At 45.8% G+C, this 233,084-nt stretch overlaps 5 protein-coding genes across 10 annotated transcripts; 2 read left to right on the top strand and 3 right to left on the bottom strand.

The window, feature by feature from the left end:
• The first annotated feature begins 11,320 nt into the window (after nt 1-11,320).
• On the top strand, nt 11,321-148,734 carry ARHGEF2 (Rho/Rac guanine nucleotide exchange factor 2). 5 transcript variants are annotated; one of them, XM_088151163.1, is made up of 27 exons: nt 11,321-11,500; nt 32,672-32,979; nt 43,512-43,683; nt 44,283-44,391; nt 44,982-45,018; nt 47,827-47,959; nt 107,855-108,005; nt 126,034-126,101; nt 126,748-126,808; nt 127,250-127,379; nt 127,631-127,740; nt 130,189-130,335; nt 133,758-134,008; nt 134,101-134,226; nt 135,959-136,076; nt 137,680-137,931; nt 138,367-138,443; nt 138,948-139,117; nt 140,430-140,497; nt 140,591-140,785; nt 141,685-141,789; nt 142,200-142,267; nt 142,983-143,024; nt 143,157-143,207; nt 144,315-144,722; nt 145,709-145,901; nt 146,228-148,734. In XM_088151163.1, the coding sequence occupies exons 2-27, from the start codon at nt 32,708-32,710 to the stop codon at nt 146,311-146,313; spliced, it is 3,600 nt and encodes a 1,199-aa protein (XP_088007289.1). In that variant the 5' UTR covers nt 11,321-11,500; nt 32,672-32,707; the 3' UTR covers nt 146,314-148,734. The 5 variants fall into 5 exon arrangements, with proteins under 5 accessions (XP_088007289.1, XP_088007288.1, XP_088007290.1 ...); XM_088151162.1 differs by having other exon boundaries at nt 11,322-11,500; nt 126,745-126,808; nt 145,712-145,901; XM_088151164.1 differs by having other exon boundaries at nt 11,345-11,500; nt 126,745-126,808.
• Nucleotides 148,735-158,150: 9,416 nt separating this feature from the next.
• On the bottom strand, nt 158,151-160,165 carry RXFP4 (relaxin family peptide/INSL5 receptor 4). Its single transcript, XM_015891070.2, has one exon. The coding sequence runs from the start codon at nt 159,848-159,850 to the stop codon at nt 158,693-158,695; it is 1,158 nt and encodes a 385-aa protein (XP_015746556.1). The 5' UTR covers nt 159,851-160,165; the 3' UTR covers nt 158,151-158,692.
• A 9,985-nt stretch (nt 160,166-170,150) lies between these two features.
• LOC148214524 (rho guanine nucleotide exchange factor 2-like) lies at nt 170,151-171,657 on the bottom strand. The gene is made up of 3 exons (XM_088151134.1): nt 171,368-171,657; nt 170,855-170,931; nt 170,151-170,350 (listed from the first exon to the last, which is right to left on the bottom strand). Exons 1-3 carry the CDS (start codon nt 171,654-171,656, stop codon nt 170,177-170,179), a joined length of 540 nt encoding a protein of 179 aa, XP_088007260.1. The 5' UTR covers nt 171,657; the 3' UTR covers nt 170,151-170,176.
• Nucleotides 171,658-174,866: 3,209 nt separating this feature from the next.
• Nucleotides 174,867-206,760, top strand: ANKRD35 (ankyrin repeat domain 35). Its single transcript, XM_088151142.1, has 14 exons — nt 174,867-174,905; nt 179,088-179,218; nt 180,011-180,099; nt 181,550-181,614; nt 184,151-184,208; nt 186,529-186,599; nt 188,706-188,812; nt 190,539-190,723; nt 192,418-192,455; nt 193,026-195,341; nt 196,322-196,411; nt 204,609-204,674; nt 205,314-205,387; nt 206,141-206,760. Exons 1-13 carry the CDS (start codon nt 174,867-174,869, stop codon nt 205,368-205,370), a joined length of 3,312 nt encoding a protein of 1,103 aa, XP_088007268.1. The 3' UTR covers nt 205,371-205,387; nt 206,141-206,760.
• Nucleotides 206,761-212,798: 6,038 nt separating this feature from the next.
• PAQR6 (progestin and adipoQ receptor family member 6) lies at nt 212,799-228,799 on the bottom strand. 2 transcript variants are annotated; one of them, XM_007437661.3, is made up of 8 exons: nt 228,271-228,798; nt 226,443-226,696; nt 225,100-225,227; nt 224,056-224,261; nt 222,578-222,704; nt 218,971-219,067; nt 217,299-217,443; nt 215,955-216,364 (listed from the first exon to the last, which is right to left on the bottom strand). In XM_007437661.3, the coding sequence occupies exons 2-8, from the start codon at nt 226,491-226,493 to the stop codon at nt 216,093-216,095; spliced, it is 1,026 nt and encodes a 341-aa protein (XP_007437723.1). In that variant the 5' UTR covers nt 226,494-226,696; nt 228,271-228,798; the 3' UTR covers nt 215,955-216,092. The 2 variants fall into 2 exon arrangements, with proteins under 2 accessions (XP_025028606.2, XP_007437723.1); XM_025172838.2 differs by lacking the exon at nt 222,578-222,704 and having other exon boundaries at nt 212,799-216,364; nt 228,271-228,799.
• Nucleotides 228,800-233,084: the final 4,285 nt, after the last annotated feature.

Below are 233,084 nucleotides of genomic sequence, written 5' to 3'. Positions count from 1 at the left end.
CTGCCTCACTAGGTTCATGGGAGATCCCAGTCCAAGTCTCACTTAATCAGGGAGCTGACTGCATGACTTTGGGCCAGGTACTCTCTCTTGTCCTTGCAGGATGTTGGTTTCCCGTGATGGGCATAACATGAGGAGAAGGGAGTTTCCTATGAATACTACCTTGAGCTCCAAAAGGAAATACAAGATATACATTCTTATTTATATACCAGAAATGGGGGAGAATTTGAATTCTCCATCATCTTTCCCCAAAGTATACTACTGCAATGCACTCTACATGGGTCTGCCCTTGAAGAGTATCTGGAAACTTCAGCTGGTGTAAAATTCAGCGGCGCAGGCAGTTAAGTGTGTTTCTAGTAGAACACACGTTACACCTCTGCTTCATGAGCTGCACTGGCTACCAGTTTGTTTCTGGGTCCAATTCAAGGTGCTGGTGTTGACCTTCAAAGCCCTTCATGGCCTGGGGCCAGGCCATCTGAGGGACTGCCTCTCCCTGATTTCCTCTGCCCGTCCTACCAGATCCAGCAGAGAGGGCATGTTATGGGCTCCATCGCCTCAGGAGCTACATCTGGCGGGCCCCAGGCGGGGGGCCTTTTCTGCTGTGGCGCCTGCGCTGTGGGCTCTTCTCCCTTGTGAGGGGAGGCTGGCCGCCTCATTGTTGACCTTCTGGAGGTCCCCTAAGACTTGGTTATGCCAGCAGGCCTGGGGACCCCAGGGGACGGGGGAATTAGTGAGGGGGCTCCCTTATGTTTAACATCCTTTTATTCTCTGTTTTGTTTTTTATATTGTTAATGTATTTATTGACCGTTTTTAGCTTTGCTGTACACCACCCAGAGTCTCCTGTGGCGAGATGGGTGGCTATATAAATTGGTTTAATAAAATAAATACAGTAAATAAATAGTCTTCTCAAAGTTTACACCTGTTTATAAATTATCTGTACAATGGATATGTTTCAACATTTTATTGGCAACACATGTTAGCATTTAAGATCTCGTGAGGAAAATGTTTAGATGTGCTCCTACAAGCCCAGATGTGTGAAGACCCTGCTTATCAGATAGACGGAAGGCTTAAAGATCTCCCCTTGGGACAAAAATGAACCCAGAACCCAGCTACTTTCTGGCCTTGGTTGGTTGGGTGTTTTTCTTTTTCTTTTCTTTTTTTCTTTTTAGCCACCTTACCTAACAATCTTCTCTCCAGGGCAAAGATGGGGGTGGTGAGCAATTGCTGCTTATTTGTGGCCAAAACTGTCAAGACACAACATTGGTTGCCCAGAGTTCATGAGGTTCCTTCAAAATCTCTTCTCTGGGTGAGTTTTTCAAATTTGCCCTTCCTGCCCCCTCCCCAAAGAAAAAGTTTTCCCCCCTTTGGAAGTGCCAAATGAACTTTTTGCTGCATCCTTTTTTGCACCTGAAATTGGGGTATAAATCCCTCTTTTTGCATTATCCCCTGCCCCCCAAAATTTGCTGGTTCCTTGGCTGTTTCCTTTGATATTTCTTGAGAAAGGGGAACACTTTGTTGTCTCGTGGGGGCCCTGTCTTTCTTTGCACATCCTGACACATTTACTGGGCCAACTTAGCCTCCAGGACAGAGGCAGCTGAAGGAAGGTGCCCACAGCCCCCCATAAGTGATTCTGTCTGTCTGGAACCCACAGTCCAGCTTTGAATTAACAATGCTTTTCCTACTAATTACTTTACCATATATTATTGTTACTAAAATAAAATGAACAGTTAGGAAGTTGAATAATAGGAAGTTGAATAAGACAATTATTTTTTATCTGAAAGTAAACAATAGTTTTATGAAGAAAAAATATTTGAAGAATAGCATGTAAAACAGCCATGCTGTATAACTGTGATCCTTGACTTAATCATTTATTATATTAACATGAACCTATACTTTGTGCAAGTTCCAAAAGCTCTTCAAACTATGTATCTGACAGGCAGCATCCTAAGTCATTCTCTAGTTACAGTCAGCTTCTGAGCTTAGTGTTTGTGATTTTATAATTATAAGCACCCAGAAACCTGTTTCACACCAAACTGTTTTTCTGCCAAGCCCAAAAACCTGAACTGGGCTGCGGGGGGCAGGATATATAAATTCAAGTTCCTCTACAAGTACCTGACTCCCCCATTCCCCACCGTTTGTCATTCAGAAATACTGATGCAATTACTTCCCTTCTTCTTCCTTCTTCCTCCTGTGAGACCATCCACACATCTCCTGGCCTGTTCCTCTCCATGCCTAAACTGGCCTGGAGCTCACCTGACATCACTGTTTCTCTGCGGAAACAAAGGGAGGGACCTGCGGGAATGTGTCCGGCAGACAGCAGAGGGAACCCTTGGCTAAGAAACTGTGGGAGAGGTTCAGCAAGATGAAAAGAAAGGAGAAATCCCTTGGCTGCCTCCAGAAGGAACTTTAGTTTACTGCTCCCCTGCTCAGGATAAGGATTTCTTGGAACCCCCAAGGGAGATCTCGGGGCTGGCACCCTTAATGAGCATCTGTCCTGGAAGTGTGACGTTGGACAAATGGCACCATGGTTTCTGTAAGCTGGGTTTGGAGTAGCACCCAGCATGGACCCCGCAGGCTGGTTTTTGTGGCCACTGGGTGGAAAATGAGGATGCCAAGGGCTCATTTTGCACACCCATCAGCCCAGGAGCAGAACACTCCTAAAGTTCAGAGATCTGTTCTGGCAGGAAATGCAGAATGTTCCAAATGGGGCCGGTTTTGTTCCTCCCTCTTTCATTTATTCATTCCCCTTCATCTTCCCTTTCCAATCTTTTCTTCTCTGTCCACGGTGTCAGCCATGCTCCACACAAACTATCTCAGAAGTTGGTTTGATATAATCCATCAGTTCTATGTCCCAAGATTTCTCTTTGTCCTGCTTAGCTGGGAAGGGAAGGGAAGGGAAGGGAAGGGAAGGGAAGGGAAGGGAAGGGAAGGGAAGGGAAGGGAAGGGAAGGGAAGGGAAGGGAAGGGAAGGGAAGGGAAGGGAAGAGAAGAGAAGAGAAGAGAAGAGAAGAGAAGAGAAGAGAAGAGAAGAGAAGAGAAGAGAAGAGAAGAGAAGGTGAATAGCTGCCCTCGCACCCAGCAAATGAGATAAAGATAAGATGTGTGTGGAAGGGCTAAACAGAGACAGCAGAGCGCATCCTTACCTGGCGAAGGTGGCATTTTGATATGAAAGGGACAGCAGAGCAGATTTATTTTTGTTTTACAATATTTGTAAGCCACCCCATGCAAAAGACAGGGTGGCATACAACACAGTAAGGCATAAAGAGGTCAACATAGAATTCAAACAAGGTGCATCAACCCACCCCACAACTAATTAAAGTGAAACGCATGGAAGTATGTTGTCTCCACTGCTCTATGGAAGACCAAGAGAAACGCGCAGAAATGAATCATTTGTGCACCATGCATGCTGTCATGGTCCTTTAGATGGGCCCTGGAGTCTCTTTTCCTCCTCTAATCCTGGCTGACCTTGAGAAAAGCTAAGCAGGATTAGGACTGGTTAGGACTTGGACAAGAGGCCAGCAGGAAATCCTAGCGTAGAGGCCAGACCGGGAAGTTGTAAAAGCCTGGAAAAGCGCCGTAGATTTTCTTACTGTTACCAAGAAAGTTACACGGATGTGGTCACAGCAGGTGGCAGCACGCAGCTGGCCTTAGAGGATCCTGAAAAAGCTGTGCAACAGCACAGTTTCTATAATTGTGTCAAGAAAACAACATGAACGTAACCATGAAATCCGCAGGAATCCGTTGGCAGGAGGGCTTGTTTTTATTTTTTTTTCCCCTCTGAGAAATGTTGGAGGTGGAATTCTATACTTGCAAGCAGATTTCTGTGATCCTCAGTACTAGGAACTTGCTCATTCTCTTTTAAAGTGAAAGCCAACATCCTTTCGAAGGCCCCTTCTGGAGAAAATGGCCCTGCGTTCTGTGTCTCATCTCTGCATCTGCCCACTATACCTGCAGGCCTGTTTTCCCAGCAAGTTGTTCAGCCTCCTAAACTTGGCAGGTTGCAGCAAAGCACCCTGAGGTTCAAAGCTGCTGCCCACCAAAGGCTGACTCCCTGGGAATTCTGCGGTGCAGGCAGAAAAAGACCTCGTAGGACGTCTAATGGGAACACACTGTGGTTTTTGTTCCCACCAGAGATTTTTTTCAGGATTCCTCACCCCCTCAGCCTGGCCTATTTTTTACTGCTGGGTCGCTGTGTATTGGCCAGAGAGAACCCAAAGGTGTGTCCGAAGGCTGCCCAGCACACAGCCTGCTTTTCTGCCTTTCTGGGAAGGTTCCCGGTGCTCTTTCAAGGGCCATCTGCAGGTCCCCTTGATGTTTTCAAACTTTGAAATGAGGAACCCCATCTTCCAAGAGGATGTGGCCAGCCTCCCGACACCCTGGTGGGATCTCCCAGGAGAGGGCTTTGTTTCTGCCAGAAAGGTAAGACCCACCTGGCTTGCCGCCCGGCTTGTTGCACTTTGGTGCCCGTTTCCTAGAGAGGAATTCAAATGTTCAGGAGGAGGAAATAGAATGATGGATAAGTTCTCCTACGATACTTAACAGGTTAGTTAAAAACCTGGCAGCTATATTCACACAATGTGCTAAGCATGATGAATTTTACTTTTGTTTTTCTGGCTTTGCACTGTGTGTGAACCTACATTGTTTGGATAATGTAGAGTTTTATGTAGGGGTTCTATGGCCTCTGTGAACCTAGAACATGTGTTGTGTGAATGCAGCTGAAGAGTGAATGAAGAGCTGGCGTGCTTGTACAGCGATCTAGGCCCCCCTATCCATTCTGACTGGACAGGTAGCTGTTTCCCAACTGGGAGAGGCTTGAGGTTAGTCCCATCAAGGTTTTTTCCAAGTTGTTGTCACTAATTCATACAACAAACTGGCCAAATAGGCCAACACTCTTATTCCCAGATCACAGCCAGAGAAGGCTGAGAGAGAATAACTACGCAGGGCTACTTAATGGCTGTATTCAAACAATTGCTTTAACTCTAAACCCAGGTCAACAAAACCCAGTGATCATGTCCATGGAAGGTGGATGTCAGGCCTAGCCCAAGGAAATCCAGGAGACCATATAGAAATTATCCAGCAAGGTTTAGTAGCTACAACCCATTTACAGGACTCTTCCCAGACTGGAGCCCAGTTCCCAGGCTCAGCCAGTTCAGGGAGGTGCCAGTCTCCTCCGCTTATCTCTTCCTCGCTCCTCTGGAGATGAGAGCACATTCTTTACTCCCCTCCCACCACTCCAGTCCATCACAGTGGAATCCCCAAATCAGCAAGCCATCTTCAGGTGAAATGGGATAGTCTGGTTCTCACAACCTGCTAAGATGAAGGCTTGAGTTCTCCCAGTTTGCTGAAACACAAATGGCCCAATCCCATTTAAGCCTAGACTAGCATGTTGTGTGAACTCAGGCAATAGGTGAGCATGAAGATTAAGACGCATGAGGCTGGGAAATCATGCCTGGTTTGGAACTCCAGCTTATGCTACTCTGATTTTGTAGTGTCAAATAATAAATGATCAATAATAAAAGTCTGGTTTCTATTCTGCCTTTCCTTCAGGAGCTGAAGGCGGTGAACTCTAAGCTCCCTCCTCTTATTTTTCCGCTCAGAAATAACCCTGTGAGGTAGGCCGGGCTGAGAGCGAATGACTGGCTCAGAGTCCCCAGACTGGCTCTGGGTCTGAGATGGAGGGGCTGGGCCGACGACCCCCAGGGAGCTTCTGTGGCTGAGGGGAGACTTTAACCCAGGCCTCCTCACTCCTGGTCCAGCCCCTTCCCCATTTTGCTCCACCGGTTCTAGTGTGGTTTGTGCAAAATCATCTTAAGTATGAATCCAGGGTGGTTTGTAAAACAGGGCTGATGGCATTGTACACATCCTGTCATGGCTTAATACAATATGTGACCAGGCCCACGCTGGGTTTTAGACAGGCTGCTGCAGACAAAGGCATTCATAAGAAGCCCCTGTGCTGTCACACATGCCGTGTTGTTGTTGCACAAATGAGCAAATTCTATCATTTGATTTCTACCGTTTGTCCAATGAGGTCATTACATGCCTGATGTCACTTGTCTCCCCCTCCCCACCTCTCTCCGCATGAACTCCCATGATTGTAGAAGAGCTTCAGTTTGTTTCTCCACCAATCTAAAGTCTGAGAAATTGAGTGGCAGAAGGACGTTCTTCTATCATCTTTGTAAGGCAAGATTCCTTCTTTAGAGGGGCAGAAAAACCCCACAGGAGAAACTGATCACTCCCTACTGGGGAAAGGACTATACCATGAAAGCCAGGGTCCTCTCTCTCTCACCCACACACACACACCATGGCTTCCCTTGAGGGAGAAGGGCTAGAAAACCACCCTCCACCAAGCCTCTTCTCCTTTGCAAGAAACGTGGTCAGAACGCTTTCTCCTCCATCAAACCAAGGAAGAACCGGCAGGAAAAAGATGCAGGAATGTTCATCAGCCCAGGACATGGAAGGAAAGAGCGCGGGCACACCTACGCTGAAAACAGGGCACCTTTTCACAAAAATCTTTGTTCTCACATTCTGGACTTTTGTGGAATGGCTTATAGAAACCAGTTCATTTCCATGGTCCTGTTGTGGGTGGGAACTGGTTCCAGTGCTGAAAGAAGGGAGAAAACGCTTTGCACATGCCCTTGAGACTGAGAGACACGTTGGCTGGGATCTCACAACATGCCTAAGATGCTTACTCAGTTAAGCCGACATCTGGCTTTGTGCAGCTCATGCGACACGCACACTCTACCAAACACCAACAAACCAAGGTTCAGGCAACCAGGCTTAAGATGTGTGCAAATACAGCCACCAGGCCTTTAACTGATCTCATTTAAATATATCATGCAAATCCAGCCTCCTTGTTTTATTGCTGCCAAATGTGACCTTGCAAAGAAGACCTGAAATGCTTTTTAAGCCAAGTCTGGCCACAGCCCTGGGTGCTCTTGAAATGATGGCTGTGCTCTTGCTGTCACTGTGTGCAAAGGCCTAAGGAGGTGCCACCCCTTTGTTTTATGCTGCAATAAAGTAAATTTAAAGAGGCTGGAAATAGTCACGAGGGCAGGACTTTGGGGACAGTAACTGTTGGCCAAGGATGAGGGTTGATTCTTCTATGATCAGGTGTTTCTTGTGCATGTCCAGAGCCCCAGGCTGGACTCCCAAACATCTCCACTTCTCTCCCAAGCTGTGGATGGAGCTGTAGATCCACCAAAGCAGGTTCATTACGGTAGTTCTGAAATCATGAGCGGTGACAGACTCAGGTGCACGTTGGAGGCAGAGCGACCCCGGTTTGCAAACAGAAACTGTTTGAAGTGATGCCCCTCACCATCAAAAGGGGGGAGACCCTTCAGACGCAGAACAGGAGGATCTATTTCTCTTAATAGATAGACAATAATTGAATCCCTCTTAACTGGAGTTGATTAATCTATGAATGAAAGTTGGGGTGGAAGCAGGAGACTGAATGCAACTGCAGGAAATATTTGGGGAAACACTTGTGGGTGGTTTCCCCTTGGAGCCAACTTAGCCGGAACTTGGTGGCAAAGCTGTAGGGGATTGTGCCTGTGAGAGAGAGAGCAAGGCAACACCCGAGGACTGTGATTTCTTTCCCCTCCCTTGGTTTTGTTTTTGTTTTAAGTCTTTAGAAATTAAGTGGGAAGTGGTATTTTGCAACATGTTCCCTCCAGGAACACCTTGATTTTCAAAACAGGCTCCCAAGTTCTTATAAAATGCAAAACGGCAGCCAAGGGGTGGGATGGAAGCCTGAAGAAAAGAAGAATGGGGGGAGCCACCTTCCTGGTTTTGCCTTCTGTTAAATGGGTACACTGTGCCTAGTGGTAGCACGGTTGTTATGGGGGATGCTTGCCCCTTGCAGCAACCAGTCTGTCATGTACCTGCCATGTGTTCTCAATATTTCAGGTGCTCAGAAAGTGCCTCTGTGGAGTCCTCGGGGTTCTCTGAACTTGGTTGTTTTCTTGCAAACGTTTTGTTACCTGGCTAGGTAACAGCTTCCATGCTAGAAGGGAGTGGGGTTTGCTCCCTGTTTATATACTGTGGCACAGCCAAGCTCAGAGAACCCCAAGGACTCCACAGTTCAACCCTGAGCTACACATATTCACTTTTAGAAGTGCGCCTCTCCCTGGGTTGCCCCCAGTCTTAATTGGCATTGCATGGTCAGCAACTTCTGGCATTAAGAAGTATGGAAGTATGAAATTGGAATAGCTCTTGCAAACACAGCCCCCCTCCCCACAACTTTCTGATGAATTTGGAGTGAGGAAGTCTGTCTATGTTTTCAAAAGGGATATTGTCTGTCTCGGCATTTCTCTTGCTGTATCATTACTTTTCTTGTTACTGCAAGCTTTCTATCAGGGCATTTTGCACTTGCTCAGAAGCTATGCTTCTTTTACTACTATATCCCATGATCCTGGCAACTGAAGTAAGTTTTGGAGCCTGCTCAATTTCATATTAACTCACTCTGTCAGCATGCCATTTTTTGGGGATGCCTCGGAGTCCGTCTTTACTCCTGGCAGATGCTCAGAAGGGGTTTGCCCTGGCTGCCTCCTTCCTGGGCCTGAGAGAGGGACTGGCCCAAGGTCACCCAGCTGGCTTTGTACCTAAGGTGGGACTTGAACTCGCAGCCTCCTGCTTTCTAGCCCAGTGCCTTTAACCGTTAACACCAAACTGGCTTTCTGTAGTCAATTAGAGCACTGTACTTAAACCAATAAACACGAATACTATTTTGATTTAGGATTGCCAACTTTAGCTTGGTAGCCGAGTTTCTATCCTTTAGTTGCTGGTTTGCAGCCAAAAATTCAGCCGGTTTGCAGCCAAAAACCAGTTTGCCAAAATTCAGCCGGTTTGCAGCCAAAAACTGGTTTGCTGGTTTGCAGCCAAAAATTCAGCCGGCGGCTCAGCATTCAGATTTACCTGTTGACCTTCCACCTGTCATTCAGCCCTTAAAAGCTCAGGAGCCTTGCCAGGAAGGCAAATGATTGGAAACCTTGGCTGGACTGATACAAGATTTAAAAGCTGCCTAATAATGAGATACTATCTGTTTGCAGTATATATATTTGTTTTTTTGTTTAGATATCATCCCCAAGCCACACATCCCATTCCCTTGCTTCCGAAGAAGCTGATTAGTAAGATTTTGCAAACAAGATCTCTCCTGCTTAATTAGCCAGAGTCTGCTATTCAAAGGCAGCCTGCTTCTGAACATGGAGGCTCTGTAGTTAATATGCCAGCAGCTGTCAATAAACCTCTCCTTCTCCATGAATTCCACACTGTTTGAAAACACATGCCCATAATTGCATCTTGTGGCAGAGAATTCCACAGGTTAACAATGAGTCCCAGTCAGAAGAACTCAAGTGTTGCCTGGTACGTTAGTTGGGGTTCAGCTGAGTCCTTGAACTTGAGTGTTTTTGCTATGTGCACTGAACACTGGGGTTTGCTAAATATGGTTTGGGATTTAGTGTGTTGTTGGAATCAAAGCCAATGTTGTATCTACCTATCTATCTGTCTGTCTGTCAAATGTATATAGCTGCCCATTTCACAAAAAGTGACTCTGGGCAATTTACCAGCAGAATAACAATTAAAATCATATCACAATATAAAAAACTTCAGACATAAATAACAACAAAAATTGAAAACATAAAGGAATAAAAACATAAAAGATCCCCATTAAACAAATTTTGTTTAAGCCAGCAGTGGCTTATTGGGTTCTGTGAAGACAAACCCAAGACTTTTGCATTTGAGAAAGGGTAGGAGAATTGTTTGCATCTGCCTCCTTGCCCCACACTCGCCCAGCCTCCGCAGGGTCACCACCCTGCTCCACCCTGTCTCCACGCACATGTCTGTGAGTTGGCATGGAATCGGGTGTGTGTCTGTGTGCACAGGATGATGCTTACAGCCCTGATCTGGGCGTGTTCCCTGCCTCACCTCTCTTATCACTCCAGGTTTGTGCTCTGACTTAACCTCTTGCAGGCAAAGGTCCATCTAGGAGGTGGTGGTGCTTCCGACTCTGCCAGGCCGAAGCCACCAGCGCAGGACCCCCCTTTACACCCATTCCTGGAATACAGCAGATGAGAGAGTCAGCGAGCCGAGGGAGAGGAAAGTCTACTTTCAGGGTTATATGCTTAGATCTGTATCAAAGAGTAATCAATTAGGAATGGCAATCTGCACGTGCTCAGGAGCACTTTGCTGCTGTGTCCATTTTTCTGTAGGGAAAGCCGGTTCTGTTCCCAAATGAGACCAAATGCAGCATTTGGCTAAAAGAGGCCGCAAGGGAATTATGAACAGTGATGACTAACAGCGGCTATTATTTATATAACGTTACTATACACAGAGTTTTTCAAATTACGGTAGAGATTAAGATTTAGAGGTCTTTACCCTGATGGATTCGCAGTCCAAACTGAAACTGGATGCAGACCACAATTGAACCGAAGTTCCTTGGAACAGTTTGCAGGAACACGAAGGCTGATTTGGAATTGCGTCTTTCTGTTGGGCTCTCCAGGTTATCTTCACAGCCCCTCTGTGAGGTAGGCTGTCCTCAGGTAACACCCAGGTCAGTTAAAGATCTAGGCGTTACGTTCGCCCAGCGTGCTAGGCTTTGTTAATTTTAACCTTGGTTAGCTTTTTGTGGCTTGGCATGTTTTTCAGATCCAGCCCAGTCCCCTTCCAGACTATGGGTTAATTTGGTAACCAGACGAAGGGTGCTGTGTGACCCCCCCCCCCCAACTACGGCCTAAAGCCCCCCACGGCATTCTGCGGCTGACCAGGAGCAGGGCCTGAAAAACGACCTCTTCTCATCTTGTGGGAGGCGGCGGGACCAGCTTCACCCCAAACACACCGGGGGGGGCGGGGGCTGCACAGCCCACCGGGCTAAGAGGCGCCTGAGTTCGGAAGACGCGCGAACCCTGAACTGCCCTGGCAGGAAACGCAGCGCCTGCGTCGGCATGACGCGCTGTTCAGGCGGACGCCGTGTTCCCACGCCGTGCTGCGGTGTTCCCGAATCGTCTGAATGCTTCATGGGATGATCTGGTTCCCGCAACAAACTAAAGTGATGCCTGCTTGGGTTTCCCGCAACACCCTGAAGTAAAAGCCAGTTTATTTTTGATTGTCTAGCGGGCCGTGTGAACTTCAGACGCTGCCCTTTGTAAACCAAGGCTGAGTCTCACGTGAAGCCGGCCAATAAAACTGTCGGGCAAACCGCGGCTGTGCGCGCGTCGTGAGAACACGTCGGCCTCCCACGGCTGCAACTTCTCAGCGCGCGGGCCGGGACAGCAAAGCCCGAAGGGTTAATCACGCGCCGAAGCCGCCTCGCCGTCCCTGGTTTATTTAGCGCCGAGCCGGGCGCAGCAGAGGAAGGGAGGAGGAGGAGGAAGGAGGCAGCGGCGGCCGGCCGGCCGAGAGGCGGGGAGGGTTCCGGGGGTCCCCTCGGCTCTCCCGCGCCTGGGCGCGCCCCCCGGGAAGGAAGGCGCTTGGGCGAAACGGGGAACCGACGGCGGCTGGGCGCGCGAAGGTAAGGTCGGGCTGGGGCTTCCTCGCTCGCCTTCCCGGTTGGACTGCGGGCTTTGCGCTGGGAGCCCGTCTCGCCTCTCTCGGAGGAACCCGTCGCGGGCCGGGGTTGCCCGGCCGGCACCTGCCCGCGGAGGCGTTCCCCCCAAGGCCCGGAGCCCTGCGGAGACGGTGGCAGCCGAGGCGTTCTGTGCGTGCTCAGAGGCACGCTCCGGTCGGTGGCCGGTACGCTGGGCGGAGAAAATCAGCTGCCTACGGCGCTCAAAGGAGCCCGCGGCGTCGCCTCTCTGAGCATGGACAGAGTTCCCCCGCGCCTCCGAGTAGCAGGCCCGGAATTGCGCCGTGAGATTACGAAAAGCGGTATCTTTGAAGGAAGGTGGTTGCTAGCGGTGGCCTTTGCGCAAGCCCCCCTGAGCATGCACAGAGTGCTTTCCCCCTTGACCCTGAGGGGTCGCGCCCAAGCAGAGCTCTTGGGGGATTAGGCCAGACGAGGGGAGCTTCCTGCCAGGGCGCGAGAACTTCCTGGCTCTGGATTGCTGCGTGTCTGGATGTTCTCCGGGCTCTTTTTTCCCGGCGATCGCTTATCCCGAGCCTTGAGGCGATAGGAAGCGTGCGAAGTGAGTTTCCAGCAGTTGGAGATCGGCTTCTTTGGGTAAACAGCCCGCAGCTGAGCTTATGAGGCCGGATTTGTTTTGCGTGTGTGAAGTTTAGAACTACAGCGCCCATTGTCCTCGGCCGGCGTCGCTGCCTGGGTTGACTCCAGAGGAGGGGAACAGTGGCCTGACACAGCGAGCCCCGGTTGGAGAAGGGTGCTGAAGAGGCACCTGGGAGGCGTGACGAGTGGAGAGGAAGGAGCCGGTCCTGGGCCGGGAGAGGCTGCGGTCAGGTTGGGCCGAGAGCGGGGCTGCGCGGCCCACCGCCCAAGCTGAGAGCGTCGTCTTTCTCTCTCCCTCGCTTTAAGTGATGGCGATTCAATGAATTGTGCAGATTCCACTAATTGGTTAAATAAGTAGACAAGCTAAGTGCATTGTGCAAACACGCTGAGTCGATGCTGACCTTTAGAGTCGTAAACGGCATATCCTGGAGATTACCTTGCCCGCCCCACGGTGGGTCTGCCTGGTGCCTTGGCCCTTTTGAAGGCCCCGCATCGGCTCTCAGGCGTGCAGAGGGGGGCTGCTCCTGTGTGGCCCCCAGACTAGAGAACGCTCTCTCTCTCTCCCCCTCTTCCTTCTTTTGCCAAGCTCTTTCTTGTAAATTTTAATCGTTAACTATTTTGATGACTTGTTTTAGTTTTGATTGAACTGTATTTTGCTTTATTCTTTGCGTTTTGTGGTAAGCTGCCTTGAGTGTTGGAATAACCAGGAAATGGGGATAGAAATACAAGAATAAGTACATTGGCAAAACCAGAATTATTTCTGCTAGGTCAGATTGTGGTGGAGCAGTGAAACACAATGCCTTGTTTCAGACAAGAGTCAGCCAAAGTCTTCTCCAGTATTGCTCACTAGCAGTTGTGACTTGGTGGAGATAGAGTGCCCCTGCTCTTGAAGGTTCCATTTTCCTCTCGGGGTTAACAGTTACTGATTCTGCATGAATTTGTTCATCCTTGCTGAGAGAAACTGAGGGCCATGGGCTTGGACATGAGTGTCTTGTATGAGGTGTTCTGGCATTGCTATAAATACCTAGAAAATCATGGAAAGCAGGATTCCTCTTCTGCCGAAGAAAAAAGCCTTACTAAATTCCCAGGGGGCACTACTTCCATTTCTTTTTTTATATATATAATTTTTATTAAAGATTTTTTTAAAAGGAAGATAAAAACTAATACAAACATAAAGTAAGAAAAAGAAGAAGAAATCAAAGAGAAAGCTAAAATTGTAAGAAAGGGGAAAAAAAGGAAAAGAAAAAAAGAAGATACAAAGAAGTAGCTTCCAATCTTCTTTACAGCAGTTGTAAGTACAATTATAAATTTACCTATTTACTCTATGGTTACAGCTTAACTTTCTTCTTTCTGTAATCTATCCTGTCTAATCAAAACCATAAATCAAAAGTTTATTTTTTTCTGTTTCACACAGAAATCTATAAGGGATCAGCAGTAAACATAGATATAGTCTTTTCTCTGATTAAAGAAGTCAATTTAGCCATCTCTGCAAGTTCCATCATCTTCACCAACCATTCCTCCATTGTGGGTAATGCCAGATCTTTCCATCTTTGTTCATACAATAATCTTGCTGCCGTTATCATGTCCAAAAACAAAGTTCCATGACTTTTTTCCAACTGTTTGTCCATCAATCCCAAAAGAAAAACCTCTGCTCTCAATTGTATATTAATCTTTAAAATCCTCTGAATCAGTGTGTATATTTGAATCCAGAATTTTCTAGCTTTTTTACACGTCCACCAAACATGATAAAATGTCCCTTCTTGTTGTTCCCATTTCCAACATAAATTTGAAGTGCCTTTATACATTCTAGACAATTTCTCTGATGACCACATACCAACGGTACATCATTTTATAAAAATTCTCTAAGATTATAACATAGTATAAATTTCAATCCTTTCAGCCACATATTTTCCCATTGCTCCATCTGTATATTATAACCAAAATTTTAGCCCACTATATTGTACATTCTTTCACTTGTTCTGTTTCAAATTGCAATAAAAGTTTATACATTTTAGCAATTACAGTACATGTTTATCATTTGTACACAATTCTGTTTCAAACTCAGTCTTACAATGTTCAAAACCATAAATTCTTTTGTCTACTTTAAATCTTTCTAATAATTGTAAGTAAGAGAACCATGGACAACTATATCCCTCTGCCACCAGTTCTTCTCTTGATTTTATTTTACATTCCCCTTGATAAAATTAAGTTAGCCATTTATAAGTTAACCAATGAGTTAGCCTATTATTTCTCGTCTATAAAATGCTGCTTGTGCTGAGATCCCCAAAGGTGTTTTGGGGTACAACATGGGTTTGTATCTATTTCATATGCTCAATATGGCACATCTAACATAATGATTTTTAAAATCCACATTAACGTTGACTTTATTGTACCACAAATATCCGTGCTACCCAAATCTCAGGTCGTGTCCTTCTAACTCCAAAAGCCTTCTATATCTCAGCAACACCCACTCTTTCATCCAAACCAAACAACAAGTTGTGAAATACAAATTCAAATCTGGTAAACCCAGTCTTCCTCTTTCCTTTGCATCTTGTAACACCTTATATTTACTTGCGTTTTTTTCCCCTGCCACACAAATTTAGGTATATCCTTCTGCCGCTGTTTAAATGGTGCATCAGTTGTCAAAACAGGTATTGTCTGAAACAGAAACATCATTCCAGGCAAGACATTCATTTTTATCACAAAAATTCTCCTCAGCAATGACAGTTGTAATTTCTCCCATCTTAACATATATTTTAAAACACAATTCCATGTCTACCCAGATATTTTACCTTCTTCTCAATCTTAAAACCCATTTTATTCATCAATTCTGTTTGATCTATGTTCACATTTTTGTTAACGTCTTCTGTTTATTAATTTTGAAGGCTGCGAATGCACTAAATTCTTTTAATTTGCCCATTAATATTTCAGTTCCCTTTAAAGGATCTTCCAGAACCAGCACCAAGTCATCTGCAAAAGCCCTTAACTTATAAGTCTCTTTTTAAATCTTTACTCCCACAATCCTCTCATCTTGTCTTATATCTCTATTCAATATTTCAAGAACCAAAATAAGTGAGAGGAGACAGTAGATCTCTATTAACAATTATTTGTGATTTCTCTGAAGTGTCAATCAATGTTACCCATTTTATAAAGTTCTCTCCAAAATTCATATCTTCTAAAACCTTGAACAAGAAAGCCCAGTTCAAATTGTCAAAGGCCTTCTTTGCATCTAAAAAGATCAATGTGGCTTGTTTTTCAGGGGTGCTACTTCCATTTCTCACATTCTTTGTGGACTCCTTTCCTCCTTGGCAGGGCAGTGTGCAAATATTTTGCAGATGTGTTGACTCTACTCCATCTCTCTGAGCTTGTCACAGGAAAATTCACACAGTAGGAACCACAGTATAGCCTACCATGTTGTAATCTCATGCTTCTTCATGGCTCCATGACTACAGCCATGGAACATGCTAGTCTTCGGCAACTTTAAGATGTGTGGGTTTCAACTCCCCACATTCCCCAACCAGCTGGGGTAACACTGATCCATACCAAAATGAGGTGATTGGGTTGTCAGTGGCCAAGTGTGTGATGGGAAGCCCAGCCCTTGTCTTATCCTGTGTGAACCTGGCCATTACTTAAAGCCAGACCAGTATATTTGCTTGGGCAACAGATATTACAAAACACAGCATTTGCCTTTTGTGAAGCTGAGAGGAACGATAGTCTGCAGGTGTTGCTCTGGGTTCTGGAGAAATCCGTCTTCCGAGTCTCTTTTACACATGAAATAGGACTTTTTAATGTGGTGCGAATGAGAGAGCTGCCAGCTCCTCGTGGCAGCCCTGGAGAAGCAGGCAGGGACCAGAGGAGTGGAAGACAGTGGCAGCAGGTGTCTTGGGTGGAGGAAGGCGGGCAGAGCAGTGAAGGCTGTAGAGTTTTGCCTGGGTATCTTGTTAGCTTCCACTTATCTTTCCTTGTGCACTTTGCATTTTTCAAGGGTGATGCACAAGCACACAACAAGAGCTGGATCAGTGTGTGCCAAGCAAGAACGCGCACAGGGCAGCGGTTTGCCAGATGGAAAAGGGATGGAAATACCTTAATTCTTAAAATCTCTCAAGTTTAACCTGCTCTCACCTTTTTCCCAGTGACTTTAGGTTTCTCTCTGGATTGCACAGCACTCAAAAACAGGCTTTTTCTTCTTCTTTTAGGCTGGGATGCTCACCTTTGCTTGGATTAAGGGTTGCATTTGTTTCTGAGTGTGGGGCCAGGGGCCAGGGACCGTGCTTCCTAGATAGCTGAGGCCAGGAAAAACAACCAGGGTTCTATTTAATTTAAATTTTAACTGAAAGATATAGTCAATGCAGTGAATGTGATGACTCCTCCATTATAAATATCAGGGTTCTAGGGCTACACCTAAAGCTTGGGGGACAGGAGGGGTTGCATGGAATCAAAAATTGGGCCTTCGGTTTCAGATCAGCAATGTGCGCTACAAACTGCCAGACCAAAGTAGAGTCCTGCCACATGGATGAGAGAGGAGTGGGCAGCCCTTTTGGGGGCCAAGGCCCCCAACCAGCCTTTGAGTAGGGGTAGCGGCCATGCCCAGCACATGGAGCATGGCCAGAAGAAAGAAGTAGGCGGGCCCAGGACAAACAAGATTGAATTTCATTAAACGAAAAATTAAATGCAGCTAATGCAATTTACTTCTCATTGGTTTAATAATTTTCTTCTTTCTGTCACATTGAGGATTATAGTTTGATGGCATTGTAGGAGCACAGCCCTGTTATTTATTTATTTATTTATAGTGTATTTATTTGTCAAATGTGTATTTATCAAATGTGCATTGATTTATATACCCAATTTGTATTTACAGTATTTATTAATCAAATTTGCATATATCATTTATTTATCAAATTTGCAGTTATTTATCGATTTATTTATCAATGTATTACTTAGTCATCAGATTTGTAGTTATTCATTTATTTATTTATAAGATTTGTAAGGCCGCCCATCTATCTGACAAAACTCTGTGTGGCGAACTTACAATATAAAACATCAGCAGTAAAACAAATAACAGAAACCTGGGTTGAAGCCCTCTCATTAAAAACACAACCACCTACACTGTTCATCCGCGCTGGAGCTCCCAAACAAACAGCCTGGCCCCAGTGCCTGGACGAAGACCAGGCCTTCACAGCTTTCCAAAAGGCCAGTAAGGTTGGGTTGTCCATATCTCTGGGGGGGGAGGCTGTTCCATAGGGCAGGTCCCATGACAGAAGACCTGCTTCCAAGGCCCCACCAGGCGACACTACTTCACTGAGTAGTGCTAGGGCATGCCACCCTGCCAGATCTGGTGGGATGGGCAGAAACCACATTGGAGAGAGGTAGGACCACAAGTAAACTGGCCCCACACCATGTAGGGCTTTAAAGGTGACAACCAGCACCTTGAATTGCACTTGGATGCAGACTGGGGGCCAGTGTAGCTCATGTAGCAGTGGTGTTATGTGGGTGCAGTGTGGTGCACCCAATACTGCGTGTGCCTACTCAAGAGCAGCGCCATGTACAGCGCATTGCAACAATCCAGTCAGAGAGTGGCCAAAGTACGAGTGACCATGACCAGTGCCTCTCCATCTTGGAATGGGTGCAACTGGTACACAGGATGTTTTGTACTTATGCAAGTCTGTGGTAGCCAAAACTCTGTGATAGCCAAAAATCAGGAAGTCTGATAGCACCTTTTCCGACTAACCAATTTTATTAAAATTGCCACTCGCGAAAGCTGCTGCCTTTTAATAAAACTGGTTAGTGGGAAAAGGTGTGACCAGACACCTCCTGATTTTTTGGGCAGAGTTCTGGTGACAACTGTTGGAGACGCAGGGCCTGCACCCGAGTCTTTCGTCGTCATCCTTGCCTTGATTCGTGTTACCTCTGCAGTAAGCCAGAAGCACTCTTTAAAAGTTACCCTGAGCAGTTTCAAAAGCAACTGTTTAGTAGCGTGTAGCAGAATAAATTAGGCAACGTTGGGGGGTTCAGCCTTGCGTAAGGCTGGCGAGCAGAAGGGAATGATGTGGCCAGGCAGCTCAAGGAAAGGAGCCTAGCACTCGGAATAGTTAACAGCCAAGTCTCCCGGGAAGCTCTTCCCGCTTATCTTGGTCTCCCCGATTCCACTTTCCTTTCTTTACCCTCCCACCCACTTGCAAGTCAAGAGTATTTACATTCTTGCTGAAGTGAGACTTTTGCTGCATACTTTTTTTCTGACATATACTTGTGCTTTTTCTTTTTTCTTTTGCATTGCAACATACCTTGGCCACCCCCTAAGTCTTGGAGGAAAGGGTGAGCTGGTTTGATTAAAATAGTGAACTTTAATTGAAATCAGCAATTTGGGGATTGGGTGTTGGGTGCAGTTGGAAGGTTTGTCAGGCTGGTGAAAGTCCAGGGGTGACTGAAGCCAGGTGGGAGGAAGAAATTGGGGTTAGGTTTAACCTGACAGATTTTTAGCTGCTCAGATGCCTGGTGGGTTATTTGGATGTCCCGTTAAGCCCTCCCCAAAGCAAATGAGAGGCACCAGATTTGGGGAGGGGTTCCAAAAAAAAAAAAAAAAGATAGAAAAAGCATCCTCTGTGACTATAAATTTAAACTGGAATAATAATCTGGTGCCTAGATATTCATAGTGTTCATTTTCAGGGAGTGCTTGGTGCATCTTGGTATGATTAACTGGGATTTTCTGCTCTCCAGCTCTTCATGGCGACCTTTCCGAACTAGTGGATGCACTGGGATTTTTTGAGCACATGTTGTGGATGGTCACAAAATAGCTGCCACAGGGGCAAGGCACTCCCCCCTTCAGTTTATTTGGCTGCTTTCCCCCTTCCTTTCTAGCCCCCCAGAATCTCTTCCACCCTGGCTGATCTTCCTGTGTTTTCCTGAGCAAGGGCACTGATCCAAAGGCTGGCCACTTTTATTTGCGAAGGTCTCCAGGGTCCAGACCAGGCCCAGAAGCCTTCCTGCAAACACAGTGATGCTAAAAGCTGGTGCCTTGGTTCTCAGTGTCCCATTTCCCATTAGTTATTCAACAGAATTTGTTTTTTAAAAATTTAAAAGTCAAATAGGTCATGGTATTGATGGGCATGTGGATGTTGTGAGTACCATGTTGCCAATTCCTGATGAAGATGTGTGGATAGCCTTGGCTCCCTGGCAGGATGCTTGTTCTGCCCTCCCAGAGCCCCACATTCAGTTTCCAGCTAAGCTGAGCAAAGACCCTTTTTGGAGATTCTGGCACAGGGCCTTGGGCTCAGATGAAACTTCTTTGGCATTAGTGAAAGGGCACCAGTGCAAGGGCCATTTCTGGGGCCTGCATGCTTCTGACTGAGCACAATGGCCAGGAATGAATGTTTGCAGCTTCCACAGGGGCCAGATTCTGTCCACACCAGTGCATGAGCCTTCCTGCCCTAACTGGGGGAGGTGGGGTTGGAATGCTTCTTGAAATCGTATTTTGAATCAAATTTTCCTTCCATGACCATAGTATTTTAAAGAAATCCTCCTTCACAGTGCATCAGCTTGGAAATCTGAAATACCCTTGTGTAGTTTCATTAATCATGTTTCATTGACTAAATGTTAATTTTTGGCTAGGTTCATGCATCAGACTAAACATGAGCAATGTTTTACCGTGACAGTTTCACAAAATTTGGTGATAAACCATGATTTAGCTTTCACCACAAAAGCTGCCACCCACATTGTGACTTAGCATGATAGCTGAGCTGGCCTGAAGGACTTGGAGAGCAGGGAGGTGGGCCCGGCAGGGCAGAGCCTCGAACCTTTGGCCGGAAAGTGTTAATTTTTGATTCCCCATCTTGTGGGAATCCAGCCAGTGGTTTATGGCTTTGTGTGTTGTGCAGACCCAGCCATTGTGGCTTGTGTAAGGAGCCAGGATATGGGAAGCCAACTCATGTCCTTGCAGTGGAGCAAAAAGGAAACCAGTAGTAGAGTTTGCGTTGTTGCCATTACAAAGCAATTACAGAAATGTAAAAGGAATGACCAGGAATCATGAGTTTACCTTGGAGCGATTTGGACGCATTGTGCTGCCTCCCCCCCCCTCCCCTCCCCTCCCCTCCCCTCCCTTTTTGGCTGTTTTTTGTTAAACTCCTGATGTGTTTATGGGCTTGTCAGGAGAAAGGCTCTGATTTTGCTTACGCTGCCAAAGCTTACGTGAAGGATTCCTGACTGAAGAATCAGCTCACAGTGGACCAGACCAAAGATCCAGAGTCCCCCTCCATCAGTGGCCAGCCACCGGCCTTGCTCATACTTCGTCCCTTGGTAATCTGCATTGTGATAGACTGCTTTAGAACATGGAGGGTTTGGAGAGCAAATATGCCCAACAGCCACTAATGAAATTTTGCTGAATGACAAATGGAAAGCAGCCGTGTGAAATCCAAGAGCCGAGAAGAGGACAATTTGGCGTCTGAACATATGCAGACTAAACTTTCCCTAGCTGCTGGGTCACGTTGATTAGGTTTTCCAGCAGTGCTTTTTAGTGAGTGGCAGACTTCGTTAACTGCTCGTGATAGTTTTGTTTTGCTTTGTTTGTTCAAAACTTTCTGGGTGGAGCTGCAAAGATCCCACATTCTTACTAGGGTGACGGGCTGCCCCGGTCATGCGGGATAGGCTGAATGGCCACAGTCACTTCGACATGGTGGGCAAAGGTATCTTGTGGTTGTAAAACCCTGATCTTTATTTCAGGCTTTTTCACTTCTTTGCCCTTTTAGGTTATATTCTTTAGACTGTAAGGCACTACAACTACTACTGCTACTACTTTGATTATATGTAAGCTGCTGTGGGAGCTTCTTTGGCTGAAGAGCAGAATAAAAATGCTTTAAAATATATTTCCTCCCCCGGGAAGCATGTTTGGACTGCAACTCCCCCAACCCATGCCGGCTGTAGAAATTCTGGGATTTATGGTGGGTGAAAGAATAAGCACACGTGCATGACTTATTGGAAATAACCCCCTCCCTCAATTAAAATTCTGAACAGATGGGAGCGAGCAGGGCTGCACTGGGATGGAACATGTATTCTGTACGTGCTCAGGAAAAATCCTTTTTCTTAGCATATATTTTACACTTTGGGGTCAATAGCCTTCATATCAGCTCTTCATTCATGTTCACTTAGAAAATGCCTCTTGGGATGAAAGAAATCCCTTTTAATCCTCTGGTGTGTTTGAAATTGTAAAGGCTAATGAAACAGATGTAAAACTTCTCCTTCTGACTTCTTACCCAGATATTTTCCTATAGTCAGTTGTGGTGTTTTTCAAATTCTCTTTTGAGGTGCATTTTAATCTGAAGGTTTCAGGGCAAAGGCAGCAAGGTTAAACTGCAGAGTTGGAGGTGATTACTACTTGGATGGGAGACCACCAGGAGACCAGACTGGGAAGCTGAAAAGTCACTCCTGAAGAAGACATTGGAAACTATTATCCACACTGTATCTGAGATCAGTGCAGGGTGTATCAATGGAGTCACCGTGATTTCAAGAGAAGCCTCACTTCCTTTTAAACATTATATATGCATTGTTCAAAGCCAGGGTTTGTTTAGTAAGCCACAGTTTGTTGGGATCACATTGCATAGTGCACCATGGCCAAATACAACGGGTGAATTATAGAATGATGTATGTTTTAATCTTGTCTCTGCTTGTCCCCTTTGTGTTAAGACTTGGCCTGAAACCAGGGCTGGATTCATAGGGTTAGAGAGACCGCAGCAGTCATCTAGCCCAACCCCTTCCCAGGGCAGGATCGATAAAAGCGTCTCTGAGAAATGACCATCCAGCCTCTCTTGGACAATCTCCAGCAAATCACCATGTCATGTGGCAGCCTGTTCCACTGGCCGACTGCTTATAACGGTAGCGTCAAGATGAAGAATGTCCTTCCTCGTAGCTTCACCTCCTCCGTCTGGTCCTGCCCTCTGAGTTCTTTCCTTCTTTTGAGGGACAACCCTTTGGACTGTGATCATGTCTCCCCTCTCACAAAATGGTTAACTAGGTTACTGGGTTAATTCCCTTTCTTATTTTGTGCAAACGTTCACCCATAACCTAACCCAACAGGCCGGGTTCGCAGCATAAAGCACTCTATGCCAGGAAGAACAAACCTAGATTAATACCAGTTAAGGTTCACAGATGGTGCAAATGTAGTTGCTAAGTCTGTCTCTGGTTATGTGCGCTTTGCAAATGTAGCTGAGAGCTCTCTGGGGTGGAAATGAGAAAAACCTGGGAATATCCCCTCAGCAATGAAGTCCTAAGAAAGCCAGCCAGCTCTCACTTCCCTGGTGTGGCCTGCGTTTGGCTTAGTGGGCTCTGTGAACCCAGCCCCTAGGCCCTGTTTGGATAAAGAGTCAGTGTTCACGTGGTGCTCTGAACCTCTGTGACTCAAGGAACGTGCTAAGCTTCCAGCTATGATGAGTGACTCTGGTCTTGCTGTGAGGGTAGTGTCCCTCCTTCCCCAAATGACATTTTATTGGAAGAGGAGGAGGAGGAAAAATAAGTGGGGGGGGCATCTTTCCTCTTCCATCTGCCCAGTTGGGCCTGACTGCTTTTCTGTGAGTGGTGTTGTGAATACTTTTCCCAAGTCCCCATGGAAACATTTCCTCTGAAAGATTTCAGACAGCATCCTTTTTCTCTGCCCCACCTAGAGGTCACCCACGTCCTGTGATCATGCACTGGTTATTTTAAAAGAATGACACTGGAATGCAAAATGCTTGCTTAGACTTTGCAGATTGTCCCCCAGCTCCATTTTTAAACATGCTTGTCACCACGCAGGGCCCCTGGCTAGCCCATTTGCTAAACCATGGTTTAATCTTGGGTTATTAAATAAGCCACAACCAGCAGTGATGGTTGAACAGTCTGAACCATAACCATAGTTTGCAAACTGCAGTGTTGGTTTTGCGCATGCCAATCCAAACCCAGACAAATGACCTTATGGGTTAGTGTGTTTTGTGAACCACACCTTGTAAAAATAGTATCAATCTTGATGGGCTGGATTGACAAACACTTGTAATTTGATTCCCAAATTAACCTGTTTGTGGGATTGCACAATGCACTGAATCAAGACCTAACCCACATTATGGGAAACTGACGCAATGTGAATCAGGACATCCCATTATACCACTGTTTGATTTCTTTCTCTGGGCATCACAGGTTGTGAACAGAGTGGATCCAACAGCTACATCCCCTCAAAAGCAAGCAATGTGAACTCAGTCTAATACCTGGTCCATTTCAGAATGAAGAGAAAAAAGACCTTTCAGAGTTCTTGGAGGAGAGGAAGACAAAGTAACTCAGTCAAGTCAGTGAAAGAACAGATTGCTTCATTCACACAACATACTTAGTTTACTGTTTTGTTTACGGCTTCGTATACTGCATCTCTATGATGCCTAGAGAAAGAAATCAACCACTGATAGAATGGGATCCCCTGATTCACACAGTGCCAGGTTCCTACAACACCCCAAGCCACAAACTATCTACTTTAGACTAGTTGAGTGTGTGGTCCAAACTTTGAACCTGGACAAAAAGTTGGTTGAATCCCACCTTTCTGGTTTATGATGCCACGAGTCAGGTTTTAATGTAATGCGTGAACTCAGCCATCCGTGCCTTACTCAAGCCCTGCCGCTGAGGCAGGCTCTAGTTTGGGGCCATGCCCAAATCTCAAATGACTCAAACTTGTGTCTCCATGGTCCAAATCAAATTCCCTGGGCGCTGCTTCGCCCAGAGCTCCCTTTGTCACAGTTTCCCTGTGCCCTTTTGACAAGCCAAGATTTTGTTTGAGAAAACTCCTGGACTGACTGCAACGTGCACCTTAATAGTGGCTGGCCTATCAGATTTCTCCATTAGTTAATTCCTGCACTGTGTAAATAGTTTTTTCAGTCATATCTTTCACAAAGCTCTTTAGCATTTAGCAAGACTAAAAAGGATTGCTAAGCACTGTGGCATTTTTAAGGGAAGTTTAAGGGAGAGTCTATTTATTAGAATCACTGGGCTGAAAGGAAGCTTTAAAGCCATTTGGTCCAACCACCTGCCCACCTAGGTAACCATGTTTTGCTGAATTTGCCACCGTTGTCTCGGTTCACGTGTGTGAACCAGAGCATGGTCACAGGTTGTTTACAAGTGCCTGATTATCTAAAACACTCTCAGTCTTCCTCCCATTTGCAGATCCTCCCCAGTGAAAGAGAAATTAATCTAAACCATTAAAAATGGCAGCAACTTTGTGAGATCACCACACCTTAGATGACTAAGGTATCATTTATTCAGGGCCCTGGCACTGCTTTTCTTGGACCTGTATAATTCTTTGTTTGCAACTGGATTGTGATAAATTCTGGATTCTTTTAAGGGCTGAACAAATCTTACAGGATGCCTCTTCTAGAAATGGGGAAAACCTCTTTGTTCTTTGTCTCAAGCATCCTTTAATTCTCAGAATGATGGTGATTGGTTGAGAAGCAGGATTGGAAAAAAGCTAGCAACCTGAGACAGGTTCTCATGGAAGTGCCCAGGGAGAGGCCGGTGAGTGATCAAGGATCAATTTCTAATGGCCATCCTCCCATATTCTTTAACTCTTTGGCTGCACTGTCCTCCAAGGGAGACCTCAAAGCAGGACTAGTATTTGCCTCCCCGCCACATTTCTTCTCTGTCATCTGGAAACTTGGTTCTTGACGGTTTAATGCTGATATTTCAGGGAGGAAAGTCCCTACAGGCTGACGGTGCTGAGGAGGGAAGAGGGGAGAGAAAAGACAGAAAACAGGAAATAAAGCTCTCTTCATTTTCTGTCCCCGGGAAGCACAAATTGTGCAAGCAGTAGAGTCTCACTCTCTGCAAAGCATGCTGGAATTGGAGCAGGTGAACAGAGGTGAATCCTGGGAAGGAAGTGGCAGGGCCCGTGACATCCCTAGGCTTACCAGATTGACCCAGAGTAGCTGTTTGGTTTTTAACTGGATTGCTGAACTGTCCCGTGGAACCAAGATTGATGGTCTGATGCAGAGAAAAAAGCCTGTGAAAAAATGGAGAACTGCTTCTGCTCATGTGGAGAGTTGGAAGACACAGCTTTGAGGAAGTGGCTCATTTCAGGGTGGGATTTTAAAAGAAAAACTAGACAGAAGGAGAGACAGTCTTGAGAAGTTCCTTGATCAGTTTTACTTGGCACCTTCTGTGGGTGCATTTTTTTTTAAGAAAAATCCTTGGATTAAATTCATATGGCAGTGTTTACACATTGCACTGATAATAATGCAATTTGGTTGTGGCTTAGTGTGTTGTCAATTAAGGATGGTATACCCAAGTTTATGACTTAATTTCAGAAGTCAGCTGGTTGGATTATTCAGTGAATGATGGTTAAACAAATCATGGCTTGCTGTATTATATGAACTCATCAAGAGGCTGGGTTCACACAACATGTTAGGCTGAAATATTCGTGGCTCAGATTGTTGGGTAGCATGTTGTGAAGTCTAACCAATGTGTTTAGTTTATGGCTTTTTATGCTGTATAAGTATAGGCAATTCAGTAAACCTAGGTCAAGAAAACCCTGAATTTGTTTATTGTGTGAATGCAGTCAGAAAGCACATTTCCTGCATGTACTAATTCCTTCCAGTGATCATATTCTAAAACTAATTATATTCTTAGCCATAAGGACTTTCCTATTTGATGCAATACATATGTTTGATGGTATGAACTCTGGTGGGGGGGGCTAGGGGAATGTGAGGAGTGAGTACTCCTCAGGAATTAGGTTGGTGATGTTCCTTTGCCTTTCCAATGTGTGGTTCAGTTACAGGTCACATGGAATGCCTGGTTGGAAATTGGGAAACCCCACCATTGCCTGAGGCAGAGGCCTGTCAGCTACATCACACAGCTAGAGGTGCCATGTTGGAGAAAGCAGATTGTCCCCCAGACTTGACATGAAGTCAAAGTTCTGTTGATCTTCAGAAGGCACTGTAATTTGGAATGCTTGCTTAGCAAGCCCACTTGGAAGAAAGACCCTTGCCTGAGTTTAACATAGAGTGCTAAGGGTTTGTTTTAACCATGGTTTGCTGAATTAGCCATACTGGCCTGATTCACAAATAATAGTAATTAAACCAGGGTTTGCATGCCACAATGGGTGGATTCATTCAGCTGAAAGAACAAGCTCACCTTAGCCAACCTGTGGAAACCTAAAGTAGCCAACTATATTTAGCTTTATGTGTTGTGTGAACCCAGAATTTTGGATTAATTTAGTAAAGTACAGTTCAGTTAATAGTAGGTAAGTGTGTTATGTCTTAATGGGTTCATGTGACTCCCTGACTAACCTGACTAATCATGCAACCTAGGTCATCCAATATACAAGGCTAAATTGGCTATTGTATGGCCAGTTTGTATTGTATACAAACCAATGGATCATTGAACAAATCAACCCTCGAGGCACAAATGACCAGGCTCAAGTGATCCTACTTCGGACACATGATGTGAAGACCTAATTCTCTGGAAAAGGCTCTGATGCTAGTAAAGGTGGAAGGAAAGAGAAGAGGACAACTAGCAGCAAGGTGGATGGAATCAATTACAGTGGCGATGGGAGCACTATTGGGAGATCTGAAAGACCAGGTTAGGGAGAGATCATCTTGGAGAAAGTTGATCTATGATCGAATATGATCACTGGAAGGAATTAGTACATGCAGGAAATGTGCTTTCTGACTGCATTCACACAATAAACAAATTCAGGGTTTTCTTGACCTAGGTTTACTGAATTGCCTATACTTATACAGCATAAATGTATGTGGTCACTAGGAGTTGAAAACAGCTTGATGGCAACAATCAATCATGGCTTGGTGTGTCATCTGAACTCAGAATTGTTTGTTCCTGCTCTAGTGTAGTAGATTCTACTCACCAGAATCATGAGAACTAGGAAGTTAATTTGAAAGCATTATGTCACACAGAATCTCTTTTTATCCTCATCAGTTAGGAAAGTCCTTCTGAGGGTAGCAAAAGTTGCCATTCGTCCGGCATGTTCTCTCTGCTTTATTGACTATTGGCGTGTCTCCTCCCAAACCCTCCAGAACATCCAGGTTTATTTTACTGGTGATACAGTTTTCCTCCAGTCCGTGATCCCAGTCTGACCCTTGCCAGGTGGAGAGACCTTTAAGTGCAAGATCAAAGGCAGAAGAAATGTTTGCACTACATTTACGAAGGGTCCTCCAAGGGGAACAGGCTTTGTCCCTTGGCTGGGAGAAAAAATGTTTTCTTTCTAGGAAGAAGAATGGCGATGCCTAATGTGCAACCCTGCTTCCCCCTGAGCCAGGCTCCGCACGCAGGCTTTGGCTTTCCAATAATTTTTAAGTCAGCCCTTGGCTGTACTTGGCAGAAGACTCACCTAGCTTAGAAACTGAGCTGGATCTGGGAACGAAGCCATAACACTGTAGTAGATTCCCTGTTGCAGAGCCTTTATGCATTTGTGCACTCTCCCTTTCTCCCCTTCCCTCTCTGGCGTTTCAGAGTTAACGCATCCTTGGCTGTTCATGGGGGGATGGTCCTCTCTCGCTTGGACGCCACTGGTCCCTACCTCACCCTCTCTGGCCCTGGCACTTTGCCTGGCTGAGCTTCTGAAATATTGGGGCCCAGTTAAGAGCTTGCTGTGTTCGTTCACTAAACTTCTTTGGTGAAAATTTTGGGCCAAGCAAGCCAACCTTCTTTGCTGCCATCTAGCTGTTGTCCAGATTTTTGCAGCCCAAATGTGGTAGCTCTAAATAATTTGATTGTGAGACTCTGGATGGCTTGGAATGAAGATCTTTAAAAGAGAAAAGAGAATAACACTGGTTTATAGATTGCCCTTAGCTTTTATTTGTTTTAGCTGTGGTTTGTTGAATTCACTCTGATTTTCTGGATTAACACAATTGTGGGCCACAATAAGGCTATGCCCTAAATCGTGGCTTATTAACTACAGTGGCAAGTTCACACCAACCCAAAAAAGACCACATTACGTGGCTTGGTTTGAATCCCATCTGTTTGGCATTAACAATGAAGTGTGGTTACAACAAACCATGGCTTAATGCAGTGTGTGCCCGGCCATCCACACAATATGCAAAACCATCATTGATTTGTGTTTTGTAAATACAATCTATGGCTTATCTGCTGTGTGAATCCAGCAATTTGGATGGTCAAAATATAATTAAGCAATAAGTGCTTATTGTGGCCTATTGTGTTATAGGAATCCAATCTCTAAATCTTCAGAAATATTGAGGGGGCTGAGCAGAAGAGGAGTGGAGGTTTTTCACTAGATCTGAGAGCTGTCCCTTGAGCCTTGCCAGTTTCAGAGTGAGAGAAAAACTTTCTATTTTGCTTGATGAGTCAAGATGCTTCGTAAGTGAAAGCCATGAAAGATGGATTCAGACATTTTGCAAAGCCTTGGCTTGTGTAACCTTAGTTTGCTTAATAAACGACTGTTGGCTGGGTTGCACAGTATGCTAAGCCATGGCTTACAACCCACAGTGGATGGGTTGGCTTCATGCAACACCCTAAGCCCCAGCTAAACAACTGCCATTTTGTGGTGCTTTAAAGGTGAAGACAATTGTTCTGGCTGAAGTGGTTTTGGACACTGGGTGTGCCGTTGGATGCTCACATTGTTATTCCAAGCAAAGAGGTTGAGGTGGAAATAGCAAATGGTGAATGTTGACGAAACTCGAAACCTGGGGGTTCAAACAGCGCTTAGCCATGAGTGGTGGCTCTTCACCAACCAGTTGTGTGGGTGATGCAGAAATTCTTGCATTGGTGAGCTGATCAGAACCCTTCCTCTCTGCCAGGGAACTTAAGGGCATCCTGAAGCTTTGAGGAATACCAATAGTCAACGTTTTTGCTGGCCTGCACAAAGATCCAAGGGCTAAGCCATGATTTACTTAGTTATGATTTAGTAACCTGGGTTTGCAGAACACACTAAGCCTTAAACGGTGGTTTGCACACTGCAGTGGCTGGCTCACACGTCAGTTCAGCTGCAAGGAAACAAATCCTGTGTGACTTGGCACAGTTTGGCTCCCAATGAAATCTAGTGTTCATTTTTCCCCAATGTCTGTTACAGATTTGCATGACTAAGAAAAACAAACCATGATAAGGCTGAGCAAATGAAGAACTGCTGCGTTGGCTGCCCTGTGTTCCTGATTGTATCTAAATGTGCCATCTAAATTGGGGTCCTGTTTCTCTGCTTCTAAAGCCCCCTCCCAGATTAATATTAAGCAAACAATTAGAGTTGGACGTTATGGCATCTGCTGCTGAAGTGCATCCAAGTTGAATAAGTAACTACGTAATGAGGGGGCATTTAAATAAACCCTCCCTTCTTTTTCCCCTACTCTTTTGCTTTTTTACTTCCTTTGCCATCCAGATTTAGACCCCCTGAAGGGCTTTGCTTTGCTTGTTGGGGTATCAAGAGATCATCTGCTCCATGTCTGACACGGGGAGGCTTGTGGTGGAAGCCCTTTGTTCACGCTCAGACATGTTCTTGCCTGAATTCATCAAGCTTTGGGCCTGACTGAAGGAATGGTTGGAGAGCCGAGTAGGACAGCCGGGATCGGCATATTCATACGTGCATATATTGGGATACTGAATCAGAGCCACCTGGTCTGGGGTGCAGAGCTTTGGGGAAGCACCAGATGCAGCAAGGAGACAGGGTCGCTGTGCCTCTTTGCCACCATCTTTTGACTGCCCAGAGTTTTGCACCCAGATCTGTTAGCCTCTAAAGGGCTATTGATTGAGAGTTGCTCCTTTAGTTGCACGTTGTATTAAGCTGAAGATGGGTCCACATAATACACGAAGCCCTAATGACTGTAAATAAATTGCAGTATTATGCTTAAGAATTGCTGCCAAAGGGTCACTCAGAATATGGCTGGAAGCTTATTAAAATCATGGGAGGTTGTCATATCATCTACACTGAATTGTTTGGGATGATTTTTCCTGAAGCTGAAATTTAAATGCAATTTAATTATGGTCCTAGGCCAACCACTTCAAGGGGTGCACCCCAACGTGCTTCTTGTGCTAAGGTCTTGCAAGGCCGGCCACAGGCCCAGGTGGCTCTTGCAAGTGGACAACTTTCTGTGATTCAGGTGGAGCAAGTAGATCCCATTCCCGAAAAGGATCCTGGCTTGGACTGAAAACAGGCAGTTGCCTAGCAACCACACTTACAAGGCCTCCCCAGTTTCTAGCAGTGTGTATATTTTCTCTCTCTCACACACAGAGAGACTCAGAGGGACATTTCCTTGCATCCTGTGGCTATTTCCTCAGCTTGATGCTTGCTTGTTTTGAGGGGGCATAACGTCACTTTGCTTCTGCTTTCAGGGCTGGGATCTGTTTCAGTTCTGACAGAAATTCAACCCAATTTCTTCCTCTGTCTGACGGTGTGCATCTCGTGTAACTGCTAACGGTGTTTTTAAAAAGGCGGCCTTGTCTGGCTCCCTTCCCATGATGCTTGGCTGCAGGGTTGCCATCTTGCGGGGCAGCAGCTGAGCGGCCATTTTGTCTCCCGGATGGGATCGTAGGGCTTGGGAGGCCTTGTTTTCCCTTTGGTAACGAAACTCTGAAGCTTCAGCAGCCCAGAAATGTGATTGTGTATGTGGGGAGATGGATTCTGCTCTATCTCAGGTTGTTGGATTTCTTACTAATGGCCATTTTCCATAGTGTTTAAGTGGATCTTTTTGGCCAGGCGCCTCTTTCTTACTCCCCCGCAGACCACCGACTGAGGGTGGACTTGGCAAGAAATGCAAATTATTTCCAACAAACCTAAGAATTTAGAGTTGTTGTGACCTTAAATGAAAAGGGTTTTTTAACAGAAAAACCTAGTTTCTGTTTTGGGTAGAAATATATTCTTTAAAAATAAGGATGTGTAAAAGTTTTGCTCAAGGCAGGCTTCTATAAATCAATGTTTAAAATGTATATACTGTGATTATTGTTCCTCAGGTTTGCCATTTTTTGCCTTATTACATTTTTAAGAACCAGCAACTAGTTGCCTCAATTGGACTTGAGGAAGGGGTTTCTAATTAAGTGGCTTTCGGATTACCCATGATTCCCTGCTGGTGGAGCCAAACAGCTGTGCTGGGTGGGAATTATGGGAGTGGATCCAGTCTGCAGTGGTTAAGGCACCTTTCCACTCCAATGTGGGCTTTTAATTGAAGTTTGTTCTATTTTATTGATAGTATTTATATCCTGCTTTTGCTCTGAGAGCTCCAAACCACATGCTGGAGGGCAGGGGGGTTGCCCCTAATTTCAGCGCACTTTCTACAAATATTGACACATCTGGGAAAACCGGCGGTGGGACAGGGCTGGCAAGGGGCAGCCTTTTAAGCCAGTTTGGAACAATTTCAGGCAGCCTTTCACTCAGGGCGCATTAACAAGTGTGTTTGTATTTTAAACTGTTGCTTGTCTTTTGATTTTTTTTAGACTGCCCAACAAACGTAACCAGGTTAGGATAAAAAGCTCGCAGGTGCATTCATAGCATAAGCAAAGCTTGGTTGAGGTTAACCTTGGCCACATTGTTACGGCATAGCACATTGTGCAAATTAATTCTGCTTGTTAGTTTATGATTTGATGTATAAAACCAGGTTAAAGGGTCTTGTGCGAATATAGCCAGTCAGTGTTGGCTATATTTGCACAATCAGTTACAATCAGTAGTAACAGGTTGTTGTTTCAGGTTTCTCGTTTATTAGATGGGATCTCAAAAGAATTTTTTTTTGGAAATTTGGATGAAACATGTCTAAAGGGCAACAGGTTGGATGGAATTTTGGAGAATTGCTTGCAGAATTTGTCATGCAGGGCACAGTTTCATTCTTTCTTTTTTAGACTGGCTCCAAATAGTACAAAGCTCTTTGCCAACTTAGACATGATTATGTCACTTGATGTTACTCTTTTACTCTATAATAGTTGTTTAATTTCTAGATATTGAAAGGGGGAGCTTGCATGTTGTACATTAAATCTCCAGATTTATGTGGTTGTTTTTTCAAGGATGTTGCTGGGCTCTCAAATAGGCATACTTAGAAAATAAAAATGAAAGTGTGCCCGCTTGCGCAGATAAAAGACAAGGAGACGTGATAGGAGGACTCCAAAGGGTGGGGACATAAAGTTGTTCTTGTTTCTTCTTCTCTTCCACAAGAGGGAGAATGGGGGGGTAAGGCAGTGGCAGGGAGCAGCTTCCCCAGTTTATTTTTTATTTATTGACTGATTAAATTTATATGCTGCCCATCTCCCCCAGTTTGCCTTTTAAAGACCCCAGGAGCAACTAACCTGCTTCCTTTACTCTTTTCTCAGTGACAGTATTTGCATCACGCCCTGTACCACAAACTAACTAGCCGCATTGGAACCTCACGTCTCATGTGAACTGGACACAGCATGATGTATTATATTACTGTATGTGTATTATTTTGAAAAGAACAAACTGCTGCTGAGCATAGTAGCTGAATTTTAAGTTTGTCTTAGCCCCAAGACTGCCAATTCTAAAACCTGCATGATTGAGAAATTGCCTGGCCTTATTTAGTTTGACTTTCTCCTTTTTCTCCTGCCCCCTCCTCTTTTCCTTTCACAAAGCCTTCTGGTCTTTGGGATCCTTACCCTTTCCAAGGCATGAACCCTTCAGCCTCAGAGATGCACCCATATGAATGCAACCAGAAATGCCTTGGCTTGTTGGCCGTGGAGCCATGCCCGCCTTCGTCAGGAGACTGGGAAACGACTGAGGAGGAGGAAGAAGAGAAGGAAGGCAGTGGTCAGTTCCTGAATGTGCACATGCACCGGTCACGAGCCTTGAGAGGATCAGGTCGCAGATATGACTCCTTCCGAAGGCATAGCTGGGAGCCGGGGAAAGTGCTGGAAGATGACCCAGATTTTGACCAGCGAAGGTAAACTACAGAAAAGTGCACTTCTCTATTCCTTTTATGATCTCTAGGGTGATGGGTAAGCAACACGGTGACTGTGGAGACCAGGGTGCCTCCAGACATCTTTCTTAGCACCTAGCAGACTTTTGGCAGATCCTTAAAAGAATAATTAAAGAAATAAATGAAATGGGGAGCTAGCTTGCAGCAAAGTACCAGTCTTCCTGAGATTGAAGAGAACACTGGGGACTGGCTTCTGGTGGATGGGAGTTTGTGATTAGCCATAAATACCATGGCAGCCGTTTTATGACAGCACCTGCCATTTCAATATTCAGAAGGTGCCCCCAGCCCCCAAAGGTTGTCTACCCTTGCTATAGGAAGTCAGCACGTATGACTTGGTTGGCTCTTCTACTTTTTTTTAGAGTTGAGTTCATAGCTAGGTCACAAACAATTAATTTAGCCACAGGTCCTCTGAATAATTACTAACATTGTTAGACTGATCACTCAGTGGCTAGGTATGTGCTTTGCTGCAGGAAGTTGAACTTCAACCCCAGAATTACCAGATGGGCCTGGAAAAAAGTCTTGCATGTGTGAAATCTTCCAAAGCCACTGCTGATGGAAGAATATGAACTGCACGGATTGATGGGGTAGTTGGTAGATAATTTGGAATCATATTAAGTCATTGTTTGTTTACTGAATCACTCCAATTTGGATTGAAAATACACTACAGTAAGTCATATATTGTGCTTTATGAACCATAGTGAATGGGCTAAGTGGTCAACAATAGTATGGCTTCAGGTAAATGACTTAGTGTATAAGTTCTTTAAGTTATCATGTGATTTTCTGATTTCATTGTGTGGAAATCTAGCTCTTGTGTTTTAGAAACCATGGTTTATGGCAGTCTTTTCTCCTCCAGAGGAAATGATCTTGAATTCCATCCTAGCTAAGAAAATAGGAGCAAAATCCACTGGTGTTTTGATATGTTTTTTTGCACTGTTGCCATGTGTGCAACAGCCTTGATAATGGATGCCCTTTCGGTGTGTTGAGACAACAGATTCTCCAGCAGCAGGGCCAAAAAGGATGGGAATTTTGGATGGCCCAGGTTGGGGAAAGCTGGTATACTGTTTTAACTCTGGCAGCTAGATCCGTTGTTTGCTGGAGGCAAGCAAGGCTTTGCCAATGATTCAGAATTATAATGTCCTGTACCCTCCTTGGTAGCTTTTGTTCCATCTTTATCTCTACTTTTCAGCAGCCTGGCCTGGAAAAACATCTCTTCCTGATTTATGGTGGCTGGACCCCATTTTGGCTTCTGCCTTGCAAATCTGCAGCAGTTGGGAGGGATGTTTGCTAGACTATATTAAGGGCCAGGTTCCGTCAGTGATCTGCTTCCTGCTGGAGCCCTTTGATTTTTGCAAATACTAAACAGAATCTGACTAGATTGGCAGGGGATGGGGAAGCTAAATTTATGAAAGGGTGGTGCTGGGTCTGACCCTGGGTGGAAAACCTAGCCAGATGTGAGTCCAGGCCAGAGGATGACCTCACTCAGGAAAAAGTGAGTGAGATGGGGTTGAATGCATTATTCCATATTGCTGCATTTGTTCATGGGAATATGAAAAGTGGATGAACCTCAGCTCTCAACTAAAAAAAAAAAAAAAGCACCCACATTTCTAGGTCCTATTTACTTGGAGAATCTCCTGTTTTGATGAATGTATCCAGGAGTGAAAGTAAAACTCATGCATAGCCATCCCTTGTTTGTTTATTCATTTGTTAGATTTCTATCCTGCCTTTCGCTCAGGAGCTCAAGGCATTGTACTGTATACAGCACTCCTTCCTTCCATTTTCCCCAGCAGAACAAGCCGTGTGAGGTTGGGTGGGCCGAAAAGGAGAGATTGTCCCAAAGTCCCCAGGGAGCTTCCGTGGCTGAGGGGGGACTTGAATCCGGGTCTTCCAAGTGCCAATCCAACATTTTAACAACTATATGACATTGGCTGTTAATTCTGTAAACCCCACAACTGTAGTTCATTCACCTGAGTTTGGTGTGTTGCCTGAGACCAGCCTGCCTATTGTTATGGCCCTTTTTCATTTCAAGCTATTGTCTTAAATGAAAACAAAAGCTAAAGGAGCTTTAACCCATTTTCAGATGCTCATTTTAAACCATTAATAAATGAATTATAAATATATTGCCTACCCCATGGAGATTGAATTCCTGTTTTGTCTTTTGAAAAAAATCCACGATACATAAATACATCCATTTTTTAAAAATGCACAATAAATGCTAATTTAGAGGCAGACTTGCATTTGACAGTTGACAGGGCCTTCTGTAAACATGGCACTTAATATTTTCTTGACATACTTTAAACTAAATGAACAAATAGTTTCCAGCTACATCACAGCAAAAAGACTTATGTGATGGGATGTTTTAGGACAGGCAAAGACAAAAATAGATATCTTAATGGAGGCTTCAGTGCATAGAGAGTGAAAGATAGTTTTCCTCTGAAAGAGCTTATTAGCGGAGAATCCATTTTGGGCCTTTGCCTTTTTGGCATCTTTTTGCTTGTTTATTTCCCAGTTTGTTTTATCTCCTAGTCTAGCCTCCAATGCTGGGATTTCCTGATGATCTCCCATCCAAATGCTAACCAGGTCTGACTCTGGGGAGCTAAGGCTGGCCAGGTGCTACCACCTCCTGTCAAGAAGTGGAGAGAGTGCTGTAGTTAAAAGCGGCTTTTGCTTTTTTGTCAGTGTAGCATGGCTTCGAGTGTATTAGAAGACAATTCAGTGGCTGGATTTTTAAGCCATGATTTTAGTCGTGGCTGGGCTCAGTACGCAGGTCTAAGCCAGTGACTCAGGAAAGTGTAGGATGAGCGTAGACACAGAAGAGTTAGTCAGTGGTTTAAGCTGTTGGCAAAAGAAGGGTTCATTGGAATGTGTTTTGTAGCCTGTTGGAAATATAAGCTGCTTGTGGGTCTTGTTAAAAAGGGAAACTAAGAGGAGAAATATTGGTAAGAAGCAAAACAGCTTTTTGTCATGCCTAGCTTTTCCTCCCTTGCATCAGTTTCCAGACTGCCTCCTGCCTTGGGAGAGGTGCATTGTGGTGGGTGGTAGCACCGTTTCAGACGAACACATTTTATTAAAAGGCATACAGTACGCTTTTGTGAATGATAGTTCATTTCTTCAGATCCAGCTGATGAAAAATGTATACCTTTTAATAGAATGTGTTAGTCTGAAAAGGGACCACTAGACACCCCCTGATAATGCTGATTTGTATGTGATCCACTGTGTTGATTTGCAGTGGAGGCTTTTATTTTAGCTGAGAGGCTTTTTTTTGCTTCACCTAGATCTTAGGTGACACCTGCTGGTAGAAGGGAGATACTGTCTCTCAATATAAATTGCTTTGTAGCACGAAGGTCATGGGGGTAGAATTTGGGGGTGGGGGGTACAGGCCTTACTTGGCATTTTGAGTGCCAGGGCTGCACTCAAAACGTTGCGAATGGGGCCAGGTGAAAAATGGAATTAAAATGTTATTAACATTTAAATTCAGTTAAAATTAAATGTAGCTAATATGATAGATAGATATTTTCTCTGCTTTTTGCCTTAAAATTATTTTTTCAGTATATTATGTTCAAAGTTTATAGCAGATTTTATCGTACAATCTTTCACTTGTTTTTCTTTCTCAAATTTCAGCAAAATTTTATACATTTTAGCAATTACATGTTCATCATTTGTACATAGTTGAATTTCAAATTCTATCTTGTGCTGTTCAATTCCAAATGCCCTGTTATCCACCTTAAATCTTTCTCTTGTGCATACCAAAACCACTGAAAACTGAATTCCTCTGCAGTCAACTGTTCTCTTGATTTCATCTTATATTCTGTGTGCTCTTGTTGTAGCAGCTCTCTATATTTAACTATCGCTCTTTGCCTGCTGTTTCTTTTCTATAAAATGCTTCTTGTGCTGAGACCCATAAAGGCATTTTTGGGCATAATCTGGGTGTACATCTATTCCATATTCTCAATATGACACTTCTAATATAGTGATTTTAAAAGCTACATTAATCTTAACTTTATTGTACCATAGAAAGCCATGCCATCCAAACCTCAGGTTGTGCTCTTCTAAAATTCTTATTTCTCAACAGCACCCGTTCCTTTATTGAAATCAAGCAGCAGGCTGCAAAATACAGGTTCAAATCTGGCCATCCCAATCCTTCTTGTTGCTTTGCATCTTGGAGGATTTATATTTAACCCTTGGGTTTTTTCCTTGCCATACAAACCTAGAAAGCATGCCACCTGACTGTCAACAACTCAAGAGGCTCACAATAATCAAAGAAATTAGAATAAAATCAGTAAAAGATAAAAAATAAAAGATAAAGATGACAAGTGTGACAGACCAAATGGAATGGAGCAAGTGGTCTCACTCTCCCTTCCTGAAGGCCTGAGTGAAGAGCCGGGTCTTCACGGCTCTTCTAAACAATGCACCTCTGTGGGTGGGTGGATCCCTCTGGGGGCAAACCAGGCTCCTGAGTGAAGGCAGAATGGGCAGATTTTCCTCTCTTCTCCCCCCCCCCCATCTGTGTATATTCCATCTTATCCTAGATTCTGTGTTCTGGTTTCTTTATTCTCCTGATACAGTTTATGCCTGAGAGTAAGCAGTGAACCAGATTATTGTATGAGGGGTATCTTTTCTTTTCTTAATATAATTTTTATTGAAGAAATATTTAACAAGATAAAAACAATGCAAATATTAGAAAAGAAACAAAGACAATAAAGAAGAAGAGTGAATAAGTAAGAAAGAAAATAGAAAAAGAAAACGAAATAAAAATAAAAATAAAATAAAAGATGATAAAGAAGCGGCTTCCGATCTTTTTGACAGCGGTTATAAATGCATTTATATTTCACCCCTCTCTCTAAGGTTACATCATAATTTCCTTCTTTCCATAAGCTACCCTTTCTAATCTTCAAACCCATAAATCACAAGTCCATTTTCTCTTTTTTCAGCAAAAAATCCAGAAAGGGTTTCCAGTCGCTGATAAATGTAGTTGTGGATCTTTCTCTAATCAAACAATTTTGCCATCTCTGCAAGTTCTGTCATCTTTATCAACCATTGCTGTGTTGTGGGTATTTCAGAATCTCTCCATTTTTGTGCATGTAATAATCTCGCAGCAATAATCCTATATAAAAATAATCTTCCATGGCTCTTTTCTAATTGAGTGTCCCAGCAAGAAAAGCTCTGGTTTCAGATGAATATTGATCTTCAAATATGTATTTGAACCCAGAAATTTCTGGCTATTTTTACAAGTCCACCGAGCATGATGAAATGACCCTCCGTGTTGTCCATGTTTCCAACATAAATTTGAAGTACTTTTATACATTCTAGACAATTTTTCTGGAGTCATATACCAATGGTGCTTTTTTAAGTTATAACATAATGTAAATTTCAATCCTTTTAACCACATATTTTCCCACTGTTCCATTAGTATAACGTGTCCAAAGTTCTTAGCCCATTTTATCATACAGTCTTCCACTTGTTCTTCTTCCGTTTCAAATTTCAATAAAAGTTTATACATGTTCATCATTTGTACATAGTTCAACTTCAAATTCTGTCTTCTGCTGCTCAATTCCAAATGTCCTCAAATCTTTCTCTTAACTGTGCATACGAAAACCATTGAAAACTGAATCCGTCTGCAATCAATTGTTCTCTTGATTTCATCTTATATTCTGCATGTTCCTGTTCTAACAACTTTTCGATAAGTTAACCATTTTTCTTTATCTACTGTTTGTTTCCTGTAAATACTTCGTGTGCTGAGACCCATAAAGGCATTTTCAGGAACAGTCTGCGTTACAGACATAGTTACATATTTTCAGGATGGCACTTCTAATATAATGATTCTTAAAGTCTACCTTAACCTTAACGTTATCGTACCATGGAAGACCATGCCATCTGATCGTGCTTTTCTAATTCTAAGATCCTCTTATTTCTCAGCAGAACCCCCTTTCATCCAGACTAAGCAGCAGGCTGCAAAGTACAGTTTCAAATCAGGCAGGCAGTCCACATTCCTTTACATCTTGAAGTATTTTATATTTAAGCCTTGGTGTTTTCCCTTGCCATACAAACTTAGTTAGATCTTTCTGCCATTATTTAAATGGTACATCAGTTGACAAAATAGGTATTGTTTGAAACAAAAACATCATTCTTGGCAAAACCTTCATTTTTATCACAGAAATTCTCCCCAACAATGACAGTAGTAATTTCTCCCATCTTATCATGCCCTTCTTGATTTCATTTCATGTCTTAACATAATTAGGCTTCAGCAGTACGTGAACCAAGAACTACCGGATGTACAAGCTGGATTTCGAAGAGGCAGAGGAAGTAGAGATCAAATTGCCAACATTCGCTGGATCATGGAGAAAGCACGAGAGTTCCAGAAAAACATCTACTTCTGCTTCATTGACTATGCAAAAGCCTTTGATTGTGTGGATCACAACAAACTCTGGCAAATTCTTAAAGAGATGGGGGCACCAGACCATCTTACCTGTCTCCTGAGAAATCTATATGTGGGCCAAGAAGCAACAGTTAGAACCGGTCATGGAACAACCGATTGGTTCAAAATAGGGAAAGGAGTATGACAAGGCTGTATACTGTCACCCTGCTTATTTAACCTATATGCAGAGTACATCATGAGAAATGCCAGGCTGGAAGAATCACAAGCCAGAATTAAGACTGCAGGGAGAAACATCAACAACCTCAGATACGCAGATGATACCACCCTAATGGCAGAAAGTGAAGAAGAACTAAAGAGCCTCTTGATGAGGGTGAAAGAGGAGAGTGCAAAAGCTGGCTTGAAACTCAACATTAAAAAAACTAAGATCATGGCATCTGGACCCATCAATTCCTGGCAAATAGAAGGGGTAGAAATGGAAGCAGTAACAGACTTCATTTATTTGGGTTCCAAGATCACCGCAGACAGAGACTGCAGCCATGAAATTAAAAGACGCTTGCTCCTTGGGAGGAAAGGTATGGCAAACCTAGATAGCATATTAAAAAGCAGAGATGTCACCTTGCCGACAAAGATCCGCATGGTCAAAGCTATGGTTTTTCCAGTAGTAATGTATGGCTGTGAGAGCTGGACCATAAAGAAGGCTGAGGGCTGAAGAATTGATGCCTTTGAACTGTGGTACTGGAGAAGACTCTTAAGAGTCTCCTGGACTGCTAGGAGGTCAAACCAGTCAATCTTAAAGGAAATCAACCCTGACTGCTCATTGGAAGGATTGATAATGAAGCTCAAGCTCAGATACTTTGGTCACCTAATGCGAAGAGAGGAGTCTTTGGAAAAGACCCTGATGCTGGGAAAGACTGAAGGCAAAAGGAGAAGAGGACGGCAGAGGATGAGATGGTTAGACAGCATCCCTGAAGCAATGAGCATGAAACTGAGCAAACTCAGGGAGGCAGTGAAGGACAGGAAGGCCTGGCGCGATATGGTTCACGGGGTCACAAAGAGTCGGACACGACTTAACAACTGAACAACAACAACAACATACAATTCATATTAGTCATAGTGATATCCAAGTATTACACCTTTTTCTCAATCTTAAAACCAGTTCTTTCCCATCAATTCCTTTTGCTTTTCGATGCTCATATTTATGGTTAACATCTTCGTCTTTTGTTAATTAATTTTAAAGCCAGCTAATACCCCAAAGTCCTTCAGTTTTTCCATTAATATTTCTGTTCCTTCAAGATCTTCCAAGATTATCACCAGATCGTCCGCAAACACCCGTAATTTATAAGTTTCTCTTTTGATCTTCACTCCAGCAGTTCTCTCATCTGGCCTTATATCTCTGTTCAGTACTTCCAAAGCTGAAATAAATAGCAATGATAACAAGAGGCAACCTTGTCTAGTCCCTTTCTGTATCTCACAAGGCCTTGTCATTTCCCCATTCACAATTATCTGTACCTTTTGTGAACAAATTAAATCTTTATTATGGTCGAAGACCAGCATAAGGAGGGTAGGATACAGTCAGTTTAAAAGAGCATAGAAAATACTTCAGAAAAATAATAATAATAATAAAAAGCTAAAAGATATAAAGTATATATCTAAAAGAAATCTAAAGGGAAAATTATGAAAAGCTAGAAGATATGAAAGATACACATATTAAAACAAAGTATATATAAAAAACAGTCTGAAAGAATCTACAAGGAAGGATAGGAGCATGAGATGGGTGTAGAGGGGCATAAAGGTTAGTAGGTGGCAGACTATATCAAATTACAGAGCACTCTAGTATGACAAACTAGATGCTCATTTAGATTAGTGTATGGTACAGGTCATCCTCTGATGAATTTTAATTGCTGCTGCGCAGAACCTGGCAACATTATATGTTGTAGCAGGGTTGGTATCTGAAAGCAGCAGGGAGGGGTGGAATTGTCCTGTGCGCCCTCGTGTTTTTACAATAATGTGAGATGAATGGTGCCTTTTGTGAGGTGTAAATCGATTTTACCCATTTGATAAAATTCTCATCAAAGTCCATATCCTCCAAAACTTTAAACAAGAAAGTCCAATTCAAATTGTCAATTTTCTGCGTCAAGAAAAATCAGTACTGCTTGTTTTTCATTATATTGTTCCAAGTATTCCAAAATATCCAATACATTTCTAATATTGTCCCTCAGCTGTCTTTTAGGTAAAAACCCACACTGATCTTCATGAATACAGTCCTGTAAAGCCATCTTCATTCTCTCAGCTAAAATAATTATAAATAACTTTATCATTATTCAGTAATGGTATTGGGCGGTAATTTTTTGGTGAGGTCAAATCTTGATCTTCTTTAAGTATTAATGCTATATTGGCCTCTACCCAACTGTCCGGTATCTTTCCAGTCTGTAAAATAGAGTCCATCATGTGTCGCAGTGGTTATAGTAGTTCATCTTCAAAATATTTATAACAAGAGGCTGGTAAACCATCTGGTCCAGGCACTTTCCCTATTTTAACCTTTTTTATACCTTCATAAATTTCCCTTATTGTTATAGGACCATTCATTAATTGTGTTGTTTTGTAATCTTCAGTAAATTTTGTTTCTTTAAATATTCATCAACGTTTGCCAGGGAAATTTCTTCTCAGTATAATTTAGAGTAATATTGATAAATGTTTTTTGCATCTTTAAATTATCAGTTATTGTATTTCCATCTTGTAGTTTTAATATCGTTTTTTTCTCTTTTTCTTTCTCAATTTATATGCCAATCGTTTCCCTGGTTTATCTGCAAATTCAAAAATTTTTTATTTTGCATAATTCATTTTTACCTCCATTTCTCTCACTGTTAACAAAGACAACTGCCATTGTACAAGTTCAATTTGTTGTGAAATAATTTTCTTTTTTGGAATGTCTTTAATTCTTTTTCTTTCATTTTTACCTGATCTAAAATTGCCTGTGTTTTCTTGTATCTCTCTTTTTTTAGTTTGCTATTATGCTGTATGAAATGTTCCCTCATAAAAGCTTTACTTGAGTCCCAAACCATTCTTATATCTGTACTTTCGTTAAGATTATTGTCAAATAATTCTTTTAACTTCTTTTTACAGTCTTCCGTTACTGTTTCTTTGTGCAACAGTGTTTTGTTTGGCCTCCATCTAAAGGAACTGTACTAAAAAGTACTAAAGTCACTGGATTATGGTCTGAAAAAGTCTTTGGCGATATCTCCACTTTGTGGACATTAGTAGCCAAATTCTTAGATATCCAAAACATATCCATTTCTTGAAAAAGATCTGTGTCTTTCAGAAAAATAAGTATATTCTTTTGTATTACCATTTTTGTGTCTTTATGCGTCTACCAGCTCTAAATTGTCCATCATGTCAAAAAGAACTTTTGGTAGTTTCCCTTGTGCTGTTTTAATATCTTTCTCAGAGTTTCTGTCCTTTTGTGGATAAATTACAGTCCCCCATTAAACACCAATTTTCATGTGGTAAGTCCATTAATTTATCCATAAGTCCTTTGAAAAAAGGAACTTTGTCTTCATTTGGAGCTATCCAAATGCTGCCCACCTACACACACGCCCTTCCAGGTGCAGGAAAAACCTGTTCTATAGCTTTTCAGAATGGGGAATTAACAGGTTATATGCAACAATCATTGATTATTTCTTGTAATGTCACCAAAAACTCTGTGAGGTTATTTAAAAATAAATGAGGGACAGTGATAAAACATACATATGGTATTTTGTGTTTTTTCCCTTAAAGATAGCAGTTGTGGAGAGTTGCCTAAGTAGTTATTCAATTAATTGGGAGGTAGATTGGAGGCACTGTGCTGCCATTGGTGTCAAATATTGTGCTGAATCAACTCTGTTGAATAAAATACAGTAGTTATGTTCACACATTACAGTAAACCCAAACCAGTCACGTGATAGATTAATAGGTCTACAAGTGACAAATCTGGGATGGTCACTGTTAAAGTGGTTTGCAAACTCCCTTGCAGTGCTTTTGAGATTGCTCAGAACTGAAGCTGTTGGTGGAAGCATCAACATGGGTCCCAGTGGCTAGTAACTGAAAGGAAATGTCTTGATGTTTGAACTATTTTCATCTGTTTCAGCCTGAGTTTGAAAGGACTAGCACCTGATGAAATCGACTCCACAGAGCAACTGGATGGGCATTCCTGGGGCAGAAGAGACCCCCGACGAGCCCCTATTATCCATAGCAATGATGAAATGGAATCCCTCCTTTCTCAGGATGAAGAGGATGATGATGGCCGGGTGATGTCTCAGGTAAGTTTGCCAGATTTCCAGACAAACAAATTAGGGAGAACGTGCAGAGAGTAAATTCCATAGGAATACACAGAGTAAAGCATGAAAAAGCAAACCAAGGTTAATTCTAACCAAACTTAGCAAGCTGTAAAATTCATCTGTTAGATCCTCAGCTGACCTGGTTATAAGTTATCATGTGAGCAGAACCTTAGAGTGAGCTGTGACAGTTAAACTAACATAAAACTCATCATTTTATGTAGTGTAGACTTTTCCATTGTTCCTTTTTCTCAAATCTTTTTCCATTAAAAAATAATTTAAAAACAAATGTTCTGCTGCACTTAAAGTCGAACAACATAGAAGTCCTATAAATAAACAAACAAACAAACAAACAAGCCAGGCTGAAGCCTACTAGTGGGCCTCAAGCTACTTGTGTAAGTTCAGTGCATGGTGCATTATGCCTCTTTATAGAGAGACAAAAGGCAAAAAACAAACAGGCCACATTATGGCTTATCACAATGAGATAAGATTGGGCTTATGGTGAAGCAGAGGGGGTGGGACACTAACTCCAGACCTTTCTTGCTGCTGAGATGATGAATTCCCCCATCTGGTCTTGTCTTCAGGAACGTTGCAAGAGGAAGCAGGTCTATTGCTTATCCCCGAGTTCCCCCTGCAGTCCTCTGCCCAAGTCTGTATCCATGAGTGGCATCGACAGTTACCCAGATGCAGATGGTGAGTCAGTGTCTGGATTACAGTGGCTCTTCCATCTGTGGATGGTAGAGAGTTCAGTCACTTGAGACACTTCTTTTGGTTGCCTCTTAAATGTTTAAAGCTTCTTGCAATTCCAGTCCAGGGGGCAGCAGAGTTTTAGATGCTGATTACTAGGGGTTGTTTTTAAAAAAAATTTTGGAAGTCCATGGACCCCCCTTGGAGATGTCACAGATGGTCCAGTACCTGTAGGTGCCTTGTTACCGGCATCTAATGCACAAACAGCTTGGGACCAGGATATTTGGAGGACCACCTGCTATCCAGCAAACCTTCCTATCTTCAAAAATCTTTCTCCAGATGTTTAAAATGTAAAAGGCAGGTGATTGGAAAGAGCTGTCTTTTGAAGTGGTGCCCATCTCTGAAATTTTCTTCCCCACCAAGATGGCACCTCTGTAGTTATCAATTTCAAGTTGAAACATTCCTTTTCATTTAAGATTGTCGTTAGTTTAACACTGTTCTACTGTCATTATTTTAAATTGCAAAGTGCTATCTGTCTTGAAGCCATTGGAGATCAGTATTATTTAACCAAGACTTATGTTTTTTTCCCTTGGCAGAATTTTCTCTTTATGGTGAAGTCAGCCTAGCCAATGGGTAAGCCATGGTTGTCTCGCTGTTTGGGAGAGATCTATATTTGTAATTAAGCTGTTAATCTGAGAAGATTTATGCTGCAGCCCCCATACCTGGTGACCTGCAGATGTTTTGAAACTATAAAAATCCATAATTCCTGTATTTCTGGGCATTGTAGTCCCCATGCATTTTCAGGGCACCAGAAACTTACACTTCACCAGACTTACCTTCTTGAAGTTGAGATTGGACACAGTCCATTCAAGGAACAAGAATCCATGAAATCTAATTAATAATATTAATTAGATTAATACTATTAATTAATTTGTCAGGGGAGATGGGCAGAGATAAATTTAATAAATAAATAAATTTATTTGAAGAAAAGTTAAATTTACAGTGCAAGAATTCTAGCGAGTATCCTGCTTTCAAATGAGATACCTATATATAGCAACTTACAGCAGATTAATGTTTATCTTTCTCCTTGTGTTGTTTTGATGTAGAGTGCTGGAAGCTTGCCTCTTTGGGGAAGTAGGCATCTAACCCCTCTTTTGATAACTTTTAAGACCTTTATTAGTATGAGAAGAAACGGTCATACATTAGAGAGTTGTACTCTAGCTGTATCTTCTGGGATGGCCTCTGCAGTTGGCAGGCCATCAAACTTAAGATAGCCGTACTAGGTATTGATTCAAAACAAAACAGAACAAAAGTCTCCTTTGAGTTGAGTTCATCCCCTGGTGCCTTCCAGGGACATATTTCTGCAGATTTCTTGGCGTGAGATGGAACTGGCTTGCCATTGCTGCCTTCTTCTTGACTGTTTTTCCAACTTTCCAGCCTTGCATCCAGCCCTGGAATTTCGTGGGTTCCCATCAAAACAGTAACCAAACCTGACCATGATTAGCTTGAGATCAGCCAAGATCTGCTAGGTGCTGCTATTTAGCTGGGTGCCACACTTTTGTAGGTGTAGCATTTAATCATAAGCACTGTAGTTTGTATTTTTTTTTAATTGAGTGGCTGAGCTCACACCATATTGCTGTTAAATTAACTCATTTTTTTAGGTTCACATAATACCTTGAATCATATACTAATAAGAAAGCACTTAATTATGAAAATACACCTTACACTTCTATTTTTTTCTAAAACTTTAGTTGATGCCCAGTACTATTTTTCCCTAACCTGGCAATTTCTAGATGTCTGTGGTCCCCAGATAGTTAATGGTCATGGATGATGGAATTTGCAGTCCAGCATCTAGGGAACCACAGTTAAATTTGATATATACAACAGTAGGACATGAATGCTATAGGTCCCCCATTGTTCAAAAGCAATTATTTCAATTAAATGTTTCTCACTCAAAAATTTAGAGAATCAACCCTTTTTGAAACAAAGAATATTGGGGTGTCCAGAGCCTTCTGCCCTGTTTTCTTTTGCTGATGATCCAGTTGACCAGTGGAGGTCAAAAGGGCTCTCTGTCATACTTTCTGGAAAAGGACAGTGTGGAACAATAACCTCTCTTTTCACTTGGCCAAGCAATTCTGGAAAGTTGCTCTGGTTTCCTTTTGTGGTTGTGTGGTCTGGCTCTGCATGACCTCTTCTTTTGCAAAAACAAAACAAAAGAGGGCACTCTTATTGAAAAGGCTGGTGATTGAGATCACCTAAATTCTTCAGAAGACACCTATCTTTATTCCTCTTAATCATTGCTGACTTGCCAGTTCTAATTACCGTCTTTATTGGGGGGGGGCGCTAGGGGCTGGAATGGAATTTGGTCTTTCATGGTCTGGCTTTTTTAGGAAGGCTGCTGCTTTCAGTGAGTTTGATAGAGACCTGTGGTAAAGTGACAACAACTTGGAGCTTTAATTTAGGGGTGCCTTAAATCAGCAATATTTTACCTATGACACACAAACTTAAGCTCAGTTTGAGTTAGGATTTGCTTGTGTTGCAGAATTATTGTGGCATCAAACCTAAATCTGAAAGTTATTAAAGGGAAAAACAGTAAAGAATGCTTTTTCTTTCCCTACAGAGGTGAATGCAACTCCCAGTCACTGGGGAGATGGGCGGCATATAAAATAAATAAATAAAATAAACAAAGTGGACAGTCATTTACCGTGTTTCTGGAATCTGGGGGCAAAATCATCCAAGAAAGACTCCATCCAATTCTCTCAAGTTTCCCTTGCATTGAGCTCCATTCCCTCTGGCTTCATGGAGACATCCACATGGTTTCCTTGGTGGAAGTTGGTGCTGGTTTGCCGCTGTCTTCTTTTTCTTGGATGGGTTTTCCAACCTCTCAGTCTGGCCTTGGGATTTCTTAGTAGTCCCCTGTGCTAACCAGGCCTGGCACTGATGAACTCTTTCAGATCAGCCACAGTTTGCCTCTTACTGTGACATTTGTATCTTTAGTGTTATCTGTAGTGGGGTGATAGTATGATAATAACTTAAGGGGTGGCTTGAATGCTTATTGTGCTATATCGATCCTAATATATAATACATTATTATACCATTCCTGATCTTTTGAGAGAGGCTGGATGCAATAAATGGGATGAGAATGTTCCTGAATCCTAAACTCCTTTTCATCTCTCTACTGGCTTTCTGCCCCTTTTCTGCTAATTTCTTAGAGAAACTAAGCAAACAGAGATGCTTCTATGTGACATCTCTCCAGCTGGGAATAGGAGCAACCATCCTCTGAGGTCACTGGGGGCTGCCGGTGGAGTTGTCCCCTCCCTATTTCCTGGCCTGGGGAACAATAACAACAAAAAGAGGTTTTGTTTGGCATTGTGTGTGCCCGCCTGCTTGCTTCTTCCACCCTTCTCCTTCCTCATTTTGCTCTTTTTTCCATACTTTCAGCTTCAGCAGCGGGAGCTGCGGGCAGCTGGACACCACCACAGTGGAGGCCGAGGACCAGGTTCACTTGCAGAAGGAAGGGACCGCTCTGGGGCGCACCCTCAGTTTCCTAAGGAAGATGACTGGGAAGTCAAAGGTTGGTCACAAGTGCTTTGCACAGGCAGAAAAAGGGTTGGGGGTCTGATGCTCTGCTGGACTAGTTTTCTATTATCCCAGTAATGCTGATGTAAATCAAATTATCCACACATTTGGGGATTTGGTCCCTTACCGACAGCTGGTATGCTGCCCACTATCTCTGATTACCTATGGCACTGAACATTAATTCCTTTCCTCAGTTTCTTGGTGCGAGCTTTCCAAAGTAAGAAAATAGTTTTCTAATACAGATAGTTCTTGTTTAACAGTCATGGTGCTGAATGAGTGGTACCTACGACTGGCCCTCAAAGTTCCAGCTGTCCAAGCACCCCCATGGTCACATGATTGCAATCTGGACACTTGGCATCTGGCTCTCAGTTACGATGGTTGCAGCATCCTGTGGCCACAAGATTGCCATTTACGACCTTTCCTGAGAGCTTCCCACAAGCAAAGGGCGCACCCTTCCCCGCCCAGCAGAGCCGCCCCTGGCCCCACCGCACTCACTCCATGCCTCGTGGACCACCCATGCACCCTTCCCCGTCCCGCAGCAGCCACCCCTGGCCCCACCATGCTCATGCCATGCCTTGCAGGCTACCTGCGCACTCTTCCCTGCCCTGCAGCAGCCATCCCCACTGCACTCGTGCTGCACCTTGCAGACCACTCATGCACCCTCCCCTGCCTGGCAGCAGCCTGCCAAACTGCTTACAAGTCACCTGGGACTCACTTAATGACCCACGATCCTCACTTAACGATGGCAACGGGGAGTGCCAGGATTGCCATCACTAAGCGATGCAGTCAGATGACTTTGTGCTTTATGACTGCATCGCTTAGTGACAGAAATTCCATTTCCAATTACTGTCATTAACAGAGGACTACCTCTATATGGCCTCATCTCCTGTTAACCAGCAAGCTTCTTTCTTTTTCAACCTGTTTGTATTGGTTGGTATAGCATCCATAGTCAGCTTCTTATTTCACTGTGACAGGCCAAACTGGATGGGCCATTTAATATATGCAAAAAGGATTTTATAGGATCAATAAATACGAATGAGAGCAGGATCATGGTGCTACAAGGTGGGTGAGTGGGTGGACATAATCTTTCTCTGCTATATGAAATTCCTTTAAAAATGCTTGCTCTAGAGGGCAGAATACAACTACAGGTAATCCTCGAGTTATGACCATTCGTTCAGCAACTGTTTGAAGTTATGATGGTGCTGAACAAAGGGACTTACGACCAGTCCTCAAAGTTCTGGCCGTTGCAGTGCCCCCACGGTCATGTGAACAAAATTCAGGTGCCTGGCAACCAGCTCGCACTTACGACAAGTTGCAGCGTCCTGTGGTCATGTGATCACCTTCCCTGCCAGCTTCCCCCAAGCAAAGTCAATAGGAAGCTGGCAAGGAAGGTTGCAAGTCTGGGATAAGTCTCCCCCCCACCAGCCTTTTTTTGCTTGCACACACCACGCCCTCTTTCCCCAGCCTCCCTGTACTTGCACACACATACACATGCACCAGCCTTTTTTTGCTCACACGCACCGCCCCCTCTTTCCCCAGCCTTCCTGTGCTTGCACACACATACGCATGCACCCCGTGCCTTCTTTCTATAGCCTCCCTGCAACTGCATGCACCCTGAACCCTCATTCCCTGGCCTTTCTGAACTTGTGCTGCACTGAGCACCCCCTCCCTGACTTGCGCGTGGCCTGCGCCAGGCCTCCCATGACCCCCACCCCCTGCAGCAGCCCTGCAGCAGCCCTGCACTCCTTACACTTCCCACTTAACAACCCACACATCTTGGGTTATGATGACAACCAGGACTGCCTGGATTGTCATTGCTAAGCAATGTGGTCACGTGACATCGCACTTTACAACCACATCGCTTAGTAATGGTAATCCCGGGCCCAATTGCAGTCATAATTTGAGGATTATCTGTACTATTGTCTGTGTGCATATTGTCGATGGGTTTACTCTTTGAGCTAAGTGAATGAATGAATTATGAATTTATTGAATGAATGAATCATGGTCTTGATGCATATATAATAAGCATGGTTTGCTCAATATAGGTAAATAAATCACAACTGACAGGATCATACAGCAAATTAAACCATAAATCATGGCTAGCTAGGTACAATACCTGGGATCATGTAATAAATTCACCCAGAACCGAACTATTTTATTGCTTAGAATAACATGTGAATTTAGTGATCTGCTTTATAAACCACTATGGTTGAGCTCATTCAACACTTTAGGCCCAAACTAACAAACTACATTATGATTTTAGTACAATGTATGAATTCAGCCACTGGCAGCATTTACATACTACAACTATTATATTAAAGTCTATTGAATATGCCTATTTATTTTATCTATATTATCTCTGAAAGTAAGCAGTTAGTAGTCTATACAGGTAGTCCTCAACTTATGATGGCAGTTGGGACCAGAATTTCAGTCAGTAAGCTATGCGGTTGTAAAGCACGACCGCATTGCTTGGCAACAGCAATCCCTCCAGTCCTGGTTGCCATCATTAACCAAATCTCAGTCTTTGGATGAGACAAGTTCCTGCTGGCTTCCCACAACCAAAGTTAGTGGGGAGGCCGGCAGGAAGTTGCAAGTCCCAGGGCAGCAGGCAGGTCAGTGGCTGCTGCTGGGTGGGGGAAGGAGTGAGGGAGTGTGGGGGGTGTACAAGGGGTACAGCGAAAGGTGGGGAGGTTGTGCGGTGGTGTGCAAAGGTGTGGCATGGGCCAGGAAGGGGGTGTGAGGGTGCGGCATGGATCAGGAAGGGTGCGTGAGGGTGCAGCATGGGTCAGGAAAGGTGTGAGGGGGTGCAGCGCAAGCTGGGGAGGATGCGCAAGGCTGTGGCACAGGTTGGGGAGGGTGTGTTGGGGTACAGCGCAGATGGGGTATGTGTGTGGGGGTGCAGTGCAGGTTGGGGAAGGTGCATGGGTGTGTGCAAGTGACTGGCACAGCGCGAGGACAGAGGGGCTGGGGAAGGGTGCCCAGGTGAAGGAGACTTACCTCAGCAACTTGCCACCTTCCCTGCTGACTTCCCATTGGGAAGGCCAGCAGGGAAGGTTGCAAATGGCAATTATGTGATCATGGGGTGTTGCAACTGGTTGTAAGTGCGAACTGATTGCCAAGCGCCCAGATCGCGATCACATGACTGTGGGGGTGCTGGGATGGCTGGAACGCTGAGGACCAGTCATAACCATTAATCATTCAGCGTCATCGTACCTTCAAATGGCTGCTGATGGAGTGGTCGTAGGTCGAGGACTACTTGTAATAATGGGATGTAGAAAATCCCAGTGACAATGTAATTAACCTAGTAGTGTATATATACATTTATCTTCCATGTTTTCATTCCACTTTATTCAAACACGTGGATGAAAATGAGTATATATGTATGTATGTATACACGTGTGTGTGTGTGTGTGTGTATATATATGTATATATATAATATGAGAAAATCATATACCATATTTTCATCCATTTTATCCAAAGATCAATCTGTCTATCGTATCTCATTTTCTCCTTTATTCTGCATGTTTTAAATTAGATGTTGCATTTTTGTTGCTTTATCAGTATTTTAAAATAGATCCTGCTCCTGAATTTTTGCTACTTTTCAATATGAGAGGTTCAGAGATTAAATAAAGCACACAGAGTTCACCATGGTTTAAAGCACCAGTTCTTTAATATAAGCAGCGTAGCTATAATCACCTGTGTCTGTGAGCTGAGCCATGTTGATTTCATGGCAGTAAATTCCATCCTCTGGGCCTGCTCAGAAGAACACCATCATCTGTCTCATGTTTTAGTCTTGTACACTCCATCCTGCCTGTTTTTGCTGAAGAAAATGGGAAGGGGTATTTCAACACTTTGCCTGGTGCCCACCTGGCAGCACTCCGTTTGATGCTGTGTGATAACTTTCCCCAGCAGCATGGCATGGCGGTTGGGGATTCTGGGAGTTGTAGTCCCAGCATAACTAAAGGGGCCCAGAATGGTTTTGTGCATTTGATAATGTTTGAAAAATCTTCCTGGAACACAAAGCTGCCTTTGGCTGATCTCAAAAAGCCAAGCAGGGTCAGTTTAAGTCAGTGCCTGGGAATCCTCCAGGAAATCCCAGAGTCTAGACTGAGAAGTAAAGGGGAAAAAAACCATCCTGGAAGAAAGTTGTGACGAACTGCTTAATGTGGGGCTGCTGAGCAAACTGAACAGCTATGCCTGTGAAATCTGCAGGTGTTGGGCTTGGCCCAAGGGGTTCTTTGCTTTTACCAATTACTTCCTGAAACTGTAACGGTAGATAAGTTTCCAGTAAAGAGTTATCAGAACTTAGTTGCTATGTTTATAGCTTTGGATGAAACACGAGGACTTCCAAAAGAAATAGTTGTTCCTGTTCTGACTTTCTTTGGCCTCTTTTTTTGCAGGGGACCCAAAAAACAGCTAATCTTTTTTTCCCTCTTGGCTGTTTCAGCTAAGAGACTACTGTAGTGTGGAAAAAAGCGTCCCTATGGAGTCCTTGGGGTTCTCTGAGCTTGGTTCTTTTCTTGCAAACGTTTCATTACCTGGCTAGGTAACATCTTCAGTGCTAAAATGGGATGGGGTTTGCTCTCTATTTATGTACTATGGCCTGCTTTGCCAGTGCTGGTAAGGGTGGGGGTTTTGTTTTGGTCCTCTGGTAGTTCTTTGATTAGCATATGTCTGCTGCTTGATGGTGGTAACCTTTGCTTATCTGGGTGCTGATTGCTGGTGCTGATTGCTGGTGATTGATTGCTGGTGAGGCGATCTTCTGGTCTTTTGTCTCTTTTGAATAGTATGTAGATGCTGTTAATCTCTATGTGTCTGTTAATTGCTGCCTTGTCTGAATACCAGGCTTCCAAGAATTTCTTGCATGTTTGGATTTAGCTTGGTCTAAAATGCTGACAGTTTCCCAGTTAAAACTATGGTTGAGTCTGTCCAGTGTTGTGAGATTAAGGAATTTTCATCATGTCTTCTGACTGCTGGTTGGTGCTCGTGGATGCGCTTTGCTAGTCTTCTGCCTATCTGTCCTACGTAGTGTTTGTTACAGTCCTTACACTGTATGTTGCAGATGACTCCTGCTTTTTCTTCTTGGGCTACTGGGTCTTTTGATTTACTTAGGGTATTTTGGAGTGGTTTTGTTGGTTTGTGTGCTACAGAGATGCCATATGGTTGTAATAGTCTGTTGGTGGTTTCTGAGATGTTTCTGATGTATGGCAGTGTGATCCTTTTCATAGCTTGTGTAGGTTATGTTGTAGTAGGTTGAGTGGTCAGGCACTTTTTGATAAAATTACGTGGATATCCATTTTGTTGGAAGATATTGTATAGGTGGTCTTTTTCTTTTTTCTGCTGTCCTGGGTTGCTGCAATGTGTTTGTGCTCCCTTGAATAATGTTCTCACACAGCTCCTCTTGTGGGAGGTTGGGTTGTTACTTTGGTAATGGAGTACTTGATTGGTGTGGGTTGTCTTCCGATGAACTTGGGTTTCTAATTTCCTGTTCTTTCCTCTGCTGATGAGGCTATCCAGGAAGGGTAGCATATTGTTGTTTTCTTCCTCTCTGGTGAATTTTATCCCTTTGAAGATGCTGTTAATGGTCTTTTGGTTCAGGAGAGGGAGCTGTTTCCTCAAAACTAAAAATGAACCTTTGGCTGTTTGATGAAACTTTTTCCTATGGACAAAAAGCTTTTAAGAACTTGACAGAGCTTTCTGCATGAACACTATGTGTCAGCCATGGCTAAAAGACACAGTGTTTATCTTGTTCCTCTGTGCTCTTTTCAGATTAGAAGCTCCATCCCAAATTGCAGATTCTATGGCAGCTGCTTTTCATTAAATTAGGCTGTGATGGAGGTCACACAGAATGCTGATCAACAATGTGTTTAGCTTGCTTCTGGCTTATAATCCTGGCTGAACCTGGCCATTGTAACCTGGAGTTTAGGATAAAAAGCTCAACTGAGGTCTCAGGATCCGGTGCATCCCACCAAATCTTGGATGAGCCCTCAAAGGCCTCAAAAAGTTATTTCTAAATTGCTATCTTTAATGTGGTCAGAGGGGACCTTCTGGAGAATAATCATATGCATATTTAAATTAACTCACTTTCTGACTTCACCCAATACACTGAACCATAAATCAAGCAAATGGACTATGTTTACACAATACACACAGACACATATATACAAAAAAAAAATCCTTATCCCAGATTAAAACTAACCAAGTTTAGCATATTATATAAATGAGGCCACTGCGGCTTTGAGCTGATGAAGCATGTGTTCAAGCCAAATCTAAATGTAAATGAAACAAAATGTAATTTAGTTTTTATCCTGGCCCTGCCTCTGCTTTTTGGAGTGTGTCCTCAGCCAGTCATTTATTTATTTATTATTTATTTATATATCAAATTTGTCACCACCCATCTCGTTGAAATGACTCTGGGTGGTTTACAGAACAATTAAAATCAATTAAAATTACAATATACAATTAGCTTAAATAAATAGAAAATAAATAGACCTGAGGATAGATATTAAAATTGGCAGTCACTTGAGGAGCATCAACAAGGTTCTAGCCACCCCCAGGATTGGGTAAGATTGTTGTCACCCTACACAAGCTGGCAGAGCCAGGTCTTTAATCCTTTCTGGAAAATGGGGAGGGCAGGGCCCCGCTGCACCCCTGAGGGGAGAATACTCCAAAGGGCGGGGGCAACGGCAGAGAAGGCTTTCCTCCTGGGCCCTGCCAGCCGACATTCTCTCACTGAATGGGGTCTGCAGCATGCCATCTCTGCCTGACCGGGTGGGATGGGTTAATGTGATGGGGGTGAGACGGTCCATCAGATAACCTGGACCCATGCCATGTAGGGCTTTAAAGGTGATAACCAATGCTTTGAATTGGACCTGGAAGCAGACTGGGACCCAATGCAGCTCATACAGTAAAGGTGTTATATGTGCTGTTCTTGGGGCATCCAAGATTGTCCCCGTAGCCACATTTTGAACCAGCTGTAGCTTCTGGACACTCTTCAAAGGTAGCCCCATGTAGAGCGCACTCCAATAGTCTAGCCGAGAGATGGTCAGGACATGAGTGACTGACTGGAGAGCCTCCTGATCCAGGAAAGGGTGTAACTGGCATACCACACGGAGGTAGGAAAAAGCCCTCTGGCCACAACTGCCAGCTGCACCTCAAGCAGGAGTCGTGAGTCCAGGAGGACCCCCAGATTATGCACCAGGTCTGTCTGGGGTAGTGCGACCCCATCCAGAACCAAAGAAGGTAAACTTCTGGATACAGAGGATCCCCCAACCCACAGCCACTCCATCTTACCAGGGTTCAGCTGAAGCCTGTTGTTCCCCATCCAGACCCCCACAGCATTCAGGCACCGCAAAAGGGTAGAAACAGTATCACTCAGATAACCTGGGATGGAGATGTATAACTGGGTATCATCTGCATATTGATGATACCTCATTCCATGGTGGTGGATGATCTCGCCCAGTGGTTTCATGTAGATGTTAAAAAGGAGAGAGAATACCGAACCCTGGGACACCTCACAGAGGAGGGCCCGCGGGCTGGACCTCTTGCTCCCAATCAACACTGATTGGGATCGACCTTAAAGGAAGGAAGAGAACCAGTGCAAAACTGTGCCGCCACTCCCAACTCCCCAAGTTGACCCAAAAGAAGGATACCGTGGTCAATGGTATCGAAAATTGCTGAGAGGTCAAGAAGAGCAAGGATGGATGCACTACCCCCATCCCACTCTTGCTAGAGATCATCCATGAGTATGACCAATGCCATTTCTGTCCTGTTTCCGGGCCTGGAACCTGACTGAAAAGGGTCCAGATAATCTATTTCCTCCAGGATCCTCTGGAACTGCAACACCACCACCTTCTCAACCACCTTCTCTTAAAAAGGGGAGATGGGAGACTGGACAAAAATTGTCCAGTATGGTGGGATCCAGTGATGGCTTCTTGAGGAGGGGGTGCACCAGAGCCTCTTTAAAGGCAGCTGGTAACCCTCCCTCAAGGATGAATTCACCATTGCCTGGACCCACTCACATGCCACCTCCCAGGTAGCTTTCATTAGCCAGGAGGGAGATGGATCTGGTTGACAGGTGTTGGTGTTGACTGTGTGGAGGACCCTGTCTACTTCCTCAGGTTCAACAGAATCAAACTCTTCCCAGATAACAGAGTAAGAATGTACCCTGGGCATCTCTATAGACTGATGCTTGGCATCCAACTGGAACTGGATCTGAGGAATTTTATCCTCCAGATGCCTAGAAAACTCCTCTACGCAGCCCTGTAAATGGGCCACTGGGCCCCCCTTTCCCAAAAGGGATCGGGTGATCTTAAACAGGGCCGCTGGGTGGCATTCTGTGGATGCAGGAAGGGTGGAGAAATATTGACATTTCACTGCTCTTACCACTACAAGGTAGGCCTTAATAGTAGCTCTAGCTTGTGTTTGGTTGCTGTTCGTCCTTGTTTTCCTCCAGTGGTGCTCTAGATATCTCTTAACCCTTTTCAAAACCCTCAACTCCTCCGTGAACCACGGGGAGTGTTGGGTTCGATGGGTCAAGAGAGGTTGTATGGGTGCGATCTTGTCCAAGGCCTCAGCCACTTTCCTATTCCAGGTAGCAGCCAAGGTCTCCACTGGACCATGCAGCAGACTCTCGGGTATAACCCCCAGCTCTCTTTGGAACCCAGTTGGGTCCATCAGTCGCCGGGGGTGGACCGATTCAATAGGTCCTGCCTCCCTGTGGAGGGGGGTAGCATAGGAAAATCTCAAGGCCATCAGGGCATGATCTGACTATGACAAGGGGGACAGATGTAATTCCTCCTTCAGATCACATTGCTACTGCTCTGACAAGAAAACCAGGTCCGGTGTGAGACCACTGTCCCGAGTCGGGTCACAGATAATCTGGGACAGACCCATGGCTGCCATGGTAGCCATGAACTCCCGAGCTGCCTCTGAGGCACACCCTAGGGATGGCAGATCGAAGTCCCCCAAGACCATCAGTCTGGGGAACTCCACCGCCAGCCCCCCGATGGCCTCTAGCAGCTCAGGCAGGGAAATTGCTACGCAGTAGGGAGGCTGATACAGTAAGAACAATCCCAACTGTGCTTGTGAGCCCAACTTCAGGAACAGGGTCTCGCAACCAGCCACTTGTGGAAGAGCACCCCTGAAGGCTAACAGAGATTCTCTGATGACAATTCTCTTCTCCCCTGCCCTGGGGTCTCAGCTGGTGCCAAACCATAAACCCGGCTGGGCACATTTCCAAAAGTGGCACTCCCCCTTCAGGGCCCAGCCAGGTCTCGGGGATACACGCCAGGTCAGCCTGCTCTCAATGATCAAATCACATATAAAGAGGACCTTGTTGTTGACTGATCTGGAGTTAAGCAGCAGCAGCCAAAAACCAGGGTCTCTGCAGGTCTGCTGTCCAGGGCCTTGGTCTGAGTCCAGAGGGCCAAAACATACCACCAGTACTAAACACTGGGGGTGTCTTCCCTGAGAGCGGCCCACCCTCTGACTCCCATCATAACACCCCCTCCCCATCACCACCTGAATAGTGTAACCTGCCCTAACCTTCCCAGAGCTTCCATTCCCCCCCAATCCCGGCCCTCTGGTTTCCCTGGTCAAGGGTCCCTTCATCCAGCCAAGCACCATCAGACAAACCCAATCAGCTGAGGGGTGATGGTGGGCTCCACCATTGGAACCCTAACCGTCACCCCACTCATCCACTGCACCCCCTTGCCAACTTCTCTCACTAGTTGGCTGGGGGCATCTGATCCACTCCTACTCCCACCCCGACTCTCACTCAGGGGAAGGGAGTATCGCTATCACACTCAGAACACAACCACACATTCACCCTCGGGTCCCCCTCCCTGTCTCTCACACTAGGGAGGGGGCACCGAGCCCATTTACACTGGAGGGACCCCAACACCTCTCTGCCTTCTCTGGACAAGTTGGAGGGGTCAATTGAATCCCTCTCGACTCCGATCCCTCGGGCTGCTATTCCAGCTGCCATTTGGTCGCTGACCAGGCTGTTTATAATTCGGGGCGTTGCCTGGGCTGCTGTCACTGCCATCACCCAAGTCCTTTCTGGGCCTGCTGCTTGAGTTCCAGCTCCGCGGTTCAGTCAGGGCCCATTTGCTATTCCAACAGTTGCCTGGGTCATTCCAACCACCAGTACCACCAGGTTGCTGCTCCGGCTGCTTGCTCCCTCCAGCCACTCCCTCGGGCCACTCAGCTGTACATCTCAGCATAGAAAAAATTATGCTTGAGGTTTTGAAGTGGCCATTTGAAATTTATTAAGTAAAATCTGGTTGTGCTAAACTATTGTTTGTTTAAAATGTGAACCATCTTTCTGGATTCTGTCTATTTTGACTGATAGAAGTGTTTGCGGTCTGGCATGACAAGGATCTTTTCCATTACCTGAAGATAATAGGAGCTTAGCCTGGCATTTTTTCCATTGAGCTTCCTCCCTCCCTGTAGTAGGAGCTGTTTATTTGTTTTGTTATTTTTCCCAAATTTGCCCTTTCTCATAGTACTTTTCTCTCCATGAATTAAAACATACTGATACCTGTCTTTCTTTTCCATCAGATGGAAAGAAACTGGAGGGCCTCTCCATAAAACTGGCAGATAGATTAACGTTCCTCTCCGCTTGCCTTTTCTACATTGAAGTTCCTGATTTGCAGAAATGGCTTTCAATTCTGAAAAAAAAAATCTAGGAAAGATTCAGAGTGCCTTGGATATGAAGATTTTAAGCATTGATGACTGGGCAAGGGATTCATAAGGTCACTCAACGTTCCCGTGACAGAATCATCAGATTCCAAGGCACGTGGGTCTGTCTCTATGGTTGCTGGATTGTAAGTTGGCAAGATTTCACACTGAGAAGAGGGAGAATACATTCCCTCATGGAACTCTGCCACCAGGAGGTTTGTTGGTTTAACAGGTTGTGCAAAGTCAGTTAACAATGTTTGTCTGAATAAATCATGGTTAGCAAGCTAGTTTGGTGTGGTGCGTCAAGCTAGACAGCAGGTGTAGTCTAGTCCTTCAGAGCACAGCTGTTAGACCAGAGCTCTGCAGCTGTCTCTGCCCGTTATTAACTCTCTTGAATTTCCAAGAGCAGCCATGTTCGAAGCAGGAGCTCCTTTTCTGAATCCCCGAGCCTGGCAGTCTCTTTTGTGCAATAGTCCCAGAGATGCTGAAGTCATAGAGAGTGGATTGAGCTTTGTTCTTGAGCCTCACTAAGGCCTTCCTTGATCCCAGTTTGGAATCTGTTTCCTGCCACTGTTTCCTAAAGCAAAGAGCCAGGAAAAACAGGGGCTTTCCTCACTCTTTGGCTGAATCCTGTTCCAACTGCCAAGTGAAGAGCCTGCAGGGCAGGAGGGGAGTCTGCCACACTGAGACTGCAGGTGGAGAAAGACTGTCAGTGGGTTCCAGAGGAAAAATAAGGCAAGTCAGAGAAGGAAGTGGAAGGAGACGGATAATCCTTTGCAGCCATTGTCCCTTGTGGCCAGCAGATGTTAGGATACAAGTACCCCTTTCTCATTCCATGTTCCTCCCAGCATTGGGTCCTGAATGATGGACTCCTTCTGAGCATGGGGGTTCTCTTTTGCTAACAGGTGGATGCTATACAAGGATAATTTGCCATAATTTGTAACCCCTCCCAGCTGTTACTAAGACTTTCTCCCCATCTCCCCTCCTTTTCTCGTTTGGTGTCTTCTCTCCAGACCCACTGAAATGCCTGTTTCTGGAAAGAGATTGAAGCAAACTCCACAAGCCAAGGTTAAAGTCCTTACTAAGAATAGGGTAGTAATTTCAAAATGTTTTTATGATGACACTCTTCTACCTTTCTCCTCAGTTGTCAAGAAACTACTGTAGGTAATTCCTTTAAGGCAGCAATTACAAAATAGCACATGGGCTTTTAAGTTCTCAAAAATTCTGTGTGCCAGATGGTAGCTGATGTAAACCAGTTTGCATGTCTGCTACCTTCTCCTACATCACACCAGGCTATAACTAACTGCAGATTCACGGACAGCCAATTTTTGTTCTTCTTCCAGTCTCCACCTATTTTGTTTGTTGTCTCCTGATTTCTTATTGTGTGGATTATGGAGTTTTTCTTGCAATCATAAAGCTAAAAACTTGGCTTTGGGGCACTTTTTCCTCAGAACACAGAAGGAATCCCAGAGGCTGTTATCTTGGAAGACAGAGAAGTAGTCCAGCTCAGGATTCCAAGTTTGATGTCTGCTCCATGCTCTTCCTTCCCTTCCCTTCTCTCCTGCCCTTCCTAGTTTCTTAAGAAGTGTGGGGAAGGGGATTCAGGATTAACAGTTGGCTTTTAGCTCAGGAAACACTGCTTGGAATGTCTTTGATATACAAGTGTTCACACTTCACTCCTCGTGGCTGGAAAGAGCTGGAAAGTCTTAAAAAAAACCAGTTTTTTCTATTACTTTCTACACTTCAAGAGAAAGGAATACTTAAATGCATACAGATATATTCAAATTGGTGGGTTGGCTGAATTCTCCTCCAACTGCTTGCTGCTCTGAGATGACAGTTTCTAGAATTCCCTGCCAGAGTATACCAGGCCTCCCTCCTGTGCAAGGGCATCCTTTTGCAGATTTTCCCTTCAAACAGATGCCCTGATCTTTTCTGTAGTGCTCTGCATTAGTCCTTGGGGGGCACAGAAAAAAGGCCAGAGATCCCCAAGATTGCACTGCCCAAATTTGGTAGCCAAATACCCCAAAACAGTGATGTGGCTTCTTACTGATTTTTGGAAAGTAAAAACCAGTTCATTAAGCCTCTGATGAGTCTGTTAAACTACTGTTTATCAAATTGGAGAGATTGCATCAGTTATAAGACCAGTGTTGTCCACATTTTCATTAATGACTTAGTTGAAGAGATGTGAGGGATGCTTCTTGGATTGGCTGATAGAAGATGGGAAAAAAGTTCAGAATTAACTTGGTAAGTTAGAGAAGTATGCTGAAGATAGCAAAATTACATTTAATGGAAACCTGTTCGCTTTTTTTTCCCCTGAGAAATCAAAATTGCATGTTCAAGATGGGAAATGCTGGTTTAGTAACAGAGCATGTCACAAGCATTTTGGAACTGAAGTTGAGCTACATAGGATCCAGCAGTGTGACAGTTCTAAAAAAAAGAGAATGCAGTTTTAGGCTGTTTCGACAGATGTTATTTTAAAAACTATGAGCAGTAATATTTCCATACAATTCTACTTGGCCAGACTCCAGTTTGAGTCCTTTGTCCAGTTCTGGGCACATGTTTTGGAAAAGTTTCAGAGAGACTAGAACGGGTTCAGAGAAAAGCAGTGAGGAAGGGTAGGGGACCAGAAATGATGAAGAGAGACTGAAGAAGCTGAGCATGTTTAGCTTTGAGAAGAGAGAAAACCGAGGGAGGTATGATAGTCCTCTTTAGGTACCTGAAAGGAGGCCACACAAAGAAAGGCCATGATATGTTTCCCATCATTCCAGAGAGCAATGATGGGAATGAAATAATTGGATTACATTTCAGGAAATTAGATTTTGACTGAATGTTTGGAAAAATTCCTAGCAGAGCAGCTCAGCAGTGAAATTAATTCCCTAAGAGGTGATGGGCTGTCTCCCTTCACTGGATGAATTAAAAGAAAGGCTAAACAGACATACTTTCATCTGGATTTCTGCACTAAGCAGAGGGTTGGACTGAGTGACCTGAGTGGATCTTTCCAACTCTAGGATTACATGATTCGGCTCTCTGACCTGTTCCTCAAGTGCGGAAAAGTGGGCTAAAACTTTCCTCAGTATGTCATTGCCCCATCCCTGTGGCCTCTGGTTGCTGAAAATAGTAATATTTTTAAAAAATAATTCTTAATTGTCCATGAAAAGCATGGTTATTTAATGGATACTTTTGCTACTTTAAAAGTAATTCCTATAAGCTTTCTCTGGGATCATAGGGATAAATGCTGATATAAAATGTGTATTTTAAATAAGTGCAGTTCAATAATAAAGTTAGGTTGTACTATTTTCAAAGTAAAAGGGGGATGTGGGACTTTCCCTTCTTAGTCTCGCTCTCTCTTGGTTTGTGTATTGTCCCCCCCTCCCCCGGGTTTGCTTCTTCTTGAGGCCATTGGTGAGAGAGAACCACCTCTAGAAAGCAGGAAGTGCTATAGAGGAAACTGGAGGCAACCAGTGGGTGTGTATGTAGCTACCATACCCCTCATGCCCTGTTTTGGTTTAAAAAATTGTTCCCCATCACAACTTGGCACCAAAATGTCTCTGGTTGGGCATTTCATGACTCAAATGAAGGCTAAATTTAGTGGAGGGGAGGGAGAATGAAGTACAAATCCAAGTCCAAGAAGCCAGAGGGTCCTGTTACAGAATTATCAGAAGGGGTTTGTTTCTCCTTTTCCAACTTGAAAGCAGTTTCCTGCTGATTTAGGTTCAAAGGGCAGAATAGAACGCGTTGTGCTTCTTTGCACACAGGCTAAAGAAGTAGAGTCAGAGTGCAAAGTGGTTCCCCTGCTTCCACAGCTGGGTGCCCTCAAGAAATGTTGGGACTGCAACTCCTGGATTGCTGGCTGGGGAATTTTGGAGGTTGGAGTCTCAGTTGTGGAAGGGTACCTTGGTAAAAAGGGAAAGCTAGAACAGAGACTCTTTGTATGATGCTTAAATTGGAGCAAACCTTGTGGTTACATACAGTTCAGGCCCATGACACCTGCTGTGTTCAGTTGTCGCCAGGAGGAAGCATTTCTGCAGGCAGTTTGCAGGCTGACCCAGCACTTGGTTTCCTCATGGTATTCCTAGAACAGGCCCAGGGTACTCAAGAATGGGCCGACCATTGCTCTGTGACCTCCCTGTTTTTACATTTCTCTATCCCTTTACCACCTGTTGTTCTTGGAAGGCAAGAATAAGTTTGGTTTCACTGTAGCACAGCCTCAGTTTAGTTGCTTGTTGAGAGGGTGGTGGTTTTCATTAGTGTGTCTGGTTTCAGTTGTGCCTTTGGCAACATATGTGCTTCCCGCTCTGTCTGCAGGTTCAGATCATTTTTGAATGGTGCCACTGTTAGTGCACTCAGCTTAGCTGCTAAGTGAGCCCAGATGCTTGTTTTTGGAGGCAAGAGATAGAGAAAAGCTGGCTGACTACATTTTGGAGCTTTGGCTGTTCTCAGAGAACAGATGTTACAATTCAGACTAGACCTTTCCTCTTCTCTTTGATGACTGTCCTGCTCAGATTTTGATTTGGAGATAAGATGGTTACTAAGAATACCATGGACTGCAAGAAGAACCAGTTAGTCAGGCCTGAGCCAAATAAAGGTTGGCAGCAAGCAGAATCTCATATACTTTGAGCATGTGTAAGCCATGGAAGGTGGGCTAGAGAAAATGGCTATGATTGGTAAGGTTGAAAAAAGGGGAAGAAAACACATAAGGTAGAGGGGCAGAATTTGGAAAAACGATAGGCCACTACTAAAAGCAGGTCAAAATGACAGGAATTTGTCCATACCGTCATGAAGAATAGAACCCACTTCAGTGGCACCTAAGTAATTTTTGAAAGGCTGTAAATTAAATAAAAGTCCATTACTCATAGGTGGAAATGCCATTTGTTTTGATATAATTTAGGCTGTTTTGATTTAATTTAGGCTGTTGTGTGAATCTAGGAAAATTTTCAATTAAAAAAACAACTTAATCCTCGATTCTACCCTAGTTCCTGTTCAGACACTGAAATCATTTGACATGCTCATCATTTCCTTTGAAAAGGTAGGAACAGTGGAACAGATTACCCAGTGGAGGAATCCACTACATCATCCCCAAGATGCTCTCTTGCTTCTTATTAAACATCTCCAACAAAGGTAAGTCTGTCACTTCTCAAGGCAGTCAATTCCACTGTTTCTACCTTTCAAAGGAAGAAATCAGCACGTCAGATAATACCAGTGTCTGAGCAGGGATGGGATGTAATTGTTCTACTTTATCCTACTTCGGTCAGATGTCTCCTCAAATCTTATGTCCAGTTCTGGGGATTTGAAGATGGATTCAGAAAAACAGGAAAGATGATCAAAGACTAGAGATGTGTGAAGATAGAATAAAGGAGTTGGGTACCTTTAGTCTTGAGAAGACAAAGGGGGATATGTCAGCCCTATTCAGATACTGAAAGGAGGTCACACAGAAGAGGTCAGGATCTGTTCTTTCTTGTTCCACAGTCAAAGACACAAAATAATGCATTTAAGATTAAGGCAGGTTCTAACTTAATGTTGGGAAGTTTATTCTAACACTAAGAGCAGTTTCACAGTGGGACCAATTAGCCAGAGAGGTGATGAGTTCCCCTTTGCTGGATGTCTTCAAGCAGAAGTTGGACAGCCATCTCTCTGGGGTGCTTTATTTTGGATTCCTGAATTGAACAGGGTGAACTAGATGGCCTTAAAGGGACTCTTCCGGCTGTAGGTTTCTGTGTTTAAAGAAATTAGATTGCAGCAGGGAGACCCAAGTTCAAGCCCCAACAGGGTCCATTGCTTAATTTGGGGTTAGTTAATCTCTTATTTTGTGCAACCAAATTCATAAAGTAGTTGTGAGGATAGACTACTTTTTGAGAGTGCCCCTCCCCCCGTACATTTCATTGAACTGTTGGTAGAAAAGCAGCAAACAAATGTGATAATTAAACAAAAGTTCTGATGCTATTTTCAGGTCATACTTAAGATCCAACAACTCTCTATAATGCTACTAGTTCTCATGTGAAGATTCCTTTATGTTTGCCATCTCTTAGCTTTCTTGGGATCAGCCATGGTCAGCAGGGTGCTACTGACTGGTGTGATCTCATCTGCATAGTTTTACTGAAAACAGTATAGAAAACGTTTGTTATTGCTTTTCCTCCAGAAAGTTTTTTTCCAAGTTGTTTTATTGCATTATAAAATACAAATAATACATAATAATACAGTTATATTTATACAATAGAAACTGTTAACACTGTGATGATTTAGATGAATTAAACCTTTAAAGATGAGAAAAAAATATATATCAGTGTTAAATATAATTGCTAAGATGTTAATGAACATAAGACTGCAATTAATGCTAAGTATGATATTGGTAAAAAGTTGGAAAATGCATTGAATTATTTTATAATATGAAAAAAAAATTGATCTTTGAGCTTAATACATAATATTAAAGTCTCCACTGTACTGATTGCTATTTATGAATGTTAAAAGAGAGAAAAAAAGGGGGGGGAAGGGTTTTTTTTACTTCCCAGTCTGGCTTTCATCCTTGGGATTTTTCAATGATCTCCCTCCCAAATACTAAACAGGTCTTACCTTGGCTGGTGTGGGTCTTCCAGGCTGTGTGGCCGTGTTCTGGAAGTTTTGTTTCCTAATGTTTCGCCAGCATCTGTGACCGGCATCTTCAGAGGGCAGGAGCACAGACAGGAGCAGTTCTCTCTGTGCCCAGGATGATGTGACCCTGTTGTGGGAATTTATAGAGATCAGCGAGGGTGCCTGAAGGGTGTGGCGGGGGGGGGGGGTTGGGTTAACGATTGGCTGCTTGTTTTGGTGTCAGAATATGTGTGTATCTTCCTGGGGGTTAGGCAGGGTTTTTTCTATTGAGTTGTTAACGAGTGGCTGCTGAGGGTGATTAGCATGTTCATTGTGTGAATTGTTCACGCATCCTGGTGGTTGAGCTCAACCAGGTGCAACTGGTCCAGGACAGTGGCTTTGACACTCATCAAACCCTGCCCACCCTCTTTGTGGCTTGTGTACAATTGTCTTCCACAGTCCCACTGAGTTCTTGAGGAAGGTCCTTAGAGTTCTGTTGACTTTGTATAGTGCCAGGCATTCACAGATCCAGGCTGTTGGATTGATGGAATTTATATTTATATTTATATTTATATTTATATTTATATTTGATGCCTGATAGAATTTTCCATGTTGATGGAAAATATCTATCAGCCGTCATAGCTGCCTGATATCTGTCAGGCATCATAGCTGCCAAGCTACAAGACCATATGGGCCAGTACATGAGCACAGCTCAGAAGGGCATTGGGAACAACACCAGAGGCTCAAAACACCAGTTACTCATAGATAGAGCAGTCGCCCAAGACTCAAGGTCTAGGCAGACCAATCTGAGCGCAGCCTGGATTGACTACAGGAAAGCCTATGACTCAGTGCCACACACATGGATCTGTGAATGCCTGGCGCTATACAAAATCAACAGGACACTAAGGACCTTCCTCAAGAACTCAATGGGACTGTGGAAGACAACACTGGAAGTGAACTCAAGACAGCTCGCACAAGTGGCCATCAAGTGCGGCATATACCAAGGTGATGCATTGTCACCACTGCTGTTCTGCATAGGCTTAAACCCCCTCAGCCAGATAATCACAAGGTCTGGATATGGGTACAAGTTCAAGAGTGGAATCAACAGCAGCCACCTCCTCTACATGGATGACATCAAGCTATATGCTAAGAGTGAACGAGACATCAACTTACTGATCCACCTGACACGGATCTATAGCGAGGACATTGGGATGTCATTTGAACTGGAGAAGTGTGGCAGGATGATAGTAAAGAGAGGAAAGGTAGTTAAGACCGATGGAGTGGAACTACCAGTGGGCCACATAGCAGACATAGAGACCAGCTATAAATACCTTGGTGTCCCACAGTCACATGGGAACCATGAGGAGGAGGCAAGGAAGTCAGCAACATCCAAGTACCACCAAAGGATAAGACAGGTCCTGAAGAGCCAGCTCAATGGGAAAACAAGGTCCATGCCATCAACATGTATGCCCTGTCAGTCATCAGATACCCTGCCGGTATAGTGAGCTGGCCAAAGGAAGACATGGAGGCTGCCAGTGTGGAGACCCAGAAGCTCCTCACAATATACAGAAGTTTCCACCCCAAGTCCAACACCCAGAGACTGTACACCAGCCGCAAAGAGGCGGGCGGGGTCTGATGAGTGTCAAAGCCACTGTCCTGGACGAAACCCGGAGCATCCAGCAGTACATCACTAAGATGGCACCCAAAGATGAGCTGCTGAGAGAATGCTTCAGGCAGCAGCAGACATGGGAGGAAGTTCAAGTGGAGGAAATACTATGGCAAGACAAGCCCCTGCATGGGATGTACCATTGACAGATAGCTGAGGTGGCTGACACTGGGAAATCCTATCAGTGGCTGGAAAGGGCTAGACTAAAAGACAGCACTGAGGCACTGATCATAGCAGCACAAGAACAGGCACTAAGCACCAGATCCATAGAAGCAGGGGTCTACCACACTAGACAGGACCCAAGGTGCAGATTGTGCAAAGAGGCCTCAGAGACAGTCCAACACATAGTGGCAGGGTGTAAGATGCAGGCAGGAACAGTGTACACTGAACGGCACAACCAAGTAGCTGGCATTGTGTACAGGAACATCTGCACAGCGTATGGGCTAGACCCCCCGCAAGTCCAGATGGGAGATTCCACAGAAGGTCGTGGAGAATGACAGGGCTAAGATCCTGTGGGACTTCCAGATCCAGACGGACAGGCAGGTACTGGCTAATCAACCAGACATCGTGGTGGTAGACAAAGACCAGAAGACAGCGGTAGTGATAGATGTAGCAGTGCCAAGTGACAGCAACATCAGGAAGAAGGAGCATGAGAAGCTGGAGAAGTACCAGGGCCTGAAGGAGGAAATAGAGAGGATGTGGAAAGTAAAGGCCAAAGTGGTCCCAGTGGTGGTAGGAGCACTCGGGGCCGTGACTCCTAAGCTGGGAGAATGGCTCCAACAGATCCCAGGAGCAACCTCAGAGCTCTCTGTCCAGAAGAGTGCAGTGCTAGGAACAGCTAAGATACTGCGCAGAACTCTCAAACTCCCAGGCCTCTGGTAGAGGACCCGAGATTGAGGAAGACACGTACCACCCGTAGGGATGAGAGGGGATTTTTTTTTAAATTTATATATATATATTTTAATTTATATATATAGAAATTTCTTGGGTGAAGCAAGCATTTCTGGGTTGGTGGGAACAGCTCTTCGGTGCTGTGGTTCTCTGTCTTCCCTCTGTAGCTCAGAGGAAGAGAAAGACTAGATGGCGGAACTCAAACTGTCTTGAAGTTGTGGCTAATATATTACATATTGTGTTTGCTTTGCGCAGAACTTGAGAAAGGTTAGGTCTGACAGCACAGCCACTTTGCCTTCTTATATTTGAGGATTCAACTGCTTCCTAGGTGGTAGAATGAATATATAGCAGCAGCCCTCCCCATGAGACACGTGGCAATCTGGAGTGAGAGATCTGACCACTCTTAAAAGCAGCATAGCGGTGTGTTTTTCAGTGAAGCTTTAGCAGAAGAACGCCTCCTGTCAATTATACGGGCTGCAGATTTTTGGAAAGACAGGAAGCCCTTGTGGTGCTTTCAGAATTGAAACTCTTGGTCAGTCCTGCAGAATTAGTCACCGCAGGCAAAGAGAATGATTTCCCTTTTAAGATTGTTGCCAGCCTCTTCCCATAGCCCATCAAATTTCTCAAGAGCTCACATGATTCTTTTGTTGCTGCAGTGTTTTTCCTTTCTTTTTATGTATACGCATTTGTCAGCTCTGCTTGCAGGAAAGTTATGCTTGTGACTTATTAAAAATAAATGGCTCGAAAATGTTCCTATTTCAAGTTGTAAGTTGTTCCCACAAATTAGAGCTGTGATAATGTGAACAAGAAGGCGACAGAAAAGTTCTGAAATTTGGTTTTGCCAGTTTCCAAGCATTTTAACACTGACCAGCAAGTTTTCCCCTGCACTGAATTGTGAAATCTGTATTTAGGTGTTTATAGAATATGAACATTTGAATGACAAGGTGGTGCTTCCAGGCAGAAGCTTTGGGTGTGTTACAAGTCCTTGTGCAGCTATTTGATCTCTTCCTCACTAACAGATTATTATTGGTGGTGGTGGTGGTGGTGGTTGCATAGTCAGCCAGATGTTTAGAGTGGATTTGGCATTTTTATCTACCTATTGAGTCCTTCCCAAGGACCTGGAATAGGCAGATGTTGTTGTTTGATGGTTTGGTGGCATTCAGGGTATCGTTGCAGGATATAAGCTGTTCCAAGTAAAGCTGCCTTTTGCAATTGATCGTGATTTTGTCAATGGCGATGGTGTTCAAGTGGTGCTCCAGATGTTTTGGGATTGCACCTAAGGTGCAACTATTGGTACTATTTTTTATTTTTTATTTATTTATTTATATTTCAAATTTAGATACCACCCATCTCATGAAAAAGTGATTTTTGCTTTCTTTGCCATAGTCGTTCTACTTCTATTTGCAGGTCTTTACATTTTGTGATTTTCTGCAGTTCTTTCTCTTCTATTCTGCTATCTCCAGGTATTGCAGTGTCCACTATCCAGAATGTTTTGTCTTTCTTATCAACAATTGTTAAGTCTGGGGTGTTGTGTGGCAGATGCTTGTCTGTTTGAACTCTAAAGTCCCAGAGTACTTTAGCTGCTGCTGCTGCTGCTGATTGCAATAAACACAAAGAAACAGCAAGAGAATATGGGAAGAAGATGTTGTATGGACCATCTTTGTCATCTTAGGATTCTGTAAATGAACCAGGCAAAGCAATTGCCCCCCCCCAAAAAAGTTGCTGTCATCCTCAATTTTATTCTCTCTCATGAGATGACTGGCAATAAATTCTAGCCAGACAAAGGAGGTATTTCTTTGTGTATATGTAGGAACCCAGTGCTGCAGGATGAGGTGAGATGACTAATTTAGGTTTAGCTTATTCCAGAGTATTTTAATTTTTAAAATTAATTTAGTAAGTTCTAATCTTAAACTTGGAGGAAGTTTTGATCTCACAACAAACCTATGAAGTAGATTAGGGGAAGAGACTGTGATTGGATGCCCTTGTCATTCTGAGACCTAATGTGGTTTGGTTGGTTTGGCTTAGTATGATGTGTGAACCCAGCCATTGTGGTTATAATGTCCCTAGTTACTGGATGCAATTTTGATTTGAAGGAGACATTGCCTTTTTATCAAGTAGCAGGCCTTGGCCACATCAGATGCATTAGCAGGAGTACAGAGTCCTTATCTCAGGAAGTAGTTGTCCCTCTCTGATCAGACCCATTTGGAGTCCAGTTTTGGGGATTGCAGTATAAGAAGGGCACTGATAGGTTGGAGGAAGTTCAGAAGATGGTTAACAAGGTGATAAGGGGTCTGGAAACTAAGCCTCATGAAGAACATTTAAAGGAACTGAGTACATTTAACCTGTGGTAGAGAAGATTGAGGGGAGATATGATAGCAGTCTTCAAATATCTGAAGGGTTGTCATACAGAAGAGGATGGACTTGTTCTCTTTGCCCCAGATGAAAAAAACCAGAACCAGTGGGTTAAAACTACAGAAAAACAAGCTATACAGGTCGGGAGGAACCTCCTGACTGTACAACTTGTCAGCTAGTGGAATAAGCTGCCACATGAAGTGATGAGTTTGAGTTCTCTTCCCCTGAAGTTCTTCAAACAGAGGCTGTCAGAGATGCTGTAGTGAATCCCTTAATGTATAGAAAGTTGGACTGGACTTTTGAGATCCCTTCCTCTATGATTCTTTGAAAATGTTAAACCAGAATTTGTCCTGACTTTAGCCTTCATTCATAATATGCTCAATCCTGTAGTCCAACAGTTCTGTCTTCTTTGCCCTGTAGAGTTGGGGCATCTAAAATTACTTGAAATTTTAGCAGGACAGAAACTTAATTCCATTTAAAGTGGCATGTGTTTAAGAAGCCAGTGTTAAACAGGATTTGAAAATGGCTTATATATCCTCCTTGTTTCACCTCCCCTTTGTACAAATCATTTGCAGTTCATGTTCTTGTTCCTTTTAAGGGGCATATTCCCCTTTTGCCTAGGCCCTAGTGCATTTAAACCAAGTATTAAAATCTAGAAGCCTAATGGTACCAGTCTACTTTACCCAATAATATTTTTTTGAGGAACGAAACCCCCTTTTTCAAACCAGCGAGATATTTACATCACATAACCATCTCCAAATTCCAAAGAGCATTAACTTTAGCACACTTTAATGCTCTCCTTGCAGCAAGTTCCCTATGAGTTAAGACTGTGGCCCTGTAGACAAGCAGCTATTGAAATACAGCTCATGTTCTGTCATGTCCCCTCCTGGTAAATTCTTTTTATGTACAGTTATTGTTATCAGATCAGTATGTTTTAGTTTTCTTGGATGTAGCCAAACTACTGCCTATAAAATTAAACACACTCTGACTGCACATCAATGTGTCTGCCACCAATTGTAACTCCTGCTTTGTGTTTTTATTCTAATTTTATTTTTAACTGGTCTGTGATCACAATAAACTCTGTCTCCCATTAGCCAGGGGCAAAACTGAATGCAAACAAAGGCACTGCCCTCCAGCCTTCCTGACCTGAACCCAACTCTTCCTTGTCCAACTGTGGCCTCTTCAGTTCAGCCCCCCCAGAGCATCTCTTTTTCCTCCTGCTTTAAACAAATCTTTAATGTCAGAAAAGTGCTGCATGTTATCTGTGGGCTGTGCTTTTTTCCATGTTTCTGCTCTGCCATCAGGGCCCTCCCCCAGTGCTGATGGAGACATTCTTGACTCAGATCTTCAGAAATTCATTGGGCTTTACTCATTCCATCCTGCCACTTCCTGGAGCTCTGCTGATTCTCTGCCTGCCTGCTACAGCAGCAGTTGGAGCTGTTCTTTCCTTTAAAAAGGAAAGAATTTGGGGGGTTGGGTGAGAGAAATGTGGAATGACTAGCACTGTTGTAGTCAGTGCAAGGATATCTTCTCCCTCCCTCAAAAAGGGGACTGCATGTCCTGTAGGGAAAGGGGTATCCTCATTTTTTTGCCCTTCAGGATTTTCCAGGTGAACACCTGGTAGTTCTCTCCAAACTGGATTGCTGCAAAGTGCCTGTTGCATTGTGTTTTACTTATTTCTTTTGCAGAGATATGGGAAAAGAAGCAAAAAAATGTAATTGAACTGATGGCAACTAATTTAAGCAGCAGATCAGAACCACCAAAAAGGCAGCAAAGGATGTCCAGTCCATTCTGGGCTGATGGGCTGGACTCACACTCAGTCCAAGCAAATCAGTGTGTTTTTTTCCCTGAACAACTCTGTTTTATTCAAAATATATTTAAGCAACACGTGGCTTAGTTCAATGTGCAAACTAAGTTTGGGTAGGGATTGAATCCTGCATTGTCACCACAGTTACCACAAGGCCCTTGCTACAGGCCTGACATATAAAAATGATAGATTCCCTCTTGTCCTAGTGACTCTGTGGATCTTCCTGCACAGTGTTGGGGGCTGCTTCTTTTCCAAAGAGAGTGTTGGTCATGTGGGCATCCATTAGGTGAAGTAGCAGTAGATTACTATTGGCCCTTTTCTGACTGGCAGCTCCAACACTCAGCCAGCAATGGAGCAAGACATAAAGCTGCAGAAATGGCCTTCGCTCTTTGATTAACATTTCTAAAGTGGTATACTTCTCTTAGAAGATGCTAGATTAAAATGTAGAACGTCAGAACTAGAAGGGACCTCAGAGAACATCAATGACAGGAATTCACTACTATAGCATCCCTGATAGTTGCCTACCAAACCTTGAAGTGCCTCCAGTGAAGGTGAGGGTCCCCTGTCACCCACCCACTGCACCCAGAGGCAGTTTTTTCATTATGGAACAGCTCTTCCATTAAGAAATTTTTCCTGATGTCCCATTGAAGACTCCTTCCTTGTAATTTAAACCTCTTTTTTCTTGTATTTCTTCTGGGCCCACTCTGAACAATTGTGCCTCTTTTATACATGGCAGCCCTTTAGGTAGTTGAAGATGGCAATCATGTTTCTCTGCAGTCTCCTCTTCTGTCCAGGTTAAAGATCCCCAAAGCCTCCAGCCTCATACATTTTTCTTGCTGGACCCTTTTGTCACTTGGCTAGCTTTCCTCTGGACATGCTCCTATTTGTTAATGTTCTTTATAAAATGCAAGGAGGTCTGACAATGCAGAATAGAGAGGAATAGTAACCTCTCTTGATCTTGTAGCTGGCTAGTTTGTATTGTATGAACTTAGCCTGGGCTTAATTCAGTAACCATGGTTCTCTTAGTGATAAATATAGTCTAAATCTTCTCACTCAAGAAGAGCTTTTTCTTGTTAGTTTAAGCCTTGGGTAAGTGCAGTTTGTATCAGTTTGTGGTGCTCAGATGTAACCCAGAAAGAAGGGTTGTCTGTCTGCCTACCTAAAGTTATGTCCAGATGAAAACATGCTTCCTTTTTTTGGGTTGGCAAGGCTTTTTAAACTGTGTGTGTGTGTGTGTGTGTGTGTCCTGGGATGAGTTGCACAGTGCAATTTGTTTTTCTTTTCCAGGACTACTTTTCTTCAACCATCACAATGTTGTGTTTCCTGCCCAAGACAAGCTACTTTTTTTCTTTCTCTTCTGATATTACCTGATAGTCTTTCAAAGAGAAAGTATTAATGCTTAAATTCTGTTCAAATAACCATGTTGGCTATATTAACATGAAAATGAAAACAGCATATAACCTTCCACAGTGATGCTGCCATTCTTGTATTTTTTGTATCAATGGGCAAAGGAGTATAGGGCTCTGCATTAAATGTTGAAAGAGACCTATTTTGAGAGGAACCGGGTCCCATGCCAGCTGCATAAAAGACTGAAGGGATGAAATTAATCCAGGAACAATTTGAACATAATACCTACAGATGTCAAAATATGTTATTTGGCTTTTTTATTTTTTGGTGTCTTGAGTCAGTCTTGACTCAGGGTAACTACCTGGACAAGTCCCTGCAATTTTCTTGGCAGCATTTTCAGAAGTGGTTTGCCATTGCCTTCTTCCTAGGGCTTAGAGTGAGAGACTGGCCCAAGGTCACCCAGCTGGCTTTGTGCCTATGATGGGACTCAAGTCAATAGCTTGGTTCATGGCTCCTTTAGGTGGGGGGTGGAGGGTACGTGCTTGAGAACCTCAGCATGCTGTGAAGACCTTGCACCTAGATCAGCTTTTTATTTTGAAACTTTTGCAGCAGGAAATGCAGAAGGACTTCTCTCCTTTGTCTTGCATATTTCTGTTCCTGGGCTAGCTGTTATAACCTTCTGAGCTTGGTTCTTGTCTTGCAAACCCTGAGCTACACATATTCGCCTCTATTGTTATAACCCTTGTGGTAGTGCTGAGTCCTGCATCAGGTGGAAAGAAAAGAAAAGGGGAAGGAGGTTGACTCAAGAGACAGCACCCTGCTGGCAAACCCCCAGCCCCTTCCGGCTTCCATCCTGCCTGTCAGGGATAAAAAAAACCTCTCCTGCTGTCTGTTTGTTGTTCCAGCAGATCTGCTGAGTTCAGGAAGAGTCCAAGCAAGGCAGAAGCCTGATAAGGTTATTGACAACAAGAGAGCTTTGCTCCCAGCTGCAGAGACAGGAGGAAATCCCTGGCCCACAGAAAAGTCCCCAGTGGGCTGGAGGGGAAGTTTGGGGAGACTGATTGGGATGAGTTTCCAGTTGCTTTAGCACTGCTTGTTATAAATAGTACTGACTAGCACCTTCCTTTGTGGTGGCAGAAAGGAGGGGACCTTACTGATGTAATAGAAGGGATGCCTGGGAAGAAAGTCCAGAGGAGAGTAGTTGATACATGAGCAAGTCCAGGTGGAGACCAGTAGTCCTTCAAATGTGGTAGACTACAACTCTCATTACTCTTGGCTGTTGGCAAGTTGCCTTGGGATGTCAGGAGAGTCTCAGCATCAGAGGGAGGATACCAGGTTTTTATCTCTGGGTGAGACAAAAGTGCTGTTGGCAGGCCTAAATAGAGTCTTCCCCGTTCAGAAACCCTAACTGCCAAAGTGGACGGCCTGTGCTCTGAACTAGTATGGTTCTTCTGCTGGCTTTGCATATTATTTTAAACTAAAATGGACATCTTTTTACAAGCCTCCTCTGATGATGACTCCCTCAAAAAGGTAAAATGTGACCCATTACCACAAATACAGAATCATAGAGTTGGAAAGTACCCAGAGGACATCTAATCTAACCCCTTGTTCAGTTCAAAGTCTACTAAAGTGTTTCTGACAGTTGGTGCTCTGTTTGAAGCCCTCCAGTGAAGAGGAACAGACCACTTCATGACGCAGCTCTTCCACTGGATGGCCGGTCTTACCATTAAGATATTCTTCCTAATATCAAACCTGAATCAACTTCCCTGTACAGTAGTTTCATGCCAGTGGTCCTAATCCCGCCCTCTGGGGTAACAGAGAACAAGTCCATTCTCTCCTCTAGGCAACCTTTTAAATATCCAAGGAATACTATCCTATCTTCCCTCAGTCATTTTTTCTGTTAGGCTAAACATATCCAAATCCTTTGACTGTTCCTCCTGGGGCTTGGTTTCCAGACCCTTCACCATCTTAATAGTCTTCCTTTGAACTTATTCCAATTTATTATTGTCCTGTTTGAACTGGGGGTGGGGGTGGGGGTGGGGGCAGAACTGGAACAGGACTCCAAATTATCTGATCTGGACTTTTTTGTTTCTCTCAGTACATCACCAAATACCATATGACTTTTAGAGTCATGTTTAATTTGTGACCCACTAGAACCTGGGTCCTTTTCACACGTTCTGCTGCTGTGCTGGTCTCCCCCATCTTTTCATTTTTTTCTCCCTGGATGCAGGGAAATTACATTCCTCACTGTTCAGGCCTGCCTAGATCTTTTGCATCTTCCCTTTTTCTTGTAGTGTTAGCCACTCCTATTCCTCCTGTGTTCTTCTGCAAATGAGATACCATCTCCTGCCGTTACCAAAGAGCATGTTGCCCACCCCTGTGCTAATCCACCATATAGTTTGGTTTCAGAATGTTGTACAAGCCTAGCTGGTTTATGGTGTAAACAGTTAAATCATAGCTTAAAATGTAGTATGAGATGAACCTCTATAACTTTGCTCAGCTTCTTTTAAGATTGTGCATGGATTTCCAGTCCTTGAGGCTGCCAGGACCTCTCCAGAATACACTTTGTTGAGCACTGGAAAAAATAAAACACTGTGGGGTAGATTTAACCTGGCATTACAGAAGCAAACTGGCCATGGCTTCAGGAACTTATCTGGCAGAAAAATAGGGATCTATATTGTGGAAGAAAAAAATTATTTTCCCATCACTAACACTGCAGCCAAGTAACAGGGGAAAAATCTCCTTTCCAGTTGCTAATGCTGCTGCTGGAAAACACCTGTTCTGTGGGCTCAAGGGAACGGATTGCTCCTTGGCAGCATCAGGAATAACAGCTGGGCAGAAGGGGCCCTTGGAACAAGCAAGGCCCAAGTTCCCACCAAGCCCAGAAGAGAAATGTCCTTTCCCAACCTAGAGCCTTCCAGAGGGGTAAGAATGGCAAATTGTGGCATTGTAAACTCAGCATATCTGGAGGAGTGCCAGGATCAGGAACTGGATTGCTATGATCCAGTGCTTAGAAGGACCCACTTTTCAAGGTCTGAAAAGGTCTGGAATGAGTTAGGGGTTCCATGCATCAATGGCTGCATCTGTGGGAGCAGCAGCCTGACTTAAATGTGGATAATTCTGCTCCGACAAGCCTGTCTCATGTGTTTGAAAAGAGAACTGCTTAGAAATTTTTGGATGCATCTTTGACTTGGCAGTATGTTTGATTTGAACTCATGGGACTTAAGATTTACTTCACATAGCACACAAGGTTACAGCTGGGTCATTTGTAGTTCAACATGTTGTGGGAACCAGGCCATCCCATGAAGCCATGGTATGGTTCATTTGTTTGGGAAGAACATGGGATGTAAATAGAGCCGTTGTGTTTGGTTAACCTGGGCTTAGTATGTTGTGTGAAACCAACCTAAGAGTGAATCTGTGTCGTGAAAACAGGGTTAACAACTTTCTGGGGTAGGAAGCACATTTGGAATCAGGAGAGCCACTTGTGGGCAATTTCACAAAACACCTCCTATGGGGAGGACTCTCTAAAAAGCACCACAGTGACTTAATGTTTATATCTTAACCATTAAAAATGGTGCTCCTGAAAATCTTTGTTTTGTTGTCTGGGAGCAACATGTGAGCTGCAGGTTCTCCTCTTGTGTTTAATGGTTTTTATATGAGGTGTGAATCCAGCCCTTTGGTGATTTAGATAACAAAGTATGTTTAACAATCATGGCTTAGTATGAGCATGAACTCATTGTTTCTCTTCTAGGTTTTGTTGCAACAACAAGTAACCTTTTGTAGTTACTGAGGCCCCTTGCCGGGAAACCCTTTGCTTTCTCACTTTCTCTCTCCCCTGCCAATTGCCCACCCCAGTGAAAGCTCCCCCACCAAACTATTTTTCCATTTGCCTTCTGTAGCAGTTTCCTTCCTTTTGCATACTGTATCTAGCTCTTGGTGGGAGCAAATGTATTGTATGTGGAATTTCTCAGCTATTTCAGTGTATTTTTATCAAATATTTTTCAGGCCTACGATATATATTTTTTTCTTTCTGAAGGTTTTTTTTTTTTAACTCCCAGTCACAGATATGTTCTTAACCCTTTTTCCTTTTTTTATAGAAGCTATTCATGGAAAGTGGCTTTTGGTCCCATTACCGCTGCTCTTCATATTTTATATTTTAAGCACATCATTAGAAATGTGTCACTGTTTCTAGGCTTTTTCTGTATGGACAAATGGCTGGAGAAGCATTCAGCCTTGTGTATCCTGCTCTGAGAGTTATGCTTCACATGTAGGTGAAAGAAATTAGTATTTCATAGTTTGCACATCTCTTCCGAGTTATTTATTATAGAATATCGTTTCAGATTTGTGCAGGAAGTAAAATGCCTCATCCCATTCCCTCTGTTCCTCTCCCCCCACCCCATCCTCTCCCCCCACCCCATCCAAAGAGCACTTTCCATAGAATCAGGTTCTGGCTTCATCCTGGTACCATAGCAAGTTTTTGTGCCAATAGGAACTTCTGTCTTTATTTGGAACCTTTTTTTACCAATGTGGACATAACACAGCTTGGGATAGAATACAGGGGGGGAAAGGTTGCATTTTTAGAACAGCCTTTCAAATCTGGCAAAAGTCTTCCTTCAGGGTCAGAATAAAAAGACCTTTGTGGAAGGAGTTATATGTGCTTTATTCACTAAATCATTGTGAAACAAGCTATGGCTTAGAATAATGTTTGTTCTCAGTGTAAGTTTCCTGATGTCTTTGGATTTGCAAGTTTTCAGAATTTCATGTCCATCACTCGATGAGTTAGTTGGCCTTTTCCTCCCATTTCTGCTTCTTCTAAAGGCACAGCTAATTTAGTGTGGGAACAGTGCTGCTAGCATGTAGAATGCTAGTGACGCTTTCTCCTTTAGAATCATTTCACATGTTGCTGGCACTGAAAATAGGTTTAGAACCAAATGTAAGGCTCAGATTAAACCATCTTCCATCCTCTTCTGCTCCTTAGATATGTTACCCCATAACAGATGTGCACTGATGACTTCTGAAATGGTGGGCAAGGAGCTGTTGTGGCACAGAAAGGCCTGGTGGCATGACTGATGTGTATCTTGAGGTTGAGATATATTTCATGGAAGACAGCAGGGGCTGTTTAAATGTAAGGCGATAGTTAATACTCTTTGGGATTAATTGCTTGTTTGGCTGGCTTCAACTTGAGCAGGAAGCAAATTATAATTTTAAAAAGGCACAAAGAAAATCAGGGAAGCAACACCCTCTACTCCTTGGCTGGTGGGAGTGGGGAAAAAGTGAAGAGAAGAGCTAAATAATTAAGGGATAGGCAGGGAGGCAATCAGAATAGAATCTTCTCAGCTTTGCCGTAAAATAAAGGTAGAAGGTGCCCAAAGGGGTTATACCCAATATATCCCTCCCCCCACAAGACAGTATCATTTGGAGCACTTGCAATTAATAAAGCACAGATGAGTCCTTTAAAATTAGAATTGTAATTTCTAAAAACGTTGGATAGGAATGATGTGGCTGTTCTAAAGGAAACACATTGAGCATCCTTGCTGCAATGAAACACAACATTCATGTTTTCCTCCCACACTAGAAAATGGGTACAAAGAAGGAGATGACAATTTGGATATTATGGCACTGATCTGTATGACATCTTTTGGATATATCAGTAATGCAATAACTGATTAAACCTTTTTGGGTGAAGAGGTGGTGCAGCCTGGGTGAAGTTCTTTAAGTTTCAAAGCCCCCTCTGTTCTATTCTCTTGACAACAAGAAGGGGAAGAAACAGGAGAGAGAAGGACAGCTTTCTCTAACCTAATGTGATGAATTTCAATTCCCATCATTCCAATCACAGTTGGAGGGAACCAGGTTGGGGAAATAAAGTGAATATTTCTTTGTACAAGACATAACTAAGCAACAGGAATCTCTATTGCACAGAGAACTCTAAGAAAGAGTTATGGAGTAATGGAAGCACCAGCAACAGAGAAAGGCAAATAAAAAGAGAAGAGACAGTCTTCAAAGAGCATCTTAGCAAAGTTTTATTTTGATTGCCTTTTGAACATGTGGCCCTTTGCTCAAGGACTTGTGCTCTTTCCTAGCTTCCAAAGGCAGTTTGATTTTCTTATACAAACAACTGAGCCCAGTCTTGCTCCGTAGTCCTATGGAACTGGCAGTTCAGGGAAACACGTACTCAGAGAGTCATTGCTTCACAGGATTTGGAGGCTGTATCAAAGCTAGTTCTGCAGCCAAACCAAAGCCCAATGAGCTAAGAGCATTGTTCTAGGTGCACCTAGGTCTTGATTGGCTTTAATGGGTAGTAAATAAGCCCTTTACAGATGCTCTGGAGGACTTTTGTTATGCTTCATGCTCTGGATCCAGAAGAATCCTGGCCAGGCGCCGAATCTCCATGTGGACAACTCTTGGTTATCTCTGAAAAGCTGGATTGGTCTTGCTAGCTGGGGGCTGCATTTGTGGTCTCTTGCGACTGAACAGAATGCTTGTGGGTGTTCTCCTCTGTAATGTTCCCTGAGATAAATATAGCCTTCTCCCTAAGGCTGGTGTAACTCTCTCCCTCCTTAAATTCAAGATGATGAAGGCAATGGTTTTATTGTTTATTTGGCAAGAGGGAATGTCAAATCCCCACAGTGGGAAAGGAAGGGTGGAGAGTTGAGTGTTTGATCCCCCAATGCCCTTCTTGCCAATTTTACTTGGAAAAAATGACACAAAGCTTGGATCTTTTTTTTAGCAAGTCCCAAACTATCCTCTAGTTTATCTCCTCTGCCAGTATTCTTGAACAATGACTTGTTCCTTTTCAATTCCACCGCTACCACCCCTCTCTGCCTGGTGGTATTCTTACCTAGAAGCAAAGTAAGGGGAAAATGCCCACCTCAATCCTGGGCTTTAAGGATTCACTCTAGTATGAATTATTTGTAAAACAAAGAAAGGGCACCTATAAGGCACTCTTCTCCAGCTCAGCATCTTTTCGATCTGTGTTTGGATTGCGGTTCCTAGAATGGTTTCGGGGCTGATTTGTCTCAGAAAAGGGGCCCTGAAATCTGGAAACATCACAGTTGGTAACCCACTAACTTGAGGGGCTAACCTCTTCAAAACTATGGGTTTGTCAGGTTGCTCTTGATGCATTACAAGTAGACTTGGTCTTCCCTGCAAAACATCTGTAAAAACCTTTATGGAAGAAGTGCACTTTGCTTCCTTGCTCACCATGTCTTGGAAGACCTGTGAATATCTTAACTAAGAAGCACCTCTGCTTTGGAGAATGCCTTTTTTGTGGAATGCGATTAATGGGGGTTAGGCTTTGTGTAGAGAAAGTACTTTCATTCCCTAGAGCCAAAAGCTAGATCCATACATCACATTAAACCACAACGTGGCTTGCTTTTTTGGCTTAGTGTGGTACAGAAGATCTTTTTTTTTTTGTAATAACTTTATTAAGTTTTTAAAAAGGAACAGAAAAAACTACAAAAACTAATTTTGAGAGAAAGAAGAAGAAAAAGAAATTGACTTCCAACCCTCCTTGCAACAGATATAAGTAACATCAAGCTCTTACTCTAAATTTAAAACATAACTTACATTATTTCTATTAACCCATATTATTTCTAATCATCAAATCCATACAACATAATTGCATTTTTTTCGGTTTCCCGCAAAAAGTCCAAAAAAGGTTTCCAGTTAGCATTAAAATTGCACAATGTCTTATATCAAATCAAAGCCGTCAATTTCGCCATCTCCATCCATTCTTCCACTGTAAGTAATGTCTTATCTTTCCACCTCTGTACATATAAAAGCCTTGCTGCTGTTATCATATATAAAAACAAAGTTCCATGAGTTTTTTCCAACTGTTTATCCATCAATCCCAAAAGGAAAGTCTCTGGTTTTGATTGAATATTGATCTTTAAAATGTGTGGTACAGAAGATCATTAGTGACTCGGGTGAGGAGATGCCTATCAAATCAGGAGGTGGACAGAAAGTAACAGAAGGAACTGAACAGAGACAAGTGTAATGTTCACTTGGAACAAAAGTCAAATGTACAAATATAGGATGGGGGATACCTGGCTTGGCAGTAGTACTTATAAGAAAAAATATTGAAGTAGCAGATGATTACAAACTGAAAATGAATCAACAGTGTGATGGGGCTACAATACAAAAATAGTAAATGCATCAAGAGATGATTATTTTCCAAATCATAGGAAGTACAGTGGTACCTCGGGTTACGAACACCTCTGTTAACGAACTTTTCGGGTTACGATCAGCTCCGGCCGTAAAAATTTACCTCGGTTTGCAAACTCCGCCTCGGGGTACGAATAGGATACGTGGCCATTTTCCCTCCCGTGACACGGTCTGCGGCCATTTTTCCGCCCCTGACACGTGGTCCGCGGCCATTTTTCCGCCCCTGACACGTGGTCGTAGGGAGGGGGACTCTCCCTCCAAGTAATAGCTGCTTCCCTGTCCTCCACGCCAGAACGGATTAACGATAATTACATTGAACCTTATGGGAAAATTTGCTTCGGGTTGCGACCAATTCGGGGTGCGACCAGAGTCACAGAATGAATTAAGTTCGTAAACCGAGGTTCCACTGTAATTGTTCTGCATTACTCAGACCCCACATTGAATACTGGATCCAATTCTGGGCATCATATTCTTAACTGATTGGAAATATAATAAAATATATTGAATTTGTATTAATTTTTATTCTAATTGTTTGGGGGGTGTTTTTATTGTTTTGTGTGGTGCCCAGAGTTGTTGTTATAATATTGGCAGTTATGTAAGTTTTTCAGAATAAATAAGTCACAAAGGAAGGTAGTGAGGGTGATCGGGATTGGATATTGAGTCTTATAAGGAGAGAATGAGGGAATTCATCAAAGCATTCAACGAAGTTTGTTGTGACCTCATTAATAAAATAATAATATATAGGCTACATGATACAACTGTTAGGGGGATTCATAATTTGCCAAAGGAGGCCATCCAGAGAGTCCTCCTAAATGGCTCCACATCAGCTTGGAAGGAAGCTGTCTTGTGCTGCCACCTCCACCCCCCAGTAAGTCATTTTGCTTAATAACCCGGATGTAGAGGTAAAGAGATTGGTGATGATCTGATTGGCAGATGACACTTTGGAAGAGGATGGGATAAAATCTAACAGAATATAAACTCCTGTCCTTGGAGAGAAAAACACTGAAAAGATCAAGTATAGGATGGGGTGACCAGGCTTGGTAGAAATAGTCCCCAGTTTGAATGAGTTCTGTTCCCAAGGTCTGTCCTTAAGTTGAATTTGTACGTAAGCCAGAACAGTATTATTATATAATACTGTATAAGTAGTATTGTGTAATTAACTTAAACCATTGTGTATTTAACTCAAATCATTGTGTATTTAACTTGAATTTTGCTACAGTAGGGTCTATTCTTAATTATGGGTCATCTGTAAACTGATGTTCTTAACCCAGAGACTATCTGTATATGTGAAAGGGACCTGGGTATTCTAGCAGACCATAAGTTAAACAGGACCCAGCAGAATGATACTTCTGCTAAAAAGGCAAATGGGGTAGATTAACAGGCGTGCAGGATCCAGAACTTGTGAAATAATTATCCCACTCTACTTTAGTCAGGCCTTACTTGGAATAGTGTATCTAATTCTGGACACCACTGTTCAAAACTGGAGTGAATCCAGGGAAGTGCTGTCAAGATGGTTTGGTGAACTGGAAACAAAATCCTCTGTGAAATAGTTAAAGGGGCTAGGTATATTAAGTCTGCAGAAGAGAAGACTGAGGGAAAATATGACAGCAATCTCCACCTGTCTAAAAGGTGGTCATTTAGAGGAGGGAATGGATTTGTTCTCTATCACCTCGAGGGGCAGGATCAGAATCAGTGAGTTAAAACTATGGAGAAGTAGATACAAGTTAGACACGAGAAAGAATTTCCTGACTGATTGAACTGTGAGCTAGAGGAACAGGCTGCCACATGAAGTGACAAGTTCTCCTTCACAGGCGGTGTTCAAACAGAGGTTATCATTTGTCCAAAATGCTTTAAAATATCCTGCACCAAACAAGGGATTGAACTATATGTCTGCTGGAGTGATCTCCAACTCTATGGCTTGATGAAGTGGGAATGTTTAGCAAAGAGAAGAGAAGAGAAGAGAGATACGATAATAGTCTCCAAGTACCTGAATGGGCATCACCCAGAAGAGGGTCAAAACCAGTTCCATATTACCCCAGAGAGCAGGCACAGAATAATGTCCTTATAACAAGGCAGATTCCAGTTAATCGTGAAGAAGAACTTCCTTGGTATAAGAGCAGATGGACAGTGAAATGAGGGAGATGGTGGGCTTTCCTTCACACTCTTCTGTTGGGGATGCTCTATTCTATATTCTGGCATTGATAGGGGGAGGGGACTAATAGACCTTTCCAAGCCTAGTGTTCAGTGATCTCAAGAAAGAAATTGTGTTTTGGAATCCCATAGTGGGGATGAGTTCACATGTGATGCTCAGCCAGAATGAATCCATCTTGTGGATGGATTAGTGTTCCTTGGACATTAGGGTATCCTGACAAGTATTGGAAGAAGCTTATCCTGGAGGGAGCCAAGAGAGCAGTAATTAGGGCCACTCCTGGCAAATACAAATCCCACTTTCCAGGTTATTGTTTCCCTTCCACAAGAATCTTAAGCATATGCTGGAAAATATTGTTAAGCCCAGGATGTAAGTTGTGATGAATATCAGTGGCTGGGTACACACACACACACACACACACGTGTGTGCTTTTGAGTCAGTGCTGACTCCTGGTGATTGCCTGGACAGGTCCCTGCAGTTTTCTTGGCAAGATTTCAGAAGTTGTTTTGCAATTGCCTGCTTCCTAGGGCTGAGAGAAAGTGACTGGCCCAAGGTCATTCAGCTGGCTTTGTGCCCAGGCAGGACTAGAACTCACGGTCTCCCAGCTTCTAGCCTGATGCCTTAACCATTACACCAAACTGGCTCATCTATACACATTAAGCTCATCTATAAAGTGGTTTTTGACTTTAGCATGGTTTGATGTATACATTTAATTATGGTGGTTTGTATTCTATTGTTGATGACTTAAAGTTATATATGCATTGATTGGACCACCATGCCTTGTTCAACAAACCCTGGGTTAACATCCATGTACCCCACGTGTCACTCTGAAATTACCCTTTGGCTGTATTCACATGACATGACATAATGTGACATGCTGATCCATAAACTGGCCAATAATGTTTTAGTTGCATGTCAGTTAATGCAACTGATGCAGTGCAGCATTTTATGGAAAGCTATAAACCACAGTACAGCTGGCCATGTGTAAGTGGGTTATGTGAACACAACCACTGAGGCAACTTGGCAACTCTGTTAATCTCTGAGGCAGAGAGTGGCCAAGACAGGCAAGCATGTGGTGAAGGAATCCTAATGAGGAATATGTCTCAGTTAGTAGTAATGTCAAGACTAAATAATTAATGAAAGACTTTCCTTGTCCCAGACTCAGTTTAGATTCCCTAGAAGCTTATTCCATAATGATTCAGTTAGCCTTGCTGTCTCACTAAAGACTTTATAGTAGGGATGTTTCTGGAAATCCTCGGACAATAAATGGTGTGGTCTTGGTGCCCTTTCACCTCTTTCCCCATAATTGAACCCTCATCTAGGGCTCTAATTCCATCTTTATTCTTGCAGCCCAACTGGACAATGCCCAAAGCTTTGCAGGCCTGTGCCTTCCCCCTTGCGTCTCTCCCTCCTGCAGAATGTCCTCTTGTGGCTGTGGTCCTGCCCAGTGGTAGTCCCAGTTAATAGCTAAGCAGCCATTCAAACCTCTTTTCTATCAGGTGGGGTCCCTTTTCTTTGAAATCCTTCAGCACATGTCTGCTCAGTCTTGCTTCGGTCAAGGGTTATTTGAGTTAAATTTTACCAAAGTGTGTGTGTGTGTGTGTGCACGTGCGCGTGCAATGAAGCGTTGTCTCCTTCATGCAGAAAGAAGATTATGTCCTCATATTGGCCCACAGTTGTACAATTTATTTTGCAAACTAGAACCTTGCACAGCCTGCTTTTAATATAATACCCTTCTACTGACAGCTTTGCCATCAACTAGCAAAATGCTCGTTGTTATAGCAGGTATTGAAGATGAAGATACGGACTGTATGAAAGGAGGAAGTCTGCAAAACCTGGGATGAAGAATTCCCCAGCCCACAGTCTCACACAATAGGCATAACCTAAGCCTGGTCATGCCTTTACCAGATTATACTCATCTTCCTCACTTAAATATAAATATTGAATATAAATTCAATAAATACAGTTAATTTATTGAATTTATATCCCACTTCTCCTCCAGGAGCTCAGATGATTGTACACTAGGATGGGCAATGAAATTGGGGACCATTACTCCACCTCCCAACTTTCCAGAGGAAAGTTATTTTTTGGAATTGGAGGGGATTTTAAGGGTGGAGCTTCCATTCTAGTTTTTAAAATCTTCTAACTCATAAAAATAGCTCAAAATCAAAAGCACCATTTCTGGCTATTTTTCAAGGTTTTGCCTGTGCTAGATTACACCCCAGCAAAACTCCTGCTACTCCTTGCCTCTTAAAAATTAACACTGGAAAACTAAGAAGGATTTCAAATTGCTCCAGGTATGGGTTGGGGGTCAGATGAAGGCAATGTCATCAAGATATGGTAGAAAAAAGAGATTGCAGGAACATGTTCATGCTGGGCTTAAGTGCCCTTAAAACTCGCTGTCCTCCTTTGTGGTTGAAGGAGCTCTCTCAGCTTGGAATGGGACAGTTGAAAATAACGCCACTTCCTACCTATTGAGTGGTTTATATTTGTGGGGCTCGTCATGCTGTTGGGTAACATTTGTCTCCAATCTCATAGGGAGGCTAGTTTCTGCAACCCATCAGCAGTTGGGATCTTCCATTAAGTCGACTGCCTGTTTCCTCCCTCCAGTTTTGACTTTTCCATAGCATGGAAAAGTCAGGAATAGGCCATCACCAGAGAGGCGTGTAATATTTCAGTTAGATTTGCCCCATTTGGCCCCAGCACTGGCTTGAATACCTTCCTTTACCTTCCAGCCATCCTTCTCTAATTTCTTTTTTAAAAAGCAGTAAATCTGAGAACAGGATGCTCTAATAGTTAATGTATAAGTGTACTTTATGTGGACTTATGCGAGGAGGAGGGAATTAACCAAAAGCAAACCGTGGGACCAAGCCTGTAGCAGCTGCTACAGCCCACTTGAGTTACTTGACCTAAGTCAGTGATTGACCTGGAAAGTTGACGAGAAGGAAATTCCCATCGCATGAGTGTCCAGAGGCTTTGCAGTGGGAAAAGCCTTGGGGATTGGAGATGTTGGTCTCACATCACCTAGCAGTAGGGAAAGTCCAGTTGCTTCTGTTGGTGGAGAAGATCCGATCTCTTCCATCTAGCTCCAGTTTGACCTAATTTGGGAAATAATAGCGAGGCTGGAAGCCAAGGACCCTGGCATTACATCTGAAGCTTTCCAGTAAATGTTGAGCTCCAGTAAGTTGTGATCCTTCTTCCCCAATACAGGTAACTAGAGGGCCAGAGGTGGGGTGTTGAGGAGATGCAGAGAAAAACAACAAAAACATTTAGAAAAATGAAGGATTGATTGAGGGTTACAAATGTCTAGGTAGTGGGAAAATTCTAGCTTGGTTGCAAATTCTGACTGTTAAAACCTTAAGTTTAAGAGGGTTAAGCATGCTGAAGGAGAAAGGCACATTCTGCTTATGTTCAAAGGTATTGTTGCCTGTCTTTACATATTCTAGAATTTGTCCTGAAAGAGGGGATTGGAGACAGTTGGTTCCGATTTATTAAATTTTAAAAGAATAAAGGGGTTCTGGAAAAAATAAGGGGACGGGACACAAAGAATTAATCGGGGTGAACCCTTCTGTGAATATGCTATTTTGTTTCTAAAATTAAATTCCATTTTGTCAGGATCTTAAAATTATCTTTAAACAAGAAAAATAAAGCTATGTTCCTTGTTTGAAGTTGGTTTATTTATAGTCATCATCTGCAAGAACTTTATAAAGATGCCCCTCCTCCTTTGTTTGCCCAGCCCTTTCCTCTGCAGATGACCTAGCAATGTTTCTACATTGGTTCAAGGACCAAGGGCAGAGCTCAACTATTTCAAAGATCTCCATCTCATACTGGAAACTCAGCTAATGATGGATTAGGACTAGGATTGGAGAAATCAATGGTCAGTTGCAGAAATTGGGCCTCTTTTGGATCTGAAGTGACAATTGCACCCTCTGAATGGATATAGTCACACATACCTTCTAAGTATGGTAGGTTACAGTCTGGCTGTGTCAGGCCTTTGGAAAAACCAGCCTTTGGGTCTGGATGTTTGTCTATCTTACATGAGCCAGGGTGTTTTGCACAGAAGTTTTCATGTTGCCAGTTTGTGAAGGGTGTGCATCTGTGAGCCCTCTGCTCTAGGAATGTGGTGCCTATAGAATTTCTAAGATGCCTGCAGATGTCTCCCCTAGAGCCTGAAGCTCACTGTTCCACTGGATAGTAATAACATTACTGTTTTCATCCTAGCTGATCTCCAAAAACCTCATCAACATCAGACCTAGTTAGTGGGAAACCACCAGGAAATCCCACAGCTGTAGGTTAGATGGAATATTCCAGGAGAAGGGAAAGGCAAGCCACTTTCATATTGTTTCCAATAAAATAGCATGGATGTGCCTATACATTTTAGAGTTTTAGACATATTTAAATGCCACCAAAAATGTTTATGTGCCCGTGTGCTGGTGAACGCTGGTGGCATTCTTAGAAAATAAAATTTTGGGTGGCATGGTTTGAGAGTGTGTCTGCTTATCCAGAAAAAAAGACTAAGATAATCTGGGATGGTAGGAACATCCTGTGAAATTCCAGCAGTGGAGGATAGACTTGGGATAGCAAGAAACATCTGAGGAGAAGACAGTGGTGATCCACGTTCATATTGATGCTGAGAAAACTTCATGGCCAGCAGGTCAACTTGAACAACACTCTATTTGTGTAGTGCACGTAGAAGTGATTCTGGGTATTCCCCGCTAGCATGAAAGGGAGTCCTGTCAGGACCAGATGGATTTCCTTGTAGTGTCTTTGCAAGCTGGCCAGAATTCTCAGAACCTCATTTCTAGCAGATGAAGGATGCTGGTTATAGTCTGTTATTTCTCTCTTGCTCCTCCAGCCACTAAGCCAACTATGAACTTTGCTTCATCACAGCCTTTCCAGATGTATTGGACTTTAGCCACGGTGGTTGGGAATTATGGGAGTTGCAATGTACCATACTTGGAGTGCAGCAGCTTGGGAACAGCTGGCTTAGCCTGTTCTGTTTTGACTGGTATCTAAATCCAGAACAAACCTTAGTTTATTATTCTGGCTTATTGAGAGGGCAGCAAGCCAGGAGCTTCGTTGGACCATGTTCCAAGCGGCCCGTTTTGGTTTGTTTACTATTTGCACCATGGGAGAAGAGCAGAAGTCAATTGTATACAGTCCATTGACCTGTATACTCATGTCAGTCAGGATTCTCTGGAATTTTAGAAGACTCTGATGTGTGAAATGTCTGCATTGTGTGTCACGGATGTCATTTTTTATCTCTTGGGTCATCTCCACACATTGTTTTCAGTATCTCTGAATTCAGTATTCAGTGGGTAGCCTGCCATGACTTTTTCAGGAACTTTCCCTTCAGTTGCTGCTGCTGTTGCTAAAATAATTTTCCATAATCTTAATACCAAGAGATCAAATGATGCTTGTGGAGTAGTTTAGGTTGAGAAGCTGTGGCTGGCTGCTTGACAGACTGAGAATTTGAACCCAGGTCTTGTTTGTTTAACCCCAACCCACTGGGACTATCATGTACTGTATCTGCTTTCAGAAAGTAAGACCATGACCTCAGAGCGGCTGGGGTGTGTGTGTCTTGCTTCTAGCAAGTGAACAATGAAGGTGTTGCATGTAATTACTTCACTCTGGCTGTTACACATTTGGCAGGTGCGTGTGCGCCTCTGTCCTGGGCAGCAGCAGAAGATTGTTCCTTGGCTGTAGTGTGCCGTGCGATCGCATGGCTGATTTGAGGTTCCCCAAAGAGCTGCAGGGGCCTAACTATAAGCCATCAACAAGCTGAGAAGATGCTACGCTTCTGCATTTCCTCTGGTGCCATCGTTGGGTTGCTAGTGGTCTGCTCTTCTCAGGCCCTGGAGCGGCTGCTCTGAGCAGGAGCATCCAAACTCTGTTTCTGATGCAATCTGCTCTGCTTCTGGAACAGGACTGCCCCTGTTTGCATCTCTCTTTTCAAGTTGGTGTAAGAGCACACTCTCCGTGGGTTTCTCCTCCTCCTCTGCCTCTGAGAGGAGGAGCAAAGCAGTTTGAATAATCCAAGTTTTAGTTTTGAGCATGGCTAGTTAACTTCCTGCGTGTGAGTTGGATGTACAAAGGAAGGGCGAGCCTGGAGGGGGGGATCTTCTTTTTTTCTCTCTCTTTTTCAAGAAGACAGAACTTCATTCATCCACCCTTCTGACTGTTATCCCCCCCCCCCATTTTGTTCTTCATTTGCTTTGGATGCCCAAAACTCGCACTACCAATCTAGCTAGTGGGAGACCCAATCCAATCAACTCAAGGCTGGATTATGTCTCGGATAGAATCTTTGGCCAGGTCTAAAACTGATCGGAAGAAAGAAAACATCTTGAAGGTTAGTTCTGCTCTTTGGGGTCTTTGTTTAGCTAGGGTTTGGGCTGTGATCTAGTGAGACACCCAAGCTCTTGAGTAGTTGAGTACTGTGGCGTAGACTTTCTTTTAGGGGGTGAGTGGAATTTTGAGGCAATTGTTGGTTTTAACTGTACTTGATTTCTGTGCTTTCCAGAGAGCAGGCTTTGAGAAAAAATATTGAAAGGGTGGGCATGGCTATCCAGACTGCAAAATCAAGTCCTTCGTGGCCATCTTCAACCCTATAAGCATGTAGGTTCCTAGGGAAGTTTTATGAATTCATACTTAACATGTGCTTTTGGGATGAGTGGGGACTAGTTCTGCTTGAGAGCCAGAAGTTCTTTGTTTTTACCTTCCTCCCCCAGCCTGGAATCTTCATTTAGGACAAAAAATAGAAATTAATGTAAGAGACAAACACAAGCCTGTGATTTGATTTGAATTTGTAAAACTTTGCAGGCTGTTCAAACACCATGGAATTGGTGTAACATCTCCCTCTCTAGCTTGATCCCCGAACACGTCTAATACGAAAATAAAACTACTGTAGTGCCTTTTGTGGCTTCCAAATCAGTCTCTCCTCTTGGATTGCAGCCAAGATACAAATAGACGGATCTGCTTTTGTTGCTCGCTCGGTTCTGCAGTTTGAAAACCACTTTAGCCATGTGGTGCTGAAAGCACCCTATAATTTTATTTGCATTTTAAAAAAATGCATCTTCCCTCCCACTCCCCACTTCTTGTTTCAGATCTTGCCTTGCCAGATGTCCCTTTATTGTAAAGGGTTGCTCCTGATTCCGTGAACAATAGGGTTTCTGTAGTTACAATATAAAAGGATATCCCTTATATGGAGGATTCACAAATTTAGCTGCAACTATGCAGAACTGATCCCAGGCGCTGTTCTGTTGTGTCCGTTTGAGCTCTTTTAGCATGTTACTCATTTTACTGTCTCTAAGAGAATTTAACTGGGTCTCCTTTATGGATCAAACCGTTCCAGGATGCAGAAATTGAAACATGTTCCTGACCAAACCCTCCTCTCCACCTGCAGAACCTCGTTGGCTGGTTAGCCTGTCCCTTCACATGGGCGAAGACAATGGCTGTCTAATATTTGGGGGTGCTGCTTAACCTAGAGGCATTCCATAAGAAAACGGTGTGGGTCTCCCAACTGTTGACAAGGAGGTGGTGCGTGGAGCAGGGTGCAAGCTCTCTCAGATTTGGAGGGGGTATTCCTCCTCCTCCTCCAGCCTCATGTGCTCCAGATGAAACCGTCATGTGGTTGCCCATGCTGGCTGTGGATGATCAAAGATGGTAGTCCCCAAGCTGTGGATATAGGCAGTTCATTTTAGGCTGCAAAATTGGCACTGCTTTCTGAAATGTAGTAATAAGACCCAGCTCAGTGGAGGATTTTGGAGCATTCACTACTCCTGGCCCAGTTGACCTTACTGGACTGTTGTAAAGGTAAAATGAAGGGAGAGCCCCTCATGGGTGCTGTCTTGAAAACCCTAATAGAAGGCGGGCTATAAATGCAGTAACTAAATAAGGTTAGTTTCTGAATAATGTGGCAGATCATTTGGGAAAGCCATTTTTCCTGATACATCCCAGTTCCTTTCTTTTGTAAAATTGAACAAACTCCTCTGTGTCGAAGTAGAATTTTAAGTAGTTTTTTTAGCAGATTGAGACATTCGGGGCGGGGGCATGTACTAGGGGGACAGAGGCATGTACTGTGTCAATTTTTTAATGTTAAAAAAATGCCTTGGGGTAACCTTGTGAAATGAGACAGCACGGAAGAGGAACGGCCTTTGTTTATTGCTCCCTCCCTAAATCCCTTCGGTTCTACAGAAAGGAGCAAGGGGGGAGGGGGGATTCTCCATCAGCCCTTGAGCTGTGATTTATTCGGTCTTTGGCATAAGGGAACAACGTTTGTAATAAGTTGGGATGTTTAATTGTAGTTATTTTTAAACAGCTCAACTGCTGAGCCTAAAATAGCTTTCCCTTCTTAAAACTTATTTTTTTCTTCCTAAAACCTTTCTTTTTACACTCATAGCTGTGTGATGGGATGTCTCGAATACATGCATTTATATTTGAAACTTTACAAACAGAGCTATAAAAAAATAAACCCCACTTAACCCTGACTTTGACAAAAAATTAGCTTGCAGACCCCATGTTTATCCTTACAAGAATGCTGTGAGGTAGATTGCCCCTTCTCCTTTTACAGAGAGGGGCCTGAGACTGGGGCTGAATTTGTAGAACAGCTAGACTGGGCTCCAAAGAGGTCAGGTTGTTTAGGTTCAATATGTTGTGGGAACTAGGCTCACTCGTTAAGTCATGATATGGTTTATTTGGTGGAGGCGTGGCATGTTATGGGAACACAGCCATGGTGCTCTGTTAACTCAGGTGTTGTTGCCAAGAGTTGAAGGACTTGAGGGAGACCTTAGCTTTAGGAACACAGGCTTTGTTTCCTTTGTTTGAGGCTCCAGGGATCAACTGTTTTTCCCTTTTGTGCTCCACAGCAGGAGAGGCATGAGGGATGCAGGGTTCAGACTTGAAGCAGCAATCAGGAAGGCACCTTTGAGCGTATGCCGAGTGCTCATCTTGGCCAGCTTCTGTTCATTTTGGCTTCTTGATCAAAGCTTCTGTCGTGGCAGCGCGTGCTTCCTACTATCACACTTCTCATTTTAGAAATGCTCTGGTGCTGCCTTTGTGGTTTCTCTTCCTACCCAGTGTCTTGCAAAACAGTGGCCCCTGGATGTTGAAATAGTTTTCGGTCTCTTGAAAGCCCAGTCTTGTTTTTGTTGGTGCTGGTGTGGGGGAAGAGGCGAGTCAGAGGTTTCCACCAAGTTGATGCAAGGCTTGTACCATCCTCCCCTCTTGGCTGCCACAGCTGGCACCCAAGACCCTCTCTGCTGCCAAATGTGGCAATTGATCAGGCAGATGTTTCAGAGAAACTCGAGGTTTTACAGCTACGATGGAAAAAGGCCTCTGGAAGTGGTGGACTGAGAAGGAGAGGGCTGGGAAGCAAGCATTTTGCCCCCTTCTCCCCCAGGCACAAGTCACTTCTAAGAACTTGAGGGGTTAAATGGTACAAGATCCATTTAACACTTTCATGGCAAGCAACAAGAGCTGTTGCTCTGACGCCTTTGAAAAAACAGTGGGATATTTGGGAAGGCTGGGAAAACTCCTTGCTGGTTCAGAGAGTCTTCATGAATGCGAATCGGTCCAAATAGTTTCCACAAACCTTGATGTTCATTCTTTCCCCATTTGTTCTTAGGGAAATCCTGCAAGACACAGTAGTGCTGTCGCCATTTATAGCAAAAGGCAACTGAGGCAATCAACACTTTGTAGAGATGGAAATATAGATTTCCCCTCTCTGAAACAAATGCATCAAGTGTCTTTAATTTTTAAAAAAGTTAAAATTCATTTTCCTTCTGATTTGACTGTGGTTACAAGGTTATAAGGATGAGGTGTTTTGCATATGCTCAGTGGCACATTTTAATCTGTATAAAACGATAGCAAATACTACCTTTTCTTTTTCCATAGATTAAGTCAGGTTGCAACCTACACGCTTACTCTCCCTCCTGGAATCCTCATAACAAAAGTTTTATAAACATCCATATTGCAAGGAAAAATAGTGGAAAGCATGCATGTCTTTTAGAAGTATAAACCTGAAATAGGGTTTATAGGAACTGGGAATTGCTGTGACCTGTAACTGCATTCCACACAGCCAGAGGCACTGTCATTTTATGGTCTTCAGAGCTCTCACTCTGAAACCATCTTTTGAGGTTATCACGTTTCTCTTTCTGTTAGGGTCACCCACCCACTCACAGAACAACAGAGTTGGACAAAACAAACGTCTATATTAAACTGGAGAAACACTGGGTTTCAAGGTGGAATCCACCCGTCTCATTGTGTATTTTCCACCTTCTAAAAAGAGACGGTGCTTTTTGGTGATGCACTTCCTTCCAGTTCTCTAGGGAACGCCATGCTATTGCTTGCTTCTTTGTACCCTTTCATATTGTCTCAGTACTTGGCTGCTTCTGGGGATTGCTGTGCTTCTCTTCTGAACTGAAATACCAGAAGCATTTCACCAAAGACAAGAGGCAGGGCTGAGCTGCAATCAGCCTTTATGTTTCTAGAAATGAGGGTTGACCTTTGTTCCTTTGTCCCAGGAACTTGATACCTACAGCCATACTAGCAACTCATTCACCATAACATCTCTTGCCTAAAATCACTTGCTGTATTCATCACCTTTCATTGGGGGGGGGGGGGGGGAGGTGTCACTGCTGTCTATTTGTAACCCTTCCTGTGTTTTCCCAGAGGCCATTCCATCTTTTCTCTGCTCAGAAGAAGGAGAGAGCTGCACAGTTCTTTTTGATAAAACCCTCCTTCTGGAAACACAACACCCTAATCCGGGTGGGCCAAAAAGGATGCCTAAAACAAAATACAGTAACTAAATAAACTCATTCCAGTTTAGTCAGGTATGTTGTGTGAACTCCACTCTTGAGTCTAAACTTCAGACTTGATTATTACCACTGAGCGTAGATTTTGTTTTTAAGTTTCTGCTCCCTTTCTCCTTACTTTGTGCCCCATCTGGCTTTATAAAGGACTCTATAGATCCCAAAGCCATGCTCTGTTGGGGTATTGTGTTGGCTCCCTGTGACCCTGTAGATTTAGTTGTTTGTTGAAGATATTGCTCCCCCCCTTCCTTTGTTACACTACGCAGTTTTAAAATCTTTTTAGGAGAAAATAGGGCCTTCAATGGGGATTCCCTTACTGTGGAGGGCTAAGTTTAATGGACAATCTGGCATTTATTTGGCTGCAGAAAGGGTGTTTCCTCTCTCTTTTTTTTTCAACCTCTGCTGGTCATCGACCCACAGGAGTCTTGTTGTATTTTCCTTCCCCTCCCTTTCCAATTATTTTGAGAATGAATGATCCAGAACTTTGGAATGATGCCATCTTCCCAGCCAGCTGCCATATCTTTTCACCATTAATAATACCCAAAGTTGTTGTGGTTTTGTGTGACTCTTGAGGGAGATCAGAGACCACTTGCCCTCCATGTTTATGGGAGGGAGTTGGGGGGAGAGCAGGGAAAAATGGGCCGGGAGCCTCCATCTGGCATTGGATGCGTACACCGACATTTTGCATCCAAATCTGACCCAGCCACCATTTGTTCCTTGGGAGACCTCAGATCTCTTTGGATAAGCTGATGCTCACCTGTGCATCTATTGCTTTACCAACTTTCCTTTCTTTTCCTCAAACTTTTCTCTTTGGAATAAATATCTGTGTGACAGGGCAGGAAAGTAAATCTATCTGCTGCTTGTGAATAAAAAGGTGAAGAGTCTGTGTTCTTTTTCAACGTGGTGTTTATTGGGAATTATTTACCTTTGTCAAATATAGTTTTTCATTCTTGAATAGTCAAGGGGTCCAGGCAGCAGTAGAAGACTCTGTTCAAGCAAGCCTTGAAGTTGATCCCTAATTTCCATCTGAGCCTCGTGGAACAGCATCCCTGACAATAGGGCAGTTAATGGAGTGCAGGCTCTTGATGCAGAAAGATGAGCACTTGAAGACATTTGGGGACCTAAAGATTAAAAAATGGCAAAATCTTCTTCTGGGTTGATTACCTGGTGACTACGTGGACCAGCACACCAAAAAATCCTAAAAAGGATTATATCCTCCCTTAAGCCACCTTCTGCTGGACCTGGCCTGTTAGTACTTGCTTCAATGGGGCTGATTAATTCCATGCCATGGGTCAAATTGGTCTCCCCCTCTAAATAGTTGCTGCTTATTGATACCCCAAATCAGTCAGCTCACCTTTTCTTTGAGTTTAGGAGTCCTTTTGTAACACCTGAATCTTTCCATTGGTTCAAACAAATAGGGAGTGGTATTTCCCTGTAATTAATGACCTCTAAGAGCAAGAATGTAAGTGCATTTGTGGGAAGCCAACTCAGGGGCCAATTGGTTCTGTACCAGAAGGCAGCGGGGAGTGGGTGAAGGGAGGGCATTTTATTTTGTGAGAAACCTGTAGTTTTGCATTTGAGTCAGCCACCCTAACCGTTTTTCCATCTTACTGGGTTGAAGAGAGAGAGGCATGTGCTGCAAAGGGGGACTTTATTTGAGGAGGCCAGCTGCCTCTAGAGTGCCACAAAAGTAAAGAAATCCCCCCACTCCTCTATTGCTCTACTTAGAGAAATTTGTTGAAGTAAGCTTCCCCTCTAAAGTATGGTTTGAGATGGGCGGCTATATAAAATGAATGAATGAATGAATGAATGAATGAATGAATGAATGAATGAAATCCTCTTGAAACATCCTTGTTCCAAAATGAAGTCACTCTTGACATTCTCAGAGACACTGTTGTCTCTGAGTCTCCAGAATCAAACTGTTAGAGGAATGAACTCAGTCTGAAGGAGGAGCAGGTCCCAGCTGAGTTGTAAAATTAATAATAACTTGGCCTCTCTTTACATTTCACTTACATTTTTCCAAAACTTATCCTCCTTTCTAAATGGACTCAAGTGATGCTATGATGCTGAGCTGAAGCAGGACTTGAGTGCTTCTTTCTACCCTCTTCTTGGGGCTGTATGGATTGTGTCCTGTAAATCAGACTGCCCTCTGCTCTGGGTCAGAGCAGCCAATGGCTGGATTCACAGTTTGTACTAAGCCAGTATTTGCTTAACTACAGTATTGTTTGCTCAAAGAACTGTAGTTGGCTGGGTTTCCATGATACACTGACCCACCAGCCATGATTTACAGTCCACAGTGGCTGGATTCACAAAGGCCAGCAGCAAATGCATGCATGCTGGCTTACTGTGATGTGTAAACCCCTCCTGCTTCCCCCAGCCACCCCAGAGGTCTTCCTGTCCTGCTCACTCCAGCATCTTAGCTGCCTGGCTGCCTTCCCAATTGGTAGCTGTAGCTGGACCGGGAAACATTGAACAACAATAGTATTTGGATGTCTGTGGCTCTTCTGCCCCTCCCTCAGCAGAGAGCATTTAGGCAAGGCGGGGGCAGGCTGGATGCTGGGCTGGGTTTGATGGGAGCTCTGCTTCTTGCGCTTTGTGAGCACGTGCCGGGGGTGTTGCACCCTTTTTGCTGGGGAAGTAGTGCTTTGGGGGCTGTCTGAAGAGTTTACGGAACACCAAAAGTAGAGACTGTCTTAAGTTTGTCTCTGTGTGCATCTTGCCTGTAGCTGTGTTCACACAACACACTTAACAGACATGCTTAACCAGTCCATTCAAGGATGAGCAGCCATATTTGCACAGCATTCAGAGCTTCCTTTGGATGAACCTTGATTAGTTATTTGTGAATTTGTTATATGATTGGTTTGTATTATGCAAATCTAGGCAATAGCCTACTTCAGTTAAGTGTGTTGTGTAAATGAAGTCCTTCTGTGATGAGAGCCAAGAGCTTAGTGAATTTTTTTAAGGATTCCTTTCCTTTGCCATTTCCTACTGCTGAAATTTTGACTGCACGCTCTGTAAGACAGGAATTTGTCTTGGTTCTGCTATTCTGGGAAGTGCCATCTAGAATTGGATAATGAAAAAATACGCAGCAACCACTGTAACAGTGGAGCTTCTGTGTTCAGAAGCAGTACATCTGAATACCAGATGTAGTAGACCAATGGTAATAAAACAGCTATTCCATTTAAGTACCCCACTGGCTCATTATTACACGTTGATTAAAATGCATTGCAAACCCACATACTCTAATCCAGACTTGCTCTAGTGTAAAAAAGATAAATAAAATTGCTTGGCCCAAGAGTGGTGAGTCTTTCCCAATGGGAAGTAGAATCTGCTGTTGGGCACTAGAGTTGCTTTCTGGGTTGGGCCACAACTCTGAGCCACCACTGTACTTTTGATTGAAACTCTTACTGTCTTCTTTCTAGCCATGGGGGCGTGGGAGCAAAACAAACCATAGTGGTAGGGAGAAGGTGGTTGCAGTTGGGGAGAGAAACCTCTCTCTCCTGCTTTAAGGGTTTCCTCCCTCCAAAGTTGTACTGTAGTAAAGATTAGATTGAACTAGGTAAGTTGTCTTCCATTTAAAAACAGTTACCCTGAAATGTTGTACTAGAGAGATTATCACGCATACACTTATTCTTCCCCAGGAACAGGTGTCTGCACTTTATTTTCTGAACAGAATTACCGTTTATAATCTATTTTTTCTCTGCAAACAAAAAAATACAGAGAAAGAAATGGTGTTGCTTTTAACTTAAAGTAAGTGTAAATTTCTGTCTCGCATACTTTTCAGAAGGTCTTGGTTTACTTTATGTTGTTGTTTTTCCAAAATCAAATCTGCCCTGCTTCCCCCTAAATTGGAATTAAGAGACAAAAACACCCTCCCTTGATGATGAAGAACAATGCAAGCAAAATGGAACTGAGGTCTGAAAATGACTTTCCTGCAATTCTGTAGGTATGGAGATGCCACTGAAAAGCCCATATGATCTCTTGCAGAACAGCGAACAGGAAGAGTAATCAGACAAGTTTATTTGCACGAGGCAGGCCAAAAATCACTCCCTTTTCTAAAATCATAAATATCTATCTAATCCAGAAGCAGTGCTAGAGTTTTACGGATTCTATAAGCCTGAGGCTGGCCATACTACCCAGCAGGATGACGCTGAGCTCTCCTGTGGCAGATTTTGAGAAGAGAGGAGTTTGCTTTTAATGAGTATTATTGTGTTTTTGCAGCCGGAGGAGGGGGGAAGTGGCCTCAGCTGCCAAAATAACTGGACTGGGCTTGGCATTTTGATGGGGTTTGGGTGGGGCACTTGTACAGGCCGGCTGCAGGCAGGAAAACCTCTAGGGCTGGACTTTCAAAAGGCATGATTTTGAGAGGGGAAAAGCACATTGGGCAAAGAGGAGGGTACTTCATAGGTAGGGCAGTCTTGGCGAAGTGATGCACTTGTGTCAGCTGAGAGGGTGGTCTGAATGACCACAAGGACCATTCTGGCTGGGTGAATTCTGGACTGATAATGCCAGGTGAAAATACCAGATCCTGCTTTCTTCACATTTTGGAACTGTCAATTCCTGGTACTCACCCCTCAGCCATCCTCCTGGAATTCCTTGCTCAGCACGTGCTGCTCAGCTGTGCTTGGGTGCTGCTGGGGTAAGAGACCGTTAGCCCTTCTCTTCCCACGAGAGTTAAAACTCTTACTTTCCCACAATTGCCCCCATCCTGCCACCTCCCCATGCAGGGAGTTGGTTTTGGCTACCCTGAAGCTCTCTTCTGATGGTTCTTTTCTGAACACAGTTTCCCCAAATTGGTGTCCCCCAGATGCCTTGGATTTCATCTCTCATCATTCCCAGCCACCATGGCTGAAGAGAGTTGAAGTCCAACATATGTAGAAAATGCTAGGTTGGGGAAAGCTGTTGGGAAAAAAACGGGGAGTGTAAGAGTTATGGCAGCCTTGGAGAGCATCCTAGGAACTAGTGAGTTTCAAGGCTAGATATAATTTAGGAAGAGGGAGAACTTTTGCACAAGGCAAAAGTGAGAGGAGAGTGCTACAGCTCCTTGATAGTTTCCTTCTTCTCTAAAGGAGGATCTCTCCATCTTCTATCCTGCAACCATGTATTTATATGCTTGTTCAATATGTCTTCAGCCTTCCCTTCTGAACATGTTATTCCCATTCCCATTTTATCATCACAGCAACCAACAACAAGTTGACTGAGCTGAAGGGAGTAACAGCCCCAAGGTCCTCTAGCACATAGTCAACCCTGAAAAACTAAGCAAGGGCAGCCTCATTAACACTTGGACAGGAGACCACCAGGAAATGCCAAAGTTGAAGGCTAGACTAGGATGAAAAAAAAATATCATACTGTTGTTAAGAAAGTTACATGGATGTGTCCTTGAAGTCTTCAGGAGTCAAATTGGGCTCTTTTTTAATATCCCATTCTTGCCTGACACTGCACTGCTTGGAGAGTTTGTGCAACAAATTAGATGATGAGTTTGGGTCAGTCTGGTTCTTTCTGTTGCAGGAGCCAATCTTTTGTCTTAGCATGTTGTGTGAACCAGCCTGTCACATTAAGCTAAGGCCAAACCAGCCATAATATTTATTTTATTTTATTTTATTTATTTGGACATTGCACATTTGGACATTGGACAATGCATGCACAGCAATTATGCTTATGCTTTGTAAACTGAGGTTTAAGGCTTAGTGTGTTGTGTGAACTTAGCCAGTTGAGTGGCATAGCATTGCAAACCTAAATGCTAATAGTCTGCATGTTGCTTACAGACAGCATGTAAAACCACACTTTCATAGGCAGATTGGAAACTTGCCATAATGCCTACAAAGTCTTCCCTTTACCACCCCCATTGGTTGCTCAAATTGGGAAAAACTGTAACCTCCTTCAGCTCTCTAGGGAAAAAAAGTGTCTGACATCAACTAGTTTGAAAAGGTGGCAGCATTTGGACAACCTTTGTTGATCTTGAAAAGCTGGGCAGGGTTAGAGCCAATGAGTGCCTGAAAATCTCAGGGTGGGATTGAAAAGAATCAGGCAAAGGCAGTGACAAACCTCTTTCATATTGTTGCCAAGCCAGCTGCATCAGTGCATCAGCATTAGTCCCTAGGAGTTGAGCTCAGCTGAAAGGAGACTTTCCCATTTTAGAAACCCTCACGCCCACCAACAATCCTTTCCTGGCATACCTTCTGTTGTTACTATGATGGTGGCATTCACTTGTCTTGATATTTTCCAGCCATTGTGTGGGCATGATCTGAATTTGAGCCTGGTCTCAGCCCTGAAGCCTGCTTGGAATGACAGAACTTGTCCCAAGTGCAGCTGGAGACCTCATAGAGCATTTCCAAACAGTGGGTAGGGCTCATTCTTGGCACGCAGGAAGCCATGGTTTCAAACCCTGACATGCCCAATGAAATCTCCCCCTCCCCGCCCCATGCTTCTCCATCAGTTCCCCTTCAAACCAGGAGGAGGATTTTAGGGGGGGTTTTCCCAGTGGGTTACATCCCTGGTAGACTTTATCCCAGGCTGCATAAGTTTGCACTTATTTAATCTCCATTTCTAGGCTGGGCAAAAAACAGCTTGCTGATCTCCCTCCCCGAGCAAACCAAACAGGTCTGATGGGACTCATGGTAGGAAATTACACAAGCCCTCCCACTTGAAGAGCACTTTTTCTTGTGGGAACCAGGTATATTTAGAGCTCATCCTAAATATGGAGGAGGGCACAAAAGAACATTTGTGGCGATTGAAGTAGCCATGGGCAGCTAGCCATTCTCTGCTTACTGACCCTCATCAGTAACAGAGCAAGATTTGAAATAAGACTGTTTCCCCTCTTGCCTAATAAAGAATTAGTTCAGAGTAGCTGGGCTAAATTCTTGGAATTCCATGACACTGAGTAGCAGGTTGCTAATCATATTACAGTTGGTGGTCACCTTTTGGGAAGCATATTTTGTACACTCTGAGCACCATAGAGGTGTGAAACTAATGCACTGAAATATGAAATACTTTATTTAAGTGAAAGACCAGCCATGAGTTATACCCATCAAAGAATACTCCAAAAAGAAAAGAATAGAAAAAGGGGAAAAAATTAAATCTCTAGCTATTAGGCTAATCTAAATAATCTTTAAAAGAAAAGCCATAAATATATATATACATATGCACACATTCCCTATAACCAATTTCTCTGAACAGCAATATCTATAGAACTTAGCAACCCTTCTAGAGGTTTCTAAAGAGAAATCCATTAATAAGAGAACAAGATTCTCCTTCTCTGGCCAACCAAGGCAATTGGAGGGTACTTCAGTCTATATAGCAGGCTATACAGAATGGGCAATACATGCATCTATTCTCAATTATCTTTTTGGTTAGCTTTCTGTAGTCCTGTATTGAATTTTACATAAGATACAGTGGACTCTCAGCCCAACATCTGATTTTGCTCAGCTTCAAGAGAGCAAAAATGGAGTTGAGGCAACATGCATTAGATCTTGATTATCAGGAAGGTCTGAATACAGCCCCCATCTATCATAATGATGGCTTGTCTGAAAGACCATTCACAAGTTAATATCTTGTTTGGCTCACCAGAAAGCTTTCCTTTGGCCAGATTTACTGCTCTACCATCTATGTTAACAGAAGCAAGAAGAGCACCTCCCTCAACAGTGGGGGAAGTAGAGATTGCATTAGAGATGGCAAAGCTGGAGTTTGGGGGCCTTTTTGCATTCTTTGGGAAGAGAGAGTTTTAGAATTTAAAATAAATGTGTTAACCCAGAGGGTCAATACTTTAATGAACATTCTCAAAACAAAACAAAGCAAAAAATTATGCCACCAGAACTAGCAATTTACTTTTGCAAGTTGATCCAGGTTATACAAAAATATGCTCCATGTCTAATGGGCTGATGTCTCTTTCAGGATAAGGCATTTAATGTGACAAAAAGGGTTGGAGATCTGGGTGCCCCCGGCCATGGGTTCATATCCAGTCCTTGCCTTCTTCCACTGCTTTCATTTATTTCCTCCCTGCACAGATGGTCTTATCTTGGAAGCTGTTGAAAGCTTCCCAGTTTACGTGGCGGCCCTTGCTGTACCTAAAGCATTGCGGAGGCTGATGGGAGCACACTGTATGCTGTACCTTAGTTTTTGTTCATGCAAAAGGAAATAATAAATTACCCCATTGGGATGCTGTGCGTGTAACTGTGTCCAGGCTGTATAATATGTTTTCATGGGTATGGTACCTACTATCTACCTACATCTACCTACTATCTCCTCCATCTTTCTCTTTCTCTCTCCACACACACACCTTTCCCATATTAATTCCTAAGGACCTTGAGCAGTTTTTGGTTCTGAACATTGAATTAGGAAAGGGAGTGATGGAGTAGTTTTAAATTTTAATTTTTTAAGAGAGATAATCATGTTGGTTTTCTTTTGGCTGACACTGCAATCTTGGCTGCCTTCTGGCTGGGATCCAGCAGTTCAGAATAACATGTTTGTCTTGCTGAGGCCCTCCTGTCATGTTCTGGAGTCCCAGAGCTTCTCTCCACTAAGAGAGATAGGCCTGCCCATGGCTGCTCTATCAAGATAAAAGTCCCAGGGCTTCCAACTGGGCACAAAGCCTCCTTTGTCACCCTGTTGCCCTCGGCCGAGAGAGTGGATACCCAGTTTGGCATCTTTTCTACAACAAACCTTGTATCTTTTTTGGAAAGGGAACACAGAGCGCAGGAACTCCTTCGCATTGTAAGCCTCCCCACGCTGCAACTTTTAACAATTGTCTTTTGATCAAAACAAGCCAATGTCCCAGCAGGGGATGGGTAAGCAGGAAGCCAGCCACCCGCTTATATTCAGGCTGTTTGATGGGAAGCAGGATAAGGCCAAGGGGAAGGCAATCTTTGGGATGTGGCTAAGGATCCTCGCACAAAATAGCTGCCATTTTGGCTGTGGCAATAGCAAAACAACTACTAATCCTCTCTAGAACCCCCAAATATTGTATTTCCCTTCCCCAAATTGTAGCCACTTCTTACTTTCCCTCTCTCCATCTGGAGGCCCATTTCCACAAATCACTCATTTTATGTAGCCAAACCACTTTTATTTTCTAGGGCCCCCTAGAATTCCAAGAATTTCATTCTACCAAATCGAGATGAAATTGAAAGCTGGGACTTGGCTTTTCTTAGCCCAACTTCCCATGGAAACAAACCTGGGGGAAAAAAAACAGATGGGGCCAGGAAAGCTGGCAAGCAGGATGGAAGGAGTTTAAAGCCACCATGTTGCTAACTCTGGGTTAGCTTAACATAGTTTGGTTCTCCAATCCAGGACTTCTGCCTCCCTTACCAGTGACTCCTCAAAGACTGAGCAGGGAGGCACCGATGGGAACAAGGAGTGTGACTTGTGGTGCCCTTGCTGTTGAAGTCCCTCCAGAAGAGTAAGTGCCCATGCATGTGCCAGCCAAGTTGCACAGCTCCCAGCCTGATACTAAGGGGACCACAGGATGCGCGGGCTGCCTCTTTCCCGCAGGTCACCATGACTCTAAAGCAGGCCTTGCAATGTGAGGAAAATACTTTAGCTGTAGCTACGTGGTGTTTCCTGCAGCTGCTAGAAGATCTTCTGGTCTGTCCTTATTGGCTGAACTTACCCACTTGTTCACTAATTAAAAGGTGTTCTCCAGTAATATGACACATACTAAAGGGGTGCAGCAGAGGCTGCCCAGCTTTCTTGATGCTGCAGAGCTGGGCTTGGAACAGCTCCACCCAGCTCTTCATCTCAGCGCTTCAGTGTGTTTGGCCACCTTCCCTGAGGCAATGACTTCCTCTCAGCATAAGAGCTCACAATCAGATAGAGCTGAAGTAGCTTATTTGCAGTGTTTATTATTCCCTCTGTTTCTGCATAACAGTATATTCTCCAGGTTCTACCCCTGAAGCACCAACCACAGCCAAAATCTGCCTCTACCAGGCATTGCTAGCCCTACTCCCTGATCTCCCTGGCTGTGTTTCTGCAGCTAAGGAAACTCCCAACCACCCACTCATCTGCTCTGTCTTACAGGCCGGTTTGATGCTTCTCACCATTGTAAAACTTTTGTTACAACGGTCACTTAGTGTCATGGTGACAATTGCCCAGTTTGTACATAATGTGGCCATGTAGCCAAGCAATGTCCAAGTGATTTCCAAGAAGCTCTGGGACCATTTGGGAAGCTCATCCCAGTTGCTCAACCAAAGTAGAACAAGCTTGCCTACGTGAACAAACCTCCCCTTGAACGTTGTATCTGTGACAGAATATCAGTTGTGGGGGGGAGGGGTGTGAGTTTGGGGAACTTTTGCAAAATCTTCTGCAACTCAGGACGAGCCTCTTAGTATGGGAAAGATCCCCCAAAGTAGTAAGATTTTAAAGCTGCTAGCCTCAGGTCTTCAGTTGCCAGGCATGAAGGGAAGACAAACAGTCAGCTCTTCACAAGCCTTGCAGTGCACAGCTGTGCTTGCTGGGCCTCCTGTGGATTGTGCTGCAGCAGCCCTTCTAAAAAGGGTAGTTCCGTGTAACTTCTTTTTTCCTTCTCTCTCCCTCCCATATTTGCTGAGACACATGACACTAAGTCAGCTCTTGAGTCAAAAATAATCAACCCTCTTGACTGCATTATTGCTCAAATATTTGGCAACAGGAAGTCCTTGTCTTGCTTCTTCTTTCTTAGGGGAGGCTGCTATGACAACCCCTTCACTTTACTGAGTCCTAATCTGATCACAGGGCTTATAGGTATTTAATTTTCTGGCATTTCTAACTAACACTTTGCACAATTCATGGTGACTTGCAGTAGTACTGCAGTTTGGTTGTGGACCAAGAGACAACTGGGTCTTTCTGGTTTCAGAAACGTTTATACCTGAACTTTCTCTCTGTTCCAGTCAGCTTCTCTGTCTGCAAGCTGTCAAAGCCATGGATCTGGTCTAAATACAGATCTGGGCTAAGTCCCTTGAGCTCCATTCCTGGAGTTGGTGTTTGCACCAGCATGGCTGTCTGGTCTCTGACCAGTTCAAAAGCTAAATACTCCCCTTCAGGTGCAAGAAGTGATGTTTATTCTATTAATACCTTTATGTGTTTGAAGGGCATGGTTGAGTCTGAGCATAGGTATTCTCAAGTGACTCATGTGCTTAGTTCTACTACAATCCTAGAACTACACTAGGATTTAGGGCTTTTCCAAATGCAGATGTAGTTCCATTTTTCTGAGAGAGAAGAGTCCCTTACAATTAACTGATATTGCAGCAAAGTCTTTCAGTTGCACCACCTTACACTCTATCCCCATTGTTGCCTCATTGTTACTTTGACTGGGGACTTCTTATAGCCTTTTTGCCTTTTAGGGAAAAAAGTAAGCAACCTGGAATCCCTTGGGAAGAGCATCAGGGGTGGGGGGAAGGAGCAGAAAGTTCTCTCACCAGTTTTGCTCCTATGGCGAGTAGAGTAGAGTAGAGTATGAATCTAGACTGGCTGTGTTTTACAGTGAATTTGGAAAACCCAGGCTCCAGAGAGTGATTGCCTGGTAGCAGCCACAGAAAGTGACTTTCTACAGAGTCTGACCACTAGGTCATCTGGCCCAATGCTAGACAGTGTGACTCCAAAGTTTTCACAAAGGATTACCTCTCTATTCACAAAGGTGAAGCCCTTCTGCATGTAACTCAGATACAGGGCCTCCCAGTTTAAGCCTTGGTGTGACAATCAAGAGCTTCCTAAACATGGAATTAGAATGTGCAGGAAATGGCTTGTTGGGTCAGATGTAGCTAGTTCAGTTCATCTGCACATTTTGTGAAATGGAAAGGCCTTTCAGGAGCCCCTGTGCTCAGCAGGTATAGGTGACGCATGTACCTAAATCCTACATCATGCTTAAAAATGGGACAAAAGCTAAACTTAAATTTTATAAAAGTGCAGATTGGTAGGAGAATCCTCCTTCCCAACTCTTTAATGAGCCTTTCCCAATCTGGCTCCTTTTAGATATCTTGGGACTACAACTCCCAAAGTTCCCAGCCAGCATATCTGGAGGGCCCCAGATTGGCAGAAGTTTGGTTCAGATAGTTCGGTGCTGAGGCATGTATGACAGAGATGGTGGTGGAATTTCTCAGTCAGACACATGGTTGTCATGGTTATTGGAAGCAGAGAGGTACAGGAAAAGATGAACTGCCTGGGTGTCTTTTTTCCCCTCCTCTTCTTTTCTCTCCACCTCCTCATTGCATCTCCTCAATCTGGGCTTTCCAAACCAACTCAACATAGTGTTGGTTTTCTTTTCTGCTCTCAGGGACGTTGTTTAGTCAGAAAGGAGGTTTTCAGATGATTCAGTCAGATCCTCCTGCAAGATAGGATGAGCTATCCAACAGTTTATGAGAGGCAACTGCAGCTTGGAATTTCAAGACCCCCTCGGGACCCCCCTGGCCCAGGGATGAGCAGGAATGGACAGCAGCTGAGCCAGAGAGGGAATGTGGGAAAGGTCTGTTGGGGGAAAGTAGAATGTGCTCTTTCATCTGGTGTTTGGGTGTGAAGAAGAGACCATCCCGAGTGGGGTCAGAGTGAGGAGGGAATTATGGCTAATGAATTTTCTTAAGTGACTTGTTTCCACTTAAAGTTTCATTGATTTTTTAAAAAGTATTTATAGCTTAACTTACTTGTTCCAGTCATCAAATGTGCGAACCAGCAGGCGCATTTACAAGCCTAATTAACTTTTACTTATCATAGATAGGTGGAATGCTTCCACTAAGCATTCAACTGTTGTTTTTAAAAAATATATTTGCATTTTGGCTTGCTTATTTGAGTCATCTGCAGAAGCTACCCAGCTTTTTGGCTTTGTTCTGAATTCCATAAATTGATGTGGAATGGAATAGAATGGCTGGGAAGGTCCTTGCTTTGGGCAGTGGGTTGATGCTGATGAACTTAGAGATCCTTGTAATTTGGTAGGTCCGGTGCCTTTTACTGTACAGCTTTATATTCAGCAGCCAATTCTTTCCATGCAAAACGGGAACGGTAAGCATGATCTTGGATTGAAATCTTTTTTAGTAGCATTGCTCTCAAGTGAGACTATATATAAGAAAAATTATGCTACAGAAAATTTTGGATATCAGATAGATAAGGAAGGTAGCAACAAAAATGATTTCAATATTTCTGACCTCAAATGCTCTCAGGGAGAAAAGAGAACAAAATGTTTTCATTTTGGCCTGTTGATACTTCATACAGCCACAGAGCTTAAGATTTTGTGTACTCCCCCAAGTGTGTTTGTGTGTGTGTGTGTGTGTCTGCATTAAAATGTATCCACAGAATTAAATGTGATTTTTTAAAATTATGTAATCTCTGTGGTATTAAATGTGACATGCACCCATCTCTGTGCCCTGCCCTATGTAAGTGCTGGAGCAGAATGTGTTGGGGTGGTGGGGGAAGTCAGAATCCAGCTCCTCTGGTCAAGAGGACCTTGTTCACAGAGTGGCTTCTCTCCTGTTAACAAGCAACCCCCTCTCTCTTTCTTTCTGCAGAACAAAGAAAAAGAAAGGATGAAGGAAGGCAAAGATAAAGACGCCCGCTACACCAATGGGCACCTCTTCACTTCCATTACAGTTTCTGGCATGACCATGTGCTATGCCTGTAATAAGAGCATCACTGCAAAAGAGGCACTGATTTGTCCAAGTGAGTAAGCATCTTGTATATGAACCCAGGGAGTCTGTGTGTCATAGTTTGGAATGGATACAGCAGAGAAAGTGAAAGTGTGTGCTAAACACTTTTTGGGGAACTGTTCACCCAACCCCTCCCCCCACTTTAATTTCCCTTAGCAAAAGTAGCAAAATATCTTGTACTTCTGTTCAGACGTGTACTATTGTCACATCTGGGATAGAGGAGGAATCCCTTTACAGGTGAGGTTCTTGCTGTTGGAGAGAAACTCACACATTACAGCACTTTGGGGTGCTTTGAGAATTGTGGATGCTAGTAAGTGAGCATTGAACACTCCTGCTCGGCTCCTCCTCCTGCCAGAGAGAGCCACTAATCCAACCACGTAAGGATCTTCCATGGCTTTTTAGCAGGACATGTGAACCTGGGGACTCTGATTGGTTAGAACAACTTGCTGTGACTTGTTCTTGTCTCTGCTTCCTAGTAAATAAGCTCTTCTGTGGTTTGGTTTTAACACTTGCCAGGACAGATTGGGTGGGAATCCTTGAGCAAAGTTTTTTTTAACACTGCCACTGAATACAGCTGATGCCTTTGCTTCTTTACACATGTCAGGCAGAGCTCAGGCACAGATCAGAAATGCTCTTTCTCTTTATGGTTAGTAGGGATATTTAGGTTTATCTGTGCCCTGAGGTGCTGCCATGTTTTAATCTGTGGTTGTATCTTCTCTTCCCAACCTCAAAGCAATAGACTGTGGTTGAAGGCTGTGCATGTCCTAGGAGCAGGATTCATGGGCAGCCTTCATGGTTGCACTCACTCCACCCCACAGTTAAGCTTCCCAGAAGCTGAGATTTAACCTCTCATCAGCCATCTTAAAGATATGCTTTCTAAGATGAGGTGAACCAGAGTCTCCCCAGCCCTATTCCAGGACCTTAAGCATTGCAACGCTGACTCCATTAACTACTTTTTTGAGAAGATCTTTTAAAATATTAGCCAGCCATCTATTTAACTCAGGACACTCAATTTGCTCCTACTAAGGTTTGCAGTTAAAACCACCATAAATGGCACCCTGAGGTTAAATACATAAGGCTTCTTAATTAAAACTTGGGCCTTTCAATCCCAGTAAATGTGAGGCAATGGAGACGAGTGCTGGCTTTGTGTTTTAGATCGGAGGCAAGCATGTTGCAGCAGAAACTGTAAATGGCAGAATGTGGTCACCTTTGAGTGGGGTGAAAGAATGCATTTAGTCCCCACACCCCACCCATTGAAGGCAACCACATGATCCTTCCAAAAGACATTTTAGCATCTCAGCAGCAGGAAACTTAGATTAACATGTGCTGTTAAGAAATAATCCAAGATAACAAGTATGGTCAGATACAACATGTTTACTTTCTGTTAACTGCTTGCTTCCTTGGAGGCTTCAGAAGACATGGGAAGAACCCACAGGCTGCTCAGTTTTGCTGAAGGAAATCTAGCCTGTACCCACTGCCCTCAACCCACATCAGCCTGCCCACCACACTGCAGAAAGTGAGAGCTCTTGGATTGGCACATAGTGTTAGGAGCTTTGGCTTAACCCCATTGCCTTCCAGGGCACAGCAAATGTTCCCACGCTGACTCCTCTACAATTACTTCTGGGTCTTGCACACCATGGATCTGAAGGACCGGTTAGGGAAAGCTAATCTGAGTCATCTTCTGTCATTCTAAATTGTTCTTGGCTGTGTACACACCACACAGTTAACCTGGTTCCTGAATTAAACCATTTTCTGGAGTCACACAATACAAGATCATAAATTAACCCAAAAGACAAAGCTCATATACATACATTACTAAGCCACAAACATACTAACAAAGGGTAAAACTAACTTTAGCATCTTGTGCAAACACAGCTGCCACTTAAAATGACCATGTGAACACAGCCATTGTGTATTCAACTAACACATATATAGTTGTTCCACAATCATGGTGTTGCATTTACCCAACACTGAAAGCACCATGGTGCTTTGTCTGATTAAGAACTCTGTCAGGAGAAGATGGTAGGTGGTGCCATTGATCCTAGAGATGGCCTATTGGACTAGGGATGTCCATCTCTCACCGAAGGATCAGCATGCAGGTCCAGATGGAGCCCCTGTGGATGTCAAGCTCCTTTCATACCAACTTGAATTGGTAAACCTGCAGTTTCTACCTCATGGCAAGGAGGGAAGAATATGGCTTGATCTTGCCATAATTACCTGCCTCCAGGTGAGATTTTGGTAATCCATTAGACGTTGGGCTGCTTTTGAAAAGCATTCAGAATTGAGCTGTCAGATCATCAGCTTCTTCTTCAGTCTTCCCTCCCTCCTCTGCCAGCTCCTCTTCCATGTAAAAAGCTGGTTAGTAAAAAAACTTTCAGGCCAGTAACTCCAGACTTATTTCCAGAACCAGCTCTCTGTCTGATGGAATCATCCCGTGATATTCCACTCTATGGTTTGGGGCTTACAGTGGTGCTTAAACGTTTGTGAATCCTTTTGAATTTTCAATACATTCAATATTCAATATTACCGCAGAAATATGACCTAAAACATGATTCAGTCCACCCATGTCCTAAAACTAGATAGAGAACCCAGTTAAACAAATGAGTCAAAAACATTATAATTGTTCATTTATTCATTAAGATAAATGATTCAAAGATACATATTTGAATGTGAACCTTTGCTTTCAGTAATTGAAAGCTATATAAATTGAATAAATAAATAAATAATCTGGTGTGCCCCCCTTGGACAGCAATAACTGCAATTAAACGTTTCTGATAACTCTTTATGAGTCCTGCACATCAGCTTGGAGGAATTTTAGTCCATTCCTTCTTACAGAACAGCTTCAGCTCAGGGATGTTGTTGGCCTTCCTCGCATGAACTGCCTTCTTCAGGTCCTTCCGCAACATTTCTATACTATTAAGGTCAGGACTTTGACTTGGTCGTTCCAAAACATTAATTTTCTTCCATTCTTTAGTCGTATGACTTGTGTGTTTTGGCTCGTCTTCCTGCATGAGTTTCTCTTGAGCTTCAGTTCATGGACAGATACTTTAACATTTTCCTATAGAATTTGCTGGTACAATTCAGAATTCATAGTTCCATCAATGATGGCAAGCAATCCTGGTCCAGAGGCAGCAAAACAGGCCCAAACCATAATAATGCCACCACCATGTTTCACAGATGGGATAAGGTTTTTATGCTGGAATGTAATGTCTGCCTTTCACCAAACAATGGTTTTCATTCAAGCCAAAAAGTTCTGTCTTGGATTCATATGTCCACAGAATATTCTTCCAATAGCCTTCTGGCTTATCCACACGGTTTTTTGCAAAGTGTACTAGATGGGCAGCAATGTTTTTTGGGAGAGTGATGGCTTTCTCCTTGCAACCCTGCCATGCACACCATTGTTGTTCAGTGTTCTCCTGATGGTGGTCTCATCAACACTGGCATTCGCCAATGCAAGAGAGGCCTTTAGATGTTATCTGGGATTCTTTGAGACCTCCCGGTGTATTACATGCCTTGTTCTTGGTGTGATCTTGGTTGGTCGATCACTCCTGGGGAGGGTAACGATGGTGTTGAATTGCCTCCATTTGTACACGGTCTGCTTGACGGTGGTCTGGTGTTCTCCAAAGTCTTCAGAAATAGTTTTGTAACCTTTTCCAGCCTGGTGAGCATCAACAATTGTTTTTCAGAGGTCCTCAAAAATTTCCTTGGTTTGAGCCATGACATACTTCCACATACCTGTGTTGTGAAGATCAGACTTTGATAGTGAATACCCAGAATTCTGTTCTTTAAATAAGGCAGGACCTCCCATGGTCACAACTGATTATCATCCCATTGATTGAAACACCTAACTCTAATTTCCCCTTCAAATGAATGATAATCCTAGAGACTCACATACTTTTGCCACAAACAAATATGTAGCTTTGGATCATTTTCCTCAATGAATAAATGAACATGTATAATGTTTTTAATTCATTTGTTTAATTGGGTTCTCTTTATCTAATTTTAGGACATGTGGAAAACAGATTTCAGGTCATATTTATGCAGACATATTGAAAATTCAAATGGGTTCACAAACTTTTAAGCACCACTGTAAAAGGATGAACTTTTTATTGTAATGGCATCCTCACGGTGGAACAAACATGCTTGCCAAGGTCTATTACTCTCTGGGCACCAGCTTTGAAGTGCCTTGTTCTGTAGGTAGTAATTTGGGAACTGTCTTTTTCTTTTCAAGTGGCTGCTGACTGTTTTATCCATGTGAGCCCTAATTTTTTCTTTTTTTGTTTTGTTTAATATTATTTTAAAAATCAGATATAAGCTACTTTGAAAACTTATCAGCTGGAAGAAAGGCTAACAGGTATTTCAGTGCAACCTTTGCTGGAAAGTGAAATGCTTTTCAAGAACTTCTTTTATTTCTTTTGTATCTACTTCCCCTACTTCTCTCTACTTCCACGATGGACCTGCAGGTTGCCAACATGGGCCCCTCTAGAGGCAACATTTCTGCAGTGCCAGTGCCTCAGACCAGCTGTGTCCAGGTTCTGCATTCAGATGCATTCCATTTGGCCCCCCTCTTGGGTTTGGTTAAAAGGGGTTTTCCAGTTTTTTTGAAGCTCTGGAGAAATCCCTTTTATGGTGCTAGGATACTTCCTATGGGCAAGAGGGCTTGCTTTTTGCCACTTTCGGCCCTCTGAAATGTGATTATCTGTTCTGGTGGATCTCACTTTATGTGGAACTTAATTTCTTGATCTGCATATAGGCTTTTTACCATCCCTTAATCCTTTTCCAGGCCTCCTGCTCCTGCCTCCTCCCTCACCGGGGCTCTTCTGAGCAGCTGCAGCTGTGGACTGAGGCTCTTCAAGCCCCTCCCCCTCCGGAAAGACAGTGGTCAGGGTGGGCAGCCCAGTCTGAGTGCAGCTGGGAGGTTACTGGCCGCCCTCCATGATTTGCAAGTAACTTGTTTTCTTCTTTGCTCTGTCACTTGGCCAAGTGCATTAGGGCAGTCCTTTTTGATCTGGCTTTTCAGAAAAAGCCTTTGGCCTCACAGAGTATCATTACCATCCCAACGTGATTTACTTTCAAGGAAGCAAACCCCACATGTTCTTTGCAAGGAAGAGAGCTTTCCCTGGCCCGGCTGCACAGATCCTGGAATACAATTGGGCCATGATGTCACCTCTCTGCCAGACTTCCAGTGGGCAGCCCCCCCCACAGAGGTTCAAGAGGTTGATGGAGATACGTACCTCCAGGGTACAAGGCAAGGCATCCCTTTTCTCATCCTTCTTACATCCCACTGAGAGGCTTTTCCCATGTAGTGTCACGGTGAACCTTTTGGGCTGTGACCAAGGAGATGTGAGTTCAAATCCCTGCTTGATCCTGAAATTCTTTGAATGGTTTTGGAGCAGTGGCGCTCACGCGCTCTCTGTCTCTCTCTGTCTCTGTCTCTCTCTCTCTGTCTCTCTCTCTCAGGCCAACCTATCTCCAGGGTTTTTTTCAATACGAAGCAATGTTTTGTAGGCACTCTGAAACTAGTGTGTCCTTTCTCTGTTTCTGTCCTCATTTATTTTTCTTGTTTAAGCATTTTTTGAGACTGTGCTGAAATTAGAGCCTGCACCATGCCAGCCATGAGTCCCCCAAGCCCGTTCCAACACCTGGACTCAGCAGGACAGAGGGTGTGAGAAGCTGTGCGGGTTCACCCTAACCCCAAACTTGGTGTGCTAAGGCTGCCCATTCCATGTGAGCTGCAGCACATGGCAACAACTTCTTGCTAAGCAGATAGCACGGTGGGGAATTTGTCTTCCCTGCTAAATTGGGCGGACTGGACTTGGAGGCATGGATCTTCAAGAAGTAGCTTTGAGTTACTGATTTTCCTAGTGACAAAGGACCTGAGGGAAATAGATTAAAGGTGGCCTTAAAAAAATAGTATCATTAGAAATCTGACAGCTGGAAGATCAGAAGGCAGGGAAGCCAAGCAAGCTGGAGCCACATCCACAAGGCTGCTTTGCTTGGCTTCCCTTCCCTTCCATCACAGAGGGAAATCATCTGCCCTAAGACTGGCTGCCCCCAACTGGACTGTGCTGCACTGCTGGCCACTCCTCTTTAGCACACAATTTTTTAAGGACTGCGATAGTGGTTCCCCACCCTGCATCACCTGTCCATGAAAAGCTGCCTCCAGGTGGCATGCACAATGCTCCAATTGCTCCATGTGCTACATTTTTCCTTTTTCTTTCCTGCTGTGCTGTTGACCAAGTGAACTTTTCTCTTTATTCCTTGACAGTATGAGTTGATCTGTTTGACCTGTCAACCACTAGGTAGCAGCAAAGGGATGGAGCTTTCTGTCACTTGACTGCCATCTACTGATCATGTGGATTTGTGCAGCTGCCAGATATAGGCTGTTGAAAAGCTGGAGTTTGAAAGGGGGGGGCGTAGCAGTGACGATTGGTGTGGGAGGTGTAAACAACCCAAAGAGAGGAAGTGAGGGACCAGGGCTCCTGGGAGGAGCAGCCCTTGGGAAGCAAATTCTCTGCCACGTCCAAAGCAGAACACCTAAACCCATCCTCAGTCTGCCTCGCTTGCAAATGGAAAATGAGACACAAGCAGTGGCATGCAGACATGTCCTCTGGAAACTGGGCTGGTTACTGGGCTGTCCTTGTGCTGGTGCAAAAAGGTTGTGGAGATTTGCCCAGATAGTATTGGTTTGGCTGGTTATTAGTGGAGCTCTATAGCATATAGGGAGGTCTTCTTCAGGCCCCAGAAACTCCAGTGTATAAAAAAATAATTAAATGTAGGTAGCAGGTTGTAGAAGAGCCTTTCTCAATCGAAAGCCCCCCCACCTCTGAGAGCCAAGCCTGCTCAAAACAGACGACCCCCCCAGGTCTGTTCGGACTAAAACTCCCCAGCCACCATCCCAGTTCATCTGGAGGATGCCTACAGATGACGTTTGAAGTAGATAATCCTGGAATGGGTGGAGAAACATGTAATATGGCATGAGCTTGACTTGGCTTTCAGCATTATAAATAAATAATAAACAAATTCTCCCCCAGAAATTTGACAGTTTTTTTCCCCACTACACACCGAGCCAAACCAAGGAACTGCGTATGCACAGTGCACTAAGACTGGTTAGTTTTAACTTTGGTATGTGTTTGAGTGTGGCTTAATGTGTTGTGTGAAACCAGACCTTTGGGTTAATTCATCAATCCAGGAAACACATTAATTCAGATTTAGTATATTTAAGCCAGATTTTTAAAGAAATTGATCCAAAATTAATATTTACTTTGCAGTGGATTTTAGTTAAAAAACTTGCCCCAAATGCTGAAGTAGACTAGTTAAAGATACAGAGCTGCATGCACACAATGTGCTAACTTTGGTAGGCATTAACCTGGTTTACCATTGCTGTGGATAGTGGAGGCATTGTTCAGTTTTTGTTTTTCATGTTTGAACTATGCTTGAATTATGCCAAGCTGGATAGAGAACGTGCTCCAAACTTGCTCAAGAGGCAGTGTTATAGATGGCTTTCCTTCTTGTGACATTTGGCCAAAAGAGTGTATCTGTGTGTGATGCACCAGTAAAGGGGGAACATCAAAGTATCTTGTGAGAGAAATGTCCAAAATACAGGAGTAGGTCTGTCTAGATGGGAATCCTGCAATCTTCCAAGAGCTCCAGGGCTTGGTCTGTGTCCCCTCCTTTCTTCTTGTTATTTCCCAATTGGGCTACAGCCAGATTTTGCTGATTTCCCCTTGTTTGATCTTGGACTCCAGCTTGGGGGGCAAAGTTGTATTTGTGCAAACAAACAAACAGTCCTGTGGACATTAGCAGTCAGGGACATTATCTGGCTGAATGGCATCATTGTCTTCTTTGCCCTTATCTGGGACAGTGTCTTTACTTGGCTGGAGTTGCCTGTCCTTGTAACCTTCCTTTTCCAAAGGTGGGGGAGGCATCCGTAGCTGGAAAAAAGTCCTGTAGCCAACAAGTGTTAAAACATTTAGGTTTCCCAGCTGAAAAGTCAGTGAAAGTAAGATATATCTCTGCAAATGCCATGATGTTATTAAAACTGATAAGCAGTATTCATTTCTTGAAACACCGCAGAGCTGAGACTGTGTTGCAAGTGGAATTGTCATCCCAGAGCTTTATTCTTTTTGCTTGCTTAAATCCAGAGGCTGCCTCTGAATAATAATTGCATATTCCTTGCCCAAGTGGGCTTGTGTACAACCCTGTAAGGCAAGCTGCTGCTCCAGTTGCCCTCAAATCTGGTACCAGTAATTAGTGCAGAGCTGCTTATACTGATGATGGCCCAATATTGGCTTGTCTGTTCCAGGTAGCCACAGGTTTGCTGAGTATTGCGTGTGCATGTGTGCAGGGCACCCAGTTCTGCAACAGTCTTCCTATCTGTGGCCCAGGTCTGGCCTGGCCTCTCTCCGCCTCTGGGAAAGCTCTCTCTGACCTTCAGATTGCTCTTGGTTCAGGTGTGTTGACCTAGCACACTTGCATGCTGAGTGACTGCACCCCTTTGGCTATGCCAATTTTCTTCCAACTAAGCTACTCATAATTTCCAGGTGGGAAATTTTTGCTTAATGATTGGAAATTCTTGTGCTGCACTGAAGTTGCGGGGTGGGCAGCTTCCTTTCTGGTAAGAACTCCCACCCATGCCTGTCTCTTGAGCTCTGCCTCTTGGCTATTGCTGCCTCTGGAGGGCCCCAGTGCCCGAGCCTTTTGCCAACCAGGCCACTCTCCTCCCCGCTTCCCCCCTGCTAGCTAATGCAGCAAGGCAAGGATGGGGCAAGACAGCGGGAAGGGCAGGTGATGCTGGGTTATGCATGTTGTGAGAACTGGGTCAAAAGCACAGCTCCTGTCATGTCTCAGTACCTTTGTGGAAGTACATGTGAAAGTAGAGTTTGTTCCTTTGGATTTTGTTCTTAGCATGTGTGAATATGATCACGAGGTTAAGCCATGAACCTTGCCTGTGTCCCTTATGGAAATGTGAGTTTGTGTCAGAGGGACTGGCTTGTAGCATATCTTATTTGGAGACATCAGCAACAACAACAAGCTTTGACAGTCCTGGATCTGTCTTAGATTCTTTTCCTCCCCCCAATGTCTTCAGTGAGAGGGAGGGAGAAGGAACTTTCCCCTTGCATAACCGAAGAGATCTTAAAGATCATCTGGTCTACTCCCAGTGCAGGAATCCATCTTATCTTAAATCCATCTTTTCTCATCAAGCTCTCACAGCCATGAGTGAGATGCCCTTAAATCCTCCTTAGCTGTCGTGGCAGCTAAGAACACCCGGGGGCCGCCACAGAGCGTTTCAAATTGGTCAGGCCTCGTCATTCGTCATCTTGGAGTTCAGAGGACTGGCAGTGACTGGGAAGAGAGGCAGTAGGGGTAGCCAGTCTCATGCCAGTACAGTTTTATGCCAACTCAAGGATGAGTGGAGAGCTTGGCGGTGGGGAGAAGCCAAAGAGACCTTGTTTAAGAAGTAAGTTGGCAGCCAAGGCAAGCAAGATGCAAACCAGGAAACCTCATATCCTCAGGCCATGCTTTGGCGCTCTGCTTAGCAACCTAAAGCGACTGCAGCAAAGGACATTTGACCCTGTAGGGTGGGAATTGCTACGCAAGGACATTCTCACTTCCCTTTTACTGCTTGGACTTGTGCCCCGTGATGGGGAATTGGTCTCTCCAATCTGATATTTTCTTCCTCTGCAACAGGAGCATGACATCACTTCCTCTTTTGCTGTCCAGGCGGTTTTCTGAACCAGCTACTTTGGTGCTGCTGATTCTGAAAGCTAATCATTGAACCAAGAGAGAGAAAGCTAAGAAGAAAGCCAGACTGCTTTTTAAAGTTGAAAACAACGTATCAGTTGAAAATGGCCCCTTAAGGAATTGGTTTAGTAGGCTTTTAAATATGTTTGCTGTACTTTGTTAAGTTTAAAAATAGCAAGTATTTATACTAACTCCAGCTAGGTGGCAGCACATAATCAGCTTTGGGTGAACTTGAAAAGCTAAGCAAACTGGTTTGAACTTGGATGGGGGGCCACCAGGAAATCCAGGGTTGGAGGATAGACTGGGTAGTCATAGAAACATCCCAGAGGAAGGCAAAATTACTGTTTTGTTGCCAGGAATACTATGTGAGTATGTTCATGAAATCAAATTTGTCTCAAGGAGGTCTTTATCTTTTCAAGAGGGGTCCCAATATTGTAATTCTTCTAGGGTTTCATCAGGTTCCATCTCTTTGTTTTCCCACTCCAAATAAAAGGAGAAAAAGAAGAGCTGTGCAGTGCCTTCTTGCTGGCACCACCAGGAGCTCTTGTGAAGTAATGAAAAAGTGTGTAGGGTCTGTTTCTTCAGAGCACTGGCTGGTGTTCTGTTTTCCCTGTATGCCACTGATGCAGTTCTCATGGACTAGAACCAGCAGATCTATCTGATTATGTGACATCCTCAGTGAGATTCTCCCCAGAATATTAGCAAGCAGCTATAACGAACATGGGGCTTTCAAGAGAGGGAAAATGATTTTTGAGGAAATTGAGCTCAAGCGTCTCTTCATTCTAGAAACAAACAGTCCATACCCTCCCACCCTCTCAATGCACACTGGCATCCGTAGCAGCTGCTTTTTTAAAAATCCCCAAAATGTCTGCAGCTCTCCCCTCCTACCCTTCCCTTCCTTTCCCCAGTACAGACATAATCAGGAAATGACTCTTTGAACAGTCAAATTCTCTTCCTGTTCAAATCACTTCCTGCCACCCTTGTGTTTCTCAATGTTCTCTGAGTCACTGAGTTGGTGAAGATGCTGTGTTTCTTTAGGCTGCAAATGAAGAAGTGGGACAGTCATATTCTGTGTACTGAAGAAAAAGTATGGTTCCTCAAATGTGAGAAATCAACTGGATTTTTAAGCCATCAAGGAAAGTCTTACTTTTTTGAACTAGTGGATTGGGATCTGAATTCCAAATTGACTTCCTTGATCTACATTCTTGACCTTTAAACGACAAATGAAGGTACTTGGAAATGAAATAAAATTGGATTGCCAGTTTTCCCTAAGGAGATAGTAGGAGTTAAACATCTCTAACTGAGAATTTGTAGGCTGAAACAGAAAACCTGCTGTAAGTTTCATTTTCCTTAGACATTTCTAAGGAAACTGTTATGAAATAGTTGCTTTGCTTGGGACAACACATATCAGCTACTTTGAACTTACAAAATTTTCATTCAACAACTCGTTTGCAGAATTGTTCCCAGAATTCATGGCTTTGAAACCAAAATGGTTGAAAAACAGTTTGAAGATGATTCAGGTGTGGGTGGAGACATGCCATTAGCTGGCTTAAGTTAAATACAGGACTCTTCTTACTGGCAATAACAGGCTGGGAGTCCTTGAAGAAAACTCTGCTTTTGTGGCAGGGGATAGAATATAAGATGTTCTGTTCAGCCCTGGGCACCTTCTCAATGTGTGGACTTCAATTTGGAGAATTCCCCCACCAGCATGACCTTTCTGGGCATTGAAGTTCATGCCTCAGGAGACACCCAGTTTGGCAAGATCATCAATTTGGCAAGATCTCTTGAGCCCTTAGTCTGATTTCCCAGCCTGTGCTAAAGTTGGGATAGTTGTGCCTGTGGAGAAGTAAAACATGATTGGTGAGGCGTCTAATCAAGGGTTATCTGGGGCTTCATGGTTGGTGCCAGCAAACTGGAATCAGGCTTGGATAGTTTCCAGGGTTTTCTAGATGGTGTGTAGGAGCAGAACTTTTTACTGAATTGACATGTTAGTGGAACTGCTCCTTAGAGACCAACTGGCAAAGGTTTCAAAAATTTATTTAATCCTAGGGACCGGTAGATCAGAGCTGATTGTACCCAGAGGGGCTGATCTGTTTCTCAGACCACTTCTAGTTGTCATCTCTTAATCCATTTGTCATATGTGTTGCCTCCAGTCCTTGGCAAAGTTCCAGAAGGATCTTTCTTTGGATCTGCTGAAAGGGGGTTTCTCTGGACAAGGCCATGGACTGGTGCCTTGGTGTTCAACCTTTTTCAGGCTGAGAGCCACCCTTAGCCTCTGAGATGCGTCCTTGGGAAAAGGCAGCCAGAAAAAGGGCAGGAGAACAACGGATATGTTCACTCCCACATATTAATTACAGTATTTTCTTCTCCTGTTATATTCAAAATGGTGTTTAGAGAGAGTTTTCCAAAGCTTTAGGGATTGCACTGTTTCTTTGGCAAATTATTTATCTATTTGTTATTAATATTACTACTACTATTATTATTGCTACTGCTATTTATTTAATGTTAGTCATATTTATTAATTTTATATTCACCTTTCCTTCAGAAGTTCAGGACAGGTTTACAGTACTCCTTTCTCCTGTCTTTCCCTACAACAACTGTCAGGTGCTTTGGACTGAAAGAGAATGACTGGCCCAAAGTCCTCCAGGGAGGTTCTGTCGCTGGTGGTGGACTTGAGCCTGGGTCCCCCCATTCCTAGTCCCAGTCCCTTCACCACTACATTGTACTGTCTCTGTGCACTGCATTTCTATCCCATTCATCGTCTGGGAGCTGAAGTTCTACAGGCACAACATCCTACGGAGGTAGGCTGGCTAAGACAGGGTCCTGACTAGCTGCTTCCCAGCCCTTGACCACCATTCATGCTGGGCAGGAAGAAGCTAATAGAGGATTTGCTTGTGGGGGGAAATATGGGATCCACCAAGATAGTCCTTGGAAATTGGGGATGTTTCCACAGGCTGTAGATGGAGCCCTAGGGAACCAGACCCCCTCCACTTCCAGATTGTCTCCTCTGCATTTAGAACACTACTCTAATTTGACATATCCCACCTTTATTTTATTTTATTTTATTTTATTTTATTATTTCCCAAGCACTTTCCAGTTGATTAGTTGATGGAGCCATTTCAAGAGATTCCATTGGTTGTTAGCTTCACTACAGTGAAATATTTCCATCCAGTTTAGAGAGTCATGGTGACTCAGCCCCTTGGGCCTTGGGTTTCCCCTGCTTCTGCAAACATTGCAGAAGCAGAAGTGAGGTCAGGGAATGTCTGCCCCAGGCTAGTAAATGGTGTCATGGAAGGTGCTGCATAGAATAGAATAGAAATCTTTATTGTCATTGTACAACTTGTACAACGAAATTAATGCCACCCCAGTGCAGCTTTAAAAATATAAAAACCATAAAACACATAACACACATAAAACACAACCTTCACATTCCATATTGCACAACCCCTGATTAATACTGCACTATACAATAGAATTCAGTATAGTTGCAGCTCTAAGATAGAAGCTATTCTTCAGCCTATTGGTCCTTGTTTTCATTATCCTGTACCGTCTGCCAGATGGTCATAGTTCAAAAAAAGAATGTCCCGGGTGGGATGGATCCTCAAGAATATTTTGAGCCTTCTTAAGGCAGCGGGAACTATAAAGTTCTTCCAGAGAGGGGAGAGGGCAACCAATGATCCTCTGGGCAGTGGTGGTAACCCTCTGGAGCGCTTTCCTGTCTGCCACTGTGCAGTTAGCAAACCATAGGTGCAGTAGGTTAAAATGCTCTCAATGGTACAGCGGTAGAAGGTCACCAGCAGTTTTTCATTCAGTTGGTGTTTCCTGAGAAGTCTCAGGTAGTATGATCTCTGCTGGGCCCTCTTAACCAAGGCTGCAATATGAGCGCCCCAGGTCAAGTCCTCCTTTATAATAACACCCAGAAACTTAAAACTGGCCACCCGCTCCACTCGGTCTCCATTGATAACCAGGGGCTGGACATCTATTCCTCCTATAGTCCACTATAAGCTCCTTGGTCTTATTGATATTAAGAGCCAAATTATTGTCTCCGCACCACGAAAGCAGCCGGTCCACCTCATCCCGGTAGGCAGACTCATCTCCTTTGGAGATAAGCCCCACCACTGTTGTATCATCTGCAAATTTAATGATAATATTGCTGAAGTGAGTGGGGGTACAGTCATATGTATAAAGAGTGTAAAGTAAGGGACTCAACACGCAGCCCTGTGGTGAACCAGTGTTGAGAGTAAGAGCTGAGGAGATATAATTGCCTAATCTAACCCTCTGGGAGCGGCCAGACAGGAAGTCCAAAATCCAAGAACAGACTGAATATGGAAGTTCAAGATCCATAAGTTTAGACACCAGTCTTTGTGGAAGGATTGTATTAAATGCAGAACTAAAGTCTACAAAAAGCATCCTCACATAGGTCCCCTGCTGTTCCAGATGAGTCAGAGCAGTGTGGAGAGTGATGGCTATAGTGTCCTCTGTGGATCTATTAGTTCTATATGCAAACTGATGTTTATCAAATGTATGCGGAATGCATGGTTCATCTGAGCAGCACATAGAAAGAACAACCTGCAGCAAGAGATGATTGTCGCTGAGTTCTTCCTGAGAAACTCCTCTGAGTCAACAGCTTGGCCTGCAAGCCGAGCTCTACTATAGGGAAGGTGCCAGTTGTGCCCATCAACTTTCTTTTGGTTTTGAGGGTGGATGGAGGGAACTGTTGGCTCTAGTAGATCTTGGTGGATTTTATGGAGAGACTGCTGGCTTCCAGGAGACACCTCAAGTAACATTCTGCCTGGCCCTAAATTGGTAAGGCCTCGGCAGTATGGCTGGTTTCACACATGTTGGCTAGACTCAGATGGGTTTGGATAGCTTGTGGTTTAATATGTTTGGAAAAGCCAGCTGTTGTCTTAATGTCTCACAAGAACCAGGCCACCCTGGACAGGATATTTTATTAATCTGGGATGGGAACTTAGCCTGAATGTGACATTGTCGGTGGCTACTGCTTTCTCAGGGAATCGCACAGCCAAGGACTATTCTCCTGCCAACAGATTAGCAGTCAGTTCAGACAATTGATGAGCTCTGGGCAGATCTAAACAGCTGCTTTGTCCTGGCACAAAGGTAGCCTGCTAAGTATTTCCTGAGCACATGTCTGCATGCCTCCCCATGTATCTCATTGTGCTCCCACAGCTGAGGCAGCTTAAGGAAGATTTAAGGTTGCAGGCCACTCTGGATTTTCCCTCTTATTCCATCTCAGGACACTGGGTGCAGGCAATTAGGACATGTTGATGCACATTGTGGAGGTATCCTGAAAAGACATGCATGTGCTGGCAACTGGGTGGCTCCAGTTGGTTCTGCTAGTTTCTTCTGAGACCTTCAGTTTGACCCCTGCCCTCCTCTAGTGCGTGCTAGAGCTTTGGCAGCAGAGCTTGATCACACTGACCCTTTCCAGGTCAGCGGCAGACACTGTTGGCAGGGCCAGCAGTGTTGGGTGGGCAGGAAGGCTTGAAGCATCATGTATCCTCCAGAATCAGGCATGGGATGCAGGCACAGTACAGTGGCTTTGTGGATTTTATCTCTCACTGAAAATGAAGGAGTCTTAGGGCTCTTCCACTTGGCAGCCTGAGTGTGGCTTTTCTTCCCTGCAGAAGCCAGCAGCCAGAAACTCTGTCAGCCTGTTTCAGTCTGATTCAGCCTCAGCAACAGTCCTTGGCACAGTTCTCCCTGGACAGCAGTTGGGACAGGCTGTTTAACATATAAACAATTTAAACCCATTTCCCATGTTTTCCTGTAGTTCCCCAGACTTAGCTTTATTTCTAATCCTCCTTCTAGCATTTTTGCATCTGTTCCCACAGAAGGAGAGACTCAGCTGAGAAACTTTCACCTTCAATGCCTGGACAGGCCTTCTGGGTCCTGCACTAGCTGTCATACTGTATTCTAGAGGTCAGTGGGACTGTATTCTAGAGGTCAGGGGACGCCTGACATCTTGTCCACAGTTATGAGACGGGGAGGTACTGCAGGCCTGTGGTGAAGCTTTGCTTGTACAAGGCTCTATTAAATCTCAGCAGCTTCAAATCAGCCTTTCTTCACACATCACACCAAATTATATTTATTTTTAAAATGTGGCTTGTTGAATTAAGACAAACAGGCTGCATTCACACAATGCTCTAAGCCATAAATTATGGTTTACAAACCACAATTGGCTTAGCAGAGAACTACATGAAACCCAAATCCAGCAATCTACATTATGTTTTAGTGTGATACGTGAAAGCAGCCTGGATTAGACGACCCAAAGTCTTACTTGGTAGAAAGAAGCGTCCTGTGTTTCATGTGTGTTTCTTGCTCTTGTCCTGCTGATAGTGGGAACAAGTGTTAAGTGTCAATCGTTCTATTTCTTACTTCAAGTTTTATTAGAAGATGGTAGGGCTGTACTGGCAGCACTTGTTCTGCCCAAAGAAGTGCATCTAATTATGACTTAAGATGATGAACTATCATAAAATGTGCAAACAATGGCTGGGTTCCCACAAGATGCCAAATACATGGATACTTGCGGTATGATAAAGCTAAGGTTAATGTAGATTTTAAGAATCATTATGTCAGACATGCCATTTTGAGAATATGGAATAAATACAAATCCAGGTTGTACCCGAAAACACCTCTGTGGCTCTCAGCAGAAGAAGCATTTTATAGATGAGAAATGATAAGCAAACATAAATTATATTATATTATATTATATTATATTATATTATATATATAATATATTATTAATTAATAATAATTAATATTATATATTAGAATTTTTTCAAGGAGAATGTAAAATAAAATCAAGAGAAGATCTGGTAGCATAGGGATATACCTGTCAGTAGTTTTCTTATGTACAGCTATCAGAAAGGTTTAAAGTAGACAAAAGATTTCATGGTTTTGAACAGTATAAGACTGAGTTTGAAACAGAACTGTGTACAAATGATGAACATGTCATGCCAAAATGTACAAACTTTTATTGAAATTTGAAACAGAAGAAGAACAAGTGAAAGAATGTGTGATAAAATAGGCTAAAAACTTTGGTTACAATATACAAACGGAACATTGGAAAAATATGTGGTTGAAAGGATTGAAATTTATACTATGTTCTAATCTTAAAGAGAATTTTTATAAAATGATGTATCATTGGTATCTGTCACCAGAGCAATTGTCTAGGCTGTATAAAAGTACTTTGAATTTATGTTGGAAATGTGAACAACAGGAAGGGACATTTTATCATGTTCAATGGATATGTAAAAAAGCCAGAAAGTTTTGGATGCAAATACATACATTAATTTAGAAGATCTTAAAGATTAATATTGAACTGAAACCAGAGGCTTTCCTTATGGGATTGATGCAGACAGCTAGAAAAAAGTCATGGAATTTTGTTTTTATATATGATAACTGCAGAGAGATTATTATATGTTCAAAAGTGGAAAGATTCAGCACTACCCACAATGGAGGAATGGCTGGTGAAGATGATGGAACTTGCAGAGATGGCTGAATTGACTTCTTTGATCAGAGAAAAGACAATATCTATGTTTATTGCTGACTGGAACCCCCTATAGACTTTTTGAATGAAACAGAAAAAAATTAACTTATGATTTATGGTTTTGATGATTAGAAAAAATAGGTAATAGAAAAAAGAGAGCTTTTCTTTTTGTAACCATGGAGTAAGAGGTAATTTTGTAATTGTACTTATATTTGTTGCAAAGAAAATTGGAAGCTACTTCTTTCTATTTCTTTTCATTCTTTTTCTTTTTCTACTTGTTGACTTTTTTCTTTTCTTTTCTTTATTTTATATTAGTTCTTGTTAGTTTTTATCTTCTTTTCAAAACTCTTAAGAAAAAATTATATATAAAGAAAAAGATGTCAAATGCAGGAGACATTTTAACCTGAACTAGCAGGTTGTGTGGATCTAGCCAACCAACCTCCCAATTCTGTTCTGGCCCTGGGAGCCAGTCCTGGCCAATCGGCTTGGGGGGAAAAAAATGGTATTTGTGTTTTTATATCTAGAGGCAAAGTCTCCTTCACATGGACCCAGCTATAGCAGTAATACGAAAGTGGTTTGCTTTATCTTCTTCCAGGATGTTTTTTTGATTTCCCAGTGTAATCTATGGCCCTGGGATTTTCTGGTGGTCTCCCACCCCCTGCTAAGTCAAGTCAAGACTGCCAAGGGGTGTGTATATATGTGTGTGTGTGTTCATGTGCAGCTGATGTATTTCAGAGTCCACTTTTGTCTCTTCCTTTCTCAAGCGGCCTCTGCTTTTCCTTTCCAGCCTGCAACGTGACCATCCACAACCGCTGCAAAGACAGTCTGCCAAACTGCACCAAAGTCAAGCAAAAGGTGAGTAGGTGCAGGGGCTGAGCTGGGCTGATGAGAAAGGAGAATTAGCAGACAGGCAGGGACTGCTCTCTGGGCATTAGCTTGCCCTGATTTGACCTGGGGAACTCAACTTCTGTTTTTAAAAACATTCTCAAGTTTCAAGCCCCTCTGGAAAAGCCCTGGACTCAGAGAATGCTTGACAAAGACTGGACAGGAATTTCAAAAAGTAGACTTCATTGCTCTTTTGATCAGCATTAGCATAGGGCCATCCTTCCCTCTGCTGGCTGGGAACCTAAGCCACTGGAAAATGCCAGGATGGGAAAGGCTGGGTAATTTCATTTGGCAATTCACAGAATTTTTAATCTCTGTTCAGGAAGCTTCTAGATGACCTAGGGGGAAGAAGGTTGGTCTGGAGGAGTGAGGGCTGAGAGACAGGCTGGGCCTGAGAGATAGCATGTGAGAATCTACATCTACAATATTTTAGAAGAGCACTCCCCCCTGACAGAAAATGAGGACAGAAGGGCTGTTTCTGTTCCTAAGATAATCACTGAAAAATGGACAAGGACCTTCCAAGCTTCTTGTCTGCCCTTGATCTGTTTTATTGCCCTGCTATCCTTTTATTTCTTCTTTCTGTCTTCTCTTGCCCTCCCCACTACCCCCACAGCAGCAAAAGGCCGCACTGCTGAAGAACAGTTCAGCGTTGCAGACGGTGTCCCTCAGGAATAAAAGTGAGTGGGGCTGGGAATTCTGTGATTGCAAGTCCAGCACTTAAAAAGAAGCGCAGAGGGCAGGGAAGTGGCTGTAGGGAGCAGTTTCTCTCTTTGAACAGACTGTGGCTGGGGGGAATGAGAATGGGGTTTAATCTATATTCTTGAACTTGCATCCCTTTTTAATCTAAAGTTGGGCCTTGAATTCCATTTCCATCAGCTCTCAAGATCATCTTGATGTCTGAGTGCCAGAGTGTCTTTCCTTTTTTAACCACATCTTCAAGATTGCTCTGCTTAGGTCTGGAGTGGGAGAAGGGTTCCAGGTTTTCTTGAGCCACAGTGCTTTTCTTTATAGTTATCCAGAGTATTTCTTTCAAACCTGAAAAATGCAGAATGGCTGGGTTTCAAAAGAACAGAAGTGTGCCCTCTAACCTTCGCTGGATGTCTGTTCGTATTTTTCAGCCATCACAAGGGAGCGTCCCAATTCTGCCATTTACCCATCAGAGAGTTTTCGGCAGACCTTGCTGGGACCCCGCAGAAGCCGTCCCACCTTGTCCCTTTCCAAAAGTGTCTCCACTACAAACATTGCAGGGTAAGTTAATGCACTTCAAAGAGCTGGTTTGTATATAAAATTCAGGGAAAAAACACATCTGCAGACTGCTTTGAAAGTTTGGGCAAAAGGTTGCGATGCAGGTGTGTAGAGCATTCTTCTCCAACTGGTGTCCTCCAGAACAGTTGCCTGTTGGCTGGAGAGGATAGAAGTTTAGTCCACTGCTCCTGGAAGGTACCTAGTTACGGCAAACTCCAATCACTTGTGGTCATAATTTTTGCTTTCCTGTTCAGGACATTCAACGACGAATCCCCCCTAGGCATCCGGAGAATCCTCTCTCAGTCCACCGATTCCTTGAACATGCGCAACCGAACCTTGTCAGTAGAATCCCTCATTGATGAAGGTGAGAAGAGGAGGGTGCACACACAGGCAACTGTGGTTATTTGGATGTGCTTCAGTAAATTCAAAGAAATTATTCAGAAAACACTGGGGGTGTGAATCGGGATTTTTTTTTCCAAATGGGAGGAAAGCTGGTAGAATCCTGGAGTTGGAAGGGGCAGTTAAGGTCATCTGCCCCCCCCCCACTGGCGCAGGAAACCCAATTAAAGTATCCCAAACAGATGTATGCCCAGCCTGTGCCTGAATCTGTCCAATGAAGGGAAGCTTGCCATCTTTGTGGGTTACCGGTTCCTTCATCAAACAGCTCTTACTACTAGGAAAACATATAATGGGAATCTGACTTTTATTTATTTGTGCATTTATAAACCTCTTCATTCAAGGTTGCTCTAAGCAATGTACAAAAGCTGCGGCTGTTATAATAAGAGTAACATCCAGTAACAGAAATACAATATAAAAACATAATAGCAATTACAGTTAATTACAACATTCCTAGCACCAGGAGCTTTACAGCACTCAAGACCCAAAGGCCTTCCAGAACCACCAAAGTTTTGCAAGCTTCCAGAAGACCAGGAAAGTGGGAACTTCTGTTACATCAGGGGGCAAAGTGTTCCAGAGGAGGGAGCCCTCTCCCCAAGAAGGCTTGTTTCGGGGCATTCTCCCTTGTTCCTCTAATTCTTGTAACTTCAAGCCATTATTCTGTGCTCTGCTGGAATGATAGAGAACAGCTTGTGATCTTCTGCATGACATACTTTCATGTTTGAAGAGGGATATAATTCCTCACCTCCCTCAGTCTCTCTTCCTCAGTTTCTCAGTGATAAGCATTCCCAGATTCTTCCGTCTCTCTTCATAAGACTTATCCTTGTTGCTCTTCTCTGAACCTGTTCAGTGGTCTGAATCATCCTTGAAATATGGAACCCAGAACTGGATACTGGGCTTGAGTGGGAATCAGACCAAAGGAGAATAAATGGAAAGTACTACTTCCTTTGATGTAGAAATCGTACTTCTGTTGTTGCAGCCTATAATTGCATTAACCTTCTACGGATCCACATCACACTGTTGGCTCATAATCAGTTTCCAGCTCATGATTATTATTATAACTATACATTTGTTTCTTCAGTGAAGAACTGTGCACTTGCCTCTGTTTGCTTTCATTCTGTTACTTTCAACCCATTAATCTAGCAAGATTGTTTTGAATTTTATTTCTGTCTTCTAGGGTATTAGAAAGTCTGTTTGGGAAGAGTACTAATACATAATGCAGAGAAATATTGCAGCAAAAAACTCAGAACAGGGCTTTGGGAAAAAATAGAAGATTGCAGAGGTGGTATCTATAGAAACACAGTGTGCTGGAATCTTGTTTCATTTTTAATTTCACTAACTTAGAATCCTAGACTTAGAAGGGACCCTTGTTCAGTATGTCCCCAACAGTTGGTTGTCCAGCCTCTGCTTGCATGTATCTGTGTCTAGCCACCTCCTCCTCTGATCCTCACAGTCAAACTGCTCTTACTTTCCTAATATTCAGTCAGAATCTGCCTTCTTGTAATATAAGACATTGTTTAATGTCCTGTCCTCTGGAACAAGGGAGATCAGGCTTTGTCTTTCTTCTGTGCTGCACCTCTTCAGTACATAGAAAATGCTGTCGTGATCCACCATGTTGTCGTCTCAACACTATACATCCCCAGTTCCCTCAGTCCCTCCTTGCAGGACTGAGTTTCCAGGCCATTGATCACTCTTGTTCTGCTCTGCCTCCTTTCCAATCTCAATGGATTCTTAGAATTGACAATTGATAATCATGTTTATCAATAATTTATAGACCACACTATATCCAGCTTTGATGATAAGCAAGATCTTAATTATTCTCTCCAAATTGCCAGAGGCATTCTGTCAACTGGTATGTAGGTGCCACTGTGCACCTCCTCCAGAAATACAGAAATAGAATCTTTCCCTATTGACGTAGCTGAGACAGACACCTTTGGTACATTGGTGTTCCTGATACTTGGCTGTTTTCTTTCAACAGCTGAGTTGGCTTTTTGTGCAGCTTACAATCAGAGTATTCCTGGATGAAGACTGGAGGAGGGAAAATACAGAGCCAGTGTCTCATTGTGCCTTTTTCCTGAAATCCGGAGAGTCTTGGACCCAAGGCCGAGTACCCAGACAGCCAGGGGCATCAGATGGGGGGTTGGGGGGGTTAGAAGAGCCAAAATGGTGGTTGCACCCATCCAATTGAAGCCCCGCTTTTTTAAAAAACACGCATTGGTTTTGTTGTGTATTGTGAGCTGGATAGTTTCAAGCATTCCACGGGTACTAAGGAGCGGCAGCGTTCTTTTCTGCAAGCACACCTGGGTTTGCTTTATCTTTGAAGCCTCCACCTTGCCTAAATCAGCATCATTCTCCCTCCACTGCACACTTGCATGTGCGCATCCCTGCACTGCCTCCCTGTACTTTCTTCCCCCAGGAGCTGAAGTCGTTTATAGCCAGTTGATGAGTGACTTTGAGATGGACGAGAAGGATTTTGATGCTGACTCCTGGAGTCTGGCAGTTGACAACAGCTTCCTGCAGCAGCACAAGAAGGAAGTCATGAAGCGCCAAGATGTCATCTATGGTGAGTATTAGAGCCTCAGCCGAGCTCCCCCCTCAGCCACCCACCCAGCCTCTGAGCCATGAAGGCCAGCCCCATTTCCCTGGGAAGGTACAAGTGGAAGAAACATGAGACTCTCTTCAGGCCATAAAGACCATAGCTGAATTTTTTTTAATGTATTCATTACATTTGTGTATCACACTCTCCACCAAATGTAAGCCTGGGAAAATGAGTGCAACACTGAAAAAGTCTCCACACCACTTGTAAAGAAAAGCAAATTTAAGCAGAGTAGCAGGAAAGGCAAAAGAACAGCAACAACAACAACAACAACCCCAAGTCCTGTCAGTGAATGCTTAAATGTGCGGGACTTGCATAGCCCCAGTTATTAGGGATACCTTAAACGTTTTAGTGCTGGCCCATGTGTCCAGAATAACAGTGGAGACTGCAGGCACACACAAGACTCCCTACTGTGGAGGATAAAAATCAGGGGGCGTTTTGTAACATCTTTTCTAAATGACAAATAACAAAGCAGATGCTTTTGTAAGTTGCTTCTCACTTCATCAGATGCGTGGAGTAGCTAAACTGTTGTAGGATTGAAATTGGGAGGAAAAGGAGGGGAAGATAGGTTGGTTATGCAGATGCAGGTTACATGTGAGACAGATTACAGGTGCCCTATTAATTAACAGTTTTAATGTGTTAAAAACCTGTTGTGTTTGTTGAAACCCTTTGAGATAGCCTGAAACCTTTTGAGGTATGTGAGTTCAGCAATCTCTTGCTCAGTCATGTTGTTAATTCGACCTATGGAGGTGTGCTGACCTGGGCTCCTTGGATGTTGTTGGGTGGGATGGAGGTCCATGGATGCTGGCCCCGTTTTGCCCCACTACTGGGGTGGGGGAGGTAAGTGGGACTGCGGTGTTTTCTGAGGCTGCCGAGTGTATGGGCAGGTGCAGCCAGTGGTGGTTGAGTTCCCTATGGGTTGGGTGGTGTGGGCTGGCAGGGCTTTGGGTTTAATTACGTGTCCTGGGGCCTGGGACAAGGATGTGAGGGCTGCTACCCTCTATGCCAGGCAACTGGATCCTTGGTGGCCCTGGACTTTGGCTGCTGCTTTTGAATGGCAGGTCAGTGTATAACAAGGCTCCCTAATCCATGATCTTGTCTTGAGGGCACTGACCTGGCATGTTTTACCGAGACCTGGTTGGGCCCAAAGGGGCAAGTTCTCCTCTTGGAAATGTGCCCACCTGAGTCCCGGGTTTTGTACCAGCCAGGAGTCCAGGGGAGGGGGGAGGGGTGGCTGTGGTCATCTGGGAGTCATTACAGGCTTTCAGGGGATCCACTCCGCAAACAACCAATGCGAGGCACTCTGACTGAAGTTGGGCTCAAGGGAACAGTTGGCATTGTTGCTGGTTTACTGCCCTCCCTGCTGCCAGCAGCTTCCCTGCCTGAGCTCCTGGATTCTGTTGGTTCGTGGGGATTTCAGTTTGCCACCCAGTGACACAAGTTTGATATCAGGACTCAAAAAAGAATAATATCAAAATAATATCAGAACATTTCAACCTTTCAGGACACCGTATTACAGATCTCAAAGGAAGTATTGGCCAGGTTTCCCTTGTAAAGAGAGCCACAGAGCACCAAGTGGCTCAGAAACTCCGCTGAGCCCTCCCCACATAGAGTTATGTGCTGATGTAGAGGGATATTTTATAATGCCCCACAGGACTCAATCCTCAATGCGTTTCTCATCCTAGAAAATTACTACGTCATCTGCATGTATCAGAGCTGGAATGGCACAATCTGCTAACATTAGAGAGTGTTGAGCAAAAGATGGGAGAGGCTGGCTTAATGCATTTATATCTAAATTGAAACTTAAGGGGGCTAGAATACATCCTTGCCTTACCCTCCTCTGGGTAGTAACAGCTCCAGAGAGATGCCCCCAGGGGAGCATCTAACTCTCAATGAGGTATTCAAATAAAGAGTCTGGATAAGAACAAAACAATCCTTTATTTATTGAGGACCCTCTTTTTCCGTCAGCCTCTGGACAGTGAGGAGTATTTTTCGGCTAAACAGTCCAGGACTAGAGCCTGATCCAAGGCTTTGAATCTCACCTGCTCCTCCTGTGTCAGTTTAGCTACTGCGTGCATCTGAGGAACTGTGTTGCAGCTCACAAAAGCTGATGCATTTTAATAAAATTGAGTTGGTTGGAAAAGGTGCCACCGGACTCCTTCTGATTGTTGGCCTCCATAGACTAACCGATGAGGTCTGCTGGGAAAGCTCTGTATTGATGCAATGACAATGTATTCAAACTTGCATTCTGTCTTCTCTTGCAAGGAGATTCAGGCTGCATTTCTGTAGTACTTCATCCAGGTCTAAGATCCAATTTTTTTCCCTTCCTTCCTGCAGGGGTTTAAGGCAGCATGTACGTGATGCACATACAGCCATTAGAATTAGGTTTGGTTAAATTAAACAATATATAAAGCACATGCTTTAAAGTTTACAACTATTTATTCTCTTCAGCAAAAGTTGCTGCAGGAGGACCAGTGCAAATAGCCTTTCCCAGACATTATTACTAAGAATTACATTTTTCCCCAAAGAGTCGGTTGGGAAAGGATTCTAGAGAGGAAAAGGACATTGGGTCAGAAAAGGGTCAGAGCCACCTGAAACAGTCCCAGTGGCCATTTCTGCTAAAGGAAGACCTGTAAGTAGGTGCCTAAAGGTCTCTCCTGAGCATGAGGAGTTGGTCCCAATCCCACAACCGTTGGAGATTCGGTGCTGCTCCGAAGTGGAGCTCCTGGTATGTTCGTGGCCTCCAGCCAGGGAGAGATCCAAACAGGCTTACATTGTCACCTCTGTTTTTCAAGCTCTCCATCCTGAGATAACAGGGGCCTGACCCACTTTTTTTAAAGATTGGAAATCTTACATGGATTTTTTGCTGAAAGGAAAAAAATGACATGATGATTTGAGGATTAAAAAAGATGTGGGCTAAATGAGGGGCTGAAGGGATTTGGATAACACCTAAGAGGGAGGGAAGATTATAAGATTGCAATTGTCTGTTTTAGAAAAGGCTGGAAGTTATATTTCATAACTTTAGTTTCTTATCTTTCTTTTCTTTTCTTGCACCTTTTTTTTAATTTGCCTTTTACTTCATGTAAAAGTCTTCATAAATATAAATAAATAAATAAACGATAGCAGTGACTTGACCAACTTCTATTCCAACTTTTTTCTCCTTCTGACTGACTTTGTCCAGAACAAAAGGAGAGAAGGCAACATTAGGGCTAGATCTGTGAATCTCTCTGTCTTCTTGGGACAAAACGTCTTCAGTATCTAGGGGTGGAACACATATATGCCTGTCCCCTCAGGTAAAAAATGAGTACATCTTCCTGTTTTAGATGGTCCTGGAGCTAGCTCCAGCCCAGCCCTTGTTGTTCCCCAGCCTAGTTTCTTTATCTCTGCAGAACTGATCCAGACAGAGCTGCATCACGTCCAGACCCTGAAAATCATGACCAACCTCTTTCGCAAGGGGATGCTGGAAGACCTGCAGATGGATACAGCAGTGGTGCAGCGCATGTTCCCCTGCGTGGATGAGCTCAGTGAGATCCATGACAGCTTCCTGGCCCACCTCCTGGAACGTCGCAAGGAGTCTCTGGCAGATGGTAGTCGCAAGAATTTTGTAATCAGCCGCCTGGGAGACATCCTTATCCAGCAGGTACTTGAAGGAACAGGCTTGGGAAGAACTTCTCCCCACCTGCTCTGCTCTTGCGTCCTTCCCCCCTCATTTCTTACAATCCTGCCTTCCAGTTTTCAGGCACTACTGCTGAGCAAATGAAGAAGGCCTACTCAGAGTTCTGCAGCCGCCACACCAAAGCCGTCAAGCTCTACAAAGACCTCTTCACCCGGGACAAGCGGTTCCAGCAATTCATCCGGGCAAGAACATTTCCTGCTCTTGCATCCTTCCTTTCTCCCTAGCTTGTTTCTGCAGCTGACTTCAGGGATTGACAAGGGAAAGGAAGGGCTGAGGAAGAGCGGCCACCACACTCTTGAGTTCATTACCCAGCAGTGGATGAGTGGCTGTAGGCGAGATGTAGAAAGGGTGGAATTCTGCTGTAAAGACCTTACCATCTGCTGTTTGCATGTGCGCATATGCACATGTACAGGTTCAGACATTGTGACAAATAAGGTTGCGCAAGACATTTTGAATCTTCCAAGTGGAAAATAAAACTTGTGCTTTTTGAGAATTGTATTTCAAAACAAAACTCACCGTTTTGTTCTAACCCCAGAATAATCTTGGTCGTTTTGAGTGACAGCATCTTGATGGTCATGGGGTGAAAAAAAACCCTTCAGAAGGGACTGTTCTGAGCGATCCAAGCTTGAAACAAAACATGATGTTCTAAGACTTTTGTTCCCAGGTTGGAACAAAAACATTTGAGTTTCCTTCCAGTTAAACGCAATCAACCCAGCTATTCCATTGGAACTTGTTTCTGTTCTGCAGTCATTTCTTTGTTACTCGCTTGCTGTGGGATTCCCCCCCCCCCCCCCCCATAGAGGATGGAAAGTCATGTTTTAGTTTTAGCAGGCATTTTGTCCAAACCCAGCCAGGCTTGTTGAATGTACAGGTAGTCCTCGGCTTATGACCATTCATTCAGTGATCATTCGAAGTCACAATGACGCTGAACAAATGGTGGTTATGACATGTCCCCGGAGTTCCGGGCTTCCCAGCACCCCGCGGTCACTTGATCGCAATCTGAGCACTTGGCAACTGGCTTGCACTTACGACTGGTTGCAGTGCACCACGATCACGTTATTGCCATTTGCAACCTTCCCTGCCGGCTTCCCCAAAAAGTCAATGGGGAAGCTGGCAGAGAAGGTCAAGTCACTGGGGTAAGTCTCCCCTATCCGTGCATCCTCTTGCACCCCTCTGTGCTCGCACCACCCTGGCCACTCACACCCCTGGTGCATCTTACCCAAACCTCACCTCTCCTTCCCTGCCATTCATGTACCCCCGCACACCCTCCCCAAATCTCGCTGCACCTCCCTCTCATCCTCGCGCACCCTCCCTGACCTTCACTGCACCTCCCTCTCACCCTCGTTCACTCTCATGCACCTTCCCTGAGCCTCACCACACTCCCTCACACCCTCACGCAGCCTTGCGCACCCTCCCTGGCCCTCCCTGTGCCTCCCTCACACCCTTGTGCATCCTGTCCCACCCTCCCCCATCCAGCAGCAACCATTTACCTGCCTGTCGGCCTGCTTGTGAGCCACCTGAGACTTGCAACTTCCTGCTGGCTTCCCCACTGACTTGGTTGTGGGAAGCTGGCAAGAAGTTGCCTCACCTAACGACCATGGGATTCGGTTAATGATGGCAAGTGGGGCTGCAGGGATTGCCATCCCTAAGTGATGCGGTCACAGTTTACAACTGCATCGCTTAGCGATGGAAATTCCAGTCCCAATTGCTGTTGTAAGTTGAGGACTACCTGTACACACAGCCTTTTCAGGGTTAGTGCATTTCCTCATTTTATAGCCAGGACAGAAGCAAAGGAAGTTTGTGTTTGAAGCTTGGCACGAGATGTGTGTATGAGGTGTGTACAGATGTTTGCTGCATATCTTGTGGATCTGTTCTGGATAATAACCCTTCTGCCCATTTCCTCAATGTTTCCAGAGATTGTCGCGTTCATCAGTACTTCGGCGGCATGGGGTGCAAGAATGCATTCTCCTCGTCACCCAACGCATCACCAAATATCCTGGGCTTATCGATCGAATCCTGCAAAACTCCAAAGGTAGCAGAGAGGGGGACATGTGGCCTTTATGTGTGCTGTTGTTTTTTTAATACTTTCATCAACAGTTAATAGCTATGACACCAATTTTTCAAATGTTTACTACAGGCTTTTTCTTTATCTTGTAAGAAATGTATTTCTAGTAGTTACAATATGGTTCATTTGGAAGTATTTTGGTTCATTTGGAAGTATTTTAAGTAGCACTTAATTTATGTAAAATTGATTTTAACGCATGTACATACTTTCAATTTATGTAAAATGGAACTCTAACTGGCAGCAGCTGGATCTTTTGCTCCTGCTCCACCAGAGATGGAATTTGCCAGGATTGCGCTTCAGTTAATGTTCTGGATGCAGAGTACCATCCTGGTACAGTGGTACCTCGGGATACGAACTTAATGCATTCCGTGACTCTGGGCGTATCCCGAGTTGGTCGTAACCCGACACAAATTTCCCCATAGGGTTCAATGTAAATCCGGTTAATCCGTTTCGCCCTCCGAATTTGGTCGCACCCCGAAGCAAATTTTCCCATAAGGTTCAATGTAATTACCGTTAATCCGTTCTGGCATCCGCGGACCACGCATCAGGGGCGGGAGAATGGCCGGGCACTGCGTGGCGCGGTGGGGAAAAAGGCCGGGCGCTGCACGGCGCAGCGGGAGAACGGCCAGGCGCGGCGCAAGAACGGCCGGGCGCGGCGCGGTGGGCAAACGGCCGCGGACGACGTGTCAGGGGTGGAAAAATGGCCGCGGACCACGTGTCAGGGCGTAAAAATGACCGTACCCCGAGGCGGAGTTCGCACATCGAGGTAAATTTTTGCGGCCGGAGCTGGTCGTAACCCGAAAAGTTCGTTAGTAGAGGCGTTCGTATCCCAAGGTACCACTGTAGTATAACTTAATGTCTGAAATCACTGACCTGGTTCGGCCTTTCTAACCCAGAAGGGTTTTTTCAGATTTTTTGACAAGCACCCAAATTTTGATCACATGACTACGGGGGCACTGCAATAGCCATAACTTCAAGGACCATCCATAAGTACCATTCGTTCAGCAGTGTCGTAACTTTGAATGGTCGCTGAATGAATGGTCATTAAGCGAGGACTACCTGTCACTCTGGCTGTGGTTCTCTCTGTTATGTCTGGGGAAGCCACCTAAACATGATAGAGGAGTTGTAGTGCAGCTCTGTGGAAAGATGGGATGAGAAAAGATTTTCCTGAGGGCAAGGAGCCTCGAGAGAGTGGGCTGGTCTGAGGGATAATCTTGTGCCCACACCCCTGGGTGACATCAGGGAAGCCAGAACGATCCAGGTGACAGTTAAGGTCTCTTTGAGGTAGTCTGGGTGAATACAAATCTCTAAGGAATTTCCCAGCCTTATTTCTCGCGAGTTCACTAAGGGGAATCTCTGGGAATGATTTGAAACGCTGCTTCTTCCCATGTTTCCGGCCGCCTGGGCTGAGCTGCTGTCTTTGGGAGAGTTTGCCAGCAGACTCGTCCTCTGTTTCTCAATGGTTTTTGTCTCCTCGCCCTCCCATTCCTTTCCCAGCCTCCCCACAATCTCTCACAGGTAGTGAATCTGCTGATGTGCCTCTCTCATGTGCCTCCTACTTTCCCCCCAGGGAACGAAGTGGATCAGAGAGATATGAGCACAGCCCTGACTCTGGTCAAAGACCTGATCTCTGCCATTGACCAGGAAGTGCACAATTACGAGAAGAATGCGCGGCTGCAGGAAATCTATGGCAAGGTGGATGGGCGGACCAAGGCCCACCTGCCCTGGGAGCGGGGCTCCTTCAGCAAGGACGAGATGCTGCGGCGCAAGCTCGTCCATGATGGCTCCATGCTCTGGAAGACAGCCACGGGGCGCTTCAAAGGTGGGTGGGGTGGGGGGTGGCAGGAAATTCCCCACACCCTGCCCTTGTTTAGCTTCCGAACTAAGGATACCCAAGCTGTGTGTTACATTCAGCTGATTAATATTCATTCTTGCAAACCCATTTTTCTGGTGGCTCCCTAAGGCCTAGGGAGTCTTTCTGGACCAGGAAAAAAATGTGTGTGTGTGTGTTTTAAGTAAAACTGTGATGCTGCTAGTGAATGTTGGAGTCTAGTACTGACTCTCGCTGTGAGGTGTCTTTCTCTCCATGTTTATTGTGAGACATGGCACAGTTGTTGCCATTGTGATTTATTTGTTTTTTATGTATTCATCTTTCTATCCTGTCTTCTGTTGTACAGCTCAAGGTGGGGTGCGTAGTGCCTTGGGCTGCATAATAAATTGTTCCTCTGCCCGTGGCCCCTGTCCCCTTCCCTTGTAGATGTCCTGGTGGTTCTGATGACAGACGTTCTCATCTTCCTGCAAGAGAAGGACCAAAAGTATATTTTCCCCACCCTGGTGAGTGGCTTTGGATGTGCCGCAGCTTTTTCCTGGGGTGAGGTCCCCAAGGTCTCAACCTGGGTGCTCTTGGCACAGGACGCGCAGGGCTGTGGCTGTATTTGGGGCCCTTACAGATTGGTGGCAGGTGGGATCTTGTTGGAACTGGGATTGTCTTTACTATTAAGCATTATAAACAGCCCTAGCCCCATCTTGGCTGATGTGAAAAAGCTAAGTAGGTTAGTCCTGGGATGGAAGGCCACCAGGAGAACCCAGGGCTATAGACTACACTGGGAAGTTAGAAAGAAACATCCTGGAGAAGAATCACGTCCGTATGCGTGCTGTGAGAATTACGTGGATGGAACCAAAGATGGCTTGAAGAGGACTTTTGCCCAGCTGAAGAGCCAGGCAAATGAAATAACGGTCTGGGGACGTTGCGTTTCAAGGCTTGCTGATCCACAATAAATGCACTTTTGAAGAGGGGTGATGAGCGGAGAGAGTCTGAACATGCTCCTTTCCTTTCAGGACAAGCCAGCAGTTATCTGCATCCAGAACCTGATTGTCCGCGACATTGCCAACCAGGAGAAGGGCATGTTCCTGATCAGCAGCACTCCGCCCGAGATGTACGAGGTCCACGCCGCATCTCGTGATGACCGCAACACCTGGATGAAGCTCATCCAGCAGACCGTCAAGCTGTGAGTGGGGGGCTCTTGCTTGGGGCAGGCCGGGAGCAGCCTTCCTTCCATCCAGTCTGGTGGTGGGACAGGCACCCCCACATGTCGGGTGTGCCTCTCCTAGGGCAAGGAGTTGAAGCCACCCCAGTACCGGATGGGACTCCCTGCGTGACAAGTCTGGGACTCAGCCACAACATGCCGTATTTGATTTTGGCTGAGGGTATTGTGTGAACCCCGCCAGTTGCGGTTTACAGAGCATGCTTTGCACATAGCACTCTACTGAATTCAGTCACGGCAATGTCCAGTCTACGCGGAGAATAACTCTACACTTGCCGAAATGGCTAAATTACTTGTTTGATTAGAGAAAAGACAATATCTACATTTACTGGTGATTGTAAAAATCCCTTATGGATTTTTGCATAAAAAAGAAAAAATGAACTTGTGATCTATGGTTTGGATGATTAGACAGGATAGATGATAGAAAGAAGAGAGTCACGATGTAACTTGAGAGAGAGAGGTGAAAATATAATTGTATTTATAACTGATGCGAAGAGGATCAGAAGCCTCTTTATATCTTTCTTTATATCTTTTTTTCTACTTTTCTTCTACTTTTTTCTTTTTTCTTTTTGCGTCTTTAGTTTTTTGTTTTATTTCTCCCTTTCCCTTTCTTCTTTTTTATTCTACTTTAGTTTAGTCTACTTTCAAGTATATGTATATGTATATGTGAATGAATGAATGAATGAATGAATGAATGAATGAATGAATGAATGAATGAATGAATGAATCTACACTGAAGCTGTACCATAACATGGCTGTAAAGAGCAGCATATAATTTTTCAAAATAAATAAATAAACCCCTTTATACAAATTGGCGATACCTATTCAATTGGAATGGCCCCAGAGAGGGGAACCCAAATCATCCAGGGTTTGTGCTACCTTTCAGTGACAATGAGCTTAAATAATCACAGCCTTTAGGGTTTTTTTAAAGAATGGAAGGAGACTTAAACAGGGCTTTCTAAAACTAGGAAAAATAGCAGATAAAAGGGCAGCAGGATTTCTTTCTTTTAGTGTCCTGAGAAGGCAGGGCTTGGCTGAAGTTGACGGGTGGCTGATTCAGTACCAATTCTGGTTGCCCCAGAAGTTGGTGGGGAGGACTCTAAAAGGGTGTTGAGTTCCTTTGTGGCAACTGAGGACCCTTCCACACAGCTGCTCTTTCACCCCCCAATTTGGATCGTCACAGACTCCCCAAGGAGGCCAGTGCAGTTCCCCTCCTTTCCAGACCGAGATGGTCCAGAGGGTTAACCTGATGTGTCTGTTTGCCTCTCTGCTGCAGCTGCCCTGACCGGGCTGATTTCCCCTTCATTGAGACCGAGAGTGAAGCCTCTCTGAGGAAGCTGAAGGGTAAGGTCAAACTCATTGCCAGCTTCCCCGGGCAGACTTTGCCCTTCCCACCTGCCCCTTCCCCTGGCAGCCATGCTCTCTTCTCTCCCACAGATAAGATTCAGCAGTGTGACCAGGAGATCATGGCACTTCTTGAGGAGAAAGGAGAGCTCTTTGCAGACCTTGTGACTCTTCAGAGCAGCGCAGAAGACAGCCCCTTGCCCTGGGCGAATCCCCGCACTCTCTTTCGCGTGGAATCATCAGACCCTCCACATGGCGAGAAGCTGATCCAGGAGGCCATCAGAGAAGGTAGCAATCTCCCCACACAAACCACTGCAAGGAAGAAACCTTAGTTTATGAAGAAATCGGGGTCTAGTTCCAAGATGGCTGCGGAGACTTACTGCTCCCTCTAGCAGAGATGGGCTCCAAGAGAAAAATTGTTCAAATGAAGAGAGAGGAGGTGTCAGCAGTTCTGGGTAACTGACTTTGCAGAAGTACCAAAAACAGCCCCAAAGGAGTTAACTTGGGGAAAAGAGAGGAAGTAAAAATGACAAATGCCAAAAGCAAAGATCATGGCCTGAATTTCACATTAGAAAGTGAAACAATGGAAACTTATCCAAAGCGTATTTATTGTTCATTCAGGACCTCCTAAAAATGTATGAATAAGCTGTGTGGAATCAGCTTTTCCGGCTCCTAGTCCAGTATCAGTTTCCATCAATCCCCAGTACTTTCCGAGGAAATCCAAAAACAAGTCCTAGGTCTCTTCACTGCTCTTCTGTCCCATCTTCTGATACCAAACGTGGGGGCTCCATTTGCAACGCCAGCCCTCCGCTGTCACAGAGTGGTCTTGTGACAAGAGACGGACTTGGCAAGAACACAACAGGCCTGTGTTGGTGAGACTCAACCAAGCCAGGTTGCAGGACTGCAGGGCAATTTTTGTTACTTCCCACAAGAGTAAATGGCAATTCTTTCATTTGATGGGAGAAAGGAATAGAGCATGTTTCTGGAGCTGGTACTGGCATGGATTTGAACAGCATCGTGTACTTGTGACTTACATTGCACTGACACGTACCCAAAGGCTCAGGGATTGGGAAGCAACTCTGGGAATATTATTTCTTGTATAATGTAACAAGAATATCTGCTTGTAAAATAGATGTGTGTGTGTGTGTCCCTTTTCTGTCTCTCTTCACCAACAAATATATCCCCAGTGGAAGTTCTGAAAGATCTCATTGTGGGACCCAGCTGGGATCGAGAACAGAACCCCATCCAGACTCCCAATGGCTGCTCCAGCCCTAACCCCAGTAATGCCACAAGTAAGAAACCTCTTCTGCTTCCCCTTCTGCTTCTCCTCACCCTGAAATTCACCAGGCAGAGGGTCCCTTAAAGTTAACTGTAGGCTGCTCTTACATAGCACTTGAGGCTAAACTGTGGTTAGAGGCTTTGTGGTAGGTGCCAACCCAGGCATTTGGGCTAATTCATGGTGGCTCAACTGACCATGAGTCGTGTTGCTGGAACTTCTTGGCAAATTACTTTTCTGGGTTTTTTTCTTTGTGGGGATGTGTGTGATGGTAGATAGGCGTAGAGGATAAAATGGAGAGTGAAACAGAATGGCCTGGGGAAAATGTGTCTCTTTCAGCAATTTATTTACATACCAAAATCACTGGTTCAAACATTTTGCATCCACCTTCTGGAGCTAAAAACCTCTCTTGTTCTCATCCTACAGATGGGGAGACTGGAAACATCAATGATGCTCTTGAGTTCACCAGGGTTGAAGCTGATTCAAGCCAACGGGTGAGCCTTTTCCGAACAGCTGAGCTCTTTTTCCGCTTCTGTGCAGCAGCTGGACTTGGTGGCTGCCCTTCAGTGAGGAATTGCTGAGTCTCTTGCCCAGAGCTTAGCAACGTCATGAAATGGACAGAACCCTCCACTGGCCAGCAGTACATTTGACTGTCTCCTGCCTCCAGGGAGCCACACACAGAGGGCGGGTCAGGCTTTTTCAAGCTTTCCGCATGAATTCTTTTTAAAGAAGGCCAGTTTAAAAAAAATATTCTTAGGGAAATCTTGAACCTGAATGTTGCTTCCAGGGAGGCTGATGGAAATCCCACCTCTTGAAATTCCTTTAGAAATGCTTTCTCCCAGCGTGGCTCCAGGGTAGTTGGAAAAAAGGGGTTATGGCTAGGAGAATTCTGGGGCTCCTGGTAAAGACCAGGGTGCTTGTGGAAAAGGCCAGTCCTGAAATGGGCAGCAGCCAGTTTCCTCAGCTTTTAGGCCACCTGCAGCCTGGCAGGGATGATTGGGGCAAGAGGGGAGGACCTGTCCTTGGCATCCCCATCAGCAGCCACTCTCTGCCCACAAGTCAGTGGAGAGATCTTCACTCTGCCTTAGCCAAGGGAGGGGCCTTGACCACCCTTCTGTTTTGAGCTGGACCAGATTCAGATCACTTGCTGAGCTTTCGGTCAGGTTTGGTGTGGTGGTATCTGATGTGGCTTATGCTTTCCTCCATTAGGATGGAAATGGCAACCAGTTGCAGCCAAAAGTAGTGCAGGAGGTGAGTTGGAAGAGTGCCTGAGGTGGTGCCAGGAGAGAAGGAAGCATGGCGTAGCCCTCTTGCTCTGGGTGGGGTGGAGTGGGGAGCTTGGTCTGCCCAGACTGAACACAGCATCTTCTCCCCGGTTTGCAGGAGACGCTCCAGCGGCTCAAGAGCCTCTATTCTCTGCTCCACGGCTTGCAGGTGCGTCTGGTTTAAGCCTGTCCCCTTTATTCCTGCCCCGTGCAGGGCAACACCAAGCAGTAGGGGCTCTGTGAGGATGGAGGACTGTGTTCGCCATTTGTTTATCGGGTGCGTTTTTAGAACCACTTCCCTGGGACACACTGCCTTGAAATGCTGTACCCAATTAGAAAGAGAAAGCCTTAATAAGCAGATAATTATTAAAGTACTCTCTAATAGTTTGTTTATTTCAAAAAAGAGGCAGAGGAGGTCTGCATGTAAGCTTAGTTTAACCTCAATTTAGCTGACTAAAAATGAAAGAGATTCATTTAAATGAATGAAAATTTCACTAAATTGATTTTTAATGAAGACTATATTAAAGTGTTATTCAACTTACATTAAATTAATTGAATGCTGTTAACATAATGGCTCCTATAAAAAGCCGTGCCCTGGGCTTGTGGAGATCCCTGTTATCTGGGGCCATCGACTACAGTTCTGTCCTCTTGCTCATGCTAAGCAGAGCATGAGAGGGGCATTCAAAGAACAGGTCTCACTTCTGGAATGGAATCCAGGATCTGCTCTGAAGCCCCCTGGCAAAAGTAAGCTGGGGGGGCCTAATCAGCATCTGGAGGGGAATTGCTTGGAGACACCCAGTCTTCAGCTGCAGGGTAGAAGAGGTGGATGATAAACAAGCTGAAGACATGGATGCTAAATTCACACCCAAGTGAGCAGTGCTGTTGTGGTGCCACATGGAAGTGATAAAGGGCCATCCGAAGCAGGCAGCATGCCTGGGGGTTGGAGGTCCAGCTCAGAGAGGGAGGGCAACTTTCAGCTTAGGTAAAGAGGAGAGTTCTTGTTCTTGGTGTTCTGGTTAAAGAATGCCCCACACAAAGAGGAATGAGTTTTCCCAGTGTTCAAAACTGGGGAATTCTGTGAACACAGAGGTGCATGTACCTTGAGCCATTGGGTCTGCCCTAGATGCCAGCAGTTTGTGCCAGCAGGCCAAAAATGCAATAAAGCAGCAGCTGGCAGGGATGTTGGAGTGCAGATAGAAATGCCAGATTCAACCCTGCCCCCCCACGGTTAGTACATGGAAGTAATTGCAGCCTGCCTGCCCCATTTTTCCCTCAGGGCATCGTGGCACATCAGGACACCCTCCTGGCCCTGCAGGCGCAGGAGGCCGGGGAACGGCGGGAAAGGCTGAGCCGCAGCAACTCTCGCAAAGAGGTCTCCTCGGCCGACCAGCAGGCCACGGAGCTCTCGCTGTTGCAGAAGCAGCACGCCCTCCTGCAGCAGGAGCTGAACCGCTGCCGGCAACTTGGCCAAGAGAAGGCCCAGGAGGCGGCTGCCCTGGAGGGCCGGCTGCGGGAGAGTGAGGCGGAAAGGGCGCGGCTGGAGCGAGAGGTGGACGAGGCCCGGAGACAGCTGGCTGCGCCCCGCGTGCCCATGGAAGCTGTTTGGGTTCGGAAGGGGGCCGAGCCCCGGAGGCGCAGTTTGCCTGCCGGCGATGCTTTGTACCAAAGCTTCACCCCTCCTCCAGTAAGTTCATCAGGTTGGGTGGGAAAAATTCTCCTCCTGTCCAAGGGCCTGGTGGGGGGAGGCTCCTCGCTGTCCTTGGCCTTTTTCAACTCCCCTAAGATTTTCCAGGGCTAGCCAGAGGGGCTGTAATCTGGATGCTAGCTGGATTCCCCAAGACAGGTTGTGCCACTGACCCCAAGGCCTGACTAGGATGGCACACATTAATTTATTGCATTTGAATTCTGTTTGTCGGATTATTCTTATGTCTCACTTCAAATGGGAGACCTCACCTAAAATGTCAAGGCAGCGAGGAGTGTGGAGGGGAGGGGAAAAGGTTGCTCAGCTCTTCAGGGCCCAAGGTGCAACTGACCTGAAGTGAACTCTTGGCTAAATAGTCAAGAGCTCCAGGATCCCTCTTTGGCTGAAAGGGAGCATTGCCTGGTGGTAGAAGAGGCCCCAGCCCACTGCCTTTCAGCCGCCCAGGGCTAGAGGAGCCGGGGCTTTTGCCTAGCAGGAAGCGCCCTGTTCATAGCTCACACTGAGGAGGCCTGGAGCTTGACTCAGTGCAAGAGAATACTGTAGGCCTCTGCCCAGCAGGCTTAACTCTGGCCCTGTTCCCAGAACATGTTCAAAACCGAGAGGCTGCATTCAAAAAGCACACTAAGCTTGATAGGTTAACATGACTTGGGTTATAGGGGGTTGTACATGTGTGACTTGTACCATTTGGTTGATTTATGGTTCTGCTTATTGTGCAGATCCAGAAAATTGGCTAATTCAATACTGTAATCAAGTAATCTATTTGGTTCAGTCTGCTGGGCAAACCCAGCCTCTGGGTGGTGAGCGGAGGTTGGGGAGGAATTAAAGAGGGAAGCTTTTGAGGTCCTTTTGGCCACACAGTCCTTCTCAGAAGCAAAGGTATGGGAACATATTTTGTCAACTGAATCTCTTCCTTTGAGGGCTTAACTCAGACACGTCTTGGTCTCCTCTGTCCCCCTTCTTCTCCATAGCAGAACCGTGGGGGAGAGCCGCTCTCACCTGGCTGCCACTCCCTGCACCGGACTTTTTCCAGTGGCCAGCGGGATGAGGTGGCCTTCCCTGGCATCCCTGGTCGACTGCAGGAGGAAGCAGATGAGCATCTGCAGGTGCTGCTGGAGGAAGAGGGCCTGGGCAACTCCCGGTCTCCCCCTTCCAGCCCCAGAGGTGAGTTGGAACCATTACCACAAGGCTCCCTGGTTAGCTGCCCTCTTTTCTGACAAGGGGCAGTCAGGTATCATGCTCTGCTACTAGCATAAGCAAAGAAATGCCAACGGGTATTCAGGTGCCACTTCCCCTTGGTCCCATAAGCCCACCTAGGCCATGCACTTTGAGCCTTGCCCCTCCCACCTAGGCCTCAGGGGAATCCTACTGTCCTACAGCAAGTGGAATAGAAATGGACATTCCATCTGCAAGGGGAAGCTTCATGAAGGCAGCATCTTCTTCAAGATGTGCTCTTCCAACATCCAGGAATGCCTCTTGCTGATTTTCAGATTTCCAGAGGATGCAGGACATTCCAGAGGAGGTGGAGAGCATCCAGGAATCCAGTGCTGGTGACGGAAACCCCCTGAACAATTAGGTGGTGCAAAGGGGAGAGCTGCCCTGGCCTGGCCAAAGCCTTTGAGGATGACCTGCTCTCCTGCTGGACGACTCCTCTTTGATCAGAACCACACCAGGGGACTTCAGGGACTTGGATGACCACACCATGTGAACTTTGGCCTGGACTGTGGTGGGGTGAGGGGGTAGAGGAAAAGCATGTCCCAGGAGGAGGTGAAGGGCAGGCCATTGAGTTGCACCATCCCCAGGGACCACCACTGATTGGTGGTCGTTGACGTTCGTCACATGTGAACAAAGGGTTGGGAATCTCTTCCTTTCTCCATATTGCTGGGTTCAGGCGGGTGCATCTGGGGACCATAAAGGCCACTGGACTTGGTGTGGTTGGCTGATTCTGACCCATACCGCTCCCTACTGTACTTTCATGCAGTTTAACTTTATTTATTTTGGAAATGGGTGGAAGCTGGCCCATCCTTATGGAGGATAAGTTTTAAATTATTATTTTTAAGTTGTTTCTGCTTTTGTTTAAATTTTTCAGGGGTCTCTAACGAGTATTCAGGGCAGAAAGTAGTAAGATTTCTGGTCAGCCCCTCCACCTCAAAACAGCAAGGAGAAGACCATTGACCAAGGGGACCCTCAGGGTCCTTGAATTCTTATACTAGATGTGCACCGGTATGACTCTGGTCAGTTCGGTGCTCTGGACTTGTGCTTTTAGCTTCACAAGCTGCTCTTCTGCTTGTCAGCTTTGTTTAGTTGAGGAGGTTTTCCTTTTTGGAATTCAATATTTCTCTTGAAATAAGATGTTTTGACATACTTCTTGCTCTCCCCCAAGAGACAACTTTGTTACCAAACATCCAACTCTGACTTGGAGTCCACACTCATCCTGTTACCTGTGGCATAATGGAGATCTAACTCGTTCCATTTTTAAGGGAGTTTGGGGGTCTGTAGACATGCAGATGTTTCAAGAATGAATTCTCAATACTTGTGTGGAAATGATGTAATATATGACTGGTTAAAATCAGAAGCATGAAGACATTTTTTGCAACCTAAATTGTAGTGAAGCCACAGCAAGAACAAAACTATTTGTACATTGTATTTGTACATTCTGGGAGAGTGGGAGGATGGGTGAAAGACCAGGTATCTGTGTCTTGCAGGATTGCAGTCCTTAATAAGCACACCAAACTCAGCCAGCTGTTGGCTTTGTGAAATGGGACTCCTAGCAGGCAGCTGTTACCATCCCGGTCTTCCCCACTGTGGATGTTGCCACAGAGTTACAGTGAAGAAGAGAGGGATTTTGTGATGGGCACAGAGGCAAGACAGACCTTTCCTGATGCCCACCAAGGAAGGAAACATTTTCTCTCTGCAAGCACCAGGGATGCGGGTGGTGCAAGGAAGAAAAGAACGTGAAGTTACTTTCCTGGAATGCGCCGACCTTCTCCAAGCTGCTGCTCTTCACCTGGATCTATTGCTGGGCTTTCAGGCCACCGTCTCAGTGTGGAAATTTAGATTGTGCTGTGGAAAGTCAGAGTTTTTTATTGGGGGGGGAGGGCAGGAGCAAAGCCACAGTTTTCAGGTTTTTTTAGTGACAGGTCTTTTTAACCAAAGCTAGTTTTTTTTTCTTTAAAAAAAATATCAGGGAAAAAAATCAGGGATTAGAAATTGAGTTTGGAATTGGTCTGAGTTCTAGCTTGATTGGAAACAAAGTTAGACATGAGTTTCTTACACTATCATCAATACAACTTGCACGCACACTGGGCTTATGGCCCAAGTATGCCTAGTTGAAACAAATGCAGAAAAAGGGAGCCCCTCTACTAATAAGAGATGGTTTTCATCACCAATTGACAGTTATCGCAAGAGCAAATTCCCCCATCAGAAGAAATTATCTCTGAAAATAAAAGAAGGAAGTGTGCAAATTGCAAATGGGGTCTCTCTCATCCTTGTATGATTAAAAAAAATCACCACCTCTCTCTCTAAGATGCTCCCCTTGTCAATTCCTTCTCAATTTCTGCAAGGAATAAATGTGTGAAAGGGAGAAACCCAGTTTGATGATAGAAATTGCTCCGTCCCTTCACCTATCACCCTTCTGATGGCCAGAAACCCCCAACAACCCTGAAATTTATTTGTGGAACTACTGTCCAATCTGTATTTCTCTCACTTTAGCCATTTTTAAAATTCCTTTTCAACCCTTAAAAAGAGAGAGGTTTTTTTTTAGTAATAAAAAAAAATCCTGCTATGCTGACCAGTAACACCTCTTAACAGAAAAGATTAAAGAAAGAGAATGTGCTACCAAGGACTTTTTTTGTTTTTAAATTAACACAGGAGAGTGATTTCTTTTTCTTTCTTTTTTTATAAATATATATGAAGATAAAAAATGGTTTATTGTTTTCCTGTTGATTTAACTTGTAAAAGAAAAAGTGGACAAGAAAAGGTGAATTAAAGATATCAAAGCCAAGACTGTGTGTGTGTCAACTTTTGGCAGGACGGTGGAAAGAGAGGAGCTGACTCCCCCAGGGCTGAGGAGGCTGGAGGGCAGCGCTAGGAGGGCGCATTGCTGTGGGAAGAGCCCTGGGTGGGGGGTTACCCCAGATCCAGGCTTGAAAGTTGCCCTGGGGCATTTCTGCCCAGGATAATGCACTCTGCCCCTACCACGGCCCTTTGGGAGTGGAACCTTCCCCCAGCTGCAGGCACACGTGTAGGGAGCACACTAGGCCCTTTGCCCTTGCACTCGTGCCTGCTCACAGGAATGTGAAAAGGGATGCCAGAGAAAGTCAGGCATGAGGGTTGGCCCCTTCCTCCAGCCGCAGCACAGGGGCCCGCGTGTGGCTGCCTTTTTAATTTCCGACAATGCCACAGGGTGGGAGCATGCAGCATTGTTCAAGCCAAGAAATGCACTTGGCCTCTGAAGAGTACGCAGGGCAACCCCAAGTGGTAGTGCCAGGGAAGAGCTAATCGGATGTTTGGATTGTTACAGTCAAAAGACCAACAAACTGAACCACCTCTCTGTGCTCTGTATCCTGGAAATTGACTCGAAAGGTGACAGAAACCATTTCCAGAAGTTGTCAACTTAAATCATTCTAACTTGCAGGTGATCTATGAGGCCTGCAATTCTAGCCTGTATTAAGCTTATATGAATATACTGTAGCTAGTATTACGCCCAGTATCTTAAATCATTTTACTGATTTGTCACCTCAGAACTTGAAATATGCTTGCGACCTCTGGAAGAATTTGGCAGATCCAGGTGTTCGTATGCAGAGAAGCAGATGAAGGGTTTCTCCAGGCGTAGCTCATCCTCCAACTCGCAGGTCTAGGCAACTTTGCGAGCCTCTGCCGTTCTGCACATCATGAAGAAGACGATAAATCTTTTGGCTGATAAATCTGGGGAGAACAGTGTTGTGCAGGAAAATTCTGCATTTGTCCTTTCAGTTAAGTGAAATTGGCTTATGGAATATTTTTTCAAAGGAGCAGAGCATTTTGGGAAAATTGTCACTGGAAGATGTGGCTTTGAGAGAGAATTGTAGAACCAGAACTGTGGACTTGAGAGGTATCTTGAGGATCATCTAGTCCAGCCCTGGGGGATGTGAGTGTCCTGTCTTTCATTAGACCACCCCCCTTCAGCAACCCATAGTCTCCCCAGTTTCTCATGCTTTCCATGTCTCCCAGAGAAGAAATTGGGATGGAACTCTCTTCATTTTTTCAGGGAAATGTGGGTAGCCAGGAGGTTTCAGGGTGATATAGAGATGTATAGCAAAATGACCACCTTCCACACTGCATCTATCTAAGCAGTTTAAAATCACCATCTAGAGAAATGTGGAAGAAATTCTCAAGGGGAAGAAAACTTCTGAGGGCTTGCAAAGCATTTGTGGAAAGCAACCGATTGTGGGAGGGAGCAAGCCCTGAAGTGTAACTGCAGAGAGGACAGCTGGAGTGCAAGATGACCTTTGGTAGAGGGGGAATTGCAAGCTACACTCATCCATCTTCTCTCTCTTGTGCAGTGTTGGGAGGGGATACAAACTGAAATCTACTTCCTTCCAGAAGCATCAGAGCAGGCTGGGAGAACAAGACGTGCAGAGTCAGATTCCACTTTTTCTCTATTCAGATGTGTTAACTATACAAGTTCAGGAAGCTGGGAAGGAACCTGTCAGCCTCATGGACCTTGATCTTTCCTATCAAACACTGGAATCAGATATCACTGACAGAGACTGAGTGCTCAGAGGCACCTTCAGCAAATACTGGACAGTGCTAATAAAGATTTCCCATGAACGCTAGCTAGCACTGAAAATGTGACCTAGCCAGGTAACGAAATGTTTGCAAGAAAACAACCAAGCTCAGAGAACCCGAAGGGCTCCACAGTTCAGCCCTGAGCTACAGAGATTCTCTTCTATTGATTTCCCATGAACATTCCTTGAGCAAAATCTGCAAGCAGTTTATTCTGACCAAATCCAAAGTATATCATCCATAGCTGGAGTGTTTCTTCACTCCAGAACTTCTCTGGTTGCTTCAAATATATTTCTTTCTCCTTTTTTCTGCACAAAAATCATGTATTTCAACTATCAAATTGGGGGTGGGGGGGTCCATCCATCCATCCATCCATCCATCCATCCATCCATCCATCCATCCATCCCAGTGAATTGATTCAGGCTACCACTGATTTGTACATATGTGTCAATATGTATACATATATAAAAACATGATCTTGCTCTGTTATGTCAGGGGAGTTTGAGCCCATGAGTCCTAAGAAGTGGGGAAAGGAAGTAGGCTTCAGGTTCTGCCTCCTGTACATTAGATCCATGTCCTACCTGGCTGGTTAAGGCCTCCCAGGAGGAGACCTGTGGTTGGATCCCCATGGTGGTGAACACTTCTCTGAGGGAAAGAACCCTCATTCTACCTGTTTTGAAGGAGTGGGGGTTTATCCTCTCCTGAAGAAGCCACTGGTTTGATCCAACTGGATTGAACTGGACAGTTTTAATTGTCAGTGGACGATGTCTGGTGGGCTTGGGATGGGGGTCATACACTTGTCCTGGCCCTCCTGGATCTCTCAGTGGCTTTCAATGCCATCAATCATGGTATCCTTCTGGACCAGCTAAAGGGGCTGAGAGCAGGGTGCATGCTTCTTCAGCAGTCCTCCTCCTTCCTCCAGGGCCAGTTCCAGTCCCTATTGTGGTGGGGAGGGAGAGGTCTAGCTCCAGGCCTCTGCACTGCAGGGTGTCTCAGAGCTCCACCTTCTCCGCACTCCTGTTTAACAGCTACATGAAGTCATTGGCTGATGCCATTCGTTGGCACAGGGTTAAATACCCTCAGTATGCTGATGACACTCAGCTAGATCAGTCTGTCCTGGGCTGTCCAAGGTTCTGTCAGTGTCGAAGGCTGTAAGGTCTGGATGGGGAGGAACAGGCTCCAGCTCAACCCTTGCAAGGCCAAGCAGCTTTGGGTTTTAGGGCCCCCCGAGTCCAGTGATTTACTATCTTTAACTCTGGATGGGGTGGCATTCCCCCAGAATGAGTTATGCGCAAGTGGAAATCCTTCTGGACTCATGGCTCCTGTTCAAGGAACAGGTAGCAGCCATGGCCAGTGGGGCCTTTGCACAAATTCATCCTGTGTGCTAATTGCACCCTTTTCTGGAATGGGACGTTTTGGTCATGGTCGCTCATGCCTTAGTCACCTCCCAGCTGGACTACTGCAATGCATTCTACGTGAGGCTGCCCTTGAAGAGCATTTAGAAGCCGCAGCTGGTCCAGAATGCAGCAGTGTGGCCAGTTTGGGGCATACCATGGTGTGCCCATGTAACACCACTGCTTCATGGCTCCCAGCAGGCTTCCCAGTGCAGTTAAGGTGCTGGTGGTCACCTATAAAGCCCTACATGGCACAGGGCCTGGTTATCTGCAGGTCCGCCTCCCCCCGATGGCCTCTGTCCATCCCACCAGATCTGGCAGGGCAGCGATGCTCCAGCTGCCCAGTGACTAGGCGATGGCATCTAGTGGGCCTTTTCTGTCGCAGCACCTGCCCTCTGGCACAGCATGCCCTGGAATTCTGGGTGGGCCTGATCGGGTGGCCTTCCGGGAAACCTCGAGGAGCTGCCTTTCCTTCAGGCGTCAGGTTAACCAAGCCACATCTGGGATTTTGATTGTGAGGCCTTAGCTAGATTGTAATCTCAATTTTTCTATCGATCGTTGAGTTTTGATATTTAGATGGTGAGCCACCTGGAATTACTAAGTGAGATGGGTGGCTATATACATTTTATAAATAAATAAATGAACAGTGATGTATAGTGGTGATAGCAATAGTGTCAGTTGTCTCAAAATTGTCCCATTTTAAAACTGACAAAGGCTTAGATTTCCATTCTAAAACAATTATCCAATTGCTGTCAGCAAATGCTGCTTTTGCCTTCATTTCCCATTTTTTTAGTACCTTGGAGTTAGAATTTTTAAGATTCAATATATACCTGATCTTTTTCTAATTATTCTGGCAACAATTGCCATTTTTGAGAGCAGATTTCAAAACTTCCTTCAGATTCTGATACTATCCACATTTGTCTTGTTAATTTTTTTCAAACTGAATGGTGTTAAATACCATCAGAACTGAATTGTGAAATTTATAGAAATCTTGGCCATTTTATTTTTTTTCTAGTAAATCCCAATCCTACTTAGCAAATTGTGCTTCATCCTAGATCTATTTTTCATTAGTATCAAAACTAAGGCTGTATTTGCACAACATGCTAAACTTCATTAACTTCAAACTTGCTTGGTGCTTTGAGCGTCGTGCAAATTGAATTCATTGGTTCTTTAATTAAATATATTGTGCAAACACAGAACTGGATTAATTCAGTAGCTGAGTTTAAATAATGAAAGCACTCTCAATTTTGAAGAAAGCTACATAAAATTTTCCTATGGACCTGATGTGTCTCAGAATGATACCAAAATCATGAATGAATTAATGGATTATTTTTTCTAACAAGAAACGAAAGAGGCAGGGGTTAAGTTTAATTTTTGATGTGCAGCAAACACTTTGAAACCATTTCATTTCTCCAAATGTGTTTCTCCAGTACAGCACCCTTTACCCAGAATGCCCTGCAGACCTTCCCCTTCAGTAAACCAGGATTGTGCAAGGGACCGAGGAGGGCAAGAAAGGTGAAGAGCAAAACTAGTTGGGGTGGAGGAATTTCTTTCTTTGCTTTCTGTCCTGACTGTTGAAAATAGGGATATATTCGCTATCGCAAAGCACGAAGATTGAAGGTAATCTGCTGAAAAGCAGTTGATATAAAGCAAAATAGTTTTTTTGTGTGGCATAATTAACTGATGGAACTCATTGACAGCGGCTATTCCATTTCTCTTCGTGCAAGAAATTTTCCATCTCACTTTCTAGCCTCACAAGAATGTCCAAATAAACACACATGTGCACACAAAAGTAAATGCAGGGAAAATAATGAAATTTTTAAAACCCATTTGCATATACAGAATTGCAGCATAAAAAGCAATCATTAAATAAGACTCTACAAGCAATAAAGCAATCCATAAAACTGATTAAAAACCACTACTTGAACAAATTGCAACATACAAATTGGCCATAAAAGTCACCAGTCTAACTACTCTTAAAGCAGGGCCTTAATTCTTGACTAACTGCAGAAGAATATGGCTGGAGACAATCCTAAAACTATGTTTCACAGCACCCCCATTTCTGCGAGCCGTGATGTGGATATTGGCAACAATATGGGTCTCCAAGACTGTAGGTCGCTGTTTCACGGGGACAGGGAGTTCCAGTCTCGATTTTTGTGCCGTGAGGAACAGGCCACTCTCTGCTGAAACACACCCCATTCTGTTCCTCCCAAACCTTCAGAAATTAATTGTTTCAGGCCAACCTGCTGCCAGTTGGTTTAAAAAGCAGATGTGGAAAAGTTGCTATTTGGTTCCATATTTGCACGCACAATGAAAAGCACACAAGACAATCAGGAAGATTCACTTTGGGATGGGGCAGAGATAAGAGTGCAATTTCCAATGTTTGTCAGATGGAGGGAAAGAGGAAATTAAACTCAGTATCAGGTAATTGCATAGGGAGGGGAGACCAACCACTGGAAAAGCAAAGTGAATTCAGAATGGAGGCGGCCCTTGGGGATGGGCTATGCTCGGACGGTTGGATGGGGCAGGTGGCTCTTTAGATGGCACATTTCTGGAGCTGCCCGGCTTTTCCTCTCTGGAGTCTGTTGGGAAAGCCCCTTGTAGCCCAGGAGATTTAGAAATCACACCCTTAATCCTTGGTCACTTGCCCAGGGGTCCAGGGAAAGCTCTGGCTGGGCTCAGTTTCACAAGCACTTTGGTCAGGCAGGAGCAACACCGCTGTCAGTGGCAACTCTTCAGGACAGCCGTATCTCGCCTCCCACGTGGCCGCATGTTCCTCTTGGGATGGGAAGTACGGGGGCGAGGTGCCAATTTGCTCATTCTGTTGCAGAGCAAGAAGAAGGTACTTTCCCCCTCCTCTCTGGATGAATGTTTGGTTGGGAAACCATTGAGATCTCCCTGGGCTGTAGGAGAGGTGGGGAAATAAAGGCAAGAGCAGAAGAAAGCCCTTCTGTGCTCAGTGGAGAGTCTTCCATGGAGCTTTTTCAGATGGGGGAAGTAGGAGCAGCCAAGGAGGTTGCAGAATGAGGGAGAGGTTGCATTTATGGAGTTTTGAGGAACCAGTGGCTTCTTTCTCTGCAGTCCTCTCCAGCCCTCTGCAGCCTCCCTGGCTTCCTACATTTTAATTCGGTCCCAGGGGAAAACTTTTTCAGAAGGGGAATTGCAGGCAGCCAGGGAGGCTGCAGAGGGCTTGAAAGATGTATCTCAACCAACCCATCAACCGCAGGGCTCTTACCTTCTGTAGCCTCCAACATCAAGTCAGCCCAAACATTTCACCCAAAACAGCATTTTTTCATGTTTGCAAGCTTGCACAAAAGGAAGGACGGAAGGGAGGGAGGGAGACCAGGATGCCCCCCTCCACCGCCTCAGCAAATACCACATTTGCATTACAGACATTCTTGCAATAATTGATGAATTTGCCAGTTATTCCTGTTCCCTAGATTTCTGCCCCACTTTTTCTCCAGGGGTTCAAAGTCCCATGTTTACACTCCCTTCTCCAGACCACCCTGTGAGGTAGGCTGAGGCAGGCTGAGAGAAAGCAGAGGGGCCAAAGGGCTTTCCCGGAGACTCTTCGGGGACAGGCAGGTGAGCGTTTCCAGGGTTCCAAGGCATGCGCCTTGTGCTGGCTGGTGAAAGAGCACCGGTCCCAACACAATTCCCTCGCCTTGCCCTGGGAGTGGTGGAGTCGGTGTTTTTCCCCCAGAAATCTGCACCTCTTTTTTGACTCCCATAGCATTTGAATTACTCTAAACAGGAAAGAGAAAAGTGGGTTTATGGTGTTTGCTCAAAACCTGATTGCAGCTGTTTCACCTGGGAAGCTCCAAGGCATGACTTTGGCCTGGGTTGGTCCCTCCCTTAACTGCTCCACAAATCACAGCACAGGAGTGAAAAGAAATCCCTGGGTTTTCTCCCCCCTGCAAGGAAAGTGGGCCTGGTGGAGCCACGTTTGGAAGATGGTGTGACACCAACTTTGGCCGTTGTCACTATTTACACTTTTTTGAAAATAGAACGCAACCAAAGGCATTTGAGAAGTGCACCAAGTCTGTCACTCAGAGCCTTCCCTTGTCATTTGTGTCCTGCCGGTAGATGACTCACAGGTAGACTGCCTCAGAATGTGCAGGTTTCATTTAGCTTTTCTAATATACCTAAAACTCCAACCAACAGACCTGAACTTTCTGACTTTTGGCTTCCTCTGTGCATTTGTGTACAACACTGTCCTGGGAGGTAGCCTGACCTGGACTTTTGGTTGTGGATGCAGTGTTGTGTAAACACCAGCAGTATCCCTGCTGTACAATTCTCCATCTTGCCAAAGTCCTCACTGACCCTGGGCTGGGCACTCTCCATTTGGCAGCGTCAGGTGAGTTTTCTGCACCACCATTCTCAATGGGAAGCACGCGCAGCGCATAACCTTTCTTCCACTTGGCTGTAGTTCAGAGATGCCACTGCACACCTAGGGCAGCAGGAACCACGTATAAAGTTGAAAAACAAACACGAGTTTAGAACTGGTCTGGATCAACCTTTAACGAGCTCAGAAATGTGGGTGCAAAGGGCCCAGTCGTCCAGCTTTCAACCCGATCCCGGGCACTCTGGGCCACCTCATTTCTGGGAGACAAACCGGCACTTTGTGGAAGGCCAGGAGGATCTGCCAAGCCAGGACTGCCTCGTGAATGAGAGAGACCGAGGCTCTGGTTCAGGGACCCAAGTTTGATCCTGCAATTCCCAGATTATTGGCCGCACTGCGGTGCGGCACTGGCTTGCACGCTCCGGGGCCCTTCCCTCCAGTCCGGAATCCAGGGTTAGTGGGAGCAGAGATTTGCTCTGCCCGATTTGTATCCCTTGATCCGCATTCATAAAGAACGACCTCAACCGAAATAGGAACCGAACGCTGTCCGTTGGTCTGGGGACGAGTGCTTCGTGCCTCCCCTGCTCTTTCCCCAGGTCCCTGCTGATGTTAAGCTGGCGAACAGCTCGGTCAGTCTGAGACACTGACAGTCGCCCTCGGTGCTCGGCCGTTCCCCTGAGCTGCTTGGCCAGCGTTTTGTAAAAGAGCCATTTGGGGCTCTTAAAGAGGAGACAGGCGCGCTCCGAAGCAAAGCCCCGGCCCCTCGCTTGCTCTTTTTCCTCTCCTTTCCTTTCTTCCCTCTCCTAACTGCCTCGGGACCAGAAAGGTGCTGCGTGGGCAATTCCAGAAAATAAAAATACGGGGCTTGGGGTGTGTTCGCCAGCCTGGAAACAAGGCCCAGGGGAAGTTGGGGTGCTAGAAAGGCGCTGGGAAAGGCCCCCCCAGCAGGCTGCCTGGGACGCACCCCACAACCCCAGCTGCTCCCCCAGCCCCCACAGGCAGCCTCCTTCCATCCCGCCGGAAAGGAAAGCCAAGCCTGCCAGGGGCCCGTTGCCCACTCGGGCCGTGGGTGCCTTTATTCAGTGCTGCAACTGGAAGGAGGGGAGGCGGGGGCTGGAAGCACCTCTCCAGACCTTCACTCCCCCCCCCCCCCACGACTGCTCCGGCTGCCCCTCGCAGGACTGTTGGGAGGGCAGGCAAAGCCAGAGCTCTGTGTTTGGGCCAAGCAGAATGCAGGGTCAGCAGGGGCCATCCTGGCATACAGGGCTACAGACGGGGGAAGGAGCCTCTGTTCCTCGGCGTCGGTCAGGCTGGCTCTCCCATAACGCCAGCCGGGGCCCAGCGAAGAGGAAGGAGCTGACCCAGCGCAGATGGGATGCCTGGGGGGAGTTCAAGACAGGCCTAGGGAGACTGCTTTGGGGTAGCCCTGGCTGGCTGGGGATTGTGGGATTTGAAGTCCCTCTTAAGGGCACAAGTTGGGGAAATCAGCTTCAAGCCGCACGGTCTCTTTCTAGCCTCATTCAGATCTCAAGGGGAAACGTGAAATGGAAAGGGCTCAGCTGACATTCCCCCTCTCCTGTCAGAACGGGAAGAAGTTTGGCCCAGATTGGTTTTAAATAATCATCCCCTTAAAAATAGTTTTCTGCTGTATCTAGAGATGCTGCAAAGTATAAATCTGGGGCTGAAGCCCATGATCTTGTGATCCTGGTGGCCAACTAGTGTGTGTGTGTGTGTGTGTGTGTGTGTGTGTGTGTGTATGTGATTGGCCAGTGGGAAAAGGCCCAGCCATTTTAGGGACTAAAGTTAGCCATATCATGTCCTTTGGGGGGCTTCAGTGGGAAATGTTTATGAGCAGTTACAGTTGGGGTAGGAGCTCTCTGTTGAAATAATTGGGCAGCAATGTTAGGCTGGTTTGGCTCTAATGCTAAAACCATCATTTATTGATTAAACCACAATAGACAGATCCCCATTCCATGGTATGTACCCAACCATGGTTGACAAACCACAATGACAGATTACACAATTGCTAAATAAAAACCAAACCAATCACATTACAACTTAGAGCAGTGCAGAAGGTCAAGGATAAGCTCAGATCATGCTCCAGACCTCCACTTCGGTCTCTTCAAACCATCAGGGGCAGGGCCACAAAACTATCTCGAAATCCTGTTCTCTAGTTGGAAACCTCTTTTCCTCTTAATTCTAGATGTCAGGTAGAAGATGATGCAATGGGTCACTGGAGAAAGCAATGCAACTGGATATAGTCAAGGAATTTTCTTGTGCCGTTAAAGTTGCTGAGGCTGAGTTTCAACTGTGAATGCATGTCCTGAGTTGCACAGATCCTCAATTTGATAAAGCCCTGACTGGAACTACGATCATGGAATTTGGGGTCAGGTCTGAAGCATCTTCCTCAAGGTCCAGATGATCCCCACCCCTAGTCCTCTGGCAGCAGAGTCTTACTTTTCTGGTTCCAAGATGGTAGAGAGGACGGTATCTTCCTTTGCTCCCCTTTGAGGATTGCCGGGAACATTCAAGGAGCCAAGAGGGAGACCCACCAGCGCACCCCCCTCCCAGATCTTGCGGGAAGAGAAAGACTGGTACGAAACGATGGAGGACAGCCTGCGAAAGGTATCCTTCATCGCTTCTTGGAACTCATGGCGGATCAAGCAGTAGAGGATGGGGTTGAGGCAGCTATTGGCATGAGCCAAGCATGTGGTCAGGGGGAAGACATACGCGTGGAGATAGTGAAAGGTGTAATCCATGGGCAGAGCCTTGAATTTCACCAGAATGCCCCAGACAGTGACCACGTGGTTAGGGAACCAGCAGATGAAGAAGCAGCCGACCACAAGGCGGACAGTGGAGGCAACCTGGTTATGCCGCGTTAGGCTGTGGCTGGTAATGTGGTGGATTCTGAGGAACCGGAGGAGGAGGAGGTAGGAAGTCAAGATGACCACCAAGGGGATGGCAAAGGTGAACACTACTCTCTGGAGCTGGTAGATTCCCAAGTGATACGGGCTGGGGAATTGGAAGAGGCATAATTCCACCCCGGCAACGCTTACCACTCTGGCATAGACAGCAGTCGGTATGGTGATCCCCACCGCCATGGCCCAAATAGTGGCAGTGATCCATTTGGCCACCCGAGGTGTCATCCTTAACCCATCCTTGATAGCCGAGACTACTGACCAGTAGCGGGTGACCCCCATGGCCGTGAGCAAGAAGACATTGGCGTAGATGCTCAACAGAGTCAGCGAAGGAACTGCTTTGCACATGGCTTGGCCGAAGGGCCACTTGAAATCCAAGGCCATCTCTGTTGCCCAAAAAGGCAGCATCAGGGAGAACTGGAAGTCAGCAGCCGCTAAGCCGAAGACAAAGATATTAATGGCTGCTGTGGACCTCTCCTTCTGGATCCAAATGAGGTACATCACGAGGCTGTTTCCCAAGAGACCCACTGCACACACCAACAGGTAGACTATGGTGATCAGTATTCTCATGCCAAACGAAACATCCGACGAGACCAAGGCGGCGTCATCGCCGAGCAGCTCAAATATCCCTATCAAGGACCTGTTTGTGACGCTGACATTCCACTCAGGATCCCAAAGCCCATTCACATCCATCTTTGAGAAAAGGATGGAAATGGATTCCCTGAAAGGTCCTTTTCCACAGCATCTGTGACCATTGCGCAGTGGAGGCCGGGAAGGTGCAGGATCTTCCCCAGGAAAATGTCTGTAAAGATTATCCACAAGGAGAGATGCTCCACAGAGCTGCCATTGTGGCTTGCTTGTGATGAAGTCAGACGCATTGGCACAAGGACGCTGCTTCAGGGCCTCCAGCCCTCCTTTCTTTCTCCCTTTTGCTAAGAAATGGGGAATTCCATCTCTTAGCTTTCCTTTGCTCTCCAGGTCCAGGCTGGAGCCCAGATCGCCAGCCGGCTGAGAAAAGAGAAGCGGACTGGGAGCTGAACTCGCTGGCCACGCCTTGCCTGGAGACCAAAGACAGCCTCCCCGTGGGATGGCCAGGCCAGGGCCCCTCCTGTCCTCACCTGGCGTGCCTGTGTGTACTCTGGGTTCCACTCCTTATCTCCAGTTGCACACGCAAGTTCTTTATAGGGGGAGCTTTGGGAAGCCAACCTCCAGCAGGTACTTTGTGCTCAAGTTGGCGTGAGATTGGCAGCACCTGTGCCCAAACCCTGCCTTTGGGGAAGACTCGCGGCTTACGGAAAAGGGCCTGTTGGTGGGGAGGAGGGTTCCCAAGCACTACAACTGTAACGGAGAAGCCTTCTGTTTTGTCCAAACGCTATGGGAGATGGGAAACAAGCAGGCTGAAGAGAATGCCTCTGAGTTTGTGCAGTGAGCCTCTTCCGTGCTGCTGAGTAGCTAGATGCTCTAGAGTCTCCATGGCTGCTGTCAGAAAGCACACACTTCGCCTAATGGCTTAGGCTGGTTCACACAATAACCCAAACTGTAATCTAGACTCCATGAGGGCCAGAATGGTGGTTGACGTTTTAGACCAGAACTGGGAGAACCAAATTCAGGTTCTCCTTGTCCATCCACAGCAACTCACAGAGTAACGTTGGGTGAGTTTCTCTTTCTCTCTCATCCGACCCACCTCTCAGGGTTGTTGTTTTGCAGAAAAATGGAAGGAGATGCTGCCTGAACTCCTGGAGTCTGACAAAAAAGATATTACTCTGAGAAAGAAGCTTCAGGCAACACACTGTGCCGCAAAAATAACAGCAGCAACACCCGAGCTTAGTATGTGGAGTTGTAGCCGTACTCTGCAAACAAAGCCATGGCTAAAACATTGTTTTTAAATTCATCACACTGCTTGTAAAGTTTAAACAGGGTTGGAATACGGGAGTTGGAAAGGCGGCTCTTTTGCAGCTGTCCAAGCTCCTTCCAGTCACGCCATCTGGCTTCAGCAATCTCGTTGCCCCCGTTTTAAATTGGGAAGTCCCTTTTTTTAGCTTCCCAAGCAAGCTTGACAGCATTGCAGTAATGAAAAGGCCATATTCCCTCCCCAAACTTGGAAGATCCTAGCCTTGCCCATGAGAGCAGGAGTGCCCACAGGAGGGTCAAAACAGTCAAGATGGTGGCCCTAATCAGGTGATCAAAGCCCCACCTCTTTGCAAGAAACTGCAGGAGAATGATGCTAACGTGGGGACCAGACCTGAACAAACCCAGATGCTTGCTTTGCCTCCACGTCTATGCCAACAGCACCATCACAGGCCTCAACAACTTGACGTGCAAGATTAGAGGCGCCGTCACACGCTCTCCCTCTAATGTGAAGTATGCCTCGTCTGCCGGCCTGCTCCTCTCGAGTCTTCCCCGGGGGTCTCCTTGGGCTTTCAGGGACCTGCCTGGGATGATTTCATCTGGATCCCTGCTCGGGACAGGTTGGGCTAGATGGCCTCGAGGACCCCTTCCCACTACACACTGCCACAGTCTGCAGAGGCTGCTGGTCTTGACGGTTCTACCCCGGGGGCTCCTAAGGCAGCCTGTTCTCCTGCATTCGCCTCTGCGAACGCTCCAGAGCATCAGAGGCTCCAACCGGGCCAGTGCACGTTGCCCGAGAGGGTCCTTGCTGGAACATCTCCAGGCGTCAGACCTGAAGCAGATGTTGAAATGCGGACTGGGGAAAGCATGCTTTCCTCTGGGTGTGGCAGAATCTTTCCAGGGCTCCCTGGGTGGTTTTTTTGAGGGGGGGAGAGAAGCCATTGGGCACCGACGTGACCCAGGGCAGCCTCGAGGCAGGAGTCAGTAAGGCAGAGGGGAGGCCTGCCCTGCTATTGCTTCCCTGACTGCCCAGCGAGGCGACCGGAGGATGCCAGAGCGTGTGGCTGCTGGGGAGGACGTAGCCCATGGCCGGAGAGAGTAGATTTCCGTTTGAAGAGACTGACTTCTTTCCTCAACTCCTCTCTCTACCAGAGGAAGGCCCATGGGGAGAGGGCAAGGGAAGAAGAACATGAGCTGCCAAGCAGGAGGCTGGTTGCATCCTTTCCCACGCATCTCAAGGGGACCCTGGCCAGCCTTGCCCTCCCAGCAGCCCCCCCTACCTTCTTGATTGCACTCGGGTACTTGCATCTAAGCGCCGCCAGCTCCAGCTGGAGAACCTCCAGCTTCTCTTCCTTTCTGGCCAGGCTGGCCGCCTGGTGCTCCTCTGCCAGTGGAGGCTCCCCAGCTCCTCCTCGGTGGTGCCGGCCTGCCAGAAGGGGAGGTGGGTCAGCTCAGGTGGAGCTGGGAAGTCATGCGCTGGGCGTGGTGTCCACACCTGCTCCTCTGGTACCTGCTGCATCTGCTTTTGGGAGCGGACCAGCTTTTTCTCCAGCTGGACCACTTTGTTCTGGGCTAGTAGCAGCTTCCTCTGCAGGAAGGAGACCTCCCGCACGCCTTCTTCCAGTTACCAAGAATGGAGGGAAGAAGGGGGCGAACGGAGAGAGAAGCCACCCTGCCTGGTCCTCGGCAAGCGAAAATGGCATCAGTGTCAGGGCAGAAGCAAAGTTCATGCTGGCCTTTGCCCAGGTTGCGCTAATGAGGGGAAGAACCAGTCAAAAACCTCCCAAGTTCCCCCTTCACTCATGCCCCTCAAGGGCATCCACTTTGTCTTTCAGCAGTTGGTTCTCCAGCTGCGGTCTTTCGGTTACTCCCCACCAATGGCCGGGAAAAGAAAAGAGACCAACAGAAAAAATTGCCGTCGGCCAGGGAATGACGAGCCTGGCACATCTCCCGTGAAGGGTCCTGTTTCCACAGTCCAGGGCGCTGCCCCCCCCACTTCCCCTCTCCTGTCAGCCGGCCATTTTCTTTGAACTGCTCTATTAACTTCTGGCCCCACTGCTCCTTCATCTGCCTGGTTTTGGTCATTATTATCGTGATTGTATGCATTCTTGAACATACATTTCTCTTTTTGTTGTTGGTGGTGAACTACACAGCAAAGTTTGGAGACCTGTGAATTTAGATGTTGCTACATTTCAATTCATTCATTCCTCGGCTGCTGCTGTTGCTGCTGTTCAGCACTTTGACTGAAGTGGTTTATACATTCATAAAGAAAAATAAAAATAAATACGTCTGAAAATGGGGAATAATGGAATATGTAAATTAAATGAAACAAACTGAATTTCTCTTTCATTCCTAATATAGAGATCAATCAAGCCTAGAGGTATGTACTGGGCTAACCCTGTGAAGGGTACAATGGAAGAGCTCCGGGTTCAAAGAACTTACCTGCTCTTCCATTTCCCTGTGGTTGACAATCAGCTGCTCGTGAGAATTGGCGAGATCCTCCTTCAGCTGGAGCACTTTGAGCTGGGTCTCCCACACTCTTCCACCTGCTATTCCCACAAGCTGGTATTTCTCTCCTCAAAGATTGACTAATCTTTCCTTGGTTGTAAAGCCTCTGCAGGGTATCTATAGCAGCATCTTGATGACCTTGGCTGGCCTTGAAAAAGCTAAGCAGGGTGAGTCCTGGTTAACTCTAAACACAAGACTATGAAGGTATCCCAGGTCTGGAGGCTGGACAGGGTAGTAAAAAAACATCCCAGAAGGAGATAGTGGCAAATTCAAGGTCAAGAGAAGCCACTGTTCCTCTCTGTTCTATGTTGGTCAGACCTCATCTAGAAGACTGGGTTCAGTTCTGGGCACTGTGTTTTAGGAAGGACATTGAGAGACCAGATCATGTCCAGGGAGAAGCAACCAAGGGGTTAAATGGTCCAGAAAGAAAAATGTAACTTAGGAGGAATGTTTGGAGGCTTTGGAGATATTTAGCCTGGAGAAGAAAGGCTGCAGGGAGACATGATTGCTGTCTTCAAGTCCCTGAATGAGTGTCATGTAGAAAATGGGCAGAATTATTCAAAGTTGTTCCAGGAGGCAGCTCAAGGCATAATGGACAAGAAGAAGATAGAGTTTGGTTGGACTTTGGTTGGATACATTTCCTAAAGTAAGAATTGTGCCACAGTGGAAGACTCTCCTTGGCTGGAGAGATTTAAGTAGAAGCTGGAAGGACACCTGTCAAGGAAGCTGTTGCAGTGGATCCCTGCACTGGGAACGGGGTTGGACTAAGATTTATTTATTTGTTTATTTTATTTACTGGGTTCTAAATGCTCTGATCCAAAAGTACTCGAGTTCCTTATGATCCTCCTTCAAGCAAGCCAGTTAAAATACTGTAAAAGTGAAAGAACAATATTCCAAAATAATGATTAAAACCTACAGTAAAATGCCCAATGTCAGCTTTCCTGAAGCTGAACAGAAGGAAGGGAGGCTCATTCTGGGAGGGAAGTAATCTCCAAGGCGCCTTTCACCCCTCACATGCTGTGGGTCTCTGGTTCTGTTGCCATGAAGTCCTTGGGAGTCCAGCTCAACGCTGGGGCATCTTGACCACTGAGATCTTTTTCTCTTTCCTCCTAATCAAGGACTCTGAAGTCAGCTAATACAGTACTTATATACAGAGTGACTGCTTACCAATAATCCAGGTTTCGCAGCTTGTCAACTCATCAGCTGTCCTTCAAGTGTCCCAATCAAGGTCATCTGGGGGACGCTGCCCTAAATCCTGCCCACAACTAAGCATAACACATGTCATCAAGGGTATCTGGTACTTGAACAGGGGGATGGTTACAAGGCACCCTTTCAAATCAGCTCTACATTGGGAACCTGAGGGTAGGACAAGAAGCAATGGGTGGAAGCTCATCAGAGGGAGATCCAACCTCAAAATAAGGAGGAATTTCTTGACAGTGAGAACTATTAAGCAGTGGAACAGCTTACCTCCTGGAGTTGTGGGTGCTCCATTGCTGGAGATTTTCAAGAAAAGATTGGACAACCATTTGTCCGAGATGGTATGAGGACTCCTTCCTTGGGCAGGGAGTTGGACTAGAAGACCTCCAAGGTCCCTTCCATCCTATGATTCTATGATTCTAGAACTTGCTGAAATCTAGAACTTCTCCAGGTACAAACCACTCCTGGTAGGACACAATCTTTTTTCTTCACAATACAGGATTTCAGCTCACTGCACCACTAGATGGTGCTCACTGGCTTTAAAAAAAAATAAAAATAAAGGTTTTATTGTTGTTTCCTTTAAAATGACCCTTATTCTGCAACATTATGAACTTTCAGGCATTTTAATCGTAATTATTATTAAAATTGTAATCATGTTCTTCATTAACATCCCAATGTCATAATCCATATTAATGTTAAGCTAGACAACCCATGACCTGTTGGGTCATTGTTTCAGAGATATTTCCTTACCAGATTCCTCAGTGCCTTCAACAATGGCAGGGCTTCTAATGTACCGGAAAAGTTCTTAAAAATTCAAGGAGATATTCATGTATCTGCCTTGAAAGTAGCCAATGTTGAACAGTATAGCACAGTCAAACATCAGGAGCTGACCACAGGAAATGTTTTATGACCTTGTGTATTACGTCATAAAATATTTTATGATAATTTTATGTCATAAAATGTGTTATAAAATTGGCCAAATTTCAATTCTACAGGAGTCATGGGTCTTGGATTTTGGACGGATTCTGTAAGTTAGCGTATTAGAGGTACTTGGGTTTAAAAATTGTTGCCCTACAATGCAGCATTTCACCCAGTTAAAGACAAACAGGACAGTTCTAGTAGTACGTATATAGATTAATATATTTTTTCAAGGTGACACCTGAGACATCGCACATGATTGCACAGGGGTGCTCCTCACCCGTCCGGCATGCTGCCCTCTGCACTAGCTTGCACACCCGTGTTGCCCTGCAAGCTGAATTGGGCCAGAAGAGAGTGGCACCGCTGGGGGAGTCCCACCCCTCTCCCTCCAAACCGCCACGGAACAGCCTGTCCGGGAAAGGCGATGGCCTTGCAGGAAAGGAAGGGGAGGCTTAGCAGGCACTGCTGCCCCTTCCCCAAGCAGTCCCGTGGATCTTGCAGCACTCCGTCCAGATCCCAGCCTGGACTTCCCAGCCTGGAGGCAGTGGCCGGATGGCTAAGCGTTCTGCGTAGACGGCTGCCAACCTGGACTGAAGGAGGGAGCACGCCAGGTGCACAAAAGCCACCAAAGCTCATTCTGCAGTGACTGAGGCTCTGGGGGAAGACTTCAAGAATGGCCAGCAGGATTGATAAAGCAGCACCCATGGGTGCCCAGAGCCTGTGACACTCCTAATGGAACCCACAGAATTCCCTAATTAAATAAAAATAGTTTCTAAACGAGAGGTGACCAAAACCTTGAGAGAGCCGTGAGAGAATGCCAGCCTCTCTTGTGGAGTGCTCCCCCGGCAGAGAAATGCACCCTGCCACTCCACTGCCACTCGCACTAGGGGAGGAATGCTTTTGAGCTCACCCCAAATCTGCCACCGTTGAACTGGAAGGAGGGAGGCAGCTTTCTAATCAGCCTTGCTGCTGAAGCCACGGGGCTGGTCTGTGGATGTGCATCTGTGCAAAAAGATCTTGCGTTGGAAGAGTCCCCACTCTGAGGTGTCCTGGGAAAATGCACCTCCTGTTGCGATGGGCAAACCCCCTTTCTGCGGTTCCTCTCTCTGGGGCTGCCAGCTCTCTGCAGCAGCGAAGCAGTCGGGATGGCAGCTTTGGCCCACCTACAGACCAAATGCAGCTGATACGTGGCACGTGGATCTCCTTATTTGGTTTCTATTCCTCCTTTCTTTCAGGACTTCAGCATGGCATACCTGGTTCTCCAGAACAGGCACACCCATCGCAGTCCAGGCTCGATATTCCCCACTGGCTGGAAGAGGTGGACTCGATCCTGTGTGTGCACTTTGCACACTGCTGCACATGCACCGCAATGTGTTCTTTGGCCACCTTCCATGGCCAATGCCACCACCTTGGTGCCTGGCTAGCTCTCTTAAGGCACATCTAACAATCACACATGGCCTTTGCCCACCTGTGCTCTTGTTTCTTTTCAACTACAGTTGGTCAACATTGAGAGAAAACCATTTTACCTTTGCAAAGGTGGCTTCTTTGCCTACCTGAAAATACAAACCAACCAGTAATTCAGGCAAAGCAAAAGGCGTTTATTAAGGGGGGGGGCAAGTCTTTTTATAGGGTACAGAAACAAGTCATGCATCCATTTAGTACATGTGATACGTCAGAAAGCAACTAATCAAACAGTAAAAGACACTGATTGCACATGAGAATTGCACAGTAGAAAACACTGATTCCAGACAACGCTCCACAAGCGGCAAACGCATGGGTTATGCCGGTCTGAGTCTTTAAAACCTGCAGGTGTGTTCAAGGACTTTCAGAAGACGCTCTCCATTGTTCAGTTGCTGAAAAGGCAAGTTCTCAAATACGCCAAAGGAAACGGCCTCAGCCCAGAAGGAAAACTTGCTTTCCTAGAGTTAGAAAAGAGGCCTAGATTGCCATGTTAAAAAATGCTAGTATCACCTTTTCAAAATGCTAATAATGAAGCCTAAAATTCCAGGTAACGTAGCCCTGAGAGTAGGCTTCCCTCTCGCTCGGCTCGCTGACTCTCTCATCTGCTGTATTCCAGGAATGGATGTAAAGGGGGGTCCTGCGCTGGTGGCTTCGGCCTGGCAGAGTCGGAAGCACCACCACCTTCTAGATCAGTGTTGTCCAAACTTGGCCACTTTAAGATGAGTGGACTTCAACTCCCAGAATTCCCTAGCCAGCCAAGCTGGCTGGGGAATTCTGGGAGTTGAAGTCCACTCATCTTAAAGTGGTCAGGTTTGGACAACACTGTCCTAGATGGACCTTTGCCTGCAAGAGGCGAAGTCAGAGCACGTGTTTTGGGGGGGGCACAACTTCACTTTGCTTCTGCTTTCAGCGCTGGGATCCGTTTCAGTTCTGACAGAAATTCAACCCAACTTCTTCCTCTGTCTGACGGTGTGCATCTCGTGTAACTGCTAAAGGTGTTTTTAAAAAGGCGGCCTTGTCTGGCTCCCTTCCCATGATGCTTGGCTGCAGGGTTGCCATCTTGCGGGGCAGCAGCTGAGCGGCCATTTTGTCTCCCGGATGGGATCGTAGGGCTTGGGAGGCCTTGTTTTCCCTTTGGTAACGAAACTCTGAAGCTTCAGCAGCCCAGAAATGTGATTGTGTATCTGTCTCTCTTTCCCTCCCTCCCTCCCTCCCCACCTCTCTCTTTGAGAAAGAGGAATGGCTGGAAGTAACCCCAAAAGAACAAATGGTCTTTTTCGGCCTCAGTCAGCTTTCCATGGCACTTAAGTTATAAAGCAGGAAAATCCTTACCTAGAAATAACTTAAAAGTTAACTGTGAGAGGCTTTAATTAAGACTGAAAACTATCCAGAGATCTCTAAAGTGGCTGTGTTTCTTATAGTAAACCAAATCAATCTCTCTGTTTATGAGCAAATGCATCTAATCGACATCATAATTAGTTCTAAAAGTGGCATCGCTTTCATCATTCTGCTAGCTTTAGATATCAAATCACAACATAAAACATAATATTTAACCCTTAAAAACATACACAACTTTAAATACATGGTTAAGAAAAAAACATTTAACTTGATGTTTGGAATATTCAATGTAGGCACCAGGAAAGTCTCTCTCAGGCAGGGCTGCGGAGTCAGAGTCAGAAGCAATTCTTGGGTTACTGGAGTCGGAGTCGGTAAAAATGTACTGACTCCGGCGCCTAATAAATTTAAATGGTATATAATATACATAATATGATATGTTAAAATTTCCTATTTCATAAATAATAATTTGATTAACCTATTTTTTTCAGGATATATTTAAATTTTAACTTCTCTGCAAATTTCAAAATATAACATATTTATTTTTTAGCTTTTATCCTTTGTTTAAACTATAAGGTTACTGAATGTTTGTAATTTCTTTAATAAATGCAGTAAAAAAACCAGAATGCCTTAGCTATAGCCTTTAGACCCAAGCTTTAACATGGTAGGGTTCTAAAAAGTTGCCTGCTCATTGATGGCAATGATGAAATGCCCTGTATGTTGCATGCTTGTGTAGGAAACATATAATTAGGATATTTATACTTTATTTCCTATATCGATATATAATTAAAGGAGTTGGGGTCAGAGTCGAAGGCTTTATGTGCCAACTTAAGAATACGAGCATTACAATTCCCTGTACTTTCATCTTTCAGTGTGCAAAATGAGGGTGAGGCTGTGGCTGTTTCTTCAGGAGAAGCTAAATCTATTTTGCATTAAGAGCCCTAATAACCAAAGGACATAAACTTGTGGTACCCTGGCATAATCTCTACATCTACATCTCTGCAGAAGTCTGAATCTGCAAAATTTATTTATTTATTCAGAGCTATGGAGAGAGAGAGAGAGAGAGAGAGAGAAATTTGTATTGAAACTAAACTAAACTAAAGTAGAATGAAAAAGAAGAAAGGGAAAGGGAGAAATAAAACAAAAAACTAAAGACGCAAAAAAAAAAAAGTAGAAGAAAAGTAGAAAAAAAGATATAAAGAAAGATATAAAGAGGCTTCTGATCCTCTTCGCATCAGTTATAAATACAATTATATTTTCACCTCTCTCTCTCAAGTTACATCGTGACTCTCTTCTTTCTATCATCTATCCTGTCTAATCATCCAAACCATAGATCACAAGTTCATTTTTTCTTTTTTATGCAAAAATCCATAAGGGATTTTTACAATCACCAGTAAATGTAGATATTGTCTTTTCTCTAATCAAACAAGTAATTTAGCCATTTCGGCAAGTGTAGAGTTATTCTCCGCGTAGACTGGACATTGCCGTGACTGAATTCAGTAGAGTGCTATGTGCAAAGCATGCTCTGTAAACCGCAACTGGCGGGGTTCACACAATACCCTCAGCCAAAATCAAATACGGCATGTTGTGGCTGAGTCCCAGACTTGTCACTCAGGGAGTCCCATCCGGTACTGGGGTGGCTTCAACTCCTTGCCCTAGGAGAGGCACACCCGACGTGGGGGTGCCTGTCCCACCACCAGACTGGATGGAAGGAAGGCTGCTCCCGGCCTGCCCCAAGCAAGAGCCCCCCACTCACAGCTTGACGGTCTGCTGGATGAGCTTCATCCAGGTGTTGCGGTCATCACGAGATGCGGCGTGGACCTCGTACATCTCGGGCGAAGTGCTGCTGATCAGGAACATGCCCTTCTCCTGGTTGGCAATGTCGCGGACAATCAGGTTCTGGATGCAGATAACTGCTGGCTTGTCCTGAAAGGAAAGGAGCATGTTCAGACTCTCTCCGCTCATCACCCCTCTTCAAAAGTGCATTTATTGTGGATCAGCAAGCCTCAAAACGCAACGTCCCCAGACCGTTATTTCATTTGCCTGGCTCTTCAGCTGGGCAAAAGTCCTCTTCAAGCCATCTTTGGTTCCATCCACGTAATTCTCACAGCACGCATACGGACGTGATTCTTCTCCAGGATGTTTCTTTCTAACTTCCCAGTGTAGTCTATAGCCCTGGGTTCTCCTGGTGGCCTTCCATCCCATGACTAACCTACTTAGCTTTTTCACATCAGCCAAGATGGGGCTAGGGCTGTTTATAATGCTTAATAGTAAAGACAATCCCAGTTCCAACAAGATCCCACCTGCCACCAATCTGTAAGGGCCCCAAATACAGCCACAGCCCTGCGCGTCCTGTGCCAAGAGCACCCAGGTTGAGACCTTGGGGACCTCACCCCAGGAAAAAGCTGCGGCACATCCAAGGCCACTCACCAGGGTGGGGAAAATATACTTTTGGTCCTTCTCTTGCAGGAAGATGAGAACGTCTGTCATCAGAACCACCAGGACATCTACAAGGGAAGGGGACAGGGGCCACGGGCAGAGGAACAATTTATTATGCAGCCCAAGGCACTACGCACCCCACCTTGAGCTGTACAACAGAAGACAGGATAGAAAGATGAATACATAAAAAACAAATAAATCACAATGGCAACAACTGTGCCATGTCTCACAATAAACATGGAGAGAAAGACACCTCACAGCGAGAGTCAGTACTAGACTCCAACATTCACTAGCAGCATCACAGTTTTACTTAAAACACACACACACACATTTTTTTTCCTGGTCCAGAAAGACTCCCTAGGCCTTAGGGAGCCACCAGAAAAATGGGTTTGCAAGAATGAATATTAATCAGCTGAATGTAACACACAGCTTGGGTATCCTTAGTTCGGAAGCTAAACAAGGGCAGGGTGTGGGGAATTTCCTGCCACCCCCCACCCCACCCACCTTTGAAGCGCCCCGTGGCTGTCTTCCAGAGCATGGAGCCATCATGGACGAGCTTGCGCCGCAGCATCTCGTCCTTGCTGAAGGAGCCCCGCTCCCAGGGCAGGTGGGCCTTGGTCCGCCCATCCACCTTGCCATAGATTTCCTGCAGCCGCGCATTCTTCTCGTAATTGTGCACTTCCTGGTCAATGGCAGAGATCAGGTCTTTGACCAGAGTCAGGGCTGTGCTCATATCTCTCTGATCCACTTCGTTCCCTGGGGGGAAAGTAGGAGGCACATGAGAGAGGCACATCAGCAGATTCACTACCTGTGAGAGATTGTGGGGAGGCTGGGAAAGGAATGGGAGGGCGAGGAGACAAAAACCATCGAGAAACAGAGGACGAGTCTGCTGGCAAACTCTCCCAAAGACAGCAGCTCAGCCCAGGCGGCCGGAAACATGGGAAGAAGCAGCGTTTCAAATCATTCCCAGAGATTCCCCTTAGTGAACTCGCGAGAAATAAGGCTGGGAAATTCCTTAGAGATTTGTATTCACCCAGACTACCTCAAAGAGACCTTAACTGTCACCTGGATCGTTCTGGCTTCCCTGATGTCGCCCAGGGGTGTGGGCACAAGATTATCCCTCAGACCAGCCCACTCTCTCGAGGCTCCTTGCCCTCAGGAAAATCTTTTCTCATCCCATCTTTCCACAGAGCTGCACTACAACTCCTCTATCGTGTTTAGGTGGCTTCCCCAGACATAACAGAGAGAACCACAGCCAGAGTGACAGGTAGTCCTCGCTTAACGACCATTCAAAGTTACGACAGTGCTGAACGAATGGTACTTACGGATGGTCCTTGAAGTTATGGCTATTGCAGTGCCCCCATAGTCACCTGATCAAAATTTGGCTGCTTGTTAAAAAATCTGAAAAAACTCTTCTGGGTTAGAAAGGCCGAACCAGGTCAGTAATTTCAGACATTAAGTTAAACTACCAGGATGGTACTCTGCATCCAGAACATTAACTGAAGCACAATCCTGGCAAATTCCATCTCTGGTGGAGCGGAGCAAAAGATCCAGCTGCTGCCGGTTAGAGTTCCATTTTGCATAAATTGGAACTACTGGAGGGGGTGTGTGACTTTAAACACCGCACCCAAGATCCTGCCCACAACTAAACATGACACATGTCATCAAGGGTATCCAGTACCTGAACAGGGGGATGGTTCCAAAGCAGCCTTTCAAATCAGCTCCACGTCAGGCACTGTAATGGACTGTGAGAATAACCTTGAGAGACGGGAGGAGGAACGGCAGCCCAGACAATGGTCTGAGAAGGGAAATCTGAGAAGCAGGAAGGGAGGTGGAGAGAGCATCTCAGAAGGGACCCTCCCTAGTTTGCTGGAAGGTAAAGCCAGGGGAGGGGAGTTGCCAGATTTTGTTACTGTAACCTTACAATAAAGGTATTTACCAGTGTTCATGGTTTTGGTTCCCTGGCCTGGACTGCTTGAAGGGCTGACAGGAACCTTGCTGAAATCTAGAGCTTCTTGAGGCACAAATCTCTCTGACCTCTTAAGCTTGCCTTCAAGAAGGATGCTTTGGCCATGGTCTCCCATGAGGCTGGACCTAGTTGCCTGCCCACATTGAAAGCCTTATCTGAGTCTGTTGTGAGTCAACACTCCGTCCCCTCATTCTGCTGGAAGGAGCTGAGACCAGAACTTGGTCACGTCTTCAAAGGGCTGCCCATCCCAGGATAGTGCCACTCTTGTCTCATTGCATCAGAAAGTGGCATGCGAGGCCCACTGCCACGGCTGATGCAGGACCTCCAAGACAGGAGCACTATTGTGAACGCCTCCTGGCTGCAAGTAGGGTCTTGGGGCTGCCCGGGGCTTGTGAACCAAAGGTTGCTCACCCCTGTCCTGGGCACATATAACCTTTCCTGCAAAGCAGTGCGTTAATTTAATGTGATAAACAAAGTTGGGGAAGGGCAGTGTCTTGCCCAAGATGTTTCTCGTGATGATCCCTACCTTTCCTTAATTTAAATACTGATCCCCCATCAGCGCGGTTTCAGAGCAGTGTGCAACACAGAATGAATAGAGTAAAACAGGCAGGGTGTACCACCTTGCTACCTGTGCCCTGCCTGACACACTTTTTGGCTACAATCCTAAATGCACGTTTTGTAGTATGAGCCCCGGTAACCAAACTGGAATGTCCAAATAAAGATGCCCAGGACTGGACTGTTCAGGCTGGGTGGTCCCCAACAAGTTAAGAAGCAAAGAATGGATTTGGGAAAGGGGATTATATGCCAGCGAGTGGCAAGCCCCTTGCAGATGCTTTTCCTGCCCGTCTGGCTAGAGGGGCCTGGAAGGCGACGCAGGAAGAGGCTCTTTGTCCGGCCTTGCAGAAGCCTGGCTGCTGAAGAATTGCCTCTGGGAGAGATCTTCCAGGCCGATAGTCTGTCTCCGTCACAAGTGCATTCCAGCCTGGAGACAGGGCGCGCAGGACTGAGACAGCCTTTCAGCTTTTCTGACTTGCCTTCTGAACCAAGTTTCTAGATCTTATGCTGAAGATGGTGTCAGATGCCTGAGGACACCTCAGAGGCCAAAGAAACGGCTCAACCAAACCACCTCTGGGCAGGGGCAAGGATGTCGAAGGCAAAACAAAGATGCTACATAACAAGAGAAAACCATAATATTTTACACAACGAATATTAGCCTCATTTTCAGGGAATTGTGGGTCTCCCTTTGTTTATCGCTAGCTGGGGAAGATGAGAGCTGTTGTCCAATGCTTTGAAGAGGAACAGGTTGGGGTTCAGGAGGGCTGTTTAAGCAAAGCAACAACAGCAGTGATAGAAACTTCTCAGAAAGCCAGATGTTGGCTGACAGATGGAAGCAAAGTTGGGAGAGAGAGAGAGAGAGAGAGGGAGGGAGAGGGAGAGAGAAAGAGAAAGAGAAAGAAGGAGGGAAGGAGCAGTTGGAGAAATGATTCTTCCGCTGGAGGCATTTGCGGATATTCTCCTAGTCTCTCTGCCTGCAACTAGGCTGGAGAATTTCCAGAGATGCAACCGTGAACTGTGAACCATGACTTTTTTCTTTGTTCTTTGGCAACAATGATGGTTAGATTGGGTGACCTATCATGCCAGGAGAAAGTGGGAGGGTGGGTCCGAAGCCGCTTTGCTTTCAAGTCAGGCGACGAGCGAGATTAGCTGGGATGAGCGTCTGGGGCAAGTCGAGGCCTGGGCTGAGACAGGGAAACAGGTGTGCGGGAGGCACACCAGGGCAGGATTGCGCAGCTTCCTGCAAAGGCCCGCAGGCATCTCAAGCGCTCCCTTGAAGCCACACAAATCAGGAGCTCCGACGGGCTGCAGCTCGGAGATGCGCTCTAACTGGTGGTGGCTTTCTCCTTTTAAGAGGGCATCTCGCCTAGGAGAAGGTCTCTGGCCAGCAATGGATTGAGCCTGGCCCATACACCTCCGGTCGGAACGAGATCCTTGGCCTTTCGGGACCAGAGGAGGGGCTGGAAGGAAGCCACAGCCATGAAGAAAATGTTCTCTTGCTCCAGCAATCAAGTGGCGGTGGGTAACAACTGCCGGGTTCACTGAATCTCGGTCTGACAAGTGGCAGGAACAAATGTGATGCTGAAGCCTGTAGATATATACTTGTAAAAAGCAGCAGAAGTGTGGGACCTAAAGGCAATGAAAACGTGGTTTTTATCTCTTGATTTGAATCAAGCTGCTAGTCCTTAAGGTTGCAGAGAAAAGCTTGGAAAACCAGAATCTGTGCCAAGGCACAGGAGGAGCTGTATGCTTTGGGGCGCTGAGGAGGGGAGCATTAGGGCTTTCTCCAGCTTATCTTGCTACTCAGGGGCTAGCAAACACTACTCTGCCTTTGCTGCTTGAGGCAACTGGATCTCTGTTCCTACCGGGAGGGATGGCAAGGCTTTGTTTCTAGGCAAGCCGCAGTTTTCCACTTTACTTTTTTACTGAAATTTCTTCCAAAGCAAAGCAAAGGTAAAAGGTGCCAGAGCCCTGCATGGGACGGGAAGAGGCATGAATGGGGTCCTGTCGCCCCTTCTCCAGAGGCCTCGTGCAATGGGTGGTGAGAATAACCTTGAGAGACAGGAGGAAGAGACGCACCCATGGTCCGAGAAGCGCAATCTGAGTCCGGAGCAGCAGTGGAAGTTGAGAAAGCGTCTCAGGCTTGGCTCTCCCTGGTTCTCTTTAGGATAAAGGCAGGGAGGCACATTCAGAGTTGCAAAATTCTGCTGCTGCAACCCTGGAATAAAAGTGGTTTAGTATGCATGACTTTGGTGTTCAAGTCTGGTCTACCTTGCAGGGCTACACCTAGGAGCCAATACTGGGGCTCAGTGTAAAAGGCGCTCTGCACATGATTAGAGGCGCACAGTGTATGTTCTGGCTGGAATCCTCACGCTCATATTCCAAGGCTCAGTCCCAGCTCAGAGAGGTCCTTGGGAAAAGGTTGCTGAGTCCAATTCAGCATTTCAAAGAAGTGGAAATTCTTTTTTGTCTCTTTGCATTGCTCAGTCTTGCTCTGTCCTGCCCTGGGTTCAACCCAGCCTCGGGGACTTCATTTTGCATGACTTCAGCTTCTTCTGAGGTGGCATCTGCCCTTGTCGGGGGACTTTTATTTAGTGTGGCAGCGTCACTTCTCATGGGTGTTGCCACCCTCAACTCTGCAGCTGAGAGGAAGGGCTCGAATGGAGCATGTGTGGGGCTGAGCGGTCCTCTTGGGGTTTCCGTGGCAAATGGGGAGCCCTGGCAGACCCCTTCTTCCAAGAGGGTCACAGGTCCTTTCAAAAGGATGATCCAAGCAGCTGGTACTTCCTGACATCTCTGAATCAGTCCAAGCAGGGAGGTTCTAACTCTTCCACCTTCTCCCTTCAGCCCAATCCTGGGAAAGAGAGACCGAAAGAGGGTTGGATCCAGAAATAGAGAACTTCACAAACCTCGAAATCCTGAGATCACAACGATAGCTGTGTTGGGAGGAGGCTCTCATGAAGAATTCCTTTGCAAATGAGGCAAAATCACTAGACATAAAAAGAAGCTTATTTAGAAAATGAAAATAGAGGAAAAACAAGGAAGGCAATAATCCTACACATAGAATTCCAAATAAATAAATAAATAAATAAATAAATAAATAAATAAATACCCTTAGCCTAGCTAAATTAGTTTCTTCTTCTAAATTATGTGGCTTTCAAAATATGTTTAGGATATATTGCAAAGAGGATGGTTGAAGAGAGGTTATCTACACTTTCTAGCTGGAAGTTGTCAGGCAGGTTCTCCTTGCCTGCTCTTTCTTTCTTTCTTTCTTTCTTTCTTTCTTTCTTTCTTTCTTTCTTTCTTTCTTTCTTTCTTCCTTCCTTCCTTCCTTCCTTCCTTCCTTCCTTCCTTCCTTCCTTCCTTCCTTCCTTCCTTCCCTTCCCCTCCCCTCCCCTCCCCTCCCCTCCCCTCCCCTTCCCTTCCCTTCCCTTCCCTTCCCTTCCCTTCCCTTCCCTTCCCTTCCCTTCCCTTCCCTTCCCTTCCCTTCCCTTCCCTTCTTTCTCTCTCTCTCTCTCCTCTTTTTCCTATAGTACTTTTATAGAATGTGGAGTATAAAGTGAAAAACTGAAACTTTGCCAGCAACTTCCTAAGGACCCTTAGTGGAGTGATAAAGGCCATTGAATTAAAAAGATTCCACAAAAGAGACTTTTTGGGGAGAACAAAAGAGATATTCCATTTACTCAGACCTCTCGCCACAGGGTCATTTCCCCGAATGCTAGAGGTGGCACTGTTGTGTCCTCCCCCAAACTAGATGATTGTCACAGAAACACGTAAAAACTTGTGCATTTCAAATGAAAGGGGCTGGATGGTCCTCTATCGGAGATGCTACAATGGCTCCTGCACTGAGCAGGAGGTTACACTTACAGAGGTTGCACTCTGTAAGAATTGGGAGCATACTCCGTGACCCAAGAGCTTCTCCCCAGAAAAAAAGCAGATTCCCTCCTGGTTTCTTGGGAACTGAATGACCCGAGAGCGGAAGGCAGTCTTCTGCACCCTGCCAACGCCCCAGGAGCGTGGTTTCTCAGCATAACTAGGGCTGAAGTGAGAGCACGGTGTGTGGCCCTTGTGAAATCTCCCCTCTGACAACACAGGGCGTGTTGCTTTGTCCCAGAGAGTCTTCAGAACTGGATTTTCTTCCACCACAATCACCCAGCATGACTTCCCTGAAACTGATCCACTTGCCAAACCAAACAGCAAGAAGAGAAGGCGCAACCCAGGCTCTTGATCCAGGCTCTGGGGATCACACCAGCAAAAGAGTCCCGGGGCAGTGCTGAACTGGGGCGAAGAGCAAAGATGCTTTCATTCCCAAAAGGGCACGGAGGAGCCCTGCTGTCTTATTTGAATTCTGAATTTTTTGGCTTGTTTTCCATCACCTTCTCCTGGCCTGGACAGCTCTGTTGAACTTTATTCACTTACAAATATATTTACCAGGTTTCCTTTTTCCTGATGCTATATGTTCATCAGGTGGTCAAGGCTGAGAAGCTATCAATAAAGTTTGAGTGCTGCTTTTGCCCAGTAGGAATTTTTCTTGCTCGACCCTTTCAAATAGCAGAATTTCCCCCTTCCCCACTTCCATCCCATTTGGGTAAAAAGGATTTGTCCTGTGCTATGGAATGGCAGGGTCTGGCACAGGGAGCGGGTGATGAAAGTCAAGATGATGATGATGTTGACAATGATTTATTGCAGTTAACATAGCCATGACTGTGCAGTTGGAGCCCCATCTTTGATCACACATTTGTAGCTGCTGTCTTGACTTTTTTGCCTCCCTTGCAGACATCCCTTTGGGAAATGAAATTACTAAGATGTCCAAGGGCTCCAAAACAGATTTCCTACATAATGACCAGGTTTGCCCAACCAGGTGATGGAAAAACAAGAAGCTTGGCTAGTTGTTTCATGCCTTGTGGGTTGGGGAAGCACAACTTGTTTGATTAGCTTGTGTGAACCCAGAAAATGAGTTAAGCATGTTGTGTGAACACAGTCAATATCACTGTGACCAAAAAAAAAAATGCAATTTCAGATACTTTCCAGCTGTCTGATGCAAAGGCAAATAGTGGGAAAAACATTGACTGAGATTTAAGCATGACTTCTCAGCTCCTCTGGACTAAAATAAAATAAAGTTGTACTTATTAAATAAAAAACTTGAAAAAGGTGGCTTCTTTCCTGGTTGCTGTAATCCCAGTTTGCTAACCTTGGCAACTTCCAGATGTTTATCTCCCAGAATTCCCCACCCTGCATGGCCATTACTGAGAATTCTGAGAGTTGGTCCACCCATCTGGAAGTTCTCAGGGCTGGGAAGCACATCTGCGATAATCCAAGATTTAGCAGGACACATGAATGTCTTTGCCCCCAGATTCAACTATTTCCAACTTCAGAGAACAACACACATCTGCCCCCTCAAGCTCCTTTTCTTTCCTTAACAGAGATGTTGGTGCAGGGAGGCATAAAATGTTTCGCCAAACTGTAATTCATCTAAATTCATCAGCCACGGTTTACCTTTCAGCCATTTGAAAACATACTTTACAGGGGGGTTATGAAACATGGTTGGTTCTTAACCATAGCTTGCTGTGTCTGAATTCAGAATCCCAGTTTATTTACAGTTCGCTTAGGCCCCTCCTAGCCTCTGTTCTTACATCACGCTCAGTTGCGGCTTAACTGCAAAGACTACATCCAACCTAAACGTCTTCTCTCACCTTCCAGATCGAAAGCTGGAACAAGCACGACCAGAAGCTGTTTGATGCCGTTGAGAAGGGGGATGTGACCCGAACGTCCCTTCTTGCTTCGAGGAAAACAGCGCAGCCCAGCAAGCTCAATGCCCTGGGCCAATCCGCGTACGTCCGTTTCTGCCCTCGGCCCTTGGGAGGGGGGTTAGGCCTCCAGAGCTGTGCCAGGCTGAAGGGCACCTGGCTGCGGAAACTGGCATATTCTGGGCCGTGGCTCAGCTAGAATGGGCTGAATGGTGGTTCTGTGCGCTGCGGGAACCCAGCTCTTGGCTCAGCAGTTTGTCTGAAAAGAGCATCCTGGGAAGAAAGAATATGGCTGAATTGTTTGGGCTTAGCAGGTGGCAGCAGTTGTTAGCCTGGGTTTAGGGGGAGCCACGTTGTGTGACTCCACCCTAAGAATGCCAGCTTTTTAGAGGGCCTTTGTGGCTATTAAACATCCTTTGGTCTGCCATTGCATTCTTAAGCAATGTTGTCATACAATTACATTTTTAACTGATTACTGTACTTTTGAGTTGTCATTGTAAGCCCCAGTGGGAATTTATTTCAAGAGCAGGGTGTAAACTCCTGTCCCTGCAAAACTTGGTCTGCAAAATTATGTGGCTTAGATTAAAACATTTTCTAAGAATTCTTCAGGAGCCCGTTCTGGGAAATTCAGTGGATGCTGGAAGTGGGAGCGTTGCAAAATACCGCTTTCCATTCCTTATTCATTGTATTAATTTATTAATTATTAATTATTAACTTTCATCCAAAGATTCTCGAAAACAATCCGGAGAGACCAGGAAGGGACCAAGGAAGGGGCGGGTGGACACCACCCTTTGTGCTTCTGAAATTTGCTGGGGGAGAGGGCGAATTCCTAAGCTTTGCTGGTGGGAAATTCTGCTTTTCTCCCTTTTCTTGAAGGTTCCACCTGGCGGCTTCCAAGGGGCTCACGGAATGCCTCACCATCCTGCTCACACACGGGGCCGAGGTGAATGATCAGAACGAGGACGGTGGGTACGATCCCAAAGACCCCTCCCATGTTCCCAAGGACATTTGCAGAGAGGGGTCGGTTAGGTCTTGCAGAGAGGGGTCATTTCCAGGTTTTCAGTCCTCTCTTCAATGGACAGGCAGTGGTAAAAGAGGGTCAGGAGAAGGAAGTCCACAGAGACCCCCCTTCCCTCCCTCAGCTCCTGCCTCAAGCCATTGGCTGGACTGCTCTGATGGGCAAACCTTTCACTGACAGCCAGGGGTCAGTTGGCTGACAATGTCTGGGGCTGGGTAGCCTGGACACTGTAGACGAGGCTGACGTTGTGGGGTCCTTGATGGCTTAGTGTGTGGTGGGAACTCAGCCACTGTCCTATGCTATTGGATCATTTGGGTAGATATTGTGTTTTGTTAACCCAGGGTTATAGTTAAACATAGTTTGCAAATGCCCCCAGAGTATCCTGAAAAGCAAAAGACCTGATGCATGGGCAAGGGGGCCAAAAAAGTGAAGATGGTGGCCACGAGGGCCCCCTCAAAGCCCCGCCCCTTTTGCATGCATAGCACATGCCGAGGGCCGGGGCTTCGGCGGTGCAGTCACAGCCACCCGTTTGACTTCTTGCTCCCCCCCAAATATGCCTCTGGCGTGGGGAAGATGCTCAGGGAAGATGGCGGGCTGGTGATGGGAAGCAGGGTCCCAGCACAAGCAAGCTTGCAACAGTCAGTTAATGAGGGGGAAGTCTGGGGGAAAGAGAAGACAGTGCGCTAAATCAGTTTTCCCGGTGGTGGAACAAATCATATTTATTTAGTTTATGCATAAACTGAACCATAAATGATAGCTTACCAACCCCAGGTTCTGGGCTCATATAGTCCTCTAACCAAACAGCCCTTCCCCACGTCGGGCAACGTGTGAGTTTAGCCAAGCAGCTTCTGACCCGCTGAATGGGAGCGCTGCTGCCCACATGGGGGGCCTCTGTGGCCCTTGGCAAGTCTCCTTTCTTTCTGCACCCTCAGAATGTCAGCAGAAAATGGACTTTTCTGGAATTGAAGAGGGACCCACTAAATGGGTGTCCTGCCGCATTGTGACCCACCGGATTGTGCCACACGCCAGCAATTTGATGCTGGTGGGTTTTAGTCCTTGGACACTATTGAAGACCCTCAAGGAGTGTCCACTGGGTGTGGAGGAAAAAGTGGAAATGGCGACCATGAAGGTGCCATCAAAGCTCTGCCATTTTTCATGTGTAGGGTTGGGTTGTGGCTGCCATCTTGACTTTTTTTGAGCACACCCTGCAGAGACTCCATTATGCTTCCAAACCCAGCGAGCCTCTGGACAGATTCCTATGCTTCATTTAGACTACTGTTTCTCAACCTTGGCGACTTTAAGAGGTGTGGAATTCTGGGAGTTGAAGTCCAGACCTCTTAAAGTTGCCAGGTTTGAGAAACACCAGTTGAGGTGCTCTCCTTCTTCTGTCTTTGCAGGCAGCACAGCTCTCCACCTGGCCACGATTGCTTGCCAGCCGCAGTGCGTGAAGGTCCTCCTGCAGGTAAAACACGTCGTCTTCTCCATCGGGGCCAGTGTGGCACCAGTTCACAGTGGCCAAAAGAAAGGGGCACCTCTGAGCACGTGCAGTGATGTTTCAGCTTGGGGGGCTTTAGAGGCCAGAAGGTTGGCCCTCCTTGTGAATTGTGGCTGCTCCACGTCCCCCCCCCCCGCTTCTGCGACGGTAGCCTGACTCCTGGGTCCAACGGTGCCCTGAAAGTTGGCTCCGTATACCAGGCAACCCTGGACATTTCCACAGGAGTAGCACAACATTTATTCTGGGAGGACCAGTTCAGTTAACCCTCAGGCTTTTTCCTACAGTCCAAACTAGCCAACCACCTTTTCTCCTAGCAACTCCATTTCTGGTTCAATTCAGCAGGCAAATCCAGAAAATTGAACAGAATAAACTATGGTTTGGTTAACCATGAATGAGCTTGTTGTGCAATCACGCTTGGGGTGCAATCATGACTTGGGGTCTGTATGTGTCTCTGTATGAGTCTGTGTGTGCATCTATGTGTATTTATACAGAGGCCTATATACTTGAGTAATGTAAAGAAATACAGACAGTTTATTTATTTATCTGAATGTGTTAGTTTTATTAGTTTTGGGGGTGTCCAGAGGACACACATAAAAAAGAGGCAGAACTTGGATCGGACCATTGTGGGTGCCTTCTTGATTTTTTTGACCATACCCTGCGGACCCCTCTGGACAGTTTAGATGAGTATAAAGTAATTAGTGCGACTGAGAAGTTAATTAGGTCTCTTGCTGTGAAAACTCATATTCTTGATTCAAGACATAGCTGGAAAATAGTGATGTCTATCTTGTGGGAATTAATAAATAAAGCTTAAAAGTATGATTATTACTTTTAATTATACTAAATTCTACTAACTGCTGAATAGAGAGTAAGACAGGCAGACCTGGAAGGGCGAGACACATCTAATGCAGCAAATCCGGCCTTCAGGGCTAACGAACTCCTCACCGGCGTGGCTTTGCTGGCGAGTCTTCCTTGGATGCATGGAGCATGGACCTGAGAGAGCACCACTGCGCCTGAGATGAGGAGGGGAGGGGACGAGGAAAGGCAGAGAAGAGGAGGCCAGCAAGGGACATTAGCGCTCCCTTAGGGATGGAGGCCATTAGCAAAGCAGTGAGGGTTGTGAGAGGAACGCTCTTGCCCTGAGGAGCTGGCCAACACTGCCAGGCTGTTATTCTCACGACATGCTCCAGCCGGTCCATGAAAGCCCCAGCAGCTGCATTCACACAGTAGGCTAATCTGAGCTATTTTAAACGTGACTAATTTGTTTCCAGCAGCTGAGCCTGCTTTCTGAGGTTAAGGGTGGAGGGGTCTTGTGAATCCAGCCATTCTTCGTCCCGAGAAAGAGGTGGAACTCCCCCCAGGAAGCTGAGAAAGGGCCGGCTTTTCTGCCCGCTGAGGCTCGGCAGGGCCACGTATCCCTCAGACCAGGCAAGGGCGTCCCCAGGGTGGGCCAGCTTCCCGGCTGCCCAGAATTTGGGCTTGGCTCCCAGCATCCTCAGCCTGTCCTGCCGTGCAGGAAGGGAATGATGGGCATTGCAGTCCCAAAGGTTTGGATGATGTTTCATGGATTGGGGAAATGTGTGAATGGACCAAGACAGATTCCTTCTATGGTGTCGATTCCAAGAAACGCTCCACGCTCCTCCCCTTGTTTCTTCTTTCAATTTAATTCTTAACATAGCTTGCAATGTTATGCCCACAGATTACTGGCATGGCTGGGTTTGCCCAACATCCTTAACTTGGTTAAGGAATTAACTCAGTTTCTGGGATTACCCAAAATGTTGGGCCATACATTTCCTTATATATTTATTTCTTAGGTTTATATCCTGCCTTTCATATAGAACCTAAGGCAGTGTACATAGTACTCCCTCCTCCCATTTTTCTCACAACAGCCACCCTGTAAGGTCGGCCAAGGTCAGGCAGAACAGATGGCCCAAAGTCCTCCAGGAAGCTAAGGACGGACCTGGACCTGGGTCACCTCAGTATCAGCCCAACATTGCCACACGGGCTCTTAATTTAACCAAATGGACTTGCTCTGCATGAGACATTAGGGCACAAAAGAACTAACCAAAGTTAATATTAACCAAGGTTAGCATCTCGTCCAAATGCAACTTTCACATATCATGTTGTATGTGAATCCTGCCTATCTGTGGAATTAGGATGACAAACAGCATCCTTGATGCAATGTAGCTGCAAGAGAATTGGGTGTGCATAGAAAAAATCTGGAACACTTTATAGGATTGAGAGAATGCATGAATAATGGCAGAACTAAGAGACAATTCCCAACTGGAAAAGGAGATAGATTAATTTGGGGGGGGGGGGCAGTGATTAATTTGAATCAAGCATTTCCCAACTTTGTGGGATTATTTTAATTCTAGGGAACGTTATAGTCTTAGCATGTATTTGATATTATACTGCTGTTAATATTTTGTTAAAAGCTATCAGTATGGATTCAGGTCACAGGGAGTTAGAAATATATTACAATAAGTATTTCACTTCTTCCTTGCAGCATGGAGCAAATGAGGATTGTGTTGATGGGGAGAATCGTACGCCTCTGCACTGGGCCGGTGAGTCCTAAAAAATGACCGGCTTTTTAAAAACTTTTTGGGCACAAAATAGTTTCAACTCAGCTCTGACATTTTGCAAGCCTATGTTGCCCGACCTTGGTGCCCCTGCTGGAGTTTGAATCACTTCTGTGTTTTGCCAACAAAACTGTATGGATGTATTCATGAAGTCAGCAGGATTCCAGCTCAAAACTGAACACAAATTTTACCCTTCCTTACATTAGTCCTTTCCAAATGGTTTCAGAGGTCACCTTCCAGAATTCCCAAGCCAAGTCAGTGACTTTCTTCCATGCGGGAGGCACCAACAGGATATATTTCTCCCAAGTGCAACAGCTCCTTCACAGGAACAGCACAACCATGGAAGAGGAGTGGCTGTTGCTGCTTTTTAAATAGCCCATTGATGATCTGCAGCTCTGCACATGTTAGCAGAATTTTAACATGAACAATAAGTCACTTGAATCCAGTTGAGCTCCTGGTGACGTCTTAGATCGGTCGTGTAGGACAGAAGCAGTTTGTCGTTATCTTCTCTGGGGTTGTTATTTTAATTCCCAGTTGAACCTCCAGCTTTGGGATTTCCAGGGATTCTCCCATCCCATTCAAGCAGTAACCAGATCTGATCCTTCTTTGCTTCCCAGGCCATCCAGGCTCTGCCACCTGATGGTCTACATTAGGCTGTAGAGTTTGAATCATCTCCCCTGAGAATGCTGGTTCTCTAGTCAATTTCACAACTGGATTTTATCAGGGAGCACAATCTAGGCAGTTTCACAATGCCAAGTTGTGGGGGCGGGGGACAACTCCAGGGCTATATTTTCCCACTTCTGTGCAAGTAGCAAGCCCCTTTCCCCCAGCCGTGACCCTCAAGTGAAACTAGTACGTATCTCATTTTGGAAATACATTGGCAGTACGCTGAAACTCTGATTGGCCCATAAGACCTGCTATAAAAGCAGTCAAGAAAAATGATGGATTTTTGAAAATAACATCAGGACAGGCTGGAACAAGTCCTCGTGTGTTTCAAGGGTGAGGCAATCATCCCACTGATGTGATGGGATCCCTGCATAGAACCATCTCACGCTGAGAGAGGCTGATCAGCTCTTCCGAATTCACAACTTCCATAGCAAAGTGTAACAGTTTACTGGCACCGAAACTCTCCACAAGTTACCTTTTCAGACAGGTGAGAGTCAGTTGCTTGGATCTAAGGTTCTGCAGGCATGATGACAAAGACCTTGTGCAGAATTTGCAAAGAGAGCAGAAGATACTGATGCAGCCTTGAGCGTCCATCACAAATCCTCTTAACTGCCTTGCTTGGTTTTAAGTAAGTGCAGATGTTAGGTTACATCTTTTGGGTCTTTAATCACCTGTCAGCAGAACTTGAATGAGAATACTCGCAGCAGAACTATTTACAGTTTAGTTAGCTATCATTTTTCATGTATTTGTGCATTTTTTCTACACCTTCAAACTCATGGACTCTAGCCAGTTTTTTTAACACTACCCATGGTTTCCCACATTGTACTAAGCCATGGTTTATTTAACTACAGTTTCTTCTAAAACCTGTAGTGGCTTGGTTCACAAACCACAGTGGCTGAGCTGACAAATCACACTAACCAAGCAAACCATATTACGACTCAGCACAGGATCATTCCACTTCTTTCTAGATTCCTATTGGCATATCTGGGGAGACACAGATATTAAACAAGGGTGAGAAAGCAAAGCCTGGACAAATTCTGAATTTGATTTACATTTAATTACAAATTACATACAATTAAATTAATTAAACCCAGTAGATAAATTATTCCTCGGGTATTTAATTGTTCCCCTTCTGGCCATATTAAAAATTACAATTTGGTAGCAGAAAGTTTTGTGCCAAGCCTGTGCCTCTATTCTGACTTCTCCTTATGAACTAATTGCACTGGGAGGGCGGGGTGAGAAGAAAGATGGAAAAAGCAGAGGTAAACCTGGAAGAGTTAGAAAGAGAAGACCAGTTCGATAGCGTCCATCCTATGTAAAATTCCATAAATGAAGAAAGACAGTTGAAGCATCTTGAAGTTTGAGGCTGAAATTAAAGAGGATAATAATTATCCTAGTGGGATAAGTCATACAGGTCTCACAGAGACTTACTTTTGAGTAAGAGTGTGTTTGATAATGATACATCGCTCCTTTATTTTTTAAAAAACTAAGTTTATTATGTTCAGCAGATATTAGTAAAATTTGCTACATTAATTTAGGCTGGTAATCTGGTCAAGAAAAGAGCATTTCCTGTTTTGGGCCCATTGTAGAAAGCCTATTTTTTAAACACTGGCTTCCCCTTTTCAATCCCACACAACAGCCTTTTCTGGCTGCGCCTCCAGTGTGCTACTCCTGTGTGACCAAGAAGCTTTCCTGGATGTCACGGATAACGTAAGTTATTGGCTTTTCATGATTAACGGAGGGGACTTTTTTTATGAGCCAGGATTTTACTACAGAGGAGCTGAAGGAAAGTCCCACTGGAAAATGGGAAAACTTCCTTCAGATCAGGGAAGGCGGTTTCAGATCATAACTGTAGTTATTTATGTGTAAATCTGCCCATTTCAGTTTATCTTTCTTGCTCATTTTTGCTAACATACAAAAGTAAGTCACAGTATGTTCTCCTCAAGTTTCTCATCTTTGTTGAGAAATATATAAGTATATCTTTTTACCCAACAGTAAAAATACCCAACAGCTGTTGGGTAAAAATATATACTTATATTCATGTATGAGAAGTTCTTATATATTTAACTGCAGTCTGAACTTTAAAAACAAAGCTGCCAAACTTGAGAAAAACTTATCAACTGAAATCATCCATATGTCATCTTGTTGTCCTTTTTCTGCTACTGTTTTTCTTTGTGTAATTAAATAAAGGCATTTAAAAAAAATGTTTAGATTAAAATTTAAAGGCATTTTGGTGCACAATTTTTCACAGGTAGGTATTTTGTTTGGAATTGTCCATATCCATTATTTTTACATATACTTTTTCCCTATGAGAATGCAATTTTATACCTTATTTATAGGAATATATACATTTTTGTGCAAAGTATTCTGGTGTGGGTGTGTATATGTATCTTTCAAGTGAGATGGGTGGCCATATAAATATGATAAATAAAATATATGTATATGTATATGTATATGTATATGTATATGTATATGTATATGTATATGTATAGAGAGTTAGAGAACTCTGAATTTCAAATGGAAGGACGTTTCAGTTCGTGGTTAGGGTGTTGCATGGGCCCACGTGTTTAGTTTTATTGGCTGCAGTGTAGATGTATTTTGCCTTGCTTGTCTCAGGAATGCTTTTTCAGCTTTCCAGTCTAGCCTTCACCCTGGAATTTCCTGGTGGCCTCCCATCCAAGTTCTAACTGGGTCCAGTCCTTCCCTTTTTGAGATCAGCCCAGAGGCTGGGCCCATATAACATGCCATGCCCTCCCCCCCCACCCAATAATCTTAACACGGGAGCTTGCTTCACCGTAATGGGCAGCGTCAAGATTCAGGGAGATCTTGGCAAGCTGAAGCGGGTCAGGAATGGGCCAGAGGAATTTCGACAGGGATAACTGCAGGTTTGGACGGGGGAAATCAAAGCTGTGACTATGGAAAGGAGGGGACCCTCCTGGGCATGCAAAAAGCATCAGACCGCCACGGCGCATCACAAGCTGAACGTGAGCCGCTGCCGAGATGCAGCTGCAAAGCGGAAACCGATGCAGCCCTGGGCCAGATCAACAGACACGCGGGATCAAAGATTAGGGGGCATCTCAATCCCCGTTTCGTGCTGGCGCAGTGCTGCTGGAACGCTTGGGAGGCTTTGGGAAGGGCCGTGTCCAGGGGGAGCAGCCCAGGTGATAAGGGCCCGGGAGGAGGGATTACAAGAAAGGGCTGCGGAAGTTTTGGGGACGGTCTGCCTGGAGAAGAGCGAGAGCTGCGTTCGAGGGTTTTCGTAGAGGAGACAGGAAGAGATGTTGGTTGGGCGCCAGGAAGAACTTCCTGCTGTTCGAAGGCTGTCGGGCCCTCCTTCGCTTGGGTTTCAGCAGGGGCTGGAGGGCCTCTCTCAGGGGTGCTAGTGGGAACCCCCTGCGCTGGGCAGGGGGTGGGCCGGATGATCTCCAAATCCCCTCCCATTCTAGGACTGCAAGAAGTTAGGTCCGCGCTGGGTTCCCTGGACTGCTGGCTGGCCAGTGGCGGTGCTGCTCCAGCCAGACCGGACTTGGCTTGTCAGCCCAGTTGGTCACATCCAGTTTGGAAAACTGATCCAATGCAGAATAAAGTCTTTTTGCTGAGGATACGATTCAGAAAGCCGATCCAGTTGCTTTGGGGCACGAGCCTTTTCGCAGACTGCGTTCCCAGACCCGCTCGTAGGAGCCCGGCCGTGGAGGGGCTCTGGGCCTGACGTGGGGGAAGCGTGATGGTTTCCGGAACCAGCCGCTGCCCCTTGCCTTGGCCTTTTCCCTGCTCTGTGTTGGAAACTGAGCTCTGCGCCTCTCCTTTTCGCTCCAGAACGGGCGGACCCCCCTGATGATCGCGGCCCAGGGGAACCAGGCGGCCATCTGCTCTCAGCTGCTCCAGAGGGGAGCCAAGGTTGACCTCGTGGATAAGGATGGCAAGTGAGTCTCTCATTTTCAGCGCCCACCCTGCGAGGCAGGCCAAGAGAGGCGTGTAATCCAGCCACTTCATCCCTGAGTCAGGATTGGCTACTGGGCTTCTCCAACATCCAGACATTTTGACTGCAGGCCCCATCCACCCCAGCCCAGTGGCATCCAGATCAAAATCAGCAGGGGCAGACGGAACGTTGCAATGCAAGCTCCGCCCCTTTGGAATGCAAACGGACAGAGGGGCGGGGCTTGCACTGCAACGTTCCGTCTGACCCCAGCCGCCCAGAGTGGCACGTATGAGATGGGCGGCCATATAAACCCAATAAATAAAAATAAGTAAGATTTCCTATCTAGTCCACCATCCTGTTCAACAGTCCAATGGAAGCTTCTAGGGAACTAACAGAGCAAAAGATGTGAAGACCGATGTAAGCCCCTGCCGTTAACCCCCAGCATCTGGTTCTCAAGGGTAGACTGCCTCTGAACAAGGAGGCACGATTGAGCTATCACAGTTGGTGAGGACGCTCTTGGATCCACCTAGCCCAGCATCCTGTTTCTAACAGTGCCACCGGCAGGAGGTGAGAAGGTCTCTGGATTTCTCTGGGGGAGGTCTTTTCCTAGAAGTCTGGTTTTATTGGGCCTTAGGAGGGCTCAGAGAAAAGACAAATCAGAAGCACTTTTTTTTTCTTTAACTCCCAAGCATTCTTAGCCAACGTGGGCATTGCTGAGAATCCAGGAAATTAAATTCGCACTTCTAGATGTTAGTTAAAGCTTCCTAACAATAAGAGCACTGCCACAGTAAAGTAATGGTGCATGGATTGGACTAACGGCCTCGCAGTTCTTTCGTGCTAGTCCAGCGGTGAGGCTCTGCGCAAATCCCTCTGACCACATTGCTCTTGCGGGTCTCGAGCTTCAGACCGGATGTTTTGGGTGGGGAGCGCTGAGGAGCACGCAGGTCCCCCCTCCCCCCGATCCCAGTCCTCAGAGTCCCCCAGCAGAGCTGAGGGGCAGAAGAGTGGGCCAGGGCAAAGCCCTTCTCTTCGCGAGGCATAGCGAGCTTGTGGAACCGACTGCCACAAGGTGTGCTGACGCTCGCTGCCTTTGGGCTTGAAAGGACGGGCGAAAGGCTTATTAGCCCAGAGAACTCGGTGCCCCTCCGGTCCAGAGGTGGGAGGAGTTTTGACTGCACCACCTGCTGCCAGATGTCCAAGTTCATCTCTGTGGCAAGGGCTGAGAGGAGGGATTTGGCTCCTTTCCTTTTTAAAAAATGCTGTTTTATTATTATAAAACAAGTATGACATTATATTCTTTGGGTACAGTGGTATTGGTACAATACAGGGTAGACTGGTGATTATTAACACCCTGATGCTTAGATAATTTAAGCCTTTAAAGATAAAGAAAAAGAAAGTGTATATCAATATTAACTATGATTCTAAAATGTTAATGTTGATAAGCATAAGGTTGCTTAAATTTTACTTCTAGAGCTGAATGCGGCATTGATAAACAATTGCAAAATGCATTAAATTATTTGTTATATAATAAAGGTTTCTATCCTAAGCTTCATTCTTAATAGTAAGGCCTCGCCCGTATTGTTACTTATTGTTATCTATGTATATGTAAAGAAAAAAGAAAGAAAACAAGCATAGACAAGCACCTTTGGGGCTTCTCGAGGAGGTCCCGTGCCGTCTGGTGCTGGGTGTGCGCGGCGCTCACCCCGCCGGCCCTCTCCTCCCTTGCCCAGGACAGCCCTCCTCCTCGCCTGCGAAAGTGGGGGCACAGAGGCAGCCGACCTGCTCCTGCAGAACGGAGCCAACGTGGCCCTGATGGACAAGGCAGGCCACGATTCCCTGCACTACGCCACACGGAGCAAGAATCGGGCTCTTCGGAGACGGGTTCGGACTGCCTTGAAGAAGTGGAAAAAAAGAGGTATGGGGGGCTGGACAGAGAAATTTCTACTCACATCAGTTTGGGAGCAACAGTGTATGTGTGATAGCTGTAGTCTCAACCAGTCTTGCCTTTTTAGTTGCAGAAAAATATTTTGATTAACTTAGTGGATTAAAAATGAGTCGGTTGCCCCAGACAGCTGTTTTTTAGTAACACGTGATCTGCAATAGTTATGTAATGAGCACTAGTTGCTATGCCAGGGTAAACATGCATTCCGGGAACAATCTACCTGTCCCAAGAGAAGCTAAATTGCAGATCTTGTCCAGCTTATGCCAATTTAGCCAATTCTCAGTTCCTTGCAAATTTTAAAGCAATAATTGACTCCACACACTAGCTAAAAATAGTCCCCCTCATGGGGTTATTGTGAGGTTAAAAAGTAAGGAAGAATAAGCTATGAGTTGGGATGAATTAAGTATTCCTTCACTTAAGGAAAAGGAGGGTAGACGTAGTGCAATTATTCTATGCTGCTATGCTGTACACAGAACTAAGGCACATTTCATTTGAAGCGTCCTTGCCGATTTTCCAAGCCAGCCTCGCCAGGGGCATCCTCAGGATGTGGTCAAAAAAGTCAAGGTTGCGACTGCAACAGTGTAGTCGAAGCCCTCCCTGTGTGCACAGGCAAAACAGAAGCGGGGCTTCAATTACACCATCGTGGCTGCCATCTTGACTTTTTTGACCACCTCCCTGATAGTTGGAGTGGCATGGTGAGGTAGTTCCCTCACTCTGGGAAGAAAAATGAGGACCAATGTTCACAGAAGGGGCTTCCACAATTCAGTGGCCTCGCTTGCTGCAATAACCTGCCGTACTATGAGACTGGGAATTTTGCTCTCTTGGTTGTGAGCGGCTGTAAGCTTATTGTTATCCTTTGTTAGACATGCTCCCCGCCGAGGCTCCCATCGGACCAGTTGTACCGCACTGGGTTGGGTGGATTTTAAAGAGGTCAGAGGTGCGTCAGCCGCCTCTAAAGGGTTTCCTGTCTGGCTCAGCTTATTTCTCTTGGGATTCATCCAGCTGTTCTTAACATCACAGGTGTTCTGTAACTTAGTAAATTCTTTAGCTTATGGACCACAAGCCATTATTTTAAAGACCTCCGTGCTCTGGTTTTCTCCTTGGCAGCCAAAAGTCTTCCTATCGCTTCTGACCTTCAGCTTTCCAGCCAGCCCCATTTATCCACACAATTCCTTTGTTTGCAACTTCTTGACCATGCGTGTGCCCATTCTTCTGCCCCCTCCAATATTTTCCCACTCATCTTCCATTCGTGCTCTAAAATGCTTATGCTGCATTTAAGGGGCTCTAAATATGTTATAATAGTGCAGTGTGTTTCAACCTGGGCAGCTTTCGGTTGGGTGGACTCCAACTCCCAGAATTCCCCAGCCAATTCTGGGAGTTGGAGTCCACCCATCTGAAAGCTGCCGAGGTTGAGAAACCCTGCAACAGTGATTGGCTAGAGAAATTAGAATAACCCAGATCCCTGCAGAATACCAAGAAGGGCTGCCTGGATGATTTTCCACCACCGGATGGAGTCCTACGTGTGGCTGTCCCATCAGAGGTTAACAAAGACAGCAAAGGTATTCCCCAGAAACCTGGCATGGAAGCCCCCACCCCTGCAAAAGAAAATAACATTCTCTGCACCTCAACTTTCAGCCAGTTCATCTCTTGTATTTCTCTTTCCACAGAACTAGGAATCATTGATTCGTCAGAAACTGGTTCGCAGGTAAGAGCAGCCATTAACATTTTGAACAGAAGAACCAGCGGTTTTCTAGCTCTGTTAGGCAATTTGCACTGGTGGGGTTTTTGAGGGGGAGGGGGGTATTGAAAAATTTGACTCACTTGTACAACACAGGAGTGACTCCCTAACTCATCTTCCTTATGCTATTTCCTTCTTTACAAAAATGTTTCCCTCTTTTTCTGGAGGAAATTTTCAGGCACTGCTGATTTATATGTGTTCAAACTAGCAGAGTAGCCCCCCTGACCACAGGAATATTTTCAAATCTGTATGTAGAAACTGGTTTTCTATCACTTTTCACCACTTCTGATGTTGGGAGGCATTTTAAAAGTATTGTCTGGGGTTGAGTCTCAAACTTCAGGAGCTACTTCTGGCTTTGCACCACCATAAACGTGTTGGTCTCTAAGGTCCTGCAAAGGTCTTTATGTTTTTGGTGCAGTAAATTTAAGACCATCGTCCCTCTGAAAATTGGCATCCATGAAAAGTCAGGAACAATCAGTTCTTGCTGCACATGTTTGCTCCAGCTTGTCCAGATGATTTCTGCAACTTTTCATTCAGGTGCCATCTGAGAGTGGGAAAGAGACCGATGTGAGTAGCTTGGCCTTCCAGAGTGAGGGAGGAGATCAAAGTGATGATGAAGAAGAGGCTGAGGAGGACCCCGAGTTACGAGAATGGCGGAGCAGGTTCCGGGAAGAGAAGATGAAAGTGATCCAGTTAGAGCTGCAGCTGGATCAAAAGATGAAAGAATGTGAGGTTCTCTCTGAGGGATCCAAGCTGTTGAAGGAGAGAGTGTGGGACCAAGTGCAGGAGATCAGCCAGCTCCTGCCGGAACAGGAGGGAAGGGGCAAGGACTGGAAGCAGCTCAGTCAGCGGTACAGCCGTGATGCCACGGAGGAAGATTATTATCTCAACCTTTTGGCACAGCAAGTACAAGAACTGAAGGAGAGGAAGAAGCAACAAGAAGCAGAGAAGGAACGGCTCAAAATGGTGGCTACAATGCAAGAAGCAGGACGAGAGGAGCCCAAGCCCGCCATGGTCCAGCCCAAGAAGGTACAGTGGCCTGGAGAGGAGGAGGCGGAGGAGCAGAAGCGGCAGCAAACGGAGCTGAGGCGCCTGCAGAGCGAAGTGGCTGCAGCCCTGGAGGAGAAGGCGAGTGCAACAAAGAGGGTGCAAGAGATGGAGGGTCACATGGAGAACATGAGGGCTGTGATTGGGGTCTTTGAAGCCAAGAAAAAGTCCCAGAATGCGGCTCTCAAGGAAATGGAGGCTCGTGTGCTGGAGCTGGGGGATGAAAACCGAAGGCTGCGTGGGCTCTTGGGCAAACACATGGCCGAACCCCCTGAGAACGGGCTTGCCCATGCAAAGGTGGCTCAATTCATTAAGGAGATGGAGGAGACCCATTCCAGGGTACAGAAGGAGACGGTGGCAGTGGTGGCTGAAAACGAGGCCCTGAAGAAAGAAGCAGAAGAGGCTGTCAGGAGCAGGCTGCAGTTCCAAGCGGTGCCATCCGGGGCAGTCAAGAAGTGCATCTCTGCCTGGAAGAAGGTGGTCACGGGCCTTGAGGATGCTCTGGCCAAGCTGGAGCAGGTCTGTGCCACCCTCCTGGAAAAAGTCAGGCCTCTTCAAGAAGCTATTTTGGCCCCTCCATCCAGAACCTGGGTCAATGGCAACGGCCTTTCTGAAGAAGAGAAGAATGCCTTTGGCGATGAGCCAGGCAGCTCAAAGGCCCTTGAGGAGCTGGAAGACATTGGGGCAGAAAAGACCCAGCTCCATAATGGGCTGGTTGGGCAGGTGAAGCTCAGGCCAAAGCCTGAGCTGGTAGAAAACAAGGCTCGTCCATGTCGGAAAAGCTCTGACCTAGAGAAGGAGGTGTGGGACCTCAAGCAGAACAATGGTGGCCTCGTGAAAGAACTGGCTCAGCTGAGCAGGGAAAGGGAGAAGCTGCAGGAGGAGCTACAGAAATTACGTTCTTCCAAAGAGGGTTCTCCTCGGGCCGAGAGGACAGGGTGCCTGGTGGAGGAGCTGAAGCGGACTGTGGATGTCTTGTCCCAACAGCTCTCACTGGAGAAAGAGGAATCGGGGAAGCTGCGCCTGAAGCTGGAGGAGCAGAGAAAGGAGATGATGTTTGTGAGAAATAACTTCCTCAAAAAGATAACCCAAGATGCCAGCAATATAGCAGCTGAAAACCTAGACAGTTACATCTTGAAGGAGCTACACTGGAAATTGGACAATGTGGTGAGGAAGCAAAATGAAGCCCTGCAACTGGTGTCCGAGATGGAAGAGGAAAACCATGCGCTGGAGGTGGACCGAACCCTCTTGGTTGATCCCAGGAGCCTTGACTGCTTCCCAGGAGATGAAAAACCTTGTAAGGAAATTTTCTTAGAGGCTTCAGATGTCATAGGAGAAAACTGGAGAGTCAGAGAGCAGATGGTTGAGCTCGAGAAAGGTTTGCAGGAGCTGAAGAAGGTGCTGGGTGCATCCCAGGTGACTCTGGGAAGCATCAAGGTGGCCAGCCTGATGCAGCTGCTGGATCAAGTCATGGCCCAGATGGCCAAGCTGCGCCAGGAAGAGGAGCAGGCCCTCAGCAAGTATGAGAAGATCTGCAGCATGCTTTCTACCAGGGCTCAGGTCCTGGGGGAGGAGCTGGCTGCCCTCCGGGAGAAATACCAGGAAGCTAGTGGAGCATCTGCGCGTCACAAGGAAGCCCTTGACTATGAACTGAAGAAGAATCAAGAGCTGATGGCTGAGGCTCTGGAGCATGAGGAGGAAGTGGAAGAGCTGAGAGGGAAGTCACAGATGCTGGGAAGTACAGTGGAAAAGTTGAATAAGAAGGTGGATGAAATGTCCAAGATGTGCCAGGACAGAGAAGCCAAGGTAGGAGCATCCAGAACAAAGGGGGGGAGGCAACTTTTGGGAAGCCAAGGGTCACACTGAACTTCTGGAGCACGGAAGGCCACAGAAGGAGTGGGGCCATATTGCACAGGTGGGCAGCACAAGGATCTGGGGGTTCTTTGTGTGTTAACTACGATCTCCCTACTTTAAGGTTTCAGCGATTTTCTTCCTGAAATGACAGGAAATTTTACATGTTTCCCCATGCAGCTCTCCCTACAAGTTAGGTTGTGGAATCTTTGTTCTCGTATAATGCTCATCCATAACTTTTAAACTGTGGTTTGTTGAAAAGACCGCGATGACCTGGATTGTGAAGGGGTGCACAGCTCTTTTCAGACTGAAGTCCTTGACTCAGTCCCTGTGGAGGATTTCATGGGATACATTCCCCAAAGTAAGAAGGGCCAGGACAAAAAAATTATTTCAATTTAATTGAGCTACAAACTCATAAATTAAGCACAGTTAATTTGGTTTGCTCCAGTGGACTTAGCGGATTTCTCCTTCTATCACAGTTCAGAGAAATCTTTTGGAAGTTGCCCAAAGGTGGTGCTGAGCCCTGCAGGTGATGGAGCTCTGCCAGAAATACAAAAGCAGACAACTTTAATGGCACAGCGCGAAAGTGGCGCAAACATCTGGCTGAAGTTTCTATATGGGGCTTTGTGAGTGAGCAATTATTTGAGCAACTGATGATTGTTGTGGGATCAAATGATTCTGGATCCTGATGCAATCCCAGAGTGTTCAGCTATAAAAATACACACCATTTTTTTCTGTGGAACTGCAGCCATTATTATCAGCATGTTTTAATACACACACCAAAAAATGAATATTTGATAGGTCCTCACTAGTGGCTCTGCAGTTAAAAAATGATCCCGTTTGATAGACAGGGAGAATGAGTCTAAGAAGAAGTTTGATCCAGAAGTCCCTAAGGCTGGTGGGATTTTGCATACTGTCTTTTTCATTTCCCTCAGATCAAAAAGTTGCTGAAGGAAACGGAGAAGCTCTCAAGCGAAATCCTCAACCTACGCAGTGAACGCACCCGCTTGATCCTGCAGAATGAGGTGAGTTGCGCAGGACTTTACGTAGGTGTGTGACACTCTGGAGATGAATTGATTCTAGAGTGGGCATTCATGGCATTTGGACAAGCTGGTTCTAGTGATCCCAAGCAAGACTTTTGCAGCCAAAAAAATCAGTAATTTGAACCACCCTGAGCCAGTGAGAAGTATTCAGTCCAGGAGAGGCAAACCTAATCCAGTTTCAGCTCAGCAATTTCTCTCTCGCTAGTCGGTGAGGATTTATGTGGAATCTGCACATAAAGAGAGGTGGAGATTTGATCACAGCAGCACAGCTGCCATCTTGACTTTTCTGACCACACCCTGGTGGACATCCCTGAACTTGCAGCTTCTAGGAGTTTCTTGGAGATGCTGCAAATCCCATAAACCGGGATTCCACTTTGGAAAGGAACTGCGAATATCTCATTCCCATTCAGCCTTCTGTATGAGGAATGCACATATTGGAGCCCCCCCGCTTTCCTCATAGAGGAAAGCCTTGTGGGTCGGGGAGAAAGGAATCCTCATCAGCTGACACATCGCCCTGCCCTGACAACCAGCCATACGCTTCCCTAGGGAGTGTGAGGTTTGCCCCGTTCGACAGAGAAACTCCCGTGACACGTGTGGTTCACAAAAGAGGTTTACTCATGCGTAACGTAGCAGTCACAAGCAAAGCCAGGACTGGCTTGGTACAATTGCATCACTCGTTATATTCCCCCCTTCCTGCGCTTTTTCTGCCCCGCGATCGCGTTACCGCTGCGGATTATCGGCCCCCCAATAATCCCTCTTGATTGTCCATGATGGCAGGTTCGGTCAGGGTCCATTGTCCTTGATGGGCAGTCCCCCCCGGCTTGGGTTGGTCCCTCCCCGTTACGTGCAAGCCCGCGGGTTCTGTGCTGCGCGCGATCTTGTTTCGCTGCCTGCGGCCCCGTTCATTGTTGGCTCGCGCCGTTATCAGTGTATAGTTAAAACTTCCGCTGCGGTTTTCCGGTTTGGCTGGGCGCAGGTGGCCCATTAATTAGCGGCGCTTTCAGTTCCTCTTTCCCTCGCTAGCTGCCGCCGGTGGAGTTCGCGTGGTCTGGCTGCGAGCTTCCCCGAAGCCCCGTGCTGACCGAACCTGACATACCGCCCCCCTGAAGACAACTCCCCCCCGACTTTATTTTGGTTTCCCGGGTTATTTGTTGTAAAAGTCCCGCACTAGATCCGGCGCTCTTATGTGGGTTTTGCTTACCCATTCGCTGTGGGACTTGGGGAAATGTTTCCATTGCACTAGGAGCTGGACCTGCCCCTTGTGCCTCCTGGCGTCCAGTATCTGGTTGATCTCGAAATGCTGCTCCCCGCCGACCATGATGGGTGGTGGCACCCCCTCTGCTTTGTGCCAGGCGTTCCCCGGCTGGTGCAGCTTTAGCAGGCTGCAATGGAACACCCCGTGGATCTTCCCGAGGCTTTTCGGGAGCGTCAGCCTGACGGTTACTGGATTGATGACCTCTGCAATGGGGAACGGCCCCACAAACCTCGGGCTGAGTTTTTTCGATGTCTGGTGTGTCTTTAGGTTTTTGGTTGACAAATACACCTGGTCCCCCACTTTCCACTGCTCCTCGGGGAGTCTCTTGTGGTCCACGTGTTTTTTGTAATCGGCTTTGGCTCTTTGCAATGCCGCGTGTGCCGCTCGCCGGGTGGCATCGATTTGGGCGAACCAGGCGTCCAGGGAGTTGATTTGGGATTCCGGCTGAGGCAACTCCGGCATGGGGACGAAGTCTCTCCCGGTGGCCACTTTGAATGGAGAAAAGCCGGTACTTTTGTGGACAGCGTTATTGTATGCTACTTCCGCGAATGGCAGTAGCTCCGCCCAATCGTCCTGTTGGTGTCCCACGTAGCAGCGCAGGTACTGTTCGAGCCCCCCGTTCAGGCGTTCCGTGGCTCCGTCCGTCTGCAGATGCGCCACGGAGGAAAGGGCTTGCTTCGTCCCCATCCGCTTCAGGAACTCCCTCCAGAACCGCGCATTGAAGTTGCCACCCCGATCGCTGACGGCCCGTCGGGGCGCGCCGTGCAGCCGGTAAATATGTTGCACGAACAGCCTCGCCAACCTCTCTGCCGTGGGGACTCGCTGGCACGCTACAAAGTGCGCTTGTTTGGAGAATAAGTCCGTAACCACCCAAATGGCGGTCTTCCCCTTACTCTCCAGGAGCTCTACTATGAAGTCCATGGTGATCTCTTGCCATGGGCCGTCGGGCTCCGCTACCGACTGGAGTAACCCCCTAGACTTGCCTTTGGCCCCTTTCGCCGTCGCGCACACCGGGCAACCCCCCGAGTATGCCTCCACGTCCTTCCGGAGCGTTGGAACTGCCGCCGAATTAAGTGGAGCGTCTTCACGAAGCCGTAATGCCCCGTGTTCCGGCTGTCGTGGGCTCTTTCCATGACCCCCTGTCGGCACCCCTTGGGTACGTACAACTTCCCTTCGTGCCACCACAAACCCTCTTGGCTGGTTAGCGCTTCTCGGTTTTGCTTGAGCCAAGCGTCCCGCTCCGCCGCCTCCACAAACCCTTGCTTTACCACAGGCGCCGCATCCCGTCGCTCCCCCTTGGTCTGGCTCCGGGTCACCGCCTTTGCAGCCAGCCTGCTGGCAGGGATGATGGAGTCCACGATCTCCTCTCGTAGGCTGGCATGCTGGGGCATGCGAGACAACCCGTCTGCTAGGAAGTTGCGCTTCCCGGGGATGTGTTTTAGGGTGAACTTGAACCTCCCGAAGTATTGGGACCACTGCGCCTGTTTGGGGGATAGCTTACGCGGGGCCTTCAGGGCCTTGAGGTTCTTGTGGTCCGTCCACACCTCGAATGGTTCAGCTGCCCCCTCCAATAGATGCCTCCACGTGGCTAGCGCCCACTTGACGGCGTACGCCTCTTTCTCCCACACCATCCACCTTCTCTCTGTCTCTGTGAATTTGCGGGAGGCGTAGGCACATGGGTGGATGGCCCTCTCCAGGCTGGGCTGGAGCAGGACCGCCCCCGTTGCCCGTTGCCACTGCCGCATCTACTTGTATGATAAACTGCCGATCTGGGTCGGGATGGCGCAGGATCGGCTCCGCTGTGAACCGCCGTTTTAGCTCCTCAAACGCCCCCTGGCATTCCGCAGTCCACGCGAGTGTCATGCTGGGCTTGAGGGGTTTTCCAGTGCCCTTGGTTTTTAGCAAGTCTGTCAGGGGAAGGGCGATTTGGGCGAAGTTCGGGATAAACTGTCTGTAGAAGTTCGCAAACCCCAAGAAGCTTTGAAGTTGCCTCCGGGTTCGCGGCGCTTCCCAGCCCAGAACATCTTTTACTTTCGCTGGGTCCATCTCAATTCCCCGACTGGATATCCGGTAGCCGAGGTAGTCCAGCTGCTCCCGATGAAACTCGCATTTTGATAGCTTCGCGTACAGCTGCGCCTTCAGCAGTCTCTGGAGCACCGTGCGCACCAGGCTCACGTGCTCCGCCAGGGTTTCGGTGTAGATGAGGATGTCGTCCAGGTAGACCAGGACGCCCCGGTAGAGTAGGTCGTGCAGCACCTCATTTATTAGCTGCATAAACACCCCCGGGGCCCCTTTTAATCTGAACGGCATCACGGAAAACTGGTAGCTTCCGAGCGGCGTGTTGAACATCGTTTTCCACTCATCTTTTGCGCGGATCCTGACCCTAAAGTAAGCTTCGCGCAAGTCCAGTTTTGTGAACACCCTCCCCTTAGATAGGTGCGACATTAAGTCCTTCATCAGGGGGAGGGGGTATTTGTACTCGTTGCTGATTGCGTTCAGCCCCCGGTAGTCCACGCACATCCGGAGCGAGCCATCCTTCTTCTCCCGGAATAGTACTGGGGCCGCTAATGGTGACTTCGCGGGTTGACAGGGGGTACATTTTCAGTTTGGGCAGCGTTGCCCCTGGCTCTAACTCGATGGCGCAATCACTGGGTCGGTGTGGAGGGAGCTGGTCGGACTCCTTCTCCCCGAACGCCACCGCCAGGTCTCGATATTGCCTCGGGATTCCGCCGCTCGTCGTGGGTTCCCCGGACTCTGTCCCTCGTTTTGCAGTTGTTCCGCCAGTCGCCGCTGCCTTCCCATGCCTCGGGATCGTTGCGAGTCTTGGGGTTCCGGCGCTGCTGTTGCTGCTGTTGCCGGCCGGGTCTCGGGCTCCGTCTGCTCTCGTCTCGCCTCCCTGTGCCTCGGATCCTCCACTTCCCCGTCTGTGGTTGCGGTCGCGCCCGTCGCCACAGCCTGGTCCCCTCTGCTCTTGCACTCCGCCGGCCTGTCGACCCCGAATCGCACTGCTTCCGCCATCCAGTCGACCCGTGGGTTCTGTCGCCGCAGCCACGCCAAGCCGAGCACCACCGCGTAGTCGGCCACCGGGACCACCACAAATCTTAGTTCTTCCCGGTGGCTCCCGATCGTCATCTGGACCGGCTTGGTGTAATACTGAGCTGGCCCGCCCCCTGCCAGCGAGCCGTCTAGCTGGCTGAATGCAATGGGCTCCCGGAGGTGCCTCAGCTGTAGTCCGAGTCCTGAGACCACAGCTGGGTGCATCAAGCAGTGGGTGCAGCCTGAATCCAGCAGCGCCCGCAGCTGTGCCTCCCCTCCGGACCTCACCCCCGGATGTGTATCCTCACCCGGAACGGAGGGCAGTCCTCATCCCCGATTGGGTCCGCATGCCTCGTTTCCCCTGCTCGCACTGAGACGCCGTTCAGTGCGAGCGCGCCTTGTTTCCCGCCGGCTCCGAGTCCTCTCCGGAGGACGCCGTCTCCGGGGTCGACCACCCCATCCGTCCTCTTTCGGTCACCGCCACCGCTGATGTCAGAGTCTGCACACTCAATCCCAAAGTTCAGTAAATCCTCTGGAGACCAAAAAGTTCCATTACAGATTTCTTTATTTTAGGAGAAGCGCACAGCATCATAGTTTGTTGAGTCTGCCTCAACATAGCAAAGCCTTGTCTTTTTAAGCCCAACTTCCCCCCCTTCTAGGTTTCTATTCCCACTTGCAGCTCTTCGCGCCTTCCACCAGTTCTCACACGTCCTGGCCTTGGATGTCTGGCTGAAGATAGAGATAACGACACCTGGCCTCCTCCTTCCCCCCCTTATGGCAGGTCAAGCAAACGGTTAGAATAACATTCCCAGCATTACTCTATTGATCTATGTTTAGCAATTAAAGCAAAAGTATAATTAGTAATTAAAGCATATAAAACAATCGAAGAATCTGGTTTGCGTAGATCCTGACAGCTGCACTCTTCCGCGGTCGGTCGCCGGTCCTTTTCCCGGTAGGACGCGGGGGCTTGACTTCGGGCCGTGGTGAGGCTCCTTCCCGCTCTGTCGGGCACTGCGCCGCTCGGTGGCCTCTGCCTCCGCACCGGAAGCACAGGTTCGGGGTTCTGGTTGCCTCTCGCCCCCCGGTGGACTGCCGCCGACTGCTCCACCTTTCCTCTGGGGGTCTCTCCCTCGGCCGGTCCCTTGTCTGGTCCCGTCGCCTCGCGCTTTGTTGAATCTGCCGCCACGCCGATTCCGCCGTTCCGGCCAGCCAGATCCAATCTTTCACTGTGGACGGGTCATCCCGTCCCAGTGCCCGCTCCAGGATCTCCGGATTGAGCCCCCTCTTAAAATACTTCACCCTCAGGGACTCTGGCCAGTCCATGAGCTTCTCTACCAACCTCCGGAACTCCAGGGCGTACTCCGATACCGACTTGTCCCGCTGTCTGAACTGCAGGATGTCATCTTCAGCCCACTTGGCACTCAATGTGTCCTCGAATCTGTCCCGGAGCGCCTGCATGAAGTCCGGGAAACTCCGCAGTTCCGCCGCGTTGGTGTCGTATAGTCCGACCACCCAGCTAGCTGCTTGGCCGTCTAACAGCTCGGCCACGTAGGATACTCTATCCTCGTCCCTAGTGAATAGGTGACCACCCCTCTGCATAAAACCCCTGACGTGCGTCAAGAAGTGCGGCAGCTGTTCAGGGTTCCCTGAGAACTTCCCAGTGATGCCTCGAAGTCTCAGGGCGTCCGCTGCCCGTCGGTCCACCGACCAGGGCATTGTGGGCGGTGCCGGCTGGGGTGCCAGGCTGCCACCCCTGTTGCTCGTGCCATCACTCACCACCGATGGTCCCGCTCTCTGTAGCAAGGTCTGGAGCATCGCCTCCACGGCGTCTAGGCACCGCTCGACCCTCTCCTCTAGTCGGGCGAGCTTCTCGTCCCGCTCGCGGTTCCGGGTCCCCGAACCCCGGGTCATCGTGACGCCTGAGCTGTCTGGCCCTTGGTTCACGCACATCGACCACCGCTCCGTTGGAGGGTCCCCGGCCCTGGCCGCTGTCCCGTCGCTCCCGGGTGGCTCTGACCGTCCCTCCTCGAGTCCAGGTTCCTCGTGCTCCAGCTGACCCACAGATTCCTCGTCGCTGGTCATGCCTGTATTAGAAAGGGAAACGCTCCTCGGTGGCACCAGGTAGCGCTAACGGTGAGTCCTGGCTTTATGTAAGGTTTGCCTCGTTCGACAGAGAAACTCCCGTGACACGTGTGGTTCACAAAAGAGGTTTACTCATGCGTAACGTAGCAGTCACAAGCAAAGCCAGGACTGGCTTGGTACAATTGCATCACTCGTTATATTCCCCCCTTCCTGCGCTTTTTCTGCCCCGCGATCGCGTTACCACTGCGGATTATCGGCCCCCCAATAATCCCTCTTGATTGTCCATGATGGCAGGTTCGGTCAGGGTCCATTGTCCTTGATTGGCAGTCCCCCTCCGGCTTGGGTTGGTCCCCCCCTGTTACGTGCAAGCCCGAGGGTTCTGTGTTGCGCGGCGATCTTGTTTCGCTGCCTGCGGCCCCGTTCATTGTTGGCTCGCGCCGTTATCAGTGTATAGTTAAAACTTCCGCTGCGGTTTTCCTGTTTGGCTGGGCGCAGGTGGCCCATTAATTAGCGGCGCTTTCAGTTCCTCTTTCCCTCGCTAGCTGCCGCCGGTGGAGTTCGCGTGGTCTGGCTGCGAGCTTCCCCGAAGCCCCGTGCTGACCGAACCTGACAGGGAGGACTTCCCACAACACACTGAAGTTAACCCAGTCAGGGTTAACCCAGTTACAGCTCCTTAGCAGAGTTTTGGCAGCCACATAACGCCCCTGGCTGGGTCAAAGATCACCAGCCCCCGCCTCATCTAATATCCCATGAGCCCTTGCACCAGGAAGGCCACAATGGCAAGGCTTCCGGCTCCAGCCTCACTAGCCCTTTCTGCATTGGCCAAGCAGCAGGAGGCGTGGCTTGTCCATGGCAGCCAATCACGGCTTTAGCAAGGAGTTCGGAAGTGGAGTGGCTCACTTTTTCAGCTAGTCTTTCTCTCTAGCTCTTTTTCTAGGAGGACTTCTAGAAGTCAAAAGGGGTCGACTGAGCGGGGTTGGGTGCCAGCGACAAATCCAGCAACCTCGTGCTTGTCTGGGATCCACTCCTTTAGGGATTAAGTGATTGGGTCAACACACTGGCCCCCCTTGCCATTGACCCAGTACAAAACCCCAGAGGTGCATTTGTAAGGCATTTCTGGGGCTGAATTAGGAGACTGACCTGAGTTTGTTTTGTGCATGCGCTGTGGATGATATAACTGCGCTCTAAGTGTGGGTTATGAGGGGCTGGGTGGGGCTTCCATGGGGAGAAATGGGGCCCCGTAGGCCTCTGTAAGATTTTTGCCCAACTGCCTAAAAGAGAAAAAGAGCCATTTTGGCCTTATAGAATCGTAGGGCTGGTTGGTGTGTGAGAGAGCATCTAGTCCAGCCACCTGCCCAGGGCAGGAATCCTCACATCATGCCAGGGAAATGGCAGTCCTGTCTGTCCTTGAATCCACCCGTGATGGAGCGCCCAAGACTGCAGCAGGGAGGCTGCTCCCCTGCTAAGAGCTCTCACAGTCAGGAAATTCCTCCTTATTTCAAGTCTGGATCTCCCTCCGTAAAGCTTCCACCCTGGTTCTTCTCCGACTTTCAGGCACTACAAGAGGATAAACGCACCCGCCTGCCCTGTGCCATCCCTTCACGTACTGGAAGACCCCTCTCCCCTCTCCCCTCTCCCCTTAGCTGCCTGTTCTACCTTGCCCGCTTGGAGGGCCACAGAGGAGGGGGTGGCAGGCAGCAAGTGGTTCTTATGATGTATGTTTCGCACCCTGGGCCTAAGTGGTTGGGGTGCTGACTGCTGAGCCCAAGTGGGCTGTTTCTCACCCCTTCCCTCGGTTCAATTCAGGTTGCCCAAAAGAACCATCAAGAGATTGTGGCCATCTATAGGACCCACCTGCTCAACGCAGCCCAGGTAAGACAGGTGGGAAAATCCCATCAGCTTTTCCCCTCAGGCTGTGCCTTCAGAGCAGAAGAAAGTCCTCCAGGGAGAAGGCAGGCTTAGAAGTGGGTTCCTGGGACCATAAAGCTATTCAGGAGATAGCGAGGGATGTGGAAGAATATAATAATTTTTAAATGGGAGAATATTTGAAGCAAGATGAAATCCAAATGGAGGTGCGATTAAATCTGATGCATAACTTACAAATGCCATGCAAGTTCTTCCCAGGATTAAGCACTGACAATTTAACCAGCATAAATTGTTTGGGGAGGAGGCACTAGAAAGGTTTGGGACAAGTAACCTGGCATTTGCAAGTCAGATTGGGGCTTGAACACTTAACTCTGAAGTTTGGGTAGAAGTCTGCAGGGGCTGCAGTTCTTTAAATTCGCCCCTTTCATGTGTTAAGTAAAAACTCACATCCATTAAGGTTAGATCCAGTGTTTCCTTTACCCGCCTGCTACCACATTGCCGGTGTCAGGAGTTGCTGTCTTAGATTTATTTCTAGCACAGTAACTTAACAATGGGCATTTGCTTTGAAGGGCAAGATCTCTGTGTAGTCCAGTGTTGCTAGAAAGGAAACTTATGCTATTGGGGGGATATGGTTCTCCAATTCAGGGATACATGGATGAAGAGGTCCATGCCATGCTGCTGCGGATCCTGAGGACAGATTGAAGTCCAGGAAACTTTGCGTGAGAATCTTATTTCTTTATATTTCTAAAAGGCATGCCTATGACCTGCATCATTCAGAACTTTACTTAATCCCTAAGTCTCCCTCTCATGATAAGCAAGGTTTCATTCGCTACCAGCACTTTCTTAATGCTCTTCCACTCTTCTGGTTTTCTCAAGTGGCGGCATTGCAGGGGCAGCTTTACAAGGTCAATCAGAGGACCATTTAAGAGCCAACCAGGATGCAAAGAAGCCTAATGCAGGGACTCCCTTGCTCCATCCAAAGCCCTCTATTTGCAGAGCTCTCTCTCTCTCCTTCTCCTTCTCCTTCTCCTTCTCCTTCTCCTTCTCCTTCTCCTTCTCCTTCTCCTCCTCCTCCTTCTCCTTCCAGGCAGCGGGAGAAATTCTCATGGGTTATAGTAGTGAACAACCTTCAGAGTGAATTAAGAAAGACAGGCTTAATTCAGGCTATTCAAAAAAGTGGGAGAGACAGAAAGAAGGCTGTGCAGCATAATCAGAGAGCGTCCTCATGGCTCTATAACAGACTAGCCCTGTACAAGCGCACAGTATATTTCCTTCCACACAGCAATAGGATCAATTAAATGTCACATCTCCGGGGATTAGGAGGTTCAAAAAGTGGAATTCCCAGACAAACTCAGGTTGCCTCCAAACGTGCTTGGGAATTATAGTGAATTGCAATGCTTTTTCATTCCAGATTTAACTTAACAGTACGCATTTCGTGTGCTAAAACCATTTTTCCATCTTCTTTCTGGCAGCAAGAAACCAGTTCGCACTTCACCAGAAGCCAGCTCTTGTTTCGAGTATCACCTGATGTCCAAAACCACGCAAGAGGGTGAAACTGCAAAGCACGCAAGGCGTGTCCACATTTTGCCACTGGAATTATTAAGGCAAAGGGGGGCCTTTTTATGCCCATTTGCACGCTGAATATCTGCCTCTCTCTGTGGATGGAACTGGGAAAACTGGGTTGGGGAGGGGAGCAGAAGGAAAGGGCCTCTGCCATGCGATGTTGGGGTGTAACCAATTATTGTAAGTGAATCAAGAAATACTTGCTCTTAAACTGACTGCTGCCAGCAGTAACCACAAGCCAGGGCTCGAGTCATCAAATATTTCCCATCACATAATTATTAACATGGAAATTACCATGTATTGTACCAGCATCTTGGAAATGAGCTTAAGATGTGCTGTTGAGGAGCAGGTGTGCAACTAAGAGTATGTTCCAAAAGAGCTGGAACGGTCTAGATTTTGCTCTGCCATCCCTTAGTGGAATTCCTTGCCCAGGAAGTATCCTTAGTGCTAGGAATATTTAAATACTGGAGGATACCCAAAGACCATCTAGTCTGATTTTTGCTAAAGATTGTTTAGCCTTCATTGAGTTACCAAGATGTGGGTTTAAAAAAAAAATCTTAAAAAATAAATTATGTGAGTCTTCTTATTCTGTTACTATTGTGTATTCAGTTTTAGTGTTCAAAATTGCCAGAATTCACTGTATGATGGAGAAATGGTGTGATAAATCCCCAAATCAACAGATTTTCAACCCATTGCCCCCTTCCTAGAGATTGTCTGCCCTGAACAAGGCAAAAAGAACTGGGATGTTGAGAAAGTGGGGAAATCACCATTTTTGCCAAGGTTATAGAGTCACTGTGGTGTGGTAAGTAAGGGTTGGACTAGGACTGGCGAGGTTCGCATCCACCCTCAGCCATAAACCTTCACAGGGTGACTTTGGCCCAGTCCCTTTTTTGCCACCCAGCCTACCCCACAGGGTTGTCGTTCTGGGGATGAAATGAAGGGAAAGCCCCATCTAAGCCCTCATGAGGACCTGAAGAAATGCAGAATATAAATGTAACACATAATCCTGATTCTCTTTGGGCCTAAAGCAGAGCTCTGCTGGAGTGTAGCATGGTATATCTAGTGACTGTTGTCCTGCTGCTAAGAGACTGGAAGGGCATCCTCTTCCCCAGCCTTGCCCCTGAGATAAGCTCCTTCAAGACCCTCCGACTGGATGAAATTGGCAGGTCCTGGAGACATAAACTTGGGCGTGGTAGCCACACACCCACTAACCACCCGTTGCTGTCCGGATCTTTGGTTGCCACTCCATTCCCAGAGGTGGGCCCACCTCTTCCTCGAAGATGGAGTGGATGCCTTCCAAGACTTCATCCTCATGCAGAAATTGATTAAACAGTGATTGAGCTCCAAGAGGCCCTCTCACCCAGCGTGGGGCAGTGGTGTGCCAGGTGTGTGTCACCCCCCCCAGGATTCTCCTCCGGTGGCAGGTAGCTGGTACAGAGTGGCCTGGCCTCTGATGACCCAAACATCTGGGGGAAGGGGAATGGAAAAGAAAAGAGCCGTCGCAATGGGTGGATTCCTTCTCTTGGAATGACTTGGGGAACGCCAAGCTACTACAAATATAGCCCCCATCTGCACCCACCCACCCTGGTCACGTCTTGTTCGGTGACAGTGGCAAAAGCCATCTTCTCAGAGAAAACCCATCTGGTCCACTCCGCTCCAGGGCCACAAGCTTCCACCTTTTTGGCATCTGCCTGCAAAATAAATATTCTCTCCAAAGGTTCAGCAACCGGTGGAGATCTTCATCCTGGCTGCCAAAAGGAGAAGGGCCTGGAAAGATAGCTTATTTTGCAAATATCTGTAGAACACGAGTTTTAAAGGGCTGGTCCGGTGATATGAATAATTTCAAGTTTATCTTCCCCTTCCTGTTTCTGCATTTTCTGCATTTCAAACCCTGGCTTGGTCCCAGGCCTGGGGTTAATGTATTTTGGGGTGGGGGGGCTGTTTTGTTTTGTGTCATTTTTAGATCCTTTAGTCCAGGGTTCCTCAACCTTGGCGACTTGAAGATGTGTGGACTTCAACTCCCAGAATTCCCCAGCCAGCCAGCCATGAAATAAATAAAATTCTCCCCCTCCCCACCCCGATTCTTTCTCTCCTAAATTGCCACCTGCAATGCCAAGCCCAGTCAGAAACAACTAAATGGTTTCCATAGAGAAAAGGAAGCGCCAGAGGTGAAAATTTTGCCTGGGGGAGCCGCTTCTGTTGTTGGGGCTGAGCTGGTGCCGTGAACTTATCAGGAAGCGCAAAGAGAAATGTGGCTGTTTTCTAGTGATCGTTTGCTCCAGTGGAAAAGGCAGGAGTCCCCTCAAGGCAACCACTTGTCTGTTCCTTGCCCCAAAATGGAAATGGCAGAAGGTGGTGCAGAAATAATCCCAAAAGGCAGGATTTATACCTACGTTTTAGTTGCACGAAAGGACGTGGCAAAAAAGACAAGATTTGTGCATCTTCGAACGAACTTTGTCTCTTCCCCCACTATTTTTACTTTAATGTTATTTATTTATTTATTTATTTATTTATTTATTTATTTATTTGGTGAAAAAGCAAATCTGAAACTTGTCCAGAGGAGATTGTGGGGTCGCACGATAGGTAATGCTGCATCAGCCACCTTCTGTAGCTTCTGCTGCAAATGAGCAACAGGTGGTTACCGCTGATCTTTATCCTGGAGAAAAGCTTGTCGAGATGATTGATGATGATGATGATTACTATCAGTGGACTTTCACAATGCCCTTACCTATTTGTAGATACGCCTGTTGCCCCTGTAAGTTTCCTCAAGTGCTGGGGGAAGGGGGGGAACTTTATCTCTGTGTTAGTTTTTCAGGCCCCAGTTTTTCACCTCCTTTCATTTTTTACCGTATTGAACGTTGTTTTCAGTATACTGTATATCCCGCCCAGAGTCATGATGAGATGGGCATCTTATCAACGTGGTTTATAAATGCATAACTAGAAGCAAGTCTTTGGTGCAAGCATTGTGCTCATTAGGAATCTCCCTAAATATCTTTAAATGTAGACCTTAAATTATGCTGGGCACAAAAATTAAAATTTAAAAGTGCTTTTAATTTGCAAAGGCAATTCAGTTTGGTTGCATTCTGGAGAATCTCAGTGGAGCGTTCAGATTGCCGTTCCTGCTGGTGTAGATGTTTTTCAAGGCCACAGTTTAAGAAGCACCTTACAGAAGAGGAAAAGGCTCTGCCCCACGGAGGTTACAATATTAGGCAGATCAGGTGCAAGAGGGAGCGAGAACGGGCATTTCTGCAATAAGAGGGACCAGCTGACCATAGAATCAGCTGAGATACGATGAGATTTGCCAAAGGCTTTCTAGTCTTCAGGAGCAGGAGAAATTCAGTGAATGGCAAACTGCTGCCTCCTTCAGAGGACTCTGCGCCCAGAGCCTCCGTGTGCCTTTCCCAACTTGCAGTGCTGCTTCTGCATCTCCAAAGACTCCTTTACACAGCCTAGATTGTGCTTTCCACCCCCAGGAGAAAGGAGAAGGCACCAGGCCAGGCAGGAGAAGATCTGTGGAAGTGAAGAAATTGCTCTATGAATTTTTGGCAAGGGCTCTCTGGATTTTGACAGGGAGAAGAACAAACCTGAGGGGAAAATGGATGCAAAATGATCTCCCAAGACCCCAGAGGCAACCAACTGTAACCGTGCTTTGTGCTTCTCACACATGCCTGTGCTTGCTGCTATTTGACAGTTCCCTCATCAGTTTCCTACTGTGGCTCCTGTATCTCCACAAGAAGAGGCAGGGGAAGGAAAAGGAGGTGTCTGGCCTCTGCAACAGCCTCCCCCTCAAAGATCCGTATGGCTCCCCCACCACCCAGTCCTTCAAAACCTGGTGGTTCTCCTAGGCTTGGGGGCAGGCTGCTTCTTGAGCCACTTTCGGTTTTTCTTTGGTGTGTTCTGCTTGTTTTCTCTGGACGTGTACAATCCTTTATTTCACTATTCTTTACTTTTTAAAAAGGTGCCCAAGGTTGTTTGGAGTCGAGTGGCCATTAATTTAATAAAAAATGAAAAGGGAAGAGGAAAAAAAAACAGAAGTCTTCTGGACCAAGTTAAAATGCTCTCCACCACTCCTTGACTTGGCAGGAAACTATACCAGCACAGAATTTGCTGCCCCGACGGGAGAGCCCTGTCCTGCCATAGGCACAGTGCCAGCAAATGATGCTGCCTTTTTAGACTGTACAGGTTCATTAAGGAAGAGATTGGCGGATGCGCCTAACTTGGTTTCCCTTCTCTCTCACCAGAAGTCCAGCCAACAGGAAAGTATCAGCCTATCTGTAATGGTCTGTGGGAGACAGGAAGAAGAGCTGCAGACTAGGCAACGGTCAGATAAGAGGCAGCTCAGCCTGCAGAAGGATTGGGGGCCTGGCAGATGTCTCAGAAGGGACCCTCCATAGTTTCTTGGACTGTAAAGGCCAGGGGGGAGAATTGTACTTTCAGACTTGCAAGATTCTGTCAACGTAGCCTTACAATAAAGGTAGAGCTAGTACTTCTGGTGTGCTTCCTGTCTGGACTACCTCGCAAGGCTGACCCTGTGGCTCTCCTTAATGCAGGATAGGGCTGGGGAGCAGGTAGTTTAGATAGCATCTAGGCTGACACATGTCTCCATCTGTCAGGGCTGGCTCTAATTTTGCACAGCAAAACAGGCTGCTTTGAGCATGGGTTGAATGCTATTCCGCTGGAGCGTTATTCAGACTAGCACTACACACATATTCAAAAGCAGTCCGAACAACAGTGGAGAGTGGCAGGGAGGATTGCACCAAGATGCCACAAAGGTCTGGCTCTCTTTTGCCTGCTTCAAGGGGGAGATCTTACTTTGCCACCGTAGGTTGCTCTGCCTCAGGTATGGGTTGGGCAGGGAAGGAAGGCGATCGAATAGGACATGGTGAAGAAAAGTGGCTGTGAGAACATGTCCATGCCGTGGTAGGGGGCACAGAAGAGAAGAGGAGGAGGCGGCGAGAGATCAAGTGCATGAAACTGAAGGAAAGAGAGAGAAAGGAAGTGAATAGAAGAAAAAGAGAAGGAAGGAATGTGCAGATGGATTTGATGCCTTCTCTTTAGACATTTTCTTCAGTCTCAAGTCATCTGAATGAAAGAGAAAAAATTTAATTAGGCCATCATGATAAGAACCAGAGAGTCTATCCGGTAGCATCGGTGAGATGCCACGAGCTTCCAGCTCTGCCTTGCACCTCACTGCTGAGCTGAAGGCTCTCTTGAGACCCAACCTTTGGTGTGAGAAGGGTGTCCTGTTGGCTCCTCCTGCCCGTTCCTCGTGGGCGTCCTCTGCAGGTTCCTTCGCGGAAACTGAACTTGCCTTTGCTAACGTGGGAGATGTCCATCATCCAACGGTCACTGCAGGGCCGAGACTCTGGTCATCCCCGGGGAGAATCTCTGAGCGTCTAATAAACTGAGCTCAAATCTGAGATGGCCGAAGGGTCTGTGATGGGAAACGAACGTGAAGGGAAAACGGCCCCCATGCTTAGCAAGGCGGGAGGAGGACTCTTCTAGGCCTGTGGGACTCCCGGGACCTGCAGGGCCGGCTGGTGCCCTCGCCTGGTCCTATGACTTTGCACCGCAAAGTCCACCTGGCAACAAAAGAGTGACTCGGCCCAACCGGCCCGCCTTGGTTAGGGAGGAGAATGAAAGCCTTTGTGCTGTGGCCTTTACAGTGCGGGTTGCCTTTTCAAGAAAGGCCTTTGTTTTCCTAGTGCCAGGAAGAGAAATTGTCCTGCCTTTTTCCCCTACCAGTTTTCTCAACTGGATAAAAGAGAATGGTCTGTTGAAATTTCTCTCGAAGGAGAACAAAGCGTCAGTGAAATCTTGCTGGGTGGAGTGTGGCGTTCTCACGCTTATTTAATGACAAGGTGACTTAGGGATACGGGTGGCTCCCCTGACCCCCACGGTCCCGCCTCTCTCCAGCATCTGCAGCTGCCCGGGCTTCTCAACTTTCCCCTCAACCTCAAGAGGAGGAGAAAATTCCTCCAAGGAGCATTTTCCGTCACTGGGAAGAGAGTTCCCATGGAGAAATTGGGGGAGCAGCGCTCATTCCCTTGGAGCAGAGTTTCTCTATCTTAGCAACTCTAAGATGGGTGGACTTCAACTCCCAGAACTGTCAAGGTTGAGAAACACGGCCTTGGGGGAACTCAGAGGAACCTTCTGCTAAAGAAGAACGTGTAGAAGTTGGAAAAGGACCAGAGCAAATCTTTTCCCTGAATAGCAACAGAGGGAGCAAGATAGAGAGCCAAACGTCCCATCTTCCTCCTGGGAGGAACAGCTCCATCGGTTCTCAGTCACTTTCCCAAACAAGTTTTCCGGTGGTCACGATATCAAAATGGCCAGGGTTTGGAGTTCTTCCCCTCTCCCCTCCCTACCCACTTTTCTTTTACGTCATGACCTGTAACACTTCAAAGGGAGACTAAAAACAACAACGTTAGCCTCTATGGGAGACCTTTGGAGAGATGGAGAAAAAAGCAGTTGGCAAAGTTAAAACTCCAAGAACTATATTCTAAACAAATTAAAGTTCATTATGGAACAAACAAAAGAGCAGAGAAAAAAATGAACAATGTTGATTTCAAATTTTATTTTTTCTTTCCAGTTTTGAAGTAGGTCTGTTTCATCTCAAATGCCGGTAGTATTCTTTAAAAAAAATAAACAAACAAAAAAGCAGTTGGCAAAGTTGTGGGTCAAACTGAACAATCAGTTGTTGCTGTCTTATTTTGTTAAGACAGTAAACATTGTATAGTTTGTCAATGTGGTTTCATTCATGCGCTTTTGGCATTTCTTGTTTTTTGTGACTTGACTGATTTTATTTATTTTTAGCAGCAAGCAGAGTCTGTTCAAAGTAAGTGAAATTGATGACTCTTTAAAATACATTGGGGCTGTCCCACATCACTAATTAACTGTGAGTTAATTAAAGAGTTACTGTATTGCGAGAACTCCCAAAGGGATCAGTTAGCTCAATCAACAAACCCTCAGAACAGATCCAAATATACAGGGGTAATCAAACTTTGTTAGTCAGCTGTGCTGGGAACAGTAAGCCCAGTGGCTTAACTTCTGTCGCCTGTCTAGTCCTCCAAGAAACAGAGTTGGAGAGAAAGAGCAACTGAAAAAGCAAGCCTCTCCATTATAGAATTCGCTGCCAAGGCATGGCAACGCTGCACACGCCTTTCCAACCCTGATTGGCTGCATTGGCCAAGCCACACCTACTTCTGCCTTCCTGGCCAATGGAAAAGGGCTAGTAATGCTATAGCAGTGCCTCTCAACCTCAGCAGCTCCAAGATGTATGGACTTCAACTCCCAGAAGTCCACACATCTTAACGTTGCTGAGGCTGAGAAATACTGTGCTGTGGGATGCTAGGTAGAAAAGTGAACAGGGAGCTTTGACCCCATTATTGGAATCGCGTGCTGCCAGAACCACTGGGAACGGATCTGACTGAGTTGGAGACTCACCGGGACAAGTGTGTTGTGGGAACAGGGCCAGCCAAAATGTAGAAGGCACCTGTTGGAGAAAACTGCTTGAAGCTTAGCACATCACCACCATCACCATTACTGATAAAATTGTCAAAATTCCCTTTTCCTAGAAAGACTCCTGTGCCTTTGATACCTGCGTGTGGATAGAAATCCAGCCAACAATGTTTTCCCATCATAGTTTTGCCACAACACAAGTCTGTCGAGTTCTGCCTATAATACGTGTCTCAAACTCAGGCCATTTTAAAGTTTTAAACCCTCCCCCCCCCACTGAAATTTGTTGCAAAATAAATTAGAAGACAAGTATATGCATGCACCTATGCTACATGAAACTGTGCTTTAAAGTTAGTAGATAGAAATGGTACAATGCACAGACTTTTTTAAAAAGCAGCAACACGATTAAGAGAATCTTTGTGCAAAAGTCTATTAAAGTTGGTGGTGGTGGTAGTGAAGAGTGTGACAAATAACACACATGGTGGAGAGGTTAGTGGAGGGGTGGAAACACCTTTCAGAAAGAACATTTAAGCGCAGTAGCTGCTATTGTCTCTACTTTAAAAAACTATTAAACCCATTATAAAGAAGAGTAATATTAAGGTACAAACAGATCCTACTGGTTTGGGAGGGGTTTTTTTTGGTTCCTGTGGCTACTTCCAAGAAGGTCCAGCTTTTCATTCAATGTTTCGGTGGGCACAGGTTGTTTTGTTTTTTCAAAATTCAACATCAGATCATTCCAATGGGCCAATGTTTGGTACAAGGCAAGTGAGCAAGAGATATTCCCTTTCAGATGGTTGGAATGGAGTTCTAGGGCTGATCAGATGTAGCGCAGCACTTTCCTTTCCCCCTTGGACAGGGCTGTCCACAAGGTGTGGTCAAAAAAGTCAAGATGGTGGCCACCAAGGTGCAGTGAAAGCTCCTCCCATTTTTCATGTGTAGAACAGCCACTCTCAGTTTTTTTCCCACTAAAAAACATCAGCCCAACCCACTTTGGTGGGCTTCTCCACAAGTTTCCTTAACTCTCTCTAGAGTGTCTAAACCTGCCTTTAACTATTGCTTTTTATCAACATCATAGCTATCGATGCTCTCATTATTATTAAAATTATCACTGTTCTGCTTTCTCTTATTTTCATTCTTTTTTCGGGGCTGATCATCCTGCTGGAGGATGCAAATTCAACCACTCCTGGATCAATCTGAGCCCTTCTCCTATGAATACGCTGTTTCTTAGAACGTGAAGATGCATTTAGTATCCAAGCTGCAAAATGAAAGATTTGGGGCAGGGGGAGAAAATCACCCAAAAGTTGTGTTTCTCAACCTGGGCAACTTGAAGATGTGTGGACTTCAACTCCCAGAATTCCCCAGCCAGCCCTGTTCTAAATGATTCAAATCTTGCATCGCAAAATGTAAGAGGTTGGAGAAGACTGATTTAGAACAATAGAAAATCCATCCCGTCTCTCAGGTTCCTCCTGCAGAGGCTGGTTCAGCTCCAGGAGTGAATCCGAAACTCCACTTTGGGACGGGAGATCCTTTTCGAAATCCTTTGCTTCGCTGCCACAGTCCTTCTCTTCTACAATCCCTGCATGAAACCTTCAGACTTCCACCCCGCCATCCCCTCTAGACAACGGCTCTCTTTATCCAAAGATCAAAGGGAAGACCAGCTTGGAGAGTCCTTTTCCTTCCAGATCGATCTACAACCTGCCTCGACCATCCAACTGTTTTTGCTACATCCTTGGTCCGTCTGATGTGGCTACTTCCAGCTATTGTTTTCTACCACCTCTTTGGCTCCTCCAAGATAACTTCCCTTCTGCGCATCAAGTGCTTAGGTTTTAGACTTATTTAGGGCCCCTCCTGTTCCTCACACCAAAACATGAGATTTTCTAAACAGAAAAACTGAAGGTCTGGCTTCAAACAGGCAGTTAAGCCATCGACTGCTTTCCTTGAGCTTCGCCAAGCTTCCCCTGCGTTCCCTCGTTATGGCCGCCATCTTGACTTTTTTCACCTTACCCTGTGGACCCCCTGACTTTAGCCTTGAATTCTTGGACTCGGGCAGAACTGAGGGAAGAGGAGCACCAGCCGCTGTTCAAAAATTCAGAAAGCCCCAAGCAACGTTTGAGCCCATGTTTCTTCTGCTTGGCAAGTATTTGCAGAGGCGAGTGCAGGGGGACACACAGCTGCCCGATCTTGCAGCCTGTCCCGAACAGGAGACATTGGTGTGGAGAGACACCAAGCCTAACCACAAGTTTCAAATGCTCAGGTTCGGGGGGAATGGTAACATGGGGGACTCCCTTCTTGACCAGGGTGCGTTTTTCCTCCATGCACACACAATCTTGAGGTACGAAGGTGTCCCCGGCGAGCTGGCTGTCCCCGCAGTTCAGAAGGGCCACCGCTGTGTCCCCAGGCAGCCTACTTGTCCTTGTGCCCCTCCCACTCCGGGAGGTTGCCCTGGAGGATCCGGATGGAGGCCGGCAAGCGGAAGAGGGCCGCGGCGAACGCTGCGAAGAGGAGGAGGTTCCCCAGCAAGGTGGCACCCAGGATGGCAAAGGTGCGGGTGAACATGGCCGGTGGGGTGTGGACGCTGAGCCAGGCCCGGCGAGAGTGCATGTCCCCCAGAATTGCTTCCAGCTGGAAATGAGTGCCAACCACAGCGCAGATGTGAAACAGCTGGTGGCTATGACCTACAGCCGGGGGGGGCAGTTATGGAGAAGAAGAGGAAATGGATGATCAGTCTGACAACAGGGACAGGGTGAGTCCCACCCAGGGCAGGCAGAGGAACGCGGCGCTTTCCCCCTTGCAAATCCTTACTCACATTTTTGAAATGTATTTCAGAGATTTGGAAAAAACACGGATGAAATGCTGTTGGGTTCATCTGCTCACTAGGAACTGAGGTTGATTCAAGGAGACCTTGAATATTATATTATATTAAGCTGTAATATGGTTTATTGTTTCAGCACCACGTTCATCAGAGCCATGGCACTTTTATTAACCTGCACATTTCATCTGGGATGAACCATGTTGTGGGAACCCAGCCAATATATCCCCTCTCCACTTTGCTTCAGATGCCACTGACGGTTTCTCCTGATGCAACGGAATTAACCTGAAAGCGCACCCAGATTAGTTGGGCATCAACAGCAGGTTTAGTCTTTTAACCCACAACCACCAACACTTGACACTCTGTGTGTGTGACAACACCTTACATTAATCTAAAATGAGGTTTTAGTTTGCGCTCACGTGTCACGTGAACCAGGCAGGGGTGACTTCAGAGAGGGGGAGGTGTCAAAAAAGTCAAGATGGCAGCCGTGAGCAAAGCCCCGCTCCTTTTTAATGTGTAGCAAACAATCCCATAATTATGGCTTCAATCACATAGTCATCGTGACTTTTTTTGACACACACACACACCACACAGACGGCCCAGAATCAGGCCAACATAGAAAGATTTAAATTGCTACACTGTTGCATAACAATGGTTTACTTTGTTAAGCCAGGTTTACAGTCTAACGTGCTATGCAAAGCCAGGTCATCTAATGGTTAGGCTCCACCACACGATAAGCTGTAGTTAAACAAACCACCTTCTGGCCTCGGATATGCTCTGCAAAAGTCTCCCTTGCTTACCGATGAAATCAAAGCGACCGGGAGCCAGCCGTTCTGGCAGGTGCGACGCAAAGAGGAAGCCGGTGAGCATGGCAAAGGAGAGGTGATAGAAGTAACTGGCCACAGAGTCATTCCATGTGCAATCGTCGCCAAAACAGAACAGAAGCTGAAAGGGAAGGGAGACCACCGTGAGTTGGCCCTCAAAGAGGAATCAGGGCACAGCAGGACCCCATCTGGCTCCAGCAGCCCAGCTGGATGATGAGACCAGTGCAGTGCTGCCTATGAGAAGATGGGAATTGCTTTAATCCACTTCCAGTTTATATAAATTTATTTTCTTTGTCCAGCCCCAGGCTCAATAGCCAAAACTCTTCACAGAACAACAAATTCCATACTTTTGGAATATAACTTAACAGCACATTTACATATTTAACTCTTGTATTTATTCCCGGAGTTGCATCAATATATGCTGTAATTTGAAGCCAAAATGGAGCTCTGCCTGGACAAGGTCAAATGATATGAGTTAAACAGCCCTCAAATGCCTTCCAATCTGTGATTTCTTACACCAATAAGTAAGTAACTTACTTATTGTGTTCATAGCTTGCCTTTAAGGGCCCAGCTGTGTGGTGTCAGCAGCTATTTGATTTTGGCTGATTTAAAAAAAGCTAAGTAGGATCAGGATGGGAGACCACCAGGAACTACCAGCACTTGAGGCTAAAATGGGAAGCTGAAAAACACTTTGGAAGAATGCAACAGCAAACCACTTTGATTCACTGGGTGCCAACCCAGTTAATAGCCTGGTTAATTCAGTCACCACTTTATTAACACAACAGTGTGGGTCTGGGGCATCTGATCTAGGATTTAGTGAGAGAGAAGGATGATACTTTGGTGAAACTGAGCAGAAATGTGACAGGAGTTGTTGGCGCTTTCGAACTGTGATCCTGCCTCCACACAGAGAGGTAACTTTCCTTCTGGCCTTGTGTCAGCCTTCCCAGGTAGACCAGACAGAAAACATGACCGGATGAGCTAATTCTACTTTTTTGTAAGGCTACATGAACAGAATCTTGTAAGTCTGAAAGTACAATTCTCTCGCCGTCTCTTTTACAGGCTGGGAAGTTAGGGAGGGTCCCTTCTGAGCCTCTTTCTCCACCCATTATGCAGCTGTGGGCTGTGCCCTCTGTTATCTGACCATTCCCAGGTGGACCAGACAGGAAACATGACCAGATGAGCTAATTCTACTTTATTGTATTATGAGCTAATTCTACTTTATTGTATTGACAGAATCTTGCAAGTCTGAAAGTACAATTTCCCTCCCCCTCTCATCTCCTTTACAGCATGAGAAATTAGGGAGGGTCCCTTCTGAGCCTCTTTCTCTACCCATTGTGCAGCTGCGGGCTGTGCCCTCTCTTATCTGACTGTTCCCTAGGCAGCATCTCTCCCCCCCAGGCCATTCCCACATGCCATTACACCTTGCCAGTCTGCCTTTCTGTGAAAAAGCCCCTCTCTCTTTGCAGAGGCTTCTCATTCCTGTGTGGCAACCATTTTGCAAAGATCCCCCCAAACCATTCTCAAAATTTCCAAAGACAACCCCAAGCTTGGAAAGGCGGGGTGCCCTAAACTCATGCCAAGAGCTGATCCGGCCGATTGGCACCACAGCCCTATCTGGCATCCCCTTCTCCCCTTCTCCAGAGCCTACCCTGAAGAACAGCGGGACGTTGTCGAAGAAGAACGGGTAGACGAAGGCGGCTGTCCTGACGGCCTTGCTCCAGCGGGGCCACTCCAGCTCCAGGAACCTAGAGACCCAGGAAGATTAGGAGGAGGTGTGATTCCATCCCAAAATAGTTCACAAGAGCCTCTGAAAGCCTCTCTGGCTTGAAACTGAGCATCCCCCCGGCCTTCCAGAGGTGGTCCCTGTCAACCGACTTTTCAGGCAGGGCAATATTAAAGGCGAGTTCATGGCTTTGTCACTTGGCAACTTTAATTCCAAAGAAACTCTCATATGCCCAGGAATGTGGCAACAGCGAGCGAACTTGGCTTTTTTGAAAAGCCGAGAAAAGTCAGTCCTGATTGGTCTGTGGATGGGAAACCACCAGGAGGTCCAAAAACTGTCTCAGAAAAGGCAAACCTGTTCCATACGGTGGCCAAGGAAACCTCCAGGGGAGATGGGCGGCATACAAAGTTAATAAACAAACAAACCGAGCAACCAACCACATGGATGCGACCACAAGGTCACCAAGATCGGAACTCACCTCTTGGAGCGTTGCCTTCTTAACTCACAGCCATGGCACCAAAGGGTGTCGTATCACATCGCTTGACCCTTAAGGTGAGATTTCTAGTCCTCGTGGGTCTGAATTAAAGGATGGTTTATTTGGGAGCAGGACCCAGGTTGGTGGCAGTTTCTAAGCAGCCATGGCTGCTCTCCAAAAACTAAGCCGGAGCAAGCTTGGGTGATGCTTGGCTAGGAGACCACCAGGAACCGTAGGACAGATGGGAAGTTGGGGGGAACATCCCAGAAGAAGACGGGCGGAAGCCACGTTCAAGCTTGACCTGTAGGAGACTTTACTTTCAAACTGAGATGAGCAAGACGGGTCCGGAGTCCAAACCTTACCTTGGACACAACTCATAAGGTGACCTCAGGCTACTCACAGATGTCCAGGGTTTCTGCCTGTCAGTATTTCAACAAGAACAAATACAACAGCAAGGGCCAGGGCAAAAAAGCCCATCTCTGTCACCGCTAGCCTAATGCTCCCTCAGTCTCTGTGGTTCCCATCTGTGAAATGGGCATCCCACTGTCTTGCTTTCCATCTGGGGCACTTCCAGGCAAGGCTTTTATTGTGCTACTTCTCGTTGCAACCATGCAAAGTCTTCCCCAAATATTTCTTTCCTTTTTCTTTCCACAGAAAAACTTGGTAGGAGGGACACCTTGAATAATTACAAGATCTTTTTTTCCTCTTATTGAGAATCCCCAGAGATCACCTTTCAGGAGACAGTCCAGACCATCATATTGAAACAGGCTTCCTCTGCTTAGTGCAGTGTCATCCAAACTTGGCCACTTTTAAGATGAGTGGACTTCAACTCCCAGAATTCCCCAGCCAGAGTTGAAGTCCACTCATCTTAAAGTGGCCAAGTTTGGACAACACTGGCTTAGTGCCTTCGAAACAAGTTTAAATTAGTGTTAAAAAAGTGGATAAGAAATGAAAGAGCAGGTAGGGAAGAGCTGGGATGTCAGAGGAAGGGAATCAACCTATGAAGAAAGAAATCCTTGCTTTTTTTTTTTTAGAAAAGATATTTTGGAATTAACTCAATAGGCTGTCCAGGTAAAAAAGGTTACAGAAGGTTGGAAAGGTAAGATACTGCAGGTCTGGAAAGGGAGGTTCCCCTCACTCACATCTTCCAAAAAAGAAAGCACGGTATCTGTGTCCCCCAGAATAATTATTCAGACAGCTTTGAACACTTCTCCAAAGCAAAGGGGAGGCACTAAAAGGGCTCTGGTCCTTCTGCATAAAAGAGCAAAAACAATATTTTTCTTTACATGCACAAGGGAACCGGATGTGAAAGGAAAGATGTAACTCTGTAAGAAAGGCAATCAGCCCCTTGGTTGTAAAATCTAGTGGAAAAGCTCATTCCAAAGTACACTGATCCATTTCTTGCCCTTTCCTCCTGGTCAGCTAGGGAGAACTGACCAGGAGGAAGAAGAGAAACACCGCCAGAGAAACCATGATGGCTGATCTGTGAGGGCTGAAAAGATCATCTCTTCAACACGTCTTAACTGCAAGGGGTCCTGAGAGCCATAATTGCCCAATTGGGTGACAGCTTCCTGCTAAGTAAGCAGAGACTTGTAAAAGAATATAAGGCAGCCTGATTCCAGAGAGCAAGCTTGATGTAGAGAGTAAAGAAGATGGCCTTGAAGAGGAGATGGAAGATCCATTACCAAAGCAAGAAAAAAGAAAACGCTGCTTGACACCAAATGATGAGGGTGGCTGATGAAAACATCCTAGACAGACACCCCTGTAATTCACATGAATATGAAACAGGGAGGAGGGGAAGCATATTCAGACTTGTAAGATTATGTTACCATAGCCGATCTAAATTAAAAATTGTTTTTAGTCTTCTGTAGAGTCTATTTCTTGGTCTGGTCCTCCTTGTGGGGCTGAGACTTACTGAGAGAGTGAAGAGAAGATCTAACTAGAATTCACCTGGGGAATTTAGGAGAACTTCCTAGCAGGAAGTTAAGAATGTGTGCTTGATTAATATGACAGCCGTACCCACTTTGTGCTCCACCCTCTGCTGCTTAAAGCTTTATCCACCTTCGCTACTCATACTGTCCTTATGTAAACCTGCCTGGGGAATGCCACTCTTCATAGTAGGAGAAACATGGCCACTCCTGGCCAAAAGGATTTGTTTAGTGCAGTAGTCACGAGGGCTGAACTTTGCACCAATCCCTTCTCCTTAATGTGCTAGAAAGTGGTCGGTAAGTGCCAGCAAGGGACTGAAACACTTAGAAAGAAGTGGGGGTTGGATTCACACAATGCACTGGTTAGGAATTAATCCATGTTCTTAGTCTGTAAGTACATCAAACCCTAAATAGCTCACTGGGCTGGGTTCACATAACAAACTAAGCTGCGCAAGAAAAAAAATCTTAGGTTTGAACTATCGGAGTTTTACATGTTGGGTGAGTGCATCCACGGGGATCCTGTGCCTTTAAGAAATGCATGTCAGGCAGAAATTCAGTAGGGAAAGGTTACTCCATCGTTGCACTTCTGTGTTGTAGAGAACACAGAGTGGCCCAAACATTTATTGATGTGAAATATACTATTTCTGTTTCAAACATCTAACAGGTGCATTTCAGCCCCTGGAAACAGACTCTCCCCACCCTTGCGGCAATTCTGCCTTCCTTGCAGTGGCCAACAGGGCAGAGATGCTGGTAGAGGAGGAAAGCCTGTGAGATGGCCACCTATATTCCTAACATAAACGGTGCTCATTAAGGAGCATCTCTTAGTACTGAATACCCTGATTTGTGCAGAGGAATAAAGACATTTGGAGTGAAAGAGGGAGAAATTAGTCACACTTTGCAAGCCAGGCCGCTGAGCTGAAATGAACTTGAAGCGTCAATCTTCTCAAGGTCTGTTCAGATTGGCCTCCTCAAAAGATCAGATTTTTAACAATATTCCCCACTCTTCGAGCCCTGGTTCTGGAGGGGAAGAGCAAAGGGATGGTTGGTCCTTCTAAAGTCTCAGCATCTGAAGCCTGTAAATTCATTTCAGCTCTGAGCCTGGGGACAGCAAGAAGCTGAAACTACATACCGAGAATAGCAAGAAAGGCTGGTGCAGATAAAGGAATTTATGGCGGCCCCGGGGACAAAGCAGTGGTGCCACAGGCTGTTGACCCAGCGGTCAGGCATTGCGTAGGCGCCATATGTGAATGCACAGCCTAAAACACACACAAAGACACCGTTAGGAGGGAGGGGACCTTCTGCTCCAGCGTCTTTGCCAACGCTCAGAATCCCCCAAAAGGGAAAGGGGCGGGGCTCGACAGTGGGAGGGGCCCTGATCATAACAGGGTGGAGCTTGTGCCCGTGCAATCCAAGCCCCGCCTCTTTCTATGTGCACATGAAAAAGGGGGCAGTACTTTGATTGCCAGGCTGGGCACCGTCTTGGTCTTGTTGACCCCCCTGTCCCCTGCTGCTGCTGCCCTTGAAATGGGATCCGTCTTGGCGCCTTGTCCCGGACATTATAGTCCTTCCCTGGAAATGGGAGCTGGCTCAGACGGGGATGCTCCAGGCTTCTGTCCTGATGAGAGAATTTGCTTTTCAAATTCCCCAGACAGGAGAACTGGTGGCGGGGAGGTAGCGGTGTCCGCACGCTTCCTGGCTTTGTTCACACAACGCCTTTAGCCTGGCTGTGGAATTAAGCTCTTTTCTAGCCTGCATAATCTACTGAAGTATCCACTGGGGTGGGGGGGAACTGGCTGGGTTTGCACAATATGCTAAGCCACCAAAAGCCTAGCCAAGGTTAACACTAACCAGCGGAGCATTTTGTGAGAAGGAAGGTGCCGGCTCCGTGATTGGCCTGGCTAAGCGTGTTGTGTGAACGCAGCCGAAAGCATCATCTTGAAAAGGTGCTGAGCAAACACAGGTGTTGAATGATAGCATGCGTGTGAATGCCTTGCGCTTCTTTGCACACTCCTCCCTCCAGTGGCCTGTGCCCTTCCTGGCTTCTCACCCTTCCATCAAATCCCGACGGGGAATTTCTTGGGGGCGGGGAGGGGCTCAGGCTGGGAAGTGGGGCAGCTGGAGAGGCCGGCAGATTGTTGAAAAAACTGTGTACAGTCGAAGAAGACAGTCAAAAACACCCACAAGAGAAATCCAAAAGAAGTTCTCAAGCTCCCTGAGAAGGATGCCTCTTTTTCCGGGAGACATTAATTTAAGCCAAACCCAGAGAGACTGTAGAGCCAGACGCTCCTTGCAGTTGTCCCCTGGAAAATAAGGATTTTCAAGGCCATCGCCAAGTCTGTGCTGCATTTCATGATTGTACCAAGAAATCAGAGCAGCTAAGGGTGGTGTGATTAAGTACATAATATGCATTCCGCTTATAGAAAGGACACTGTTCTCTTCCCCAACCCGGCACCCTCCAAGAAGCTTTGGGGCTGCAGCTCCCAGAATGCCCGGCAAATATGACATTCGGTCGGCTGAGGATTCTGGGAATTGCAGTCCCAACCTATTGGGAAAGAGAGAAAGAAGGTCAGCCTTAAAAGTATGCTGGGCCTTCCCTTGGCACCTTACCCAAACTGTAGAGGCTGAGGGCATTGTAGTCCAAGAAGTAGCAGATGTGTCGCGCGTGCGTGGACATGGTGCTGAAGGTGTGAGCGCAGCTCGATGTGAACGGATAGAGGCAGACCAGAGTCATGTATGCCAGGAATGGCCAGCTGTAGGCATCGCTCCAGAAGTCCAGGCAATAGGAAAGCATCACAAGCCGCCATAAGAAATACCTACGAGGTGAGAAAGGGCATCGAGGTTTTCTGTCGCACCCTTGCCCGGAGCCCCCCTCTGCCCCTGTCCCTGCATCAGAGCAATCCAGAGCACCACTCTTGGGGCGCCAAGAGACTGAGACGCCCCTGGACCCTGACCGCCACAGGCATGGGAGCAGTTCTGCAGCTGAAGATGGAGGGGCGAGCACGACCGAGGGTTGTGGGTTCACGGATGGGGTGGAAACGTGGACGGAGAGACTTTGTTCTCCGTCTCCCGCCGTTCCACTGAAACGAAATGAGCAGAGATTCAGGGCTCTGAAGGATAACAGGATGGATTTTCCCGTAAGGCACCATAAGCGAACTGTGGGACTCACTGCCACAAGATGTGGTGGTGGATACCCACTTCAGTCATTTAAAAGGGGATTGGAAAAAACCCATGGTGGGCTAGTGGGGGTCACATGGCCTTGATGGCTGCTTATCACCTCCCGAACACAGGCAGCAGACTCTGAATCTGAGCTGCTGGGGAGACAAATGGAAGCATTTTTTGGTAATGCAATAATAGAGCCAAATAATTAAAAACAACTGAATGACAGATTTTCAATGTACAAATGTATCTTATACTATTCCATTTCCGAACCAGTGTTTTTAAGATGGGGGTTTTGTTTGTTTCCTTGTTTTAAAGGCCCCTTCAATGTCAAAGTTGAATTCTCTCTGGCTCAGTGATGTCCCCAGCTGGTCAGTCTGTAATTTCTTGAGGAAGACAACAGGCTGAGGAGTGGGGCAACTGGACAAATAGAATAAGAGAGGAACAGCAGGCATCAGCCGACCTCTGAATTATGGTTAGAACCAACAGACTTACCAAGTTGGAAGGAAGTGGGTCCAAATGTTGACCGTTTCATTGTTCAGCTGGAAGGAGCTGAGAATACAATCCAAGGCAGAACTTTTGGGGTGTCGGTACCCTGACATGATGCCTTCTTCCCAGAAAATCTGCAAGATAAGAAGCAAGATAAGGATCCAAAGATATTGGGACTACAATTCCCATGCTTCTGGGAATCCTGAGAATTGTAGTCGCAGTTGAGGCTCAACAGATCTCAGATGCTTAACATGGCAGAGAAGATGGTGACATGGAGCACAGCTATAATACTATCTCTACACCCCATCATTCAGGCAACAGTGACACCAACTCTACCCCTAAAGCTGATTTCCTTCAAAAAGTCTTGACTGCTTTGGTTTTGTTTCTTCCAGATACGTAATTGCAGCTGCCGCTGTCTCGGTGTTGGGAGATGTGCGCCTCACAGTCATGATCCAAACGCAGCTGTTGCTGCACGGCACTATTTCACACACAGCTTCCTGACCAGAAATGGTGCTCTGGAGCCCTGCCTAACCCTTGGCGGCTTCCATGTCACAGTTCCCTAATGCGGGTCTTGGCCAGGCGATTCCTTGCGACTGGCCACTTGGCATGCACTCTGCAGCAATTTGTTGGCTATTTAGCCTACCATAGGAGCTGCTACAAATTATGAATGGGCAACCTCTGCTCTGCTGGGCCGTTTTTTGGCTGGGAGGGATTGTTTGATCTCGACACCAGATTTGAACTTCCAACAGAGCATTCAGACCAGCACACTGAGTTTTATGTATTTAAAACATTCCTATAGCTGCCCAACTTGAAACAACTCTGGGTGGCTTAACACAACATCAAACCAACAGCGATACAACTAAAAACAGAAAAACCTGATGCCGCAGCCGCACTTCCCTGGTGCAGCCGCATTCTCCTCCCACCCTGCCTCGCCCCGTCCTGATGCCTGGGGGAAGAGCCAGTCTTGAGTGCTCTTAGGAAGGACAGAAGGGTGGGGGCCACCGGATCTCGGGGGGAGGCCGTTCCACAGGGCAGGCGCTGCCACAGAACAGGCACGCTTCTGAGGACCCACGAGGTGGCAATCGTCAAGGGAAGGGACCTGGAGCGTGCCTACCCTGCCCACTCTAGTGGGACAGGCAGATGCCCTCAGGGAGAGGTGGTCCCACAGATAGCCTGGTCCTATGCCACGCAGGGCTTTAAAGGCAATATTCAGCACCCTGAATTGCACCCGGAAGGACACTGGGAGCCAGTGCAGCTTGTGCAACAGGGGTGTAACATGGGTAAACCTGGGGCGCTCAATGCTGCATGTGCTGCTGCATTCTGGACCGGTTGTAACTTGAGTTACTCACCCGAGGTACTTGATGGACCCTGAAGATTTGTGGCAACTTTATGGTTAACATTTCTGGTGATGGGAGGCAGAATTCTTCTTGAAAATATATATGTATCCTAAAAATCAACTCTCCTTAGGAGATAAGACTCTGCAGGCCTCCGTAGTTGGGGGTGAGGCTCCCCCCCTTCTCAGGGACGGTACTAGGTGGGCTCAGCATTTGTGCCCTGCAGTGCAGGAGGACGAGGGAGGAGAGGAAGGGCGGACGCCCCTTTGCTGAAACAAGAGGGAAACATGACCCATTAGCCTGAGCCCTGTTTGGTGTGGGGGAGGGGGGAGGAAATCTTTTAGCCTAATTTTTGAACACATCATTAAATTCTGACCAGTCTTGCTATCTATTCTGTCAATAGAGAACCAGTTCAAAATTTGAAAGCAAACACATATCAGTGATCCAGGATTTTAAATTTTCATAAACTCCAAAATATAATTCAAGAATACAATTATATCCTTAAACTGTACTGATACATTTATAACACTGTATTTATAACACCATATTAATACATTTATGGATATCAAACCGAAACAGGACAACAGTAGGACGTATTTCCCTCGCTTGCTTTGTCCATCCAACTGATGCTATTTAGGGCAATTTAGCATTTGGGAGACCCTCTCTGTGACCACCCAGGCAATATTATTTCTATTATACATATTCATTTTTTAAATCCATAGAAACGCATAAGTAACTGTCTGCAAATTATTTAAGGGAAATAATGTCCCAAAATAATACCAATTTTTGTAGGGTTTTTTAAAAATTAAACTGGTACAGGATGGATTTTAAAAAATTTAATTCATTTCATTTTTTAAAAATTAAACTGGTACAGGAAGTGACTTTATGAATGGAAAAAATAAAAGTAAAATGGACAGATTTGCCTATCTTGATTCATAATCTATAACATAGTCTCATTATTTTGTTAAATACACCGTTTAAATTCCACTATGGAAAGTTAACTCTGCCATTGAGTAAGAATTATAGTTTCTTTGATATGTTCAGAACTTATTGCTAATCTAGCACATCAGAGAATTGTCAAAAAATGAATAAAGAATCACCTCTTTAAGTTTTCCAGGTCAGGGCATTAATTAATTTTGTAAATCCTGACCATGTGCCATCACAAGCATTAAGGTGTCTTTTCTCTAGACTAAAGTAAAAGTGAGCAGTTCAATCACCAGTGTGTGGGTGTGAACGGATTGATTAAGCCCCCTCAATCAATGGGCACTTCAGCTCACAATCAGGACTTTCAACATCACCCCACTGAGAAAATCCAAAGCCTGCACCCACAGCCAAAAATGAGATAACTGACCCAGGCAACACCTCCAACTAATAAAGACTCCTAAGGTTCAGCGGCTATGAGCAATACCTAGCCCCCGGCTGATTTGATTCTCTTTTTCTAAAACCCTTCCCACACAAAATGCTAAGAAAATGTACATCTATTGTAGAGATGGACAAATGGAAGTTCTTGTTTAAGGAAAGGATGCAAGACTGTGATGGTCCTCAGCTGGCAGCCCGGTTTTTCCTGCTTCATTGCTGCAGCACCAGCATGCTAAAAGCCTGCACCCCGTTTTACTGGGAAAGATCCAGACCCCAACCCTGATGGTGTCTGACAAATGTTGGAAACACAGCACGCTGCCTTTCAGCCGTGCCCTAAAAGCTTTGATCAGCAAGTTTGAAAGCCGGGATTCTTTAAAAAAATAGGAAGGAAGGGGAGGAAAAGGAAGGGAGGAAAGGAAAGAGTCCGCCACTTGACGAAAGAGCGGACGAGAACTGGGGCAGGTCCTGGGGATCCAAGCCATACCTTCTGCGGAGACGATGGGGCTTAATGGGGGATCCGTTTAGGCTCCCAACAAAACCGTTCCCCTTTCATTGGAGCCCCGTGGCCTTCAGGATTGCTTCAAGTTCCTTGACTGTTGATGTTTCTCCCCTCCTTCCTTCTGAACTTGGATTTCTTGCCAGCCTTGATGGAAGGATGCCAAGACACCCTCCCCGTTGGCGGAAGGGAATGAAAAGGGGCCTCTTGTTGCAGGAGCCACAAGCTGAAACCAAGGAGGCAGTGAAGAAATGCATTTAAAGTCAACGATGTTCATTATTCCTCCGCCCTTGAAGACGAACGAAACCAAACAAAAATGATGCCTTTTCAGCTGCAGATTTGGAACTGGGTGAGTGAGACCAAGGCACAGCCGGGTGTTTCTTTCCAAAGGCCCTTTTGGTGCGGGGGGAGGAGGCGGGAGCACATTTCGGAAAGGTGCGAACAATTCTCAGAGCGATGCTGACCACAAGGATTACGACATTTTGCACAGGCCGCTCATCCAAACGGAGCCCATTCCTAAAAACACTAGTAAACCTCCACTTGGGGAACATTTCCAAGGCACTCATCTGACAGACGTGAAAGTTGAGATGTCCAGGGCGTTACTGCACATTTTTGCCAGGATCCAAAGAACTTTGAACATAACTTGTGGAATTCGCTGCCAGAAGCCATGGAGATGGTCACTGACTCGGGTGGCTTTGAGCGGGGATTAGATAAATTCAAGAAGGACAGCTCTATCAGGGGCTATTGGTCTTGAAGACTTCAGCAAGAGTGGGAGAAGGGTCCCCATCTCTTCTTCCAAGGCCCCGAGAAGCATCTGGAAGGCCACCATGAGAACGAAATGAGCTTTAGTTTGATTCAGCCGGGCAACACTGATGCTCTAATCCACACATGGGACCTGGGATTATTCTTTAAACCGGGATTTCCTTGCCCTTTTTTCTCATGCCTGCCACAATGTCTGCTGGCAAACACAGGGAGCTGATGTAATCCAAAGGATGGGTAGGTGATCTGCATTCTGCCCCTCGACATGGTGGTGGGATGTGCACTGATTGGAATGAAATCAGCTTATTTTCCATAATTCCGATCTTGTTGTTCATGTGGATGCATCTATCCCTACAACCCACATCCTGCACTTTCATTGTTTATGCCAGTGTTTTTCAACCTTGCCAACTTTAAGAGGTGTGGACTTCAACTCCCAGAATTCTCTAGCCAGCATATGTCAATGTCAATGACCTTCAATTAATACTGTATAAATATCATTGTGTTAAAACAATATAATATATTAATTTACAAAAGCATAATAAGTACTTTTAAAAATGTCTGGAGTCCTATGAGGCTGCACAAACATTAGCAGCTGATTCGGGGCAATGGCCAAGAGATTGCCACCAGTACCTGGGTGTTGCTGCAAGGGGGTCCAAAAGGTCAAGATGCCAGCCACAACCGTGCAGTCAGAGTTTGAGCTTGTCTTTGAACACATGGGGAAACGCTCGCCATCTTAACCTGACCCTGGTGATCAACCACAGCCCTTCCAAGGACACTCCAGTAACTTCTTTGATCCAGACCATCCACTTTGTCTGTTGGTTTCTTCCCTCAACCTCCCCAAATATATATTTTTTCCTAGCCCATCATCCATTCACATTTCATGCCCAAAGTATATGAGATTCTGCTTGCTGCCAGTCTTGATTTGGTCCAGGCCTAACTAACTGATTCTTCTTGCGATCCATCGTAGTAGCCATCTCTGCATCCAAAATTCAGTGGTTTCTCTCACTTTTCCTCAGTGTCCAGCTCTTCACAGACACACATTCCCACTGAAAAGACTATTGTTTTAACTAATCTGGTCCAAATCTGTCACTGCCTTCATCTCAAACTCATCTTTTTCTTTTTCTTGTTTTTTCTTTCTTTCTTTTTCTTTCTTTCTTTCTTTCTTTCTTTCTTTCTTTTTCTTTCTCTTTCTTTCTTTCTTTCCTTTCTTTTTCTTTCTTTCTTTCTTTTTCCTTTTCTTTTTCTTTCTTTTTCTTTTTTTCTCTTTCTCTCTTTCTCCTTCCTTCCTTCCCTCCCTCCCACTGTTCATTTTTATCTCTTCCTGAACACCAGGAAAGACAACTATTTCCCACCTGACCATCTGTTACCATTGTGAATTGATTGTGATTGACATTACCCTTCTCTTATTTTTAACCTTAATCCAGATGTTTTACTTTCAATTTTACTGTTGTATTCATTTCTTTCAGATACCTTGTCTGATTCTGAAAGGAAATAGCATTTTCTTTCAAGAGAGGCTTTGGGCTACCTGAGACTCATTTCACCCCTTTATGAAAGCCATTAACCTCAAATTCTTACTCCTCTTGGGCTGAATGGCAGCACAAAAAAAATGTGTAAAGGGGGCACTTTTATTGCCCATCACACACACACACACCCCACACGCGCACAACTGATGCAACTTTTCCTAGGAGTTTTGGTTTACAAAAAGGACGGCAGGCACTAACTCCTGCAGGAGAGAGACTCTTGAGGGCAACGCGCCCCAAATCACCAGCTGAGCCTCGCTAAGGAAGCCGACCAATAAAAACTCCCGTTGGGAGGGATCGGCTCCGCTGCCTGGAAAGACGCCAGGGCACTTCTACAGCGATGAAGTGATTTAAGGACACAGTGGCCCTTTTTGGCTGCTAGAGCAGCCGTTGCAGAGAAAGGCAAAGACTTCAGGGGAAATGCAAAGCGAGGTCCCGTACCTCCTTCCCCCAGCCCCCATTGTGCTTTAAAGGAAAGGGCGCAAAACCTCATCAAACTTCTGGGGTCATGCATTTTAATTACTCTTGGTCTTAAGAGAAGAGGGCAGTCCAGGGCCTTCCAAGCCCCTTCTCCAGCCCTCCAAAACTGGGCCAGCCCCCCCCCCAGTAAGAGGACCACCGGCCACACCTTTTTTGCACTGGAGCCTAGCTCCAGGGACTCCAGTTGACCCACGCCATTGCTTTCTTGGCCACAAAGGCTCCAGCCACAGCCAGGCCCCCAGGCAGCTAGGACAGGGCTAGAAGGAAGCAGTTCTAAGCTCCAGGTTTTGCACTTGAGCAAGACTTTGAACAAGCTGCTTTTTATCAATCATGGAGGTCACGAAAAGGCTGATTTCAAATGCCCAACATGAGTGTGGTTCAAAGAAGCGTTTCCCAACCTCAGCAGTTTTAAGATGTATGGACTTCAACTCCCAGGATTCCCTGACTGCGGAATCCTAGGAGTTGAAGTCCACGCATCTTGAAGTCGCCAACATTGAGCAACGCTTGTTTAAAACACAGAGCAAAGGAGGTCACGCCTGAGCAAAAATTAGCACATCCCCAATTCTCATGGACTCCTGCTTGAAGCTTCCACGCTGCCTTCTTGGCAGGTAAATGAAGGGGTGTGCCCTTAGCTGCTTTGTGGATCTAACCAAGTTTGAGCCTGCTTGGTGTGTTGAGATCCGCAAAGGTCTATTTCCTTCGAGGAGGGAGCGCCAACAAATCGTCCCCCACTACCACCACACCACTTGCTCAACTCCATGGGACCTGGTAACTTTCATTGGCCATGTTGATTAGGACAGTGGGCATTGTAGTCACACATCTCTGGGGGGTCCTAGGTGGGGCAGGCACTCAGTGCAACATAGAGACAGACACCAGCAAAGCCAAATTTATGAAAATCCAAGTCAGAATTCTTTGGTCCCCGGCATCACCATTCAAGTGACCCTCCCCGGAAGACTGCAGATAGGCGCAGCAGGCGCTACTCCATTCCCCGTAAGGATCAGCAAAAACTAGGGAGGGAGAATAGAGGGCCAGCCTCCCCAATAAAGTACAGGAAGCCCAGAATACAAATATGCTGCAATTGTTATTAAGTTGATTGACGTGGCCACAGCAAGGATGGGACAAGGCAAACAAGCAGGTTGGACATTCCAACCAATGATTCTACCATGGTTAATATTCTGGGCAAAATGCCACTGAAATCAGAAGCCTGCAGAGCAGAAAACACTTGGTAACTCCATTATCCATGTGATGGAAAAATGATAATAGTTTAATAGTTTAATTTTACGATGGCTCCCTTATTAATTTTATCCCGTCCTCTTTTGTGTGTTTTTACTGTTTTTTATATGTAGCTGTTTTTATGTTTTTGTTTTTAATTGTTGTACACCGCCCAGAGTCACCTTGTGTGAGATGGGCAACTATATAAATATGATAAATAAATAAATAAAATAAAAAATTCAGTTAAAAATTCCCACTGGGTTTCCCTTTCCCTCTTCAACCAGAGCTATTACGGTTCTTGAAGCATTCCTCTGCAAGAGCAGAGAGCCTGGATCTGCACAAGCAGCCTCACTGGGTTAATAGAGCAATTCCGGTTGCTTTCCAAGGTTCCGGTAAGCGGCATCATCTCATTTCAGGTATTTCCATAGCCTCCGTGAGAACCATTTCAGACCACTGCTTTGTTCCCTTAAATCCTCCCCATGGGAAAAGGGAGCCTAATTTGGGGGAGAGCTTTTAACAGGTACCTTAAGCTCTTTAAACCAGAAAAGGTCTTGACAAGGAGATGCACCACTTTTTAAGATCCAAGCAAGCTGTAACTCATTTAGTGCTGACTAGCAACTGCCATGGACCTGTGTCTCCATCACGCCTACGGAGGGCAATTCCTTTGCATGGCAAGAGGAAGGGAACACAAATGAGATTTTTCTCCAGGCCTTCCAGGACCCATGGCCCAACTCCAGTGCTGCCAAGCCAAGCCAAGCCAAGCCAAGCCAGCCAGCAGCTACAACAGTTGGGAACTGCAGGCCCCAGAGGGCACCAGGCCAAAGACAACTG

The sequence above is a fragment of the Python bivittatus genome, unplaced genomic scaffold (assembly GCF_059951505.1).
Source record: "Python bivittatus isolate LINGU-HERP-01145 unplaced genomic scaffold, Pbiv_v1 ctg000660_np1212, whole genome shotgun sequence".
NCBI lineage: Eukaryota > Metazoa > Chordata > Lepidosauria > Squamata > Pythonidae > Python > Python bivittatus.
The sequence above is the reverse complement of the archived record's forward strand: the minus strand, read 5'-3'. Positions and strand labels throughout refer to the sequence as shown.

Bases quoted from the DNA above. Each gene is read 5' to 3' on its own strand.
- ARHGEF2 (XM_088151164.1), top strand. From the start codon at position 32,708: ATGAACCCTTCAGCCTCAGAGATGCACCCATATGAATGCAACCAGAAA. The intron at 45,019-47,826 runs GTAAGCCATGGT...CCATACTTTCAG, and splicing joins GAAGTCAGCCTAGCCAATGG to CTTCAGCAGCGGGAGCTGCG. The intron at 145,902-146,227 runs GTGAGTTGGAAC...GCTGATTTTCAG, and splicing joins TCCCCCTTCCAGCCCCAGAG to ATTTCCAGAGGATGCAGGAC.
- RXFP4 (XM_015891070.2), bottom strand. From the start codon at position 159,850: ATGGATGTGAATGGGCTTTGGGATCCTGAGTGGAATGTCAGCGTCACA.
- LOC148214524 (XM_088151134.1), bottom strand. From the start codon at position 171,656: ATGTGCCTCTCTCATGTGCCTCCTACTTTCCCCCCAGGGAACGAAGTG. The intron at 170,932-171,367 runs GTGGGTGGGGTG...CTTCCCTTGTAG, and splicing joins AGCCACGGGGCGCTTCAAAG to ATGTCCTGGTGGTTCTGATG. The intron at 170,351-170,854 runs GTGAGTGGCCTT...CTTTCCTTTCAG, and splicing joins AGTATATTTTCCCCACCCTG to GACAAGCCAGCAGTTATCTG.
- ANKRD35 (XM_088151142.1), top strand. From the start codon at position 174,867: ATGAAGAAAATGTTCTCTTGCTCCAGCAATCAAGTGGCG. The intron at 174,906-179,087 runs GTGGGTAACAAC...CTCACCTTCCAG, and splicing joins GCTCCAGCAATCAAGTGGCG to ATCGAAAGCTGGAACAAGCA. The intron at 179,219-180,010 runs GTACGTCCGTTT...CTTTTCTTGAAG, and splicing joins AATGCCCTGGGCCAATCCGC to GTTCCACCTGGCGGCTTCCA.
- PAQR6 (XM_025172838.2), bottom strand. From the start codon at position 226,493: ATGTTAACCATAAAGTTGCCACAAATCTTCAGGGTCCATCAAGTACCT. The intron at 219,068-224,055 runs GTAAGGTGCCAA...CTGGGTCTCTAG, and splicing joins CCTCAGCCTCTACAGTTTGG to GTTCCTGGAGCTGGAGTGGC. The intron at 217,444-218,970 runs GTAGGCTCTGGA...CTTCCCTTTCAG, and splicing joins ACGTCCCGCTGTTCTTCAGG to CTTCTGTTCTGTTTTGGCGA.